Source organism: Entelurus aequoreus, linkage group LG24, assembly GCF_033978785.1.
Source record: "Entelurus aequoreus isolate RoL-2023_Sb linkage group LG24, RoL_Eaeq_v1.1, whole genome shotgun sequence".
Lineage (NCBI taxonomy): Eukaryota > Metazoa > Chordata > Actinopteri > Syngnathiformes > Syngnathidae > Entelurus > Entelurus aequoreus.
The window spans coordinates 24386483-24674840 of NC_084754.1; the positions used below are offsets into that span (position 1 = coordinate 24386483).

Consider the following 288358-nt stretch of genomic DNA (forward strand, 5'->3'; position numbering starts at 1 on the left):
GGTGGGCAATTAATTTTTACCGGGGGCCGCATGAGCTACCCGACCACTGCTGGAGGGCCACATCGACAATATTTCAATTAAATTTTGCTCAATATTATTTTTGATATATACCGTAAGATAAATAATAATAATAATAATAATAATTAATAATAATAGTAATACTTCAACATAGTGTGTGTAACAGCATTCCATGACTAATATAAATAAATTAACATTAATAATAAATGACAGTAAAATAAGCACACGTATGACTGAGGAGTCATAGTGTAACTTTGTGTGGTGTTTGAGTTGTCCGACTTTTTGTGTGGCCATAAACGCACCAGTGGTTTAGTGCTATGCGTGTTGGTGACAGATGACAAGTTGGTTTTGGCCTGGTTTGTACGGCAGAAAATGACTAGTTTTTCGAGATAGAATTGTTTTACTCATGTTTTTGGTGTGGTTATGTCCGAATATAAACAGTTTTGCCCAATAAAGTGATCGATATAATTCCTGTCCTCGAAGCATCTCGATAGACGTTACAATAATTGAACGGTGTTCAATTGAACGGTGTTCAATTGAACGGTGTTGACGAACACACTTAGGGCCGCTTGTTGTCACTGTCACTCAAAGTTGCATTGCAAAATTCCATAGAATAAATATGTTTATTTTGTTTAGAATTCAGATGGGATTTGATTTGGTGCGCGGCATATACTTGCTGCGCGCAGCGGACGCTTGAGCAGTGCGCAATTGCGCAGGCACGCACCTTAGAGGGAACGTTGCTTTGCAGTTCATGTCTTGTTGAAAACACGCCATTCCTCATCAACTTTTCTCTTTTTAGCGTCTCGGGTGTAAACCGTGCATCACTTGTCGCTGCATGTGCACCTTCACTCGCAGGTTACACACGGACACATGCCCATAAATAATACTTTTCAAAATAAAAGCAGCACAGTTGTATTGCGCGCACGACATAGATGTTTTTTCAACTTTATTTTGTAATTGCAGCTGTTCACATTCACTCAAAATCACGCACACGCATACGTCCACACGGAAGTAATACAAATAACGATTTTCAAAACAAAAGCAGCATCGTTGTATTGCACACTCGACATAGATACTTTTTAAAATTTATTTTGTAATTTATAATTGGCCTCACGCGGGCCGGATAGGGACGCACAAAGGGCCGGATGCGGCCCGCGGGCCGCAGAATGCCCAGGTCTGGTCTAGCCTCAATGTGACTTTTAGGGAAAATTGTCGACATAAACAAAGATGTTTTTCCACTTTGCTTTAGTTTTTCTGAGCCATCTTCCTCTATCGACACGCCACTAGTACCATCCCCTTTCCCGCACACACAAACCATTTAGTCATGACATGCAGTAGCTGGAAGCACTCCAACGTCCGTGTACTTTACTCATTAAACAAATCATCGCAGCAACAAAATACAAATGGATGCTTTTTTTATAAATCGAATTAATCAATTTAATCGACGAATCGTTGCAGCCCTTGAGTTTTTAATTATTTTTGTGTACACTCTAGTAATCATGTTAGAACAATACACAAGACTGCGGCTATCTGGTAACAGCGGTCACTATAATCAACAGTCTTCCTGTTCTACCCAGTAGAAGTAGTAAGTACACGGGAGCTAACATAGGCAAAGAGATGAAGAAGCTTGTGACAAGAATGAAAAGGAAAAAGGAGTTGTCGTCAGCAGAAAACAAAACAATTGACGATGAACGGAATGAAAAGACCCGAAAGTACGACAAATCATACATAGCCTTTTGGATTCGCCATAAATACGGTAGGAAATGAGGAAAGGCGGGTGTGTGTTTTATACCATCTTCTACACTTTGTATCATCCTATCTCTTTGAGATGCCTTTTTTTTTACTGTTGCTGCAATAAAAACAGTACAGATCTAATCTTAATACAGAGGACGATACAACAGTGTTTGGTTCAGGAGAGAACACGCAGAAGCTAATACAAAAATTAAGAGAAGAAATACCACTAGTTTGACAAAAACAGACTATCCTTAAACCTCGGTAAAACTAAAATAATCATATTTGGTAACGGTATAAGGCAGGGGTGTCAAACTTACGGCCCGTGGGCCGGATCAGGCCCGCGGACAGGTTTTATACGGCCCGCGGGATGAGTTTGCTAAGTATAAAAATGAACCAAAATTTTTGAATGAAAGAAACTGCTGTTCTAAATGTGTCCACTAGATGTCACAATAGCAATTATTTGCATCTTTGTAGATTATGCTACATATGTAAAAAAATAAAATAAACCACATGATGTTAGTGCACCAGTTAAAGAAAATGAGCAAACTTACATGAATGACATCCTGTAATTTGATTTTGATATAATTTTTTTATCGTAATAGATTGAAAATTAACACCAATGAGTTGACTGATGAACATTATCACATAATGTATTCAGAAAATATAAATAACGACAAATAAAGATAGAATACTATTAACCGCAACATGTAAGTGTAAAAAAAAACAAAAAAACATTATGATTTGTACATTTTCAGAATTTTCTTGTTCTATTTTTAAACAAAGAAAACAATCTGAATTTGTCTTTATTTTTAAGTTATCGTGCCGTGATTTTACCTGTCCGGCCCACCTGGGAGTAGATTTTTCTCCATGTGGCCCCCGATCTAAAATGAGTTTGACACCCCTGGTATAAGGAAAGTAATACACAAATACAAATAGACAGAATAGACGTTGGAAGAGGAAATTAAATAAAATTGTAGGCGTAATGATTGATGATAAAATGAACCGGAAATCTCATATAAAAATATACAACATAAGGTGGCAAGACATACATCCATAATAAATAAAGCAAAATATGGTGACAAAAATTACTTTATATTCTTTACTGCTCCCTAGTCTTACCATATCTGAGTTGTTGTGCAGAAATATGGGGAAATAACTACAAAAGTATGCTTCAGTTATTAACCGTGTTACAAAAAAGATTGATTAGAATAATACATAATGTTAGATTTAGAGAAAACTCGACGATTTTAGACACTTAGGATTTGGGGGGCTCGGCTTGGTTGGGACCCACCAAGACCTTGATGTCCCCCGATTTTAATCGCATATTTAGTTCCCACAAGCATACATATCTCACTCACGCTACAGTACACGCATCAATAGGGACTGGAGGTCGGCTGAAATGGCTGACCTCCTAATTTTAACTACACAGTAGACACTCTGGGGGCCTTGTACACATGCATGTGGGGGGGTTGGGGTTCGTCGCACCCCTCATTGCCTTGTCGGCCGGCGCGGATGCGGTCTGGTGGCCTGCCAGGCTTTTATTCATTTATTATTATTATCATTTTTTAAAAATGTATTATTTATTTTTATTTTTATTATTTACTTATTTTATTTTATTTTATTTTATTTTATTTTTATTTTCATTTTATTTATATATATATATATATATATATATATATATATATATATTTTATTTATTTATTTTTTATTTTTTTATTTCCTATTTTTAATTATTATTATTATTGTTTTTGTTTACTCTTATTATTTATTTGTGTGTGGCGTCATGCGGGTCTCGCTTCCTGTTGGGTGGGGTCCGTGCCTGTGTGGCCCGACCTTGTGCTGTGGGGTCTCTGTTGGTGACTTGATGTGGTGGCGGCGCGGCGCCCATTTCTGGTCTGGATGCTGTGTCTCGGTTGTTTGGGCGGTGGTGTGTTTCTGCGGGTTTGGGTTGGGGTGGTGGGGTCTCTTGGTGGGGGTGGGGTGTTGGTGTCTCTTGTTTGTGTGTTGGCGTTTGGGCTGGCTGGCGGGCTGGCGCTGGCTGGTCTCCGTGATCCTGTTGGCGTGTGGTTGCCGGTCGCAGTTTTTTGTTTGATCTCTTTGATTTGATTGGGTGGTGCTGGCTGTCTGGGGGTGTTGCGGCTGCTGTTTCTGCTGCCGTTTGTTTGTGGTGTGAGCGCCCGTGGCTGCTGAGTCTGGTGCAGGGGGGTGGCTGATGTTGTGACTGGTGGCAGCGCGCGCGTGGTGGTTGTCGGGGCTGACAAGCTATGTGTATGTATGTATATGTGTGTGTATGTGTATGTATGTATGTATATGTATGTGTATGTGTATATATGTGTATGTATATGTATATATGTGTATGTGTATGTATATAGATATGTATGTATATTTCTGGGGGTACGTTCTGGGCCTGCCTGTCGGGTGGGGGTCGGCGCCTCAGGCTACTGCATCCAGACTGCGTGTCTGGAGCTCCTGGGTCCCACCGTCCATCCCTTCCGGTTGCCCGTCTTGGTTGGGGCCTGCTGGGTCTGGTCCCTGCGTCTACTGTGGTAGCTTGGTGCTGCAAGGTTTTCCGGGGTGCTGCGAGTCGGCCAGTTGTTGGGGTAGTGACCTTGTGTGTGTTTTTTTTGTTTTTTTGTTTTTTTAATATATTAAATTATTTTTTATTTTTTAAATATATTTTATTAATTGAATTTTTTAAAATTTCCCCCTACCTCAGGCGGGGGGGACTCGGCGGGGCGGTTGCTGGTTGTTCCATCTCCATCGTTGGGGTCCCTGCGGGTGGGGTGGGTGGTTCCCGTGCCCCCGTGCTGGGTGGTCCTGTGGCGGCCGGCTTGGGTGGGGTGGCCGGGGGCTGGCCTCGCCGCGCTCTTTGGGGGTGGGGGGTGGTCTCGTGGGGGCCCGGTTGCCGGTGGGGCGGGGGCGGTCTTCCCGTCGGGTTGCGGGGGGTCTCCGGGCCCCTCGGGCGGGGCGTCCCGCATTTCTGCCCATGTGGGGTGTGGTCTCTCGCTGGCTCGTTGTCTGGCTGTCCCCTGCTTTTCTCGTGCCTTGTCCTCTGCCGGGTGCGTCTGTCTGCGGCCTGCTGCTGGCCCTTGTGGGCAGCGTGGTGGGCCGGGCTCTGGGGTTCCTGTCACTGTCCGGCTTGGCTGCGTGGGGGCAGTGGTCCCTGGTTCCTTGGGCACCACACCTACTGTTTGTGGGTTGGGCTCTCGGGGAGGCTGGGGCCGTACTCTGGCTCCCACACACACTGGGAGTCAAATGTATTGTACACACAAATTCACATATACTCACACACATACATACAGACATACATAGGTACCTACGCTCCCACATACATATACAAATACGGTACATATTTACACACTCAAAGTTCGTACATCCACACGCACGTTCATTATACAAACATACACATATACATACTGTACATATACACTCACTGTACAAACACATATACACATACTGTACATATACATTCACTGTACAAACACATATACACATACTGTACATATATACTCACTGTACAAACACACATATACACATACTGTACATATACATTCACTGTACAAACACACATATACACATACTGTACATATACATTCACGGTACAAACACACATATACACATACTGTACATATACATTCACTGTACAAACACACATATACACATACTGTACATATATACTCACTGTACAAACACGTATACACATACTGTACATATACATTCACTGTACAAACACACATACTGTATACACATACTGTACATATACATTCACTGTACAAACACACACATACACATTCTGTACATATACATTCACGGTACAAACACACATATACACATACTGTACATATACATTCACTGTACAAACAGATATACACATAATGTACATATACAAGTACATATGCATACATACACTCATGCACATAATCACGTTTCATCAAACATATATTAACGTTGTTGCCCTAGGGTAAACTGGGTATAACACATGGCACTCTGACAAAGCTTAACCTATTGTTACTATAACAATCTACAAGGTTAATGTAGGTTGCTTCTCTTTCTCCCCCCCACCCCCATTTTTCTGCATTCTTTCGTATCTCAAGTTATCATTACGTATAAGTATTGTTGCATTTGAACAACTGTATTGTTGATAATAAAGGTAAAGTATTGGTATTGTTCATTATCAATAGCGCTATTTCTATTGGTATTTGTATTAATCCATTTTTAGTGTAATAATGCTCATTGTCATTTCTGTATTATTTTTTATTTTCGCTAACTGCTTATTTGCTATTACTTTTACCATCATATTTGTACATGTCGTATTTGCTGATGTTGCTCTGTTGTTGTTGTTGTTGTTGTGTTTGCTGTTGTTGTTTTTGTCTCTCTGTCTAATCCCCCTCTTGTCCCCACAATTCCCCCCTCTGTCTTCCTTTTTTTCTCTTTCTATCCCCTCCTGCTCCGGCCCGGCTGCACCAAATGATAATATAAATACATTTAATAAAGTCAAAATACAAATAAGGCAACAAGAGAAGTATCCTACACTTCTCTTTTGTAAAGTAAATCTGAACAGCCGATATGGGCATCTACATCAACTATATGATTTGCCTGAGAAGCTGGACAGGACATTAAAAAAAAAATAATAAAAATTTAAAAAAAAATAAAAAAAAATAAAAAGATTTAGAGAAAACTCAAACCCATTATTTACTGAATCAAAAAATATTGATATTCCCGACATATTGAATTTGCAAACAACTGAAAGTATGCACAAAGCAAACTATAATTTGCTACCCAAGAACGTACAACAATTATTCTGAACAAAAAAGGAGAAATAAAACTTCTGAGAAAAATGTAACTTAAAACCTTTGTATGCACATACAACACTTAAAACTTTTAGCATATTGGTATGTGAAATTTAATTATGGAATGGATTAAGCAAATAATTTAAACAATGTACTAATATGATCCAATTTAAAAAAACATTTAAAAAAAAAACAAACAAATAAAAATAAAAAACTTTTCAAACCCCGAGTTTACCAAGTACACACATTACGACGATAAAGTTCGCAACTTTTGGTCTCTGATAAAAAAAAGCCTTGCCCCTACCGGAAGTAGCGTGACGACACCGGAGGAAGGGCTGCTCACATTTTCCTATTGTTTTCAATGCAGCGAGAGAGATTCGGACCGAGAAAGCGACAATTACCCCATTAATTTGAGCGAGGATGAAAGATTTGTGGATGAGGAACGTGAAAGTGAAGGACTAGCGTGCAGTGCAGGACGTATCTTTTTTCGCTCTGACCGTAACTTAGGTACAAGGGTTCATTGGATTCCACACTTTCTCCTTTTTCTATTGTGGATCACGGATTTGTATTTTAAACCACCTCGAATACTATATCCTCTTGAAAATGAGAGTCGAGAACGTGAAATGGACATTCACAGTGACTTTTATCTCCACGACAATACATCGGTGAAGCACTTTAGCTACTGAGCTAACGTGATAGCATCGGGCTTAACTGCATATAGAAACAAAACAAATAAGTCCCTGACTGGAAGGATAGACAGAAGATCAACAATACTACCAAACTCTGGACATGTAACTACACGGTTAATGCTTTCCAGCTTGGCAAAGCTTAGCAATGCTGTTGCTAACGTTGCCATTGAAGCTAACTTAGCTACGGAACCTCGACAGAGCTATGCTAAAAGCATTAGCTCTGCACCTACGCCGGCTCTCATCTGCTCATCACGACCCGTGCTCACCTGCACGTTCCAGCGATCGACGGTACGACGAAGGACTTCACCCGATCACCGATGCGGTCGGCGGCCCGGAGACGGAGGAAGTCAAGGTGAGGTCGGCGGCTAGTGCGTCTGCTATCCATCTCAAAGTCCTCCTGGTTGTGTTGCTGTAGTCCGCCGCTAATACACCGATCCCACCTACAACTTTCTTCTTTGCAGTCTCCATTGTTCATTAAACAAATTGCAAAAGATTCACCAACACAGATGTCCAGAATACTGTGGAATTTTGAGATGAAAACAGAGCTTTTTGTATTGGATTCAATGGGCTCCGAATACTTCCGCTTCAACCGTTGACGTCACGCGCAAACGTCATCATATCGAAACGTTTTCAGCCGGAAGTTTGCCGGGAAATTTTAAATTGCACTTTTTAAGTTAACCCGGCCGTATTGGCATGTGTTGCAATGTTAAGATTTCATCATTGATATATAAACTATCAGACTGCGTGGTCGGTAGTAGTGGGTTTCAGTAGGCCTTTAAGTGTTAGCGACGGAGAGCAAGGTGTTAGTGGCAGTGACCGTGCCTCTATTTAAACTCATTGAATCAGGGCCTTCAGAGTTAAGAATTTAGAGGAAGTCGAGGACTAAAATGTCTCAACTTCCAGGGGAGTTCAGAAGAGTATAGATCAGGGGTTGGCGCAGTAAGCCTCTTCAGAGAACATAATACAGATGGGGCATCAGCTACTCCTTGAAAAAAAAGATTTTCTGCACAATAAACATAACTGTTGGATTCCGTATGTGGGCTCTGTACCAAGGATGTCGTTGTGGCTTGTACAGCCCTTTGAGACACTTGTGATTTAGGGCTATATAAATAAACATTGATTGATTGATTGATTGATTGATTGATTGATTCCCCCCAACCCTTGTACTCCATTTACTCTCTCAACATATGAATTAAAATACATTCTACATTTATTCAGCATTCCTTTATGTTTTATTGAATTTTCCTATTGTAGTGCAGTGGTTCTTAATTATTGTCTGTAATTTTTACATCTACCCCGAAAAATTATGGGCCAGATTACTACACAGGATGATGGACCACACCATGCACATTGACATATGGAATGTAACCCATGTCAGCTCATCATGGGTCTGTCGCAAGGGGTGGGAATGGCACAAAATCTTGCAATTTGGTCAAAAACAGTAAATTAGCTCCGCTTCTTCATACTCCTTCTCGGACATGTCCGAGTGTTAATCTGTGATGTACTTCAATAAAACGCTTAGCGTGTTGGGAATAAACTGTGCCAAACAACAATAATAAACAATACAGACTTTCCCTAATGTTAGAACACAAAACAATCTTGGAGGCATTGCAACAAGTTTATGTGAATTAGAAATGTTAAAAAATAAAATCATATGACCAAAATATCACGGTTATCATCAATTGTTAAATGTGCTCAAAAATAACTAATACCTTGAAATATTTTAACAAAGTGTTATTTAAAATAAATGAACACATGTATAAAACATTAGCAACACACCTATATAATATACTTTCCTTAGCAGAACAAACATTATAAATATTGTTCTACTATTATATGAGTTTTAAAATATGTTTTTCTTTATATGTTTTAATTTGTAAATGTTTTAGAGTGTTTATTGTTATAGGCAAAACGCGTGTTGTTTGTAAGACGTTAATGTGTTTTGTATTCCTGATGGATTCCTGAAGCTATGTGCATGTACTGTTGAGTCAAAAAAAAAAGCTTTTAGTCAAAGTCTGGCAGCTATTTTTGTCTATATACTGTACATATGTGCGGCTTTCTTAACACATCAAGAAAGCTTGGTGTTGTTTTGTTTGTATTTATTGCTGCTATTTTGACCGTCCTCAAAACATTGAATACTATTTTTTCATTGCTATAAAATGGACAACATTTTAAGAGTAATTAGTATTCATGTAACAGCGTAATGAACAGCACATTTACGGTATGACTAAATATTTCTGAACAAAGTTGCTATCTTTATTGTTAGTTGGCACTAGGGATGTAACAATAAAGGGTATGATTGATAACCATGGTAAAACGGTTAGTATTACCATTTTAAATGAAAAATATTGATAACTGCACGGAATGACTGGTTCCAGCACGCAAGCTGAAATGCTAACGTGAAAACAAGAGACATTAACGTCATTGCCCATAAAGAAACAACATAACCCAATCTAAATGTATTGGTTCGTGGGGGAAGTGGATGGTTCATCAGTCATGTTCATGGATGGTTCGAGTTTGTCCGTCTGTGCTATAAGGCAGGTCTTTACGCGTCTAATTGTCTTATTTGACATTTTCTTTACCGATCCAAAAAAAGCGGGAGAGCCATACGCTCTCGCCATGCAACGACGGGTACGACCACAACCGGCGTAAACACACCGCATTCAGAGTTGAAAGTCTCCAGGGAAAAGACGTCGGGCTCGGTCAACGTGTTTTTAGGAGCACGAAGACTGGCTCGGAAAAACCAACGACCCGAGGCCGAAGACTTCGTCTCCCAAGTAGCGCTGAACAGACTTCTTCTCTTGCTCTGTAAGTAGACAAGCTTCCTTTTACGCGTTTATCGACCGGAGAAGGATCACGCCACAGGAAATCGTCCATAGCCAGACTTAACACATCTGCGATGAAACGTTCGAGAAAGGATTTCCGTCTCTTTTCAGCTGGAACAAGCAGAGATCCCCCTTCTGGTATCTGAAAACGTATCCGAAAGATCCATCCATCCCGTGAGCTTCCAAACCCCATTTCTCCCGCAAAGACTCGGACGGCGGCATCCGAGTACGATTCAGAAAAACCCTACTTTTCTGAGGGGCAACGAGGTAAGTTTTCGACTCGCTATTTTTATAGATGGTCACAGGAGTTTCGTTAATCATGGCTAAATCGAGTTTCAGCGGCCTACTCACAAAGTCTTTACTCGTCAATTGCATCCGTGTGCACCCGTCCTCCTTTGTAACCCCCAACCGCATGCTTCTCACGATGTCATTCAACAATACACCCATTCATGTTCCAAATTCCGACTTGCTCGTGCGCACTCCCTCTGTAACCCCCCACAACCACATGCTTCTCAAGATGTCATTAATATTAAACAATACCCCATTCATGTTCCAAATTCCGGTCTTAACAACATCCGGTCTTAGCATCCGTTTCCGGTATTAGCTACTTCCGGTCTTAACAACATCTGGTTTTAGCATCCGTTTCCGGTTTTAGCTACTTCCGGTTCTGGTTTTAGCATCCGGTTCCGGTTTTAGCATTCCGGTCTTAACAACATCCGGTTCCGGTTTTAGCATTCCGGTGTTAACAACATCCGGTCTTAGCATCCGGTTCTGGTCTTAGCCACTTCCGGTTCTGGTTTTAGCATCCGGTTCTGGTATTAGTTACTTCCGTTTCCGGTATTAGCTACTTCCGGTTTTAGCCACTTCCGGTTGAAATTTGACCATAGACCTTTAACCTTTGACTTTTAAACTTTGACCTCTGACCCTTGAGCTTTGACCTTGACCCCTGACCTTGACAGTTGACATTGAACTTTAGCCCTGCCCCTTGACCTTTGACCTCATTTATCAAATTTTGACATACGGTGTAGCCTTACTTCTCTAGTGTGGACAGTTTGTTTGCATGTAAAATTTTCCACTCCTTCTTTGTCTCATTTTGTCCACCAAAAGTTTCATGCTGTGCGTGAATGCACAAAGGTGAGCTTTGTTGATGTTATTGACTTGTTGGAGTGCTAATCAGACATATTTGGTCAGTGCATGACTGCAAGCCAATCAATGCTAACATGCTATTTAGGCTAGCTGCATGAACATATTGCATCATTATGCCTCATTTGTAGATATATTTGAGCTCATTTAATTTCCTTTACTTTTATCCTCTTTGTATATAATTTAGTTTAGCATGTCTCATGACACACTATCCGTATGTAATGTTGGCTGCGTTTCAGATAGTTGTTTGTGTGCCATGTTGTTCCAGACCACAGCAAACATTACCTAACTTGCCAAATATTGTAATAAATGTATTAAAAGAAGACAGCCTGCCGTTTCCTTTAACTTGGACACACACATCTATACCTTTGGCCATTAAAAGACAGTAATTTCCAGGAGTTATCTTATCTTCTGAGTAGCCTCTGATTTACAAATGGTTTCTAATGTTGTAAAAATGTAAAGAATATATTACATTTCAACATTTCTGTCAACAAAGATTTGCTTCAGCCTGCAACACATTTTGATTTTGATAGTAGGCTATTATAGCTAATATAGACACTTACGTCATGTGTTGCCTTCATTATAAGACTTATATACGGCTTTTCATTTGTGCGGCTCCAGACAGATTCGTTTTTTGTATTTTTGGTCCAATATGGCTCTTTTAATGTTTTGGGTTGCATGTCTTTAGAGGTGGGAGGAAGCCGAAGTACCTGGAGGGAACCCAAACAGTCACGGGGAGAACATGCAAAGTCTATTATACAGTACATTATACAGTACTTGCAAATGAGACACAGAAGTGTAAGACAACGAGATAACAACTGTTCACAGCCCAATATTAAATGTTGAATAAAAAATTATTTTTTTTGTCAAACAACCTGCTCAGTGGCCTTGTGGTTTTACTGTCCGCCCTGAGATCGGTAGGTCATGAGTTCAAACCCCCGCTGAGTCATACCAAAGACTATAAAAATTGGACCCATTACCTCCCTGCTTGGCACTCAGCATCAAGGGTTGGATTTGGTGGTTAAATCACCAAAATGATTCCCGAGCGCGGCCACCGCTGCTGCTCACTGCTCCCCTCACCTACCAGGGGGTTAACAAGGGGATGGGTCAAATGCAGAGGACACATTTCACCACACCTAGTGTGTGTGTGACTATCATTGGTACTTTAACTTTAACTTAAATGTATTAACATATTTGAACACACACAAGAACCATTGGTATCGTTGTGTATTGGTATTGGTACTGTATTGATTCAAATGTGAAAGATACCCATCCCTCGTCTAGGGGTGGGCCACAATGCAAATGTTGGCATTGTTCAGATGTACTCTAAAGCAGTGGTCCCCAACCTTTTTGTAGCTGCGGACCGGTCAACGCTTGAAAATTTGTCCCACGGGTGTATGGTATTTTTTAGTTTTTTTTGTTTTTTTGTCATAAGGAAATACAATCATCTGCGATGAGGTGGCGACTTGTCCAGGGTTTACCCCGCCTTCCGCCCGATTGTAGTTGAGATAGGCTCCAGCGCCCCCTGCAACCCCAAAAGGGAATAAGCGGTAGAAAATGGATGGATGGATGGAAATACAATCATGTGTGCTTACGGAGTGTATCCCTGCAGACTGTATTGATCTATATTGGTCTATAACGTATATATTGTGTTTTTTATGTTGATTTATTTTAAAAAATTTAAAAATAAAAACTTTTTTTTTTTTTTTTTTTTAATTTCTTGTGCGGCCCGGTACCAATCAGTCCACGGACCTGTACCAGGCCGCGGCCCGGTGGTTGGGGACCACTGCTCTAAAGGGCCAGTATTGCCAATATAGTGATACCAATACTTTTTCGAGATCAATAATGATTTTGTGAGTTTTACTTTTATTTTTGACCGTGAATAAAATCCGAATACAACTTCTTTATAAACAATTCAACAATATAAGACTATGTAAAATGATCAACAGGAGTATTCCCTCTTATTTACAGTTATTTAAAGTAATCAAAAGCAAAAACTACATTTATATCCTTTGACTTGACCCAGAGCCTTACAATGTATTTCCTAATTGTACACAATACACATCAGTATTTATATCAACAATGCAACAATATTAACAACACAACAAACGACACACATATTTGTGAAAAAAACATTAGCACAGACCTGAAAAAATATTGGTCTCATCAGGTTAGTATCGATCTAATACCGATACATTTGATATCGATACAGTTGATATTCGTATCCCTCCCTCCAGAGTCACCACGCTGTTGTCAGCCGACATATTTGATACTTCAAGACAGTTAGTGGGGACCACCTCCCACCGACAACATGACTGGACGTGTGTAGCCGGTGTGTCCCACGGAGACTTAGACATGGAGGAGTTGGCCAGAGAGAGCATCAGCCTGCTGGCTTCAGCCTCAGCCTCAGCCTCAGCCAAGCCCCGGGTGGAGGTGGCCGGGCCCCGGCTGGGCTCCATGGGGGCCATCTTCATCATGCTGAAGTCTGCACTGGGCGCCGGACTGCTCAACTTCCCGTGGGCCTTCGAGAGAGCCGGGGGCATCCACAGCGCATTGACCGTGGAGCTGGTAGGAAAAGTCCTGTATACTCTTTATTTCTTTATCCTTTTCTGAAAGGAATAATCTCAAACTTTATTCGATATCGTTGTGTTTGTGCCGAGTAACCGTTTTCACAACCACTGTAAGAAAATGTCACCAGTCACTCATTTGTTCTTAAATATCCCATAATCACTGTTTAGTCACCTTAAGATCGAACACAACACACTGAGTTGTGTCCTCATTTTAGCTCAGGGGCCACACGGAGGAAATTCAATTCCCAAATTGGCCGAACTGGTAAAATCATTGCATGATAACTTAAAAATAAAGACAACTCCTGTTTGTTTTTCTTTGTTTTACTTTGGCCGAAAATAGAAAGGGCACATTCCCGAAAAAGCTCCAATCACAAATAATTCTCCTGACAAAACACTTCAAATTCTGAGGAAGAAATGTGTGCGGTTTGAAAAACACAATGAACTTCAACTTTGTCTCAGTGTATCTACCAAGCCATTAAAAATGAAGTCCCAGCCTATCTGGGATTGAAGAAAATAAATAATAAATAGATACAAATGTCTAGTTATCAAATTCCTCATTTGTCATGTCCACGTATTAATTCTGTGCTAACTCAACAAACTATACAAATGGAGGTAGAAACTAGAGGTGAGGAAAATAATACATTTTTGGATGCATCGCAGTTCAGACATTGACAATTAGAAAATCAATTAGTAAACTTCAAAAATTGATAATGGATTTGTTTATTGTAAATAAAGTACTGCAGACAGTTCTAAAATTTGGCTGACTGCAGCGAGCCTCTCACGAGAGATTCGACCAGCTCCTTACCGTATTTTTGGGACTATAAGTCGCAGTCTTTTTCATAGTTTGGCCGGGGGTGCGACTTATGTGTGAAATTATTAACACATTACCGTAAAATATCAAATAATATTATTTAGCTCATTCACGTAAGAGACTAGACGTATAAGATTTCATGGGATTTAGTGATTAGGAGTGACAGATTGTTTGGTAAACGTATAGCATGTTCTATATGTTATAGTTATTTGAATGACTCTTACCATAATATGTTACGTTAACATACCAGGCACGTTCTCAGTTGGTTATTTATGCCTCATATAACGTACACTTATTCAGCATGTTGTTCACTATTCTGTATTTATTTTAAATTGCCTTTCAAATGTCTATTCTTGGTGTTGGGTTTTATCAAATACATTTCCCCAAAAAATGCGACTTATACTCCAGTGCGACTTATATATGTTTTTTTCCTTCTTTATTATGCATTTTTGGCCGGTGTGACTAATACTCCGGAGCGAAAAATACGGTAATTATGGGGCACTTATGTTCCAGTTTTGCACACATTTAATAAATGTGGGAATTAATATAACTGTTTCTTTCTACAAATGCAACATTTTTTTAAAGTCGCAAGTGATAAACGCTTATTTAGTGAAACAAAAGAAATGTAAAACTCCATCAATATACGTAAATTAAAGATGCATCAATAATCGATTTAAAATCGAATCGTAACTCCTTAAAGGCCTACTGAAACCCACTACTACCAACCACGCAGTCTGATAGTTTATATATAAATGATGAAATCTTAACATTGCAACACATGCCAATACGGCCGGGTTAACTTATAAAGTGCAATTTTAAATTTCCCGGCAAACTTCCGGCTGAAAACGTTTCGATATGATGACGTTTGCGCGTGACGTCAAACGTTGAAGCGGAAGTATTTGGAGCCCATTGTATCCAATACAAAAAGCTCTGTTTTCATCTCAAAATTCCACAGTATTCTGGACATCTGTGTTGGTGAATCTTTTGCAATTTGTTTAATGAACAATGAAGACTGCAAAGAAGAAAGTTGTTGGTGGGATCGGTGTATTAGCGGCGGACTACAGCAACACAACCAGGAGGACTTTGAGATGGATAGCAGACGCGCTAGCCGCCGACCGCACCTTGACTTCCTCCGTCTCCGGGCCGCCAACTGCATCGGTGATCGGGTGAAGTCCTTCGTTGTACCGTCGATCGCTGGAACGCAGGTGAGCACGGGTCGTGATGAGCAGATGAGAGCTGGCGTAGGTGGATAGCTAATGTTTTTAGCATAGCTCTGTCGAGGTTCCGTAGCTAAGTTAGCTTCAATGGCGTCGTTAGCAACAGCATTGCTAAGCTTCGCCAAGCTGGAAAGCATTAACCGTGTAGTTACCTGTCCAGAGTTTGGTAGTATTGTTGATCTTCTGTCTATCCTTCCAGTCAGGGGCTTATTTGTTTTGTTTCTATCTGCATTTAAGCACGATGCTATCACGTTAGCTCAGTATCTAAAGTGCTTCACCGATGTATTGTCGTGGAGATAAAAGTCACTGTGAATGTCCATTTCGCGTTCTCGACTCTCATTTTCAAGAGGATATAGTATTCGAGGTGGTTTAAAATACAAATCCGTGATCCACAATACAAAAAGGAGAAAGTGTAGAATCCAATGAACCCTTCTACCTAAGTTACGGTCAGAGCGAAAAAAGATACATCCTGCACTGCACTGTAATCCTTCACTCTAACATTCCTCATCCACGAATCTTTCATCCTCGCTCAAATTAATGGGGTAATCGTCGCTTTCTCGGTCCGAATCTCTCTCGCTGCATTGTAAACAATGGGGAAATGTGAGCAGCCCTTCCTCCTCTGACCTCACGCTACTTCCGGTACAGGCAAGGCTTTTTTTTTATCAGCGACCAAAAGTTGCGAACTTTATCGTTGTTGTTCTCTACTAAATTCTTTCAGCAAAAATATTGCAATATCGCGAAATGATCAAGTATGACACATAGAATGGATCTGCTATCCCCGTTTAAATCAATCAATCAATCAAGCGATCAATGTTTATTTATATAGCCCTAAATCACAAAAGTCTCAAAGGGCTGTACAAGCCACAACGACATCCTCAGCTCAGAGCCCACACAAGGGACGTCGATGTGAATGAATATGAGAAACCTTGGGGTGCAGTAGGCCTTTAATCGTAATCATAATCAAATCGTGAGGTGGCCAAAGATTCCCACTTCTAGTACAAACTGTTGAAGAGGGTTGCGTTACACTCTGCATGAACTTTTCTCATTTTTGAAAGACATTTTGGGGAAATGAGGATGCCAAAGACCAATGCTTTCAAAGCAGAAGACGTAAAACGGCAGGTTTTAAGTTTCATTTGGGTCGAGGGGGAGGAGCCACAGCCATGCGTCACCATAAATGTATGCGCTTTACTGTGTACCTCTTGCTTGGCCCAATAAACTGTTTGCTTGCCTAACAGAATTGTTATTGCGACATCCGGTGGAAACATTTAGATCAGCAGTTTCTTTCATTAAACAATTTCAGTCCATTTTTATACTTAGCAACCTCATCTCGCGGGCTACATAAAACCTGTTTGCGGGCCTGACCCGGCTCTCGGACGTATGTTTGACACCATTGCTGTATATGCTCACAAAGCAGCGAGTGGACCATTTTCTTGCATTTAAGGGCGAGCAAAATGTTTAAAATGCCGCACATTATAAGTGTCCGTCATCTTTGACTGTAATATTTTTCCACTCAGGTCTCCCTTGTGTTCCTGGTCAGTGGTCTGATCATCCTGGGCTATGCGACCTCCATAAGTGGTCAGTGCACCTACCAGGCGGTGGTGAAGGAGGTGTGCGGCCCATCCATCGGTCAGCTATGTGAGATCTGCTTCGTTTTTAACCTTTTTATGATCTCTGTGGCCTTCCTTGTCATAGTGGATGACCAGCTGGAGAAATGTGAGTAAAAGAGTTTGTTTTTTTCAGTGCAATCAAACGACTACATTTTCAAATTTGATAAATCACACATTTGCATTTTTATTATTCGTGAATATTCACACTAATTCAATTCTGTGCATACTTACAATTCACTTTTAAAAGACATGCACCTGGGGTTAGGTTGATTGGCTACACTAAATTGTCCGTAGTGTGTGTGAATGTTGATTTGATTGATTGAGACTTTTATTAGTACGTTGCACAGTGAAGTACATATTCCGTACAATTGACCACTAAATGGTAACACCCGAATAAGTTTTTCAACTTCTTTAAGTCGGGGTCCGCTTAAATTGATTCATTATACAGATATATACTATCAGATATATACTATCATCGTAATACAGTCATCACACAAGATAATCACATTGAATTATTTACATTATTTACAATCAGGGGTGTGGAGGGGGAGGAGGGGTGGGATATGGACAGCAAGTAGTGGACATAGAGAGAGAGAGTGAGAGAGAGAGAGAGATCAGAAGGCACAAGAAAAAGTATCTGCATTTGATTGTTTACATTTGATTATTAGCAATCCGGGGAGGGTGTTAGTTTAGGGTTGTAGCTGCCTGGAGGTGAACTTTTATTGCGGTTTTGAAGGAGGATAGAGATGCCCTTTCTTTTATAACTGTTGGGAGCGCATTCCACATTGATGTGGCATAGAAAGAAAATGAGTTAAGACCTTTGTTAGTTCGGAATCTGGGTTTAACGTGGTTAGTGGAGCTCCCCCTGGTGTTGTGGTTATGGCGGTCATTTACGTTAAGGAAGTAGTTTGACATGTACTTCGGTATTAGGGAGGTGTAGTGGATTTTATAGACTAGGCTCAGTGCAAGTTGTTTAACCCTGTCCTCTACCTTGAGCCAGCCCACTTTGGAGAAGTGGGTAGGAGTGAGGTGGGATCTGGGGTGGAGGTCTAGAAGTAACCTGACTAGCTTGTTCTGGGATGTTTGGAGTTTAGATTTGAGGGTTTGGAGGTGCTAGGGTACCAGGAGGTGCATGCGTAATCGAAAAAGGGTTGAACGAGAGCTCCCGCCAGAATCCTCATGGTGCTTTTGTTGACCAGAGAGGAGATTCTGTAGAGAAATCTCGTTCGTTGGTTAACCTTTTTGATTACCTTGGTTGCCATTTTATCACAGGAAAGGTTAGCCTCTAGAATGGAACCTAGGTAGGTGACGTCATCTTTCCTGGTGATAACAATGTCACCCACTTTTACAGTGAAGTCATTGACTTTCTTAAGGTTGATGTGGGACCCAAACAGGATGGATTCCGTTTTACCCAAGTGTATGGATAGCTTGTTGTCAGCGAGCCAGGTGCAAGTTCTACAGAGCTCAGCACTGAGGATTTTCTCCACCTGTGACTTGTCCTTGTCGGATACCAGCAGGGCAGAGTCATCCGCAAACAAAAACAATTCACAGTCGCATGCCGATGACAAGTCGTTTATGTATATTAGGAACAGTAAAGGTCCCAATATACTGCCTTGGGGGACTCCACAGCTCACCGAGAGGGGGGGGGGGACACGGTGCCGTTCACCTCTACCACCTGCTCCCTCCCCTCCAAGTAAGATTGCATCCAGCTCCATGAGGTTTTGTTAAATCCGATTGCTCTGAGCTTATCCAACAGTATAGCGTGGTTAACGGTGTCAAAGGCCTTCTGAAGGTCCAGCATGACCATGCCGCAGTATTTGCCCGCGTCCACCTCATGTTTGTTGTGGTCGGTCAGATAGAGAAGGCATGTGTCAGTGGAGTGGTTAGTTCTGAAGCCGGATTGGAATTTGTACATGAGTTTATTAGTGGCAAGGTAACTATCGACCTGTTCATAAACTATTTTCTCCATTACTTTCGAAATGGAACTGAGAATAGAAACAGGTCGGTAGTTGCCAGGTTCCAATTTGCTTCCTTTTTTAAAGAGGGGAGTTACTCTTGCAATCTTAAAATATTTTGGTACTTGGCCTTCAGTAATTGATAGGTTTATTATGTGCGTGATGATCGGGGTAATGATGGAGGCAGAGTCCCTGAGGAATCTGGAGGGAATATTATCAAGGCCGGTGGCCTTGTTTGGGTGGTGCGCGCTCAATTTTTTAAACACCTCATCAGCTGTGACCATTTCTAATTTGAAATCATCGTTGGATACTCCTAGCTTTCTGTAGAAGGCTTTAATGTGTTCTACACCAAAGCGACCAGAGTGGTGGGACAGCTTATTGACAAGAGTTGCGGCTATGCTGGTGAAAAAGGTGTTAAGTCTGCTAGCTACCTCCATTTTGTCTGTAATGAGGGAGTCACCCTCCTTGATGCTGATGTTGGTGAGTCTGGTTTTAAGTTTCTGGCTGCAACCAGGAAGCTGGTTGTTGAGAATTTTCCAGAGCTCACGTGGCTTATTTGTGTTTTCCTCTATTTTGTCGTTAATGTAATTTTTTTTTTATGATTTAGTCAGGTTGGTTGACTTATTTCTTAATTTATTGCATTGCTTTTTGAGAGTTGAAAGGAGGGATTTGAGGTTGATAATATTGGGTTGTTTATCTATTTCTGTTTTACATTTTTGGTATTCGGAGTATTTTCTGTCTCTGTCTTTTATGGCAGCTAATAGGTCCGGATTCATCCATGGTTCCGAGCGGGCTTTGATCCTGACTGTTTTCACGGGAGCCATGTCATTTAGTATCTTTAGGAACACCGTTTTGAAGCGATCCCAAGCAACATCAACCAGGTTGCTCGCGAGCACAGGGGACCAGTCCCTCTCATCTAATTTTAAATTGAAATTGTCATTGGAGTATTTTTTGAGGGATCTGGATTGGGCTGTTATGTGGCCATTGGCTTTGGGTTTAGCTATTTTGCGGGTGCAGAATGTTAGATAGTGGTCGCTAAGACCACAGATCATGACCCCACTATTTTTTATTTTAGGCCGGTCTGAAGTGAGAATGAGATCTATGGTTGATTGGGTGGAATCACACACCCTTGTAGGTAGCGCTATTAGCTGGGAAAGACCGTGCAGATTATACAACTTGCTGTAGGATCTGAAGACAGGCACATCTTTGCATTGAATATCTGTGTTCAGATCCCCAGTTATAATTTTCTCCACGTTGTCTGTCCCTGCCAAGCACTCTTCCAGAGCCCCATAGAAATCATTCTGATTAGGGGGTCTATAAACAGTCCCTATTAGTACCGGCTTAGCGTTTTTAAATTTGATTTCCGCCCACACAGATTCCAGGTCATTGTGGTTAAGATCAGTGCGAGTTATGTATTTAATATCTTGGTGAATATACATACAAACGCCCCCACCGTGTTTATTCCTATCCTTTCTGATAACCGAAAAGTTTTCTATTTCTATCTCTGAGTCAGAAATACTTTGATCAAATTTGGTTTCAGAGAAACACAAGATTTTTACCTTCGTGTTGAGGAACATTTCTCTGATTTGGTCGAGTTTGGTTCCAGAGAGGCTGTTCACATTAAGGTGGATGATGTGTAGTCCACTGGAACCAAAAAGAGCATCAGAGTCCGCTGTGTTGTGGTACTGACCAGAAAAGTTGTTGGTTATTATTGCTCTTGAAGTTGGAGAGCAGGAGGGAGAGAAGGGAGAGAGAGGAGAGAGAGAGAGAGAGGCATATTGATCTTCCTCCAGGTGAAGGGGGAGGGGCAGAGTTGGAGAGGGGGAGGCCAGGTAGGGTGGGTGGGGGTGGGGGTGGATTTGCTTTTGGCGGGTTTTTTTTTAAGACAAAGAGAATATGTCTATCTGTGTTGGCCCTGTGATGAGGTGGCAATTTGTCCAGGGTGTACCCCGCCTTCCGCCCGAATGCAGCTGAGATAGGCTCCAGCACCCTCCGAGACCCCGAAAGCGACAAGCGGTAGAAAATGGATGGATGGAAGACACAATAGTTTGACACAAATGCAGTTTTCTGTCATATGGGAAAATGTATTAAATGTTTTATTTGAATGCACATCATTTATTTGCTCAGAATTTGCAGTTTCACCTAAACTACCGTAGGAGTTTATTTTGAAATACAATTTGGCTGCAAGCACACCAGTCGTTGCACTGACGTGTGCATTGACCTGATCACTGACCGTAAAGCAACCTGCTCCGACTTTCAGGTAACCATCCGCTGTTAAGAAGCATGTGCAGTCAGAATAAATTGCGCAATTAATCTGCGTTTATACAGTACATGATAAATGCGATAATGTTTTGTTATCAGTCGCATGAGTTACCATGTTAACTTTGACAGTTAGAGAAAGTTAATTAGTTAACATAATTGATTGGCAGCCATTGACTACCGACTCATCCAAGTATCAAAAATGATTGTCATATCTATAGTTATGCTACTTTGTTTTAGCACCTGATAATGTCTAATAATCTACATATTTACACATGGAAGTCTATAATCCAATCACAACTTGATCGTTCTATTTAAAATCCGTTGTAAGGGTGTGTAAAGGCAACATCTTTAAATCCACTCTGGATCCACCTCAGGGGTTTTCCCCCGATTGCCAATATGCCTGGGGCAGTGGGCCATGGCTAGAGCCATGATGGGGGTGTGGTCGAAAAAATGTGGGCAATTTGCGGTGATGCATGTATTTTCTTTAAAAAAGCTAAATACATTTTATACAGACATTTAAAAACAAATCTGTTTTATTAATTAGTAATAACATATATTTTTTCTTTATTATATCGTTTTGCTCTATTAGATTGTTGCTGCATATTGTACAATGTCCTTTGTTGAGAAATTTTCAAGTGTCTAGAGACTTTTCCAATCCTTAAAGTGACCTATTCATTATTAAAAAGGATTAGCAACAAATCTAGCATCTTTTTCTGGTATTGTTGTGAGGACTGTACTCCTGTTGAGAGAATCTTTACTTCTGTCGCTCGATGTCTGCAACGAACAGCGAGCCTTACATCATACTTGCTTCATGTGCTGCAAACTGCATTGTCCGCTGGTAAATGTCAAATCTATTAAAGGCCTACTGAAACCCACTACTACCGACCACGCAGTCTGATAGTTTAGATATCAATGATGAAATCTTAACATTGCAACACATGCCAATACGGCCGGGTTAGATTAGTAAAGTGCAATTTTAAATTTCCCGCGAAATATCCTGCTGAAAACGTCTCGGTATGATGACGTTTGCGCGTGACGTCACGGATTGTAGCGGACATTTTGGGACACCATTGTGGCCAGCTATTAAGTCGTCTGTTTTCATCGCAAAATTCCACAGTATTCTGGACATCTATGTTGGTGAATCTTTTGCAATTTGTTTAATGAACAATGGAGATAGCAAAGAAGAAAGCTGTAGGTGGGAAGCGGTGTATTAGCGGACGGCTGCAGCAACACAAACACGTAGCCGGTGTTTCACTGTTTACATTCCCGAACGATGACAGTCAAGCTTTACCATTGGCCTGGGACAAGCTTTACCATTGGCCTGGGACAACAGAGACTCTTACCAGGAGGACTTTGAGTTGGATACGCATGCTTGTGGAGATGGGACAACAGAGACTCTTACCAGGAGGACTTTGAGTTGGATACGCGCTACCGTGAGTACGCAGCTGCGGCTTCCAAACATTTGATCGCTTGCCCGTACGTGCGTGTCGCTACGTACGTAACTTTGGGGAAATATATGTGCTGTATGAACTTTGGGGAGGTGAACGGTACTTTGGGCTGTGGGATTGAGTGTGTTGTGCGGGTGTTTGATTTGTATTGGCGGGTTATATGGACGGGAGGGGGGAGGTGTTTGTTATGCGGGATTAATTTGTGGCATATTAAATATAAGCCTGGTTGTGTTGTGGCTAATAGAGTATATCAATCAATCAATCAATCAATGTTTATTTATATAGCCCTAAATCACAAGTGTCTCAAAGTGCTGTACAAGCCACAACGACATCCTCGGTGTCGAGTGGGTCTGACATAATATTGTGAAAGTCCAACACATCAGCGAAAGTCCAGTCCATGGTGGGGCCAGCGGGAACCATCCCGAGTGGAGACGGGTCAGCAGCGTAGAGATGTCCCCATCTGATGGACAGGCTAGCGGTCCACCCCGGAGCAGAGTAGAAAAGAAAAGAAAAGAAACGGCAGATCAACTGGTCTAAAAAGGGAGTCTATTTAAAGGCTAGAGTATACAAATGAGTTTTAAGATGAGACTTAAATGCTTCTACTGAGGTAGCATCTCTAACTTTTACCGGGAGGGCATTCCATAGTATTGGAGCCCGAATAGAAAACGCTCTATAGCCCGCAGACTTTTTTTGGGCTCTGGGAATCACTAATAAGCCGGAGTTCTTTGAACGCAGATTTCTTGCCGGGACATATGGTACAATACAATCGTCAAGATAGGCAGGAGCTTGACCATGTAGTATTTTATACGTAAGTAGTAAAACCTTAAAGTCGCATCTTAGGTGCACAGGAAGCCAGTGCAAGTGAGCCAGTATAGGCGTAATATGATCAAACTTTCTTGTTTTTGTCAAAAGTCTAGCAGCCGCATTTTGTACCATCTGTAATCTTTTAATGCTAGACATAGGGAGGCCCGAAAATAATACGTTACAGTAATCGAGACGAGATGTAACGAACGCATGGATAATGATCTCAGCATCGCTTGTGGACAAAATGGAACGAATTTTAGCGATATTACGGAGATGAAAGAAGGCCGTTTTAGTAACACTCTTAATGTGTGACTCAAACGAGAGAGTTGGGTCGAAGATAATACCCAGATTCTTTACCGAGTCGCCTTGTTTAATTGTTTGGTTGTCAAATGTTAAGGTGGTATTATTAAATAGATGTTGGTGTTGAGCAGGACCGATAATCAGCATTTCCGTTTTCTTAGCGTTGAGTTGCAAAAAGTTAGCGGACATCCATTGTTTAATTTCATTAAGACACGCCTCCAGCTGACTACAATCCGGCGTGTTGGTCAGCTTTAGGGGCATGTAGAGTTGGGTGTCATCAGCATAACAGTGAAAGCTAACACCGTATTTGCGTATAATGTCACCTAGCGGCAGCATGTAAATACTAAAGAGTGCAGGGCCAAGAACTGAACCCTGGGGAACTCCGCACGTTACCTTAACATAGTCCGAGGTCACATTGTTATGGGAGACACACTGCATCCTGTCAGTAAGATAAGAGTTAAACCAAGACAAGGCTAAGTCTGACATCCCAATACGCGTTTTGATACGCTCTAATAAAATATTATGATCAACAGTATCGAAAGCGGCGCTAAGATCAAGAAGCAGCAACATAGATGACGCATCAGAATCCATCGTTAGCAATAGATCATTAGTCATTTTTGCGAGGGCTGTCTCCGTAGAGTGATTTGCCCTGAAACCGGATTGAAAAGGTTCACAGAGATTGTTAGACACTAAGTGTTCATTTAGCTGCTGTGCGACAATTTTTTCGAGAATTTTCGAGATAAACGGAAGGTGGGACACCGGCCGGTAGTTCACCATGAGGTCAGGATCGAGGTTAGGTCTTTTGAGTAGAGGATGAATAACCGCTTTTTTTGAATGCTAGAGGAACAGTACCAGATATATATATATATATATATATATATATATATATATATATATATATATATATATATATATATATATATATATATATATATATATATATATATATATATGTCTTGTGTTTATTTACTGTTTTAGTCATTCCCAGCTGAATATCAGGTCCCACCCGCCTCTCACAGCATCTTCCCTATCTGAATCGCTTCCACTGCCCTCTAGTCCTTCACTCTCACTTTCCTCATCCACGAATCTTTCATCCTCGCTCAAATTAATGGGGAAATCGTCGCTTTCTCAGTCCGAATCGCTCTCGCTCCTTGTGGCCATGATTGTAAACAATGTGCAGATGTGAGGAGCTCCACAACCTGTGACGTCACGCTACTTCCGGTACAGGCAAGGCTTTTTTATCAGCGACCAAAAGTTGCGAACTTTATCGTCGATGTTCTCAACTAAATCCTTTCAGCAAAAATATGGCAATATCGCGAAATGATCAAGTATGACACATAGAATGGATCTGCTATCCCCGTTTAAATAAGAAAATCTCATTTCAGTAGGCCTTTAAAGTACATCCACATTGCAGACATGCTGCCAGACAATCGTGTGTGTATGTATTGCCTACATCATACAACATCCGGTATTGGCAGTGTTATTTTTGTGATCAAAATATTTTATCGGCGGACGAATTTCCGATGCATCACCAGTCAATAGTGCGCAAATAGTAGGCTATATACTGTATATACAAGACGACTGGGGACCCTTTTCTGCTGCAGCCTTCTTCCGCCATTGCAGCCGTTGTGGTAGTTCTTAAATCTACTGTCTTCCGCCAGCTCCGCCGTTGAGGTCTTCACCGTATCCCTGGCTAGGGGGCAGTCAGGTACTAGGCCTTTGCCAAGGGCAACCTGGGGTAACAGTAGTAAAGGGGTTAACCTCCTAGTGCCCCAAGACTCCATAGAGGAGCCTCCACTGCCGGATACACTATAACGTCATGCCCAGGACACAGGTTGCTAACAATCAGTGTCAGGTCAATGCATACATCAGTGCAAAGATGAGTAAGGACATTCCGACTGCTGTGCTCGCTGGCTTCAAAATCAGAGCTGGTATTGGGATTGTGGACTAAGCTGCAAATTGCAGATACTTTGATGTGGGCTAAAAACAAGGATTTATTAGGATGGCAAACACATTTTATACTGGAAAGTAGATAATTTGGTGTAGATTATGAATTGAAATAAGTCTTCCAAGGAGTTGTCATCAAAGCCAGTGGTGATGATGGATGAGGGCATACATGTCATGATTCTACATCAGTGAGTTGCCATCTTTCTTGTTCGTGAAGTAAAATCCCGCACCAGAGGAAAAAGAGGGTCCAGTTATTTAGGTCTTAATGTACGTTTTCATAGGTTGTCATTTGGGACGTGAGATGTTATACATCCTCCCTACAGGGAGAGAGGCCCCTGAAAGGAGATTGATACAACTATTGTAAGGCCTATGATGAGTTAGAGAACGTCCTTTAGTCTTGCTAGACTTCCTTCAAATTAAAGTAATCGGGGGTAGTAACCTGGGACAAGTCTGCTGCGGTTTTAAGGATGACGATTATCATTCAAAGGTAGGAGGAACAGCTGATTTCAGGCAATGTGAGAGGCAGAAGTTGCTCCAGTTGAGTATTCCCCCTGTTGTCTAGTTGATTTGAGGATTGTTTCTCAGCTTCGGAAAACCAAGAACTAAAGAATAGAGGGGGTTTTGCAACACCATGAGATATAGCTTATCCTGATGGTTTCCATGAAGTACAAGTGTTATGATCTGGGTCTGGGCTTTGACGATGATCAGACTATCCGGTGTCTTTGTAACGATGCTGATCTATAGTGTTTTGAGCAGTATTCCCAGTCTGGCTTCCAGATCGGCATCAATAAAGTTACCCTCAGCTCTGAAGTCTACCAGGACTGATACATTCAAAAGATTCTATCTTGTAAATTTCCAAACATGCAAGACATAAGGGAGATTCAATATACTGTTTCTCTCTTACCCTGTACTGTGGAACACATTGCCAAGCTCGGGGAGAGAGTGGCTGCCAAACTGGTTGTCTTATTTTTTTTTTAAATGAGAAGAAAAAAAATGACACATAAATGAGGAGCCTCTGTGACGATCTGTCACTTAATTTCTGTTTGTTTTGTATTTACTTCCCATCAGTGCTCTTATTTTGGTTTCCACTTCCTGCTTGTTCCGCTGAGCACTGTTTGTTCACTCACCTGCTGTTGATTGGCAGGTGGTCCACACCTGCTGCCAATCAGCATATGTTCTATTTATGCTTGTCTCGAGCACTCCTTAGTGCTCCAGTGCTCCAAGATCACTTTATGTTGTGGAACGTTTACATGCAAGACTGCTTCATTTCTGTTTTGAGTAAATTAAAACTCATACCTTCTCTCCGTCTGCTGGTTCCTGCATCTTGGGGTTACTAAAACAGCAGCCATGCGAGTTCCTTACAGCCACGTTGTTTTTACAAAACAAACAGTTACTCAGCTAATCAACACAAGTTCACATAGGAAAAAAATACGACTGACTTATTTTGCACTTCAATGAAGTCCCCCAGGATTGACAGTCAACCCTGGAGAACTGTGCCCAGTTGAGGAAGACCTGGGATTGACTGTTAAAGCCTGAGCTGAGCCAGTAGAGACAGACGGTTAGTAGGGTCTTGGTCCCCACCCTCACTGATGGGTGCAAGAGTTTAAGCGCTTGCTGAGTACTATTGTAGCTCTCACTAAAGACTGGGGAGTAAGTTCTGATGGGAGAAGGTGTTAGGGATGCTTCGCTTTGGCGCTGTTTATTGATATGGATGCTGATAGTTACCGGGATGTTGAAGATGGCAGGTTTTTCTCTGGCCACCAACTGATTATTTAGGGTATCTGTTCGGCCATTGATGAATACTGGAGGGAGAGCATCCTCATTCCAGTGCTGGAGAAGTGTGAGTAGAATGATAGAACTGTTTTCACCTTTTAGGAAAACTCAGCGAAGGTAATGGGGTTGTTTATCTTGGGAAGGAAACCAAGCTTCTGCCTATGCTTTTGCTCATTCTAGTTACAAATCAATTACGTAACTTATCTTGCCTCGATAATTAAAAACGTATTGGGGTCTCTGTTCTAACACAAGTTTACATCGCAGCAAAAATCCTCTGCACTTGTCAAACTTGCTGGTAAAGGGTTCCAGAGTTGACAATAATTTTGATGGTTATATACTGTATATCGAGGAGTCGCCTTCAAAATCAGTGGATCGATGGTGGACGAGAGGAAAAAGGCGAAAGTGTGACACCCCAATGAGACTTTAGATAGTACAACTGTTACCAAATTTTGAGCAAATAATTCAAGTTAAAACATTTAATAAATATTCATGTATGCCATTCTGACAATAACATTGCATTTGTGTCAAAATATAGTGGTCTTTTTAAAAGTTCAAATAACATATAAGTTAAAATATACATGTAATTTATTGCAATTAATCACAAATAATCACTATTCTAAGTGATTAATCTGATTTTAAAAATCAGTTGTTAGATAGCACCAGTTTATATATACTTATTAAGGGATTTTTGTATGTAAGAAACATATTAATACTTGTATTATGTAAATATACCAGTGAATCTTGTGTCAGATGTACAGTAGAGTACATAAAACACCTACTAGAAGTTGCTTGGCGTGAGAAGCTGCACAGTTCACTAAGGCTGAAACGACGCGTCGACGTAGTCGACGTCATCGACGTCATCGGTTACGTAAATACGTCGACGCCGTTTTTGTGCGTTGACGCGTCGCATATTTACGTCACACAACCGTCATGGCGAAGCGCAAAGCAGACGATGCGAGCGGTGCGAGCGAGGGGGAAAAAGCATGCCAAAAGTGGTCAAAAGTGTGGGAGTATTTCAATAAACGGCCTAATAATGTTGTTGTATGCACACTGTGTCGAGCGGAAATGGCCTATCATAGCAGCACAACGGCTATGAACGAACATTTGAAAAGAAAACCATCAACTAGTCGAATCGTCCGCGCGAGCATACGTTGTCATCATTACACAAAAATATGAATGTATCATTTGTATCCGCTAGGGGTGTAACGGTACGTGTTTTATATTGAACCGTTTCGGTACGGGGCTTTCGGTTCGGTACGGGGGTGTACCGAACGAGTTTCTAAGCTAAAGCTAAAGTCTTAACAAGCTGCTTTGCTCCTACTGCCTCTGTCTCAGCACGCAGCATTGTCCCACCCACACAACCATCTGATTGGTTACACACAAAGCATTGTCAGCCAATCAGCAGTGCGCATTCAGAGCGCATGTAGTCAGCGCTTCAGCGTGGAGCAGATAGGTGTTTAGCAGGTGAGCATCAGGCAGCGGACTCTCCCCAAATGATAATAAACACCTCCCAGTCAACTACTAGTAACATCACTATGAGCCCGTTGACCTTCTAGAAACTTAAACTGCAGCTCAGCTCACTCGCAGTCCTGGTTTGAGGTGAAGGCTAATTACCTCTCAGTTCCAGCCACATCGACCCCTTCTGAGCGCCTATTTTCAGCTGCTGGGAATATTGTAAACATGAAAAGAACCAGAGCATGTACACATGCTAACCTTTCTTCATTACAACTGTTAGTCACTCACTGGAATGAGTAGAATTGGTTATTGTATACTGTGTTGGACTGGATGTTTTTTTTGCACATTTTAAAAGCAATACTTAATGTTTACAGTGCTCCAGAATATTTAGATTGGCACTTTTTTGTATTGGATGTTTATCTTTATTTTTGCACATTTTAGCAAATAAGCAATACTTTCACTTTTGTTGAAATGTTTACACTGTTGTTACAGAATATTTCGTTTTGCACTTTTTTGTATTGGATGTTTATCTTTATTTTTGCACATTTTAAAGCAAAGTAAGCAATACTTTTACTTTTGAAATGCTTATACTATTGCAGAATATTAAGATTTGCACTGGTAGTTTACTTTTATATTTGCACATTAAAAAGCAAATAAGCTACTTTTAATTTTGTTAAATGTTAAAAGTTTTAAATGTTTACATAGTTACAGAATATTTAGTCATGTTGTTGTCAATGTTGACTGAGTGGCCATACTTCTTTTTTTTTGTAAATAAAAGCCATGCCTTTTGGAAAAAACGGGCCTACATTTATTTTTTCATCTTCATTTTGAATAAAAAAAATAATCGGTAAAAGGAAAAATAATCTATAGATTAATCGAAAAAAAAAAATAAAAAAAAATCTATAGATTAACCGATTAATCGAAAAAAAATAAAAATCTATAGATTAATCGATAGAAAAATAATCGTTAGCTGCAGCCTTACAGTTCACACATTTGAACAATAACTAACAAACCTGAGAGGAGTCCAGGCTGGTCCACTAATAACTTAAAGCATTAAAAAGCCTGGGCTTACCGTGTTAATGACATATTCTTCTTATTACAAACTAGTGTACCATTGTTACCCTAAAAATCAAAACGGGTAACTTACTTTTAATTATGAATTTCCATCTCATGTTTTGTCTCATGTTTTATTCTCATTTGACCTTATTTTCAAATGTTCTTGTTTGTTTCTTGTGTTGTCTATTAGTGTGTGACTCCCTCTATGAGTTAATAACTGGTTTGCCAGACACCGAGAGGCCCTATCACTTCTACACGGACCAACGCTTTGCCCTGGTGCTGCTGTGTGCCTTCCTCATCCTGCCCATTTCCACCCCAAAAGAGATCAGCATTCAAAAATACATCAGGTCTGCCTTCCAGTTCTTCTCCACCACAAATATACGTATAATGTATGTTTCAGTGGTGTTTTCTGTCGAATCCTACTCCCCTAAGTAAAAAAAAAAAAGACTTCTAAGAGAAAATAAGGCATCAGAGCCAGACTCTCCCAGCTAAACCACCCCACACTCAAATGCATAAATGAAAACAACATGTAAACAAATTCAAGTGCAATGATTGTAGTTAGATCAGGCCTTAATAGCCAGGGTAGCGTTGATACAGTTATTTAGATAGCCTATGGTTCTCCACTCCATATGCTTTCAACCTGGCTGTCTTGTCATGTGTATTTGCTAATGTAATATTCAGAATAATATATAATTTAAATTTGAAGTCTTTCTTTCTGTTTAAGTGTGAACATTTAGCTGCACACACAGCAGACTTTCCCAATTTCCCACATAATGGATACATTCTTAAACAATCAGAAATTGGTACATTGAATTACTGTATTACACCATTACTACACACATTACTTTAGTCAAAACTATTCATGTTCCTTAAACATAAAAGTATTTTAGGTTGTGCAATATAAGGGGTACATTTAGAAGATGTTCCTATAGGGGTCACCGTTGCACTTTGCCTGAAAAACTTGGTCAGCTCACACCCTTGTTCAGATTCTAGAGTCCTAAAGCAAAAACATTACAGCAATAGTATTGTGAGACATGGTCTAAAAATAAGCTCTTCTGTTCTTACTGTAAAAAAAATCGACATAGGGGTACAAACCATGAAACCTTAGCAGTTAAACATATTAAATTAACCAATACAACACTATTTACTCATTTGGTTGGTTTTGATGTCTGCAGGCAGTTTGCCTTGCGTTATAATATTTTATTATTTTACTAAGAGCAGAACAGGAGGGTTTTGTAAACTCTACTTTAATGCAATTTGCAATGCAAGTGTGCATAACAAACAATCTAAAATAAAAGATTCTGTTAAAAATGTGTAACTGTTAACAACATTGATAAAAATAACAGTTATGTAGTACATATGTACTGTATGTTACAGCAGGGTACTTCCTGGTTCATGGAGGATGACACATCAACAGAGAGTGTTGTTATGATCCCTTAAAGGCCTACTGAAACCCACTACGACCGGCCACGCAGTCTGATAGTTTATATATCAATGATGAAATCTTAACATTGCAACACATGCCAATACGGCCGGGTTAACTTATAAAGTGCAATTTTAAATTATAAAGTGCAATTTTAAATTTCCCGCTAAACTTCCGGTTGAAAATGTTTATGTATGATGACGTATGCGCGTGACGTCAATCGTTGAAACGGAAGTAGCGGACACATTGAATCCTATACAAAAAACTCTGTTTTCATCTCAAAATTCCACAGTATTCTGGACATCTGTGTTGGTGAATCTTTTGCAATTTGTTTAATGAACAATGAAGACCGCAAAGAAGAAAGTTGTAGGTGGGATCGGTGTATTAGCGGCGGACTACAGCAACACAACCAGGAGGACTTTGAGATGGATAGAAGACGCGCTAGCCGCCGAACTCACCTTAACTTCCTCCGTCTCCCGGCCGCCGACCGCATCTGTGATCGGGTGAAGTCCTTCGTCGCACCGTCGAACCGCTGGAACTTAGGTGACCACGGGTGTTGATGAGCAGATGAGGGCTGGCTGGCGTAGGTGGATAGCTAATGTTTTTAGCATAGCTCTGTGAGGTCCGGTTGCTAAGTTAGCTTCAATGGTGTCGTTAGCAACAGCATTGTTAACCTTCGCCAGGCTGGAAAGCATTAACCGTGTAGTTACAAGTCCATGGTTTAATAGTATTGTTGATTTTCTATCTATCCTTCCAGTCAGGGGTTTATTTCTTTTGTTTCTATATGCAGTTAAGCACGATGCTATCACGTTAGCTCCGTAGCTAAAGTGTTTCGCCGATGTATTGTCGTGGAGATAAAAGTCACTGTGAATGTCCATTTCGCGTTCTCGACTCTCATTTTCAAGAGGATATAGTATCCGAGGTGGTTGAAAATACAAATCCGTGATCCACAATAGAAAAAGGAGAGAGTGTGGAATCCAATGAGCCAGCTTGTACCTAAGTTACGGTCAGAGCGAAAAAAGATATGTCTTGCACTGCATTCTAGTCCTTCACTCTAACGTTCCTCATCCACGAATCTTTCATCCTCGCTCAAATTAATGGGGTAATCGTCGCTTTCTCGGTCCGAATCGCTCTAGCTGCATTGAAAACAATGCAGCTAGAGCACAATGGGGAAATGTGAGGAGCTACTTCCGGTACAGGCAAGGCTTTTTTTATCAGCGACCAAAAGTTGCAACTTTATCGTCGATGTTCTCTACTAAATCCTTTCAGCAAAAATATGGCAATATCGCAAAATGATCAAGTATGACACATAGAATGGATCTGCTATTCCCGTTTAAATAAAACAATTTCATTTCAGTAGGCCTTTAATGCCACAGAGACCCAAGCTGTAAAATGCGGTGTGCAGTACATACATACAGTATATTCAAAATCAGATTTTTTAGTTGGGACTTTAAGTAGGATACATCGTCGTCCGGAGTTACGACATGCACACATTGAATGAGGGACAGGATGTGTGACTGCTTCGCTCAATAAACAAATCCAATCAGCTAACAATAGCACCAGCGATTGAAAACTTTCTTTTGTTGTGAAATTCTCCTCTTTAAGAACATTTCGCCTTCCCAGTGAAATACGTAAACGGATATGATTGCAGATCAGGCGATATATGAACTTTAATTTACTGAAAATAAAATAATTATTCAAACTGTTACTGTTGCACTTTACACTTGGCAAAAAAACATGTAAACTATCATATTGAGTTTTTTAAATTAAATTTTATGTTTTGATGCATAAACACAGATATATATTAAGATTAATTAAAGATTAAAGTACCAATGATTGTCACACACACTAGATGTGGTGAAATTTGTCCACTGCATTTGACCCATCCCCTTGGGGAGCAGTGGGCAGCAGCGGCGCCGCGCCCGGGAATCATTTTGGTGATTTAACCCCCAACTCCAACCCTTGATGCTGAGTGCCAAGCAGGCTATGTATGTATGTATGTATGTATGTATGTATGTATGTATATATATATATATATATATATATATATATATATATATATATATATATATATATATATATGTATTGGCCATCATAATGTACATTCTATAATTTGTTTTGCAGACATGACCCTCTTTAAGCCAGCAAACTCTGTGGTCATGTTCCGTTGAGCTGCATTCTTTACTTGTTAAATTATGTTTTTATGAACTTGCTGTCCTTGTGTATTTTCACTCACAGTGTACTGGGCACTCTGGCTGCGACCTACTTGACCATAGCCATCATCATCAAGTACCACACGATGCATTCTGTTCTGCTTCACATAACCCCTCTCTACAGCAGCGGGTATGTACACGTACTGTAGATACAACCATGCACATTTGTGTTGCTCTTGCATAACCGATCAATTTAGATAGTTAGCAACCTGAGACTATATCACAAATGCAACACATGATCTAGGCTCGAGGTGAGTGGTTTGAGTGGTTATATACTTGTATATTCATATGCATTGTGTGAAAAGTATCACACAAATTGAATAAAAAAATATATTTTGTGATATGAACAGTGGCTGCTTGATGTTTGACACTAGACTAACCTAACCAGTTATGACAGTACAGGGTGATCTTTTAAAAAATCTAATTGGAGTGAATGTTTGATATGTTCAATAATTCATTTAAAAGTTTATATTTAGTTGCTTCAAGCCTTGTCACTCTTATACAACAAATGAAAGCATTAATTATTTTGTAATTTTAGAATAAGCTTTAAGCTGTTTTTACTGGGCTCCCCTTGACTGAAACAAGTTGTTTATTAGATTCATCTCAAAGGTATTGTATCCCCATCTTCTCAAAAATTAAAGTCTGGTCTTCTGGGACAAGCTTGTGGGCTATAAACCTACTTGACAGTCATAGCAGTCTTATGAGCTTGCTTACAGGAAATGTGTCTGTTATCAATCCTACACATAACTCTACTTTGAATCGAGGCCACTAGGACAGACAGAACCACTTTCACTGTTAAGACTCTGAAGGTTTCGTTGCGCTGACAGAGGAATTAGCTGGAATGTGTGTCAGCGCCATAACATTGGAAATTATGTGAAAGTTATGAGTCTAACTTGCCTAATTCTGTGCAGGATCAGCTCCTGGGCATCCACGTTCAGCGTCATCCCAACCATCTGCTTTGGTTACCAAGTAAGTAAAATCAAACAAATATATTTACAGTCATGTGGAAAGAATAGCACCCTATTTTTTGGTGATTTGGCTGAAGACCCTAAAAGTTACAGTAGGTGTTTTGTAGGGATAGGCACGAAGACTGCGTTCCATAACGGTACCGGTGCCAAAGTAAACGGTAGTAAGCCGCCCGATAAAAGAAGTAGCGTTTGAGGCCTCATTTTGGTTCTAAATGAATGCAGACTCAACCACCTGCAAGAAATGCTTGACAGTGATGTTGTGCAAGTAACGTCTTATGCTGTAAACTGCAGCAGCCATCATAACACCGCTAACGCTGCAGCACTAGACAGTAGCCAAAACAACAACAATACAGCGCTTCCTATTGTGCACCGATGATGGTCACGGTGATCGAGGTTGCAGTTACAAACCCAAGTAATTCTGTGTAGTAACATTACAACACAAATAAATCCTCTTTTGCACGGCCGTCATATTCTTTATTGCTACAATAATTCTGACAATTGTTTGTGTATTTCATTTATTATTTTTTAATGTATTACTTTTTTTTTTTTTTACAAAATGTATTGTGGTTTCCATTTTTTATTACTGGTTGGGGCACCGTTTAAACACCGGCACATTTTTTTTTTATACCAATTTGGTGCTACTATCAGTTTAAATGTAAATGGTACCCATCCCTAATGTTTTGTAGAGCCCATTGAATAGCAGCAGTTATGCATGTTTTGCCAAACTTTCAACCTTTTGAGCGAGGCAGCAGTTAGAAAGTATTTAAAATCGTTACTTCCTTGCACCTCATTTAACACCACTATTTTTTGTATTTATTTATTTTTGACATTAAATAATATATTTTTATACAATTTTTTAAGAGATTCAACTACAGGTTAGAAAATCCTTACAGAAATGTGAAACTAAAAAGGGTAACAAAAACAAAGAAACCCAGAAACAGCTTATTCACACTTACTCAGAATTTATTTTTAAATATTGATGTTGTTTTACATGCTGTACACAAGAGTGAGTACAGTAGTACCTCAATTTACAAGCTTTATTGGTTCTGTGACCGAGCTTTTAACACACTCTCAAATCTCCCACTGAAATTCATTTAAATCAGTTTGATTGGTGCTAGGGCCCCACAGAACAGCACAATTTCAACATGTAATATGCCCTTTTGATTTGAAAACAAACTTTTAGATAAGAAATATTGTATTAAAGCAATTCAATAGAATTCACTACTAACAATTACCGTATTTTTCGGAGTATAAGTCGCACCGGCCGAAAATGCATAATAAAGAAGGAAAAAAACATAAGTCGCACTGGAGTATAAGTTGCATTTTTGGGGGAAATGTATTTGATAAAACCCAACACCGAGAATAGACATTTGAAAAGCAATTTAAAATAAATAAAGAATAGTGAACAACAGGCTGAATAAGTGTACGTTATATGAGGCATAAATAACCAACTGAGAACGTGCCTGGTATGTTAACGTAACATATTATGGTAAGAGTCATTCAAATAACTATAACATATAGAACATGCTATATGTTTACCAAACAATCTATCACTCCTAATCGCTAAATCCGATGAAATCTTATACGTCTGGTCTCTTACGTGAATGAGCTAAATAATATTATTTGATATTTTACGGTAATGTGTTAATAATTTCACACATAAGTCGCTCCTGAGTATAAGTCGCACCCCTGGCCAAACTATGGAAAAAACTGCGACTTATAGTCAGAAAAAAATGGTACAGTATTTTACACAGTAATGTTATAATAATGTACAGCATTTACCTTGGAGAATGGACTTCTATGTCATCTTTTTCCAGCTGCTTCTCCTTCAGACATGTGTTCATGGATAAAAGGCCGTCGTTTGGATATTATTTTACCATTCATACTAATGGAGGATATTTATAATGTTTTTTTTTAGTGACCTAAAGCATGTGACACTGAGAACTCATCATTCATTCATTCCACGGTCACACATTGATCGTGATAAGCTACAATTGTGGCCGCAGCTGCTGTAAGATAGACCGACAGAAGCATGGCTGCCCATTTGCTCCTCCACTACCAAACATTCACTCACATTTATACACCAATGTGCACTGCACTGGAGGTAGGGTGGGTGAAGTGTCTTGCCCAAGGACACAACAGCATTTCCTCGGCTGACGAAAGCTGGATTCGTACCAGGATCCCTCAAGTTTCTGGATGGCTGCTCAACAATCTGAGCCACCATCTGCTTCTTCTTCTCAGCACCATCCTTTACATCCACTTTCTTCCTTCCAATGGTTGGAAAACAAAGTTATGTCAATCTCTAGTTATATGCTAATGCTAGTGTGTAAGACCGGATGTATTGGACGGATCTTATGGGGTCGTTGTGACATTTGGGGATGCTTGTAACTAAAATTTTGCTTGTAACTTAAAGCATACCAATTAACCGAGAGACTGCTCTTATGTCAAAACACTTAAGTTGGGGCACTCTTGAATTTAGGGAACAACTGTAATACCAAACTCTGCCAGGAAAAAGCCCATCAAACTTATTTTGATTGCACTCATTACATTTAGTAATTAGGGTTATTGTTATTAGTCTAGCTACTAATCCTAATTCCAGGTGTGGTTAAATGCAAGTTTAGGCCTAATAAGAAGACAGTAATCTATAAATTGGCTATTGCATCTGTCAGGGTGGAGCATTTGCATATACATATTTTTTTGGATCATTTCAATATTTGTTAATCATATTTCATGGCTTAGTTTTAACTGATTCACTTTCAAAAAGCGAAAGTGTCCTCTAGCGGCGCGACATACGAGCAGGTCACAGAGTGACTGGCCTCTAACAATTGTTAACAATTACGTTTCCGTTATTGCTACAAATTTGCCATTTTTTCCCCCAGAAATCTGACTCTAACTCAACCAGGACAGTCAGGGTGGATGAAAAATATTTCAAATGTATGTGTTAATACAACACTATCTTGACAGGTAACAAGTGTGTCATGCTCAGGTTAGTCTAAGGAAATAATAAAACACTCTGTCTGTTATTTTAGTGAATGCATGCTGTTCTGTTGTGATTAAACTGCAGATCTCTTTAGGGTCACCATTAATGCACTCATTTGTCACCTCTTCAGTCACCTTTTGACCATTTCAGCTGCTTTACACTCATGGAAAAAACTGGAAAAAACTAAATCATCAAGGATTATTACAATAGGCAATGGGAAAATTGTAAACTTGGGGGTTATTTTCGGTATTTCTCTTAAAAAAAACGTATCAAACATATGGTGGTGAATGCTAACTGTCACACTCTAAACTATTTCAGGGGTGTGTGTTGAGTTGAGGTCAGCTTCATGGCACGGTCTAGGGCAGACCTGGGCATTCTGCGGCCCGCGGGCCACATCCGGCCCTTTGTACGTCCCTGTCCGGCCCGCGTGAGGCCAATCATAAATTACAAAATAAATTTAAAAAAGTATCCATGTTGAGTGTGCAATACAACGGTGCTGCTTTTGTTTTGAAAAGCGTTATTTGTATTACTTCCGTGTGGACGTATGCGCGTGCGTGATTGTGAGTGAATGCGAACAGCGACAATCACAAATTACAAAATAAAGTTGAAAAAACATCTATGTCGTGCGCGCAATATAACTGTGCTGCTTTTATTTTGAAAAGTGTTATTTATGGGCGTATGTCCGTGTGTAACCTGTGAGTGAAGGTGCACAGCGACAAGTGATGCACGGTTTACACCCAAGACGCTAAAAAGAGAAAAGTTGATGACGAATGCCGTGTTTTCAACAAGACATGGACTGCCAAGCAACGTTCCCTCAAAGGTGCGCGCCTGCGCAATTGCGCACTGCTCAAGCGTCCTCTGCGCACAGCAAATATATGCCGCACACCAAATCAAATCCCATCTGAATTCTAAACAAAATAAACACATTTATTCTGTGTAATTTTGCAGTGCAACTCTGAGTGACAGTGACAACAAGCGGCCCTAACGGTGTTCGTCAACACTGTTCAATTATTGTAACGTCTATCGAGATGCTTGGAGGCCAGGAATTATATCGATCACTTTATTGAGCAAAATTGTTTATATTCGGCCATAACCACACCAAAAACATGAGTAAAACACTTCTATCTCGAAAAACTAGTCATTTTCTGCGGTACAAACCAGGCCAAAACCAACTTGTCATCTGTCACCAACACGCATACCACTAACCCACCGGTGCGTTTGTGGCCACACAAAAAGTCGGACAACTCAAACACCACACAAAGTTACACTATGACTCCTCAGTCATACGTGTGCTTATTTTACTGTCATTATTATTAATGTTAATTTATTGATATTAATCATGGAATGCTGTTACTAGAGAAAGTTACAGGAATGCACACTTCTTCCTATGCTTACATTTCATTGTGCAACATGAGGATGTTTAAGGGGAACTAAATGTGATCTCTGAAAGGGGTACAAATGATTTCCAAAGCAGTGCTTTTGGTATAAAGTTAAGTTAGGTTAAATGAAAGTATTATTATTATTATTATTAATTATTATTATTATTATTATTATTATTATTATTATTTATCTTACGGTATACATCAAAAATAATATTGAGCAAAATTTAATTGAAATATTGTCGATGTGGCCCTCCAGTAGTGCTCGGGTTGCTCATGCGGCCCCTGGTAAAAATTAATTGCCCACCCCTGGTCTAGGGCATCTGAGCGCCACAGAAAGAGTTTTTCAAATCTAATAGGCAGGTTAAGTAGAATCAGTCTAAAGCAAGGTAGCTCATGTGTAACTTCCCAAGTTGCCAAGGTAACGTTTGTTAGATACAGGTAGGATCTACAAAACCCAAAACCAGTGAAGTTGGCACATTGTGTAATTGTAAATAAAAACAGAATACAATGATTTGCAAAAACTTGTCAATTTATATTCAATTGAATAGACTGCAAAGACAAGATATTTAATGTTCGAACTGAGACACTAATTTTTTTTTTGCAAATAACCATTAACTTAGAATTTAATGGCAGCAACACATAGCAAATGAGTTGGCACTGGGGCATTTTTACCACTGTGTTACATGGCCTTTCCTTTTAACAACACTCAGTAAACATTTGGGAACTGAGGAGACCAATTTTTGAAGCTTTTCAGGTGAAATTCTTTCCCATTCTTGCTTGATGTACGGCTTAAGTTTTTCAACAGTCCGGGGTCTCCGTTGTGGTACTTTACGCTTCATAATGCGCCACACATTTTGAATGGGAGGCAGGTCCTGACTACAGGCAGGCCAGTCTAGTACCCACACTCTTTTACTACGAAGCCACGCTGTTGTAACACGTGCGGAATGTGGCTTGGCATTGTCTTGCTGAAATAAGCAGTTGCTTGGATGGCATTATATGTTGCTCCAAAACCTGTATGTACCTTTCAGCATTAATGGTGCCTTCACAGATGTGTAAGTTACCCATGCCTTGGGCACTAATACACTCCCATGCCTTCACAGATGCTGGTTTTTGAACTTTGCGCCTATAACAATCCGAATGGTTCTTTTCCTCTTTGGTCCGGAGAACACGACGTCCACAATTTCCAAAAACAATTTGAAATGTGGACTCGTCAGACCACAGAACACTTTTTCACTTTGCATCAGTCCATCTTAGATGAGCTCAGGCCCAGCAAAGCGTTTCTGGGTGTTGTTGATAAATGGCTTTGGCTTTGCATAGTAGAGTTTTAACTTGCACTTACAGATGTAGCGACAAACTGTAGTTACTAACAGTGGTTTTCTGAAGTGTTCCTGAGCCCATGTGGTGATATCCTTTACACACTGATGTCGGTTTTTGATGCAGTACCGCCTGAGGGATCGAAGGTCACGGGCATTCAATATTGGTTTTCGGCCTTGCCGTGATTTCTCCAGATTCTTTGAACCTTTTGATTATATTACGGACTGTAGATGGTGAAATCCCTAAATCCCTTGCAATAGCTGGTTGAGAAACGTTGTTCTTAAACTGCTAGACAATTTGCTCACGCATTTGTTCACAAAGTGGTGACCCTCGCCTCATCCTTGTTTGTAAATGACTGAGCATTTCATGGAAGCTGCTTTTATACCCAATCATGGCACCCACCTGTTCCTAATTAGCCTGTTCACCTTTTTTGAAACATGTTGCAGGCATCAAATTCCAAATTAGCTAATATTTGCAAAAAATAACAAAGTTTACCAGTTCGAATGTTAAGTATCTTGTCTTTGCAGTCTATTCAATTGAATATAGGTTGAAAAGGATTTGCAAATCATTGTATTCTGTTTTTATTTACGATTTACACAACGTACCAGCTTCACTGGCTTTGGGTTTTGTAATAACAGGAATGGAGCATGCAAAAGGATTGATGCATATCATTTCACACAAACACACACACAGACTCACCCCCTCAGGCTGAGTGATTGCAGTGCAAATAGCTGAAAGGTGAGCTGATGAGATCCTGTCGATTGGTGGGGGCCAAAGCCTGAAGATGTGGGATGAGATTCAAACCAGGTTGATGGCAGCTAGGATCAAGTGGGGACAAGAGCCTGTATCTTGGCCAATGTGATGGTGAAACTGGTGTCTTGCTTGGAGAACAAATCCTTCATTTAAAATCAACCTGAGATTGCCACACTGGCTGGGATCACAAATAAAAAGGTTGGATCCTTACTTTACTTTAGTCTAAAGCCAGGCTGGGTCTTTTACCACTGGATCGTTCTATGCCTTTATGGAACCGAGATGCGCTAAAGACATTAGCCTTGTACTTTTTTGTACTACACTGAAATGTCATGCGTTCTGTGGTAGACAGTATGCTGTAAATGTGTAACAATACTATTATTGTCTGTGCAAAAAAATAAAATGTATTCAAGCAGTAAAGTACAGTGCCTCCGGAAAGTATTTACAGCGCTTCACTTTTTTCACATTTTGGATCCCTATTCCAAAATGTAATACCTTCATTTTTGTCTTTAAAATTCTACAGACAATACCCCATAATGACAATGTAAAAAGTTTTTTTTTTTATTGCAACATTTTTTTAAAGAAAAAAACACATGTACATAAGCATTCACAGCCTTTGCTCAACACTTTGTTGATGCACCTTTGGCAGCAATTACAGCCTCAAGTCTTTTTGAATATAATGCCATAAGCTTTGCACACCTATCGTTGGGCAGTTTTGCACGTTACTATTAGCAGCATCTCTCAAGCGCCATCAGGTTAGATGGGAAGCTTTGGTTTTCAACCAGGATGTCTCTGTACAATGCTGCACTCATCTTTCTCTCTATCCTGACTAGTCTACCAGTTCCTGCTGCTAAAACATCCCCACAGCATGATGCTGCCCCCACCATGCTTCATAACGACATAACAAAATGTTGAAAAAATGAAACGTTGCGTGTCAATACTGTCCGGATGCGGTGTATTTTGTAAAAATCAATGGTTGTTGCAGATTTGCACTTTTAGAGATCCCAGGATGATGTGGGCAATGTACTTTCTATAGAAGTGGTACACACTGAGCATTTTTAACAAATATCACAATTAGTAGATAGTTTAATACACATGTTTTGATTCCATTTAAATATGCAGTATTGACACTGTCAGCTTTCCTTAAAACATTCTTCATCTGTTTACCTGTTGCAACTGAATATAAATGGTAAACTTGAATCAGAAACATACATTTTCCATTCTGTTATAGTGTCACGAGGCGTCCATTGCCATTTACAGCAGCATGGAGAACCAGCGTCTTACTCACTGGGCTTTTATCTCTGTGATCACTATGATCATCTGCCTCATCATCTATACCCTCACAGGTATGACTACTTGTTTACTATGTACAAATCAGCACCAAACATAAGGGATTTTTAAAATGAAGCAACAAAGTTTGTCTTTAGATTGCCTTTCCTGGGTAAAGTACAGTAACTGAATGCAAATGTACTAGTCACATGTGTATATATACTTTATTAATCACAGGATAGAGAATATCCAAGTCACATATTCTTCACTTTGCATTATATGATGACTGTCCATTTGTGGAAAACATTATTCGCATAAGCGCACATTTGTTTTTTTAAGCACTTCCAACGGTTTAAGTATTGTTAAATCAGCCAAAAGAATGGTAATTAGAACCACATTATCTGTTAACAGGGCAACTCATTTACATAACATACTCAGAAGGCTTTTTTTGTTTTTACATTGCAATCAAGAAGCTGTTTTTGCGATTAAAAACACAAAACACATTTGGGCAAATCCAGAAAATTACGTTTTATAGATTATATGTTTTATAGATTAGATATGTAAAGTATTTAGATCTACAGACTACAAACCTTTCCTGCAATGCAGCGCTACTGTCTTAATAAACAATGAAAATAAGGGTAATCAGATAAGCCTAGGTTGTTAGATTGGATGAGTATAGTAAATATTTAGAAATATATTTTGTATGCATGTTCATAATACATCGATTGACCCTGATCAACACAGTTGCTCTTGTTCGCTTTTTTTCTTGCTCTCCACCTTGACTCTGTCTCTGTAATATACAACCACATTTGTACCGCATGATCCTGTAATCTTGTTCTTTTCAACATAAGTCATAATCATACAGATTAAACCACTTTTTATTAGGTGAAAGGTTACCCCACACCTGCCAACATACAGTATATATCCACACAGTACTGCCAAACTGACATGGACTTTTCTGTTTATTCAGATTTGCTGTGTGTCTTTATATGCATCGTGTTTGTTAGTAACTGTACAAATCGTTTTTTTTGCAGGGGTTTATGGGTATCTGACATTTGGCAAGGATGTGAAGCCGGACATTTTGATGTCATACATGGGTGATGACATTCTGATGCTCATCGCCAGGCTGCTGTTTGGAATCTCCATTATCACCATCTACCCTATCATCTTGTTGCTGGGCAGGTTTGGGGCATTTCTCATTATTTTCATCTTTATTTTGTTGAGTCAGGCTGAGTCTAAATTACATATTTAGCACTACTCAATTGTTAGTGCCTGCTTAGGTTTTATATTGATAGTTGAGTATTTTTATTTGTCTTATTTTTCTGCACATGTAAGATCAGTGATCCAGGATCCTCTGCTGAGTTGGCGGAGGAGGAGGTGTGGCGATGTGGTGACAGTGGAGTTTGAAAGTCGCAGTCGGTACACGCTGACGTTTTTGTGGATAACTGCAACCCTCCTTATTGCTGTGTTCGTACCAGACATCAGTAAAGTTATCAGCGTCATCGGTGGTATCAGTGCCTTTTTCATCTTCATCTTCCCAGGTACCATCTTGTTTTAGGTGTGTATGACCTTATATGTGGAATTATCTGCCCTGCTGAGTCATCTTTTGTTTGACAAGGACTTTGTCTGATGTTTGCCATGCAGTCTGAGCCCGTGTCTTGTAAGGCCAGGTGAGTGAACCAATAAATACATGCTGACTGGTGTACGAATCTAACCTAGATGATTGATGAAAGGGAGTCATCAAACAAGAAATATGATGAATTAAATACAATTTACCTGTGACTGATATTGAAAACCTGATTTAAAAATATTAATTTTGTCTTGCAAAATTGAAGTGACAGAAGTAACAAATATTATAACATTGGAGTGGACAGGGGTTTTCGTATTATAAGATAATAAGTATATTGTAAAGTACCGTAACTACTTTTTTAACCCTGCGACTTATAAAGCGGTGCAGATAATTTATGGATTTTTCTTCGCTGACGGCCGTAATGCAAATAGTTTAAAAAAAACAAGCGAAGACACTGAATATGTGTGTTATTGTTTGTGCTTTGGCGCCATCTTTTGGACGAGTTTGCTCACTGCGGGTGCTGCAGTGCTGCATTGCCCTTCTGTTTAGACCAGACCTGGGCATTCTGCGGCCCGCGTGAGGCCAATCATAAATTACAAAATACATTTTAAAAAGTATCTATGTCGAGAATGCAATACAACGGTGCTGCTTTTGTTTTGAAAAGCGTTATTTGTATTGCTTCCGTGTGGATGTATGCGCGTGTGCAAATGTGAGTGAATTGAACAGCGCTATCACAAATTACAAAATAAAGTTTAAAAAACATCTATGTCGTGCGCGCAATACAACTGTGCTGCTTTTATTTTGAAAAGTCTTATTTATGTGCGTATGTCCGGGTGTAACCTGTGCGTGGAGGTGCACAGTGACAAGTGATGAGACGCTAAAAAGAGAAAAGTTGATGAGGAATGGCGTGTTTTCAACAAGACATGGACTGCCAAGTATTTATTTCCAGAAATTAAAGGTAAAGCCGTGTGCATAATTTGTGGTACACAGGTTGCTGTGTTTAAAGAATATCATTTGAATCGCCACTACATGATGAAGCATGAGGAAAAATAGCGGAATCTGTCTGATGAAGCGCGCGCAAGGGAGGCTGATGCGTTGATGGTAAAACTGCAAACCCACAAGGACTTTTTGCCATATTTCACACCCCCAGAGATGCAGCCATCAGGACAAGTTTCGTCATTTCTCACAAAAGCGCCAGAAAAAGTAAGGCGTTTTCTGACGGAGAGTTTATTAAAGTTAAAGTTAAAGTACCAATGATTGTCACACACACACTAGGTGTGGTGAAATTTGTCCTCTGCATTTGACCCATCCCCTTGTTCACCCCCTGGGAGGTGAGGGGAGCAGTGGGCAGCAGCGGTGCCGCGCTCGGAAATCATTTTTGGGGATTTAACCCCCAATTCCAACCCTTGATGCCGAGTGCCAAGCAGGGAGATAATGGGTCCCATTTTTTTATAGTCTTTGGTATGACTCGGCCGGGGTTTGAACTCACAACCTACCGATCTCAGGGTAAGGAGTGCTTATTGGACTCTGTTGCGCTGATATGCCACGGAGACTTGGACTGTTTTTCGTTGGCTTTGGATGAGAGCCCAACTGCTCATCTTCTTACGTGGGATAACTGCAGACTTTCAAATCACGGAGTAGCTAGCAGCCATGCAGTCAATTAAAGAGACAGCCACAGGTAATGACTTGTTCACATAGGTAAATGCGTGTTTGGACATGTTAGGACTGAAATGGGACAAGCTGGCAGGTGTGACAATCCAATCCAATCCACTTTATTTATATAGCACATTTAAACAACAAAATGTTTCCAAAGTGCTGCACAACAATATTAAAAACAATATTCAAATATGCTTAGCTCCACCAATGACTGAATAAAATGAAAAAATAATTACATATAAACCAATATAAAAAACAATATAAAATAAATATGATTAAAAACAACAGATGGTTGTCCAAATCTGACGGGGAAAAATGTTGGATAATGCAGGATAAAGTCAGGCATGTGATTTTTCCGTCTAAAGTCGGAATTCCGTCTTTTTTAATCTCGGGGGAGAAAAAAAAAATTATCTCCCGTCTTTCCGTTTTTTTTTCCGACCCTAAATCAAGATTCGAGACGTAGTTTATATTACGCCGTAGTTGATTGGTCGATATGTTCCTTGTGACCAATCAGGACATCTGTTATGAATGATGACGTTAATAACGTCATCATTCATAATGGTTATCACCGCCATTTTCCATATGTAAACAATGTCGGTTCTCGAGAGAAAGGACGCATTACGAGTAAAAGAAATTGATAAACATGTCAAAAATAAGTTCCGATGGGACTGGATGGAAAGGGAAATCACTGATACTGTTGGGAAGAAGAAAGTTACGACTTTGTTCAGTGATTTTATTCGGAAAATCGATCGTCCCGGAAAGGTTTTGTGCAAGTGGTGTCATGATAATATTGACTATGGATCACGAGGTTTCAAGGCTTTGGAAGTACATGCGAAACGCCAAAAACATATGAAACAACTTGAAGCAAGGAAAACAAACTTTTCACTAGCTGGTACTTTTGGATGTCAACCGAAAGTGAGCAAACCTTACGGACTTCATCTTTTGTTTAAACTGCCGTAGACATCGAGTGGAAAGATCCACCCACTTCAGTTGCAGACAGGGTTGTTAATAATGAGGTAAGCTAAAAAATATTTGCTTGCGAAATACGCATGTTTGTTTTAAATAATAACCAGTTATTGCTTTGCGAAATATAAATGTTTTTTTCTAAAAATAAAAAGCCATGTGAAAATATATTATGAAATTACAGAAATTCAAAGAGTCGCATTATTGATTCCAGTTAACAATTTATTTGAAATAAATGTGCATATAATGCTATTTTGTAATATTATGTTCTTTTGTAGTCTGTTGAAACTATTGTCAGTGGTGTAACAATCTTGAAGGTAAATATTTTCACACTTGTTTCATGCAATATGTCAGTGTCCTCACATTATTATTATTTCCTATTTTCAAATATGAGTAAACAATACTAAACATGTTTAATTATTTTCATAAATGTATATCCTATTTTGGCGAAGAGAATGAAATGTTTACATTACATTACATGAACTGAAGTAATGTGGTAATACTGTAGATAATAACACTGATCGATGTGACACCTGTGGATGTGAAATGAACACAAGATGTAAATATTAATGACTAAATACTGTTGGGACTGAACCATATACAGTGATTCATTAGGATAATTGGGTTATGTATGTTCTATTAATGATGTTTTCATGTCTTTAAACACTAAAATATTTTCTTCAAATGGTGCTGTCTTTGTTAATTTTAGCATGTTAAATTGGTGAAAAACCAGGAGCTTCGGGGGGCGTTCCACCCCTTGTCCCCCCACCAGGGCGCCGCCCTGGACCTGGCTGGGGGCCTTCGTCACCCAGACCCCCGGAAATCTTTTCAGTCTTTTTCATTGTGGTCAAATCACATGCCTGTAAAGTGACAGAAATTAACCCTGTGCAGAAATTGACATTCTTGCATTGTATAATACATCAGGAAGTGTTGTGTTAAACAGTGTTAAAAATAAAACCATCAAAAGCAATATGCTTTTGTATAAAGTTAAGTTAGGTTAAATTTAATTATTATTATTATTATTAATGATTATTATTATTATCATCTTTATTATTTATCTTACGGTATATCAAAAATAATATTGAGCAAAATTTAATTGAAATATTGTCATGTGGCCCTCCAGCAGTGCTCGGGTTGCTTATGCGGCCCCCGGTAAAAATTAATTGCCCACCCCTGGTTTGGACTGAGCTTTCAACCGGAAGTACAAGTGCCGTTCCGTCTTCTAGCCGTCCATAGCGTTTTTACTCGTATGGATTCTTCATTCATCACTCCAAGCAACGTTTGTAAGTTTTACTATATATAACTAAAACAATTCTTACTTACTAAACTGTTCCATGTGTGATTTCTGTCAGTGTTTTCATGCATACTGTATTTGTACGTGCTATTGTAATGTAATCAAGCTATCGTCGTTAGTATTTGCTATCGCGCTAACACGTTTACGAGTGTCTTTGTTAGTATTATTAACACTCTTTTTATATTTTTTCAGTTTCATAAATGCACCAAAACATCACCGTGGACTTATTGAGTCTGTTTAGCTAATTTGAGAGCTAGCTTTTGCAGCTAGTTGGTCCATGATAACGACTTTTGTTTTGTTTGATCATCCGTTTTACTGCCGTGTGACAGGCACCTTTTGGAAACAGTTAAGGTATGTAAATAAGCATTCATAAAATGTTTATGTGTAAGTAATTCATTTCACAACGTATATACCTGCGCCTCATAGTCCGGTGCGTCTAATATACAGTACAGGCCACAAGTTTGGACAAACCTCATTTCAATGCGTTTTCTTTATTTTCATGACTATTTACATTGTAGATTGTCACTGAAGGCATGATAATTATGACACCTGTGAGGTGAAAACCCTTTCAGGTGACTACCTCTTGAAGCACATCGAGAGAATGCCAAAAATGTGCAAAACAGTAAGAAACTAGAATATAAAACATGTTCTATTTCACCTTTTTTTGTTAAGTACATAACTCCACATGTGTTCATTCATAGTTTTGATGCCTTCAGTGACAATCTACAATGTAAATAGTCCTGAAAATAAAGAAAACACATAGAATGAGAAAGTGTGTCCAAACTTTTGGCCTGGACTGTATGGTTTTATGGTTTTAATTATAGTATAAGTCATATAATGCAAATTATTGACCCAGCTATTGAACTACTCCAGTATCGGTCCCAACCTTGAAAAAATGTTAATATCTATGCATCCGGCATAAAAACTGAGCCAACACAAATGGTGTGATTGACTCGATGGCGTAGTGAGAGGAATTGAAAGACAAAAACATCAATATGAAATCTATTGATAAAGGTCAATGCAGCTATGCAATCCAATATTATTGGGAGGAGAACATGATAATGTATAATATTAATATTTATGTACTGTAAATGATTTGTAATGTTATGATTTTTAGATTATACTTGGCACATATCATTGCGGCACAATGTGCATTTTGATTTAGAGTATACACGGTATACTTACAGGTATTACGTATGCTTGCACAAGCTAATTGAACACTTGTGCTGAGTAAGATCAAATGCTTTGCATCACACTTTGAAGTGTTAATATTGTGGTTAAAGTGTCCGCTCAGTATGAGGCAGTCCACAGCATGTTAAGTGCCTTGTATTTATATTCCACCAAGCATCAAAGATTGCTTTATAATTTGATGTTTACCTATATTCTGGAATATTTAAGGATTAAAAGAAGAAAAATGCTGACAACCTCTTTTTTCCATGAATAAATATGGGCAATTTCTTTTGTTATGTAATGCCACTTTATTAATGGTTCTTGTTGATGTATGTGAAGGAAGGGTTCAGTGCAGTCAGGTCTCGAGTTAAACAAGCCCTGTTAAACATATTTTAGTGCTAATCTGCCCAGCTGGCGCCACAATTTAGGATGCACTGATTAGATTTGTTTTTTTCTACACAACAGACTGCAGCAGTTGCAACATTTTTAAGATCTCCTCTGCCTCCTTCTTCCCAGAGTCTTCCTCACGGTTTGGGGAGTGGTCACTCTGCTATGTGGCGCGTTCATCTTTGGCCAGAGCACCGCTATTGCTGTCATGCAACTCCTTGGAAATATCTGATGCCTAAAAAGACTTGATTGTGTCAACCTCAGGTAGATTCCATCTTGTTCTCCTGTGCTGTTAAAGACTTCACGATCTTCACTCCTAACAGTACATTTAATTCCTCTAAAGACAAGTTGTTTTGCAAACCTCAAAGGCAACAGTAAGATCCTAATGAGCTGGACAAGTTTCATGTCTGTGTTGATTTATTTGCATGCATGTGTGTAAATATCGTCTCTATGGTGTACATATGTTGGTACAGCAAGTGTCCTCATTAAAATAATTATCAATGGAAATTGTTAAAAATGACAACATTAACTTTTTTGATAATACGCTGAAAAGTGAACTGCACTTTTTTGGGAATTTTGCCCATCATTCACAATCCTTAGATGAGACAAGGACACACGCCTGTATGCTATAATGGCCAAACAGAAGCCATTTCTTATTAAAACGTTTGCCAACATACACCTGAACGACTCTCAGACTCAGACAAATTCTCTGGTCGGATGAGCCAAAGATTGAACTCTTTGGCGTGAATGCAGGTGTCACGTTTGGAGGAAACCAGACACTACTCATCACCAGGCCAATAACATCCTTACAGTGAAGCATGGTGGTGGCAGCATCATGCTGTGGGGATGGTTTTCAGCTGCAGGAACTGGAAGACTAGTCAGGATAGAGGGAAAGATGTATGCATCAATGTACAGAGACAGTACATGGAACTTGAGAGGTGCTGCAAGGGGGAATAGGCAAAGAGGAATGGGAGAAACTGCCCAAAGATAGTTGTGACAAGCTTATGGCATCGTATTCAAAAAGACTTGCGGCTATAATTTATGCTAAGGGTGCATCAACAAAATATTGAGCAAAGGCGCATGTGATTTTTTCAGTTTTTTAGTTTTAATAGATTTGCGAAATAAATTAAACACATTGTCGTTATGAGGTATTTTCTGGAGAATTTTGAGGACAAAAAATAATTTATAGTATGGAATGGAAATGGAATGAGGCTGCTACATAACAAAATGTGGAAAAAGTGAGGCACTGAATACTTTCCGGATGCACTGTATATTTTCTATAAAGCGCTCTAAAAATCTTTTTAAAAAAGCCAACAACGCTCCGTTTACATGCTTTGCCCTGCATAATAACCAAGCTGTGCGACATTGTTGTTGTAAGAGCTCAGCTAACACAGCAGAACTATTTCTCTGGTGTAGTGACGCATTGCCTTGCTCACACTTCATTTGACCCCTGGAAAATTGTCACCTACTAGCTTGAGCTGCAAATAGCATTGGCAGTGACCCCCCATAAAATAAATAAGCTTGAGCTGCTTCTGCTGTATTACCTTTTGAATTTAGAAAAAAAAAATACTGCTCTGTTATAAATCATGTGTCTCACCTGAAACTTTACACGCTACCAATTTCACTTTAGACACTATATGGCTTTTACAAAAGAAGCATAAGACCATACAATAATGCAATCATGTATAGTAGAAAGTTGTGGCACCAAACTTAAAAAATTCACACACTACCAACTTGATACCACATGGCTGTCAACAAATGGATCGCAGCATAAGACGTTTGCAACATCGCTAGGAATAATTTTTTTTTAAATCTGAGGAGTGAAGGTAATTCTGAATTTAGCAGCTCTAGAAAGACAGAACATCAGTCGGCATCACAGTGAGAGCAGACATTTTATTGACTATTTTCTCATTTGAACGCTTAGATTGGTGTGCAGAAAAAAAGTTTGGTAACGCCTAAAATGAGCAAAATACTGTAAATATTGTGTGTTATCATTTATGTGCCTGTTACTACATTACATACATAAAGCATGTATATAAAATGCAGTGGTGCACCGTCAGGGCCAGCAAGGCCTTCTCTGCTGGACTAACATAACCAGAAATCATGATCATAATTAAAGATAAAAATGTTGTTTTATTTACTTTCCCTCAATATCTAAAAGTATTCATATTCTCTTCATGTCATATTATATTCGTTACAGTGCTGTTTTTAGTTTTAGTTTGTATCCAATCAGAATTCAGCTAGCTTATGTTGCCATGCTGTAGGAAATCTGGAAGGGGCCTTCAGATTCAGCAATGTAGGCGTCTGTGCACTGTAAGCGATCGGGGACATACAGTTGATAGACAGTTGCGCTAGCCAACCAGATCACGAGTTGTTGTCAGTAAGGCCTTCTAGATGGCCTCACGTTGAACGTGACATTTACGCGGCCTGTGATTGGATACTCATCAGGACCGTTAGCGGATGCATTTGAGAACACATAGAGTTGAGAGACAGTTGCGATAGCCAATCAGATCACAAGTTGTTGACAGTAGCCTCTCTAAGTAGCCTGATGTTAACGAGACTGTGATTGGATACTCACTTGTCATTCCAAAGTGAGTATCCATTCACAAGTTTTAATTTAGCAGGAAGCGGGAAGTGTTGCCAGACCGGGGTAGCAGAGAAGGAGAACAAAACGTTGAGGTGACAGATATATATTTGCAAGGCCTTTTTCAAGAAGGATGTTTAAAGAGAAACTACATCTTGTGAGACGATGTCAGCCAACCCCGGAAGCTAGCTCAGCTGTTCTGGCGATGAAATGCTCGCCTTTTCCACTCGAATAAGCCGATGACGAGGGGTACCGCTGGCTTATACGGCGTCGAATAGGTCCTACTAATTGTGAGTTCAAATATTTTATTTTTTACCGTTTTAATATGTTTTTTGTAACTTTAATTTTAACAGTACCACATAAGATATGTTTTAATTGCTGATGCGTTTTAATTTATTTTTAAATGCGCCAGAAAATAACTTGTTTTGCATACTGTTGTGATTCAATGCGCAGTAGGGCGTAAATGTGTTCCTGTATAGTATTTCTCCAGCAATGGTCATGTGGTGACATCAATTATGGAAATTTGAGAGGTAATCTCTGAAGTCGGACATCACTGAAGGCCTAGGTGGGAAACGCACGACCCGCCACTGATAAAACGGCTCTGGATGTTTTTGGATACTTTTTAGAATGTTTTATTGGCAGAATAGATAGTACACCTGCACTGATAGCTGCCTCTTACTTTTTAATATTTAGAATAGGGAAAAGATATGTGTTGTTGTCCCACATGAGGATTGTAAATGATGAGCAAAATTCCCCAAAAAATGCAGTTCCCTTGAATGTTGTTTATAGTTTGTTTTTATGGGTGAGATTCAATTCCAAAGAAATGGACATAAAACACATTGCAGGTATTTTAACTTTTACAGGTTCACTTGACACTGAATTCAAATGCCCACATGAATACAAACACAATAATCCCAGGTTATGTCTGTGTATTGGGGGTGAATCATCCAAAAAATATTTCAATTGGATTTTTTTTTACACACCTAATAATTAAAGGGGAACTGCACTTGTTGGGGAGAATTTTGCCCATCTTTAAAATAAATGCCAACAATGCTCCATTTTCCATGCCATGACATGCATATTATTAACAAAGCTAAAGCAACATTGCGTAGTCACACAACGCCTCGCTCACACTGGCGAATTGTCAGCTACTAGCTAACTTGAGCTGCTGATAACTTTGGTTGTGACCCACCATAAAATAAAGAAAAAGAAGAAGGATGTTGAACTGCTTTTATTGCCTTTTAGTTAGGAAAAGTTAATTTCTACCGTAGATTATAAATCATGCATCTCACCTGTATAGTAGAATGTTGTTGCACCAGAATAGATCGTATCCTTATCTGTATTGTTAGCTGCCTCTTACTTGCAGTTTTTCACTTTTTAAAATGCAGAGTGAATTTCCCCTTTAAACACAATTTATGTATACAGGAGGAGGAGACGGCACAGACAACAGGGGCGTAGTTAAAGCTCTATATTTAATTATTATATATGCACAATATATAATAATAATCAGGAATGAAGTGTGACTAAATCCAAGTGTGTGTGGTGTGCGAATGTGTGTGTGAATTAACTGTTGTGTGTTACCGGGAGTGTTGAGCGAGAGGCGGAAGTCCCGGAGGGGAAAGACAGGCTCGTAGATCCGTGAGCAGGCAGGAAGTCGGGGGCTATAGCGAGGCGTCGAAGGTCCGTGTTCAGGCGGGAGGTCGAGATCCAAGAGGCAGTCACGGAAGCAGAGGGAACGCGGGGAGACGAGACGCACTGCTCGTCACGCGGGAACGAAGGGGCAATGTACTCGAACAGAAGACTACGTTCTGACGCGGGATAGCAGGTTGTGCAGGCTTATGAAGGCAGGTCAGATGATCAGCTTCAGGTGTGCTGATTGCCAGTGATTGATTGCAGCTGTGCACCGGCGCAGCCTCTGCCGGAGTGGCGCGCACAGGCGCGCTCTTGGAGGCGCAATCAGCAGAGCGCACAGATGAGTGCGCATTGGAATGTGCCCTGGCTGTGACACAATTGTTTAATTGAACAGTGAATATTTTTACATATAATTAATGCTATTTACTACTTTGGTTGGTAAAATGGTGGTAATATACACAGAAAAATGCAAATATTTAAAGACAGCAAAGCAGTTTTAATTTTACAGCTTTATTGAATTTGCACCACTCTACACTATCTTAAATTTGGACAAATACTTGCATCCCGTCAATGTCTCTACTGGATCTGTTTTACAGAAACATACATTAAGAACGAAACAATCTCATACAATTTAATATTCATACTTGTATGCCACATTTCTCATCTGACATGTACAGTATATAATATATTTTAGTCTCTGCCTCCGTCATATAGGACTACTAGAAAAGGAAAGGAAAAGAATGCTAAGAAACGCACCAAACCCATGAAGGGTTAGCATGGCCTAATACTACAGCAAAGTCACTAGACATTCAGTTGACATGCACTCAGTTGAAGAATACAAAAGAACACAGTCACAGAGGGAATTAATTGTGGCCTTAATAGAGGGAACATTTGGCAATTTCCTGACTTTGGAACCTGGAATCATGTACTAGAACTTGAGGTAAACCCAGTGACTTTTCTCAAAGCACTAATTGGAGTTGGAGTTTCCGTACCGTATGTCACTGTCACTCAGTAAAGTCAGGAAACATTCAGCGTAAACTCTGTTTCAAAGTGTCGTCATTTAGTCGAAGGACAAAGCACAGGTTGCACGCAGGATAAATGATGGTTGAGAAAACGGTATTGGCATTCGGACACTTCATTAAGCATCCGCCCATGAAAATATCGGGCTGCATTGACTCAGGCACTCTAGTATTGTCGAATAGTACACAATGTTTGATGACATGTAAAGATTGATGCATTCCACATGCCTCCTGACACAGCAGCTTCTTAAATAACTTCCATTTGACACAATTTATTGGCACAAGGTATGGAAAATGTTAAAGTTGAACAGTTATTTATCACATTTCATTTCAGATTTGAGTACAGTGGAACCTTGATTTACGAACCAAAGACCAATTAAAAATATGCTTTAGTGTACGAACCTTTTCTCCATGTACGAACGTTTCATTCACCAATGTGGATGAAACGTAGCACAGCCATTTTGTACAGTGATTGCAAGCATTCTGATCAATCTCTGGTGCTCATTCCGGTGCTACTATACTACTTTGTGTGCCTTTTAGGTGTTTTTGCCTTTTTACAACATGTTTCTAGTTTTGCTAGCTCATTATATGAGTCCTAAGAAAGCAATGGACAAGCTATGTGTGGTTTGAAACATCAGTTGTAAACACTCATAGCCCTCATTTAAACTGCACACCAAAAAGATTATCCAACAAAGTAAAGTGCATTTAATGTTGTGTTATTCCTAATCATTGTAGCCACATGGCTGTCAAAGTAAAGAAGTTTTGTGATTTCAAACTGTGAGGGCACCACAGTGCTAGTGACAGTGTGTGTACGTGTCGGCAGTAAATAAGGACAGTTCAGGTAGTTGTTGTTTTGGCTTTGCTATTAAATAGAAAGTCGATCCATCGCCCCTTTGCTATGTTTGTTTGATATACAGTAGTGTGTACAAACTTTTACTAAAATATGGACTCTGGTTGAGGGTGCAACCATTATTCATGTTTACATTGTTTCTTATGGAGAAATTTGTTTCAGTATACAAAGGTTTCGATTTCTAAAGTCGTTTCAAGAACAAATTAAGTTCGTAAACGGAGGTTCCACTTCATTACATGCTGTAATTCTCATCCTTGTTTGCAAGCCTGATGAAACAAATGTTTGCATTCTGTTTATCAGCGCTGCAACCTTTAATAAGAAGCTGGTGTTCAAACCCTGCAGGTTATATGCTAAGGGGAGTTGAGAATAGAGTAAACTCAGGAGAACATGGTACAGTATTTTATAGTACATGAGGCCCTTTTCCACCACTGTTACAGGAACTTTCCCATTCACCCGGGTAAATAAAATTCCCCTGTGTTTCCAACAAAAACTACCCGGGTAGATTTAGTTCTTCAGTTTCTGCCAGCTAGTTGGGACTTTTGGAAGGTTCCTGGAACCTTATCGGGGGCGGGCTGTGCTGTCAAACGCTGATTTGTTGAACACAGTTGGGGCTGTTCCTAAAACGTCTTTCGAACACAACTACCACCATTACAGAATGCTAGACGACTTGTTTATTTCTTATTGTTTATGTATTTCTATTACAACAAACTTGACAACGGCGAGAAAGAAGAACGAAAGGAACTTTCGACTTGCAGGAACTTTTGTGGGGCATCTGTGTGCTAAAGACCGCTGATCAGGGAACTATCTTGCAGTCTTTTAACCATTTGCAGTTTATTGTTGTTCATTATTTTTACAAACTTCATTTCGATGCGCGAAGCTACGAGAAGTGGATGGACTCTTAAACGTATTTACGGAGCAATATGAAACCAAACTCGAAGCGGCAACATCAGCTGCTTACTACTCTGAGACTTCGTTGGACAAATGTGGAAAAAAGGAGTCAGTACACGAGTGGAAGGAAGATAAATAACATAAAATATTAACTATTTACTTTATTACGTGTTGTAAAAGTAGTCCGTTATTAGCCTCAACCCGCGTGAACAGAATGCTAATGCTAACAAGCTAACGCTAAAGCTGATGTGTTTGTGTTGTCGATGTGAGATAAACTCTGACATTTATTTTTTATTCATTGTTATTTACAGTTGAAATGGACCAAAAGGAATCACCTCATGAATTCATCATTTACCGAGACGACGACTTTCTGACTGTTGGACATTGCAGACAAGAGCCTGACTATTTTTAGGACAATTCGGTACACTTCATATCTTTTTGTATGTTATCGCTTTGTATTTCATTTACTTACTTTTTAGTAAAACAACTTTGACCTAATATTGTCCGTTTATTTACATGGTATCAGCTTGATTGTATAAACTACCCTGAACTGTGAAATGCGATGGAAACACAAACCACACACTTCTCCAGGAACTAGATGTTCCAGGAGCCTAATGTTCCTGAACTTTTGGTGGAAAAGGGCCTATGGCTAATAAAGGTTATTTGAACAAAGTCTTGCTTGATAGTGAGAGTAGGTTCTTGTCTCCAACCACTTAATACCTTTTTTATCACTGGCACACTGTGTAAGGTGCAGATAAAGCAACATGTGTCTATTATGGTCAGTTTGTGTGTGCAGGAACACACAACTCAAACTCCATCCAGCGGCCGTCATACACAAATGAAGGGTTGATTTAACAGTGAGATGGTTGGCAAGGTGGTAGCGTTGTAAGAAAAACACACAGTATATAACTATATGTAACCGATAATGGTGGACAAACAGTCATCATACTACAGGACTCTGTAATACATCACAATATTCACTCATTTAAAATTGTGCTTTTTGACAAAGTCTGAGGACGTAGACATGCTAGACCATTTGTACCGCGCTTGGACTTTGGTGCGATTCCTAGACCCTGCTGGTCTGTACTCTAAGCATACGTGCTTCAGCCCGTTTGCTTTGCCCATTACTTCTTGTCTGCTGTATCACTGTAATTTCCCTGACTTTGTGGATTATTTCCAGTCCTCTTTCAAATTGTTCTGTTTATTTATTTTTTTAGCCTGGAGGCGACTGTCATTAATTACTTGCGAGTAATGAAATGACACATTTTTATACGCACACAAATGTACTCTTGACTTCTGTTATGAACTGTGTTAGGTATCATCAAGCGATAGCTTTACAGTCATTTTATGACTCGGACTAAGTATGTGTGTGCGCCCAGGCATACCTGGGCCGTGGATCAGTGCGCTCATGTCAGCCGAACGTGCCCTGCTTAGGTGTGACGCGCAGTACAAATGGCCTAGTGTAAGTATATCCTGAATGTTTACTATAAAAAGTAACGATAGTCATAATAATATCATGGTGGTCCTGATGTGGTGGTAGGGAGAGTTATACTTCTTAAGACCATTTGACTTATATGAAAACTTATCCGGGGATGATGGTGGAGGTTATATATCAGGTACACCGAAGTGCAGCAAACGATCAGGCACTAAACACTGCTCATCGTGATCATTTTTTTTGCAATATTCTGCAAGGTTTTCCATTTTGAAATGTGTATGTATATACATATATATATATATATATATATATATACACACACACACACACATATACACGTTAGCCTCTGTTTTTTCCTGACCTATCTCATCCCTACAAGCCTGTTTCGCAGGTTTCTCCTCCCCCGAAGAGCAGAGAAACCTGTGAAACAGGCTTGTAGGGATGAAATAGCCTCTATGTGTTTTTTCCTGACCTAACGTATATTCCGCTCTACCCCAGTATTGAGCACTGTGTAACGGATAAACCACAGAAACCTCAACTATCTATACCTGTGTGTGTGTGTATATATATATATATACTGTATATATATATATATATATATATATTTATTTCCTCAAAAAGTGGCAGAAGACGTTTTTTTTTAGTCAACTCCAGAAAATTTCAGGTGTTTTTAGTGGATCCGCGCACATTCCCAATTCACTTCTGATTCTGATTTTTTTAATTAAGATAAAAAATGCAGCAAACCCATCTCAGTCTCTCAAGGTTTATAATAAACAGTATGTAGTTTATGTGATCATATCTTTATGCTTCACAATTAATGTTATTTTGCTCAGCACTGAGATGTCCTACTTTGTTCGGCGGTCCTTAAGAGCACCAAAGCTGAGGCAAAGCAAAAGTGAAACTTGCATGTAACGCTGTCCAATGCTGCCAGAGCTTAACACATCTGTTTGTCGATCATTTATTGGTGGTTGTGACAATTAGACTTATTAGGCTACTAGTGTGTGAGACTTTTTTTAAGGCTTAACGCTGGATTGTGTTGCAAGTTAATAATGTCAGTAGGATTGTGTATGTTAAAAATAGACATTTCTATGGACGGTTCAATCTCAGATTTTCACCATACGCTGGTGGGTGTGAAACTGAACCCCTGCTGCTCGTGAAGGGGGTGGGGGGGTTCAGGTAAATCTGCCTCACCAGCCGGGATTGTTGCTGCCAATTCAAATCTCAGTGGCCTAGTGGTTAGAGTGTCCGCCCTGAGATCGGTAGGTTGGAGTTCAAATCCCAGCCGAGTCATACCGAAGACTATAAAAATGGGACCCATAACCTCCCTGCTTGGCACTCAGCAACAAAGGGTTGGAGTTGGGGGTTAAATCACCAAAATGATTCCCGGGCGCGGCGCCGCTGCTGCCCACTGCTCCCCAAGGGGATGGGACAAATGCAGAGGACAAATTTCGCCACATCTAGTGTGTGTGTGACAATCATTGGTACTTTAATCTTTAATCTTAATCTTTAAAATGGGAATGTGTAACTGCCCTACATTTACCGTCTCTATCTACTTGTCCTCCCTATTTGCTGTCCTATTAATAATGTAGTGCAGTGGAACGACAACTTATTCCTCACATATATTTGCAACCTGCGTAGGGATGTCCCGATCCAGGTTTTTGCACTTCCGATCCGATACCGATACCGGCCGATACTGGCCTTATCCGAGCATGTATTAAAGTTTAAAGTTATTTAGCCTACTTAGTTGTCAGATTCATGTTGAAAAGGGTTTTAGTACTCTTGATAACAACTAGCCAGCTGAATTAGGTGAGTTAGAATAATACACAATGGAGATATTGCCATGCGGAGTTTCAAGCACGCTTCATTTTCTAGCAGGGGACTTTTCAAATGATGCTACATATTAGCAGTAATGCTACTTTTTATAGCAACGCTTTTGCCCCACACTTGACAAATTACGGTTGTCTGTTCGACATATTCCCACTTGAAGCCAAACCACCGCCAGACGATGGACCCCCTGCTGTTTTTTGGGGGAATTGATTAATTCTTCCTTCATTATTACCGCTCACACGGCTGCGCTAGCATCACAGCTAACTTTAGCCATGCTGCTACCTCTCTGCTGCGCGAGGGCGTATACGTATGTGACGTACGACGTGACAGTATGTGACGTATGTAGAAGGTGCGCTTGTCTGTCTGTGAGAAGGAGACACAGGAAAGAGCGAGGAGAGCCTGTAGTCTAATGCCAGCAGCTAAAAGCAACTGCGTGAGAACGTATACTCGAATATCACGATATAGTCATTTTCTATATCGCACAGAGACAGCTGACATTTTTACCGGTAACTTTTAATTCACATGGCGCTGTCACGCCAATTTTCTTCCCATCACAAAAACCTTCCTAACCCCCATTTACTTCCGGGGTCATTTCCGCTTACGTCAGTTCCTCTTACGTCATTGACAGCGATCGATAGCACTTCGTTTGACTCTTTTTTATAATACAGCGTTAACAAAACGTCTGAATTATCAACAATAAAGTTGATTTAAAGTACAGACATTTAACATTATATATCAATTAATGTTACTGAAATGTTTCAACAATAATGTTGATTTAAAGTACAGACATTTAACAGTATTATATAATTAATATTAGTGAAATGGTTTCAACAATAATGTTGATTTAAAGTAGTACAGACATTTAACAGTATTATATATTAATTAATATTTTTTGCACGTTACCACGAAGACAGAAGTTCGCAGCAGCGGCCCTAACACTCCGCTTGAAATGTTGCGAAGCCTGCTGGTGTTTGACATAAGTCCCCTGGGACAGATAAAGACGAATATCATCCAGTGACACCACCATTTTCAGGAGATTTGGATTCATCGATCGCTGGCAATGACGTAAGAGGAAATGACGTAAGTAAGAGGAACTGACGTAAGCGGAAATGACCCCGGAAGTAAATGGGGGTTAGGAAGGTTTTTGCGATGGGAAGAAAATTGGCGTGACAGCCGTCTTAACAGTTAGGACACAGACCTGTGGATGTGTTGAAGGTGTGCTGGAAAATGCGGAACGGAAATTAGGGAGCAGCAGAAAAATGGAATGTATTATTTAAATCGGTGCGTTTGAAAACACGGACCAGACTTTTTTAAAAACTGGATCTGGATCGGTATTTTCCCATGCCTTGCCGATACGCATTTTTTGGCAAATATCGGATCGGGACATTTCTAAACCTGCGTGAACAGCACGGCCAAAATAATGCACAAAAAACAAGCTACGGTTTATCACTTCAAAGTAGTAAGCCATTCTTGAGTTATGTTTGAGGCATTTTAATAAGGTTTAAAATATGATAATGGTGAAAAAGGTGACATATGATAAAGATGTGTCCTTTGTTTCATCAATAAAACCCCAATGAACAAAAATAAAAGCCGACAGAGAGAGCCATTTGAAGCCATATGTCAGCTTCACACTCGTGGTGGGAAACTGACTAGGTGGAGGATATTAGGGGTGTCCAAATATAACTTTTTTACTTCTGATATGATACTGATATTGGAACCTTTAGTACTGGTCTATACCGATATTAATCCTATAAGATACTGTAACAGCATTTTATATAGCACATTAATTTTTTCTAGTGTGCAATGTTAAAGACTTGAGCAAGTGAAGTCACTCCAAGAACAAAAAACACTAACCTTATGAGAGATTTGTGCCCTGGAAGTGGAGTGATAGTTTGTTTTTTGACAACACCCAGTGGTCACAATAATTCATACAATTAAGGTCATCAGAGGAAGTTTGATGATGCGGACACATTTGTTACTGGATACTTTTGTGCTTAGCGGCTGTGTAGTTGCTAGCTCCTAGTAGCCTGTCGCCCACCATGTTTACCTTTTGTGAATGACTTCACTAAAATACATGAAAAGACCAACTTTGCGTGTTGACTGGAGGACATTTAGATGTTAACTAGCTGTTTCGGTGCAGGACTGCTTGTATCAGAGATTTTACATGTAAGCCGATACTTGTCTTTTTTGCTGATATCGGATCCAGACACACCTAGAGGGTACCGTACCAAAAAGTACCGCTTGGTAGAAGTGCGGCTATGGTACGTTCAGCTTCTCCACAGGGGAAAACGGAGTCATCCATTTGTGGAGAGGTGTTTATTTGTTAGGTGTACCGAATATATAACCAAGACCACCATTTGAGGAAATACCCTTTTTGCCGGACTGCTCCAGCGTGTGGAATCATGAAGTCAAACGTGTGAGTGAATGTTTCAGTGGGAATTAGTTAGACATATTTTTTTTTTTGCTTACTAGGAACACATTTTTTGGGAACAACATTAAAAGAAAAAGTACCCTGGCGATTGTTAAGGCTTATATATTCAATGTCATTGACTTGTGCGTCTTTCCGGAGTTTCTGATGCTATGCAGCGCAGGTTTCATGAGAGGCTACAGCACTTATCAATATCACGCCACTGATAGAGAAACCACTGACAAGATTTACATCATAACACCATTTCCATATGTACAATCTCTACACGCTAAAATAAGCAACCCAGCATCATTTTAGACAAGTATGACACAAAAATCTTTATATTCTTAATCTCTTCTCGCTAGGTTTCAAGGTAAAAGCCGCCTGCAAAAATCTACCCATCTCACAATTGAAATACTGAAGCCAACCAATTCAAATAAATGTTTGTAAACTAGACATGTTTATGAATTCTGGAGTCTTGCTTTGTATCTGGTGCTGGGTTATGTCATGGAGGCTTCACACACATCTTAATTTCTTTCATTTTCCAAAGCAGTCATCATCAAAACGGTCCTTGAATACCATATCCAATCAATCAATCAATGTTTATTATTTAGTATATGACAGTAATATTACCATCCTATGGTTAGAAGTGTGTGAAGTTGTGTCAGCCATTGTTGTTGCTAGTCTAAAAAACACCCAATGTTTTGTTTGAGTGTTTTATTTCCCCGCTTTGTCAAGTGGGCCTCGTCAACCAACTTTTAGAAAGAAAAATGTAGTATTCACCAATGCATGTCTCTTTACAAATACTGTGTGAGTAAACATTATGGTTTATTGCATTCAGTAGATTTGTAACTTGACCAAAATAACATGTTTAAAGAGTTGCACATGCTGGGAGCTGTTATTGTTATAAAAGCTAGTGTAACTGCACCCTACTCTTTACCACTTATCCTCAGAGTCAAAGGGACTGAAATCCATCCCAGAGGACTTGTGTGAGAGTGGAAGGAATGGCAAAGATGTGCATTATTTAGTAGTAGTAGTAGTAGTAATAGTGCACACAGAACTACACTACCAATTAAAAACAACAGCGGCTGCCCTGTGTCAATGCTATAGGTGGTGCTAATGGTGCCTGGTAGCCTTCTTACAGCTTTCACAGCATAAGTGATAATAATACTATAATTATAAGCCGCTACTTCTTTTCCAAGCTTTGAACCCTGCAGTTTATACAAAGGTACAACTACTCCATGAATTGTTCTTTGCTAACGGCTAAATTATGGAATGGATCAAGCAAAGAAACAAAGTACGACAATGTCCCGCCTTAAGACTGTTCAAACTCAAAGTGTTTGCAAAGTACAAGGAATAACAATTCTTAATAAACATTGTGAACCTTATTAAAAAGGAGAACATCTTATTCATCTCATGAAGGATAAATAAAGACATCAATGACGTTTCTGTTTTGTTTGAGCAGCCGTTTTACTGCCGTGTAAAAGGCAGCGTTTTCTAACAATTAAAGTATGTAAATAAACATTTACAAAATCTTTCTATGTAAACATTTCATTTCCCAATGCACTGGTATATATCTGCGGCTTATGGTCCGGTCCGGCAAATATATGAACAAATAATTTTTCCTGTGAAATTTAGTGTGCGGCTTACAGTCTGGAAAATACGCTAATTTGTTAAAAACAAAGGCTATTTGCTCATGCTGGATTGGTTCATCATTGGTGAATACAGCAAATTGTGGGTTTCTATGTTAATTTGGATCAGCTGGCAGAATTTTCTCAAGACTTAAGACACTGTAGGTGGCCCAGTGTTTGGTCATTATTTATTATTTAATACCATGAGCGAAATAAAATGAAAGATCACATAATTTTCCCTTTCAATATTATTGTAAATATTATAGAAACATCATGTGTTATCATTAGGTACAAAGCTACAGTTCTAACACTGCCTCACATGTTAGCGCGTCATCAAATGATAGAATTTTCACACATTTTTTTTGTTTTCTACTGCTGATTTTGATTAGGGTCACCAGTGAGCAGGAGCCTGTGCCAGCCGACTTAGGCGAGAGGTGTGGGACACTCTGGACTCTTTAGACAAACCAGCATTCACATTCACACCTACAGACAATTTAGAGTCGTCAATTAAGCTAACATGCATGTTTTGGACCGTGGGAAAAAAGTGAGAACATACAAACTGTATATAGAGAGGTCTGAGCTGAAATTCTATGGGGAATAAATGTTGTTTAGTTTATGTGAGGAAAATGGATGATAGGCTGTGTGGTCGGCTACAAAACGACAACAAAAATTGCAAACCATTTCCATGTGCAAGGCCAAATGTGAAATGAACAGATTCTATAGAGTCAAAGCTACATGGATGAGCTTTCTGTGATCGATTAAAAACAATGCTGTATTGCCAAACAGACCTTCCAAAGTAGCCCAGGTACCTGCTACATGAAAAGCTCAATAGATGTCCATGCTACATGACAAACGCCAACTGGCTAGAACACAACTCATAATAATAAATATAAATACTGACCAGCAAACTACGATGGTTGGATGCAAATGTACTTCTGTTCACATTGTCAAATGCACTTTGTTCAGTAGTCACTGCCGCAGACACCTTTCATTTGCACCGTGTAAACATGTATTTTAAGACCTTTCGAGGGACGTGGTAGAGGGAGAAATGCAAAGGAAAGGTAGAAGGAGTGGCGTCCAAGAGTCTCGGTGTCTTGTTGGCTGTGGTTCATGCTCAGGCCCGGTTCACGCTGCACCAGGCGGCTGCGGAGAGACAAGACAAAGAGGTTAGACAGACAGAAAGTGAGGAGTGAAAGAAATATTGGCTTGATGGAATGTCATTTAGCCACAGCTTCACCATCAAGTACAGTGAAGTGTGTTACAAAAAAAACAAAACACAAATAGTCTGACCTTATGACTGTCGAGCCACCGAGCGCCACGTTACATTACCTGGGTTGCGCGTGACGCCACTTTGGCACTTGGCAAACACTCCAGCAGTACTGAGAGTGTACATCGTCAATCTCCCTCTTGCTAATATTGCAATTTTCAATGCCAACAAAGATTTTGGCTCAAAAAACACTCCACTGCAAATAAGTAAGTAAAGCTTCACATTTTCAAAAATGCGCAAGCTCGACAACAAAATACATTAGCTTTTCTATTAACATGCTACTGATTAGCACTCACGATGTTGCATGGCAATTTCAACACCGCCAAGTTTGCTTATGAAAACTACAGCTAAGATGCATTTTACAATCTAATAGCTGGTTCATAATAAGTACAATATATGTAGTCTTAAGACTTTTTAGGGCACAACGAACGACTAGATACAGCAACAACTTAACTGACTAGCCAACACACCATTAGCTATTCACTACTGCCATCTAATGTCTTGGACTTATAACTGTAATTGAGACTCAGAAATGTGATAACAAAACAAGATACAACAACTGCGCAGCAGTTATCATAATCAGCAAATTTTTAAATGTTAAAATAAAAAATAATTTTATTATCACAAACAATATTTATTAACGCAGACAAAAGTACCGGAAATGTCTACCAATGATTCCCAGGTACCCATCCCTAGTCCTGACCCCTGCAAGCACATCTTCTTCAGACAGTGGCATGCAGTATTTACGAACCCCTCCTTGTACCAACTTTTTGAATTTACGAACCACAGACCGGATAAAAAATATGCTTTTATGCACGAACCTTGTCTCTGTGTATGAACGTACGAGACATTTTGTGCCCGGCAGCACATCCGTTATGGGCGGGCTGATGGATCTTTGGTGCTCATTCAGTCAACCCAGCAGTGCTGTTATTAGCTACGGTGCTACTTTGTACTTAGTTTTTTTTTTTTTTTTTAACCTTTTCACAACATGTTTCTATTTTTGTTAGCTCAATATGAGTCCAAAGAAAACAATAGACGAGCGGTGTGTGGTTTGAAACTTTCAGGAAGTATCCACAGCGTTGTCAACACTTCCTCCTCTCTCCCCCTCCCTTTGGCTGCACGCAAATAAAAATCAACCAACAAGGTAAAGCAGATTTTATTTCTTATTCCTGTTCATTGTAGCTACCTGGCTGGTAAAAGTAAAGGAGTTTTGTGATTTTAAACTGAGTGCACCACAGGGCTAGTGGCAGTGTGTCTGTTGGCAGGGCAGCATTTTAAAGGCCTACTGAAACCCACTACTACCGACCACGCAGTCTGATAGTTTATATATCAATGATGAAATCTTAACATTGCAACACATGCCAATACGGCCGGGTTAGATTAGTAAAGTGCAATTTTAAATTTCCCGCAAAATATTCTGCTGACAACGTCTCGGTATGATGACGTTTGCACGTGATGTCACGGATTGTGCGGACATATTGGGACAGCATTGTGGCCAGCTATTAAGTCGTCTGTTTTCATCGCAAAATTCCACAGTATTCTCGACATCTGTGTTGGTGAATCTTTTGCAATTTGTTTAATGAACAATGAAGACAGCAAAGAAGAAAGCTGTAGGTGGGATCGGTGTATTAGCGGCTGGCTGCAGCAACACAACCAGCTCCCGCCGTCAGTGTGTGAATGTGTGTGTAAATGGGTGAATGTGGAAATAGTGTCAAAGAGCTTTGAGTACCTTGAAGGTAGAAAAGCGCTATGCAAGTATAACCCATTTATCATTTAATTTGGAGAATGGGGGTTGACCTTTGATTGACCCATAAAAGAATGTTTAATAACTGGGAAACAAAAACTGCACAAACTACCAGTTCAACTGCACAAGTGAATTAGATTATTTCAACAGAGTGTGCGAGGGGTGGGGGGCCAATTTTACACAGGTGTAAAACCCTTTACAGGATGTTCAATCGAAAGTTTCGAGACCCACTTTTCAGCAACCTTAGATAAAATAGGGAGGATGCTAATTGGTCTGTAATTAGATGCTGATATCTTGTTACCAGAATTAACAATGGATGTCACTGTAGCTACCGTCCTTTGAAGCCAGTAATTGGTTTACTCACATGGTTATTGGTTTTATCAGTGCCTCAGAATGTTTTAAAAGGTCTGTGTATAAGTTCTACATATCCTTGGCCTTCGAGCATTTCAATGCAGAAATAATCTTCTTAATTTCTCCCTCAGTCATCTGTTTTAGTTCAGACAGGCTGGGTCACCATGCTAGGGTTGGGTGAAACATTAGGAGGGGAAACAGTTTGGTTATTTCTAGTACACCGTCTAAACATATTTAATAAATGTATTTGCTAATATCATTGCCTCCTATGTTTTTACCTTTAGTTCTATAGCAGCACATTCTTGTTTATTGTGTTTGTTATTAACTTATTGAGTGAAGTAAAGTGAATTATATTTATATAGCGCTTTTCTCTAGAGACTCAGAGCGCTTTACATAGTGAAACCCATTATCTACATCTTTAATTTAAACCAGTGTGGCTGGCACTGAGAGCTGGTGTCCTTGGGCAAGACACTTTACCACTTTATCGAACCTCAAACCCTCAAGTTGCTGGCACGGCCGCTCTACCAACTCAGCCATGCAGCCCCTATTTCAAACTTGCTAAACCTCCCGCCATTTCCTATGGCTCCCCTTCAATAATACTGATAATGTTAGCTTTGACCCTTCTCAACAGCTGTGTAAAAACCTTGTTACGTGCATTGGTGCATTTCAACAGCCAGTCCAGACTTCAAACTTAGTCTTCATTGCTGTTTTGTAGTAAGTGTCTAACTACGTTCTTTTTCTGCAATTTGGGAGATGTGTTTCTGAGATTTGATTTAACTAAGGACAACCCTACAATTGTCCTCTATTTTGTTGGAGGATAGGGTGGTATTCCAGTCAGTCCTTTTTATTTCATCTCCAAATTGCTGCTGCATGCTTTTAAGGACTAAATCACTAAGAAACAGGGTTGTTTTGTAGCCGTTCAGAAGATGTTTTTTCTTTAATTTGCTGGAGAACAAAATGAGGTTGTGATCTGAAAGACCATTCAGTCAGTAAGTCATAGATTGTATTAATTATATCCATATTTTTAGTAATTATGAGATATAGCCTCGCTTGTGAGGTGTGGTTGGTTTTTCGATTATCCATCCGTCCATCCATAGTGATTTGTTAAAGATTCTTTCTGCTTTTTTAATCTTTGCAATTTATGTTGAAATCGCCAACATTTAGTCCGGAAATTACAGTGTTTGACTTGTTCTACGTGAAAACTTTTGATGGAATACCAGCAGCTTCACTAATTACAACATCAGCTCCTCGCCTATACTCTACCAGAGGACTTGCCAAAAAGAGCCAACAGACACAACCTGATAGAATTTCTGGGTTCTAACATCTTCCCATTGACGCTTGTGCTTCAGCATTTGCGACCCCACATATACATGGATTTCTTTTCTTGGCTTTAAAAGGCCAATACTTTGTTTTTTGTATGATTATTTTAATCCAAAAAGTGGTTTAATGGCGCTATCTGCTCGAGGAAAAAATAGCTTTGGAGCTACGAATCCAGCAGAGGCTGCTGTCTCACAGGTCAAACCACTCAACAAGTTCCAGCATGAAGAAGCTTTGACAAGATGTGATAGTTGTGTAACTGAATGTTTTTTTTAAATACTATAGAATATATACAGTGAAAACCGTATCCCTGTAATTGTTTCTTAATATGTAAAACTGTGTTTGATCACTTTTAGGATATCAAAAATAAGCAGGCCGATATTATCGGCCGATAAATGCTTTAAAATGTAATACCGGAAATTATCAGTATCGGTTTCAAAAAGTAAAATTAATGACTTTTTAAAACGCCGCTGTACGGAGCAGTACATATCCGGTAAAACACGGACGTAGGGGGAAGTACAGAGCAGATGCGCCTCCCAGTCAGCACCCCCTCCCCTCTCCCCTCTCTCACACACAACACAGGAGTTGACGACTGCAGCATGAGAGGGTTACTGGTGATGCTTGATGACCTCATCAAACCGCCGCGAGCGCAGCACAACAACAACAAGAGTGTGTTGTTGCCGGTGCTGTAGCCGTGGCTAATAAGCTCGCTCGCTCTGTGACTGACTAACGACACCATGTCTATGGTTTGGTATTATTTTAAAGTGTGTCTGACAGATAAAAAACTGGCGATTTGCAATGACTGCAAGAAGTTGTTTATGCGAGGAGGAACCAAGACGTCTTCCTTTAATACGAGCAATTTGATCTCCCACCTCTTCAAGAATCATAAGGAGATACACGATGAATACAAGCGGAAGATGGATGAAAAGCAAACACCGAAAAAAAGTAGTACCACACAGTTGTCGCTTAAAGACTCCGCCGAGGGTGGAGTCTGGTATCGCTAGTCTGCCCTGCATGGCGCACACTTTGCAGCTTGCAGTGAACACAGGTGCCCTGTCTCAACGCAGCATTCAGAAGCTCTGACTGACTGGTAGGCCACTTCAAGCACTCACCACTAGCTTGCAGCACATGTGTGTTACTCATACAAATATGTCAGAGCAGGGCAGATTGAGCCCAGTTTATAATTTCCTGTTATACAGTATGCCAGGCAGTCTTGCACTAAATGAGGTATGTTATTGTTTACTTTACTCTGGTATACTCTGGACTGAAGCTGTGTGCCTTCGTTGTTTTTGTAGCTGTTGTTTTGAGGCATGCTTAAAAAATAATAATAATAATGCACTTTGTGAAAGTCAAAGTGCAGTATTTCCCATAGTTGTAGTGGGTATGAGGATTATCTCAGGGAGAGCATGTCCCAAATTCCAAGCTGCTGTTTTGAGGCATGTTAAAAAAAAGCACTTTGTGAGTTCAATAATAAATATGGCAGTGCCATGTTGGCACTTTTTTCCATAACTTGAGTTGAAGTTGTTCTCTTATTTTGGAAAACCTTGTTACATTGTTTAATGCATCCAGCAGGGCATCACAACAAAATTAGGCATAATAATGTGTTAATTCCACAACTGTATATATCGGTATCGGTTGATATCGGAATCGGTAATTACAAGTTGGACAATATCGGAATATCGGATATCGGCAAAAAAGACATTATCGGACAGCTCTACTTCTTATGGGTTTCCCCATTATTAACATTTTTATTCTATTGTGGGTGTCTTAACAAAAACAAGGATCTACTACACATCCCCACTGCCCTTTGACAAATATGTGACTTTGTGTCCATGTTGTGACACATTCAAGTGGGGAAACAGCAATAAAAGAACCAGAAAGATGCCAGTAGCACTTGTCGATCATGATCGATTACGTTATTAACCAAGTCGGGAAAATATGACAAATATTTCACAATAAAATGAGTACTCGTGAAAAAAATATGTTGCTTCACATAGTTAAAGGCCTACTGAAACCCACTACTACCGACCACGCAGTCTGATAGTTTATATATCAATGATGAAATCTTAACATTGCAACACATGCCAATACGGCCGGGTTAACTTATAAAGTGCAATTCTAAATTTCCCGCAAAACTGCCGGTTGAAAACGTCTATGTATGATGACGTATGCGCGTGACGTCAATCGTTGAAACGGAAGTATTGGTACCCCATTGAATCCAATACAAAAAAGCTCTGTTTGCATCTCAAAATTCCACAGTATTCTGGACATCCGTGTTGGTGAATCTTTTGCAATTTGTTTAATGAACAATGAAGACTGCAAATAAGAAAGCTGTAGGTGGGATCGGTGTATTAGCGGCTGGCTACAGCAACACAACCAGGAGGACTTTGACTTGGATAGCAGACGCGCTAGCCGATGCTAGCCGCCGACCGCACGGATGATCGGGTGAAGTCCTTCGTCCTTCCGTCGATCGCTGGAACGCAGGTGAGCACGGGTGTTGATGAGCAGATGAGGGCTGGCTGGCGTAGGTGGAGAGCTAATGTTTTTATCATAGCTCTGTGAGGTCCCGTTGCTAAGTTAGCTTCAATGGCGTCGTTAGCAACAGCATTGTTAAGCTTCGCCAGGTTGGAAAGCATTAACCATGTATTTACATGTCCATGGTTTAATAGTATTGTTGATTTTCTGTCTATCCTTCCAGTCAGGGATTTATTTATTTTGTTTCTATCTGCATTTGAGCCCGATGCTATCACGTTAGCTCAGTAGCTAAAGAGCTTCGCCGATGTATTGTCGTGGAGATAAAAGTCACTGTGAATGTCCATTTCGCGTTCTCAACTCTCATTTTCAAGAGGATATAGTATCCGACGTGGTTCAAAATACAAATCCGTGATCCACAATAGAAAAAGGAGAAAGTGTGGAATCCAATGAACCCTTGTACCTAAGTTACGGTCAGAGCGAAAAAAGATATGTCCTGCACTGCACTGTAGTCCTTCACTCTCACTTTCCTCATCCACAAATCTTTCATCCTCGCTCAAATTAATGGGGTAATCGTCGCTTTCTCAGTCCGAATCTCTGTCGCTGCATTGTAAACATTGGGAAAATGTGAGGACTCCTTCCTCCGGTGACGTCACGCTACTTCCGGTATAGGCAAGGCTTTTTTTTATCAGCGACCAAAAGTTGCAACCTTTATCGTCGATGTTCTCTACTAAATCCTTTCAGCAAAAATATGGCAATATTGGGAAATGATCAAGTATGACACATAGAATGGATCTGCTATCCCCGTTTAAATAAAAAAAAAATCATTTCAGTAGGCCTTTAACTATTTTCTGTGAAAGGCGGTTTTGCTTTTGTAAATTCACACATTTCGTCTTAACTTGTAGAACAAAATTATAGGTAACTGAACACAAACATTTACAATATTAAAACCATTACCAACAAGAGGTGTACTTATTTTTACACATACAATTTGAAATACGCAAATAGACAACTGTTAAATACTGTTTACAGAACGTCATACATTTAGAATAAAAACATATACTTAAGCTGCCCTGTGACCTGATTCAAGTCTTCATTCTTAACAGCAATTGATTACTATGGTAATTATCCAGCACTAACCTGGCACGGCCACAGAGGAAATGGCCTCTGGCTGGCACAGCGTGTCCACTTTCACATGCTGAAAGGCTTTGTTGGGGCCTGACTGGAGGTGCCTGGGAACAAACACAGTGGCCAGATTGTGGTTGAAATGGCACATTCGCTACATCCAGCTACTCACACACTCAGCCTCAGCCTGCAAAATACAAGCGTATGCAAGAGTTCAAATATTTATAGCAGTGAGTATCTGGTACTGTAAATGAGCAGCAGAGCAGAAACTCGTAGCAGCAGGCCTCTTCAGCCTCAGCAGCCTCAAGTGCTGCAGCCATTATGAAGCAGGCATGATTGCTAATTGAATAGGGATGCAATAAATAAAAGTGTTTTGCATGTTCCAGTCAATGTAGTGGAGTGAAAGAGCAAAGTGCAAGAATAAGTGCAATAAGGCTATTTTAACTGAAACGTGGCTTCTTAGTACAACTTAGCATTGCTGCTAATTACTACTACTAAACATGAATGAAAACATTAAAATCCTACCTTTTCCACTCCTCCTCTCCATCCCAGAACTCATAGACCACAAAGGACAAACCATCTGGTAGACGCACCGCAGTCACACTGCAGCAGAGGTGGGGAAAATAAAAATATAAACAGAGAAGGAGAGAGAGGGGGTATACTTGTATTGTGTATTAAAAACAACTATTATGACAAAATAGTCGTAGGAGAATCACAGAGGAAGAAAGCAATATGAACATAGTAGAAGGGGCGGCATGGCGTAGTAGGTAGAGCGGCCGTGCCAGAAACCCGAGGGTTGCAGGTTCGCTCCCTGCCTCTTGACATCCAAATTGCTGCCGTTGTGTCCTTGGGCAGGACACTTCACCCTTGCCCCCGGTGCCACTCACACTGGTGAATGAATGAATGATAGGGGGTGGTCGGAGGGGCCGTAGGCGCAAACTGGCAGCCTCGCTTCCGTCAGTCTACCCCAGGGCAGCTGTGGCTACAAATGTAGCTTACCACCACCAGGTGTGAATGGATGATGGGTTCCCGCTTCTCTGTGAGCGCTTTGAGTATCTAACAATAGAAAAGCGCGATATAAAATCTAATCCATTATTATTATCATTATTATTACTAGAAGTGATGAGTGGCATAACCAAAATTCCGATCCTTAGAGATTAAAGTAGCATATTTTCCACCGGATTATAAAGCGCACTGCCGATGAATGGTCTATTTTAGATATTTTTTCATTTTTTCATGTAAGGCAAATTAAAGGAGTCATTTTTTTTTTTTTTTTTCTAAATGGAAAACACTTCCTTGTGGTCTACATAACATGTAACGGTGGTTCTTTGGTCAAAATGTTGTTTTACAGATCATCTTCAAGCCGCTTTCTGTCAGTCGCTTTTGTGGGCGGTCTTATTTAGGTGGCTCACCTTCGGCAGCGTCTTCTCCCCGTCATCTTTGTTGTAGCGGTGTAGCGTGCAAGGACGGGAGTGGAAGAAGTGTCAAAAAATGGAGCTAACTGTTTTAATGACATTCAGACTTTACTTAAACCAATAACGGAGCAGCATCTCCTCATCCGGAAACAACAACACAGGAAATGTGTCCCGTGAAAAACCGTCCGACCAGAACTTTAATAACTAAAGTTCCTTGGGTGAATAATGTAAACTCACTACACTGGTATGTTTTAGCGCTTTCATGGTGAGTTTACTGACAGAGAACTTTACACTACTTTATATTAAAAATGCCAACAGTGGAGGAGGATGAATGTCACATAACAAGAAGATAGAGGAAAACGAAGAAGCTTATCAACTACGGTACACGGACTACAAAGGCAGATGCGTGCAATTTTTCAGGATTTATGCAGATCCCAAATACAGATCAGCAGGTACCAGAAGGTAAGAAAATAATAATATTACGAAACAAAACGCCAGATAATATGTCTTACCTTATACACACACCATAATAATACTCGTATGTTGAAGCACAGTACAATCCATCAAGCGGTGCGCCTTCATAGCTTACCAAAGTCGTACTAAAACATTTTGATAGATTTTTGAGCGCCGTGTGTAATGTTCTATATTTTCAATGGAACATATACAATGTTGGTGTTGTTTACTTGAGTCATATTGCAGTCTACACGTATCTCTTATGTGTGACTGCCATCTATCTACTGGTCACACTTGTCATTTCACCATGTACCAAATAAAATAGCTTTGAGGTCGGTAAACAAAACCAGAATTATTCCATACATTAGGTGCACCGGGTTATAAGGCGCACTGTGGAGTTTTGAGAAAAAATTTTTTTTTTTTAAGTGCGCCTTATAGTCCAGAAAATACGGTAGTGTTTTTTGACAAAGTCATATCCTAACAAATGGTCATTTTAATGATTTGGAACTCCCAGAAAAACGAGATCCCACCAGTCAGCAGCTCCAGTCTCTCACACATTTTGTGTTAACGCAGGTATATACTTCTTCACTTAACTAAATCATAACTTTATTCTTATATATCTTATGATATTATTTTAGTGGTATTATGTTTTCTTGCCCGTTTCGTTTGCTGTACATGACACAACACTTATTTATTGCGTAATACTTCAAATAATTTGGCTTTTTTTTTTGTTTGTTTAGCACTGATGTCATCTGAAGTCATGCATGTGATGTTACATATGTCATGTTCATACCCTCTTGGACTTTTTTATGAGTTGTCATTTGTTGGCTCCGCAGCTTTACTGAATTCTGGCATAAGTTGGGGTCACTGGTGCCTGAACCTATTCTTATGGGAAAACCGCTGATGCTGCTAATTTTGCAATCTTACTACATTCAAAATTCATGCCGGACTTAAAACAGGTTCTGGTGCATCACTGTGCTGACATGCAATGTGCAGGCAAGCGCAGTGGTATACTGTAATTGTACATATTTAAATTAGGGAGTGACTACACAGTATACAGTCAATTAAAATGAAACATGCATGCTCATATCTGGGATATGTTTAATTCCTTTTTTTCTCAAATTCCTTGATTGCACACCACAACAAAAACAGCTGATTTAAATTCTCCACAGATGGCTATGAGACTGGAACATAACTAAATAACTAAGAAGTTGGGATGGTGATAGCATTAAATGTGTAATTGTAATGCTCTCTATATACATTTGAACATTGTTGAGTCAAAATCAGACCTTGTGACTCATTTGTAATCAAGTGTATGCTGTATGCCAGTGTTGGTGCTAGGAATTTTCAAAATGGGGTCCTAAAAATGGGGTCCCACAGTAAATGTTTGCGGTCCCACTTTTTTGCAAGCGTTTTGAAAACAAATGATAAATGTATGCATTATCCTGTTATATCGCACATTCTATATTGTGTTTTGGAAAAAGTTGTCAATAAACGTTAACCTAATTCATTAAAAAAATAATACAAAAGAAAACACATTTTTATGCATATGTATTCAGTTATAAACATTCATTCACTTTGTTCGTTCCTTCATGGATCTAAACTTTACCGCTGCCGGTATTTTTTTCGATATTTTTTCTATAATAAGTTGTAGGTGTATTTATTTCAGTATAAAAGTGTCAAAAGTTTTTTGCTTAGGTCATGAAATTATGATAATGGTGTGTCAGAGCATACATGCATATGACCAATGCATGTATTGATTATTCTCACCTGTATGTAGATCATCAGTCCTTTAAAAACCGCCACATCTACACTTTGTCATTTAATACAGTGGCACTCAATGCCTCTAGCATTTCATCTCTGGCTTCGTGATGGCCATAAGCTGTGTGTTCCCCTTTAAGAATGGCGGTATGTGGGGTGAGTGATGTGTGTAAGTGAGTGGGCGAGTTAGGAGAGGGAGCGCTAGCATGTTCAGGAGTGTTAATAGCATGGTGGATGTCAGCTTGGCTTTGTGGAAAACATAAATAAAGAGTTGTAACAAATCGACGGCCTCGTCATTCCGACCAAAGAGCAGAATTGTAGGGACCCAAATTGGAGGGTGTTTCTTGGCGCCTGGTGAGGCTGGATCTTTGAAAATCAGTGCACCTGGTCGTAAAGGTGTTTTTTTTTTCTTAGCCCGTTTTAAATGGCGTGCAAAACATCTTTCCATCGTCATAAGTGAGCCATTTGCTGAAAAGTGTTTCCTTCGCTTCTTGGGTTTATTGCTCGCCATGACCAAAACAATAACACCTCGGAAATCTTAATAACGGAAATGCAGTATTTGTGATCTATAAAACTTTTGGGGAATGAAAATTTAAAAAATTGTACCGGAAAGTGCATTAGTTAGAAGTCGACCAATAATTAATAATTAATAATTTTCCCTGGCAAATATAAACAAAACAAAACACCGGCGGAAAGCAATAATCGGTAAATTTTTTTTAAAAAATCTGCGTACGGGGGACTTCCGGATTTTCGTGTCCTTTTTTATTTCAATGGGTAACAAGACACAAAAACACTGTTAACGCCAACACTCCTGTATGCTGCATGTAATATCAGAATCAGAATCAGAATCAGAAATACTTTATTAATCCCAGAGGGTAAATTAAAATATATAATATTATATTATAAATAAATTATATTATAAATATATATATAATAATATTCTGTATAGTACAAAAGTACCTCGGTTTTTGTACTCCCGTATGATTTGGTCTTAGGCAAAAATTTCCACAAAAATCTTGCCCCATTTGTTGTGCAGTCTCGATTATCGTACGGCTAAACATTGTGTGTAACAAACTTGTCTGTTTGCCTGCTATCATTCCATGGAATCGATTGCCCAGAAAAAGAATCTGACGCATCGGTGACTCAGTCTCTGTGCTTTTTATAATTTTATTGAGCACGACTGCTAAATAAGCCACCATGGGGCCAGCGCTAGGCTTGTGCCAACAACAAATGACCGATAAACGATAATATTGTAAGCGTTATTTTTGAGCCCAAACTGAGCACTAATGTAATCATAATAATGATAATAATGCAAGTAACTCTTCAAAATGCAATCTACTTTTATTTGTCATTAGTAGTTGTAACAATGGTAAATGGAAGGTAACTGAACAACATATATTATTTTAAATAAGTAAACAAACATACAAATAAAATACAGTCTGTGTTAGCAAAAAATGCCCTTCAATAAATATTTAACATCTTTAAGTACCACATCCAACTGGGTCAGGTGGTTGATTGATTGATTGAGACTTTTATTAGTAGATTGCACAGTACAGTACATATTCCGTACAATTGACCACTAAATGGTAACACCCCAAAAGGTTTTGAACTTGTTTAAGTCGGGGTCCACGTTAATCAATTCATGGTACAAATATAAACTATCAGCATAATACAGTCATCACACAAGTTAATCATCGGAGTATATACATTGAATTATTTACATTATTTACAATCCGGGAGTGGGATGTGGAGGGTGTTGGGGCGGGGGGGTTAGGTTTGGTTTTGGTTGATATCAGCACTTCAGTAAGTTTGTTTTGTTGTTGTTTTTTTCTTTTGTTTTGTTACCTTCACTTTGCAACAAATTGGGCATGCTGGCTTGTTTGTCTGTGCTGATGGGCTCATTTTACTAATTCGGTTTACAGATGAAATATTCCCACACAGGAAGTCTGGCTTTGCATTTGCTTTGTTTTTCCTCCTAACTTTTGTTACTTTGTGGAGCTTGTGGATGACTGAAAAGAGGGTGTTTAGTCTGTTCATTTAATTCTGCTGTCAAAAAAACACGCTCAGGCGCTGAAAGCGATGCAAAGAGTGACCCCTCTTGCACCTCGTTTGGAAACGAGAGACAAAGAAAAGAAACACACACAGACGTGGCACATTATCAATGCATACATTTTCATTTCTCGTTTGATTATTTGACTCAGGCCTAAGCAGCACTTTGACAAAGAAGGTGATAAACACGATTGAATAAAGAACTTATTAAAAACTACAAACGCCTCCGCAAATCCTCCTCTTTGCTCCTTGCCAACATGAGTCTTAATAAAGTAAAAGGGTTGTAAAATGTTCATTTATGCGTTTTATTTGTCTTTTATATGTATTTCATACTCATTTCTGCATGTAAAACTACAACAGCTATTAAAATTGATTTTGTTAATACTTTTGAATGTCTGAAACTGATAAGTTGGATATATTACCGTATTTTCTGGACTATAAGGCGCACTTAAATTCCTTTTTTTCCCCTCAAAACTCGACAGTGCGCCTTATAACCTGGTGCGCCTATTGTACGGAATAATTCTGGTTTTGCTTACCGACCTCAAAGCAATTCTATGTGGTACATGGTGTAATGATAAGTGTGACCAGTAGATGGCAGTCAAACATAAGAGATATGTGTAGACTGCACAATGATGGCAATATGACTCAAGTAAACAACACCAACATTTATATGTTCCATTGAAAATATAGAACATTACACACGGCGCTCAAAAATCTATTAAAATGTTTTAGTACGACTTTGGTAAGCTATGAAGCCGCACCGCTTGATGGATTGTCGGCGCATTAAACATATGAGTATTTTTATGGTGTGTGTATAAGGTAAGACATTATTTGGCGTTTTGTTTCGCAATATTATGAAAAAGCAAAAGGTTTTTCACGGGACACATTTCCGGCCTTGTTGTTGTTTCCGGATGAGGAGATGCTGCTCCGTTATTGATTTAAGTAAAGTCTGAATGTCATTAAAACAGTTAGCTCCATCTTTTGACACTTCTTCCACCCCCGTCCTTGCACGCTACACCGCTACAACAAAGATGACGGGGAGAAGACGCTACCGAAGGTGAGCCACGTAAATAAGACCGCCCACAAAAAACGAAAGCAGCTTGAAGATGATCTGTAAAACATAATTTATGCAACATTTTGACCAAAGAACAACCATTACATGTTATGTAGAGAAACAATGAAGTCTTTTCAATTTAGAAAAAAAATAAAAATATGACTTCTTTAATGCACCCTATACATGAAAATAGACCATTTATCGGCAGTGCGCCTTATAATCCGGTGCACCCTATGGTCCGGAAAATGAAAAAATTAGAAAAATTGCTTCAGATTTTGTTCGATTCGGTTTTCGTCTGACCTTTTGGAACAGATTACCAATGATAAACTAAGATAAAGTCTACATTGGTGAAAAAAACATGTTCATCTTGAAAGGCAGAAAAGGGTAGAGAAGACTTACTGAAAGCAGTCCCTTTGAGTGGAAACATTCTTCAGGTATTGCTTCAGAGCCTCACAAAACTCGCCAAGCTTCTTTTGGGAAACAACCATCTCCTGACGGATCAGCAATAACGACTGCACAAAGAAAAGGGGGAACAGTTTTTAGTTAACATCATGCACACAGATATTTATGGAATACAATTGTTTGGGTCTCAGGATTTCAGTTGATCAGAGATTAGCAAACACAGTAAAAACATATTTATATTCTTATTTGCTTTACAAACCACTTATCATGTACATATAATTCCCCAAACCTGGACTATACTATTGTCAATGCTGTCTATCTTCCATAACCGTAAAAACATACAGTATATGTCGTCTTCTTTCTTTCCCCATGTCTGAAATCGATCACTATTTCTGTCCATCCATTCACATACACACATAATGTAATCATTAAATTGTGCGTTCACATTACGTTTGTAAGTCTATTCACACAAAATGTGTGGTTTCACATGCATCTAAACATCTGGATCGTATGTCCGTTCACATACAGCACATGTATAATTTAAATCTCCATCTGTCTCCTCACGTACTTTTTTTTTTTTTTTACTCAGTAATCTATGGATGGGTGACTTTAAATTGGACCTTACCCTATCAGATGTCCAACATGAACTGAAAAAGGATTGACATGAAAAATGGCTTGCTGGGGAAGTGACCACCCTATATATAGTGTACACTGTGCAGTGTGTCGGGCCAGTAGTCAATTAGAAACACCACATTAACTATCAACCTCTGTAATCTAATCACTTACAGTCCATTGAGCATCCAGACACTCTGACCACATCACTGCGATTAGAAAGCGACAGGTGAAGTTGAACATAATTATCTATTCTTGATCCAATCAGCTGAATTAAGTATAAAAAAGGCCTCTGTTAATTAACCTCTTATTGATAAAATATTGATGAATCTCATTGTCCTATTTTTAAGATGAATACATTAGATTTCAGTGTAGAGCTCTAGAAACCAGACAAGTGTCTTGTCCTCATGCTTTTACCTGCATGTACCGTATTTTCCGGACCATAGGGCACACCAAATTATAAGGTGCACTGCCGATGAATGGTCTATTTTGAATCTTTTTTCATATATTGGGCGCACTGGATTATAGGGCGCATTAAAGGAGTCATATTTTATTTTTTTTCTAAATGGAAAACACTTGCTTGTGGTCTACATAACATGTAATAGTGGTTATTTGGTCAAAATGTTGCATAGATTATGTTTTACAGATCATCTTCAAGCCGCTTTCTGACAGTCTCTTCCGGATGCACCGTTTTGTGGGCGGTCTTATTTACGTGGTTCACCTTCGGCAGCGTCTTCTCCCCGTCATCTTTATTGTAGCGTGCAAGGACGGGAGTGGAAGAAGTGTCAAAAGATGGAGCTAACTGTTTTAATGACATTTAGACTTTACTTCAATCAATAACGGAGCAGCATCTCCTCATCCGGAAACAACAACGCCGGAAATGTGTCCCGTGAAAAAACGTCCGACCGGAACTCTAATAACTAAAGTTCCTTGGGTGAATAATATAAACTCACTATACCGGTATGTTTTAGCGCTTTCATGGAAAGTTTACTGACAGATATAAGTAAGAACTTTACACTACTTTATATTAGAAATGGCAACAGCGGAGGATGAATGTTACATAACAAGAATATAGAGGAAAAGAAGAAGCTTATCGACTACGGCATAATATTGCGAAACAAAACGCCAGATAATATGTCTTACCTTATACACACACCATAATAATACTCGTGTGTTTAATGCGCCAACAATCCTTCAAGCGGTGCGGCTTCATAGCGTCCCAAAGTCGTACTAAATATTTTGATAGATTTTTGAGCGCCATGAGTAATGTTCTATATTTTCAATGGAACATTTAACCTGTTGGTGTTGTTTACTTGAGTCATATTGCCATCATAGTGCAGCCGACACTTATCTCTTATGTTTGACTGACATCTACTGGTCACACTTATCATTACACCATGTACCAAATGAAATAGCTTTGTGGTGGGTATACTCAACCAAACTTATTCTTTACATTAGACGCACCGGGTTGTAAGGCACACTGTCGAGTTTTGATTTTTTTTAAAAAGGATATTGGGGGCGTGGCTAAGATGCGCAAGCAGTAGTTTGCCTCTGCGGTAACTCTGGTGAAAACTTTAAGATTTAACTCAAATTCTGCTTTTTTTTTTTAAATTAAAACTTACAACGCTTGGCCAACTATATGCATGCCTATCACTCTGGGTGAGTTATACTCAATCAAGACAACATAACAATAATTATGCCCAAGACACGAAGAGGGAAGCAATCAGAGTCACCTGTGGCCGTAAACGAGCTCGAGGCTGGCGCTGAGATGGCGTCATCAACTTTGGAGAAGTTGCTGGATAAAATACTCGAGTCTATCAACAAACGTTTTGACATGCTTGAGGAAAAGCTTGAGGCTCTTACAAGCAAGCAGGCGGCATTGACCAACAGAGTGGAGGACATGCAGCAGCAAGGTTCCGACCACGAGCGCCGCATCGAAGCGCTCGAACAAAAACTGACTGAAACGCAGAAGAGCAATGAGAAATTGGCAGCTAAAATTGACGAATTGGAAGGGCGCTCAAGACGTAATAACTTAAAAATAGTCTGGATACCAGAGCAAGAAGAAAAGGGAAGACTTACGGATTTCGTTGCGGACCTGATACCAAAGTTGTTTGGAGCGAGTAACTTCTCCAAGCCAGTGGTGGTGGACCGCGCGCACCGTGTCCCGCTCGCTCGCTATGGTGACGGCAAGCGCCCCAGGAGCATCATCGCAAGGATACACTTCTACCAGGACAAGGAGCTACTTCTTCATCGCAAGGATACACTTCTACCAGGACAAGGAGCTACTTCTTCGACTGAGCCGCGGCCAGGAGCTGATCTACAACGGCCTGCACGTCTTCCTGTTTCCAGACTACACGGCCGAGGTGACAGCGCAAAGACGGGCCTTTCGAGAGGTAATGAACACGCTGCGGGAGAAGGAAATCAAGTTTATGCTGCGTTTTCCAGCTCGCCTGCATGTGGAGTACAACAACCAGGTAAAGGTGTTTACCTCTCCTACAGACACTAAGACTTTCATTATAAAACATCTTAGTGGCTAATCATCAATAACGGCTCCACCACACAAGGCTTATGATAAGCATAAAGCAGAAATACACTTTTTTCACTGAGGTTTATTTCACCGGAGGATGCAGGAAAAAAAGAAAACACTTCGCTGCTGAGCTAGTGCTTGGAGCAGTGAACGCAACTACTAGCATGCGCCATGCGCCTGAAGATGGGGGCGGGGGACTTTTGGACTGGGGAATCGACCAACACGACGTCGTATGGATAACATCACAATGGAGATTTCACTCCAAAACATCGAACTACACACGATGGGGACAGAGGGAGGGGGGAACAATGGGGTGTGAGTGTTGTGTATGTGTGAATCTGAGCATGAATGTGGAGGAGAGAGGTGCACAATCATATTTCAACTTGCCAATTACTAAGGTTTTTTTTCACGTAAAGATAAAATACCCTAAAAAACTTTAATGTCAACTTATAAGAAAAAAATTACACTAGTTTCATGGAACGTCAGGGGTTTAGCTAAAAATATTAAAGCAGGGAAGGTTTTTTCACACTTAAATTCATTAAAAGCAGATGTTTTATTCTTACAAGAAACACATCTCTGTAAAGACAACCAACACAAACTTAAAGCTAGCTGGATACCTCAGGTTTATCATGCACCCTTTACTTCACAAGCTAGAGGTGTAGCCATTTTATTTCATAAAAATGTGCCTTTCATACTTACATCAAAAATAATTGACCCTAACGGAAGATTTATTTTATTAAATGGTCATATTACATCTTACCCAGTAACTTTTTTGAATATCTATGGACCAAATACAGATGACTCAAACTTTTATCATAGAGTCTTTGGTCTACTTCCTGATGATAACTCCTCTCATATCTACATTGGTGGTGATTTTAACTGCCTTTTGGATCCCACTTTAGATAGATTGTCAACTAAATGTCATGTAATTGCTAACTCAACTAAAACCATTAATAATCTTATGAGATCAAGAAATATCATAGACATACGGAGAACAAAACATCCTTATAAAAGGGAGTATTCATTATTGTGTACACAATTCTTACACAAGAATCGATTACTTCTTAGTAGAAGCCTCTGCTCTCTCCAATGTCAGTAATCCTGAGTACCACAGTAGAGTCATCTCAGATCACAGCCCTATGAGTGTGCAGATCCAAATTGATCTCCATAAAACCAAACCAAAATGGAGATTTAATCCACAATTATTATTATATGAAGATTTTAAAGAGTATATGAACAAGATTATCCAAGAGTTTATTGAGGTGAATGATAACGGAGAGGTCTCAGACTCTATATTGTGGGTAGCCCTTAAAGCTACTGTGAGAGGATATATCATTTCATTTGAGAGCTCAAAACAAAGAGAAGTAAGAAAAAGGCATAAAGAACTGGAAAAAGAAATTAAAGAAATGGAAGAAATTCATATAAATTCTCTTTTGCAGTCTGACTATAATAAGATGCTGAAACTGAAAAATGAATACAATTCTCTTCTTCACGGTGAAGTATCTAAACTCTTACTGAAAAATAAACAAAAACATTTTGAAATATCTGATAAACCACAAACACTTCTGTCTAGACAGCTCAAAGGAGATCAAGCTAAAGCTGCTATCCACAAAATATGCTCAAAAACAGGTGAAACATGTACAGATTTACAGGATATCAACAATGTCTTTAAAGACTTTTATTCAGAATTATATAAATCTAGTTCAGCTATATCGGTTAATGATTTAAATGATTTTTTTACTCCATTAAATCTACCTCAACTGAGTCCAAACCATCAGAATTCTTTAAACAATACTATTTCAATTGAAGAACTGCTAAAAGCACTGAAATCTTTCTCCGTGAATAAAAGCCCTGGTCCAGATGGATTTGGTGCAGAGTTTTATCAAGCTTTTAGTGAAATACTGTCTCCTATAATATTAAGAATGTTAAAGGACTCTTTCGTAAACAATAAACTTCCAAGCTCCTTGTATGAAGCTCATATATGTATAATTCCAAAAAAGGGAAACAATCCACTCGATCCAGCCAATTATAGACCTATCTCCCTGCTCAATCTAGACCATAAAATTCTAACTAAGGTACTCGCAACAAGGTTAAGCAACCACATAACAGAAATTATCCATCCGGATCAGGTTGGTTTTATCCCGGACAGACCTTCTTTTGGCAATGTACGGAGATTATTGAATTTGTTGTACTCGGACTGCATAGGAAACAAAAAGGCAGCCGTCCTGACTCTGGATGCTCATAAAGCTTTTGATTCAATTGAGTGGGCTTATATATTTCATGTTCTCAAATTATTTGGGTTGGGAGAACATTTTATAAAATGGGTTAAAATAATTTATTTTGCACCAAAATCATATGTCATAACTAATAATGTAATATCGGATAGTTTTGAATTACATCGTGGCGTGAGACAGGGCGATTGCCTTTCGCCCTTACTTTTCAATTTGGCCCTAAAACCACTGGCTATTGGTTTAAGAATGAACTCTAATATTAAGGGATTTTCAGTGGGCACATCAGAGAGTCTCATCTCACTTTATGCAGATGATGTACTTGTTACACTTACTGAGCCAGAAATTGCATTACCACTTCTTTTAGAATATGTAGACTCTTTTGGTAAAATATCTGGTTACAATATAAACTGGTCCAAAAGCGAGCTTATGTTCCTAGGAGATAATGCGTGACTGCTCGCCGTCTGTTCGCTGTTGCGAAAAAGGCTAAGTATCTATCTGTGTGCTTTTAATTGTTCTACAGCTTTCTTTATCACTTCTCAAATATATTTAGTGGTACTATTTAACTTGCAAATCACCCGATCTCTGTCCCACCACCCTCAGCTTGTAGCAGTCCTAAGCGGCCTGCAAGCTACGGTGTACCGGTTGAGACGCATAATAGATTTAGCTCTTTAGCTAGTCCTACACCCCAGTCTACCGGGCACCACACCTTAGTTATAGGGGACTCCATCACCCGAAACATAAAGCTTAGCAAACCAGCCAAAATAAAGTGTATCCCCGGGGCCAGAGCACCTGACATTGAAGCTAATCTTAGGGAGCTAACTCGCAACAGGCCTAGTAAACACGTACGACAGGCTAATCGCACCACTAATTATGCGAATATAGTTGTACACGTTGGCTCCAATGACACTAGAATGAGACAGTCAGAGATTACAAAGAGAAACATAGCCAGGACTTGTGATCTCGCCAGAAAGATGTCCAGGCATCGAGTAATTGTCTCTGGCCCCCTGCCTGCGAGAGGCAATGATGAGAGATATAGCAGATTAGTCTCGCTCAACAAGTGGCTGACTAGCTTCTGTAGGCAACAGGGACTAACGTTTATTGATAACTGGCCCTCTTTCTGGGGCAAACCAGGCTTGCTGATGAGAGACGGCCTTCACCCTAACCAGGAAGGCGCCATCATCCTGTCTAGAAACATAGACTACTATTTAAGTCTCACTTGACTGACTACACTAGAGCAAGCCCGGTCACAGGCAATTACAATGTCTGTTAGTCCGGGTGAGGAGTCAGTTAAGCTAGAACTAGCCAGCGCCAGGCTGGATAATCCATGTACGCATAGCAATTCTCTTAGAATAATACACAATTCACATAATGTTTTTTCTGTTGTGTCTGTGTCAGAGGTGGACATGCATTCTACTGAGGTGGCAAATTATGATATGTCCAGTCTATTGCAGCACCAAGCAAACAATCGGAAAATTCCCGTCATATCAATTCCTAGATATGGTCGAAACTATTTAAAGTGCACTACGCATAATAAACGCAACATTGTTAATATTGCTACTACGGATAATCTTAACAAAAACTCGTCAAAACAGCCCAATACCTATAATATGGGCTTTTTAAACATAAGATCATTGTCTCCCAAGGCGTTATTAGTTAATGAGGTCATTAGAGACAACAATCTTAACGTCATTGGTCTTAGCGAAACCTGGCTCAAACCAGACAAATTTTTTGCACTCAATGAGGCATCTCCTCCTAACTATACGAATGCGCATGTTGGCCGTCCTCTTAAAAGGGGAGGGGGTGTCGCACTAATATACAATGAAAATTTCAACCTTACCCCTAACCTAAATAATACATATAAATCGTTTGAGGTGCTTACTATGAGGTCTGTCACACCGCTACCTCTCGACCTGGCTGTTATCTACCGCCCCCCTGGGCCCTATTCGGACTTTATCAGTGAATTCTCAGAGTTCGTTGCTGATCTAGTGACGCACGCCGACAATATAATCATAATGGGGGACTTTAATATCCATATGAATACCCCATCGGACCCTCAGTGCGTGGCGCTCCAAACCATAATTGATAGCTGTGGTCTTACACAAATAATACATGAACCCACGCATCGCAACGGTAATACAATAGATCTAGTGCTTGTCAGGGGTGTCACCACCTCCAAAGTTATGATACTTCCATATACTAAAGTAATGTCCGATCATTACCTTATAAAATTTGAAGTTTTGACTCATTGTCAACAAGCTAATAATAATAATAACTGCTATAACGGCCGCAACATTAATGCTGCCACAACGATGACTCTTGCTGACCTACTGCCTTCGGTAATGGCACCATTCCCAAATTATGTCGGCTCTATTGATAACCTCACTAACAACTTTGACGATGCCTTGCGGGAAATTATTGATAGTATAGCACCGCTAAAGCAAAAAAGGGCCCCTAAATGGCGCACCCCATGGTTTACAGAAGAAATTAGAGCTCATAAATTATCATGTAGAAAACTGGAACGCAAATGGCGCGCGACTAAACTTGAGATTTTCCATCAAGCATGGAGTGATAGTTTAATAACTTATAAACGCATGCTTACCTTAGCTAAAGCTAAATACTACTCAAATCTCATCCGCCTCAACAAAAGCGATCCTACATTTCTGTTTAGTACAGTAGCATCGCTAACCCAACAAGGGACTCCTCCCAGTAGCTCTACCCACTCGGCAGATGATTTTATGAATTTCTTTAATAAGAAAATTGAACTCATTAGAAAGGAGATTAAAGACAACGCATCCCAGCTACAACTGGGCTCTATTAACACAAATACGACTGTATATACGACGGACACTGCCCTCCAAAATAGTCTCTATTTTTGATGAAATAACATTGGAGGAATTATTACAGCGTGAAAGTGAGATAAAACAAACAACATGTTTACTTGACCCACTTCCTGGGAAACTTATCAAGGAACTGTTTGTATTATTAGGTCCATCAGTGTTAAATATTATAAACTTATCACTTTCCTCCGGCACTGTTCCCCTAGCATTCAAAAAAGCGGTTATTCATCCTCTGCTCAAAAGACCTAACCTCGATCCTGACCTCATGGTAAACTACCGACCGGTCTCCCACCTTCCGTTTATTTCCCAAATTCTCGAAAAAATTGTTGCACAGCAGCTAAATGAACACTTAGTGACTAACAATCTCTGTGAACCTTTTCAATCCGGTTTCAGGGCAAATCACTCTACGGAGACAGCCCTCGCAAAAATGACTAATGATCTATTGCTAACGATGGATTCTGATGCGTCATCTATGTTGCTGCTTCTTGATCTTAGCGCCGCTTTCGATACCGTCGATCATAATATTTTATTAGAGCGTATCAAAACATGTATTGGTATGTCAGACTTAGCCTTGTCTTGGTTTAACTCTTATCTTACTGACAGGATGCAGTGCGTCTCCCATAACAATGTGACCTCGGACTATGTCAAGGTAACGTGCGGAGTTCCCCAGGGTTCGGTTCTTGGCCCTGCACTCTTTAGTATTTACATGCTGCCGCTGGGTGACATCATACGCAAGTACGGTGTTAGCTTTCACTGTTATGCTGATGACACTCAACTCTACATGCCCCTAAAGCTGACCAACACGCCGGATTGTAGTCAGCTGGAGGCGTGTCTTAATGAAATTAAACAATGGATGTCCGCTAACTTTTTACAACTCAACGCTAAGAAAACGGAAATGCTGATTATCGGTCCTGCTAGACACCGACATCTATTTAATAATACCACCTTAACATTTGACAACCAAACAATTAAACAAGGCGACTCGGTAAAGAATCTGGGTATTATCTTCGACCCAACTCTCTCGTTTGAGTCGCACATTAAGAGTGTTACTAAAACGGCCTTCTTTCATCTCTGTAATATCGCTAAAATTCGTTCCATCTTGTCCACTAGCGACGCTGAGATCATTATTCATGCGTTTGTTACGTCTCGTCTCGATTACTGTAACGTATTATTTTCGGGTCTCCCTATGTCTAGTATTAAAATATTACAGTTGGTACAAAATGCGGCTGCAAGACTTTTGACAAAAACAAGAAAGTTTGATCATATTACGCCTATACTGGCTCACCTGCACTGGCTTCCTGTGCACTTAAGATGCGACTTTAAGGTTTTACTACTTACGTATAAAATACTACACGGTTTAGCTCCAGCCTATCTGGCCGATTGTATTGTACCATATGTCCCGACAAGAAATCTGCGTTCAAAGAACTCCGGCTTATTAGTGATTCCCAGAGCCAAAAAAAAGTCTGCGGGCTATAGAGCGTTTTCTATTCGGGCTCCAGTACTCTGGAATGCCCTCCCGGTAACAGTTAGAGATGCTACCTCAGTAGAAGCATTTAAGTCCCATCTTAAAACTCATTTGTATAATCTAGCCTTTAAATAGACCCCCCTTTTTTAGACCAGTTGATCTGCCGTTTCTTTTCTTCTCTCCTCTTCTCCCCTGTCCCTTGCGAGGGGGAGTTGCATAGGTCCGGTGGCCATGGATGAAGTGCTGGCTGTCCAGAGTCGGGACCCCAGGTGGACCACTAGCCTGTGCATCGGTTGGGGACATCTCTGCGCTGCTGACCCGTCTCCGCTCGGGATGGTTTCCTGCTGGCCCCACTATGGACTGGACTCTCGCTGATGTGTTGGATCCACTGTGGACTGGACTTTCACAATATTATGTCAGACCCACTCGACATCCATTGCTTTCGGTCTCCCCTAGAGGGGGGGTGGGGGGTGGTGGGGGGGGGGGGGGTTACCCACATATGCGGTCCTCTCCAAGGTTTCTCATAGTCATTCACCGACGTCCCACTGGGGTGAGTTTTTCCTTGCCCGTATGTGGTCTCTGTACCGAGGATGTCGTTGTGGCTTGTGCAGCCCTTTGAGACACTTGTGATTTAGGGCTATATAAATAAACATTGATTGATTGATTGATAATGTTAAGATCAGTCAAAACCCAGTTAAAGTTGCAGAAAACTATATATCCTATCTCGGTTTAAAAATATCTAAAAATTATGAATCATTACTAAAATTGAACTTTACTGAAGCTTTTGAGAAATTGAAAGTGTGTATAGAGTATTGGAAGACCCTACCCCTCTCTATGTTAGGTAGAGTGAATGCTGTCAAAATGATTACCCTGCCAAAATGTACCTATCTTTTTCAAAATTTACCAATTCTAATTCCTGCAGATTTTTTCAAAAAACTTGAATCTTTAGTTCTAGATTTTGTGTGGGGATATAAAAAACGCAGAATATCTAAAAAGCACTTATTCAGATCTACAGGGGAAGGGGGGCTGGGTCTCCCAATGTTCAAAAATTATTATTGGGCATCAAATCTGAACGCATTGACCTATTGGAAGATGGGGTTCCCAAAGAATGAATCACTTAATTCTGCTCCCTTGTGGCTGAAATTGGAACTGCAGTCATGCTATCTTTACTTTTTACTAAACCAGTCTCTTCTATTAAATCAACAAGCCAAAGTGTAGTAGTAAGAAATTCTATCAAAATGATTTCTCAAATTAAAAAACAATTGAATATTTCCAATGTAACTATGTATTCACCAATGTCTCACAATCATGCATTTATTCCATCGATAACAGACAGACATTTTTTTAACTGGTACTTGAATGGAATTAAATGCATAAAAGACATGTTTGTCGAGGACAGTCTTGCATCATTTGAGCAATTGCGAATCAAATTCAAATTGTCCCAATTCAGTTGGTTTTGCTATTTGCAGGCAAAAAAAATTATTAAAGAAAACATTTTAAAGTCTCAGCTGGTAAATGAAAAACACCCTCTCTTAGAATTACTAAATTTATCACCTACAAGTAAAAAGCTTATCGCCAAATTTGCCAGCTGCTTCATTATGCCCATGACATCAGCAGACGGTGTTAAAAGAGCATGGGAACAGGAACTAAGAATAACAATACCCAAACAGCAATGGGAACGGACACTCTCAAATTCACAATTGCTCAATTAACAGCAGACTTAGGCTCATACAGTTTAAAGTGATTCATCGTTTTTACTACTCCAAAGTCTTATTACACAAATGTTATCCTGATACATCTCCACTTTGTGATAAATGTAAATCTGCTGAAGGATCACTGTCTCATTCGTTTTGGGAATGTTCAACTATTCAATCATTTTGGTCCAGCCTTTTCTTTTTTTACTCGGGGGTATATCAGAGAAAACTTGTCCCTGACAGGGATATAATCTTGTTTGGGTGGTCTTCAGAAACACAAAAACTTCCAAAATATATTACAGCCGTGTTGCTGCTCGGGACGGTCTTGGCCAAAAGACTCATTCTCAAAGACTGGAAAAGCCCATCTGCACCCAACTTCAGGAACTGGTTAAGTGAACTTGTGAATGTAATGACTCTTGAAAGAATACAATTTATAAACTCTGCAAGTATGAATAAATGGGAACAAACCTGGAAACCTTTACTGACATATATTGAATCATAATTTAGACATTTAAGAAAAAAAAACTGCCATCTTTTTTGTAGTTTTATTCCTTTTTTGTTATCTTTATTATTTTCTGTATTAATCCTACTTTATTATTGTTTTTGTTACTTCTGATATGGCCTTCCCACGGTTTACTTGCTTATTTATTTATTTATTTTTTGTGACTTTTTATTTTGTATTGTTTTACATCTGAACAACTTCTGTGACTTTCCTTTTCTTTTTTAAGTGTGAACGGTGGAGAGGCCCTCGAGAGGTGATCTTGGGATCACTTCCTGAGGATCCTTGATGCCGAGGAATGTTCATCCATCTTGCTATGGTCTGGATAGCCTGCTGATCCTGAGCCAGAGCGGGATGGATGGATAAATATATACAATATCTGGGTATCTTTTCTAATAATGTTTATACTGTAAACCTTGAATTGTTCAAGTTTAAGTGCACCTCTCTCCTCAAGTGTGCATGTGAGTGGGTATGAGTGGATGTGTGATTGTATGAAGGTTTTACGTGACCAAAGTATGACTGTTAAATGTGATTTTAACTGTAAAATTCAATAAAAATATTTGCAAAAAAAAAAAAAAAAAGGATATTAAGTGCGCCTTATAGTCCGGAAAATACGGTAATATGAGTTGATTTTGTTGGAATGGTTACAACAAAGCTGGGGTACTTGAATCTTGTGTCACCAGGCAGAATTCAAACTGTAGACCATACCCCCCACTCTGCGCACCTCGCTGATAGTCCCTCCCAGCCGCCTCCTCTCTAGAAGTGCACGAAATCGCGCACGAGAGCTGTACATGTACACGCATAGGTTGTTGGCAGTCTGATCCCCCAGTTCGTATTTTGTTGAAGAAAATAATCTTTATATGTAATATAATATAATATACTATACAAAATAGTATATTATACAAGTTGTGTGCAATTTATGTTTATTCAAAGTCAGCTTTATTGTCAATTCTTCACATGTATAAGACATACAAGGAATCAAAATTACGTTTCAAAGAACCACCATTACATGTTATGTCGACCACAAGGAAGTGCTTTACATTTAGAAAAAATATATAATAATATGACTCCTTTAATGCACCCTATAAATGAGTGCGCCTAATATATGAACAAAGATTAAAAATACACCATTCATCGGCAGTGCGCCTTATAATCCGGTGCGCCCAAAGGTTGGGAAAATTCGGTACAAGTAATTTGAGATACGAACTGTCTCTCAGCTTTTTGTGATGCGTTAAGTTGCGAGCATATCTTGAGTTATGAGCATTTTCACTTTCGATTGAAGTAGTATTTGTAACAGGGCCGTTTGAGCATCCATCCATCCATTTTCTACCGCTTGTCCCTTTCGGGGTCGATGAATAGTTAATTAATTGTTACACGTTGATACATGTTTTTACTTTATTACATAAAACAACCACAGTTATTTGTAATACATGCAATGGTAAACAGTGTTTCTTGTCCAAAATTGTGTTTTAAAAAGCATGTTACATGTTAAAATTGTGGCAGATTAAATAGATTTCAATTTCCGGCTTTCCTTTCCATTTTTCATACGCGTCATTGCAATAATTAATGATGCATGGCAAAGAGTGGAAGATGAGCAATCCATGCAGGCTCCTAATGTGTTAGTGGCGGCACAGTTTAAAAACCAGCAGAACAATGTGTCTAGTGGGGAGGGGATAAGTCTAGCGTCACCATGGAAACTAAGACATTCTCACAGAGAGGTCTTCATCTCACATTTCATTTTGCTCTCACCCTCTCATCTTCCATGCACTCCCTCATTGTGTCGTTTCCTCAAGCCTTCACTCTTGCCCCACTTCTTGACACCTCAAAAAGCTCTGCAATACTCCACTGCTTGGAACCCCCCATTCCTCATTTTCCATGCACAATTCTCCAATTACCCCCAAACCCAAACCTTGTTGATGCATGATTTTATCAATACATTTCTTTTAGCATTATTTTACTTCTCTTGACAACACTACGCCTTTCCCCGCTGATCCATAAGCGTCCCAAGAAATCGCTCAGTTATTCAAATCAGAAAGCCACAAGTCATTGATTAGATCAGGTATAGTTTGCACAAATACAATAATATACGGATGACTGGTTTTCATCCTATAGTTTAGTAACTTGCGTGAGAAAATGATAAGATTACAATAAGAAGCAGTCAATCACTTACAGCGGGGTGCCATCTTGGATATAGCGTGATTGATTGACAGCCAGCAGGATATGAGAAAAGGTTACCGAAGCCAGAAAAAAAAAGGTACTCTAACCAGCAGAGACAAGTGATACGCTCATTAAGCACATGAATTAGTCCTGGTGAGAATAGGACCGATCCTGCCACAATATTGCCAAAATCAAAGAAAAAAATCGCTATGGAGCTCCCTGCAATATTTCATCTGGTGGGGTTAGAATGATTTTGAGAAAGGTGAAGGACTGGCCCTGAATTACACAATAATTATCTCAAGGCAGCTGGGACATGAGTCACCAACAAACCATAACACACTTTGCTGTCATGGAGTGAGAGCCTGCAGCGCCCACAAGGTCCCCCTGCTCCAAAAGACACATTCCACGAGTCAGACAAGGCTAGGGAGTATATAATGTGGTCAGATCATAAGACCAAAATTGGCATTGAGTTGACCATGTTTGGAAGCAGGGGGATGCTCAATCATGGAGGTGGATTCATGTTTGCAAATTAGGCTTGTATGAGAACGCCCCATTGTGGAGTCTTCAAGAAATTCTCCAAACATGTACAGTAAAGCACTTTGAATTGCCTTACGTACAGATTTTGCTTTATAAATAAACCTCGCCTTGCCTATTAACATTTTAGGAATTTGTTTACTTTTTTCCAGAAATGCTCTGAACAACAAACTAAAGGAAAACTTACTAGTAAATGAAATGCATTGTGGTGATGATGACAATAACGTCTGCCATGCTCAGAAGTGGGAAGGCAAGATGTCGTTTTTGACCGCCTGTGTTGGTTTGTTGGTCAGTCACTCGAGTTTGTTCGTTAAGATATACTGAATACATTACATTATCACATTACTAATATTACTACACACCGGAGCTCTTGTAAAAAGAGCTCAGCAGCGCATGCACTTTTTGCGTCGGATGAAAAGAGCACAGCTCCCTTCTCCCAATTCTACAGAGGCACTATAGAGAGCCTGCTGACCAACTGCATCTCTGTCTGGACTGGAGCCTGCAGTGCCTCAGACTGGAAGTCTCTCCAGAAAGTGGTGAGGACGGCGGAAAAGATCATCAGGACTCCTCTTCCTCCTATCCAGGAAATCGCAAAAAGCCGCTGCCTGACCAGGGCTCAGAAAATCTGCAGAGACTCCTCCCACCCCCACTAAGGACTGTTTTCACTGCTGGACTCTAGAAAGAGGTCCGCAGCCTCTGTAGCAGAACCTCCAGGTTCTGTAACAGCTTCTTCCTTCAGGCCATAAAACTCTTGAACGTATCATAATAATCCCCTCAATTCCCCCCAAAAACGGATCAACTCACTGGAATATAAAGACAATATAACATACATCCATAAACGTGGATGCATATGCAAAAGTGCAATATATTTATCTATTTATTTATATCTGCACCTTATTGCTCTTTTATCCTGCACTACAACAAGCTAATGCAACAAAATATCGTTCTTATCTGTACTGTAAAGTTCAAATTTGAATGACAAAAAAAGGAAGTCCAAGTTTACTGACCTTACTGACCTTGATGCTCCCTCATTTGCTGCTACCACTCATACTAACTGGATAGTATTTCAATTATTTTCTATTGTTTAGTATTTCCAAACATTGAAATATATACTGTATATGTAGATCATTTTCCCAACACACACATGTAAAATAGTGGTCAATATAAGTAGTGATGTGTGGTCTATATGTTTTGGGAGTAATGCATGCACGATACAGACTAGATAACAGATCTGTCTAGTTCTGACTACCTTTATTTGTCTCTTTCTCAAATACACTACTGCCTCATTCTCAGACATCTCTGACCAGAAATGATTTTTGATGAAATTTAAAAATTCATGAACTCTCTTATGTTTGTAGCCTTGTTCATTTGGTTTGAGGACAAAGCATGTCACGTGACTTTAACTTGAAAATTGCCTTGATCAACCTTGTCGTCCTCTCTGCACCCCACACACACACACACACACGCACACACACGCACGCACGCACACGCACACTCTCTATTGTCTGCAGGACCTTACTTGTATTGACTTTCTGATTTATGTTCATTGAGCGAACCTTGTAGTAAAATAATGCATGCTGACTCAGAGAGGGAGTTATAGACATTTTGAAGAGCTGTGCTACTGTTGTTTGCACTTACTTATTCATTACTGACCATAAATTTTAAGAATTGTCTACAGTAGACAGTGTTGGCTGTGCATATGACAGATAGACATACTGCCGTGCTCAGAATTACACGTGCTAAACAAGGATGTCATTCATTTTGGGAACTCAGTGATTGCTTACACAACATCTGTTTTACATGGTGCAATGATTAAACATAAATTGGGCTCAACAATTTAGGACTTTAGCAAATTTATAAAGGATCAAAATTGTATATTGTTACGTTTTATGTTAGGTTAGATTAGGTTGTTTTATTAGCACCCCAAGATAAACTTGTTTTGCAGCCAGCAAGATCAGGACATCCATTAAACATGAAGAAAAAATAGAAATGTTTGACATGCATTACAAAAACCTACTACATAACAAGCAATACATCCATCCATCCATCTTCTTCCGCTTATCTGAGGTCGGGTCGCGGGGGCAACAGCCTAAGCAGGAAAGCCCTGACTTTCCTCTCCCCAGCTACTTCGTCCAGCTCCTCCCGAGGCGTTCCCAGGCCAGCCGGGAGACATAGTCTTCCCAACCTGTCCTGGGTCTTCCCCCTGGCCTCCTACCGGTCGGACGTGCCCTAAACACCTCCCTAGGGAGGCGTTCGGGTGGCATCCTGACCAGATGCCCGAACCACCTCATCTGGCTCCTCTCCATGTGGAGGAGCAGCGGCTTTACTTTGAGCTCCCCCCGGATGGCAGAGCTTTTCACCCTATCTCTAAGGGAAGCCCTGCCACCCGGCGGAGGAAACTCATTTCGGCCGCTTGTACCCGTGATCTTGTCCTTTCAGTCATAACCCAAAGCTCATGACCATAGGTGAGGATGGGAACGTAGATCGACCGGTAAATTAAGAACTTTGCCTTCCGGCTCAGCTCCTTCTTCACCACAACGGATCGATACAGCGTCCGCATTACTGAAGACGCCGCACTGATCCGCCTGTCGATCTCAAGATCCACTCTTCCCTCACTCGTGAACTAGACTCCGAGGTACTTGAACTCCTTCACTTGGGGCAAGATCTCCTCCCCAACCCCAACAAGCATTACAAACATTGGTAAGATGTAAATGTACTCAAAGTTACCCTTAAAAAGGATACAAATAAAATCACAATCAGATTTGGTTGTGATTTTGATTTAAGTGTGTGCAGGTGTGACCAGTCATGTAACAAGCCTGCTTACGCACAAAAACCACGGCAACAATTAGATGTAGCAACACTGATGTGACATTGAAATGTTCGCTGCCTCACGCCAACTTTATGGCTGACATACTGTACATACATGTCTAAAGGCTGTGGATACTTGAGCGACACAGAGGTGGTTGTTCGGGCTTTGCGAACAATTGATTTTTACATTGTAAAATAGATTGAGGCAAGGACACAAAACACGTATTCGCTAATGCATTTAATCCTTCTTATTCATATTAATATTTGTGAGGTACTTAGGATATATACTGAGTACTGAGTATTTTTTGATACCGTTTTCTAATTGGAGCGGTCTCGCTATCTCCGTGAAGATTCTGGACTGATGATACTGCTATTTGTATTTTTTTTTTAAAATCCAACTGATCATCGTAATTATGACACAGTGTCACATTCACATCAGCTGCTGCTGCTACACATACCAAATCAGTTTGGAATAATGACAAATAGGGAAGCAACACCACACAAAGTTTGTAAAAACAATATTTCCCCCTCGTCTCCAAAGTGGACGCGCTTTACTCACGACCGCTTCATTAACCTTCCTCATAGCCATCCAAAAATTCCGCAGGCCAAAAATAATCTACTCAAATAAGTGAAGTGATACAATATTCCATAAAGTTGCTTTGAAGCAAGATAGCATCTGCTGACAGGTTTTTAGTCGCCGTCTGACTTCACTCCATCGCACCGTGTTTATGTGACATGAAACACACCTTGCTTGAATGTGTTCCAGTTCCCTCTGTCCCTCGACTCTACAAACTGGATGATCGAACATTCCCCTTGCTCACTGGGTCTTTTTATTTACATAATGCACACGACGCAGACACAAGAATCGGTCGGTCGCTGTCAACACTCAATATGTGCAACATAAACACAATAACCAATTCCTATTGTTACAAAATGCACACCCACCTAACATGCCGATTGACTGTATTTATTCATAGTATACATTTTATAAGATATATCAGGTAAAACAGGGGTGTCAAACTCATTTTAGCTCAGGGAAAAATATATCAAAGGGTGCTGGACTGGTAAAATAATGGCATGATAACTTAAAAATAAAGACAACGTCAGATTATTTTCTTTGTTTAAAAATAGACCAAGCACATTATGAAAATGTACAAATCATAATGTTGTTTTTTACACTTACATGTTGCGGTTAATAGTATTCTACCTTCAGTTTTCGTTATTTATACTTTCTGAAAGAATAATGTGATAATGTTCATCATATTAATACACTGGGTTGAATTGAGTCTGGCAGAGTTTAAAAATGCTCCCATTGGTGTTAATGTTTAATCTATCAGAAGATAAAATGAATAATATTATTCATCTTGGCCCTCCATCTGCCACAGCCTGGCTCTAACCTAGCCCCAGCTTGGCCTCTCACTGCCTACAGACTGGGTCTGCTAGCTTCATCTTGGCCTTCCATCTGCCACAGCCTGGATCTATCTTCGCCTCAGACTGACTAAGGCTGGGCCTTTGCTAGCCTTAGCTTGGCCTTCCAACTGCTGTAGCCTGGACATCTGAACTTTGAATATTGGACCTGGGTAGGTAGTAAAACAATTTAACAATGACTTTGACAAAAGCTCTGTATTTAATATTAATGCTTTTTCCTGGACTTGTTTTCTGCAATTGTAGTGGGGTACCTGACCAGGTGCTCCACCAACCTTTAACTCTACCGAACGCAATAACAATCACCTGGTCCTACGAAACTACAGCATTTACACAAAGCTTATTGATATCTACATGTGGGTCAGTGCTAAATAATTCTAACCAGCTTCATTTATGGTGTATTTCTGTGTTAAATAGATGTTTTTCTCCTTCTGAAATTACTCATTTTGACATTGTGAAGCCAAGTAATGTTGTCATCGGGTTACCTTGCCACATGAAACGAAACATTTTTATATTGCTCTTACTTCTTCTATCAGGCAATGTGCAACCAAATCCAGGCCCAGCTTTGTACAACATCAGTACTCCTGATGAATTTAGAGCTAGGTCAGGTCTTGGTTTAATTCATTCAAATATTAGAAGTCTACTGCCAAAATTAGACTTAGTCAAAATCTGGATTCAAACAACCAATGCAGAAATATTTATCTTATCAGAAACCTGGCTAACCAAAGCAGTCTCTGACAAGGACATTGCTATAAATGGATATAATGTCTTCCGATGCGATCGTCCTCGAAAAGGTGGAGGAGTGGCTATGTATATCAAAAACAAATTTAATGTTACCTTATTATCATCACTGTCAATCACTAAACAATTTGAACTCCTTGCCCTGCAGCTTGAATTCTCACATGGCCAACCTCTCGCAATTGTAGGCTGTTATAGACCTCCCTCTGCCTCCACTGAAGCTCTTGCCTCGCTTGAATCCTTTATGAGTGGGTTAAAAGCTAGTGAACTTCTCTTGGTTGGTGATTTACATTTTGACTGGTTGACTTCCTCTTCTGATAACCTTAAAGCTGTATGCAACTCACTAAACTTAACTCAATTAATCACTTCCCCAACTCGACCCAATACTAAAAACTCCTCAAAATCATCTTTACTTGATCTAATTCTAACCAACGCTCCCCATAAGTACACTGGCACTGGGGTGTTTGCCAATGACTTGAGTGACCATTGTACAATTGCAGCTGTAAGAAACTGCAAGCTACCAAAATCAAAACCCACTATTACATGCAAAAGAAATATTAAAAACTTTTGCCTCCCAGCTTTTATATACGATTTAGCTGCCTTTCAGTGGAACAGAGTTGCTTTAATTGATGATATTGAGATAGCGTTGAAATACTTTTATAGTGAATTTCAACGTATAGTCAATAAACATGCTCCGTTTCGAAAACTTAGAGTTAAAGGTCGAAATAATCCCTGGTTTTCCTCTGCAATTGGAAACCTTCTCAAAGAGAGAGACGTTGCTTGGGCCAGGGCTCGAAAAACAAAGACAGAGGCTGACTGGCTTAGCTTCCGCCAGCTTAGAAATAAATGTACTTCGCTTGTTAAGAGGGCCAAGTCTGATTTTTACCTGCATGAATGCAAAAAACATATAAATGATCCCAAAAAGTTTTGGCAAACCATAAAAGCTTCTTTAAATCATGTGACAACAAATGACTTTCCAAGTCCTTTAATTACTCAATGTGGTACTTTGTCTGATAAGACAACTATATCAAATTGTTTTAATGAGTATTTTGTTTCTGCCGGATCCTTGTTTGAGTCGTTGAATCCTCAATTGTCAAATGTTGGTTTAACTAATGTTAATATACCAAATACACCACAGGCTGTAAATAGACGCAGCACCTGCACTTTTGAGTTTACACCTGTATCAATATCTGAGGTAAACAGTGCACTAAAGAGCCTGGACACAACTAAAGCAGCAGGACCTGACCAAATTGAACCCTTTTTCTTAAAATTGGCTGCTGATTTTGTTGCTGAGCCTCTCTCGTATATTTTTAACCTAAGTCTAACAAGTAAAAGCATTCCAAAAATCTGGAAATCGGCCTTTGTTCTTCCCCTGCTAAAAGAGGGTGGTGAACCCACAAATATAAATAATTACAGACCAATTTCTAAATTATGCATTTTAGCAAAATTGTTTGAGAAGATCATCAGTAACCAGCTAGAGGATTTTTTAGAATCAAACAATATTTGATCTCCATTTCAATCTGGTTTTAGAAAACAGCATAGCACTATTACAGCTGCTCTTAAGGTCTTCAATGATTTAATCGAGGCTGTAGACGGCAAGAAATATTGTGTCGCCCTATTTATTGATTTGTCAAAAGCATTTGACACAGTAGACCACAGTCTGTTAATTCAAGCCCTTCATCACGTTGGATTATCTAAAAATGCAGCTGCTTGGTTCACAGACTATCTCTCTAGCAGAACACAATGTGTACAGGTGGCTGGGACCACCTCTTCATTACTGGACATTACCAAAGGAGTTCCACAAGGCTCAGTGCTGGGGCCCATTTTATTTTCTATCTACATAAATAATCTTTGCAACACTTTGTCAAATGCAATGTACCATTTTTATGCAGACGACACCATTATTTATTACTGTTCAACCTCCATCACTCAGGTTTTGAGTTTTTACAAGCTGCTTTTGATGTCATCCAGGCTCGCTTATTTGATCTTAAATTGGTTTTAAATACAGATAAAAGCAAGGTAATGGTTTTCTCTCATTCAAGGGTGCTACTGGAAAATATTCCAAATATTGTAACATCAAATGGAAACCCTATAGAGCAGGTCTTAAATTACAAGTACTTGGGTTTTACTCTTGATCAGGAGCTTTCATTTAAAGCCCATATTAACAACTTGATCTCTAAGCTTAGGGTAAAGCTTGGTTTCTTTTTTAGAAATAAAAACTGCTTCTCTCTTGAAGTCAGAAAGAAATTGGTGACAGCGACTATCTTGCCTGTAATTGATTATGGAGACGTGCTTTATTTTAGTGCTTCATCTAAATGCCTCCAGTCCTTGGACACTGTTTTTCACTCAGCACTAAGATTTGTTACTGGCTGTCGTAGTCTCACCCACCATTGTCAACTGTATATGAAGTCAGACTTATCTTCATTGAGTGCACCCAGATACACACATTGGCTGACTTTAATTTATAAGGCTCTTTTAGGTTTAATACCTCCATACTTGTGTACTCTGTTACAAAGAAAAAGCAGCTCTTACGCATTACGTTCTAACAATTTGTATGTTTTAACTGTTCCTCATGTACGGACTGAATTTGGCAAAAGAGCTTTTGGCATTGCTGCCCCTATGGCATGGAATGAATTGCAGACGAAACTGAAACTTACAGAACTACTTCCATTTGGAGCCTTCCGTTCTGTCCTGAGGGACAAACAGCGAGAGACGTTTGCACAGTGCCTGTGTTTTTAAAGATGTAAATCTCTGTTGTTTTACACTTCTCTTATGTATTTTAAAATGTATGTCTTAATGTATTTATTTTGAAACTGCTCTGTGACATGTGCTGTTGACCTCTTGGCCAGGTCACCCTTGTGAAAGAGATCTTGATTTCAATGGGTTTTCTTATCTGGTTAAATAAAGGTTCTAATGATCAAATTACAGGATGTTATTAATGTAATGTACTCATTTTCCTTAACTGATGTACTAACATCACGTGGTTTTTTTCTGTACAAATGTAGCATCATCCTCAACAAAACTTGTGAATTGGTATGCTCTTCATTGTCATTGCGCAAGTACAACGGAAGTTCAACATCACCACAAACCCGTTCAAGATTAGACAAACATTGTGCAGGGTTACAGAACAGGAACAGTGATGGGTGGCTACTTATGGCTCCACGTAAAAGGTGGGAAAAAGGTAAACGCTGGGTGAGGATGAGGAAAAAAACTGTCAATCTCAGACTGGGTTCCTACGTGGGCAGGGGGCATAGACTGAGGCCGAGAAAAAAACTTGATAGCCGATAAGCACATATACACTTGTTGACACAGAAACCCCAAGACTTGCAACAGGAGGGGACGGACCAAGCATCCAGCAAGAAGCTGGTCTCTTCTGACCATAAAGCTTATCTAGAAGGAATTTGATTTCCAGTCCACTGGTAAAGGTGTTGATTTTGAAGCATCTCTATTGGTATGCACCTTCTTAGTCTATGTCAAAGTTGTGTCCTTCTCTTGTCACTACACAGCACCCTTCCACTACTCAGCACACTGTCCGCCTTTGTTGCTGAGGCTGCTCAGCTCTTGTTGGTTGCCCTGCTCAGGCAGGAGAGAGCAGACCCACAGACGACTCATCTTCTGCTCTTCTCCACACTCACATGCTGTGGGATGATTCTCATAGGCCCAACCGTTCATGGATACCAAGTCAAGTTTCTGATCTGAGGTGATTTACTGTAAACAGAACCAGAAAGGCTACTCATCCTTAGAGCCAGGCGGAAAAGATGGCTGGACCAGGGGGCCACAATGTCCATGTAAAACTGGCTTTACAGTGACACTAGTGTTCAAGCAGTTTCCAGTTCATAGCAGGTTTGCGCCATGGTGGTTTTTAGGCAGTTCCGGAACATCCCAACCAATATCCTTAAACTAAGAGTGACAATTTTGAGTCTTCTTTCAGACATCGGCCAGGTGGTGATTCATCAAAATAATGGAATCTCGGAATGAGTAGTTGTTTGGAAACAGCTCCAAAAGACATTCCCAAATTGTGTAAAATCTACAAACATTGCTACATCTTTACTGAGTTCCTTTTACTTTCCCATGGTTCTCACTATTGGTCAAAATGTTGTTAAACAAATTATTTTATGCGACAAAAGAGAAAATGGCAGTTGAAATCAATCATGATAACTAACGAGGAGTTAAAGGCCTACTGAAATGAATTGTTTTTATTTAAACGGGGATAGCAGATCCATTCTATGTGTCATACTTGATCATTTCGCGATATTGCCATATTTTTGCTGAAAGGATTTAGTAGAGAACATCGACGATAAAGTTCGCAACTTTTGGTCGCTGATAAAAAAAAGCCTTGCCTGTACCGGAAGTAGCGTGACGTCATAAGTTGAAAAGCTCCTCACATTTCCCCATTGTTTACATCAGCAGCGAGAGCGATTCGGACCGAGAAAGCGATGATTACCCCAATAATTTGACCCAGGATGAAAGATTTGTGGATAAGGAACGTAAGAGCGAAGGACTAGAGTGCAGTGCAGGACGCATCTTTTTTCGCTCTGACCATAACTTAGGTACAAGCTGGCTCATTGGATTCCACACTTTCTCCTTTTTCTATTGTGGATCACGGATTTGTATTTTAAACCACTTCGGATACTACATCCTCTTGAAAATGAGAGTCAAGAACGCGAAATGGACATTCACAGTGACTCTTATCTCCACGACAATACATCGGCGAAGCACTTTAGCTACGGAGCTAACGTGATAGCATCGTGCTTAAATGCAGATAGAAACAAAAGAAATAAACCCCTGACTGGAAGGATAGACAGAAAATCAACAATACTATTAAACCATGGACCTGTAAATACATTAACCATGTATTTACAGGTCCATGGTTTAATAGTAGGGATGTCCGATAATATCGGCCTGCCGATATTATCGGCCGATAAATGCGTTAAAATGTAATATCGGAAATTATCGGTATCGTTTTTTTTATTATCTGTATCGGTTTTTTTTTTATTTTTTATTTTTTTTTATTATTAAATCAACATAAAAAACACAAGATACACTTACAATTAGTGCACCAACCCAAAAAACCTCCCTCCCCCCATTTCTTTCTGTTATCAATATTCTGGTTCCTACATTATATATCAACATATATCAATACAGTGTGCAAGGGATACAATCCGTAAGCACACATGATTGTGCGTGCTGCTGGTCCACTAATAGTACTAACCTTTAACAGTTAATTTTACTCATTTTCATTAATTACTAGTTTCTATGTAACTGTTTTTATATTGTTTTACTTTCTTTTTTATTCAAGAAATTTTTTTTAATTTAGTTATCTTATTTTATTTTTTTTTTTAAAAAGTACTTTATCTTCACCATACATGGTTGTCCAAATTAGGCATAATAATGTGTTAATTCCACGACTGCATATATCGGTTGATATCGGTATCGGTAATTAAAGAGTTGGACAATATCGGAATATCGGATATCGGCAAAAAGCCATTATCGGACATCCCTATTTAATAGTATTGTTGCTTTCCAGCTTGGCGAAGCTTAACAATGCTGCTGCTAACGACGCCATTGAAGCTAACTTAGCAACGGGACCTCACAGAGCTATGATAAAAACATTAGCGCTCCACCTACGCCAGCCAGCCCTTATCTGCTCATCAACACCCGTGCTCACCTGCGTTCCAGCGATCGACGGAAGGACGAAGGACTTCACCCGATCATCCGTGCGGTCGGCGGCTAGCGTCGGATAGCGCGCCTGCTATCCAAGCCAAAGTCCTCCTGGTTGTGTTGCTACAGCCAGCCGCTAATACACCCGATCCCACCTACAGCTTTCTTCTTTGCAGTCTTCATTGTTCATTAAACAAATTGCAAAAGATTCACCAACACAGATGTCCAGAATACTGCGGAATTTTGAGATGAAAACAGAGCTTTTTGTATTGGATTTAATGGGGTCCGAATACTTCCGTTTCAACGATTGACGTCACGCGCATACGTCATCATACATAGACGTTTTCAACCGGAAGTTTAGCGGGAAATTTAAAATTGCACTTTATAAGTTAACCCGGCCGTATTGGCATGTGTTGCAATGTTAAGATTTCATCATTGATATATAAACTATCAGACTGCGTGGTCGGTAGTAGTGGATTTCAGTAGGCCTTTAATAGGGTGTTGCTTCATCAAGTTCAAGGACATTATGTAACCTTCAGTACCATACATTAAAATATTGAATATATTTGATTCTTTATGTATAATATTAACCCTATGAAAATGAGAGAAAATCCCAAATAAATATGATACATTTTTGTCAAAGTAATTAAAAAAACATGCTTCAAATAAGGCCTGCTAGTAATACAAGGCATTGAAGTGTTTTTGAACTCCTGGTGCCAATCAAAGCTGACTTTGGGTGTAAGGCTTTCAACACAACTGCTTGCCAGTCCATCAAAAATGTAGCTAATCAAGTCCCAAAATACTTGACAATAATATCCAGATCTTGGCGACTTGTCCAGGGTGTACCCCGCCTTGAATGCAGCTGAGATAGGCTCCAGCAACCCCCGCGACCCCAAAAGGGACAAGCGGTTGAAAATGGTTGGATGGATAATATCCAGATCTCATTTAGTTGCATAACAACAGACAACCAATCACACATTTTGGTCTAACTCCAGTTAATCCATCCAAACAGATGGAAACTTTACACAATGAGAAGTCTGAGGTATGAACTCAGAACATTGTTGCCATTTCTGCTTCTTGCTGTCCACATGTTCCACCCTGCTGCACTCTAAATGACATTTTTAACCAATTATGATACCTGTATTTGTTATTTATTATATATACTGTAAATAGAGACGTGGGGTAGGTTGGACGGATGATGTGGCTTCCTTTGTGCTATTGAGAGACTATTTTCATGAGACGAGCTCAATGCTAAAGGTACCAACTACATAATGTAGAGAACAAACGTTTACTGCTTCACATTTCATATATTCATCTATTTTTTTGAAGTGTACTTTCACACTAGATAATGACAAAATAAATACAAGTGTCATAATTGAACTACTATCTAGTATAATATTCATAGCATCTTTATTTTTCATGAGCGTGCTCAGTGCATCATTAATGTGTGACTGCAAACACTGAAATACTCTACAGGAGTTTATATTCATTATTGATGGACATTCATGTCCCAATCCAATATTTGAGAGTTACATTTTTAAAAGACTGTGATTTAAAGCAAGTCCAAATACAATTCCTTTCACTATTATTTCTTATTATTTAACACTAAATTGGGTCATCAATTTTGTTATACTGTATGTTCAAATGTTATTGTTCGGGTAGAGGTACATCCGCTAATGGTAATTTAAATTATCAGAGTACTTCCATGATGTGTAACCGCCACACATTAAAGGCTTGGACCTGCTATTGTTTTCTTCCAAAATGTTAAAATGACGCATTTTGATTAACTGAGACAGTACAGAGCATCCGGAAAATATTCACATCGCTTCATTTTTTCCACGTCACCTTACAGTTTTATTCCAAAATGGAATAAATTAATTTTTTCCCTCAAAATTCTATTGACAATACCTCATAATGACAGTGATTTTTTTTTTTTTTAATATTGCAAATTTGTTAAAGAAAATTAAACACAAATAAAATCACATGTGCTTAAGTATTCAAAACCATCACTCAATACTTTGTTGATGCACCTTTGACAGCATTTACAGCCTCAAGTCTTTTTTAACACTTTGCCACAAGCTTGGCACACCTATCTTTCGGCAGTTTCGCCCATTCCTCTTTGCAGCACCACTCAAGCTTCATCAGGTTGGATGGGAAGAGTTGGTTTTCATCCGGGATGTCTCGCTACATTGCTGCATTCATCTTAGTTTTGCCTGGTAGGTGACCAAGAACCCGATGGTCACTCTGTCATCGGTAAGTCGTGAGTTCAAAATAATAAAAATGGGACCAATTACCTCCCTGCTTGGCACTCAGCATCAAGGGTTGGAATTGGGGGTTAAATCACCAACGTGATTCCAGAAGGCGGCCACCGCTGCTGCTCACTGCTCCCCTCACCTCCCAGGAGGGGGAACAAGGGGATGGGTCAACGCAGAGGGTAATTTTACCGCACCTAGTGTGTGTGTGACTATCAGTGGTACTTTAACTTTAACTTTACCTACATAGCTACATCATTCCACAGTGGAAGAACAACCATCTCTGCAGCAATCCACCAATCAGGCCTCTATGGTGGAGTGGCCGGACGGAAGCCATTTCTTTGTAAAAAGTTTGCCAAAATGCACCTGAAAGACTCTCAGACCAAGAGAAACTAAATTCTCTGGTCTGATGACAAATGCCTTGTTCACACTGCAGGTCAATTCCATTTTTTTTTTGCCAATATGAAGTGAAGTATATTTATATAGCGCTTTTCTCTAGTGACTCAAAGTGCTTTACATTGTGAAACCCAATATCTAAGTTACATTTTTAAACCAGTGTGGGTGGCACTGGGAGCAGGTGGGTAAAGTGTCTTGCCCAATGACACAACGGCAGTGACTAGGTTGGCAGAAGCGGGGATCGAACCTGGAACCCTCAAGTTGCTGGCACGGCCACTCTACCAACTGAGCTATACCGCCCTGAAACCTATATCAGATTTTTTCCTGCCAGTGTGAATAGTGCAATTCTGAATTTGTAGTATCCGACCCAGGCCTCTTTCATATGTGGATATAACTCTGATATAGAGGCAAGGCAATGCATCCTCAATGTGAAGGCTGCCAGGACGTCATCAACAAGCGATAAGCGCCATAATTATTTGCCAAAATAGACGGTAGAAAAATAAGTAGTTGACAACAGAGCAGAAAACAGGTGAAAGTTATATTTTTTAGGAACAGGCGTGAAAGTTCCATCACTGCTGTCTCCGACTGCTCGCCCACAAACACGCTCTTCAAGCTGCGAGAGCCCAAATATTTGTCCTCTTCCTTCTTAATCTTGTACGCGCAATAATTTGGTTCAGAAAATGTTGACTTTGATTAAACCAAATCCTTGAAATTGGTGGGGGGAAACTGTAACCTGACTCATGTGAGCAGGCTACTGTATATACCGAGTATAAGTCGCACCGGAGTATAAGTCGCACCTGCCGAAAATGCATAATAAAGAAGGGGGAAAACATATATAAGTCGCACTGGTAAGTCGCATTTTTTGAGGAAATGTATTTGATAAAACCCAACACCAAGAATAGACATTTGAAAGGCAATTTAAAATAAATAAAGAATAGTGAACAACAGGCTGAATAAGTGTACGTTATATGAGGCATAAATAACCAACTGAGAACGTGCCTGGTATGTTAATGTAACATATTATGGTAAGAGTCATTCAAATAACTATAACATATAGAACATGCTATACGTTTACCAAACAATCTGTCACTCCTAATCGCTAAATCCCATGAAATCTTATACGTCTAGTCTCTTACGTGAATGAGCTAAATAATATTATTTGATATTTTACGGTAATGTGTTAATAATTTCACACATAAGTCGCCCCTGAGTATAAGTCGCACCCCCGGCCAAACTATAAAAAAAACTGTGACTTATAGTCCGAAAAATATGGTACATTTTGTTATAAGTTTCTCTTCCAAAATTTTACGTATCATTGTAGCGATTATCTTTTTAAGCGGGATGCAGCAATAATTTCCCGGAATCAGTTTTGCCCAAGCACATCTATCTTCTTCTTCACTTTCTTCCTGACACAACAATTTTTATTTTTTTAAATTTCAGCCTGCGTTCACTTTTTTTATTATCAATATGATTTGCGTATGCATAAAGGGGGCGTGGCCTGGGCGTGCCAAGCCACACATACGTCTGCGCAGGATTTTAAGTAGATTTTGATGTAATAAAGAAATGTGCTTAGTATCTTATTTGAATTTTTTCTTGCTGTTTTCTGGATTAGATCGTACGTCCATTTTTAGTAGAAACGCCACGCAACTCTTTACAAGAGGTGCCAGGCCAATCCCATCTCTACTGTGAAGCATGGTGGTGGCAGCATCATGCTGTGGGGATGTTTTTTTTAGCGGCAGGAACTGAGAGACTAGTCAGGATAGAGGGAAAGACGAATGCAGCAACATACAGAGACATTCTGGATGAAAACCAACACTTGACATTTACTCTGATGGAGTTTAAGAGGTGCTGCAAAAAGGAATGGGCGAAACTGCCCAAAAATATGTGTGCCAGGTTTGTGGCATCGTATTCAAAACACCTTGAGGCTGTAATTGCTGACAAAAGGTGCATCAACAAAGTACTGAGCAAATTATGTGACTACGTATGTACATCCATTCATCCATTTTCTACCGCTTGTCCTTATCAGGGTCGCGGGGGGTGCTGGAGCCTATCTCAGCTGCATTCGGGCGGAAGGCGGGGTACACCCTGGACAAGTCGCCACCTCATCACAGGGCCAACACAGATAGACAGACAACATTCACACTCACATTCACACACGAGGGCCAATTTAGTATTTTTAATATACTGTATTTGCAATAAAAAATAAAAAAAACATTTTCACATTGTCATTATGAGGTATTTTGAGGACAAAAAAATAATGTATTCAATTATGGATTAGGTCTATAACAAAGCGCTGTGAATACTTTCAGGTGCACTGTACTGTACATCTATTAGAGCAGGCACCACCATTATAATTACATTTGCTGCAACATCCTCTATTTCAATTGTTGAACATCATTGCATACATGTAATATTTTCTTGTGCGATTAAACAAAAAGAAAGGATGGAAAACGTCTGTGTAAATGGAGGTAGGTGATTGTTGCTGAAAATCTGACTGACTGAAGTTAATTATGTGTTTGATTTAGACCGGGGGTCGGCAACCCCAAATGTTGAAAGAGCCATATTGGACCAAAAATACAAAAAACAAATCTGTCTGGAGCCGCAAAAAATTAAAAGCCTTATATAAGTGTTATAATGAAGGCAACACATGACGTAAGTGTCTATATTAGCCTACTATCAAAATGACTATGTCGTTGACAAATGTTGAAATGTGCATTCACACACAGCATAAAACTTTTGGTGGACAAAATGAGACAAAGAAGGAGTGGAAGATTTTACATGTAAACAAACTGTTGCGTCCACACTATGGTGAGTTCAAGAACCGCCAAAATTAGTAGGACAAAATGATGGTCACCAAATACTCTCATCAGCGAAGCATACACATAAACATTAAACAGAGGGCTTTCTAACAATTGGGAAGGTTTGTGTCATGTTTGTCCTCAAACAAAAAACATACGAAAACAACCAACATTTTTTTCTATTTTCAATCCTTTTTTAAAAATGCTCCAGGGAGCCACCAGGGTGGCACTAAAGAGCCACGGGTTGCTGACCCCCGATTTAGACAATCATAGTGGTGCAAAGATGAAAAAAAGAAGAAAAGGGGAAAAGGACACATTCATATTGTTAAAAATAGCCACCGTAACGGTAAAACAATCTTTTTGAGAGAGAGAAAAAGGCTTTTCTCCCTTTAACCATAACACTTTCTTATTCCTTTTTCCAATTTCTATTACTGGGTTCTTATTACACCATAATCTCCCTCACTGGCTGCCTTAGCCGTGTTGCATTCCCAGTTTTCAATATTCTGCCGGCTTATTTTGTTCTTATCGCTTCTTCTCTGCTCTCTGAGGCGCCTCGAGAGGATCAAAAGCCTGAGAAGATACTGTGAGTGTGCTGGGTCTACTACACTTCAAATGACAGACATCATTAATAGACGCGCGGCAGGTAAAGTGCATCGACAGTAATCCAGTTTGTCGTTGGTTTCATACCTGTTATGCTCTTTTTATTATTTCCTATGAGGTGGTCCTCACACATACTCAACAATCACAGCACTGCTGAAATGTGTGTTGTTGTTTTTTTGCTCCTGCTACTTCACACACACTTCTTTTTTAATGGAATTTCTTTTCCAATACTTTCAGGGAGCTGAGTATGTGACCGCTACTGTATAACCAACCATCAGAAACAAATTACCATTGTAGCCTTAGGTCTTGAAAGTTTTATGTAAAATATATTATATACTTGCCAAGTCGGCCAAACGCACAACTAGGTCATGTTTTTCCATGTTGTTTTTTAATTCAATGAATATCATCCGCTTCTTCTTTTCAGCACGGTCCTTCACACTCACGTTCTTCTTTAAAGTTAAAGTTAAAGTACCACTGATAGTCTTACACACACACTAGGTGTGGTGAAATTACCCTCTGCGTTTGACCCATCCCCTTGTTCCACCCCCTGGGAGGTGAGGGGAGCAGTGAGCAGCAGCGGTGGCCGCGCTTGGAATTCATTTTGGTGATTTAACCCCCAAGTCCAACCCTTGATGCTGAGTGGGAGATAATGGGGCCCATTTCTCGGCCGGGGTTTGAACTCACGACCTTCCAATCTCAGGGCGGACACTCTAACCACAAGGCCACTGAGCAGGTTTATTCCCTAGCTATAAGCTAATGCTACCGAGCAAGAAACCAGACGGATTGTACGGGGTTGACCATGACATTTGCTACGCCAACTAGCTGTGGACAGGCTTGTAACCTCAAGTTTTTGCTCGCACCCCAAAGCATAACAATTAGCCGAGAGACAGCTCGTATCAAAAAATATTTTGAGCTGGGAACATGTAAGTAGTACAGTATTTTGGGTTACGAGCAATTCTAATTGTATAAGACAAGTTATCAGTGTATTTCCCCCTTTTTTTTATTTTATTTTATTTTATTTAAATTAAAAAAAACAGTTTTGGCTCCAAATAGCAATACCAAACAAGGAAATGCCAAGCTAAGCTACTGAATGTGCAATTACAGCCATCGATTGTTTTATTTCAAATAATATATTGAAGCTAATGTGTAATTGTTGAGGGAACCAGCAGGTCAGTCTAACATAAAGTAACTAAGAACAAGAGGGATTGTGGTTTGCAGTGGCGGGTCGTGCGTTTCCCACCTAGGCCTTCAGTGATGTCCGACTTCAATGATTACCTCTCAAAATACCATTATTTATGTCCCCACATGACCATTGCTGGAGAAATACTACCGTATTTTTCGGACTATAAGTCGCTCTGGAGTATATGTCGCACCGGCCAAAAATGCATAATAAAGAAGGAAAAAAACATATATACGTCGCACTGGAGTATAAATCGCATTTTTGGGGGAAATGTATTTGATAAAACCCAACACCAAGAATAGACATTTGAAAGGCAATTTAAAATAAATAAAGAATAGTGAACAACAGGCTGAATAAGTGTACGTTATATGAGGCATAAATAACCAACTGAGAACGTGCCTGGTATGTTAACGTAACATATTATGGTAAGAGTCATTCAAATAACTATAACATATAGAACATGCTATACGTTTACCAAACAATCTGTCACTCCTAATCGCTAAATCCCATGAAATCTTATACGTCTAGTCTCTTACGTGAATGAGCTAAATATTATTTGATATTTTACAGTAATGTGTTAATAATTTCACACATAAGTCGCTCCTGAGTATAAGTCGCACCTCCGGCCAAACTATGAAAAAAACTGCGACTTATAGTCCAAAAAATACGGTATACAGAAACACATTTATTTTCTGGCACATTTAAAAATCAATAAACCCGCATCAGCAATTAAAACATATATTATGTGATACTGTCAAAATAAAAATGGAAAAAAACATATTCAACTTGAAAAAATAAATAAATAAAATATCTGAACTCACATTTCATCGCTGGGACAGCTGAGCTAGCTTCCGGGGTTGGCCGACATCGTCTCACAAAATGTTGTTTTTCTTTAAATATCCTTCTTGAAAATGGCCTTGCAAATATATGTCTTGTCTTGTCTAATCATAAAAGATGCAGACGAGGCGTGTTGGCTGAGTTCTTAAAGGCCTACTGAAAGCCACTACTACCGACCAAGCAGTCTGATAGTTTATATATCAATGATGAAATCTTAACATTGCAACACATGCCAATACGGCCGGGTTAACTTATAAAGTGACATTTAAAACTTCCCGGGAAATATCCGGCTGAAACGTCGCGGTATGATGACGTATGCGCGTGACGAAGTCAGAGTAACGGAAGTTATGGTACCCCGTAGAATCCTATACAAAAAGCTCTGTTTTCATTTCATAATTCCACAGTATTCTGGACATCTTTTGCAATGTGTTTAATGAACAATGAAGGCTGCAAAGAAGACAGTTGTAGGTGGGATCGGTGTATTAGCAGCGGACTACAGCAACACAACCAGGAGGACTTTGTTGGAGCGCTAGCCGCGCTAGCCGCCGACTTCACCCTGACTTCCTACGTCTCCGGGCCGCCAAACGCATCGGGTGAAGTCCTTCGTCCTTCTGCCGATTGCTGGAACGCAGGTGAGCACGGGTGTTGATGAGTACATGAGGGCTGGCCGGCGTAGGTGGAGAGCTAATGTTTTTAGCATAGCTCTGTGAGGTCCCGTTGCTAAGTTGCTAAGTTAGCTTCAATGGCGTCTTTAGCACAGCATTGTTAACCTTCGCCAGCCTGGAAAGCATTAACCGTGTATTTACATGTCCACGGTTTAATAGTATTGTTGATTTTCTATCTATCCTTCCAGTCAGGGGTTTATTTTTTTGTTTCTTTATGCAGTTAAAGCATGATGCTATCACGTTAGCTCGTAGCTAAAGCATTTCGGCGATGTATTGTCGTGGAGATAAAAGGCACTGAATGTCCATTTCGCGTTCTCGACTCTCATTTTCAAGAGGATATAGTATCCGAGGTGGTTTAAAATACAAATCCGTGATCCACAATAAAAAAAGGAGAGTGTGGAATCCAATGAGCCAGCTTGTACCTAAGTTACGGTCAGAGCGAAAAAAGATACGTCCATCACTGCCTCTCAAGTCCTTCACTGTAACGTTCCTCATCTACGAATCTTTCATCCTCGCTCAAATTAATGGGGTAATCATCACTTTCTCGGTCCGAATCTCTCTCGCTCCATTGTAAACAATGGGGAATTGTGAGGAATACTAGCTCCTGTGACGTCACGCTACTTCCGGTACAGGCAAGGCTTTTTTTTTATCAGCGAGCAAAAGTTGCGAACTTTATCGTCGATTTTCTCTACTAAATCCTTTCAGCAAAAATATGGCAATATCGCGAAATGATCAAGTATGACACATAGAATGGATCTGCTATTCCCGTTTAAATTAAAAAAAATCATTTCAGTAGGCCTTTAAAGTTTGCTCCACAGCGTGCTCATCGATAAAATCCAGCTGTCGGCATGTCTACATTCAACAACCTAACTGTGCATGCTCTTCACTACTGTGGCATGCTGGGTAATGGAGTTCTTATGTTACCTAGCTCATAATATCGCTGTATATCTGCCTTAGGCCATCTTAGAAGGCCTTACTGACAACAACTCGTCATCTGATCGGCTATCGCAACTGTCTGTCAAATGTTTGTGTCCGTTCACTTAGAGTGCACGGACGCCCGCATTGTTGATTCTGAAGGCAGATTTGGTACAGCATGGCAACATAAACTAGCTGAATTCTGATTGGATAAAAACTCTATAACCTAAAAACAACAGCATAATATGACATGAAGAGAATATGAATACTTTTAGATATTTAGGGAAAGTAAATTCAAGAATACTTTTATCTTTAATTATGATCATGATTTCTGGTTATGGTAGGCCAGCAGAGAAGGTCTTGCTGGCCCTGACGGTACACCACTGGTGGTTTGGAGTGTGCTTCACTAAAGTGAAAAGTGGTTTTAGTTGTGTGCGTGATTGTCAGGAAAACCATTGCCTGGAGGGCGCATGGGCGCTCGCAAAAAAAAAAAAAAGTTTTATAATATATGCACCGATCGTTTTTGCTGCAGAAGTCTCACACACAAAATAGACCCGCCCACTGTCATGACCCTCCACTACAGTTTTGGACTTGTTTATTTTCCTGTGCTTAGTGTTGTTTCTGTTCCAGCACTCTTGTTTTCTTGTCTCTACTTTCTGTGTGCATTCATTTTCTCTCACTTTACCTCTGACCTGAGCACAGCCTAAATTACCTGTCCCTGATCAGGGCACACCTGTCCCCGGCATACTTGCCAACCCTCCTGAATTTTCCGGGAGACTCCCGAATTTCAGTGCCTCTCCCGAAAATCTCCCGGGACAACCATTCTCCCGAAAATCTCCCGATTTCCAGCCGGACAACTATATTGGGGGCGTGCCTTAAAGGCACTGCCTTTAGCGTCGTCTCTCACCTGAAAAGGAGACTATTATATATGTCTCCGTTATCCATAGGTTTATCTACAACCCATAAAGTAGGCAGGCACGGAGCTATTTCTCAGCGTGTGTTTATTCCAGCCGGCACGTTAATACACTGACACACAACATCCGGATTCCCATCATGCATTGCTTCAAAACTACGGCAAGTTGTAATATCCAAAATTTCCAGCCGGACAAACAATATTGGGGGCGTGCCTTAAAGGCACTGCCTTTAGCGTCCTCTAACCTGAAAAGGAGACTATTATATATGTCTCCGTTATCCATAAGTTCATCTATAACCCATAACACGGTGGCCGAATGGATATAGTCACTCATGAACGGTCAGAGAAGCACAAGGTGGCGGCAACGCAGTCTTATGGGCCACCTTGCAAGCAACATCCCGTTCTCATTTGCGGATGTTTTCAACAAATCCGTGAAGGATATGTTCCCGGATTCAGAGATCGCTCGCCAGTATTCAAATGGCAGAACAAAGGCTACTCAAATAATAAAAGGTAAGTGTTTTGTTTTTTTAAGTAAGCAGCAAGTACAGTACAGTTCGTAGAACAACTGTGTTTTCATTACTGTTTATTGTACTAATATATATATATATATAATATATATATATATACATATATATATATATATATATACACACAGTATATATATACTGTATATATATATATATATATATATATATATATATATATATATATATATATATATATATATATATATATATATATACATATATATATATATAAATAAATATAAGAAATACTTTAATTTCAGTGAATTCTAGCTATAAATATATACCCCACCCCGGACCCCGCCCACCCCCAATCTCCCGAATTCGGAGGTCTCAAGGTTGGCAAGTATGGCCCCTGGTTGCCAATCAGGTTGCTTCTTCAGCCTGCCCTGTTCCTCTGGACAGGGCTGGATAATTATTTGTTGCTACCGCGACAAGTGTGGACATTGTTATGCACTTTCTAGCTGCAGAAGTTCTTATTTGCTCTCATTAAATACATTTTTACTTGCGCCATGCCTGTCGTCTCTGCATTCTGGGGTCAAGCTTTGCTTGCACAAACCTGACACCCACAGGCGCATCAATTGGCTTTGTGGGTCTGCTGTTTTTTTGATAATGTCTCATTTGCCATCCCGGATGTCATTCCAAAATAGCGCCTGAGCGCGGTGGTATTTTTCTAGTTCGCCATTTTCTTTTGCACTGTAATAAATTGTCAAAATATGTGGTCTTTTTTCATTGGTCACATTCGCTAGGTGGGTTTTAATATCAGTTTTATGAACAATAACATGTACATATGTGTGTGTCTGTGTGCCTAACTTTGTGCATGACAGTGAACTTTCAGAAATATACACTACAATAACCACATTTGTGGACTACTCTGAGAATTACACTTCTGTAGATTAGCTAAAGCTGAGAATAGCTTCTCAAAATGTCTCTCAGGAGTGTCCGGGGGGCAAGAAGGGTCAGGATTTAGATAACAATTATAGGGTTTCATTTCAGTCTGCGATCAAAAAAGTATGCCTCCTCTGGGAAAAAAAAAAAAAAAGTTATATTGCAAAATACTGTATGTCACGGTGCCGCATGGTTGCAGTAATTGTGACCCCCAGATGAGGAGGCAGGAGACGGTGTGCAAATAAAAGACTTTTACTTAACAGAGAGCGAAAAACTGCATACAATAAAGGCTCAAGTGCCAGGCATGTAGTGGCAGCAAAGTAACCCGTGCACGCTGACAAAAAAACAAGCAATGGTCCAGCCCTGGCATATATACTGTAGGAACAACTCTAATTGGCAACCAAGACTGGTTGCCAATCAGGGAGAGGTGTGTGAGCCAGCGCTCAATGGCAAACAGGGTAACATCCCTGCAGAACAAACCACAAAATAGGAAGTGGAACAAAAATAAGACAGAAAGGAATAGGAAAATAATACAAAAACCAAAATAGTCCTGAAGGATCATGACACTATACACGCTTTAACCAAAGACACATATTCAGATATACTTACTCAACACGCTTTATTATTCCTACATTAATATCTCTGACAAGTTTCAATACTGCAAAAATAACTAACATGTTTGTAATGCAATGATTGAAATAATAGCTATTTTTTATTCAAACAATTAGGCAAAAAAAAAAGTCGCTCTCTTTTCAAGTCGTACTCAACAAATAACTGAAAAAAAAGAAAAGAAATATTAGCTGTACTCTTAGCAAATCCAGCTGTAATACCATTTAAAAGCAATGATGTAAATCAGGGGTGTCCAAACTTTTTCCACTGAGGGCCTCACACAGAAAAATGAAAGCCTGCGGGGGCCATTTTGATAGTTTTCATTTTCAAATCATAACAAAATATATGGATTTTGTTTGTTTTTTTACCTTTAGGGCTCCCGGGGACCATAAAGGGTCTAAGTCATTAAAATGTTAAAAACAAGTCAAATTATTTTTTTATTTTTTTTATTTAACGCATACAGTAAATCTCTACAGTATATCAACTTCAGGTTGATATACAATTTAAAAAACCAAAAAGGTTTTATGCCTTTTCTGTCAAGACAACTTAGTTTTTTATAATAAAACTGAAATATGCAGTATTTCCCCCACTGCCCAAAACATTCAGAAAGCAATGTTTGATGTGAAGTAATTAGAGCCTTAAAAACATCAATAATGCAAGACAACATTGATATTAATTCATTGTTATTTTTGAGTAATCACAGTGAAAAGATAAATAAAATCCCATTAAATATATTTAGGATACAAAAGGTGCCCCACTCAAAGTGATACATTTGTATTAGTTTTTTTTTTACTTTCAACACTTAAGTTACAAGATCAACTTCAGATATATCTGTCAATTTTACGTTTGAACTATTATTTTGTTTGTTTTATGCTCTTTTGTCAAAGAAAACGTTGATGTTTTTGTATGGCAACCACACAATATATGCAATATTTTCCACATAAAACATTTTAAAGTGAAATATTTGAAATAATTGGAGCCTTGAATAGGTCAATAATTCATTATAACATTGATTTTTTATTTTTTTTAAGCAATGGCAAAAAAAGAAAAATAAAGATAGACAAAAGAAAAAAACAGCCCACATGGCAGCTTTGTGTCAACATTGCAACTTTTTCTAGTTAATGTTTATTTTTTATTTTTGCAATAGCATTTCCAGAATGTGTGGCGGGCCGGTAAACAATTAGCTGCGGGCCGCAAATGGCCCCCGGGCCGCACTTCGAACACCCCTGATGTAAATAATAAAGATATTACTGCAACCTAAACAAAGGATTTTTTTGCACAGTGTGTCAAAAAGGCTACGACAGCCTCTGACTAAAGTCAAAATATTACTGTATGATCTTTTTTCCCATTAAAAGATACGGTATGCAATACAGTATAAGAACAAAAAGCATTACATTATCCGTTTATATGTACTAAAGATAACCATACACAAATTCATTGAAAGTGATTATGATAGTAATGAAAACAATGGGCCTGATTTACTAAAGGTTTGTGTGTACTAAAACATATGCAAACCTGACAGCCCACGCAAAGCTGATCTACTAAACGTGTGCAACGTCTGTAAAGTGAGCAGAATAAGACGTGCAATGCATTTTGCATTTTTGACAGTCAAAAAGAAAAAATATTAGACATATCGTCTTTTCAGCAACATCCTTTTATAGCTGCTGGATGACTTATGAGGTTAATTAAAATCAATTGATGCGTTTTGGTGTCCGCTGGTGTTTTTTTTAATGTTTTTTTTTATTTATTTTTTTTATGAAAAGACGTCTTTCATCGTACGTTTTCTTGTGTTTGAGTCATTCCAGATGCACGAATGCGCTGGTGATGTGATGCAGAGAATTAGGTGTCAGTGTGCATACGTGTCTGTTGCCTGGATTGTGATGCAGAAAACATGTTATGTATTATAGATGTGTGTTGCTGGTTCAACACATCACACACAGGTAGGAGCATGACAACATGAATGTGCAGAAAATGATTGTCTCTGCGGTAAAAGCCCTGTATGCACGCAATGTCCTCATTTAAACAAGGCACCACTTTTTAATTGAACAGACAGTCTTAGTAGATCACACATCTCATGCCCACTCATAGTACACACAATTTAACTTTTTGCACAAGCTGTTTAACATGTGGTATTTGAATCTGAGTAAGTCAAGCCCTATGTGCACATAGTGAGTGTCCGTGGCGCTGCATATAATGACTGACATGCAGACCACACAACGATTGCATGAAGTGTGACTGAAAAGCCTGTCAGGCCTTGCAGGAAAGTAACAGAATTCACAGCAGAGCGTAACAATGCATGCTGACTGAGCTAATAAAAGGGTTGATTTAGAAATTCTATTCTATTATGAATGTTGTAGGTCTAATAGAGTGGTTTGGACAGAGAAGATTGATTTTACTGCTGGCAGAGAGCTGTGTCCATTCTTCTCCCCTTTGCCACATCTTATCTGTGTGAGATTGGCTTTTCAGCTGTTGCTTCACTCAAAACGAAGTACAGGTCTCAGCTGAACATTGAGCATGACTTAAGAGTGGCAGTGTCAAGCCTGCAACCCCGATTTGAAAAGCCGTGCAGTGCAAAACAGGCTCATTGCAGCCACTAATGCTGGAGTACTGTAAAACTCATGTTCACCTGCCCTGTCTTGCCAAATGCATAGCTCCTCCTTTTTTTTTTTCAAAGATTGCAAAGTGGCACTTTTATTTGATTTATTATTGAACTTGATGCAAGTTATAACACTTTTATTTGATTTATTATTGAACTTGATGCAAGTTATAACACTTTTTTTGATTTATTATTGAACTTGATGCAAGTTATAACACTTTTTTAAAATGTATTATTAAACTTGATGCAAGTTATAACACTTTGTTTTATTTATTATTGAACTTGATGCAAGTTATAACACTTTTGTTTTATTTATTATTGAACTTGATGCAAGTTATTTTATTTATTATTGAACTTGATGCAAGTTATACCACAGCTGCACAGTTATTTTTATTTATTATTGAACTTGATGTTATTTTATGTTATTGAGTTTGAATGTATACAACTTGATGTTACTTGATGTTCAATAAATTTGAAAATGTTAAGCTTGGCATTAGCGTTCTGTTGGGGCGATGGGGGCAGGTGGGGCTTGAAAACTCCCCCTTGTCCAACGTGGGGGATGACAAAAAAAGTTTGAGAACCACTGCTATATAAGGTGTTCTTTAGGAATAGCTAGAAAAGTGTTAGCCAATGAATTTATGTAGAGCTCCTACTGCTTGTAGCAGCTAATAGGGGTCCATATCAGTGCAGTGGGCTGAAAACAGGGGATTTTTGCTGTAGTCTATGTAGTCTTTTTTCATCTACAGTCATGGTCAAAAGTTTACATACACTTGTAAAGAACATAATGTCATGGCTGTCTTGAGTTTCCAATAATTTGTACATCTCTTATTTTTTTGTGATAGAGTAATTGGAGCACATACTTGTTGGTTATCAAAAACATTCATGGATTTTGGTTCTTTTATGAATTTATTATGGATCTACTGAAAATGTGACCAAATCTGCTGGGTCAAAAGTATACATACAGCAATGTTAATATTTGCTTACATGTCCCTTGGCAAGTTGCACTGCAATAAGGCACTTTTGGTAGCCATCCACAAGCTTCTGGCAAGCTTCTGGTTGAATTTTTGACCACTCCTCTTGACAAAATTGGTGCAGTTCAGCTAAATTTGTTGGTTTTCTGACTTGGACTTGTTTCTTCAGGATTGTCCACATGTTTAAGTCAGGACTTTGGGAAGGCTATTCTAAAACCTTTAATTCTAGCCTGATTTAGCCATTCCTTTACCACTTTTGATGTGTGTTTCGGGTCATTGTCCTGTTGGAACACCCAACTGCGCCCAAGACCCAACCTCCGGGCTGATGATTTTAGGTTGTCCTGAAGAATTTGGAGGTAATCCTCCTTTTTCATGGTCCCATTTACTCTCTGTAAAGCACCAGTTCCATTGGCAGCAAAACAGGCCCAGAGCATAATACTACCACCACCATGCTTGATGGTATGAATGGTGTTCTTGGGATTAAAGGCCTCATCTGTTCTCCTCCAAACATATTGCTGGGTATTGTGGCCAAACAGCTAATTTTTTGTTTCATCTTACCACAGAACTTTGTCTTATCTTTGTCCATGTGATGTCAGGACAACCTAAAATCATCAGCCCGGAGGTTGGGTCTTGGGCGCAGTTGGGTGTTCCAACAGGACAATGACCCCAAACACACGCTAAAAAGTGGTAAAGGAATGGCTAAATCAGGCTAGAATTAAGGTTTTAGAATGGCCTTCCCAAAGTCCTGACTTAAACGTGTGGACAATGCTGAAGAAACAAGTCCATGTCAGAAAACCAATACATTTAGCTGAACTGCACCAATTTTGTCAAGAGGAGTGGTCAAAAATTCAACCAGAAGCTTGTGGATGGCTAGCTAAGGCACCGTATTGCAGTGCAACTTGCCAAGGGACATGTAACCAAATACTAACATTGCTGTATGTATACTTTTGATCCAGCAGATTTGGTCCCATTTTCAGTAGACCCATAATAAATTCATAAAAGAACCAAACTTCATGAATGTTTTTTGTGACAAACAAGTATGTGCTCCAATCACTTTATCACAAAAAAATAAGAGTTGTAGAAATTATTGGAAACTCAAGACAGCCATGACATTATGTTCTTTACAAGTGTATGTAAACTTTTGACCACGACTGTATATATGGCACATCTGTGATATTTAGGAGACTGTTAATGCGAAAAGGAAATACATTTTTTTCCAATTGAATCAGGAAAAGTACTACCACATACATATGGGGCGGTATAGCTCGGTTGGTAAAGTGGCCGTGCCAGCAACTTGAGGGTTTCAGGTTCGATCCCCGCTTCCGCCATCCTAGTTGCTGCTGTTGTGTCCTTGGGCAAGACACTTTACCCACCTGCTCCCAGTGCCACCCACACTGGTTTAAATGTAACTTAGATATCGGGTTTCACTATGTAAAAGCGCTTTGAGTCACTAGAGAAAAGCGCTATATAAATATAATTCACTTCACTTCACATATAAGGCGAAGATCAATATTAAAACAATTCTTGGTTTTCGATTTTCACCGTCTTGGTTATCTATACCAGTGGTTCTCAAATGGGGGTACGCGTACCCCTGGGGGTACTTGAAGGTATGCCAAGGGGTACGTGAGATTTTTAAAAAATGTCTGTCAAAAAGAACTGTGAAAAGAAATGCAACAATGCAATATTCAGTGTTGACAGCTAGATTTTTTGTGGACATTTTCCATAAATATTGATGTTAAAGATTTCTTTTTTTGTGAAAAATGTTTACAATTAAGTTCATGAATCCAGATGGATCTCTATTACAATCCCCAAAGAGGGCACTCTAAGTTGATGATTACTTTATGTGTAGAAATCTTTATTTATAATTGAATCACTTGTTTATTTTTCAACAAGTTTTTAGTTATTTTTATATCTTTTTTTCCCAAATAGTTCAAGAAAAACCACAACAAATGAGCAATATTTTGCACTGTTATACAATTTAATAAATCAGAAACTGATGACATAGTGCTGTATTTTACTTCTTTACCTCTTTTTTTCAACCAAAAATGCTTTGATCTGATTAGGGGGTACTTGAATTAAAAAAATGTTCACAGGGGGTACATCACTGAAAAAAGGTTGAGAACCACTGGGCTATACTATGGCCAAACATAACACAAAACAAAGCAGTCTGTGTGTCCAAACAAAGAATGTTAGTGACTCAGTCTCTGTGCTTTTTTTTTGTTGATTTCGGCTGCAAGATAAACCACCATAGGTCCAAAGAAAGATGCAAGAGCCAGCATTCAATAAAGGAGGTGAGAAACACTATTACATTGAAAGAAGAACTCTTTGCAAAGGACAAAGATGGTGTCCACGTAGTTCTCGCCTCCTCCCTCTCTGCTTATCACGGTCATCGCCAACTAAAGTCTTCAGTACAGGAAGTGATGCTAAATGTTCATTGATCCATTCGTCATTTAATGTATCACATTGTTTTGTTTCTGATTTACACTTTTTATCATGAAAATCCCAAGGAAATAGTATTAGTATTTTGTAGTAGATGTGTGAGACATTTTGCTTTGCCTGTCTTCTGCAGACATTCATATACTTGTGTGGCAATGAATGAAACGGGAAGAACTAAATTTAACTGTCTTCACACGCGCTGCCTGTGGCTTTACAAATAAATATATCTGTTATTTCCTCTGTGGCTGTGCGATATTAAAAGATTGTGTATGACTTGAGTCATTGCCAAATAATACCTAACCTCAATAAATTATTCAGAGCTAGACTACAAAAATATATATATATTTCCTGGGAAATAATTGCAAGCTTTGAAAGCCTCAATTATATTAGAGCCATAGAGGTTTCACAGTAACCCCCCTGCCCCTTTCACTGCTGTGCACTAATTACATTGCAGAGGCAAGTCCATTACTGCTTCTGAGGTACTAAAGTGGGCATTGACTCCATGAGGCTGCACTGACTGATGCTACACCTGAGGCTGTGCATTAAGTTTAGTAGGTTTATTTGTTTAGGGTCGACTTACTGCGCTGGTGGTGCCATCTGTGTCTGTTAGCCTTTGGTGCAGATCAAACCAGACAGTCTGTAAGTAGGAGCATAACATCATATCAACAGGACTGGACGGTAACTACACAAACTTGTAGCAGGCAAAAGTCACTTAGAATAACAGTCAATGGTACTGGAAACAAAGTGCATCACTAATGAAGGATCAAGAGGGAATTAATAATGCTTCTCCTATCAGAGAAATAATATTCACTCCATTACAAACATATAAACAGTCCATCATTTTATGGTTTATTTTAAACATGTATACAGTATCAATATGTTTCATCACATATTTTATATATTTAAATTTTTCTTTACAACATATCCGAAAAGGAGTAGGAAGAAGCAAATCCGTTTTAATCTTAACCCCTTTTCACTTCATAGCAATTACTACACTGCAAAAAGTCAGTGTTCAAAAACAAGAAAAAAAAAATGTACAAAAATTAGGGGTATTTTATTTGAACTAAGCAAAATTATCTGCCAATAGAACAAGAACATTTGGCTTGTCAAGACTTTCCAAAACAAGTAAAATTAGCTAACCTCAATGAACCCAAAAATACCTTAAAATAAGTATATTCTCACTAGTACATATTTTCTATTGTTTCATTGAAAATAAAACAGCAAAGTCCATTTGGCGGCCATCTGTTTTAAATATGAGACACAATTGTGTCAAAGTCATGATTTTTTTTTTTACATGCTTGAAATAAGAAATTATTACTTTAAAAAAAGTAGTTTTATACTTGTGAGTGTTGATGACACAGCTTTGCAACAGTTGATATTCTAGTTTCAAGCATGTTTTAGTCAATATAGGTCATACAATCTCAGCAACAGGCTGTAATATCTCACTGAGATAATTTAGGACCAAAACCCTTAAAAACAAGTAAAACACTCCAACATAAAATATGCTTAGTGAGAAGAATGATCTTATCAGACAGAAAATAAGCAAATATCACCCTTATTTGAGATGTTTAATCTTACTTAGATTTCAGTTTTTGCAGTGTACCACATTTGTTCATTTCCTGTTCTCAATTTACATTAATGCATTCTAACATCAGTTCTCTTCATCAATAATTGAGTCAGTTATGATTCGCTCAATGAGATTGATAAGATCGTATTTTCAATAAGTTCATGATGTTTATGATACTTTTTCTTCCTTGTACTTTGTAAACACTTGTAGTTTCAACAACCTCTTAAACGAGATCATATTAGTACACTGTTTGATTTACCCCGTAATTTATTTCCACATTCTGATGTACTGAAGGTTTTAAGTGTTGTTCGTGCATACACATGTTTTAAGTTAGATTTTACTCTAAGGTTATATTTACCCTCTTTTGTTGAAATTAATTAATGTACATTCTTGGGTAGCAGGTTGTAGTTTTCCTTGTGCATAATTTTAGCTGTTTTTAACTGCACCAAATTGTTGAGTTCTAATATTTTGGATTTAATAAATAAGGGGGATTGTATGTTCCCTCAACATTATGTATTATTCTAATTGAATATAATTTCTTGCGACTTTATGTTGAATTTTTTAATGAGAAGTTGTCTAAAATGTTCACAATGTATGATAAGTATTTTTGTTAAAAAAAAAAAGCCAATAATTAATTTTTTGTGGTCCCCTTTATTTTGAAAAGTATCAAAAAGCATCATACATGTTATCATATCATCATGTATCATACATTGTGGTACCGGTACCAAAATATTGGTATCGGGACGACCATAGTATGTATGTGTGTCTACAGCATACCTGGGCATTCTGCAGCCCGCGGGCCGCCCTTTGTGCGTCCCTGTCCGGCCCGCGTGAGGCCAATCACAAATTACAAAATACATTTTAAAAAGTATATATGTCGAGTGTGCAATACAACGGTGCTGCTTTTATTTTGATTTTTATTTATTTATGGACGTATGTCCGGGTGTAACCTGTGAGTGAAGGTGCACAGCGACAAGTGATGCCCAGTTACCACCGAGATGTCAGCTCACGCTAAAAAAATAAAAGTTGATGACGAATGCCGTGTTTTCAACAAGACATGGACTGACAAGTATTTCTTTACAGAAATTAAAGGTAAAGCCGTGTGCTTAATTTGTGGTACACAGGTTGCTGTGTTTAAAGAATATAATTTGAATCGCCACTACACGACGAAGCATGAGGAAAAATACCGGAATCTGTCTGATGAAAAGCGCGCAAGGGAGGCTAATGCGTTGATGGTAAAACTGCAAACCCAACAAGGACTTTTTGCCAAATTTCACACCCCTAGAGATTCAGCCGTCAGGACCAGTTTCGTAATTTCTCAAAAAATAGCCAGAAAAAGTAAGGCGTTTTCTGACGGAGAGTTTATTAAAGGCCTACTGAAACCCACTACTACCGACCACGCAGTCTGATAGTTTATATATCAATGATGAAATCTTAACATTATAACACATGCCAATACGGCCGGGTTAACTTATAAAGTGACATTTTAAATTTGCCGCTAAACTTCCGGTTCGAAACGCCTCTGAGGATGACGTATGCGCGTGACGTAGCCCGGCGAACACGGGTATGCCTTCCACATTGAAGCCAATACGAAAAAGCTCTGTTTTCATTTCATAATTCCACAGTATTCTGGACATCTGTGTTCGTGAATCTGTTGCAATCATGTTCATTGCATTATGGAGAAGGAAGCTGAGCAAGCAAAGAAGAAAGTTGTCGGTGCAAAATGGACGTATTTTTCGAACGTAGTCAGCAACAACAGTACACAGCCGGCGCTTCTTTGTTTACATTCCCGAAAGATGCAGTCAAGATGGAAGAACTCGGATAACAGAGACTCTAACCAGGAGGACTTTTGACTTCGTTACACAGACGCCTGTAGAGAACTGGGACAACACAGACTCTTACCAGGATTACTTTGATTTGGATGACAAAGACGCAGACGTGCTACTGTGAGTATGCAGCTTTGGCTTCTAAACATTTGATCGCTTGACCGTATGTGCGCAACTTTTTTTTGCATATGTACGTAACTTTTTTAAAATATATAAGCTTTATGAACCTTGGGTTAGGTGAACGGTCTTTTGGGCTGAGTGATTGTGTGTGTTGATCAGGTGTTTGAATTGTATTGGCGTGTTCTATGGAGCTAGGAGCTAGCAGAGGAGCTAGGAGCTAGCGTAACAAACACGCATGTGTTTTTATGCAGGATTAATTTGTGGCATATTAAATATAAGCCTGGTTGTGTTGTGGCTAATAGAGTATATATATGTCTTGTGTTTATTTACTGTTGTAGTCATTCCCAGCTGAATATCAGGTCACCCCCGGCTCTCACAGCATCTTCCCTATCTGAATAGCTTCAACTCCCCACTAGTCCTTCACTTGCACTTTACTCATCCACAAATCTTTCATCCTCGCTCAAATTAATGGGGAAATTGTCGCTTTCTCGGTCCGAATCTCTCTCACTTCATGCGGCCATCATTGTAAACAATAGGGAACTTTGCGTATATGTTCAACTGACTACGTCACGCTACTTCCGGTAGGTGCAAGCCTTTTTTTTATCAGATACCAAAAGTTGCAATCTTTATCGTCGTTGTTCTATACTAAATCCTTTCAGCAAAAATATGGCAATATCGCGAAATGATCAAGTATGACACATAGAATAGATCTGCTATCCCCATTTAAATAAAAAAAATTCATTTCAGTAGGCCTTTAAGGAGTGCTTATTGGACTCTGTTGCGCTGATATGCCCGGAGAAGAGGGGCGCATTTGAGAACGTGTCACTCTCCCGACGCGCTGTAACGAGGCGGGTTGAGACCATCGCTGGAAACTTGGAGCTTCAGCTGAAGAAAAAGAACAGCCGACTTTGACTGTTTTTCGCTGGCTTTGGATGAGAGCTGCGATGTACGTGACACCGACCAGCTGCTCATCTTCTTACGTGGGATAACTGCAGACTTTCAAATCCCGGAGGAGCTGGCAGCCATGCAGTCAATTAAAGGGACAACCGCAGGTTATGACTTGTTCACAGAGGTAAATGCGTGTTTGGACATGTTAGGACTGAAATGGGACAAGCTGGCAGGTGTGACAACAGATGGTTGTCCAAATCTGACAGGGAAAAATGTTGGACTTTTAAAGAGGATGCAGGATAAAGTGACAGAAATTAACCCTGTGCAGAAATTGACATTTTTGCATTGTATTATACATCAGGAAGTGTTGTGTAAGACAGTGTTAAAAATAAAACCATCAAAAGCAATCTGCTTTAGTATATTATTATTATTATTTATCTTACGGTATATCAAAAATAATATTGAGCAAAATTTAATTAAAATATTGTCGATGATGTGGCCCTCCAGCAGTGCTCGGGTTGCTCATGCGGCCCCCGGTAAAAATTAATTGCCCACCCCTAGTCTACAGTATGCCTGAGTAGAGATTGAAAGGCTAACAAGAATGTGGCTTTTAAACAATGAGGTACAATTGGCTATGGGGTAGAGTAACTATTAGACCAATTTGGATTTTACAGATGAGACTCTATGATCATTTTATACCTTTTTCCTTTTTTTGAAACAATGATTAACATGACTGTGTGATGCAGTTCAGTTCTATCCCACTGCAAGCTCCAACTACAATAATAAACATAAGACTATGTTTTACTATCCACATTAAACACATGGGAGTCATATAAACTAAGTGGAGTAAGTCAAATTGAGCAATGAAGGTTCCTTCCAATTAAGCGACTGATAACGACTGCTCCTGTGAATAAATAAATGCTGTCTGCACTGCACACTTTTTCAATCACAGTCTGGAGACGCACACACACACACACACACACACACACAAACACACACACACATCACACATCACACACACACACACACACACACACACACTTGATGAATGATTTGAATTCTTGTATTTCTTACCTTCTTGAGACCTCCAAATAATGCCTACCTCTTTAGGACCACCCTTTCAAGATATATAAAGATTTGTATTTACAACATTAATAATATATACATACTAGGCAAATATAAAAGAGCTTGTTGTGAAAAATGAGTTGGAATTTCACAAGAAAAAGGTCACAATTTCACAAGAAAAACTTAGAATTTTGGCAGTATTATAATAAAAGTCGTAATTTTACTCAACGAGAGTCAACATTTTACAAGAAAAAATGAACATTTGTGCAATATTGTGATACAATTTGGAATTTTACCCATTAACAGTCGCAATTTTACAAGAAAAGCTTAATATTTTGGCAATTTTATGAAACAAGTCGTAATTTTACTCGACAAAAGTCACAATTTTTAAGAAAACTTAAACATTTTGGCAATATTATAATAATAATAATTGGAACTTTACTCTGCAAAATTATGACAAGTCATAATGTTACTCAAAAAATGTCACTATATTACAAGAACAACAAAAAAATTGGCAATCTTGTGATACAAGTCCGAATTTTATATGACAAATGTCACCATTTTGCATTAAAAATTAATAATTTAACATAAAAAAGTAATATTTTTACGAGAAAATATTGCAATATTACAGAACCCGAAAGAATATGAGAAACTGTTCCCAATTTTATAAGAAAAAAGTCGACACGTTATGACAAAAAGACTTCTTTTAGTAAAATGTTTTGTTGTTGAATTTTTTGTTTGCAATTGGTTTTTAATCTTCATTATTTACTTCAAGTTATTACAGTATGTCTTCACATACATATTTATTGAATTTTTAAAATTTTGGCCAAAGGGGGCGCATTTCAATTTCTTACACACACTTGTTATTTCATATGTTGACCAGAGGGGGAGCACTTTTAAAACCGACACACAGTCAATTTGAAAAATTCCTCCTTTTTGAGACCACCCTAATTTTGATAGATTTCACCACCAGGGGTGCAAATGAGACATTCTCTATTAGATGCAATGGTTTTCCGTATTAGGACCATGATTTAGGTCCTAACTTGTTCACCGGTCCTCATATGGAAGGTACTTTTCCTTGTTGATGTCTCAAGAAGGGTAGAAATACAACACACACACACACACACACACAAACACACACACACACACACACACACACACACACACACACACACACACACACACACACACACACACACACACACACACACACACACACACACACACACACACACACACACACACACACACACAGTGTGTTGATGATGAATGATTTGAATGAGATATCACACAGTCCGTATAAGTCCCTCCACGTACAGAAACAAGTGACTTTCTTGCAACAGTTTTATTCAAAGCTCGTTCTCCGAATCTACCATGAAAACTAAGCAAAACACACATGACGGTATTAGCTAAACAAATAAATACATTCGACATGCAGCATGTAAGCATGACGCAAGGTCATGAAATGAACATAAAGCACTTTACATCACTGGATGCATGCTATACGAAGGACTTAGCTGTAAACCTTGCTGGAAAGTTTGTCGTTTCCTCTTTAAGTCATTTGCAACTAAGTATGATAGCAGCGCAAAAACACTTCTGGTGAACGTCATTTCAAAATAAAAGCATCTTTAAACCTCAAAATAATACCACACATTTTGGCGCATTTGAAGTACAACTCTTAGTAATGAAACATGCGTGTAAAAATGAAACAGTCAGGGCCAAGTTGGACTCAAATGCAAGGCACCATGTGTTGAATTACATCATCAGTATATGGAGGTGGGGGGAAATTGCCATCATTTAACATTTAGTTTTTTCACCTGTTTTAACCTTTTCCTATTAAAAACATCATTTGTTGCATGTTCCTTGATAGATGGAAGCAAGAAAAATCTTTTGGTACGTGCACAAATCTTATCCAATTGGGAGGATTCTACTGTACTATGTGTGTCTGCAGGCAACAAACAGGCTCTCTAGACCTAATTACCAACAAGTATGCAACATTTATCAATTGCAAGCTTTTCAAATAAGATGTAAAGCATGAAAGGGGCATAGTGAAGATTAATATACAGTAACTGAGTGAAACTATTTTCGTTATTAATGGTCATATTTACAACCAGATTGTAGTATGGAAACCAAATTGTTTTTTCCAAAAGGCAAATAGCAAGGAGAATTCAACTAATCCGTCCCAGACACCCAAACATGTTAGCACAAAACTTTTTTAATAAATAATAATTATGTTTTACACGCAGAAAACAATGCAAAATACATGAATGTGAAATGAAATGGATAAGCGAACATTTAACAACACCTTTACTTTAATGAAGACTCCTGACAACAAGGGCTGAGGGGAGGAAAGAGGGAAGGTGGCAAAAACCACCTGCGTACCTTGCTACGAGTTCTTTTTTTTAATGCAATAGTGTTTCTCACCTTCTTTATCAAAGCGCTGGTACTTGTCTTATATCCAGGAACGCATGGAAAATGGCCGCGGGTTTACATGACTTTGATCCAATCCCACACGACAGCTTTATGGTACAACACGTCACACTGCAGCCTTACGTGCAGTACTGTACGTGCCTTACTGTACACGTTGTGGAAAACTACCTGGTCGTACCTCTTTCCTTTACATCAGTAGGGAATACCAGGCAAAAGCAGGATGAAGGCATATGTAAACGTGCGTTATTCACAAACATTTTTTTGTAATTATTCTTCATCGTTGTGGTGATAAACAGATAACATGTGATGAATAAGAGTGTTATTGTTGTTATAGTATTATTTTTGTTAAAAATGAAAACACCAATTATAACAGCTTTCACCTTTCTTTTTTATGCTTGCTGTACTTCATACAAAAATAAAAAGTAAAGGTGATATAGCTTTTGAGTCAGGTGCCCCTAAATGGTGGAATGCACTCCCTTATGAGCTGTGGACATTTTTAAAAAGGCAGTTAAAAACATATTTGGTTAATTGTGCATTACAGTAATATTCCATTATCATTTCTCATTATTGTATATATTAATTATTTGTATTACCATAATTATTATTTTGTTTGCAATGTCTCTATTCTTGCATCGTGTTGTATGCTTATTTTTAATATTTTTAGAATATTCTTAAGCCCCCCTAAATAATTTGATGTGATTTTTTTTTTTTTAAACAAAACATTTCTGAAAAATGTCAATATAAATATGCAGAAATAAGAGTTTAAATACATAATATTATAACCTGTTGTTATTCACTATGATTGTAAATCATTTGAAGACCCTTTCTCAGTGCTTATTATCCAATCCAATCCAATCTGTTCCATCAGTAACGCACACATTACTACAATGAAACTCCAGTCCAGTTTCACTGTTACCTCAGTAGGATGTCCAATTCAGATTTGTTTTGTCAAATCTGGTCTTTTTATGCAGTTGTTCACATTACAAAAAATGTGTCCAGACTCCAAAGTGAATGCAAACTGACACTAATGCAGACAATGGCGTCATGACGTCGCACGTCCTGCAATGTTAAGTGAAGTAGACATGCTTCAATTCTAGCTGTCTCAGTACTGGCGCACTAGTAGCAATTTAAAGGATTTTGTGCAAAGTCAACATTTTCTGAGGACATTTGCCTCGGTGTCTGCTCTGAAAAGTGTGATCAGTGGTGGAACATTGATTGACATGACTTCCTAAAACATAATGTTTGCCTGTTTTTCCTAATTCTTGTTAATTTGTCAACGAATTTATTTTGTATCCGTCTATTTTGGTGGATAATAATGACGCTTATCTTAAGCGTCATCATTATTCGCGCGGGAGAGTTCACACTGAAGTTGCATCATTACACTATCTGAATGATTTGTAATATAAAACTCATAATAATAATGTCTATAATATTGCTGACAGAAAAATAACTTCCATACCGTATGACAAGCAATTCACACTGGGACGCTTTGATTTACAGCTTTGCAGTAGAGGTGTGCTACTTAAACTTAATTGATGTAATTTAAAAGCCTTAGTGTTATTTAAAGTGTCTTTGAGTACTCTGAAAAGCGCTATACCAAATAAAATGTATTATTATTATTATTATTATTTTAGGGTCGTGTTTTGGGGGCTCCAAAGACTCTAAACTTTTGTTAAAAAGTGGAGTTCTATGGGTGTTTTTTTATCTTCACTTTTATCTTTTTCACCATAAATAGCAGGTTATTGTGATAGTCCATATCATCCATCTGTCATGTCTGTGTTGATCTTGTTTTTGTTTTGCTTGGTTTTTGGACACTTTTTAGTTCTTGTCTTCACTCCCTTGCTTTGTCACCATAGCAACCATTAGTTTCACCTGGTTCACATTGTCATGTCACGCACCTGTTCACGGTTAGTCACGCACCTGTTTTCACTTATCATGTCACTATATAAGCTTTTCTGTTTCTGTTGTTCGTCCTGGCGACATCACACCTTCTCCACACAAATTTATGCTCTGCACCTGTTTACCATAGTTCTTGTTTCATCTCATGCCAAGTAAGTTTTGATTTAATGTTTATAGTTTTTATGCCCAAGTGCATGTCTTTTGTTTCATAGCCAAGTTTGTTACCTCCTCTGTGAGCGCCTTTTGTTTATTCCTTTTTATTGTCCTTATATTAAATTATGTACTCACCTCCAAGCCGTGTCCAGTCAAGTTGCTTTGCACCTCGGAAAAACAATCCACGCCAAGGACCAAGTCGTGACACCATCCCTATTGGCCAGGTGTGGCCTGTGGGCCTTGAATTTGACACCTGTGGTCTAAATGCCTTAAGTTACCTTTACAGTAATAACAGGAAACTAACAATATTGCTTTTCAACCATTTTGATTTCTTCAGTATTTGCTGTGTAATTCTAATAAAGTGCCAACAAGTTGCGAGTGAAAAGATCTTGCAAGTGCAAACATTTTTTGTTCTTCAAACCTAGTGCGACCCTGTAGTAGTTTGCACACGCTGGTGTTCCATTCACGTATAAATTATATATTTTTCTGTCACCAGTTCTCAAGGCTTAATTTACTAGCTTTTTTAAAAATGAATTATTAAAAATATCCCCAGCCCCAGGCTGGACATTGACTGTAGTTATCGTCATTCTCTCGTGTTGTCTTACAATAGCTGAGTCTGCGGGAGATCCATTAGGTTCAACCTGTTCTTCACTGGACCAATCACAATTTTCTCATTCACAGCTCACACTTGAATTTTGCAAAATAAATTTAATTTAAAAAAATACCTTTTTTTCTTAAAACATGGAAAAACCAGTTAGCAACATTGCAAGGTTGGCTATATTGACTCTAAAGTGAGTGCGGCACAGGAGCTTAAGGAGCATCCCTCACAAGGTAAAGGCTGACACACAGACATGTGGGTGCATGTTTGCGTGGGTTCTTACTTTATTCTCCAGTCGTCCGATGAGTTCAGCCAGGCGATTGATTTGAGCATCCAGACCCTCTTTCCTTACCTCCACTGCACCTGCAACACACACACAATCTGTATGAATATACTTTAATGCTCATCACTTATTTATAGATTATGCCTACCACTTCCTAGAGAAATTGCAGAGTTGCATTTTAATTGAACTTCAATCTCAATTCATTGACTAACAAACAGGTCCTTTATGAATATCCTGTAAATCTTTTTGTGACAACTTTATTATAACCACTGCAGTCTTTTTACGGTTTCATTATAAGGCGCTGCATGCCTTACTGTCAAAATGCATAGTCCACATTGATCTCTTTGGGGCCTTGCTCAAGGGCACCCTAGTAGTAATGAGTGATCTCTCCAAAAACTATGAATTTATATTTTGTACGCTGCGGGCCAGAAGCCCTCCAAACGCCAAGTTCTTACAGACTGGGCTACTGCAACCCCATACGTGAGGTTGTATTTTTGCCTCATCCTTCACTTTAAGCGTAAGTGAAGAATGTGTAAAAAATGCACTACTGACCTGATGAGTCCCAAAAAGAAAGAGATGATACAGTATTATCTGCTTACAGGTGCTACCTGGTGGATGTTTGAGCACACTGCAGCTAGTTCTGGATAGTCCTACAGTGGATCAGTCGCATGCGGGATTCTCACAGGAATGAAGCAAAAATGCAACCCTACCTACTGTACATAGTGTTTGCAGTTTAAGGCAATTGTAACCACCTGATTAAATGTAATTGTTTCTATATGATAATCATAGTACTTATGTGCCACACAATTCCTTCCCTATTGTGCCAGTTTCCAAAGACATCTGAGCTTCTAGAGTGGAGTTATACATTTCCTTCAGTAGAAGACATGCCTTATTTTCCGAACCATAGGGCGCACCGGATTATAAAACGCACTGCTGATGAGTGGTTCTACTCAGGTCTATTTTCATACAAAAGGCACACCGGATTATAGGGCGCATTAAAGGGGTCATATTATTATTATTTTTTCTAAATTGAAAGACTTTTTTGTGGTCCAAATAACATGTAATGGTGGTTCTTTGGTCAAAATGTTGCATAGATTGTTTTACAGATCATCTTCAAGCCGCTTTCTGACGTTTTGTGGACAGTCTTATTTACGTGGCTCACTTTCGGCAGCGTCTTCTCACCGTCATCTTTGTTATAGCGGTGTAGCGTGCAAGGACGGGAGTGGAAGAAGTGTCAAAAGATGGCGCTAACTGTTTTAATTATATTCAGACTTGACTTAGGTCAATAACGGAGCAGCAGCTTCTCATCCGGAAACAACAACACAGGAAATGTGTCCTGTGAAAAACCGTCCAACCTGAACTTTCTAATAACTAAAGTTCCTTGGGTGAATAATGTAAACTCACTATACCGGTATGTTTTAGCGCTTTCATGGCGAGTTTACTGACAGATATAAGTAAGAACTTTACACTACTTTATATTAGAAATGGCAACAGCGGAGGATGGATGTCCCATAACAAGAAGATAGAGTAAAAGAAGAAGCTTATCGACTACGGTGTTGTCACGGACTACAAAGGCGGATGCGCTCAAATTTTCAGGACTTATGCAGATCCAGAATACACTTTAGCAGGTGCCAGAAGGTCAGAAAGGTTGCTTTTGCATAATATTGCGAAACAAAACGCCAGATAATATGTCTTACCTCATACGCTCACCATAATAATGCTCATATGTTGAAGCACAATACAATCCATCAAGCGGTGTGGCTTCATACCTTACCAAAAGTCGTACTAAAACATTTTGATGGATTTTTGAGGGCCGTGTGTAATGTTCTATATTTTCAATGGAACATATACAATTTTGGTGTTGTCTACTGGAGTCATATTGCAGTCTACACGTATATCTTATGTGTGACTGCCATCATATTGCAGTCTACACGTATTTCTTATGTGTGACTGCCATCTACTGGTCACACTTATCTTTTCATCATGTACAAAATAAAATAGCTTCGAGGTCGGTAAGTACAACCAAAATTATTCCGTACATCAGGCGCACCGGGTTATAAAACGCACTGTCGAGTTTTGAGAAAATGAAATAATTTTAAGTGCGCCTTATTTTCTCTGGTCTGGATCCCAGGATGTGTAGCAAAGAATGTGCTTACAGGCAAGAAGTCTGTTTAAAGGGGTGAAATACTGGTACTGCAAAGCAAATCTAGTGTAGCATGGAAATGCACAGAAGACAAACACTTGCTGAGGTACAAAGCACAATGATCCAGCATGGGCAAGGACCAACATGTGACACTAAATAAGATAGATTAACTAATAGAAACCATGTGTGCTGACAGAATAGAAGGTGAAGGTGTAGGAATCCAACAGGCCATAGAACCAAAGTAGGATCACCAGTACAGGAAATGATCCAAAACACAGGAAAAAAGCAAAACAAAGTCAAAACTGTCACATGGAATCATGCCAGTAGTGGACCCAATGTTATTCTGCTGTCAAGTTTGTCTGATGAACTCTTTATATCAAATTCGAATGAGCTCTGAGCCTAAAGCAAGTAGTCATGACAATATTATTTACTCCTCTTGATGGGGTACCAACAAAAGCCCTGATGGCTGCCAAACAGGGGCCGTACTTATCAAGCTTCTTAGAGTGACATTTTACACTTAAGTCCTGAGAATTTGCGAAATTTAGTCCTACTCTCAAACTTAAGAATAAAAGCTTTTTATCAACGTTCTTAAGTCTAAGAATCACTCCTACTCCACGATATTTAAGAGACCTTCAGAGGTGTCTTACGTGGTTAGGAGTTGCCAGCAGGGGATGGCGCTGAGGCGAGAGAGACGTGCGCGAACATTCAGGGAGCGGAACGATGTTCTGGATTTGTTTGATGACGAGCAGCTGATCAAACGGTATCGTTTAGACAGAGCGGGTATTATTTTTGTCACAGATTTAATACTTTTCGATTCCATGTTGATTTCTGCATGTGGCTGCAGTGGGCTAGTATATATAGAGCCACCCACACCAGTTTCAAATTAGTTGCCTAATTAATGAATTGGAAAGAAAATGTTATGACAGTAGCGTATGTGTGTGGCCGTGAGGTGAGTGACGTCAGTGAGTGTGTGGGCGAAAGAAGAGAGGGAGCGGAGCCGGCGGGGACTAGTTTGTTTTGTATTATTTTGTAGTTTATTGTCAAAATATACACTCCCATTGTCCACTTAAATATTTCCAAGATATTTCTTTATTCTTAGACAACGGATTCCCTTCCGTGATTGGTCATTTCTATGGACACAGAAATTACGTCACCTAAAATTCCATTAACGGCACATAGTAATGTCGTAATTCAGCTCTGAGTGTGACACTTAAGATTCAGTCCTACACTTCGCTGAAAGTGTGAGTAAGACGCTTGATAACTAACTTTTAAGTGCAGCTTTCAGCGAATAATTTGTTTACTCTTAAGTCAACTTAGCAGACTTCTTAGGAGTAATTCTGAGAAGCTTGATAAGTACGGTCCCAGAGCTCCACCTTGCACCTCATTCATCTGGATCTCTCTGAAGCCTTTGACCCTGTGGACCATTACATTCTTCTCAGTTTAGCTGTCTGGAACCATCTTCCAATGGTTTCAGTCATTACTCACTAACAGAGCTGAGTACATTAAAGTCATCACTTCACACTGTCACCGGGCACACCCTCCTGGTATTGGAGTATAAATATTTAGGGTTTTGGCACCAGCTGCTAGACTATCTGACCAATCTACGTCTATAAGCAGGAACTGATGAAGCCTACTTGGATGAGAGACAGAACCTCTTCTAAGACAAAACAAACAGTCCAGCTGTGATCGATTGAATGCCCTGAAATTACAATGACCTGGATGAATGAGAACATCCATAGACATCTTTGGGGTATCTCAGAGGTCAGTTCTTGGGCCAGCCTTTTTCACAAGCTCACATGCTACCCTTGAGACGCATCGTCAGAAAACATTGGATCTCTTTTAATTTGAATGCTAATGACTCCTGGCTAAAAACTGATCCCAACTCCACCTCAGCCACACTACCTGTTCTCACTGCATGCTTGGGGGAGACGAAGGTGCCTGAGAACTTTCTCCAGTTAAATAGCAACAAATCAGAAGCCATTTGCATTGGTACCCCACACCATATCCAGTCATCCTACATCAGTAATAGTTCTGTCTCTTGCTACAGCATCCGTCTTTCTTGTTTTGTCACAAACCAAGATCACCAAAATCACATTCACCACCTCTCCAAATTCTCCTGTTCTCCATCTCAAAAATATAGCCAAACTCTGTCCCTCCTTCGATCAATCTGACACCCAAAAACCGGTCAATGTCTGTCTGCTCCAGGTTGGATTACTGTAATGACATTCTTGTCGTGATCTCTAGCAGGAGCCCACAGAAGTTTCAACAAATCCATAACTGTGTTGCCAGGATCCTGACACAGAGGCTCAAATATGACCACAACATACCTGCTCTCCGAGCGTGTCACTAGTAGTTACCCATTCACTACAGAATCCAATATGAACTTTGTCTACTAACTCATTACTGCCTCCCTGAAAATTTTCCATTCTACCTGAAACCACAAAATACTTCAAGGCTTCTGCATTCCACCAACATTTACTGCCTTCAACAGACTATACACAATGCGGTATCAGACCTTTTCAGCTGCTGCATCTCGCCTGTGGAATGCACTCCCAGAATCTCTGACTCTGGTGAAGTCATTCAAAAAACAGATACAAATATTTTTATTCAAAAAGGCCTTTCAGGACATTTTATGTAGCCTGTTATTTTCTTGGTTTTCTAACACATATTGTTGTTTGTATTTCTTTTAGGCAAGCTTATTTGTTAGCCAACACTGCTGTATCACTTTGAGATTTCTATGACATTTAAAGCCCTACTGAAATGAGATTTTCTTATTTAAACGGGGAGAGCAGATCCATTCTATGTGTCATACTTGATCATTTCGCGATATCGCCATATTTTTGCTGAAAGGATTTAGTAGAGAACATCGACGATAAAGTTCGCCACTTTTAGTCGCTGATAAAAAAAAGCCTTGCCTGTACCGGAAGTAGCGTGACGTCACAGGTTGAAGAGCTCCTCACATCTGCACATTGTTTTCAATCATGGACGCCAGCAGCGTGAGCGATTCGGACCGAGAAAGCGACGATTACCCCATTAATTTGAGCGAGGATGAAAGATTCGTGGATGAGGAAAGTGAAAGTGAAGGATTAGAGGGCAGTGGAAGCTATTCAGATAGGGAAGATGCTGTGAGAGGTGGGTGGGACCTGATATTCAGCTGGGAATGACTAAAACAGTACGGTAAATAAACACAAGACATATATATATATATATATATATATATATATATATATATATATACTCTATTAGCCACAACACAACCAGGCTTATATTTAATATGCCACAAATTAATCTCCATAACAAACACCTCTCCCCTCCCGTCCATATAACCCGCCAATACAACTCAAACACCCGCACAACACACTCAATCCCACAGCTCAAAGTACCGTTCACTTCCGCAAAGTTCATACAGCACATACATTTTCCCCAAAGTTACGTACGTGACATGCACATAGCGGCACGCACGTACGGGCAAGCGATCAAATGTTTGGAAGAAAGCTGCGTACTCACGGTAGCGCGTCTGCTATCCAACTCAAAGTCCTCCTGGTTGTGTTGCTGCAGCCAGCCGCTAATACACCGATCCCACCTACAGCTTTCTTCTTTGCTGTCTTCATTGTCCATTAAACAAATTGCAAAAGATTCACCAACACAGATGTCCAGAATACTGTGGAATTTTGCGATGAAAACAGAGCTGTTTGTATTGGGACACAATGGTGTCCCAATACTTCCACACACTCCGTGACGTCACGCACAAACGTCATCATACCGAGACGTTTTCAGCCGGATATTTCCCGGGAAATTTAAAATTGCACTTTATAAGTTAACCCGGCCGTATTGGCATGTGTTGCAATATTAAGATTTCATCATTGATATATAAACTATCAGACTGCGTGGTCGGTAGTAGTGGGTTTCAGTAGGCCTTTAAAATGCATTACAAAATAAAATGTATGACAAATTTATACAACACTTTACTTAGTTTTCTCCAATTGCTTACACACTAAATTGTAAATGTTCACACAGTTAAAGTCTACACGCAGTAAGCATAACCACTGTGCAGATTTGCCTAACATTAGGCATAGACTATACTACACGGTTTTAGCGAAATATTACACACAATGATTTACACACACCTTCCCATCTTGCACATGTGATGCGGATAAGATACTATGGCCTGATCCAGCTAGACGGGCAGGAGATTAGAATCAGTAACTGAGGCTTTTGAGTACGTTCTTTCATAGATTTGCTGTTGCCTAAGTCTGCACATGTAGTCTATACTCTATGCTGTCATTTTTATTTATCTCCATATTTTTTTTCAAACCTTTTTATTTGTCTCAGATTTTAATGTGTATTGCATGTCAATGTTGACTACTGTGATATGTTACTTTACCTGACTGGTAAAAATTAATATTTTCAGTTTGCAGCATCATTGTTGAGCAGTTCTTGAAAAGATTACAGGATATTTTCATTTTCTCTTTAGGTCCTTACATATAGGCCCACTTCAAAGTAAACAATGATGATTGCTATAAATTTGCCAATATATTTTGTCAAGTTACAACTGTTACAGTAATCATTCATCACATATGCTTAAAAAGGTCGGGCAAAATGCCCCAAACATGTGTTTTCTTTTAGTAAAATTGGGTTTTTACAAATGTGTTTTGTATTTATCACTGTGAGTGAGATTAAAATAAAACTTGCTTTATTTTGAGGAATGGACATATGTTTTGACCGAAGTGTGTCATTTTGCAAATAATCTAGGAATTAAGAAAATGTAATGTAGTGTTTGGAAAAGTGTGTATATCTTTTGAAAAAAAGACACACAGTTAGTAAAATTGTGTGTAAGCAAATGGAAAAAACTAAGTAAATATTCAAACTCATATGTGTTTTTGGTCACATACACTTGTTGGACTTTTTCTTTCTACAGGAGTATGAGATTTTCCAAGCTGAGAAGTAACAAATAGGTATTAAATTGCATAAAAAAGTTTAGACATGTTCCCAGAGTGTCATAGTTTGTAGGTGCCGAACCCCAAGATGAAGAGATGATGGCAGGCATAGTGCGAGAAAACATGATTTAATTAAATACTTTGGCAAAAAACAAACAAAAGGGAACAAACAAAAGGCGCGCACAAGGCGGAGAACAAACTAGGCTATGAACTAAAATAGCACAAAGGCTAACTGTGGACAAGAAACTAAAACACTTACTGTGACACGAATAAACAAAACTCACGTGGCAAGAAACGAGCAGGATGAACTATGATAGGAACAGAGTGGACAGAAGTAGACAGAGCTACAACAACAAGTATAAATGACATTGACCAGTAGACACTACAATAATCCAGCAGTGACTGGAGGGCAGGACAGGTTTAAATAGGCAGCTGGCTGACTGGCACCAGGTGTGGCCACGTGCCAATCAGCCACAGCTGAGGGGACAAAGCACTCAGGGAGACAATCAGGAAATGAAGACAAAATAAAAGCACTGACAGGAAACTAAGAACAGGAAGCCAAGACAAACGCAGAGGAAAACTAAAACTTGACCAAACTGTCAGGGACAACCCTAACACAGAGAAGTGCTGCAAGGAGATGGTATTTCTGACAACTTCGGCAAACTGTAACAAGCAACACGACCCCTTTGTTAAAAAGAGATATATTTAACCGTGTGGTCTGTACCTTTTGGTCCTGGACTGTAATTACACCTGACCAAACAAACCGCACAAGCAAAGCAAACAGACTGGACTTGAATTTGTTTTAACTGGACTCGAAATGGAAAGTGTCAACACACCCTAAATGACTTTGTTCAAATCTTTACTGTACTCCTGGAGTAATTTCCGTAGTGTTTGTGCTTGCAAAACACAGACAGAAAGTCATTTTCAAGATTTCAGTAATGACAGGAAGCCGAATGAACAAAGAAAACATCATTTATCATGCTGCCCTCTTAGCACTTGCGCTTGTGCTTTTTTGCACTCATCACCCTCTCCCACCCCCACTTCATACTCACTCCTGAGTAACCATCCGATTTTCTACTCCTGATGGCTCCCCCACAGCTAATTGGAGAGCTGACTGCCCACTCTTCATTAAAAGCTTTAACAGCCAGTCAATTAGCAGCTACCTTCCTCCTCCCCAGCACACACAAAACTCATCAATTAAAGCTGTCCGTAACCATAGAGGCCCTGCACATAAAAGCCCAGTGGCCATTTTAAAGGACTTTGAAAACAACTGCCTTCGTCATTTGTACAATTGAGTCAGGAATTACAGCCAGCAATTAAAGCCTTCAAAATTAGCAGATGGGTAAGATGACAGGGCTTTCTCTATTGGCGTCCTTCTCATTTAAACCAAATATTAAGTTGTTGCACTTTTACCCTGTGGAGCTTTTATTTGTGTCATAGAGCTGCAACGATCGATCAATTAGAAAATTGCTTCAATTACTATTATTTTGCTTCGATTAATCATTTAAAAATACAACCAATAAAAGTTGATAAAAACCAAACTTGAAATACATGAACATACTTTCCGCACGGCCACTGCAATAGAGCCAGTGTTGGGACTAACGCATTACAAAGTAACGCATTACTGTAACGCCGTTATTTTAACTAGTAGTCTAACGCGTTATTTTTTATATTCAGTAACTCAGTTACCGTTACTACATGATGCGTTAATGCGTTATTTTACGTACTTTTTTATGTAGTATCGGCTAGAAACAGAGAATATCTGAGTATGTTTTACTCCGCTTAGTTCTGCCTCTGCCTCTGTCAGTACGTCTCTGCAGCACCCAGCATTGTCCCGCCCACAGAACCATCTGTTTAGTTACACGCAGAGCGGTAACAGCCAATCAGCAGTGCGTATTCAGAGCGCATGTAACAAGCTCATTTTGCGGTGTGTGTGTGTGTGCGTGCGTGTGTGTGTGCGCTACGGACAGCAAAGCCCTGTCTGTCTGAGAGAAAGACAAGCATTATTGGCCTACAGTTAACAACTAAGTTATTTCACTTTACCTTTTTCTGTGTTGATTGAGCTGTGTTGAAGCAGCAAAAAAAGGACATTATGTTAAATGAAGAGTTTCTGTCTCTGATAGTTGATATAATAATGTAACTGCATCATAAAGCCTACATGAACTCCATGGTGTTCAGGGAAGAATAGTATCTCCTATTGCTATTGTACTATTTTTTCAGCTATAAATGTTACATTAATCATTAGTAATGTAGCAGCCTAGTTTTGAATGGCAGGGTCCCTGCTATCACAGGTAAAAATATAACATTTACATAATAAAAATCTACTACAGACTTCCCAAATGCTGTAATAAATTAAGCATGATGAGTTGAGCATATGTCAGCATGTGGCCCCACTTTTAACTCTTTTTTTCAAACGCTTACTTACAGTAAGTCATTAATTTGACTTATTAACAGTGTTGGGACTAAAGCGTTACAAAGTAACGCATTACTGTAACACCTTTATTTTCGCCGGTAACTAGTAGTCTAACACGTTATTTTTTATATTCAGTAACTCAGTTATCGTCACTACATGATGCGTTATTTTACGTTTTTTTTATGTAGTATCGGCTAGAAACAGAGAAGAGCTGAGTGTTTTATTGGAGAGCTGCAGTGTCGTCCTTCTGAATCTTCCTGCGTCACGGGGGAGAAGAGAAGAGGCGCGTGGGGGGGGGGGGTCGTGTCTGTGTTTACTAACAAGACATCATGGCGGAGCCGAAGTCGAGTTTCTTAACATGGAGATATTCTCACTACTTTTATTTTGTCGAGCACAAATAAAATAACATTTTAGTTAAATGTAAGTTGTGTCTTGGATCAAAGGTCCTATCTACTGACCAAAACAGCAATTCAAATCTGCTGAAACACCTACGAAAGCAACATGCTTCGACACAGCTAGTAAAGAGAGACACACTTCACCTCCACCTAAGCAACAGCGGCTGGATTGTAACGGAGGGACTGCTAGCCAGGACAACATTGATAGAGCCATTGCAGCGTATGTGCTAGAAGATATGCAGGCTATTTCCACAGTGGAGTCACCCGCTTTCAGGCAGCTAATTAGCATGATACCGGCCGTCAAACGGCAAATGGCACCTGGACAGTGAGTACATAAAAATGGAAAGCGAGCTAAAGAAAACACTCCAAAATCTGCCTCTGCTCATCATTCAGCACTGAAGGTACACACATTCTGTCAATTCTCTTATATACTGTTGCTCTTTCATTCTAGACTTCTTGAGTATACACAGGTGAAACTCAAAACGCAAAGGCTCTCTTATTCTTGGAATTAAATCTGCAAGGTGAAACTAATATGAAATATGCTCATAACATGCAACTGAAGATATTTCAAGCCTTCTTTAATATATAATTTTGATGATTATGGCTATGAAAACCTCAAATTGAAAATCTCAAAACATTTAGGGTTTTTAAAAACTGTAGGCCTTGATCAGCAAAATTATACTAAACACTTGACATATCTCACTTGGCATGTAATGAGTTTATATCACACAAAAAAAATCAAATTTAAACGTTTTTTTATTTCACCTGTACACAATTTAGAAGATGTATATACTAAATTCAATGTCAAAGACTGTGCTATAATGCATTATATATACTTTTTTGCAATAATTTCACAAAATTACACATTTTGTCCTTTTTCAGAAAAAACCCAATATTTTTTTCTAAAAATACAGAAAAAATAATTCAAAGATGGTGGTACAACAACAATAAAAAGAAAAAAACAAAACAAAACAAAAAACATAAAAACACTCCCATCTCTATACTCTAATATACAGAGAATCATACTACAGAGATGGCGTGTTTACATACATGCTTCACATCTATTATACACACATGCAACATTAACCCACATTCTATCTATGTACTATTATCTTTATCAGTTATTATATTACAGACATCTTTTGGATATAACTTATTAAATATGTCCATTTTTCTCAAATACTAAATGTTAATTTTCCAATTGTATTATCTGTGTCAGGGCTGTTGTCCGGGATTTTATGTAATAGGATCTGTGGTCCCTTTCCAAGTCTCTGTTATCTGTTTAACTGCAGTGATTCTCAATATGTTAATTAGATGTATGTGTGGATTTTACTTTGTGCTTTATATTTTCTGTTTGGACATTCCTTTTAAGGCATAATAATGATTTCATCATCATTTTCACTTCTTCCAAAAGGGTAACAACATTGGGCAGGTAAACAACAAATACGTATGGTTTGCCTTCAATTCACCACATCCCCTCCAGCAGCTAGTACCTGCCGAGGGGCGCTGGGCTAAAAAAAATATCTTATAGATACATTCCACGTAAATTCTCGGCAATACTGGGATTAGGTTGTTTTTACAGTTTTCTTTTACTCCTTCCCATTCATCCTGTCTAATTTTAAATTTGTATTTTTTTCCATTTAACTAAATGAACACTATTGTCCAGGACCAAATCATTTGGTAACCTTTTATACATTTCTGCAACTACACATTTTATTTTTAACTTCTCACCTGGAGATATCTAAATGGGAACTGCACTTTTTTGGGGGAATTTTGCCTATAGTTCACAAGCATTATAAACGACATGACCACTGATGTATATTTTTAATGCATTCTGAATATTAAATACATGCAATCAAAAGTCTGTTTACAATGTAGTCTATTGGAGTCGCTTTATTCCGCCTATATAGCCCTTAAAAAAACATCCAAACATCTCCATTTAAGTTTTATATACATGATGTAAGTAACATGTAATGTAGTAACAGGCACATGTATATTTAATATTTACGTATTTTGATCATTTTAAGCATTAATTACAAAAAATTCATCTCAACGTTCGCTTTTTCTTTCTTCATCACTGATTATTACTCACTGCAGACTTAATTTAAACCAACAAACATAATACAACATCACTTCCTGTACAGTGTCTGCTGTCATTAGAATGCCAACGGCTAGGATGTTCATATATTCTCATTTAGTTGCGAAGAAAAAAATAGTCTTTTTGTGTCGTTCTCGGGTCTAAAATGGCTGTCAAAGTGTAACAACTTGTCAGAATACTTCCTCATCCTTTTACTATCCAGGTGAGAGGTATGACGAGGTGGAGCAGCTGTCAATGTGGTGTTCAGACACTAACCATGTCCTGAACACCTCCAAGACCAAGGAGTTGGTCATGGACTTCAGGAGGAAAGCCAAAATAGACACTCACCCTATTTATCGGGGGGCAACAGGTGGAAAGGGTAACGGATTCCCGGTTTCTCAGTGTGCACAAACAGGAGGACTTAACTTGAAACATTAACACCACAACCACCATCAAGAAATCACAGTAAAGACTGTACTTCCTGAGAGTGCTCAGGAATAACAATCTGACTCAAAAACTTTTGGTGTCATTCTATCGTTTCCATAGAAACCATCCTAACTTACTGCATGTCTGTGTGGTTTACAAACTGCACAGGGGCTGACCGGAAAGCCCCCCAAAAGGTTGTTAACACAGCCCAAAAAATCATTGGTTGCCCACACCCCACCCTGGAAGAACTGTACAACTCTTGCTGTCTTAGTATGGCTAAAAACATTCTAAGGGATTTGTCCCACCCAGGTCACCAACACTTTGAATTATTGCCATCGGGCAGACGTTTCAGGTCTCTAAATGCTCAAACTAATTGACTTAAAAACTGTTTTTATCCAAACGCTATAACAGTGCTTAACACCGCAAATATATTTTCCTATAAATCTCCATCTGTGTTGTACTAATGATATGCAAAGTACATGTACTTACATGTACATGTACAGATAAAATACCACTTTTAAAGTGCTTAATTCTGCAAATATTTTTCCATGTTGTTAATGTAAATAGAATACTCGAAGAGAACCAATATGGATACAGAGCTAATTGAAATTACAGAAGAAATTACCAATGCAATAGATAGTAAAAAATGTGCGGCAGCGGTTTTTATGGATCTAACTAAAGCATTTGACACAATTAATCACAATATTTTAATCAAAAAACTAGAACGATATGGCATCAGAGGGTTAGTCTTAAACTGGATAAGAAGTTATCTAACGAACAGGAAACAATACGTGAAGCTAGGCGAACACACGTCTACAACGCTAAATATATCCTGTGGTGTACCTCAGGGATCAATACTAGGACCTAAATGATTCAATCTCTATATAAATGACATTTGTAAAGTTACAAAAGATTTAAAGTTAGTATTATTTGCGGATGATACAACAGCGTTTTGTTCAGGAGAGAACACACAGGAGATAATACAAATAATAACAGAAGAAATTAACAAATTAAAAAGATGGTTTGACAAAAACAGACTATCGTTGAATCTTAGTAGAACTAAAATAATGCTATTTGGTAACAGTAGAAGAGAAAGTCAAACACAAATACAAATAGACGGAATAGAAATTGAAAGAGTAAATGAAACCAAATTTCTAGGTATAATGATTGATGATAAATTGAACTGGAAATCTCACGTAAAAAATATACAACATAAAGTTGCAAGAAACACGTCAATATTGAATAAAGCAAAACATGTTCTAGACCAAAAATCCCTTCATATTCTCTACTGCTCGCTAGTGTTACCATATGCGGTCCTCTCCAAGGTTTCTCATAGTCATTCACCGACGTCCCACTGGGGTGAGTTTTTCCTTGCCCGTATGTGGGCTCTGTACCGAGGATGTCGTTGTGGCTTGTACAGCCCTTTGAGACACTTGTGATTTAGGGCTATATAAATAAACATTGATTGATTGATTGATTGATATCTGAGCTACTGTGTAGAAATATGGGGAAATAATTACAAAAGTACACTTCATTCATTAACGGTGTTACAAAAAAGATCAGTTAGAATAATACATAATGTTGGATATAGAGAACATACAAACCCTTTATTTATTGAATCAAAAATACTGAAATTCCACGACATAGTGAATTTGCAAACAGCTAAAATTATGCACAAAGCAAACTATAACCTGCTACCCAAGAATATACAACAATTCTTCTCAAAAAAAGAGGAGAAATATAATCTTAGAGAAAAACGTAATTTAAAACATTTGTATGCACGTACAACACTTAAGACCTTCAGTATATCAGTATGTGGAATTAAATTATGGAATGGATTAAGCAAAGCAATCAAACAATGTACTAATATGATCCACTTCAAGAAACTATTCAAACTTAAAGTGTTTACAAAGTACAAAGAAGAAGAACCATGACAAACATTCTCAATTTATTTCATCCATCCATTCATTCATTCTTAAAGTAATCTTACTTATCTCATCATATGAAATATGACTTACTTCACCAATTATTATTATTAAATTCTTACTATTATGTATTTATTTATTTTTATTGTGATTACTTATGGAGTTTATTGTGAATAAATTGTGAACAGGAAGTGAACAAAAAGTTTTAGCAACTGTTATGTAAAGAAAAGGGGTAGGATTAAATAAGCTCTGCTTCTTCCTACTCCTTTTCGAACATGTTGAAAAGAGAAACTGGAAATTGTGATGTATCATGTTGTATGCTTGCATGTTCGAAATAAACTCAAATTTAAACTCAATGTATTTAGAATACAAAAAAAAATCTCCATTATATTCCTTCCACTTGACCTTCTCTATATAATGTAGTGTTCCTAATGACATACTTGTTGCAGTCTTTTCTATACGTATCCATTTTGGTTCACAATTCCCATTCTTCAATTGTACTAATGTTAGCATCTGGGTTGCATGAAAGTAGTTTTGCAGATTAGGTACTCCGAGACCCCCCTCATCTTTAGCTTTTAGCAAAAAAATTGGTATTTAATTTGATTTTTCTGTTATTCCAAATAAAATCTGCCAACATCTTATTCCATGAGTAAAATTACTTTTTTGACAGTGCTATTGGTCTAGTCTGAAATAAAAATAATAATTGAGGTAAAACCATAATTTTGATAGTCTCAATTACATCTAATATTCCACGGGTAATTCATTTTCATCTATTAATTTTGTAGTTTTTTTCCCTAATACGTCATAATTGTAGATTATGACTCATGTTGCCTCTCAAGTACTTTATTTTTCTTGTGCTTTCCAATTACATTTTTAACTATCCTTCACAGTTTGACTACTCTGATATTGTATGGTTAGGGATACACATTTATTTATATAAATTTTATCTCCAGAAACGTAACTTAATTCTCTGATAGATTCCATTAGTTGGGGACAAGACTTATCTGGTTCAGTGAAATACATTATATCATCATCTGCATAAATCGCTAACTTATGAACCTTATTTCCAATTTCAATGCCCTTTATAAGACTATTTTTTCTAATTGCAGCTACATGTACTTCTATGTACAAAGCAAACAGCAGTGAGGATCGTGGGTCACCGTGCCGAGTCCCTTTTTGAATTATGATTCGTCTTGACAGAGTTCCATTAGTTTTAACTCTGGAGGATGGATTGTTATATGATGCTTGTATCCATAAGTTAAAGTGTGGTCCCAAACCAAAATAATTTAAGATTTTAAACAAGAAAGGCCAATGTACCAAATCAAAAGCCTTTTTGGCATCTATTGTCAGTAACAGTTCAGGTCAGTTCAGTTTATTTATTTATATAGCATCTTTAAAAACAACTCCAGTTGGCCAAAGTGCTGTACAGACATAAGAATTTGAAACAAAAAAGGGCACGTAGTGTCACATTTACATTGTAACACAGAAGGATGAATACAATACAATAGTAAAATATACCTTTAAAAAAGTGCAGAATATATCACCTAAAATACTAAAATCTAATAAATAAATAAAAAATGTGTAAAACAAGAAATACAAAACAACCAAGATATCCTGCCTATTTGAACGCCATGGAGTAAAACTATGTTTTTAGCCTAGATTTAAATTGTCTCAGAGACTGAGAGGACCGATAGTGGAAGGTTTCCACTATCGTTTCCACTAGCCTGAGAAGGCTCTATCGCCTCTTGTTTTTAGCCTAGTTTTTGGGACTGGTCCGAAGACCTCAGGCTCCTGCTGGGACAATAAGGCTGCAGCAGTTCAATAAGATAGGGCGGGGCTTCTTGGTGTAAGCATTTAAAAACAATAAGTACAATTTTAAAATGAACTTTAAAAAGTAACTGGGAGCTAATGAAGGGAAGTCAGTACAGGGGTAATGTGCTCACGTCGTTTGGTTTTGGTTAAAAGACGAGCAGCAGAGAGAGAGCCCTGATCCAGGCCTACGTACAAAGAATTACAGTAATCCAGGCGTGACGTCACAAATGCATGGATAGCTCTTTCAAAGTCAGCCTGTGGAAGATACGGTTTTATTTTTGCGAGTAGTCTTAGCTGAAAGAAGCTAGATTTAATGACAGAGCTAGTGTGTTTGTCCAGCTGTCAAAAGTGACACCAAGGCTCCTTGCTGATGTGTGGCAATATGAGGACAGAGGACCAATAGCACTGTCATGTCCTTGCAGCGGGTTTGTTTGACCAAATACGGCAATTTCTGTTTTATTTTTTAAAAACAAATTATTTATTTAAAAAAACAGAGCCTCTTGATTATTCTTTTGCATATAGTCAATTAAATGTATTGTCTTAAAGTTATACTAGTACTAGGATGACAGGGGATGCAAAACAATAACAATACTGAAATAAACTGCAACAAAAAACAGTGCAATTAACAGTGCAATACATTTTCATAACATGGTCACTACTGCCTAGTTTCTCTTGTTATATTCTTATTTTTACTGTTATATTTTTATTCTTATTGTTGCTTTTTATTTTTTATTCTTATTGTTATATTTTCTATTATATTTCCATTTATACCCCCATTATTTACTTTTTAAATTCGATCTCAATTACGTACACTGCTGCTGGAATTTTTATTTTCCTGAGGGAACTCTCCTAAAGGAATCAATAAAGTACTATCTATCTAGCTAATCTTCCTGGTATGAATCCAAATTGTTCAGGTTCAATTAAATTTAAAATATGTTTGTTTAATCTATTTCCTGGAACGGATTATATTATTTCATGTTTAGTATTTAAGAGAGACATTGGTCTATACAAAGCGCATTTTGTTGTTTCCTTCCCTTCTTTGTGAATTAATAATATTGGTGATGACTGCCAAGTTTGAGCTCATTTCCCTGATTGAAGTGCGTGATTATACGCTCCTACGAGCAGTGGGGTAATTTGTTTTTTGAACTTTTTGATATAATTAATTTTGTATATCCATCATCCCCCGGGGAATGTCCCTGTTTTTAATAGATAGCCAAAGTAAAAATAAATAACAGAAATAAACAAAAAAAATTACAACACTAATATGGTTTGTTTCCGCCAAAAATAGATCTAATTTTCACCCATTAGAGGGTGAAAAAAGTGTAGTGGACGCCTGAAAAAGAATAAAGGAAAGAGAAAAAAGGGGAAAAAAAGTTCCTAAGCTATGCACACAAAAATAAACTAACATACACACCTGTTAGTTCCCAAAAACTCCCAGTCCCCCAAACCAAACATTTCGCTACATGTTTAACTTGTCACGGCGCATGCGCAATCCCTCATGTCTTCTGCTGCAAGCTCAGCCGGCACCTCTGCTAGAAGCGCGCTGGAACACACGCCTGCTCGCTCTGGCCGCATCGCGGCCACGCGCCGGCAAAGCTGCAGGCAAACACTAATCAGCGCACCTGGGACTGATGAAGACAGACAACAAAAAGTCCAGCGGACCCAAAAATCCAGTGCCGGAACGTAGTTCACTCTCGTAGTAAGCATCCTGTCTCTGGCTTCCCACCACGTACTTGCTCTCTCTCTACGCAGTCCCTGTTCCCGTGTCTTATGTCTTTCGTGTCCCCCGCAGTGCTTCCCCTGTTTCCCGTGATCGAGCTGTGTGCCTCGACTTCCCTCTGGATTCTGGACTGCCTCCCTCGATCCCTGCTTGGACACGGACCTTGTTGCTTCTCTCCAGCCCCCGGACTGCCTTCTCGCCTTTCCCCTTTGGTCTGACGAAGGATTCATCCAACACGGACATACAACAACCTCTGGTAACGTTTACATGGTTAATTCCACACATTGTCTTACACTTTTCACTTAGAGTAGCATACACATCCCACCTATTCATCAGATTCAATAAACCCATTGAACTGATTCCTGCCGTTGTGTCGTCTCCTTCCCCTGCCGTACGTAACATAACTTTAAGTTCCAGAAAGGTTCCTTTTTAATTCTACAGGTTGTATTCACCTGACGTCACACCCAGCTCATTAACTATGCGAGGCTTGAAGTGGTGGGCCAGCGAGCGTCTTTTGTCATAGTGTTCTCAGTGGCGTTTTGCCTTTCTTGATGAAAAATGCCCTATGCTTGCGTTGTTTTAGGCTGCTGCAATTGTTCAAATCACAAAAAAGGATAAACGTTTCTTTAGAGTTTCTCAAAAGAGAAAATCAAGAAGGGTAACAGAGTGCAAGATTTTACAAAAGAAGAAGAGAAAAGAAGCTCACACTCCAGACCAAGAAGGCAGAGTCGAAGAACGCACAAGTTTGCAGTGATCACTTTGTTAAAGGTTTTTTTGATATACTTTTAATGTTTAGTATTTTCCATTTAAGTAATAGCTTGATATTATTTGTATTATTTAAACACACGTTTGCTACGAGTGTTTCGCAAAGCACCAACTCGACGTGTCTAAATAAAAGAAAACAAATGTGAGCCAAAGCTAAAAGAGTTAGGTTTTACCAAAGGCAGCCATCATAAATGAAGCTTTCAGCACAAACACAATGTTGACATCTATAGTTATATTTTGATAAAGACGGTAAAAACACACAGTACTTGTAAACGCCGTGTGCAACAGCAACAAGGCAACAAACATGGCTGTAAACGCAAAGTTAAATCATGAAATGCAACCTTACCCGAGCAAAAACGATGCATGATTTATTGAGGAGAGTTTCATACCAATTTACTTGACCCAAACACACTTAAATAAGTTGTAGACCTCCATGCTTTTTGAAGTTTTCATGTGTTTTTTCGTGTACAATGACGTCTGGAGCACCAGATAGTTTGACATGTGTGGGAACGCGACCGATGGGTAATTCTTGAGATCACTCGACAAATCTTATTTTGATAACGTATAGGGCAGGGGTCGGCAACCCAAAATGTTGAAAGAGCCATATTGGACCAAAAATAAAAAAACTAATCTGTCTGGAGCCGCAAAAAATGTAAAGCCATATTACATACAGATAGTGTGTCATGAGATATACATTTAATTAAGAGGACTTAAAGGAAACTAAATGACCTCAAATATACCTACAAATGAGGCATAATGATGCAATATGTACATATAGCTAGCCTAAATATCATGTTAGCATCGATTAGCTTGCAGTCATGCAGTGACCAAATATGTCTGATTAGCACTCCATACAAGTTAATAACATCGACAAAACTCACTTTTGTGCATTCATGCACAACGTTAAAAGTTTGGTGGACAAAATGAGACAGAAAAAGAAGTGACATAAAACACGTCCTAGAAAGTCGGAGAAAGTTATACATGTGAACAAACTAGGTGAGTTCAAGGACCGCCAAAATTAGTAGGACAAAACGGCGCGCACCAATTACTCGAATCAGTGAAGCATGTTTAATATAAACAGTGTGCTTTATAACAATTAGGGAGGTTTGTGTCATGTTTTTTTTCACTTTTCATACGTTTTTGAAAAAGCTCCAGAGAGCCACTAGGGCGGCGCTAAAGAGCATGCGGCTCTAGAGCCGCGGGTTGCCGACCCCCGGTATAGGGGTAGATTCTATTGCATAGTTTGCATTTTTTGCTCGTATCTGCTTTTAGTGGTAAGATCTAGGCCCCTTGCGTACACAGATAGGTCACACTGTTTACGGCACTGTTGCCACGTTGGTTTGGTGGCCCACCACTTTGTTCACTTCCAATCAAAAGTCATGTGACTGAATACAACCAAGAAAATGCATAATGAAAGATGTCTTTTCTTGTAGCAGGTATGTTACAGTAATATATGTCCTTAATGAAAAAATGTACGACATAAAAAAAACCCCACCAGCAGACACCAAAACGTAGCAATTTAATTATTTTTAATCAGCCCCATAAGTCATCCAGCAGAAGCAAAATTAGAAAATAAAATTGATAAATATGAAGGCGGATCCTCGTCTGTCTGTGCAGCACAAGCACTGATCCTGCAGCCGTGTGTGGAACTGTCAGTTTGCACAGTGATTCAATAAAACGTATTGTGCGCCTTTTAAAGATCAGCATATTTGACGGAGGCTAAATGGATGGCATGCCTTATTCGGCTGATTTAACAGACGCAATCCACTTTGGTAGATCAGTTTTGCGTGTGCTATCAGGTTTGCACATGTTTTAGAACACGCAAACCTTTAGTAAACCAGGCCCTTAATCTTTACAAAAAGTTATTTGATGTATGCATGATTAAAAATTGAAAGAGTAAGTCCCAAGCCGTATGCTCTATACTGCAACATCATCTGCATTAAATTAGTTTGACAAGGAGGTATCAAAGAGCGACATCATGTTTAATGTGGCGCTAATGTTGTGGTGAATTTAGCAGCAAAAGACTTCAGGGGATTTCACAAACACCTTTATTACGTGTGTCTAGGAAGAATATCAACATTTGCATTTCGAAATATGGAAATTCCCCTGAAAATTGTAAACATATGGGATTTCTCTACATCACAAAAACTTGCAAGCTAATCACTTTTATAGCCATTAATTAATTTTAATACATTGTAAGGTTTCCTCGTGAGCAACCCTGAAATATTGCTTGGTTGAAGTTTATTAAAAACATGTATACAGTTTCAATAGGATACATCACATATTTTACATATTTTCATTTCACTTTACAATATGTCAAAAAGAAGTAGGAAGAAGCAAAGTTTTTTTAATCCTCCCCTTTTCCCACTTGATTACTAACCCATACGTTCACTTCCTTTTCTCACACACATTTAAATCAATGATTTCTAAATGGTATGATATGAAATATGATTTCTAAATATGGCAAACATTTAAATAAAAACATTCTGGGATCTTCATGAAGCTTATAGGTTTGTTTTAAGCTGGCTGACAATTTTTTCCTCGATATTACAAAAATGAGCTTCTTTACATGTTGTATAAGTTTCCTATTTGTCAACTAGGGTTGTACGGTATACCCGTACTAATAAAGTATTGCGGTTTGAGATAGGCTCCAGCACCCCCCGCGACACCAAAAGGGAAAAGCGGTAGGAAATGGATGGATGGATGGTACCAATCAATTGAAATCGGTACCATACCACCTTTGAAAAGTAGCGGTACCGCTCTCTCATCTGAGAGCCGCTTTGCGGCGGTGACTACAGAGCCGAGGCGCATGATGTTGAGTGTGTCAAAACGCACACACAAAGTGCATACATGTAATAACATCTTGGAGAGGGTGCGTGAAGTGCAATATGGAGGTATTTGGGCTTCAAAAATTACAATAAAGGTGACACTTTAAACAGGGAGGCACCGCGTTTCAAGTACGGTTTTACACCTTTCCTGCTTGTTGGCTCCCAGACCGTGGTCGAGGAGAGCAGGGTAGACCTTTCACTTCCCAATGGGTCCGTAAAGCTCTGCTCTTTGGTCGGAATGACGAGGACGTTGATTAGTTATAACTTGGTCACTTTACTTATAATTTCCACAGGGCACAACCGGACATCCACCATACTATTGACACTCCTGCACATGCTAGCACTACCTCTCCTAACTTGCCCACTCACTTACTCACCCCACACACTGCCATTCTTAAAGGAGCACACAGACACTACTTTCACAACAGCTGCTTTAAAACACGCCTTGCCAAATGTGGTGTTTAGTATTACCATCTTTGCTTCAAACTTAGGTAAACGTTTAAATTGTAAGCATTCAGATCTGCATAAGGAGTTATAAAAACTGACAGGTAATAATGTAGTTGTTACACCTGTCCTGCTGTTCTGTCCGGTGCAGACCGTAGTCAAGGAGCACAGGGAAGACGTTCCCTTCAGGGTCGATGCTATTTAAATGCCTTTTAATTTATATTTTTTATCCAACCCCGAAAGGGACAAGCGGTAGAAAATGGATGGATGGATGGATGGAAAATTGTTCTTTGACTGTGAGCGTTTAATGTAGTATAATACATTTTCCGTAGTTCCCTTTTATTTGGAAAAGTATAAAAAAGTATCAATATACATTTTGGTACCGGTACAGGTACTAAATTACTGGTATAGGGACAACCCTATTGTCAACTTACACAAGTTTGGATTTGGTGGAGATATATTTTCTGTCATCTTCACGTTTGATTGAATCACGGAACATAAAAACTTGCCGCGAAGGATGGTGTGTGTGAGGGGGAGGGGCAGTACTCTCTACTTAGCACCATTTTTTGAATACTACTGGTATCATATGTGTACATATTGTATCTGCTGACGTAATTATGTTGTACTTGTATAAAAATAAATAAAATATTGGCTGATACCGATAAAAGAAGGCCGATATCGAATATACGTCAAAATGCAAAATTTCGGCACCGATAATCGTCCTGGCCAATAAGAGATCGACATAACTTTGTTTTTCACCCATGGGAACAAAGAAAGTGAGTGTGAAAGACAGTGCTGAGAAGCACATAATATTCACTGAATTACAAACATTTATCATCAAAACATGACTCCCAAAGCCAATTTGGTGAGGCAGTTTGAGTGTAACACTGCGAGACTGCACCATACTGAAAAGGAGCCAGCTTTTGTGCTAGCCAAGAATGTATAATGATGATATTTACATGACAGACATTTATCAATGAAAATCTGGAAATGCTGATTGTGTGTTTGACACAGGAACAGCTCGAAGGAGATATTGTAGAAGTACAGTCTCCAAGGTACTGTACAACATGATTATGATCATTACTATATTATTATTACTATTATACTGCAGCTGTTTGTAGTACATTCTATTGTATTGTTTTTCATACAATATTAATTAGGTAAAAGTTTGTTTTTATTTCCAAGAGGCATGTTACATGGTAAAACTGCGCTGTTTTTATTTGGCCTAGGGCACTGATTCGTATTCATTTCAAAGGGCGATGTTGATTTAAGCTACGAGCTCGGTCATGGATCCAACTAAGCTGGTAAATTCAGGTACTAAGTATGTGTACGGAGTGCAGTGTTTTGTCTGATTGCAAGGACAAACAAGACTAGAGTCGACAGAACATTGTGTCTGTGTCTAAAAAAACACAGATCAGTAATATGTAGAGTGCAGTGTAGAGATGCACTCAGCCATTGCAGTGTAGAGATGCACTCAGCCATTGCACACAAATACACTACAGCAAGCAGACATGGAGATAGTGGGGGATATTTGTGGTCATTTTAAGCTATTCTCTCACATTTCTCTGGATTCTTTCCAACTCACCCACTGCCCCCTCCCAAGCCCTCCACTCTACTTCTATTCCACTGCCATCAGTGTTTGTCTTTCCCTAGCTACGCATCAAGTTACACACTTCTTTTATACAATGGAACCTCAATTTATGAATGCCTTTATTTGCATCCTTTTCGGTTTTCGAACGTTTACGTCGCGCCAAACATGCCTCTGTGTGCAAACTAGTGTTGTCCCGATACCAATATTTTTGTACCAGTACAAAAAAATTATTTCGCTACTTTTCTAAATGAAGGGGACCACAAAAAATTGCATTACTGGCTTTATTTTAACAAACAATCTTACGGTACATTAAACATATGTTTTTTACTGCAAGTTTGTCCTTAAATAAAATAGTGAACATACAAGAGAACTTGTCTTTTAGTAGTAAGTAAGCAAACGAAGGCTCCTAATTTAGCTGCTGACATATGCAGTAACATATTGTGTCATTTTCCATTCTATTATGTTGTCAAAATTATTAAAGACAAGTGGTAGAAAATGAATCTTATATTAATCTACTTGTTCATTTACTGTTAATGTCTGCTTATTTTCCCATTTTAACATGTACTATCTACACTTCTGTTAAAATGTAATAATCACTTATTCTTCTGTTGTTTGATACTTTACATTAGTTTTGGATGATACAACACATTTGGGTATCAATCCGATACCATGTAGTTACAGGATCATACATTGGTCATATTCAAAGTCCTCATGTGTCCAAGGACATATTTCCTGAGTTTAAAAACATAATATAAATTTAAAAAAAAACGAAAGAATATTTTGTGATGCCAAAAAATATCGATTTAATGATAGTAGTATCGACTAGATACGCTACTGTACTTGGTATCATTACAGTGGATGTCAGGTGTAGATCCACCAATGGCATCTGTTTACGGGCGAACTGGTACTTTTCAGAGGCGGTATAGTACTAAAAATGATTCATTAGTATCGCGGTACTAGACTAATACCGGTATACCGTACAACCCTAGTGCGAACTATGTCTCGGTGTACGAACGCTTCATTCATTCATTTTGCATGCTGCACACGCAGGCCTCGGCTATCTTGAAGAGGCGGGGGACCCTATGTCACATCCTGTTTACACCCTGTACACACGGGCGGGCCCATTTCGAAGAGCTTCAACAGCGAGTGGCACTTCTGACGTGTTTATTTTCACACGTCATACCTGTGTCATCCTGTCTTAGAGATCACTTTTATTTTAGAAATAATGATATATCTTGGCAACACGGTTAGTGCATGGGCCTCGGGGTCTTTCTGTGTGGAGTTTGCATGTTCTCTCCGAGACTGCGTGGGTTTACTCCGGGTACTCCGGCTTCCTCCCACCTCCAAAGACATGCACCCGGGGATAGGTTGATTGGCAACACTAAATGGTCCCTAGTGTGTGAATGTGAGTGTGAATGTTGTCTGCGGTTTTAAAAATGGATGGATGGATGGATATATCTTCTCAACAGACAATAAAAAGGTAAATTGGAATATCGTTTTTAGTCAGCGTACGCCAGGGGTGCCCACACTTTTTCTGCAGGGGAGCTACTTTTCAATTGACGAAGTCAAGGGGATCTACCTCCTTCATATATAACATTTATATTTATTTATTCATGAAAGAGACATTTTTGTTAACAAGTTAAAGGTGTTTAATGATAATACAAGCATGTTTAACACATAGATTCCTTTCTTTCATGCAGACAAGAATATATGTTGGTGTATTACCTGATTCTGATGACTTGCATTGATTGGAATCAGACAGTAGGGCTGATTACGTCCGCATTTTCAAATGGATGAAAAATAAAGTCCTTTCTGTCCAATACCGCATGAAAGTGGTTGGATTTTGGCATCTTATTTGTCCAGCTTCCATACTCCTTTTTATACACTTTACAAGAAATACATTGGTTCCGTAGCTTGCTAGCTTGTGCACGCCAGCTTTCTGAGACTCTTATTTTGTTAGCGCAGGCAGAATGAAGCAGGGCTTTTATTGTGAAGACAGGAACTGTGCAGTTTAGAGTTTTGACAGCAGGTACGGTGTGAGTGTCTGTTGAAATAAAAAGTGTTTCTTGCCTTCCTGATGGTCTTTTTTTCCTTCACACTGAGCTCGCAGACCTTTGGGTGACGTGAATGTCAATCAAGTGACAAAAAGTGACGTCTTGGTGAAGATTGATGATAATCGCTAATATTTAGGTGTATTTTTTTAACGCCTGGCTGGCGTTCGACTGACACACCCTCCGCGATCAACCGGTAGCTCGCGATCGACACAATGGGCGCCCCTGGCGTATGCCTTAGGAGGCAGTATAGAGTTACTGTCTTTTGAAAATAACTCAACACTGTCCAAATAGTACCTAAGAAGTCATTTTTTAATGTGAGCATATTTTTTTTTATCTAGCACTGCCTTAATGTTCTTGGAATTCACCAGAGCTGCAGAGATGTTTACCACTCCTCCATGGTGACATCACTGATGCATAGTAGTAAATCAAAGATATACTGTTTTTTTACCCAACATTTATAAAGGCCTTTAGGATAATTGATGGCCAATGCATGTCTTATAAAATATTATATTTAGCAGATCAATTTGGGTGAAGAAAACATTACTTATATCAGCAAGGGACACAAAACAATCAGCAGGAGTTCGGCTCAATATTGCAAGAGTTTGTCATCTCTGCGTGGCTGTTATGCAATAACTACAAACACACCAGCTTTGCATTTCAGTCTTCATGAAAGATGCTGCAATCAGGCTGTGTTTTCTCAAGCAATTATCCAACGCAACGGAGCCTGAATAGCCTTTCATGTGGTGAAATCAAAATCAAACCTGATTATGTCACCCACGGTTGCCAACAGCTTTGTATAAATGTCACACACAGATGTGGGGATGAATAGTGAAATTGATTCGACATCGCCACAGGTAGCGATGTACAAAATATCTTGGTCTGACCTTTGATATATTACATCTGATATGACTTAAGATTACGTAGGTTCAGTAATACAATTAACATATGAGACATACAAAATTAAGAGCATATGTTGTGTCTTACTGGAAGACTATTTGTTGACCTGAACGGCAAACAAAAGAGACTAGTTTGTGACAGTAAAAACGTGTCATTACATCTGCATAGAATCACATCGAATTGTATCGCAGTTTCTTATGTTTATCATACGAGCCAGTGAATATTACGCACTATAGTTGGAAGCCAACATTTATAGCTGTGTCGCGCCAATAACCCGATATGGAAGTACACATGCATTTGGAAGGTTGGAGGTGGAATTCGTCTTAGCTTTTTAATAAAACAAAATGTGGATTATTATGATCATGCTCAGGATGTTTGGTAAGCACATTTGGCCCATTGCTACACAGTTTTTAAAACTTTTGGTAACTACTAAATACAACGAACACATCTGATTGACATATTTCATCAATTCTTTTCGTAATGAATTTGTTAAATTATAAGATATTTTGTGGACATCGCTATTACTAATTTTTTTTTAATATGAGTACAATGTTTGTTTATGTAAGTTACTAGAGCCCAATCAAGCATGTTGCTTCTGCAGCATCATCAGTCTGATTTGCATACCGTAAAGTTTCCTGGGATTTTGGTACCTCAATGGGTGGCGAAATGTTCCTGGTTAATGTGCTCACAAAAAATAAAATATTTGCTAAAGGTTTGCATGTACAAAAACATGTGCAAACTTGATAGCACCCACAAAGCTCATCTACTAAATGTGTGCAAAGTGGATTGCGTCTGTTAAGTGAGCAGAATAAGTCTCTGTCTTCATGGATATGCAAAATATATGCTGATCATCAAGACACCCACAATACCGAGAGAAGAAAATGCAAATAAATTATACAGCACGCTCAATGTGATTTATCAAGCCCCCTCATCGTTTTGTGAGCACTATTTTTCATTCTATTTAGTAACTGTGCAAACTGACACAGTTATGTACACGGCTGTGAGAGTGGAGTGCTTGCGCTGCAGAGATACACGATGGACAGAGAATCCTCCATCCTACGTGTATGTGTATCATATTTGGACAGTCAGAAATAAAATATATTAGACACTAGGGTTGTACGGTATACCTGTGACGACCTGGTCGCATCGTGGTGCGAGGTGTTCTCCCAAGGATGCAGACGGGCTCGGACACAGCTTGCAGGTAGGAAAAATGATTTATTCAAGAACTAAATCAGACAGGAGAAAAAACAAAAGGACTAGCATGGGAGCTAGCAAGCAAAAAAATAGCATAGCCTGAAAGCTAGCAGGAAACAAAGAGGTCGATACTTGTTGCATATGAGCAAATTAGGAAGCCAGGCAGAGTGCTGCCCGGGCGAAGACTAAATAGCCCTCTGATTAGCGCTTGGGCAACAGGTGCGCGTCCCAAACGCTAACCAGAGGCAGGTGATCACAATCTGCCGTCATGGCAACAGAAACAAAACAAGGTGCTGAAAACACATGTGACTTGAAAACTTAAACAAACTATGATCCGGGCAGCGGATCATAACAGTACCCCCCCCTAAAAGGACAGATTCCAGATGTCCCTTGAAAACAAAAAAAACAACTGGAACCCAAAAAAAACAAGCGATAGTTCACGAGTCAAGGGCGGGCGGGGGGAGGAGTTGGTGGTGGGTCGCCAGGCCACGTGTCCCCGAATCCACCGGGGACGAGTCAAGTGGCGGCGGCGAATGGAACGCCGAGGCGGGCGACCACGGAAAGGCCACATTCGTGGCCGCTGAGAAGGTGGGCGTGAGTGGCGCCAGAAGTTCAGCAGCCTCTGAGTCCTGCAACAAAGTCTTGGATGTCGCTGCTGTTTGCGCCACTGGCGTCCATTACCTGACCTCTGAGAGAGCTGCTTGCGCAGCCGGACCACTCGAGGTCGCTGAGACGTCGCCGTGGAAGCGGTAGGTGTCGACGTCGCTGTCGTGGCAGCCGGAGGAGTCGACGTCGTGGCAGCCGGAGTCGCTGTCGTGGCAGCAGGGGTCGCTGTCGTGGCAGCAGGGGTCGCTGTCGTGGCAGCAGGAGTCGCTGTCGTGGCAGCAGGAGTCGCTGTCGTGGCAGCAGGAGTCGCTGTCGTGGCAGCAGGAGTCGCTGTCGTGTCAGCAGGAGTCGCTGTCGTGGCAGCAGGAGTCGCTGTCGTGTCAGCAGGAGTCGCTGTCGTGGCAGCAGGAGTCGCTGTCGTGGCAGCAGGAGTCGCTGTCGTGTCAGCAGGAGTCGCTGTCGTGGCAGCAGGGGTCGCTGTCGTGGCAGCAGGAGTCGCTGTCGTGGCAGCAGGAGTCGCTGTCGTGTCAGCAGGAGTCGCTGTCGTGGCAGCCGGAGTCGCTGTCGTGGCAGCCGCAGTCGCTGTCGTGGCAGCCGGAGTCGCTGTCGTGGCAGCCGCAGTCGCTGTCGTGGCAGCAGGAGTCGCTGTCGTGTCAGCAGGAGTCGCTGTCGTGGCAGCCGGAGTCGCTGTCGTGGCAGCCGCAGTCGCTGTCGTGGCAGCCGGAGTCGCTGTCGTGGCAGCCGGAGTCGCTGTCGTGGCAGCCGGAGTCGCTGTCATGGCAGCCGGTGCTGGTGCGAGAACCAGTCGTGGTACAGGTGCTGGTGCGAGAACCAGCCGTGGTGCAGGTACTGGTGCGAGAACCAGTCGTGGTGCAGGTACTGGTGCGAGAACCAGTCGTGGTGCAGGTACTGGTGCGAGAACCAGTCGTGGGCCAGGTACTGGTGCGAGAACCAGTCGTGGTGCAGGTACTGGTGCGAGGACCAGTCGTGGTGCAGGTACTGGTGCGGGGACCAGCCGTGGAGCAGGTACTGGTGTGGGAACCAGCCGAGGTGCAGGTACTGGTGCGGGAACCAGCCGAGGTGCAGGTACTGGTGTGGGAACCAGCCGAGGTGCAGGTACTGGTGTGGGAACCAGCCGAGGTGCAGGTACTAGTGTGGGAACCAGCCGAGGTGCAGGTACTGGAACCTGTGGTGGAGCTGGTGCTAGCCTTAGCCTTGGCGCTAGCTTAGGTGCAGGTGGCCTAGCTGGCGGTTGCGGCTTAGCAGGCCGAAAAACCGGTGGTGGCGGCCGGGCAGGAGGTTGTGGCTTAGCCCGCCGAAGGACAGGTGGCGGTGGCCGAGCAGGAGGTTGCGGCTTGGCACGCCGTTGTGCCACCCCACTCGCACAGCTCCCAGTACTAGCCCCCCCTCAAAAAGCGGATCCCAGACGCGCTCCTTGCGGATTGGAACCGTCTTTAAGGGTGGGTGGAGGGAGGTCGGGGGAAGGGCCGAATCCTCTCCTCTAAATTGTCCAAAATGTCTATTGTCACCCCCCACTTGAGACTGGGACTGACTAGATTTAGTCCTTAAAAAAATGTCCTGATAATGTTTTATTGCAGAATAAAAGTCACTTGAAAATGGCTGGCAGGAAGAATTGACATAATGTCTAAAAAAGTCTTTGTCTATGACGTCATCCAAAATGGACGGGACAACGTCATCAAGCGGCGTGTCATCAGGGAGTGCCGACGGAATGACGTCATAGCTGCAGTCCCAGTGATTGACAGGCCAGTCATAACAATCTTCGGTAAGGTAGTTGATGGGATTAACAGACCTTTGAAGAGGGGAATCTTGGGCTGAATGTAGCTTGCTGTGTACCGGTGGAGGAGTCTGTGGGAGTGGCGCGTCTTGGCAGCGAAGTGAAGACCTCTTTGGTGGCTTCCGTCTTCGCTGACGCGTCCGGTGGTGCGGAGGTGTGGCGATGTCCTCGGGCCAAACGGAGTGGATTGGGACCAACTTTCCGTTAGGACCCCAGATCAGGTCCTGGCGCTCCGAGGGGGAATAGCGGAGAGTCTCCGCCTCCATTGCTCGCAACACCATCCACGCACCTTCGTCCATCTCCTCCGACGTGCTCGTTGCGGGAGAACTTCTTGCTGGCTTCCTACTGTGACGACCTGGTCGCATCGTGGTGCGAGGTGTTCTCCCAAGGATGCAGACGGGCTCGGACACAGCTTGCAGGTAGGAAAAATGATTTATTCAAGAACTAAATCAGACAGGAGAAAAAACAAAAGGACTAGCATGGGAGCTAGCAAGCAAAAAAATAGCATAGCCTGAAAGCTAGCAGGAAACAAAGAGGTCGATACTTGTTGCATATGAGCAAATTAGGAAGCCAGGCAGAGTGCTGCCCGGGCGAAGACTAAATAGCCCTCTGATTAGCGCTTGGGCAACAGGTGCGCGTCCCAAACGCTAACCAGAGGCAAGTGATCACAATCTGCCGTCATGGCAACAGAAACAAAACAAGGTGCTGAAAACACATGTGACTTGAAAACTTAAACAAACTATGATCCGGGCAGCGGATCATAACAATACCGGTATTAATATAGTACCGTGATACTAATGAATCATATTCGGTACTATACCGCCTCTGAAAAGTACCGGTTCACCCGTAAACAGACGCCATTGGTGGATCTACACCTGACATCCGCTGTAATGATACTAAGTACAAGAGCGTATTTAGTCGATACTACTATGATTACGTCAATATTTTTTGGCATCACAACATCTTCTTTTGTTTAAATTTTTTTTTAATTATGTTTATAAACTCAGGAAATACGTCCCTGGACACATGAGGACTTTGAATATGACCAATGTATAATCCTGTAACGACTTGGTATTATGTTGATACCCAAATTTGTGGTATCATCCAAAACTAACGTAAAGTATCAAACAACAGAAGAATAAGCGATTATTGTATTTTAACATAAGTGTAAATAGAACATGTTAAAAGAGAAAGTAAGCAGATATTAATAGTACATGAACAAGATGAATAATTCATTTTATACCACTTGTCCTTAATAATTTTGACTAAATAATAGAATGGGAAAATTACACAATATGTTACTGCATATGTCAGCAGACTAATTAGGAGCCTTTATTTGTTTACTTACTACTAAAAAGACAAGTTGTCTAGTATGTTCACTATTTTTTACTTGCAATAAAAAACATGTGTTTAATGTACTGTAAGATTCTTTGTTAAAATGAAGCCAATAATGCAGTTTTTTGTGGTCCCCTTTATTTAGAAAAGTATCGAAAAGTATCGAAATAATTTTAGTACCGGTACCAAAATATTGTTATCGGGACAACACTATCAGAGTCATTGTCTGTTCAGCAACTTTTATAACTTCATAGCTGCTAGATGACCTAAGGGGCTGATGAAAACAAAATATATATATATTTTTAATAATGTTCGTTTTTTTCACATAGAATATATATTACTAACATATATCCTATGTGATAAAAACTTATTGAAGTTTGGATTTTTTGAGTCTTGAGCACATAAGCGCAGCCTTCCTCCCAAGCACTTTTAGCGGTAAAACAAAGTGGTGTCAATGTAGATGCACTGCACGACTGCTTTTATTGCGCGAGGTATTTATTAAATCAGGCCCTTGGAGTAAGAGAGGCTTATGTGTGATGCTGTGTCCTATCATGTGGCCTTTCCTGACACCTTCAAAGCTTCCATGCTTTGATACACCCTTCCCTAATAGGTGACAGATGTTTGGAGTCTGCAGGATTATGAACTGCCTGAGCAGTTGTCTGTGTGATCAGCCAATCTCCAGTTTGGACACATACTGTAATGTAGAAAGCATCAGTCTACTTACTGAGTTATGAAACTGTATTTAGGAGTAGCTATAAATTATTCCCTGGAGCGGCACTGGTGTTATAAAATTGAATCTCTATGTCATTGTCAACGAAGAGACTCATTTCACGCTTATGTTGTCTCTATGAACACATGAGTCAGCGAGAGGGTCAAGGAACGCACACATATCTTGGAGAGAGTGATCTAAAGGGAAGATAGTGTCAAAAGAAAATATGTCTAATTTTCCCTCAGGGATAGTGTTATCAATATCTACACGATACATTGTCAAGCTTGGGGGCTGAGAGTAATCAAACTTCGAAACCTTGTGCTGTCACGTTGTATGAATAAAACATTGTCAGTTCCATTGTGTTTGCTACGGAGGACCATGACTACACACCACTGCCAAAGTACACTATATTGCCAAAAGTATTTGGCCACTTGCCTTGACTCAAATATGAAGTTGAAGTGCCATCCCATTCCTAACCCATAGGGTTCAATATGATGTGGGTCCACCTTTTGCAGCTATTACAGCTTCAACTCTTCTGTGAAGGCTATCCACAAGGTTGCGGGGTGTGTTTTAATAGGAATTTTCGACCATTATTCCAAAAGCGCATTGGTGAGGTCACACACTGATGTTGGTCGAGAAGGCCTGGCTCTCAGTCTCCGTTTTAATTCATCCCAAAGGTGTTCTATGGGGTTCAGGTCAGGACTCTGTGCAGGCTAGTCAAGTTCATCCATACCAGACTCTGTCATCCATGTCTTTAGGGACCTTGCTTTGTGCACTGATGCACAGTCATGTTGGAAGAGGAAGGGGCCAGCTCCAAACTGTTCCCACAAGTATGGGAGCATGGAATTGTCCAAAATGTTTTAGTATCCTTGAGTATTTAAAATTCCTTTCACTGGAACTAAGGGGCCAAGCCCAATTCCTGAAAAATAACCCCACACCATAGTTCCTCCTCCACAACATGTCACACTCGGCATAATGCAGTCCATTATGTACCGTTCTCCTGGCAACCTCCAAACCTAGACTTGTCCATCAGATTGCCAGATGGAAAAGCGTGATTCATCACTCCAGAGAGCACTTCTCCACTGGCGACGTGCTTTACACCACTGCATCCGACCTTTTGCATTGGACTTGGTGATGTATGGTTTAGATCAGACCTGGGCATTCTGCGGCCCGCGGGCCGCATCCGGCCCTTTGTGCGTCCCTGTCCGGCCCGCGTGAGGCCAATTATAAATTACAAAATACATTTTAAAAAGTATCTATGTCGAGTGTGCAATACAACGGTGCTGCTTTTGTTTTGAAAATCGTTATTTGTATTACTTCCGTGTGGACGTATGCGTGGGCGTGATTGTGAGTGAATGTGAACAGCTGCAATCATTAATTACAAAATAAAGTTGAAAAAACATCTATGTCGTGCGCGCAATACAACTGTGCTGCTTTTATTTTGAAAATTATTATTTATGGGCGTGTGTCAGTGTGTAACCTACGAGTGAAGGTGCACATGCAGCGACAAGTGATGCACGGTTTACACCCGAGACGCTAAAAAGAGAAAAGTTGATGAAGAATGGCGTGTTTTCAACAAGACATGAACTGCCAAGCAACGTTCCCTCTAAGGTGCGTGCCTGCGCAATTGCGCACTGCTCAAGCGTCTGCTGCGCGCAGCAAATATATGCCGCGCACCAAATCAAATCCCATCTGAATTCTAAACAAAATAAACATATTTATTCTATGTAATTTTGCAATGCAACTTTGAGTGACAGTGACAACAAGCGGCCCTAACGGTGTTCGTCAACACCGTTCAATTGAACACCGTTCAATTATTGTAACGTCTATCGAGATGCTTCGAGGCCAGGAATTATATCGATCACTTTATTGAGCAAAACTGTTTATATTCGGCCATAACCACACCAAAAACATAAGTAAAACACTTCTATCTCGAAAAACTAGTCATTTTCTGCCGTACAAACCAGGCCAAAACCAACTTGTCATCTGTCACCAACACGCATACCACTAAACCACTGGTGCGTTTATGGCCACACAAAAAGTCGGACAACTCAAACAGCTTATTTTACTGTCATTTATTATTAATGTTAATTTATTTATATTAGTCATGGAATGCTGTTACATACACTATGTTGAAGTATTACTATTATTATTAATTATTATTATTATTTATCTTACGGTATATATCAAAAATAATATTGAGCAAAATTTAATTGAAATATTGTCGATGTGGCCCTCCAGCAGTGCTCGGGTTGCTCATGCGGCCCCCGGTAAAAATTAATTGCCCACCCCTGGTTTAGATGCAGCTGCTCGGCCATGGAAACCCATTCCATGAAGCTCTCTGCGTACTGTACGTGGGCTAATTGGAAGGTCGCATGAAGTAGCAACTGACTGTGCAGAAAGTCTTTGCACTATGCGCTACAGCATCCGCTGACCCTCTTTGTCAGTTTACGTGGCCTACCACTTGGTGGCTGAGTTGCTGTTGTTCCCAAACTCTTCCATTTTCTTATAACAAAGAATATTTAGGAGCGAGGAAATTTCACGACTGGATTTGTTGCAAAGGTGGCATCCTATGACAGTTCCACGCTGGAAATCACTAAGCTCCTGAGAGCGGCCCATTCTCTCACAAATGTTTGTAGAAACAGTCTCCATGCCTAAGTGCTTGATTTTATACACCTGTGGCCGGGCCAAGTGATTAGGAAAACCTGATTCTGATCATTTGGATGGGTGGCCAAATACTTTTGGCTATATAGTGTAGTTGGAAATATAGAAATGTTATTACTTCTTACATTTTATTGAGATGGTATGTCATACATGAGACAATAACACCAAAATTGATTTGGCTTAAAGGGGTTTTCCGTAACTAATACTCTGTATTATTTATCGTCAATTTGTATGCCTATATGACAACATGGCCAATTGAGGTCAAAGATCAAATTGTTATTTATTTTAAGGGCCCAACTGTCATGTTAGTAAACACATTGTCAATCTTTCAAGGATTGCCGTTAATTGTATGGATATTTTGGCCAAAATACCAGAGGAGGCTGGGGTCAAAGGTCATGTAAGTGTATTTTACCATCGTATATCATCATTATATAATTTTTCCCGCTGATAATCAATTATTGCTTTTTGAGGACCCACACACTTTTTTCTACACCAGTTCTATCTATATTTACTTCTTCCTTCTCCCTTCCATTTATTATAACGAGGTATGAAATAATTTGTCATTCATATGTGACACATTGCTTTTAGAAGTTAATTTTCTCTTTAAGAGTGTTACGTCATGGCTATTTCAAGAACCAGAGCAACATCACTTCCACATCAACGTCCAAGACACCCAATAATAAAACATGATTTATAGAAACTATTATGTTCCAGCCCCACATAATAGTGTTCAGCAAAACCTTTGCGAATATAACTTGCGTTGTGCACTTACTGTAAGTCTGTGTTAAGATGGGCCAGCCTCGCAATATTGTGTTAAAGTGAGCATATCGCCAAAGTGTTCGGGACCTCAGTTTATTCAGATGACCTCACATGACATTGTTTTAGTGCTCAAAGAAGTGCAGTGTTTCTTCATGATGAAGAGTAGGTGATGTTGAAAGACTATAGGTTGCACACCTTGTTTGTACTGATCACTCACTGGATCAATGACAGCGTTGATAAAAACCGCTGAACATTCGCAACATAGACAGACATTTACACCTCCCGCTGCCTCAGCAGAGCTATCAACATTATCAAAGACAGCTCCCACCCTGGCTCTGACCTGTTTGACCTCCTGTCCTCAAGAAGGCGCTACAGGGTCATCAGGTCTAAGACAAACAGACTCAAGAACAATTTTTTTCCTAAAGCCATAACCACGGTGAACTCTCATAGGCACTGATTTTATAGTTTAGCACCTCTCTGTGTGCAATTTTTACTTTCCACCCAGTCTGAATGCTTCTGTATATATGTATATAGTATAATATTTAAACAACACATTTAGAATATTTGTTCTCAGGACTGGACTGTGCACCTTACCTCCTTTTGCACTATTTTTATTTTCTTTCCTTCCTATGTTTTGCATATTTATAGACTGTTGCACTGATACTGGAGTTGCTTTTAATCTCATTGTACCTGTGTATAGTGACAATAAAAGGCATTATATTCTATTCTATGTCAGCCAACATTAACACGCTAACAGAAAGAAAGAAAACCGATCTAATGTTGTTTGACTTAAGCTGATAAAATGGTAAAAACAGAATTGAAATCATTCAATGGGAAGGTGAAGAAGAAAATGCAACAAAGATCTAAAAAATTTAAAGGCGATTCGGTTTCAGTTGTATAATAAATAGAAAATGGATTGATGGATGGAAAATTGCAGATATATAAGTGGATATATTGCAATAATATTGTTTGATGATTTTAGCTTTTAGCACCATCTTGAAACAATACAGTGTTAGAAAACAAAAACAAAAAATAATATAGAAATGTGAGCTGAAAAGTATGTTCATTTTTATTCACTGCTCACATGTTATGGAAGCCAAAGTTGCTTTGCTAGGATCCTATCGCTTGTCTCCCTCTTGGCACTCCACTGTGGGGTTCAGGTCTGGTGAGTTTGATGGCCATTCAAGCAGAATAATAACATGGTCATCCAACCAGCATTTGGTGCTCTTGGCAGTATGGGCAGGAGCCAAGTTCTGCTGGAACATTAATTCCACATCTCCAGAAAGCTGAGGGCAGCGTTAAATGCTCTAAAACTTTCTGGTAATCAGCTGTGTTTACTTTAGGGTTCAGAAAACACAGTAGACCAACACCAGCAGATAACATGACTGTGGACATTTTACACTGGACGTCAAGGATCTTGGATTGTGTGCATTACCACTCTTCCTCCAGACTCTGGGTTCAAAAATGAAGTGTAAACCTCCTGAAAAGAGGACTTTGGACCACTGAGCAATGTGCACTTATTTTTTTCCTTAGCCCTGGAAATATGTTTCAAAATTTTAGATTTGCCATTTGTAGCCAAATTCCTTGATACATCTGTGTGTGATGGTTCTTGATGCACCTACTCCAGGGTCAGTTCACTTTTGGTGAAGTTCCCCAAATACTTGAAGGGTTTGGCTTGACACGGCTGTGGTTATCCCCGTTGTATTACTTTTGCAACTTTTGTGACCACATTTTCCCTTCCACTCAACTTGTTGTTAATATGCATAAGCAGCGCTCTGTAAACAGCCAGCTTGCTTAGCCATAATGTGGCTTACCTTCGTTGTGAAGGGTATAAATAACTGTCTTCTAGACAACTGTCAAGTCAGCAGTCATCCCCGTGATTGTATTGGCTTGTAAAACGGACTACAGGCTCGAGGAAGCCTTTTAAGGTAATTAGCTGATTAGAATGGTTTACAACAGGGGTGTCCAAACTACAGCATGCAAGCCAAATGTGGCCCGCCGGCATCCTTAATTTGTCCCATGAGACGGCATGAGTTCAATAAACAACTTGGCCAGGAGCGGTGTAACCATATCATATGCAAATATCCAGTGTTCTGATTGCTGTCATTGTATCACCTTTTTCGCCAACAAAAGTATATATGCCATTAATTTTCTGCTTTACAGTTATGAAGTACAGGATTTACATATATGACCTAATCCAAACAACCTTCTATAGTCACGGTGCAGAAAAATAATCAACCAGTACAAAAATTCAACAAACATGGTCACACATAACACAACCTGCTCATTGAACTTTGTGGATATTATACAAAATGTCCAATCAACATGAATAAATCAAAATGACACCCATCCTTTAAAAGTTTTGATGGGAAAATGTAAAACACTCTCTCCACACTGATCCATGTTCGACGCTTTTTAGCTGCTTGATATTTCTGATTAATTAACAAACCTTAAGGAGGTTGTAACGGAAGCAAACTTTCACATACTCTTAATAACCAATATACTAATTAATAATTATATATTCATTATATTATTATAACAATATGTACTCACATATGTATAGGCTTTCTATATATACCCACATACATACATATATATACACTACCGTTCAAAAGTTTGGGGTCACATTGAAATGTCCTTATTTTTTAAGGAAAAGCACTGTACTTTTCAATGAAGATAACTTTAAACTTGTCTTAACTTGAAAGAAATACACTCTATACATTGCTAATGTGGTAAATGACTCAAAGTGAGTCAAACTCAATCTGCTCAAAGGAAGGTCAGTTTTGTAGCTTCTGTAACGAGCTAAACTGTTTTCAGATGTGTGAACATGATTGCACAAGAGTTTTCTAATCATCAATTAGCCTTCTGAGCCAATGAGCAAACACATTGTACCATTAGAACACTGGAGTGATAGTTTCTGGAAATGGGCCTCTATACATCTATGTAGATATTGCACCAAAAACCAGACATTTGCAGCTAGAAAAGTCATTTACTACATTAGCAATCTATAGAGTGTATTTCTTTAAAGTTAAGACTAGTTTAAAGTTATCTTCATTGAAAAGTACAGTGCTTTTCCTTCAAAAATAAAGACATTTCAATGTGACCCCAAACTTTTGAACGGTAGTGTATATATATATATATATGTATATGTATATATATATATATATATATATATATATATATATATATATATATATATATATATATATATATATATATATATATATATATATACATATACATATATATATACACACTACCGTTCAAAAGTATATATATATATATATATATATATATATATATATATATATATATATATATACACATATATATGTATACACATATATATATATATATATATATATACATATATATATATATACATACATACATATATATACATATACATGTATATACATATACATATATATATATACATGTATATACATATACACATACATATATATATATACATACATATACATATATATATACATATACATATATATATACATATACATATACATATATATATACATACATATACATATACATATATATATATATATACATATACATATATATACATATATATACATATACATATATATATACATATACATATATATACATACATACATATATATACATACATATACATATATATATATATATATATATATATATATATATATATATATATATATATATATATATATATATATATATACATATATATATATATACATACATATATATATATGTCTTAATTAGATTATCCCCCAAAAAAATAGTGCTCGATACTGTGGTAGAGCGTAATATGTATGTGTGGGAAAAAATCACAAGACTATTTCATCCCTACAGGCCTGTTTCATGAGGGTTTCCTCAATCGTCAGGAGATTTTAATGGAAGCATTCACATACCATGGTTTATATAGGGCACAGAGCGGGTGGGTACAGGCAGGCGTAGGGGCGTGGTGATTGGCTCATGTGTTACCTAGGAGGTGTTTCCTTCTGTGACGGCATGCTGATACAATTTCGCTGCGCTTGTTGAGGGATGACAAGTCTGGACTGTATATAATAAACAGTTTCTCTTTTAAGCATGGGTTGCATCTTTTATTACCACTGTTGTAAGGTGTGCTGGATGCAAGAATTTGCCATGTTATCGAATATTCAACATTATTGTCTTTGAGATTCCAAATGTGTTTACTGAGTTCTGTAGTGTTCCGTAAGGTTTTGCTTCTGAAAGAGGCTTTGTGATTGTTCCATCTGGTTTTGAATGCTCCCTCAGTTAATCCTACATATGTGTCGGATGTGTTAATGTCCTTGCGTGTTACCTTTGCTTGGTAAACGACTGATGGTTGTAAGCACCCCCCGTTGAGAGGGCAATCAGGTTTCTTGCGGCAGTTACAGCCTTTGTCGGTTTTGGAGTCGTTCTGCCTGGTGGTGGACGGCTCCTTTTCAATTGCTTTATTGTGGTTTGAAATGATTTGTCGTATGTTGTTCATGCAGCTGTAGCTCAATTTAATGTTGTTCTTGTTGAATACTTTTCTTAGGGTGTTGCCTTTGGGGAAGTGTTTGTCGATCAGGGTGAGGAATTTGTGGCCAATATTAGTTGAGACGTTTTTGCTGTATGGGGGGTTGTACCAGATAATGTTGTTTCGTTTTCTGCTCCTTTTTTGTTGGTTTCCTGGCGTGGGTTCGTAGGTGAGGGTGAATTTGTATCCGCTTTCATCAAGTGCTTTTTGGTACGGGGGGGTGGCTTTGTCGAATTCGACAAATAGCCACCCCCCCGAACACTACAGAACTCAGTAAACACATTTGGAATCTCAAAAACAATAATGTTGAATATTCGATAACATGGCAAATTCTTGCATCCAGCACACCTTACAACAGTGGTAATAAAAGATGCAACCTATGCTTAAAAGAGAAACTGTTTATTATATACAGTCCAGACTTGTCATCCCTCAACAAGCGCAGCGAAATTGTATCAGCATGCCGTCGCAGAAGGAAACACCTCCTAGGTAACACATGAGCCAATCACAACGCCCCTACGCCTGCCTGTACCCACCCGCTCTGTGCCCTATATAAACCATGGTATGTGAATGCTTCCATTAAAATCTCCTGACGATTGAGGAAACCCTCAAGAAACAGGCCTGTAGAGATGAAATAGTCTTGTGATTTTTTACCACACATACATATATATATATATATATATATATATATATATATATATATATATATATATATATATATATATATATATATATATTAAACTTGATCGCGGAGGGTGTGTCAGTCGATTGCCAGCCAGGCAATAAAAAAAAATAGACCTAAACATGTAGATATCATTTATATTCACTATGACGTCACTTTCATCACTTGATTGACATTCACGGCACCCAAACAACTTATGGGATGACGCTGGTTTAGTACTAAGAAAAAAAACGACCGGCAGGAAGGCGAGAAACACTTTTTATTCCAACAGACTCTTGCCACGAACCTGCTGTCAAAAGCCTAAAGACCGACCGCATAGTTCCTGTCTTCTCAATAAAAGCGCTGCTCTATCCTGCCTGTATTAACGAAATAAGAATATCAGAAAGCCAGCGCACACAAGCTAGTAAGCTACGGAGTTTGGCGTCAATGTTTTTCTTGTAAAAAACGAGTATGGAAGCTGGACAAATAGGATGCCAAAAACAGAAAGGAGGACATTTTTTCTCCTCCCCATTGTAAATTTGAAAATGTGGAAGTTATCAGCACTGCTGTTAATCCTGTCTGATCCCAATCAATGCAAGTCATCAGAATAAGGCCATACACCAATTTATATTCTTGTCTTCATGAAAGAAAGGAAATTCTATGTGTTAAACATGCTTGAATTTTAATCAAACAACTTGAACAAAAAAGATTACTGTATAGCTGGCTGAGCCTCTATTGTTTACACGTTGTCAAAACAGCAGTGCAGTAAATGTATTAACATGATATGGAATATAAAAATATTTTATTGTGATGATGTAATGCACAAATTAAGCTGAATCCTTGAATCCACATGTTCTGTTTGAGCCTATGTAAGCTTTCTCAACATTATAGCCATTCCTAGTCAAAGCAATCAAAACTGTATTAATATACAGTAGCTCTTTTCATACAGAGCATATTAGCTAATGCTTACGACACTCCCTTGATTACATTAAGATAGCACATACAAATATGCATGAAATCACTCCTACAGACAACACGAATGGGACGGTTTAGTAATTATAAACAGTTTTAGTTGTATTGCCAAACTTACAAACGATGCTTGGAATAATGAATGAAGAATCCATACAAGTAGAAATGCTATGGACGGCCAGAAGACAAAACAGCACTTTTACTTCCGGTTGAAAGCAATAAAATGGAAGGACTCTGCAGCACCTGCATTAAGCAAACTCGTCCAAAAGATGGCATCACAGCACAAACAATAACACCTTTTTAGTGTATTTGCTTTTTTTTCTGACAACTATTTGCATTATAACGTCAGCAACAAAAATCCATAAAAAGGCTGCACCGTTTTATAAATTGCAAGGTTTAATGTGTAGGAAAAAAAAAAGTTGCGTTTGTCTGGAATTTATGGTATGTATCACCAGCGTAACTGTGGAAACTGATGCTGTGTCTTGTGATGATGTCACTAAGAGGCGCTATGTAAAGATTAAAAAGAATGTGACCTAAAGCTAGCTTTGGGGAAGCCCACACATTATTACCTTGATTATTGCCTTGACTTATCCTCCTGAGAACCAGTATCCTGTGCAGTGGAAATTTGTGTTTTGCATAACAGAGATGTTTTTTTTCTTAAAATGTCTAACTCTGACAAAAGTAATAAAACCAAAAACAAAAGTCGTCAACTGCAGAAAACACTGGTTCTCGGGAGTGTCAGTAGTCTGTATTTGTTAACAGAAAAGGGACAAACAGAACTGTCCTTTAACATCTTTTAAACAAAGCACTCAACATTTTGAGGATTATTTTCCTTTCTGCCTTCCATTGCTCACCTTATACGTCAAGTCACCAACCAGCAGAGTTTTACACAATTAATCACAAACAGTCAAGTAAACAAGCGGACAACATGGACCGACTGCGGTAAATGTAAGGGACAGGTTGGAAAGACCAAGGGCTCCCCCTGGCCAGAAACTTTAGAAACTTTCTAAAAGGCAACAACATCAGAAAAAGCCACCATGCACTAAAAGTCAACAAAATATTGATATATCTTTAGTGATGTATCTTGGTTATGTTTTTTATCAGTCATAATAATTGGATGATGATGTAATGTCCTCGGACATAGCTTAGAGCATAAATTCATGTGTGCATCTGAGTTAAGTGGATGATAAACTGCTGGGCGTCAGTTGAGCATCTACATGCTAATGATTGTTGGTGTGAAGGTAATCACACGAGCACATGATGGATGACTTCGCCCATGAAATATCAGGAGCTGTGTGTGTGCACACGTGTGTGTGCGTTGGTGTGTGTGTAGCACCTGAGGCAGTGTTGATGGTCCTGACAGCTCCCCTGGCACTGATTTTGTTGTTTGGCGGATAATCAGGGACAACGTTGTCATGACACTTCTCTGACACTCGAGGACTTGTCTTGGCAGGAGTATGACTGAAATGGAATGGAAATAACTGATTTCACAAGCTTCACCCATCGGTCTGAAAAGTCTTCACCATCACTACCCTTAAACAATATTAATCACACACGTTGATTACATGCGCACTGTGCCGCCAGCTTACCCGGACTGGCTGTGCTGCTCGTCAATGGCGTCCACAGCACTTTCCACAGAGTTCAAAAGAGACTGGATCTGATTGGCTGACTCCTTCAGTAGGAAACGGGTCACAAACTGCTCCACGTTTGTTCCTCTCTCATAAACCTGGTGACAAAGAAGCATGGATATGGTTGTGTTATATTTACTATTTGTGACTGATTTAATATGACAGTGGTTTAGTGACAACATGATTGCAATGTTCTAGGGGTGTCTTAACCTGACTCTCGCCAGGTCCTTGTCGTTCGCTGAGCTCCACACAAGAATCTGGGAGTTCTCAATAGATGTATTTCAGAAGGCGGGGCCTTGTAAAAAAAATCATTGTATGTGATTGGATAAACCACTCGCGAACAAGACTACGAGGTACTTGAACTTGTTCACGAGTGAGGGAAGAGTGGATCGTGAGGTCGACAGGCGGCGTCTTCAGTAATGCGGACGGTGTATCGATCCGTTGTGGTGAAGAAGAAGCTGAGCCGGAAGGCAAAGCTCTCAATTTACCGGTCGATCTACGTTCTCATCCTCACCTATGGTCATGAACTTTGGGTTATGACCGAAAGGACAAGATCACGGGTACAAGCGGCCGTAATGAGTTTCCTCCGCCGGGTGGCATGGCTCTCCCTTAGAGATAGGGTGAGAAGCTCTGCCATCCGGGAGGAGCTCAAAGTAAAGCCGTCGCTCAGAGAGGAGCCAGATGAGGTGGTTCGGGCATCTCCTGAACCACCTGAACGCCTCCCTAGGGAGGTGTTTAGGGCACGTCCGACCGGTAGGAGGCCACGGGGAAGACCCAGGACACGTTGGGAAGACTATGTCTCCCGGCTGGCCTGGGAACGCCTCGGGATCCCCCGGGAGGAGCTGGATGAAATGGCTGGGGAGAGGGAAGTCATGGCTTCCCTGCTTAGGCTACTGCCCCCGCGACCTGACCTCAGATAAGCGAAAGAAGATGGATGGATGGATGGATGGATGGATAAACCACATGTCCGTTATCCTGAATGACGTGCTACTTCAACAACTCACATCGAAATCAACCCGTGACGCTGATGAGAGCGGCGCTGGGAAATCCAAACCCAGTCGGAAGAAAAGCCAAAACATCCTAGCCACCAATAAACGCCTTCGAAACCGTTCTCTGTTCATCTTTTAAATAATTAATATCCAATCGATGTCGCAAAACAGTTGCAATAGCAAAATCAATGTCAGCACACGACTCCTCGCTCCGTGCCGCCATTGTTGTTTGAATCAAACAGTCCCTTCGGCGCTAAGTCACATCAATGAAATCCCGCCCGGTGATCCTGATTGGTTCATTATTTTTTGCTATCTGGAAGGAGTTTGCAATGCCTTCGAGCCCAGACCCTCGTGTTGAGCTCAGCGAACTACAAGGGTCTGGCGAGAGTCAGGTTAGGGGTGTCTAAGAATAGTCGACGAATTGATTCAGAAGAGCCTGATTTGACTATTTTAATGAAACCGTCGGACTTTGAATCTGCCTCCTCTCGCCGGGGAAGGGAGACAAGTTGTGGATGGATGTTCTGAGATCAGAGATGCGAGGCCTGTTGGAACCATTGCCACTGAAAGAAAACCTGCCATCGGCCCTGGTAGGACTCCCCAAGAGGTGTAGCTTCGACCAGTTCACTCTGGGAGGAGACCTCCAACACTCTACCAGTCTGGCAACACTAGAGATACTGTCAGGAGGTGTTGGTGACGAACCCCAAGAGGCAGAGATGGCAGGTTTGATGCAGAAAAACATGATTTTGATGTAAAAAATGCAGGGAAAAAACACAAACCAGGAGACAGGCAATAGGATTCCAGGAAAACTGGAGACAGCAGACAATCTACAGCATACAATCCTCAAGCACTGACTGGAGGGCGAGGCAGGTATAAATAGTAGCCTGATTGGCAATTGCCACCAAGTGTGCCAGGCTGCCAATCAGGAACAGGTGAGGGAAACGAGCGCTCAGGGAGATGGGCAGGAAATAGAACCAAAATAAGAGCGCTGACAGGAAATAAAACACAAACAGAGGAAAAACCAAAACATAACCAAACTGTCAGTGACAAGCTTGACAGATACGTTTGCAAGGTCACATACGGATACCTTATTTTGACCCTTTGACTTCCTCTGATAGTCAAGTTGAATTGTCTTTTTGGCGTTCTGATAGAACCGAAGCTACTATTAACTTGGGGAACGCGTAATATAACACGTAGTACAGCGTAGTAAAGACTTTTACAGTATAAAGGCAGAAATGTCACATGTTACATTTTTAAACGTCTTTTGACAGTCAAAGCATGATTACAATAATCTACAAAGTGTTTCATTAATACGCCAACGTGATCCATCGGGGGTGTGGGGGGGGGGGGGGGGTCTATCATAGCTGTAATCTGTGATACTTCTACCTGAATAAATGCTTCTGATACTCTGTACATTACATGTTGTACAAGTTAATGGTCTTCATATTGCTGCATGACAATGTTTTAACCTTCTCTATTAATTAATGAAATGTAATATTGAGCCTACTAATCATTCTGTAATTGAGGACTCGACCAGAACATTTTATAAAATAATTTACACAATATTTCAGCCAGCCTCATATTCTACCACTGATGTATTTGCATTTATCTAGGTACAAGTATCACAGAATAAAATTACAAAACATCTCTGATCGTAACTTAAGACATTTTTATTTTGTTAATGTCAGGGATTCCCCTAAATTGCCAAAATACCTCTGGTGGTGGGGGCGTGGTCGATATGACATCATCGTATGATTCGCTATGATGCATATATTCTTTAAAAAGGCAAAAAAAATGGAATATACATTTAAACAAATATGTTATTATTAAGTATAGTATTAACATATACATATTTTTCTTTCATAACATTGTTTTGTTCTGTTTTTAAATTGTTGCTGCTTATTGTACAATGTACTTTGTGAAGAATTTTTTTTTTTTTTTTTTTTAGCGATTTCTCAAATCCTTTTAGTCACTCTTTCTTTTATGAAAAGAACTGGCTACAAATCTAGCATCTATTTTTGGAGTTATTGGCGACTGTACTCGTGTTTAAAGACTCTGTTTAGATACGTCTGACGCGCCATGTCCGTGACGAAAAGTGAGCCGCAGAGAGCCTGACGTCACACTTGCTTCGCGTTGCTGGCAGCCTTTCCCTCATTAAATGCCACCAGTGTCATCTTAAATTGTGAAGATGGCTATATCTCAAATATATTAAATTTACGTCTTTTTCTGGCCAAATTTTCAGTGCATCATTAGTCCATAGTGCGCAAATGATAAACAATATATAGCCATTCATACTGTAACTAACTACCTGCTGGTTTTAATGTGTATGTTAGTGTGTTATGGTGGTCATTTTTCCCAAGATCTGTGAACACACCGTGTCGGCGGAGAATGAACAAGTGTTGTGTGTCTAAAAGTGAAGCATGGAGGTAGACGTGTGTGCACGGAGGAAATACTTGTTGGAATTGGGCCCGTTTTTATCATAAAATTGGCAATAAAAGCTAAAAAGAAAGTCAAACTTTGTTAGTTTTCTTCTGGACGTTACAATACATTATATTACTTCATTTTGTTAGGCGTGGTGGCTAATATGAAGCCGTACATTCAGGAGAAACTCTAAATGTAGTAAAACGGGATGTATAGCGTAGCGATTTTATTTTGAAGCCGGAAACGTGTGTGATTGTTTTGAGAAAGTGTCTTGACATGTTGGATCGACTGTTTGCAATAGTATTTTTTTGACATCCTGCCGACCATCTTTCATGTCTGTTGCGCTTTTATGTCATCCATCCATTTTCTACCGCTTGTCCCTTTTGGGATCGCGGGGGGTGCTGGAGCCTATCTCAGCTGCATTCGGGCGGAAGGCAGGGTACACCCTGGACAAGTCGCCACCTCATCACAGGGCCAACACAGATAGATAGACAACATTCACACTCACATTCACACACTAGGGCCAATTTGGTGTTGCCAATCAACCTATCCCCAGGTGCATGTCTTTGGAGGTGGGAGGAAGCCGGAGTACCCGGAGGGAACCCATGCAGTCACGGAGAGAACACGCAAACTCCACACAGAAAGATCCCGAGCCCGGGATTGAACTCAGGACTACTCGGGACCTTCGTATTGTGAGGCACATGCACTAACCCCTTTCCAACCGTGTTGCCCCTTTTATGTCATCTTACTTACTAAATTAGTCAGTAACAATCTAAATGTTTTGTTATAACTGCACCTTAACTGTAATCTGAACATGGAAGTGAAGCACCACCCAACTCTGAACCGCGCATGCAGCAGGCGTTTTCTGCAAGGATGTCGCCTCTTCTCCCAGTGTAAAATACTCCTTGCTTGTCGGGAGAACAACTTGCCATGGCTTTGAGCCTGATGTTTACATAAGGTAGACTTTCTTTTATCCATTTCTGCTTGCTTGTGGCTTATCAGTTGCAAGTGAACTGAAGCCAAATTCCCCCGCTACAGCATGGCTCGAGAGTCAAAATGGAAGTGTTCGCATTAATCGGCCGTTAAAAAGATTATTGCCGTTATTGAAATTCATAGTTATTGCGTTACCTTTGACAGCCCTAATATACATACATACAGTATTGTGTATGTGTATATATATATATATATATATATACATATATATACTGTGTATGTGTATATATATATATATATATACACATACACAGTATATATATATATACATATATATATATATATACACATACACAGTATATATATACACATACACAGTATATATATAAATATATATATATATATATATATATATATATATATATATATGCATATATATATATATATAGGTATATATATATATATATATATATATATATATATATATATATATGCATATATATATATACATATATATATATATATATATGCATATATATGCATATATATATATATATATATATATATATATATATATATATATATATATATATATACCTATATATATATATATATGCATATATATATATATATATATATATATATATATATATATATATATATATATACCTATATATATATATATATGCATATATATATATATATATATATATATATATATATATATATATATATATATATATATATATATATATATATATATATATATATATATATATATATATATATATATATATATATATATATATATATACATATGCATATATATACATATACATATATATATATATATATATATATATATACATACACACTACCGTTCAAAAGTTTGGGGTCACCCAAACAATTTTGTGGAATAGCCTTCATTTCTAAGAACAAAAATAGACTGTCGAGTTTCAGATGAAAGTTCTCTTTTTCTGGCCATTTTGAGCGTTTAATTGACTCCACAAATGTGATGCTCCAGAAACTCAATCTGCTCAAAGGAAGGTCAGTTTTGTAGCTTCCGTAACGAGCTAAACTGTTTTCAGATGTGTGAACATGATTGCACAAGGGTTTTCTAATCATCAATTAGCCTTCTGAGCCAATGAGCAAACACATTGTAGCATTAGAACACTGGAGTGATAGTTGCTGGAAATGGGCCTCTATACACCAATGTAGATATTGCTCCAAAAACCAGACATTTGCAGCTAGAATAGTCATTTACCACATTGGCAATGTATAGAGTGTATTTTTTTAAAGTTAAGACTAGTTTAAAGTTATCTTCATTGAAAAGTACAGTGCTTTTCTTTCAAAAATAAGGACATTTCAATGTGACCCCAAACTTTTGAACGGTAGTGTATATATATATATATATATATATATATATATATATATATATATATATATATATATATATATATATATATATATATATCATAATAATTTAATGAATTTAAATGAACATACCTTGAGTCGAGGGATTTCCTCAGCATTTTTAGGTAAGATTATGAAAATATTTATTAATAACTGATCATAATTGATTGCTATTTTTTTAAATTGCTTGACAGCAATAGTTTAGATGAGATTGAATAGGAATAAGGCAATGTAAGTGTGTTGCACTTGTACGGTATATAAGAATAATGCAAATTAAATAATTTGTACATTACTGTTTAATATTTTTGGTTATCAAGACATGAAATAAGAAACACTGAAATGTAGTTCACTCATGTTAAATCTGTTACAACCACACATGGGAATGTCACTATCAGCTGCAGGCCATAATTGACTACATTTGCACTCCAGAGAGCAGAGTCAAGCAGTCATGTCAGCTTTACTGTCAGAAGTCACAGTGCAGTGATTCAGTAAGACAATTAAGGTGCCTGTGCAGTCAGCCATTCTCCACTGCTCTCTAATCAAAGACAAATGTTCCCAAGAGAGGCACAAACGCACAGGCCACGTTGACTTCTATTATCTCAGCTGATGGCTTTTGCAAAAAGGGGGTACAAAAAAAAGGTGTGCATCCAAACACACAAACATACAAACATAAGGTGATGTCTGCAAAAGTCACTTATAATTGTGCAGCTTTTACCAGCATTATTCAACAAGATGCAATGAGACAGCCAAAGGAAATTAAATCATAAGATTTAAGTGGAGTTCACTGCTGACATATGACTACCACACAATAATTACACTCCCCAAAAGCAACACCCGTCAGAACCAACATATCTTTAGGATGATTGCATATCAGCTTGTTTAATTGAGGTAATTATAATTAAATTCCAAATCTATTGTGAGGAATTCATCATAAAATGAAACGTATAACTTATTCTTGGAGCAGACTCCCATAATTGTGCTTTTCTCTGATTATATAAGTCAAGAGCTCGGCTTGAAAAAAGTAAATAAACAAGTAATTCATTTGGGAATAGCAGTAAAGATGAATATATTTCATAAATGTTTTTATAAATCACAAAAGGCTTGATAGAAGTCTGCTTTTTTCAGCAGATGAGACAGACAAACTAAAACATTTCATATTGCCTGGTGTTTGGTTAGGTCAAAGTAATGCCCGTGGGTCCTATTTCTAGAACAGACATATCAGACAGATCCCCCAGATAATGCTCTTTTGAATGAGGACCTTTCGGTTCCAATTAATTTCATCCAGGAAGCATTTGGCCATGTATTTATATAACCTTAGAAAATGTACCTCCATCAATCACACATCATGAGACAGGAAATGGGGCATGGTTGGTTTTGTTGATGTGTATTAGCATTAACGTTCAGTTTATTGGGGAATATCCATGTGAATGGTTGTTTGTCTATAAGTGTTGGTGACCAGTTTAAGTTTTGTCACATGTTCTGCAGATGAGCATGACCAAAAGATGTAGGTCGGTCATAGCTCACTGAACTAAGCAATCAGGGCTTGTAACGGCAACAAACATACAAAACCCAAAACCAGTGAAGTTGGCACGTTGTGTAAATAGTAAATAAAAGCAGAATACAATGATTTGCAAATCCTTTTCAACCTATATTCAAATGAATTGACTGCAAAGACAAGATACTCAACGTTCGAACAGGTAAACTTTGTTATTTTTTGCCGATATTAGCTCATTTGGAATTTGATGCCTGCAACATGTTTGATAAAAGCTGGCAAAAAAGACTGAGAAAGTTGAGGAATGCTCCATCAAACACTTATTTGGGAACATCCCACAGGTGAACAGGCTAATTGGGAACAGGTGGGTGCCATGATTGGGTATAAAAGCAGCTTCCATGAAATGCTCAGTCATTCACAAACAAGGATGGGGCGAGGGTCACCACTTTGTGAGCAAATTGTTTAAGAACAGGTTTTGGAGCAACATATGTTGCCATCCAAGCAACGTCTTTTTCATGGACGCCCCTGCTTATTTTAGCAAGAGAATGCCAAGCCACGTGTTACAACAGCGTGGCTTCGTAGTAAATAGAGTGCGGGTATTCGACTGGCCTGCCTGTAGTCCACACCTGTCTCGCATTGAAAATGTGTGATGAGTTATCATCAATCAATCAATCAATCAATCAATCAATGTTTACTTATATAGCCCTAAATCACGAGTGTCTCAAAGGGCTGCACAAGCCACAACGACATCCTCGGCTCAGATCCCACATCAGGGCAAGAAAAAACAACTTAAGCTGTACATCAAGCAAGAATGGGAAAGAATTCCACCTGAAAAGCTTAAAAAATGTGTCTCCTCAGTTCCACGTTTACTGAGTGTTATTAAAAGGAAAGGCCATGTAACACAGTGGTAGAAATGCCCCTGTGCCAACTCTTTTGCAATGTGTTGCTGCCATTAAATTTTATGTAAATGATTATTTGCAAAAAAAAATGAAGTTTCTCAGTTTGAACATGAAATATCTTGTCTTTGCAGTCTATTCAATTGAATATAAGTTGAAAAGGATTTGCAAATCATTGTATTTTATTTTTTATTTTTACGATTTACACAACGTGCCATTTTCACTGGTTTTGGGTTTTGTAAATTCTACAAATACAAGCTAACTCAGCATCAAATATATTTACATGCTGTTCATTTTAAGTCAAGTTAAGTCAATGTTATTTCTATAGAACAAAATACACACCAATAAGTTACCTGTAGGCACACAAAGAGCAGGTCTAAAACCATGCTCCTCGTGCATTAAACAAAAATGAACCCCACATGAGCAAGTGCTTTGGCATAAGAGGCAAGGAAAAACTCCCTTCTTATGGAATAACCACTCAGTGATGATCTGCAAGCTGCCTCGACCAGCAGGGTGCAGAGAGAAAGAGAGAGTATAATTGTACTATAGGTTTATTTTCAATTGTATGTCAAATTATTACATACTAACTCAGGGGTGTCAAAGTCATTTTAGCTCATGGGCCGCCTGGGGGAAAATCTATTACCAAGTGGGCCGGAATGGTAAAATCATGGCATGATAACTTAAAAATAAAGACAACTCCAGGTTGTTTTCTTTGTTTTACTCTGGCCAAAAATAGAACAAGAACTTTATGAAAACGTACAAATCACAAATAATCCTCTGGACAAAATACTTAGTTTGTTGAAAATTATGCGGAAATTGTTGTAGTTTCAAAAACACAATGAGCTTAGACTTGATCTCAGTGTAGCTACAAAGCCAGGATTAAAGTTGATATCAGTCTTTTGGGATTGAACAAACAACAACATGTGAACATGTATCAATCCAGAGCTAACTCAACAAACCGTGAGAAACAGAGGAAAAAACTATTCAAAAGGGTTAAGTTCACTTTTCCCGTGTTTGACAAGAGACATTTTGGGGCAACGAGGGTGCCAAATGACGATGTGTTCGAAGCAGAAGACATAAAACGGCAGGTTTTAAGTTTCATGTGGGTCGAGGAAGAGGAGCCACAGTCCCCCTTTACTGTGTACCTCTTGCTTGCCTAACATAATTGCTATTGCAACATCCAGTGGACACATTTAGAACAGCAGTTTCTTTAATAAAAAAAAACAAAAAACAGCTCATTTTCATTTGCCAATACTTAGCAAACTCATCACGCGGGCCGGATAAAAATTGTTCGCGGGCGCCGTAGGTTTGACACCCCTGTACTAACTAATCAACACTGTTCCTTCAACTGTGAGGCAAGATTAATTTTAGTCTAAATTAGAAATAGTACTCAAATTACAGCTAAGTCACTCACTGTACACAAAAACACATGAAGGACATATAAAACACAGTAATAAAAGGATTAAATACAAGAAATAAAAGAACAGTAATGAAAAGAGAAACTGTCAATAATGACACCTAGGGCTGCAACTAAGCTAGTTACTAAGCTGTTACAAAAAATTAAATGATAATTAAAATGTTTCCATTAAAAAGACAGGAAAGGCAAAATGCTAAAAAAAACAAAACAATTAACCCTGTGTATGTATTTAAAAAACAGTTAAAAGAGCAGCAATGAAAACAAACAACAAATCACAAAATCTAACTTCCTCTCAAAGAAAAGCATGTTGTCATGTTTAAAAAGCTGCACACTGGTATCTTGACTATCGATCAACTCTGGGCAGTTTTAGCACTCTCATAGACTCAAGTGTAGAATATTTGATTAATTCCGCCCGAATGCAGCTGAGATAGGCTCCAGCGACCCCCCGCCACCCCGAAAGGGACACGCGGTAGAAAATGGATGGATGGTTGTTTAATAGATTGTATGTTTAACCTTATGATACCTCCGCATTGGCGCCTGTCTGTCTCCCTGTGTGTGTGTGTGTGTGTGTGTGTGTGTGTGTGTGTGTGTGTGTGTGTGTGTGTGTGTGTCTGTCTGTCTGTATGTGTGTGCGTGTCTGTCTCTAGGTGTGTGCGTGTGTCTGTCTCTATGTGTGTGTGTGTCTGTCTCTATGTGTGTGTGTGTCTATCTCTATGTGTGTGTGTGTCTGGTCTATGTGTGTGTGTGTGTGTCTGTCCCTATGTGTGTGTGTGTGTGTCTGTCTATATGTGTGTGTGTGTCTGTCTCTATGTGTGTGTGTGTCTGTCTCTAGGTGTGTGTGTGTGTGTCTGTCTCTGTGTGTGCGTGTGTCTGTCTCTAGGTGTGTGTGTGTGTGTGTCTGTCTCTATGTGTGTGTGTGTGTGTGTGTGTGTGTGTGTGTGTGTGTGTGTCTGTCTGTATGTGTGTGCGTGTCTGTCTCTAGGTGTGTGCGTGTGTCTGTCTCTATGTGTGTGTGTGTCTGTCTCTATGTGTGTGTGTGTCTGGTCTATGTGTGTGTGTGTCTGTCTCTATGTGTGTGTGTGTGTCTGTCTATATGTGTGTGTGTGTCTGTCTATATGTGTGTGTGTGTCTGTCTATATGTGTGTGTGTGTCTGTCTCTAGGTGTTTGTGTGTGTCTGTCTCTATATGTGTGTGTGTGTGTCTATCTCTATGTGTGGGCGTGTGTCTGTCTCTAGGTGTGTGTGTGTGTCTGTCTCTATGTGTGTGTGTGTGTGTGCGCGCGCGCGCTCGCGTTTTTTAAAGTGCTTTTTTTCAGCATTGCATATTTACACTGCTTAAAAACGTACTAAAACCAATGTAGACACAGTTTAGCTGGCTAACTTTGGCTAAAATTATAATAAAAGTTATTTTTCACACAACTTTGTCTCACTCTTGTTAGCTAGCTAGCAAGGTAGAAGCTAACACTCTTACCGAGGTTGAGACCGCATCCATCCATCCGTTTTCTACTGCTTGTCCCGTTCGGGTATCCTCCCTCCAAATGTCCAATATCATGTCTCCTTTTTAAATGCTGGCGCATCACAGATGTAAGGCCATAAAAAACAAGGTCCGCTTTGCAAAATGAGGAAGGTATTCATGTTTTTAACAAGAATAAGAGGAAATATCTTCACATTTTACAAGCTAAGACTACACGGAAATCAGGAGTGATGAGGTCACAACTGTTGTTGACAAATATAATTGCCGGCGACAAATTTTCTTTTCGACATTTGTCGACAATGTTGACTACTCGTTGCAGCTCTAATGACACCACTACGCTGCTCAGTTATCACTGTCAAGTCCATTTTAGTAAATGTTCTAGTATTAAAGGGGCTGTTTGCAATTTGCTCAGAGTAACATTTTTCAAAGCACAAATATAACTAAAACACCAATGGCTAGCTTACTTTAGCATTAGTGGTTTAACAAAAACACATTTGTTTTTTCAGTTGACTATAATTTTCACAATTACTAAGTTTATGTAATAAAATATATTTACCGTGCCGATTGTTGTTTAAAGGGCGCCATATTTAGTGATGTGGCCAGAAATGGTACTGCAATCACGGTCAAAATTCTGTAGTTCTCTCCCACACTCCATGACTGAGGTTGCCAGATACGCTGCCGAATCCAAATCCAACTCCAAGGAAATTCAAATAGCAATTGACGACTCCTACGCTGTAGGTTTCTCTTGTTTATGCTTCTTGCAAGATGGTTTACTAAGTCATTATGCAACATTTTACTGATGTCGATTAGCCAAACGTGTATGTATGGGACAGATTGTTGGCATTACCCTGCTAAAATGTCTAGTTTGACCACACGTACCGCCATCGAATAAATAATATAATAATGCATAATATATATTATATATCGTTTAGGCCTATTTTGATGGCAAGCCAAGGCCAACAGTAAAATGACCGCCACATTTCGTTCAGCATAACTCCATGTTGCATCCAACCTGACGCACTGCATTCTCTTCCATGTACGCACATCACCATCTTTCAGTGCAGAGTGCAATTCTGTGAGCCAACCCACGTTACGCAAAAACCATGTTACACATATATATCATACAGCCTATTACCATGTCAATACACAAAGTAGAAAATCATTCATTACATGTTGTGCCAAGCAAATACCACCTCATATGTACCTGATGCACATACAGTACCAGAAACCGCAATTAGCCGTGGTGATGTTGGAACGCATTTCCTCAAAGTTTCGGCATATTGAGAAAAAAATAGGCACTGACACTACCCATATCCACATAGGGCAAAACATATTTTCAACAAATAAGTTGGATGACACATCGACATACGGGCTAACGGGCATTTATTTCCCCCTAAATGGCCCTGATATGTCAAAAGGCATTAATAAATCATGTTATTGTCCGAATACCTTTATAACTGATAACGGTAGTTCAGCCGGGATATGCTCATTTCAAAATTTGATTTACAGCCCCGAAATATTGTTATTGTTTTCATTTTGATGCTCCGCCCTCCACCGTTTGACCCATTAAAAAGTCTGTGAGTGTGTCACATCCAGATTGGCAGTTACACACCGGCCTTTACATCGAGCTCCTGCCACTGGTAAAGTTACTAAACATGTCGGACCTTAGTAAATCTAAAAGGCGTCGTTACGAGTTTCAACTTATTCATGACAATCCCAGGAACAAAATGAGGATTTGTATCGGGGATGCCTTTGAAAGATGGAGACAATTGAAGGTGGATAATATTTTTTCATCTGATGCCATAGGTAAGTCAGGCATTTACGTTTTCTAATTACTTGTAATAAATGGAAATGGACATTTTGTATGTAAACTATATTGTCCAATACAGTCTATGATCTTGTCTAACAAAACTAGTATGTTCGTGCAACGAATTTTTAGGAGCGAAGCACCATCACAATAGTGTAGCTTAGCATACTAATGATGACTTGACAAGTAATTAGTTCATATGGCACCTTTAAGGCAGCCACTCACCCCGTTTCATCCACACGTACGCACCAGGAGCATGTACACACATACAAAGGTAGTCCATGAGAAGCAACTAACAATTTGCAGTTATGTTTTTATAATACGATATACGTTCAATGACAGCTAACGCTGACTATCCAAATCGCTATTATTAGCTAACAACACCAAAAGTTAATGCGCATGCACATGTCACATATGTACGTAGTTCTGGCATTATGTTCCAGATGCCATAAGAGGGCGAGATATATAGAGTTCAAAATAATAATAGTCACTAGCAAGATAAATCAATGTTTTTATTAGAATTTCAACTTCTACACGGCAAGTAAGTTACGAGAAGATTTAGTAAATGTATAGAAAACCAACAGACCGAACAGGCATGACGTGCATGCTGCTGATTCTGTGAAACTTAATCATTTACTGAACGGTGCTTGTTCAAAAAAAATAGCAGTGCCGAGTAAAATTTGTGCGGTCATTGACTATTTGAAAAAAATAGGTGTTAAACAGGTGGCCCTTATTTTAAGGATCAAGGCAACTGACGCTGCATATGCTGGCTGTGCATTTGTCCTTGAAGAACAGAGCAAAACTGGTCGTTTAAGATGTTCAGATGAAGAGCATTCTTTGATTAAAAAAACTGTGTCTAAGAGAGGAAAACCTTTAAAGTGCAAAAAATGATAGGCTGAATAACCAAAATGGCCAAGGCTCAGCCATTGACTAGCTCCAGGAGGATCAAAGACGAGCTAAGATTGCCTGTGAGTACTTTAACATTCAAACGATGTCTGTGTGGTGCCAAACTACCAGCAAGAAGCCCCCGCAGAGTCCCATTGTTAAAAAAAAATACATGTGCTAAAGCAGTTACAATTTTCCAAAGAACACATTAACTGGCCTAAACAATGGCACAATATTTTGTGGACTGATGAGAGTAAGACTGTTCTTTTTGGGTCTAAGGGCCACAGGCAGTTTGTCAGACGGCCTGCAAACACTGAATTCAAGCCACAGTACACAGTGAAACATGGTGGTGCAAGCATCATGATATGGGGTTGTTTCTCGTACTACGGTGATGGTCTTATTTATCGCATACCAGGGATCATAGAACAATTTTGAGTACATCAGTATACTGGAAGAAGTCATGTTTCCGTATGCTGAAGAGGTAATGCCATTGAAATGGGTGTTTAAACAAGACAATGACACCAACACACCAGCAAGCGAACAAAATCATGGTTCCAGACGGACAGAATTCAAGTAATGGAGTGGCCATCACAATCTCTGGACTAGGGCTGGGCGATATATCGATATACTCGATATATCGCGGGTTTGTCTCTGTGCGATATAGAAACTGACTATATCGTGATATTCGAGTATACGTTCTCACGCAGTTGCTTTCAGCTGCGGGGCATTACACTGCATGCGTTTCTCACTCTCTTCTTACACACGTCACATACTGTCACGTGAGCAACGTCACACGCTCCCGCGGAGCAGACAGGTAGCGACATGCTAACGTTAGCTGTGATGCTAACAGCTAACGGTGTGGTTTGAGTGGTAATACGAGAGAAAGAAGATGCGAATCTGGTAACAAATGGAGGAATAATTAATTCCCAAGAAAAACAGCACGGGGTCCATCGTCTGACGGTGGTTTGGCTTCAAGCGGGATGATGTCTTTACATGTCAACATCTCCGTTCGGTGCCACACCAACTAAAGGCCGAAGCAACTATTTCCCCATCAACACCGTAGGACAGGGGTGTCCAAAGTGCGGCCCGCAGCTAATTGTTTAGCGGCCCGCCACACATTCTGAAAATGCTATTGCAAAAATTTAAAATAAACATTAAAAAAAGTGGAATGAGGTGAAATGTTGACACAAAGCTGCCACGCAGGCTGTTTGTTTTTCTTTTGTTTTTCTTTATTTTGCTTTTTTTGCCATTGCTCAAAAAAAAAATAATTTTTTTTTTTAATTCAATGTTATAATCAATTATTGACCTATTCAAAGCTCCAATTACTTCAAATATTTCACTTTAAAATGTTTTTTGTGGAAAATATTGCATTTATTGTGTGGTTGCCATATAAAAACAATGTTTTCTTTGACATAAGAGCAAAAAACAAACAGGACAGATATATCTGAAGTTGATCTCGCAATTTAAGTGTTGAAAGTAAAACAAATATATGATAAAAATGTATCACTATATGAGTAGGGGACCTTTTGGATCCCAAATATATATAATGAGATTTTATTTATCTTTTCACTGTGATTGATCAAAAATAATAATTAATTAAAATCAATGGTGTCCTGCATTATTGATCTTTTTAGGGTTTCAATTACTTCACATCAAACATTGCTTTCTGAATGTTTTGGGCGGTGGGGAAAATACTGCATATTTCAGTTTTACTATAAAAAACAAAGTTGTCTTTGACAGAAAAGGCATAAAACCTTTTTTTTAAACGTTATATCAACTTGAAGTTGATAGAGATTTACTGTAAGCATTTTAATAAATAAAAATAATAATCATTTGACTTATTTTTAACATTTTAATGACTGAGACCCTTTATATTTATATATTGTGTTATGATTTGAAAATGAAAAAAATCAAAATGGCCCCCGCATGCTTTAATTTTTTTCGTGTGCGGCCCTCAATGGAAAAAGTTTGGACACCCCTGCCGTAGGACATATACTATTTGATATGCAGCTCATTTTTATGTGACACTTATTGAAATATCTTGTGTGTCATCATGCACAAAAGTGCACTTTATTTGTTTTTAACTATTGTAGTGGCGTTCTGTACAAAAAGTGCACTTTAAATTTAGTGTTGTTTTGAGATGTCATCTTAGTGACATCATTCACAAAAGTGCACTTATAGCTTGTTTTAAAATGTCTCTGACAATCTTGCACTTTCTGTTTTGGAAATGACATGAATGTTTGTGCCACTGCTTAATAACTGTTTAATAAATACAGTTTTGCTAAATTGACTTACTGTAGTTGTGATTTCCCTCTCTGCATGAAAGTTTAATTAATGCAGTATGAACAAGAATGTTTTAATGTAGACACATAGAATCATCATACTGCTGTGATTATATATATCAGGTGTTCATTCAAGGCTAAGGCAAAATATCGAGATATATATCGTGTATCGCAATATGGCCTAAAAATATTGAGATATTAAAAAAAGGCCATATCGCCCAGCCCTACTCTGGACCTTAATTCCATAGAACACTTGTGGGCTGACAAAAATGCTGTTCATGAGGCAAAACCAAGAAGAGGAATTTTGGAACATATTGCAATTGTCCGGGGTTACAATACCAGTTGACCAGTACCAGAAGCTGGTCAACTCCATGTACCACAGATGTGAAGCAGTTATCAGAAGCCGTGGTTACGCAACTAAATATTAGTTTATGATTCTCAGGAAAAGTTGGAAAGTTATATATACACACACATGAAGTAGACCACCTCGACAGCCTGCCTGCTGAAAAAGTGTGTGCATCTCTGATCTTGTCCATATCAGCCCCATCGACCAAGTATGTCCCTAACAACCGCAGATAGAAACCCTGTCATCTATAATTCACACAGACTGTATACTTGGCCCTTAACTTGGTGATTAGCTCATTGAGGTAGTATTATTGGCATCGGCGTGAACAGGGGTCGGCAACCTTTACCACTCAAAACAGCCATTTTGGCAAGTTTCACAAATTAAAGAAAGTAATGGGAGCCACAAAAAAAATTTTAAAATGAAAAACACAGCATAAAAAGCTTTGTGCTATGTTAACCAGGGGTCTCCGACACACGCACCGGCACGCACTTTAATGTGGAAATTTGATGTTAGTGCAGCCCGCGAGTTTTGAATGAATGGCGCTTGATAGCGTCATACTTGCCAACACTCTCATTTTTCCCGGGAGACTCCCGAATATCAGAGCGTGATGACACTGCATTTGGCGCCCTCTACAGTCTGCCCTAACAGTGTACCTGCTCAACCACATGTAGAATGCAGTTTCAGCTTGCTCTCGTAAGTGACAGCAAGGCGTACTAGCTCAGCAGCCACACATCTTACACTGACGGTACCAATACCCAGAATCCCATGGGGGGGGGGGGGGGGGGGGGTGTTGATGGGGGGGGGGGATTTGGTGGTAGCGGGGGTGTATAATGTAGACCGGAAGAGTTAGGGCTGCATGGGATTCTGGGTAATGGTTGTGTTGTGTTTATGTTGTGTTACGGTGGGATGTTCTCCAGAAATGTGTTTTTCATTCTTTTTTGGTGTGGGTTCACAGTGTGGCGCATATTTGTAACGTAACAATGTTAAAGTTGTTTGATACGGCTACCGTCAGTGTAAGCTGTGTGGCTGATGAGTAAGTATGCTTTGCTGTCTCCTGTGTGTGCAAGTAATAACAACATGCAACATGTGGCTGGACTGGCACGCTGTATGTAAATGCAATAGAGGACAATTACTGCAGTGCAATTAGGGCACGCCCTTTATTTAGTAATTAGAGTGTAAATAGGATTATTTTTTCCCTGGGAGTTATCTAGGAGAGACACTGAGATTCATAAACCTCCTGGGAAAATCGGGGGGGTCGGCATGTATGTAGCTGAGCCGCATCAGAGTGGTCAAGGAGCCGCATGCGGCTCCGGAGCCGCGGGTTGCCGACCCCTGGTATAGTATGTCTCTGAAAGTCAGTCAAATGAGTGGTAAAAGACCACTCCACATCTTTGGGCGTCAGTATCTTCACTCAAAGCATTCAGTTCAAGTTTTGCATGACCTGCACAGACAAAAACTTTCACATTGCTTATTACAATGGAGACGTGACATGATGAAATCAGGTGAATCTGGTAGTAGAAGTGACCGAGCCAGTTGGGGGAGTAAAGTATTTAGGTCTTACGATCATCCGCCTATTTGTTCCCATGCAAACAAGGCACAAACACTGGAGGACAATAGATAAACAGGAGTATAAAGAGGGAAAAAATACATATGTATGAATACACATATATACATACATATATATATATAAGTATATATACATACATATACAGTATGTACATATATATATATATATATGCATACACACACACACACACACACACACACACACACACACACACACACACACACACACACACACACACACACACACACACATATATTTATTTATATATATATATATATATATATATATATATATATATATACTTATATATGTATAAAAATTAGATATATGTACATAGATACACACACACAAGGTATATCACCTCAACAGCCCGCATGCTGAAAAAGTGTGTGCATCTCTGGCCTAGTTCATATCAGCCCCCTCGACCAAGTGCGTCCCTTGGGCCCCACTAACAACCACAGACAGAAACTCTGTCATCTATAATTCACACAGACTGTATACTTGGCCCTTAACCTGGTGATAAGCTCATTGAGGTAGTATTCCTAGCATCTGCGTGTACAATACAGTATGTCTCTGAAAGTTAGTCAAATGAGTGGTAAAAGACCACTCCACATCTTTGGGGGTTCGTTTATCTCACTAAAAGCATTTGTTTCAAGTTTTGCATGGCCTTTAATATAACCCACATTGCTTATTACATCAGAGACGTGACATGATGAAATCAGGTGTATATATATATATATATATATATATATATATATATATATATATATATATATATATATATATATATATATATATAAATATATATATATATATATATATATAAATATATATATATATAAATATATATACTGAGATAGGCTCCAGCATCCCCCACGACCCCGATCGGGTCAGGCGGTAGAAAATGGATGGATATATGTATATATATATATATATATATATATATATATATATATATATATATATATATATATATATATAGAAACCCCGTTTCCATATGAGTTGGGAAATTGTGTTAGATGTAAATATAAACGGAATACAATGATTTGCAAATCCTTTTCAACCCATATTCAATTGAATGCTACGGAGCCCCTAAAGGGACATGGGAATTTTTTTTTTTTTAGACATGTATCTCGTGGCCACGAGAAAGTATCTCGTGGCCACGAGAAAGTATCTCATGGCCACGAGAAACTTTTTATTAAAAAAAATAAAAAAAATATATATATATATATATACATATATTTTTTTTTTTATAAAAAGTTTCTCGTGGCCACGAGAAACTTTTTCCTAAAATGGCAGTTTAGGAGTTAATATGGCTGTATTTCCAGATAGGACTTTCCCCCATGTGTGTTGTGGCAAAATGTGAATGCTTGATTAGTAGGTGTGAGACAAACACTTTATCTTCCTGGTTATTGTAACGCTACGTGTTTGACATTATTTAAGACTTTATCATGCCCGGGAAAGGACAGTTTTCCTCTTCTGTGGCTGTGGGGGAGTGGGCGAGGCTTGCAGACCTGCAGTGAAGCGGAGTGTGTCAGTTAGTCCCATGTTGATGTGATCAAACTTCTTTCTTGCTTGGAAGATACACACACAATTGTAACTGTTATTTCTTCCTGCAAATAATAAATATGTACAACGTGTTTGGATGTATTCATTTATGTAAAATTGTCATTAAATGTAATATTGCCTGACAAAAAGTGATACGACGTACGTAATATTTTGATATTTACACATCGCATATTTACACACGCGCATCTGACTAGAATACCCTTATGTGCATTACATATATCAACATCAACTACCTACTGTACTGTTTACTTGTTGAAATACCCTTTTTAGAACAAATATCTACCCACATAATTTATATGTGTATATATAATATATATATATATGTGTATGTATGTATGTATATATATATATATATATATATATATATATATATATATATATATATATATATATATATATATATATATATATATATATATATATATATACAGTATATACACGCACACACACACATATACATGTATACTGTATAGGAAGAAACACACATAAATATATACATTATACATATATACACACAAACACTAAATTTGACAAACAAAATAACTACTATTTTTAAGAACAAGTTACAGTAATATAATATATATATATACACTACCGTTCAAAAGTTTGGGGTCACCCAAACAATTTTGTAGAATAGCCTTCATTTCTAAGAACAAGAATAGACTGTCGAGTTTCAGATGAAAGTTCTCTTTTTCTGGCCATTTTGAGCGTTTAATTGACCCCACAAATGTGATGCTCCAGAAACTCAATCTGCTCAAAGGAAGGTCAGTTTTGTAGCTTCTGTAACGAGCTAAAGTGTTTTCAGATGTGTGAACATGATTGCACAAGGGTTTTCTAATCATCAATTAGCCTTCTGAGCCAATGAGCAAACACATTGTACCATTAGAACACTGGAGTGATAGTTGCTGGAAATGGGCCTCTATACACCTATGTAGATATTGCACCAAAAACCAGACATTTGCAGCTAGAATAGTCATTTACCACATTAGCAATGTATAGAGTGTATTTCTTTAAAGTTAAGACTAGTTTAAAGTTATCTTCATTGAAAAGTACAGTGCTTTTCCTTCAAAAATAAGGACATTTCAATGTGACCCCAAACTTTTAAACGGTAGAGTATATATATACATGCTTATACATAATATATATATATATATATATATATATATATATATATATATATATATACATATATATATATATATATATATATATATATATATGCATATACATACATACACATATATATATATTATATATACACATATAAATTATGTGGGTAGATATTTGCTCTAAAAAGGGTATTTCAACAAGTAAACAGTACAGTAGGTAGTTGATGTTGATATATGTAATGCACATAAGGGTATTCTAGTCAGATGCGCGTGTGTAAATATGCGATGTGTAAATATCAAAATATTACGTACGTCGTATCACTTTTTGTCAGGCAATATTACATTTAATGACAATTTTACATAAATGAATACATCCAAACACGTTGTACATATTTATTATTTGCAGGAAGAAATAACAGTTACAATTGTGTGTGTATCTTCCAAGCAAGAAAGAAGTTTGATCACATCAACATCGGACTAACTGACACACTCCGCTTCACTGCAGGTCTGCAAGCCTCGCCCACTCCCCCACAGCCACAGAAGAGGAAAACTGTCCTTTCCCGGGCATGATAAAGTCTTAAATAATGTCAAACACGTAGCGTTACAATAACCAGGAAGATAAAGTGTTTGTCTCACACCTACTAATCAAGCATTCACATTTTGCCACAACACACATGGGGGAAAGTCCTAATTGGAAATACAGCCATATTAACTCCTAAACTGCCATTTTAACACACACCAAACCATCAGCACGCATCCAATGCTTTCTCGTGGCCACGAGAAAGTTGAAAGTATCTCGTGGCCACGAGAAAGTTTCTCGTGGCCACGAGAAACTTTTTATAAAAAAAAAATATATATATATATATATATATATATATATATATATATATATATATATATTTTTTTTTTAATAAAAAGTTTCTCGTGGCCACGAGATACTTTCTCGTGGCCACGAGATACATGTCTAAAAAAAAAAAAATTCCCATGTCCCTTTAGGGGCTCCGTAGAATGCACTACAAAGACAAGATATTTGATGTTCAAACTCATAAACTTTTTTTTTTTTTGCAAATAATAATTAACTTAGAATTTCATGGCTGCAACACGTGCCAAAGTAGTTGGGAAAGGGCATGTTCACCACTGTGTTACATGGCCTTTTCTTTTACCAACACTCAATAAACGATTGAGAACTGAGGAAACTAATTGTTGAAGCTTTGAAAGTGGAATTCTTTCTCATTCTTGTTTTATGTAGAGCTTCAGTCGTTCAACAGTCCGGGGTCTCCGCTGTTGTATTTTACGCTTCATAATGCGCCACACATTTTCGATGGGAGACAGGTCTGGACTGCAGGCGGGCCAGGAAAGTACCCGCACTCTTTATTTACGAAGCCACGCTGTTGTAACACGTGCTGAATGTGGCTTGGCATTGTCTTGCTGAACCAAGCAGGGGCGTCCATGTGAAAAAGACGGCGCTTAGATGGCAGCATATGTTGTTCCAAAACCTGTATGTACCTTTCAGCATTAATGGTGCCTCCACAGATGTTTAAGTTACCCATGCCTTGGGCACTAATGCACCCCCATACCATCACAGATGCTGGCTTTTCAACTTTGCGTCGATAACAGTCTGGATGGTTCGCTTCCCCTTTGGTCCGGATGACACAATGTCGAATATTTCCAAAAACAATTTGAAATGTGGACTCGTCAGACCACAGAACACTTTTCCACTTTGCATGAGTCCATCTTGGATGATCTCGGGCTCAGAGAAGCCGGCGGCGTTTCTGGATGTTGTTGATAAATGGCTTTCGCTTTGCATAGTAGAGCTTTAACTTGCACTTACAGATGTAGCGACCAACTGTATTTAGTGACAGTGGTTTTCTGAAGTGTTCCTGAGCCGATATCCTTTAGAGATTGATGTCGGTTTTTGATACATAACCGACACGGTCATTCAATGTTGGTTTCCGGCCATGCCGCTTACGTGGAGTGATTTCTCCAGATTCTCTGAACCTTTTGATGATATTATGGACCGTAGATGTTGAAATCCCTAAATTTCTTGCAATTGCACTTTGAGAAACGTTGTTCTTAAACTGTTTGACTATTTGCTCACGCAGTTGTGGACAAAGGGGTGTACCTCGCCCCATCCTTTCTTGTGAAAGACTGAGCATTTTTTGGGAAGCTGTTTCTATACACAATCATGGCACCCACCTGTTCCCAATTAGCCTGCACACTTGTGGGATGTTCCAAATAAGTGTTTGATGAGCATTCCTCAACTTTATCAGTATTTATTGCCACCTTTCCCAACTTCTTTGTCACGTGTTGCTGGCATTAAATTCTAAAGTAAATGATTATTTGCAAAAAAAAACGTTTATCAGTTTGAACATCAAATATGTTGCTTTGTAGCATATTCAACTGAATATGGGTTGAAAATTATTTGCAAATCATTGTATTCCGTTTATATTTACATCTAACACAATTTCCCAATTCATATGGAAACGGGGTTTGTATATATATACATATATATGTATATATATATATATATACATACGTATATATATATATATATATATACATACACACATATATATATATATATATATATATATATATATATATATATATATATATATATATATATATATATATATATATATATATATATATATATATATATATATATATATATATATATACACACACATATATATTAGGGCTCTCAATGTTAACGCATTAACGCATGTGATTAATACATTATTAAATTGTGTTACCATAAATGAATGATGATTAATCAAAGGCAGTGATCATGTCACACACCTGCGATAGTTAGAGCGATGTACTCTGCGCCCACTTTCGTTTCAAAATAAATCTTGATGAAACTTTAGATAAAACTGAGGTAATTAGTTAGAATTGGAGGGACAAACGTCCTTCTCATTGCTGTTTAGTTTAAAAAGGCAACAACGAGTAAGGTGAAATATATTTAAAAAGATAATTGTGATGGTACACTGCCTGGCAAAAAGGAGAACAGTTTATGGAAACAGACATCACCGATTTTACTTTGCAAAGGAAATACAAGTAATTTCTTTATTGTGCATTAAAGGCCTACTGAAATGAATTTTTTTTATTTAAACGGGGATAGCAGATCTATTCTATGTGTCATACTTGATCATTTCGCGATATTGCCATATTTTTGCTGAAAGGATTTAGTATAGAACAACGACGATAAAGATTGCAACTTTTGGTATCTGATAAAAAAAAGGCTTGCCCCTACCGGAAGTAGCGTGACGTAGTCAGTTGAACATATACGCAAAGTTCCCTATTGTTTACAATGATGGCCGCATGAAGTGAGAGAGATTCGGACCGAGAAAGCGACAATTTCCCCATTAATTTGAGCGAGGATGAAAGATTTGTGGATGAGTAAAGTGCAAGTGAAGGACTAGTGGGGAGTTGAAGCTATTCAGATAGGGAAGATGCTGTGAGAGCTGGGGGTGACTTGATATTCAGCTGGGAATGACTACAACAGTAAATAAACACAAGACATATATATACTCTATTAGCCACAACACAACCAGGCTTATATTTAATATGCCACAAATTAATCCTGCATAAAAACACCTGCGTGTTTGTTATGCTAGCTCCTAGCTCCTCTGCTAGCTCCTAGCTCCATAGAACACGCCAATACAATTCAAACACCTGATCAACACACACCATCACTCAGCCCAAAAGACCGTTTACCTAACCCAAGGTTCATAAAGCTTATATATTTTTAAAAAGTTACGTACGTGACGCGCACATACGGTCAAGTTATCGAATGTTTAGCAGCCAAGGCTGCATACTCACGGTACCTGATATTCAGCTGGGAATGACTACAACAGTAAATAAACACAAGACATATATATACTCTATTAGCCACAACACAACCAGGCTTATATTTAATATGCCACAAATTAATCCTGCATAATAACACCTGCGTGTTTGTTATGCTAGCTCCTAGCTCCTCTGCTAGCTCCTAGCTCCATAGAACACGCCAATACAATTCAAACACCTGATCAACACACACAATCACTCAGCCCAAAAGACCGTTCACCTAACCCAAGGTTCATAAAGCTTATATATTTTTAAAAAGTTACGTACGTGACGCGCACGTAGGTACGGTATGTGTTATGCTAGCTCCTCTGCTAGCTCCTAGCTCCATAGAACACGCCAATACAATTCAAACACATGATCAACACACACAATCACTCAGCCCAAAAGACCGTTCACCTAACCCAAGGTTCATAAAGCTTATATATTTTAAAAAAGTTACGTACATACGCAAAAAAAAGCCAAAGCTGCATACTCACAGTAGCACGTCTGCGTCTTTGTCATCCAAATCAAAGTAATCCTGGTAAGAGTCTGTGTTGTCCCAGTTCTCTACAGGCGTCTGTGTATCCAAATCAAAAGTCCTCCTGGTTAGAGTCTCTGTTATCCGAGTTCTTCCATCTTGACTGCATCTTTCGGGAATGTAAACAAAGAAGCGCCGGCTGTGTACTGTTGTGGCTGACTACGTTCGAAAAATACGTCCATTTCGCACCGACAACTTTCTTCTTTGCTTGCTTGGCTTCCTTCTCCATAATGCAATGAACATGATTGAAACAGATTCACGAACACAGATGTCCAGAATACTGTGGAATTATGAAATGAAAACAGAGCTTTTTCGTATCGGCTTCAATGTGGAAGGCATACCCGTGTTCGCCGGGCTACGTCACGCGCATACGTCATCCTCAGAGGCGTTTCGAACCGGAAGTTTAGCGGCAAATTTAAAATGTCACTTTATAAGTTAACCCGGCCGTATTGGCATGTGTTATAATGTTAAGATTTCATCATTGATATATAAACTATCAGACTGCGTGGTCGGTAGTAGTGGCTTTCAGTAGGCCTTTAAAAGTCATATTAGATCTGAGTTAGATGAAAAATTACAAAACTAATGAAAGCTAACCTAAATGGAGGTTTCGTTAAGTCTACAATTTATTTGACAGGAGCCTGGTTTGTCACTCTGCCCTTATGTTGTTCCAGTGTAAAGACATGTCAGCCCAATCTCTGTTTTCCTTCTTTCTATGCTCAGATAAAATCATAGAAATATATATTTTTCGTTTTACAGGCTTCACAGTACGTAAAGCACTAACATGATTATTTTTACATCAAATAACTTACAGTATATGATAAACAGAATGACATCAAATAACTTGTTTTTAGGGCATGCATTTCTGTACTGAATCACATTATTATTATGTTTGGAAGGAAAATTATGTAAGGAGACAGGATCACCTTAAAGAAAGAAGAGTTTATTGTAAATTAATTGTAAAATGTGAATGAATGTAGATGAGACATTGATATTTTCTTACTATTTAGCAACCATATTATTGTCTATTGAGCCACAATATGAAGAAGTGAGGTCAAAGTTTAACCACTCAAAAATCTTTCTGTGATTGTTGTTTACCATGATGATCTCGCCTGTTCTGAACTAACAAAATGGTGCAAATGCATCAAACTCTTTTAGCCATTCACCCTTTTCTTTTATGATATTTATGTCCGAACTGGTTCCAAAAAAATATTTTAATTGGCTCTGTGGCAGGTGGATTTCTGTAACATTTTTTTCTGATTTGTGTGCGTGTGTGTGCAAGAATTCATTAAATCTCCTGTCCTGACTGTCCTATATTAAAGCTCTCTTTAATGAGACATTCTCATTAGCACTGTATTTTCCCCTTTTTCTGAGCTCCACCATGAACGCACACACTCACATGCATACCACACTGTCATCTTGTTAAGACCTTTTTTTTTTCTAAATCTGGTCAGGAAATTGTAAAGTATCTTCCTTCATTTCTTCTTCCCTCTCATTTCTTTTTCATCATCTTCTCCTCTTTCATCTTCCCTCTATTGTCTTCTCCCAGCACCTCCACCTCTTACTCGTCACCCTGGCCTTTCTTCGTCAGGATTAAGGTGAAATAGATCAGTGAAAGGGGGTTGCAGTATACAATAACATGTAAGCAGGATGAGGAGAGGACAATCAATGGAGGAGAATGGCGAGAGGAGACAGGGTTTACTGGTAGCAATGTACAAGTCCAGATAGGAAACCCAGAAATACAGAGGTTGTGTTGCAATAAATAGATCACAGTTGAGATGGGATCATTGGTCATGACTAATTCAATATTTAATGAAGTCAAGGGCACGATTAAGCACATGCAGGAAATTATGTTATTGCACCCAAGGAGCATTGCACTTTCTGCAGTACTTACATAATAATACTGTACCATAAAACATCCACATTGAAATCAGTGTTACCATAAGGGTCATCAGACAATCAATAATCTGACTATGTATCTGAACATCAGCAAAATATTCTGGTAGGTAAAAAGCATGCACCGTAGATACAGTGGATTCTGAACTCCACTCAGTATGTAGACCAATCCCTCCAGCCCCCTGGGGAATGAGTAAATTAAAGTAAAACATATTAAAAATGATGTTGTTGATTGTTTGAAGTAAAAAAAAATATAACTTGCAACTTTTTGATGTTCCATTTGTCAAATGTTTCATTTGTTCATATTCTCTTTTTGTGCTAGTTATTTTAGATAACTGTTTGGTAAAAACTTAGTTGGCGTACTGGTGTTGAAAACCATTCCCACCCAAAATTAAATGTTAAACAAAAACACATCTATGGTTATTCTGTTCAGGCTCGAGGAGGGATACTAACTTTTGTTTTCAACGTAAGCAATAAAAAAAATCTTTATACAGTGGCACCTCAACTTACGAGTACCTAACCTTTTTAGTATTTTGAGTAACATCACTATTTTGAGATATGAGCTGTCTCGAGGCGAATTGTTATGCCTTACGTTTTGAGCATACATTTGAGTTACAAGCATTACTCGCACCTTGTAGTAATTGTCCACAGCCCACAGCCAGAGATCGACACAATTGTGTTATACAACCACCGGAAGTGATAAAGTTGCTGAGAAGAACAATACCCATTGAATCAGAAAACCAAATCTTTAAAAACGTGACGAACCGTGAATGCGACTCAACAAGGCAATCAGACCACAGCACCGTCAGTCTGCAACACTCGAAGCAGAATTTAGCCTCTGCGCTAAAACAACATCCAAACCATGGTCATTTATCCATGAAAAGGTGGAATAGCTGCCAAATGGTGTGTGGTATTTCAGCTGTGGCTTGTGCAGCCCTTTGAGACATTCGTGATTTAGGGCTGTATAAGTAAACATTGATTGATTGATTGAGTTTGTTCTGTCTCGTAACTCTCAAACCTTAGACTTGCTCACTCACTGGGTCTTACGAAGACATACATGTCTGATCCGTCATTCAAAGACGCCGTGTGCAACATAAACACCAATAAGAATTCCTATTGTTTCATGACGGAGAAACAGCTCAAAGAAGACATCAGTTTAATCTGCTCTCCAAGGTAAATGCTGGACATTATTATTACACCATTATTATTGTAGCAAATTGTATTGTGTTGTTTTTCAAACAACATTTCTAATATACAATATACCATGCATCACCAAAGAGCTTGAGGGTCATGATTTCTGTTTCTCTGTAAATTGAAAAGCAAGATATTTGGAATATTAACTTGTGTGTGGAAGTATTACAAGACGTTAAGCAATATATGCTAAAAGTAGATTATTTAGTCATATATTCACGGTTTCAAAATGGTAAATCATCTGAGGTGATATTTAAGCGCAACACATGGAACATTGCCTGCAGATGTGAACGTTTGATTTGTCAGTTCTTTGATTTACTGGTAATCAACCACAGTGTACCCCACTCCTCACTCATGGTTTGACTTTCCCGTGGTACAGAAAACGTGTGGACGCAAGACTAAAATGGTTTTGTGTTAATTCTTACATTGTGGACCAGGGGCCTCATGTATTAAGAGTTGCATGGATTTTCAACTAAAAATGGACGTATGTCTAAATCAAGAAAAAAATCACATGTATTAAAATGTGCGCACGCACAAATCCAAGCACATTTTTTACATTGCAATCAACCTGGGAATGACTGCAGATGTCTGTGTGGCTGGGCATGTCCAGACCACGTCCAAGCCATGCAGCTTTATAAATACGCAAATCATACTAAAATTAACCATGTGCCTGAGATCTGCATACACTGCCCAATCACAGTTCAGTAGGAGGTGCTTCTTTCTTGTGTTTGCAGCAAACGACAGGGGGATTGTGGGCCATTCATTGCTATGAAAACTGATCACAGGCTGAAATAAAAAAATAAATGGTTGTGTCAGGAAGAAAGTGAAGAAGATAAAAGTGCAAGGCTAAAACAGACGAGGAGGACCAGAGATAAGTTAGTGCTGCTCCCCATTTGAGAAAATAATCGCTGCAATGATATTTAAAACTTCAGAAGAGGTGAGTGACTCTTAGACTTAGACTTAGACAAACTTTAATGATCCACAAGTAAAATTGTTCCACACAGTAGTTAGTAGCTCAGTTACACAGAATGGAAAGGAAAAGGATGGAAAGGATAATGCACACTGGGGCACAAAAAGAGGGTGGAAACCAAAGGTATAACATAGACTAAACAGTTACCATAATAGCAATATAAATACAACATATGTAATATTTACATATTATATATACAGTATACAATATATACAATCTACACAAAAAAATCCCAATTATTATGTACAATATTATAATATATGTAACTGCTGCAGGAAAAAAAAAAGGGCAGCATAAAAAAAGAGTGAATACAGCAGAAAATATACAGTACATTATAAACAGAGAGGTAGTTAACATAGATAATCTATTGCTGTATGGCGAGTGATTATACAGCTGGATGGAGTGCGGAATGAAGGAGTTCTTGAATCGCACAGTGTGGGAATAAAGCTGAAGGAGCCTGTTGGAGTATGAGCAACGCTGTAGGCAGGATTGTCTATGATGGCGAGCAGTTTGTTAAGTGTTCTCAAACGCCTCCAACTGCGTGCCAATAGTTTGGCCGGCTTTCCGGATCAGTTTGTCAATCCGGTATAAGTCAATTTTGCTGATGCCGCACCCCCAACAAACTACTGCAAAGTACAGGGCACTGCCACAACAGACTGACAAAAGATCTCCAACAGCTTGCTGCACACATTAAAGGACATAAACTTCCTCAGGAAAAAGAGTCTGTTCATGCCTTTCTTGTATACAGCTTTGCTGTTGTCCTTCCAGTCCAGTCTGCTGTTCAAGTGGACTCCCAGATACTTGTACTGCCCCACTTCTGCCACCTCCCGGCCCTGGATGTTGATGAGCTCCATAGTCGAATTTTCTTCTTGAAGTCGATGACCAGCTCCTTAGTCTTGTCCACATTAAGGAGCAGATGGTTTGCCTGAGACAACTCCACAAAGTCAGCGATCAGTGTCCTATACATTGGAGTATAGGGGAATTGTCCCGTCCCTCCCCGATACACCTAACCACATCAGAGTTGTCAGAGTATTTCTGCAGGTGGCAGGACCTGGAACTATAATGGAAGTCTGAGGTGTAGAGGGTGAACAGGAAAGGAGACAGGACAGTCCCCTGTGGAGCACCTACACCACTGACCACAATATCCGACAGGGAGCTCCCAGTCGCACAAACTGGGGCCTGTCAGACAAGTAATCAGTGATCCAGGAAGCAGTGGACGAACTGACACCCATCCTGAGCAACTTGCCACTCATCAGAAATGGCTGGATGGTGTCAAAGGCACTGGAGAAATCAAAGAACAAGATCCTCACTGTGCCCCTCCCACCATCCAGATGAGAGTGAGCACGATGCAGCAGGTAGATAACGGCATCATCCACCCCAACATGGGGCTGATACGCAAACTGTACAGTGTGCAGGGGAAGGAGCCACCAGGGGTCTTAGCTGAGCCAGCAAAAGTCTCTCGAGGAACCTCACGACATGAGACGTCAGGGCAACTGGTCTGAAGTCATTCAAGCCTGATGGGATAAAATACTACACGGTTTAGCTCCTGCCTATCTTGCCGATTGTGTTGTACCATATGTCCCGACAAGAAATCTGCGTTCAAAGAACTCCGGCTTATTAGTGATTCCCAGAGCCAAAAAAAAGTCTGCGGGCTATAGAGCGTTTTCTATTCGGGCTCCAATACTATGGAATGCCCTCCCGGTAACAGTTAGAGATGCTACCTCAGTAGAAGCATTTAAGTCCCATCTTAAAACTAATTTGTATAATCTAGCCTTTAAATAGACCCCCCTTTTTAGACCAGTTGATCTGCCGTTTCTTTTCTTCTCTCCTCTTCTCCCCTGTCCCTTGCGAGGGGAGTTGCATAGGTGCTGGCTGTCCAGAGTTTGGACCCCGGGTGGACCACTAGCCTGTGCATCGGTTGGGGACATCTCTGCGCTGCTGACCCGTCTCCGCTCGGGATGGTTTCCTGCTGGCCCCACTATGGACTGGACTCTCGCTGATGTGTTGGATCCACTGTGGACTGGACTTTCACAATATTATGTCAGACCCACTCGACATCCATTGCTTTCGGTCTCCCCTAGAGGGGGGGGGGGGTTACCCACATATGCGGTCCTCTCCAAGGTTTCTCATAGTCATTCACCGACGTCCCACTGGGGTGAGTTTTTCCTTGCCCGTATGTGGGCTCTGTACCGAGGATGTCGTTGTGGCTTGTGCAGCCCTTTGAGACACTTGTGATTTAGGGCTATATAAATAAACATTGATTGATTGATTGATTGATGGGGTGGGCTTCTTGGGCACCGGCACTATGCAGGATGTTTTCATAGCGCTGTTATCATTTCTTACTTCAGACTTAGGTTGAAGATGAAGTGCAGGATCTCAGTCAGCTGAGCAGCACAAGTCTTCAGAACCCAGGGGTTGATCGGTCAGGGCCTGCTGATTTGGCTGGGTTGACTCTCTCTAGCTGTCATTTCACATGGCCAGGTGTCAGACACACCGGGCTGGCTTTCTCAGTGGAGGTGGAAGTGGGGGGATGTGAGGCAGCAGTCGCAGGCCACAGTGAAGGAGTTTGTGGATTAAATAAATCTATTGAAAAACAAATTCAGCTCGTTGGCTCTATCTACACCCCCATCCAGCAGTTTGACTTTGTTGTTGAAGCCTGTGATGGTTTTCATGCCCTTCCACACATCCCAAGTGTTATTCTGCTGGAGTTTGGCCTCCAGTTTCCTTCTGTAGGCATCTTTCCCTTCTCGCAGCTGAACTTTAAGCTGCCACTGTATCCTCCTCAACTTGTCCCGATCACCAGATCTGAAGGCTAGCTTCTTTTTATTCAGCAGCACCTTTAGCTGGCCGGTGATTCAGGGCTTGTTATTTGGGTAACAGTGGACAGTTTTTGTAGGGATGATGGAGTCCTCACAGAAATGTATGTAGTCTGTGATGCAATCAATGTCTGTCCCGTGAGGCTTACAGAGCACGTCCCAGTCTGTGGTCTCAAAACAATCCTGCAGGGCGAGACATGCTTCCTGGTTCCACCTCAGCACTGATATTGTTGAGACAGGCTGCCTCCTCACAACAGGAACATATTGAGGTGTTAAAAGCACACGATTGTGATCAGACCGTCCCAGGGGGGGCAGGGCAGTGGCACTATATGCATCTTTTAAATTTGCATACAGTAGGTACAGAATTTTATTGTCCCGTGTTGCACAGTGCCTATATTGGTGCAAAGTGGGTACAATTGAGTCCAAAGTAGCATGTTTAAAGTCACCCAAAATGAAGAGGGCATGGCGGTGTTTGGTCTGTTGCCTAGCAACAGCGGCATGAATGGTGTCGCAAGCAGCAGCCTCGTCTGCAGAAGGAAGGATGTACACTCCGATTAAGATTACAGAAGTAAACTCCCTTGGCAAATAATATGGTCGAATTCCAACAGCCAGAAGTTCGATGTCCGGCATACAAACACACTCCTTTACAATAATATGTCCAAGATTACGCCACCTCTCGTTCACCAAGATGGCAATCCCACTGCCTTTCTTCTTACCGCTCAGGAGTGTGTCTCTATCCGCCCGTGAGGTTGTGAAGCAGGGTAGGGACGCGCTGTGGTCCGGGAAATCCGCGTGTAGCCAAGTTTTTGTAAAGCACACGATACTGCACACGGCATACTCTTTTTGAGTTCGGACCAGATTGCACATTCCCCATGAGGACAGAGGGAATTGCAAGATTCAATTTCCATTCTACGCTCGTTCATTTTTGTGCTGGCACGCTTTTTCCGTAGTTCCACGGGAATGTCCGGCCACGCTACCCATAGCGCTGGGGGCAAGGAGAGCGCTAACAGCTCTTTGCGTGAGCACAGCCAAACACAAAACGGCCCGAAAAGAAAAGGAAAAGTAACGAAAACACACAAAAGCGCCCAAGAACCATTATTAGTGGTTGATGGAAAGATAAGTGATTAAAAAAGCAAGAAAAAGTTGAGAAAAATACCAAGAATAAAGTAACTGACTCTGATTACCCCGAATATGAATAACATTTGTGTAATTTACTGCAAAACGTGTTCATACAGTAGCCTGCTCACAGCCGCAATTAGAGTTGAATGTGAAAATGATGTAATATTTGGTTAGTAATATTTCAAATGTAAACATGCCAGTATATCAAAAAGGATACAAAAGACTTTGACTCTTATTTGATTATTGAATTTATTATTACAACGCGGGAGAACTACTTGCGGTATCAGCCGTACATGACATTAAGGTGGGTCATTTCTCCAGTGCCTTTGTGTCGCAACTACCACCAGCTGCTGCTGTCGTCTGCCCGACTGGCCAAGCTGATGCTGGAGTCACAGGAACACATTGTGACAGTAATAGGTAGCAAAATGATCGCCTACATAAACTAATACACGTCCTAACAAATATTGGTGAATATAAAGCAATAAATGTGTTAGCGAAAAAGTAAATTGTGTCCTTGCATCAATCTTTTTACATTATTGAAATCAAATGTAGGCACAGCCCGAACGACAACCTCTGTCGTAGAAATGTCCGTACGTGAAGCATGAAGTTGGCTTGAGGCAGCGCACATTTCCACGTCAGGTTCACTCTTGTTACATCTCATTTTCGCCGCGAAAAAGGGCGTACGGCAGGTTTTTGTGCAAATAAGGCCCCTGAAGAGGACTGGCGGAGAAGACTACAGTATGTTGTGTTGTCAGCTGGGTGTGCTGACTGATGAGGTTACACCCAAGGCATTAATAATGCAGCGTACTTTGGGGTGAGGAAGAGACATTCAGTATGTGGTTGGGTAATTGGGTAAAAGGAGAACCGATAGTCAGGAACAACACTTAGGGATTTATTGCAATGGCTCTCCATCTTTATTCTTTTCATGCGCACTGTATTCTCTATTTCCTCTCTTTGCTTTTTCCTACTTTCCTCACCAATCTTTATCCTTTGAACGCCCTTAAGGCTATATTATGCTACCGCGCCCACACTACGCACAGCCTTCTGACGTCGTCACAGTCTAGTTCTGCTGTTGAGTTCTTGACGGGCAATAGGTTGTATTCAAACATATGACTTTTAAACGGAAGTAAACAAAGTGGTGGGTCACCAAACCAACATGGCGACTGCAGAAAACAGAGTGCGATCTATCTGAGTATGCAAGGTGCCTAGCTCTTACCACTAAAAGCCGATACGAGCAAAAAATGCAAACTATGCAATATCATTTAGTCATATACATTATCATAACAAGATTTGTTGAGTGAACTCAAGGATTATCCGTCGATTCCCAGACATGTCGAACTATCTGGTGCTCCAGACATCATCCTACATGACAAATCAAATGAAAACTTGGAAAAGCATGGAGGTCTACAGCTTCTTTGTGTGTGTGGGTCAAGGAAATTGGTATCAAGACTCTCTTGAATAAATCATGCTTTGTTTTTGCTCGGGCAAGGTTGAATTCCATGATTTAACTTCTTACAGCCTTGTGTGTTGCCTTTTTGTTGCAAGCGCCGTTTGCGAGTACACATGTGTTTCCTGTCTTTTCTGTCTTTATCAAAATATAACGATAGATGTCAACATTGTATATGTGCTGAAAGCTTCATTTATGATTGCTGCCTTTGGTAAAAGCTAACTTTTAGATTTTGCTGACATTTTATTTCTTTTAATCAGACTCGCTGAATTCAATCAATCAATCAAAGTTTCATTAGATAGCCTTTATCACAACTGTCTCAAAGGGCTGCGCAAGCCACAATGACATCTTTGGCTCAGATCCCACATTAGGGCAAGGGAAAACTCAACCCAATGGGAACAACGAGAAACCTTGGAAGGGACCACAGATGTGGGGGTCTCTACCTGGGTGACCAGTGCAATGGATGCCGAGTAGATACAGTTAATAATGTGAGAGTCCAGTCCATAGTGGGGTCAGCAGGGGATCCTCTTGCATGTAGACACGTCGGGCCGCAGAGACGTCACCGACTGATGCATAAGGAGTTGTCACGCCGAGTCCCTACTTCATGTGAAAGTCCAGTCTACTGGGAGACCAGCAGGGGATCGTCTTGAATGTAGACAAGTCAGCAGCGCAGAGATGTCACCAAATGATGCAAAGACGAGTGGTCCATCCTGGGTGCCGCCTCATTCGTGCTTCAAGTGATCACAGCAAACTACTGCGTTTTTTGACTCTGCTACCTTGGACTACAGTGTGTAATACTTTTCTCGTCGTTTCATAAAATCTTGACATATTTCGCCCTTCTTGATTACCTCTCAAGGAACTCTAAAGAAACTTTTGTCCTTTTTGCGATTTGAACAGTTCCAACAGCCTAAAACAACGGAAGTATAGGGCATATTTCTTCAAGAAAGGCTGAACACCGCCCAGACGCTATATGACAACAGACGCTTGCTGGCCCACCACTTCGAGCCTCGCATATTTAGTGAGCCGGATGTGATGTGAGGGGAATTCAACCTAATCTCAATCAAAACACTTAGGGGCAGTGTTTTCTGAAGGCGCAACTACAGTTGTCATTGACTAAATGTTTAACTTATGTTTGTGGAGTAATGAACAATGACAACTGTAATATTTACACTACCGTTCAAAAGTTTGGGGTCACATTGAAATGTCCTTATTTTTGAAGGAAAAGCACTGTACTTTTCAATGAAGATAACTTTAAACTAGTCTTAACTTTGAAGAAATACACTCTATACATTGCTAATGTGGTAAATGACTATTCTAGCTGCAAATGTCTGGTTTTTGGTGCAATATCTACATAGGTGTATAGAGGCCCATTTCCAGCAACTATCACTACAGTGTTCTAATGGTACAATGTGTTTGCTCATTGGCTCAGAAGGCTAATTGATGATTAGAAAACCCTTGTGCAATCATGTTCACACATCTGAAAACAGTTTAGCTCGTTACAGAAGCTACAAAACTGACCTTCCTTTGAGCAGATTGAGTTTCTGGAGCATCACATTTGTGGGGTCAATTAAACGCTCAAAATGGCCAGAAAAAGAGAACTTTCATCTGAAACTCGACAGTCTATTCTTGTTCTTAGAAATAAAGGCTATTCCACATAATTGTTTGGGTGACCCCAAACTTTTGAACGGTAGTGTAGATTGTTGTTGGCGCTGGAACTTTTATTGTACATGTTGCTCAAAAACCTGAGGAGAAGACGTTTTTAAAGGTGTGCTATGCAACCTCTTGAACAAGTCGTGGCAGTGGCAAGCGAACTTGCAACGCTGGGCTGTCAGACATCAGAGAGCTATGATTATTTGTTGTAAATAAAGTTGGTGGTAAGTGTCAGAACTTCTTGTGCATATCAAGCATCACTGCTAACAACAAAATTGGCATGCAAATGTTTTCTCTCATCCACTAATTTATGAATTTAAAGTATAACCAAGCAGGGCTCTGCAGTCTGTGTTGTCGTTGATGCCATGTTTTTGGGAGGTGCGTGTCATGTCCATGGGAAGGGGGAACAATCCGCTGTAACATAATGGAGCCTTCAGTCCCTGTTGTCTTTCTCTACCATCACTCCCATCATTATCTCTGCTTCTCTCCAAACTCATGCTTCTCCAAAGCCCCATAAAAAGGTTGGTTTATTAACTGAAGTGTCAGGGTGTCACTATGTGAGCTTGTCTGTTTGGAATTAACTCTCTGAGATATTTAGCAACTTTCACACTGTTAAAAGCCACTCACAGGCAAGGATGTGAAAATTGTTTTACTAATTACACATTTTACTAGTCCTGATAGACAAGAAGTTATTTTGAAAGTTTCAGAATACTCACAAGAGTTATGTTCTCAAGCTACGCTGCAAATGGCAGAGAAAAAATGCCAAATAAATAAGATGTTCTAAAATGAATGTCTTACACTTTGATCAAGCCTGGGTTATGTCTATAATGCTGCTGTACATACAGTACAGTACCAACAATATGTTGAGTCAGCATGGAGCTCCGCCTCTGGTTGTGGATTTTCCAAAGCAGTGCCGGTCCTAAGCCCGCATAAAGGAGGAAGGTTTGGGGGTAGGGTTAGCACCTCTACCCCATAAAAAGCAACTTCGCTACAGAAACAGCAAGTCAAAACCATGCCATAAACCGGCATGAGAGATGGAGCTTGCCCCAACCAAGTATGACGGACTTGAATGAAAGCCTACGGGAAGCTTGTGTCCTGAGAAAGAGCAACATTTTGTCTGACAAAACAAATGAAGACCACCACCTGCAATGTTAGGACATTGTACCAGAGGGGATGTTTAGCTCAGCTACTGAGACAGTTTGGAAATTACAAGTTGAGCATCTTAGGGATAAGTGAACTACTTTGGATGGGAAATAGGAAACTTGTAAGTGAAGGAAAAACACTACTGTATTCTTGACATGAACAGTACCACATTCGGAGAGTAGAAATGGTGTTACATAAAGAGGCTGAAAAGGCAATGATAAATTGGGGACCTGTAATGACCGTATCATCACAGCAAGGTTCCAAGACACTCAAAGAAGAAAGTAGTACAAGTATATAGTCCAACAGAGGAGGCTAAATGTAATACTAAAGATGTCTATGGATGTTTTCATTCATCCAGGTCATTGTATTTTCAGCACATTAAACTGTTCGTAACTGGACTGTTTGACTGATGTTTGACTTAGAACATGTTTTGCTTCTCATCCAACAAGGCTCCATCAGTTCATGCTCATAGTCTTAGATTGGTCAGGTCAATTCTTAGACTTAGATTGGTCAGCTTTAGTTTGGCGGCTGGTGCCAAAACCCAAATATTTACTCCCCAACACCAGGAGGGTGTGCCTGGGCAAAGGATAGTTCCACCCTATCGTAGTGAGAACAACAATTGTTGAGATGTAAAATGGCAATCCTTCAGTCAATGCCAGCAACAATCTTTGAAGTGGAATTTCTCTCGTTAACATTGAGCTATCTTGTGGCAGACCCATCGCTGCGTATCGACTACTACCACTCCAAAATAGTCGGAATCCCCACGTTAGCATTCCATTCAGTTGCAAACAAATGGCACAAATGAGATTCTGGTCACCTTCTGTGACCAGAATGTTTATAACTCCTGTTATTTGTTGCAGGCTAAATTGCAGTCTTTTGGGAATGACAGTGTTGTATGTGGGAGACAGGTGCTGTCCCAGACCACCTCCTCTTTTTAGGGATGTTTTGTTTTATCCTTGACGTAGATGGCTTCCCTCACTCCTCTTTCGTACTATCAATCCTCCATGTCCAGAATCTGTACTTGACATCAAATATGAGCCATAAAAAGTGCAGAATGTCTCTCTTTGCACAGTGTACCAGGTCTTTAACATTAGGTGGAATTAAAGTACTTCCTCTCGGACCAAACAGTGACAGATGATACATTTCTGAGACACGTTAATCAATCAATCAATCCACTTTATATGTATAGCACATTTAAACAACAATAAAGTGCTGCACAACAATATTAAAAACTATATTAAAATATTATCCTTAGCTCCACCAATGACTGAATTAAAACAAAAAATAAATAAACAAGACAACAAGCGAGGAGAGAGAAAGGAAACAACGCTTGGGACGTAGCACCCATCTCAAAACTACTCAGGCTCACAGCAATAAAGCCATCACAAGTCTAATTAAAGAAGAAAAACATATTTTATACAAAAACTAAAGATGAGCTCATTCATCAGCTCAATGCTCAAGTCAAAGCTCTAACAGAAATCGTGAACTCCCTGCAGACAAAAGCTACCACGCCAGCAGCAATAGCTTCAGCTGCGAAGCCAAATTCCCAGTCCACCTGTCCAGGTAACAAACAGAGTCGAGAATCAAAGAAAGACCATATGGCTGTCTTGATTGTGTCGCCCATAGCCATCCCAACTGCAGCCACTGTTTTGCCTAAGGAGGTAAAGGTCATCGAGCGATTGGTTGCTTGAATAGGCCCAAACCGTCGGGAAATGCAACCCGGTCATGGCAGAGGGACCACCTGTGACCGGCCCAAGTCATAAATCTCATGTAGGCACTAAGAAGTCAGTCATGCCGACTGATCATCATCTCACTCATTAGCTAGTGACAAGTCACCATCACAGCGAGTAGTTCAGCTAATTGGGAAGAAGTGTTTATTAAAATGTAATCTAAATAGATACACTGTGAATGTTTTACTTGACATACGGGCCCAAGTCAGTCTTATTGATCTGCCATGAACACAGAATTACCTATCTCAACAAGAATTGTGCCTTCTCAGTGAACTAATAGAAAACAGAGGACTGGATATAACTGCAGCTAATGGAGGACAGATACCATATGATGGTTGGGTGGAACTTACCTTCAACCTACCTGGCAACAATGATCCCAATCTTGCCATCAGAGTGCCTATCATAGTCAGCCACGTAAGCCTTGTGAGACCTGTAGCGGGCTTCAATTTCATCCAAAAGCTGATTTTAGGGCAAAAACGTGGAACTGAGATTGTTGATGTTATTACAAACTTACTGAGAAAAACCATGCAGATTGAACCGGAACAAGTTGAGACAATTGTGAACTGTCTTCACAGCTGTCTTCAGAAGAATGCCCCCATAATGCTAGTGATGGAATATCCAAGATGATAAAAGTCAAGCTCTTCAGGTGCATATTACTTCCTACAGCACTCTATGCCAGCGAGACCTGGAAAATCACAGTAAGAATGAGGAACAAGCTGAATACCTTCCAACAACGTTGTCTAAGAAAAACACACTAACCACATCACCAACAAAGAAGTATACAAGAAAACTAAAACACAACCACTCAGTCAAGACATAGAAATTAGCCGGATGAAATTTGCAGGTCACATACAGAGAATGCCACCAACATGGCCCAATGTAATAATGGCATTGTTCCCTAATGGAAGAAGAAGACAACCAAAATACACATGGAGAAGAACCTTCCTTAAAGACCTAGAAGCGCAAGACCTCAACTTGGCAAGGGCTGAGGAAATCTCCTATGATTGAACAGAATGGCAAAGCCTTGCTGCCCAATGCACTTAACAGTGTGGGAGGAACTAAGTCTAAGTAGTAAGTCAGCATGCGGCAGAAAAGGCTAGGAGGAGGCTACCACTGCCTTTCTAGTTTTGTCAGAAGCTCCACATTATATTTGCTAATGGAAGTAGGTACAATCTGATTGCGTTTCACAATTCTCTGCGATCAAAGTCTGGATGGTATTGATAAGATCGGTTTTTGCAAAGAGATACATAACTATGAAGCTGTGTTTGTTCCAATAATGCCGACACTCAGTGATTGGGGTTCCACAGTACCAACCCTGACAGCTGATAGTGCAGTGGGTGGCAGAGCAACAAATAATACAATGGATACAATGGATATAAAAATATATACAATTGTGTATGTCAGTGATACTTAGAACTCGTATTATCTGTGTATGTGTGTCAGTAAATAATATAAGATTACTTAAGATGAGTAAGATGAAGGGATAGCAAAATCATCATATGTAGCTACTAGGGCTGTCAACGTTAAGGCGTTAATGCATGTGATTAAAAAAACAAACTAGTAATAACAGTGTTTGTTTTGATTGCCAGAAGGCAACGCATATTGCACAGGCAGTGATCACGTCACATGCCTGTGTGATGATAGCTAAAGCGATGTGCTCGGTGCGTTTTGAAACAAACCAAGACGGAACATTAGATAAAAGTGAGGTCATTAGTTAGTATTGCAGCGACAAACATTCTTATCATCGGCACGGATCAAGTTTAAAATAGCATCTTAAAAAGAAACATGCATGTGAAGATGGCGTCACTAGCATGCATGCTACATGGATAGCAAACCGAGGACAGCACATTATACTGGCTGAGTTTATTTGCGTTTACCACAGATAAATTAAACAATGCCTCTTCGAAATGGACAGTCGTGAAGTGTGAATTATATTTATATAGCGCTTTTTCTCTAGTGACTCAAAGCGCTTTAAATAGTGAAACCCATTATCTAAGTTACATTTAAACCAGTGTGGGTGGCACTGGGAGCAGGTGGGTAAAGTGTCTTGCCCAAAGACACAACGGCAGTGACTAGGATGGCAGAAGCGGGGATCGAACCTGGAACCCTCAAGTTGCTGGCACGGCCTCTCTACCAACCGAGCTATACCGCCGCCCAGTCAATGCACGTAGGAATAACATCTGTGCAGATCAAGTGCTGCAAGATGTCGTTCATGTCGTCAACTAACGTCGAACAAACTATGGGTAGTTTGTAAAAAAAAAAGCATTATCATCCGTAAAGGTAAATAAGCTTGTTTGTGCAACCACGGTTTTGTAATTACATGAAGCCCAGCAGAAAAGACAGACCATAACAAAGGAATGGAGAGGGACACGTCATGTCTCTTGTCAACACAGTGGCTTCTCATCAAGGCACCTTCTCTCACAGAAACACACAGACACACACACTACCGGCTTCAAAATAATAGCGCGACACGTCACATCCGATCAAACTGCGCCAACAAAATGAAAATAGACTTACATTTGTCTTAACAACTGGTTAAACTACGGAATGGTGCACAATGTAAAGTTGTTTATGGGTGTCTTTACGATGTTATTTTTTAATATACTGTACATCTGTACCTATGTTGCTATATTATTGCAGAGACTTTCAAAATGTGCGCCTAATTCTAACTCTACTCACTGTCACCAAGTTTAAAGCAAATCAATTACTTGCAGTTCAATAACAATTTTAAAATGTTCCTGTATGACATTCTAAATACCATGCATGTGATTAAAAATATACATACACACATTGAGTGTGTATGTGCCTGTATGCAAGGAGTGGTGTAGCCTATGGCTCAATGATTAAAGGCCTACTGAAACCCACTACTACCGACCACGCAGTCTGATAGTTTATATATCAATGATGAAATCTTAACATTGCATCACATGCCAATACGACCGGGTTAACTTATAAAGTGGAATTTTAAATTTCCCGGGAAATACCCGGCTGAAAACGTCTCGGTATGATGACGTTTGCGCGTGACGTCACGGATTGAGCGGAAGTATTGGGACACCATTGTGTCCCAATACAAACAGCTCTGTTTTCATCGCAACATTCCACAGTATTCTGGACATCTGTGTTGGTGAATCTTTTGCAATTTGTTTAATGGACAATGAAGACAGCAAACAAGAAAGCTGTAGGTGGGATCGGTGTATTAGCGGCTGGCTACAGCAACACAACCAGGAGGACTTTGAGTTGGATAGCAGACGTGCTACCGTGAGTACGCAGCTTTCTTCCAAATATTTGATCGTTTGCTCGTCCGTGCATGCCGCTATGTGCATGTCACGTACGTAACTTTGGGGAAATATATGTGCTGTATGAACTTTGTGGAAGTGAACGGTACTTTAGGCTGTGGGATTGAGTGTGTTGTGCGGGTGTTTGAGTTGTATTGGCGGGTTATATGGACGGGAGGGGGGAGGTGTTTGTTATGCGCGATTAATTTGTGGCATATTAAATATAAGCCTGGTTGTGTTGTGGCTAATAGAGTATATATATGTCTTGTGTTTATTTACTGTTTTAGTCATTCCCAGCTGAATATCAGGTCCCACCCACCTCTCACAGCATCTTCCCTATCATCTTCCACTGCCCTCTAATCCTTCACTTTCACTTTCCTCATCCATAAATCTTTCATCCTCGCTCAAATTAATGGGGTAATCGTCGCTTTCTCGGTCCGAATCGCTCACGCTGCTGGCGTCCATGATTGAAAACAATGTGCAGATGTGAGGAGCTCTTCAACCTGTGACGTCACGCTACTTCCGGTACAGGCAAGGCTTTTTTTTTATCAGCGACCAAAAGTTGCGAACTTTATCGTCGATGTTCTATACTAAATCCTTTCAGCAAAAATATGGCAATATCGCGAAATGATCAAGTATGACACATAGAATGGATCTGCTATCCCCGTTTAAATAAGAACATCTCATTTCAGTAGGCCTACTGAAACCCACTACTACCAACCACGCAGTCTGATAGTTTATATATCAATGATGAAATCTTAACATTGCAACACATGCCAATACAGCCGGGTTAACTTATAAAGTTCAATTTTAAAATTCCCGCCACACTTCCGGTTGAAAAACTCCTTTGGATATGATTTATGCGCGTGACGTCACAAAAGCAACGGAAGTGGTTGGACCCCATCGGACCCGATAGAAAAGCCTCTTGTTTTCTTCGACAAAATTCCACAGTATTCTGGACATCTGTGTTGGTGAATCTTTTGCAATTTGTTTAATGAACAATGGAGACTGCAAAGAAGAACGTTGTAGGTGGGATCGATCGGTGTCTTAGCGGCTAAGTACAATACTGTAATATCTGTGATATTTGCATTAGTGTACTGTGTCTTTAAGGGTTTGGGGAACGCGCATGCGCGAGTGAGTTGGCGGAGAACTTGAGTGTGTGTGAGCGTGAGTTGTGGCTAACAGCAGCTCGTGTATGTGTGTGCGTTACTTTTTGAACTACAACCAGTTACCGCTTGTTAATAAAGCGATTGAGCAGCGCATCCTCATCTGTGTGACTCCTTCTCCACTGCGGGGCATTACAATACTTACAGCAACACAACAAGGACTACTTACCCTGAAAGCAGACGCCTAGCTGATGCTTGCCGCCAAACCCACGGATGAAGTCCTTCGTCGCGCCGTTGATCGCTGGAATGCAGGTGAGCACGGCTGTTGATGGGAAGATGAGGGCTGGCTGGCGTAGGTGGAGCGCTAATGTTTTATCATAGTTTTGTGAGGTCCGGTTGCTAAGTTGCTAAATTAGCCTTAGCATCATTAGCAACGCTATCATGCTAGCTCAGTAGCTAAGTGTGTCACCGATGTATTGTCTTGGAGATAAAAGTCACTTTAAATGTCCATTTCGCGTGCTCGACTCTCATTTTCAAGAGGATATAGTATCCGAGGTGGTTTAAAATACAAATCCGTGATCCACAATAGAAAAAGGGGAGAGTACATAGTTCTGTGAGGTCCGGTTGCTAAGTTGCTAAATTAGCCTTAGCGTCGTTAGCAACAGCATAGTTAAGCCTTACCAGGCTGAGAATTTTTAACCGTGTAGTTACATGTACATGGTTTAATATTATTGTTGGTCTTCTGTCTATCCTTCCAGTCAGGGGTTTATTTATTTTGTTTCTATCTTCATTTGAGAACGATGCTATCACGTTAGCTCAGTAGCTAAGTGTGTCACCGATGTATTGTCTTGGAGATAAAAGTCACTTTAAATGTCCATTTCACGTGCTCGACTCTCATTTTCAAGAGGATATAGTATCCGAGGTGGTTTAAAATACAAATCCGTGATACACAATAGAAAAAGGAGAGAGTGTGGAATCCAATGAGCCAGCCTGTACCTAAGTTACGGTCAAAGCGAAAAAAGATACGTCCATCGCTGCCTCTCAAGTCATTCACTGTAACGTTCCTCATTTACGAATCTTTCATCCTCGCTCAAATTAATGGGGTAATCGTCACTTTCTCGGTCCGAATCTCTCTCGCTCCATTGTAAACAATGGGGAATTGTGAGGAATACTAGCTCCGGTGACGTCACGCTACTTCCGGTACAGGCAAGGCTTTTTTTTATCAGCGAGCAAAAGTTGCAAACTTTATCGTCGATTTTCTCTACTAAATCCTTTCAGCAAAAATATGGCAATATCGCGAAATGATCAAGTATGACACATAGAATGGATCTGCTATTCCCGTTTAAATAAAAAAAAATCATTTCAGTAGGCCTTTAAGGCCGAACTGCTAGATGGTGATATAACCAAAGAAGACAATGCACATAGGCTACTGTCTCTCACACATACAACTACATTCACACACACACACGCACGCACGCACGCACGCACGCACGCACGCACACAAAGATCCAATACAGAATATTAACTACAGAGACCTATTGAAAGGCGGTCGCTCAAGAAACAACATAGCCTGATATTTCGTAGTAGTCCCAAATGCATGAATAGATGTCGATATTCCTGCCTCACAGCAACAGACCAACACACAGCATGAGCAGAGAAAATGTGGATTTTGCGGATTTTTCCGCTTTTGCACTCTGTAGTGGCAGTGAAAGGATCTAGTGTGACCGAACTTTCACAAAGCTATACAATGTGTTGTTAGGGAATACAAATCTCATAAGGCCATCAGAAGTGTGAACCATGAAGTTGAGTGCAGGTGATCCCTGTGGAGACACATAGTATGTGCGCAGAAATGTGTGGGATTTACCTGAAAGGTTGTTACTTTTTTTATTGTTTGTCATTGAGATTGTGTGATTGTAGCAAGCTACAGTGAACCCTTGAAGTGTATGGCATTGTAACTTTTTTTGTGTACTGTACGCCTTCCCACATGGGCATCAGTGATGAAAATTCAAAGAGGAACATTTGACGATTCCATAACTGAAACAATGAACAATTTACAATTAACCGTGCTAATGTATAATGTTACTTGAAACTAGCTGTGCTGTCATCATACATTTTTAAACCAGAAAATGTATTTTTAATCTGAGCAAACGGGAGCCTCCTGGAACACATTGTGTTTGACTTTTGAACAATGTATTATGATTAGGGTTGTGTATTGTTTACTGTACATACAGTATTATGCATTACCAGTGCCAAATTTGTACTAAAATGGTGCTTAAACAGTGCTTGGACTGGAGATTAACCTAGAGATAGTAAAATGAGCCCAAAACCCTGAAGCTTGTGTTAGATTTCGGGAATCAAGCTGCCTCAAAATAGTTCTTCGTAACTTGACGGATTAATGGCTGTCATTGGTTTGGCAGGTTGTTTTGGTGGAAACGTGTGTATACTATATAATAACCACCAAGATATTGAAGATTGTGGGTTCGTAAAGAGAGCACTGGCAAGTTTTTGTGTGTGTTAGTAATGGGGACCAGTGGAGAGATGAGAAAGCCTCAAAGCTTCACGGGGCTTCAACCGTCCGTCTCCATCATTATCCCACTACAATTACAACTTAAAAGGTATTTTCATTCGAGAAATAATCAGAAAACTCCATACAACTCACATATAATTTGAGGGAAATAACACACACAATGATCCAGCGCAGAAAAACTGGTGAAGCTGAGCTTTTAAGAAGCCACTTGATTAGACAATTGCTGAAAGGTGAGACTCTTGACTGCTAATCAGGAACATCTGATGAACAAGCTCTCAAAGGTAAGGGTCAAGTAGCAGGCTACGCACAAACAGGAAGTGAAACAAACAAAACGAGTGCTGAAAAGGAGATACACACCAAAAACATAGGAGTGACAACAAAAAAGGTCCACCTTTTTGTGAATTGTAAGTTGAAAGGCAGAGTAATTAAGATACTTCCATCCACCCATTTTCTACCGCTTGTCCCGTTCGGGATCGTAGGGGTGCTGGAGCATATCTCATGAATAGAAACGTTCAATTCGGGCGGAACAAGTCGCCACCTCATCGCAGGGCCAACACAGATAGACAGACAACATTCACACTCACATTCACACACTAGGGACCATTTGGTGTTGCCAATCAACCAAAGGTGCATGTCTTTGGAGGTGGGAGGAAACTGGAGTACCCGGAGGGAACCCCCGCAGTCACGGGGAGAACATGCAAACTCCACACAGAAAGATCCCAAGCCCAGGATCGAACCCAGAACCTTTGTATTGTGAGGCACACGCACTAACTCCTTAAAACAAGCAGCAGCACAAAACACAGGGAATGTGCAATACAATTCACAAGAGTTTATAGCACTTCTATTTACTTAATATTTTCGTACAGTTACGATCATTTCCGAGTTTTGTAATGTATCGTATGCATCTCTGATTATGATTCACTTGTGCCACTCTATTTATTGTAGATATCATGCAGTAGCTCTTCTAGGTAGGAAAGCATCAGGTACTTCATTACCTTCTTGGTGAAGTCCATGGCTTTGAGGATGGAAAGGTTGAGCGTCTCCAGTGAGGCCAGAACTCCTTCATAGTCCCCCATGTGCTTGGCAAAGTAGTCTGAGGATAGATTTACAAATTGGCATATTACACAACTCACTAAATCATTCCAAATGACAACATTTTGTTGAAATAATAATATTCTAAAAAAAAGAAGCAAGGGTTATAATGGGTAAGATAACAATGCATCTGTGGGTAGTGGCATCTTAGTGTGCATGTGTCTGTGTATTCCACTTACCACAGAGTTCCTTAGTGTCAACATTACTATCACATCACAGCACACCGTGGAGCAGCAGTGGAAGGAAGGTAAGAAGGAAAGGAGGGAAGGAAGGACATGAGCCGGGTCAGAAAAAGAGGACAGGATTGTGCATGCATTCCTAAAAAGACACACTTTTCTAAGCATTGGCAGGCGTCTAGTTTGGTTCATTGTTTGGCTGCCGGTGCAGGAAAGAAAGACATTAACTGGAACGAGGCATGGAAGGAGGGAATAAACGATGGAATGAAGGAGAGCCACAGACTGATGAATTGTGACTGACGACGACGGTGCAGAAGAGATGGAATAAGAAAACACCATTTGTTCATCTCTGTTCAGTCATTCAAGAGATGACTGAACAGTCATTCAATAAGAATGGTTCCAAAAATAGAATTACTTTTCATTGCAATTTCACAGAGAACTGTCATTTGGGCACATATATTTATAGATCCTACATGATCAAGGCCTCTCCCTGTGAACCCTATTGTATAGACCAGTGGTTCTCATACTTTGTCTCAGTAAAGTACCCCTTAGTACAATACCACCTAATACAGAGAAAATATTTTTTGTTGAAATAAAACAAACAAATATACAATATATCGCTGTAGCATCAGTATCTGCTTTACTACTGTCCAAGACAGTGCTTACCAATAAGTGGTCTTTTTTGAAACATCAAAAACTAAAAAGTTAAAGTCAAAAAGTCCTGAATCCAGACAATGACCCGCCATGAAACTTTCTGACCTATCTATAGCAGAATTAAATAAACAGAGTGGACTCTCTTGTCAGTCATTCACACTCTTGGGCGGAGTGTGGCATAAACAAACAGATAATTTGAGCGTCGTAACAGAAACATAAGGTAACATAGATTTGAATCAGGCCAAAAATCTAATCAGTTTTTCCTTATTCCATTTCGGTTTCTAGTTTAATGAAAATTTGCCAGTAACTATCTGAGTTATGTAACTAATTAACTGACAAACAAACAAACCCTTATTAACAATTACAAAAGGAGATTCATGCACGGATAAACATTATCAGATGGCACTTTAAATTCAGCAGCGAAATAAGTGCTACTTTGTTATGATCAAATACAATCAAAAATGTATTTGAATGATCTCATTTGCACTCTGTTTTTTTTTAAAAGTAGGAACATTTGAACATTTTAGATCATAATTCCCCAGTTATAACCATGCAAGGATAAATCACACTCAAGCTACTGTCATGGTAACCAGATTGCCTGCTATGTAATATACGAGAGTGGAACGGTTCACAAAATCAACGGTTCCAATGTTTTCATGGTTTTGTGACACAGTTTTTAGACAATTGTGCAGGACTTCTTAATTCCTTCAGAGGAAGACATTCCGTGGGACGCAAGGAAACGAAAGCACCTTTGTTCAACACATAAAACCTCACCCGCCACCCCCAAATGCCGCCAGCATTCCATGCCCCGGAAGCCAATGAAGGCACTTGCGTCTTAAAGAAGCTGCCTGAAGCCGGCCGCAAAGAAAGACTGTCGGCCGTTCCCACCGCCGATGCACCTGAAAAATGTGAAAGTCCACCAGAGACAACTCTTAGTCCGAATAAATCTGCAATTTCTTCATGGAAATGATGACAGACAGCTAGACAGCCCCCCACCATCGCTGAAGACAGTGGACTCTGTCGGCCAGCAGACCACATGTGGTCACGGTTAGTACTTTGGAGCTGCCGCTATTTTTTGGATGTATGTTTCCGTAGCAAAATACAACGTGATAATTTGCATGCATTGATAGAAGGACCGGCAAATCTTGGGCAAATCTACAGGTAGTTTTTCAAATCCACCTTTGTTTGAGTCTTTCGTACCTCTAGGTGAGCACAAACTAAAGTGAAAACTAAATTTAAAGTTATCGATATTGGCATTCAAAAATAATACTGTGAGTCTCTACAATAAAGTCTAAAAATCTTCCATTATCATTTTTCTGTTCAGGGTCACGCATAAACAGTCCAAACTGATTAGTAACACTTACAAAAAATAGGGGCCTAGATGGGATTATAAAAGACAGAAGTAGCATAAGTGAGTAATAATAATGATACAGAAGTAATACATTTTGGCCATGTATGCCATTGAGAGATGTTTCATGAGATCAGAGTGCCTGAGTGTGTGCCTTTTGAAAGGCGGGCTTCTGTGATGTGTAGCATCAACAAGGAGGAGGAGCATTAGCTGTACTAGCATTTGCAGTCTGCACCTCCACGGAGTGTATCGACGGCAGGTCCTGTTGAATGCATTTGTTAGCGCTAGTTAATAAAGTAATTGAACGTGTTTCGGTAGCTGTAACTCTCCTTGTCTACAAACGGGATGTTGTAGAATTGCATTATTACCCCATAGTAGTAGTTGTATAGTCATAGTACACCTTTACAGGCACAGCTACCAGTTCCTCTTTAGGACCCCGATTAAAAAAACATGATCACACCATGGACTACGCCAAAATCTACTGCATTGTAAAAATAAATAAACAATAATCCTCTGTTTTACAGGCTGTTTGTCATCTTAGGTAGGAAAAGTGGGGGGTAATGGTTTGGTATTAAAATGAACCTGATTTGGACACGCCCCCATATCCCCAGTGCTATCTTCAACCACGATCTGTGGTTGAAGATGGCACTGGGGATGTGGTTCAGATTTTTTTTCATTAACCTTACTAGCATGTATTGTGCAGACTGAAAAACAACCACAATATTGATTTATTTTCTTATTTTTCCCATTTGGATAACAATGGAATTGTTTCCCTACTTCAGAATCACAAACTACATACTGTAAACATATGTCGTGCTCCATTAACCAGAAAATGAGCCAGTTGACAATAAAAATGTTACATCGCGGGAGTTCTGTGATTATTATATGGCTCCCTGTCTTTTAGGTATAATGCATAGTCAAATAAGATTACTTTTTTCACTTACACAAACAAAACAAGATTCATGTATCAGATTCATGAATGGTGGACAAATGGTAAAAAAGAATGACAGACAGATGGAGGGAGGAAGGCAGAATGGCGGGTTGGTGTTCCGTACGCCCATCCTCCTTCATTTATCAACGTCATGCTGTCTTAGGAAATGCTTAGACTGTCATTTCTGCTTTTACTTGAGTGAATCAATAATTGTTTATCTGCTTTTGAATGGGAATGCCAAGGTTGGATGTGTGGGCGTCAGACACACTTAAATGAAATGAATAGAAACGTTCAATCCTGCTCTCACGGCAAAGCAGATATTTAACATACTCCCATCAATTAATAAATAGCGACATCATAGCCGTATGATATGGCAAAAAAAAATCACGATTATTTTGTCATATCATCCAATCTTCATTAATATCACAATTATTTTACATTGTTTTTAACCTGCCAGTTTTAAAGCATCTGTACTAAAAACCAAATAAACTAGGAATTAGTTTAACATTTTATTAACATTCTGAGTATAAAAACAAAGGAAATTAAATGAAAAATATGAGGCAATTCCTGAAGGAATTGCGTGTGAATGCTCCAATGCTGAAGTTGACCTGAAATCCTGGAATTTTTGTATAATTTTTGAAGTAGCGCACACCTGAACAGGCTGAATATTTTGAAGTTGGAACAGTTTGAATCAGATGAAAAATGTGGGAATTGTGGAACTTTGAAGAATGTCTCATTGATTTAAATGGGAATTTCCCCAAAATTTTGGAATTTTGGGAAAAGCGGGAATTTTTTTGAAAATTGTAAAAAACCTTAATGGTCTGAATGCGTTGAAATGGTTGGTGTTGATTTTTTTCAAATTGGTCGACAAATGTAGTAACATGTTGAATTGAGAAATGGTATTACGGAATACCTGGAATTTCGGGAAAACAGGGAATTTTTCCAGTTTAAAAAAACAAAAAAACTTTGTTTTTGTCCTAATTAAGAGGAATGTTTTGAAGGTGGAACGGTTGAAGTGGGTTAATAAATGTGGGAGGAGTAATCGCCAGAAAAAAGGTTGGAAATAGGGTTTTGGAAAACCAGGAATTCTGGAAAATCCTCTGCGATGAGGTGGCGACTTGTCCAGGGTGTACCCCGCCTTCCGCCCGATTGTAACTGAGATAGGCTCCAGCGCCCCCCGCGACCCCGAAGGGAATAAGCGGTAGAAAATGGATGGAATTTTTTTGAACTAGGAAAAAGGATAGTTTGAATTTCCAAAATGGTGGAATTTGTTGAAGGTGGAATGGTTTGAATAGGTTGAAAAATGTGGAAATGGTGAAAGTTTGAAAAATGGCCAATTCATTTTGAATGGGAAAAATATCCCGGAAAACCTGAATATCTGAGAAATCTGGGAATTTTTGGAATGTGTTAAGGGAAAGCCCGCTATTCCCAAATAGGCTGAACAGTTTGAAGCTGGAACAGTTTGAATTGGATGAAAAATGTGGAAGGTAGAGAGCGCTAAAATCTGGAGAAGAAGAAGAAGTTGTTGAATAATAAATAGATAAATTTTGGTGTTGAAAACCATATGAGTGAATGCTTCGGAGCATTCGCACAACGACAACACAACAATGTACCAATAAGTTTGAGTTTACATGCTTGGAAGTTAAAGAAAGCACACAAGGAGTTATTTTAACACCGGTGGTTCAACTATAGTATATCTGTCAAGTTATCATTAACTGTCCAATGAAGATCAATGGTTGGGTCCACAATTTCCTAGCGTTGGCAGTAGTAGCACAGTGATTTTCCACAGAGCTTTTGAAGGAACGGTAGTCATCAAATTTGCAAAAGAAACATCACCTGACATGTAGAAGTGATTTGGGAATTCGACTATTTTGCAGTTACTTTCGTAGTTTGAGTTGGCCACGTGTCGAGGAGGCAGGCACAGAGATGGCCCTAGAGGGTGCAGGGCTGCTGGCTAGAGTGCTGGCTTTCCCATCGAGGTGAGTTTTAGTCAAGTAAACATGTTTTTCCCTTTCCTCACAGGGACAGCATATCAGTCACATTAGGCCAATTACCGGGACTTTCCGGATTTAATAGTGGATTCTGTTTTTAACGAACAATTCCTTCATTTTGTTTACCATTCAAAGGCTCTAGATACCTCCAAGTCATGGTTGACATTTATTTCGCTGCTCTCAGCTGCACGTTCAGCTCCAAGTTCGGCCATTCGGTTCATAACAATGATTCTGATTACTTCTGCGTACCTTGTAACCTGAAGTGGGGCAGTAAAAGGTCGACTACGCTTTGGCTGTTTCACCATGTTTGATCGAGTTAATATATGCACACAGCTGATTGCCGTCATCGACCTAAAATTTATTACAGTCATAGAACACAATCATATGATTGTCCAGCCCTATCAGTCTGCATCACCAAATCATCCCTGTGTACGTCATAACACTAATCAACCATACAATATCAAATCAACTCCTCACCCAAATGCCAAATTTTTGTTATGCTTGGTTTAATTTGTATTTATTTCACAATTATTTATTAGCATATATATGTGGTGTAAATTATCAATGCCAGTGTTGATTTTGCAAATCAGAGTCAGTGTTCTTCTCTGATTGCACAATGGATGGACTTGATTGTCTCAATATCGGGTGCAGGCATGTATTTAATGAGACCGAATCAAGAGAGGTCTTCAAGCAGCAATGGTGATTAAATGGTGAAAAACAGGGTTATAGCTGTGCTAAAGGATTAAGACAACTGGATTTCATTCATTGCATTGTTGTCTTCTTTTTAACATGACATATGTTTGCTAAAATCTATGAGACAGCTTTGCTGCATGATAAATTGCTGGCATTTCACACTCAGACAGACATACACCATCCCTCTTTCTACTGAATGTCAATTTAAATAGTCACAAAAGACATCATGTCAGCCTCACCAGACAAGAGGACGGTGGTTTAAATCTGCATTTTTCGATCTCTCTGTGAAGTTTGCATGTTATTTCTGTGTGGGTTTCCTGCGAGTCTTCCCACATTCCAAAGTCATGCATGTTAGACTAGTGTAATTGAAGACTCTAAATTGTCTTAGGTGTGAATGGGAATGGTAGTTTGTCTATCGGCATGCTGTAATTGAATGGCAATCAGTCCAAGGTGTATCCTACCTCTCATCCAAAGCCAGCTGGGATAGGCTAGAGCTCACCCGTGAGCTTTAAGCCTGGATTGTGCTGATTATGATTTCCCCTTTGATGTCGTCCCCTTTCACGTCGTCTTACTGTTTTTAAAGCTCTTCAGTGGAGATGAATGTGTGACGTACAATCCCTGCCGAAACACTAAGGGTGTTGTTTTCATCACCCTTCGTCGCGAGCAAACAATGGCAATTTAAGAGAGATGGGTATCAATGTCATTGGAGTCGCAACTACAGTAATGGATGTGTTCTAACAGTCACTTTATTTGCAAAAGTTGATTCGAAATTACAGGAGAAGGCCTCCGCGAAAGTGAGCTGTACTGAATTTGGTACTTATTTGGGTACTGACCGAATTTTGTTGGTACAACTGTGTATCGATTTATTGTGAAATCAAACAGTGCTATATTTCAATACCTTTGTCACATGTGATTCCCAGGTCGATTAAAATGTGAAAGGTACCCTTTTCAAACGCCCTCTGAACTAGTTGTATAAGCACAGGAAACAATGTACCACAAGCTAATTAAACACAGCAATTGCCGTGCAGTTCACAGTACTACGAGTATAGATGTACGGTATACCAGTATTAGTATAGTACCGCAATACTAATGAATCATGTTCTGTACTATGCCACCTCTGAAAAGTACCGGTCCGCCACCCCCACGCCCGCGTCTTGTCGTCGTCACGTCGTGTCATTGCTGGTTTGCAAACAGGAGCAACGTTCCCTCTAAGGTGCGCACCTGCGCAATTGCGCACTGCTCACGCGTCCTCTGCGCACAGCAAATCTATGCCGCGCAAAAAATCAAATCCCACTCTAAACAAAATACACAAATCGTTTGTTTTGTAGGATTTTGCAATGCAACTGTGAGTAACAGGTGACGAAAGGCGGCCACAACAGATAAAACAATGTTTGTCACCACTTAAATTATTGTAACGTCTGTGGAGACACTTAAAGGAGGACAGGAATTTCATCGGTCCCTTTATTTAGCGAAATTGTTTGTCGGCCATAACCACACCAAAACAATGTGTAAAATACTTTTATCTAGCAAAACTGGTCGTTGTCTACCGTACAAACCAAGCCAAAAGCAACTCTTTGTCATCTGTTATATCAACAGCAGCCGCTTGCTCTCTCTCTCACCTGCACCAACACATACACTATGGCAATTAGCCACTGGTGCGTTTATGGCCACACAAAAAGTTGGACAACTCCAACACTACAGGTAATATGTAAATTTCAGGTTGTTTTACTATGACTCCTGTGTGCTTATTCTACTGTCATTTGTTAAGAATGTTATTTTTTGGATATTAATCATGAAATGATGTTACAGGACTACATAATTGCTAATAAAAATATTTATTTTACGGACAGAAAGTTAAGAAACACTTCATCTCATGCAACATGTGAATGTTTTAAGGGGAATTAAATGTGATCTCTGAAAGGGGTACACAATCTTTCCAAAGCAGGACCCCCACCCAAGCATAAAATACTATAGTGCATAGCTGATTAAAAAAAAAACAATATCTAAGTGGGCCAAATCACATATATTAGAAAATAATCTCTTGAAATTGACTACTGTCACTTGATTATAAAAATAAGACATTTAAATTGTTATGTCAGGTTTGAGACAAATGTGCTGCTGGTATGACCACAGTGTGCACGTCTGTATTCCACTGAGTGCTCAGGGTGTTTGTGCGTTTGCTCACACACAGAAAAAATTAGAGGGAACATTGAACAGGAGTATGTTCCGCAGTGCACAATCACTGAGTACTTACAAGCAGACACAGTGTGTAGACAGAAAGGGGAGAATGCACCATTTTTGGCTTAAAAACTAACGATAAAGTGAAGTTACAACACTGAAACGCCCACTGGAAGATGTGCTTTAAGACATGGCGAGAGCTATGGCTAAAGTCCAGCCCCAGTCGGCAGTTTTAGCTACTTCTAAATCACTAATCCTCGCCTCCATGGCAACAAATAAAGTAATAGGAATAGCTAAACATGCTTCACTACACACCGTAGCTCACCCGCGTCAAAATGTAAACAAACGCCATTGGTGGATCTACACCTGACATCCTAACATTACCCTAACATAATGATACCAAGTACAGTAGCGTATCTAGTCGATACTACTATGATTATGTCGATATTTTTTGGCATCACAACATCTTCTTTCAGGTTTTTTTTAATTTATATTATGTTTATAAACTCAAGAAATATGTCCCTGGACACATGAAGACTTTGAATATGACCAATGTATGATCCTGTGACGACTTGGTATCGGATTGATACCCAAATTTGTGGTATCATCCAAAACTAATGTAAAGTATCAAACAACAGAAGAATAAATGATTATTACATTTTACCAGAAGTGTAGATAGAACATGTTAAAAGAGAAAGTAAGCAGATATTAACATTAAATGAACAAGTAGATTAATAATTCATTTTCTACCACTTGTCCTTAATAATTTTGACAAAATAATAGAATGGAAAATGACACAATATGTTACTGCATATGTCAGCAGCTAAATTAGGAGCATTTGTTTGCTTATTTACTAATAAAAGACAAGTTAAGTTGTCTTGTATGTTCACTATTTTATTTAAGGACAAACTTGCAGTAAGAAACATATGTTTAATGTACCGTAAGATTTTTTGTTAAAATAAAGCCAATAATGCAATTTTTTGTGGTCCCCTTTATTTACTCAAAATCATTTTGGTACCGGTACCAAAATATTGGTATCAGTACAACACTAACTGCGTGGTCAGATTTATTTTGGTGGTGCATGGCTAGCTACGGTAGAGGTTTTGTAAGGGGACGAGCAAGATTGTATAATGTGTGCTGACGTGTCAACGCCAGAACATAATCCAGGCTTTATACGGACAATTGCTGTAGAAAATGAATGCACGCTTACCGCTGATTTGCACTGGATATGTAAAAGCTGTTAAACATAGCAGGCAGTGGAAGTTTGGGGTTTTTCCTTAACGTTTGACTCAACTGAGCGTTAAAGTATTGTACACTTGTACCTCTACATGGTGGATGCTTATGCACGATCACATCCACATGTATAAGTGTTGTATAATCAATCAGCCACCTTGTGTTGTTGCTGTCAAACATGCGTGCAGCTCGATTAAATATTAGGTGCCACCTTACATTATCGGGAAAAAAACAGAATTTGAGTTCAAGTTAAAAAGTTGCGGAAAAAGGTGTCTGTGCTGTATCAATACGAGAAAAAATACAGTACATAAAAGAGGTATCTGTGCATTGGCCCGGTAATGTACAGTGCGAGCACGGGCAAACAAGGGACGTTGGAGGAAGGGTAATGGGACAGCATGCAGCATGCAGAAATTGTGCTGACCTGGTGTTATCAGAGTCGATGGTGTGGAACAGCTTCTCCAACTCCTCCTCGTTCAGTGTGCCATCAGAGAAGAAAGCCTGGAACTCATCCAGCGAGAGTTTACCATCATCTGGCGGAGACACACACGCAATTTTCAGCATGGGCCATATTATATTTTGAGGAAAACAACTGTAGTAATCACATTTGTTCACTTGAGCCTTTCTGTGTTTAGTTTGAATGTGAATTCTGTGTTGGAGTAGATTCTCTCCAAGTGTGTAAGTGTCCTCCTTCAGTCAAAATCATGTATGAAGATAACCATATTGCCTGGCGTAATCAAAGCCAGAACCAGAATATTACAAGCTATTTCAACACAATATGCAGCTGAGATAGACTCCAGCACTCCCCGCAACCCCGAAAGAGACAAGCGGTAGAAAATGGATTGATGGACAGATGTTGCTTTACAGTTTTACACCACTGCAAAGAACAAACACAATGGTAAACACAATTCAAGTATACAGTGAAACCTCAATTTGTGAAACCGTCTTTTTGTGAACCTTTCGATTTACGAACCAATAGATCGAGCCAAATATGCCTCCGTGTGCGAACCATGTCATTCATCCAATAATTTCGGCATCCATTTTGTGCCACAAGGCGCAGCCATTTTGGGGAGACCGAGCCCTACACATCACTGGCTGTGCAGTGCAGTGCACTACGTGTCACTTCTCTGTGCTTCAGCGTGTGTATTTTCTGCGTTTTTCAACTTTTGACAAGTTTTGTCCATTTTGCCAACTCAATGCGAGTCCCAAAAAGACAACAGACCAGCATGGGAAGAAGCAGAGAATCGCTATAGAGTTATAAAACAGACTATTTGCGAGGAGGACATCAAAGGCACTTGCAAGTATGGAAGAAACAACATAGCACGTTTTAATTGTGCTGAGACCAAACTTTTCTAGAAAATATGCTGAAGTGGACTTACCAGCAATATGTTTGGAGGAGAAAAGGTGAGGCCTTTAATCCCAGGAACACCATGCCTACCGCCAAGCATGGTGGTGGTAGTATTATGCTCTGGGCCTGTTTTGCTGCCAATGGAACTGGTGCTTTACAGAGAGTAAATGGGACAATGAAAAAGGAGGATTACCTCCAAATTCTTCAGGACAACATAAAATCATCAGCCCGGAGGTTGGGTCTTGGACCCAGTTGGGTGTTCCAACAGGACAATGACCCCAAACACACGTCAAAAGTGGTAAAGGAATGGCTAAATCAGGCTAGAATTAAGGTTTTAGAATGGCCTTTCCAAAGTCCTGACTTAAATGTGTGGACAATGCTGAAGAAACAAGTCCATGTCAGAAAACCAACAAATTTAGCTAAACTACACCAATTTTGTCAAGAGGAGTGGTCAAAAATTCAACCAGAAGCTTGCCAGAAGCTTGTGGATGGCTACCAAAAGCGCCTTATTGCAGTGAAACTTGCCAAAGGACATGTAAGCAAATATTAACATTGCTGTATGTATACTTTTGACCCAGCAGATTTGGTCACATTTTCAGTAGACCAATAATGAATTCATAAAAGAACCAAACTTCATGAATGTTTTTTGTGACCAACAAGTATGTGCTTCAATCACTCTATCACAAAAAAAAAAAAGAGTTGTAGAAATGATTGGAAACTCAAGACAGCCATGACATTATGTTCTTTACAAGTGTATGTAAACTTTTGACCACGACTGTATATCATAGCGGAGGAGAAGGCCCGAGCGGGACACAAGCCCAATCTCCCTGCTGCAGTCAGTTGAAAATTTGCTAACGACAAGTTAAAGTGAATTTTATTTTTTTTGAGTCAAGGACTCATTTTAGTAGTTGAGTATTTGGGCTCCTAAAAGACCCCAGGCAGGGAGTATTAGGCCCAAAATGTGTTTCTGGGTTTGTTATTATTGCTTGTGTTCTGGCTCTATCTCGTGGTCGAGTTAACTTACTTACAACGTGTTTCGATATTTCTCTTTACTGCGTACTCTGAACTAGAAGTGCAAAATGCTGTGTCGTCTGGTTTTTGATGGTTTTCATCTCGTGCGGTTTGCGTCTTCCACCTTTTAAAGCAATGTTTATAAGTGTAATCAATTGACAAAACAACATATGCTGACTTAATTGCCTTATATTTAGTATCTGCAATAGCTTTCTTATACAGTTTATACGTGCTCTTGCTACATTTTGAAGCAAGTGTTGTTAGCATTGAGCTAATATACTTGCATGTGTCTATATCAATGTAGTTTGCTCACAATGGCATTCTTTTTGTATTGATTCAGTTTCACAAAATCCTCAATAAATCCATGAAACTGTCGCCGTGGAGTTATTGAGACTGTTTAGCTGATTGGAGCGCTAGTTTCAGCACCTTGTGGTTCCATGACAGTCGATTAAATGCATTCATAGACTGTTTTGTCACTGCTACATCTTTCATCGACACAATCAAGTGTTTTGTAAAATAAAATCCTGACATTTACTCCAAGCTTTGCAAACACACTTACACACACACACACACACACACACACACACACACACACACACACACACACACACACACACACACACACACACACACACACACACACACACACACACACACACACACACACACACACACACACACTGCAAGGCGGCTGTCTTTAAAGCCTTTTCAGGTCGCTGTGAAATCAATCCAGCATGCCTTTCAGTCTGGTAAAAACCAGTCAAACGCTTGCTGCCTGTTTGAATCGGTACCTCGGGAGGAACACAATGCCGATTACGTTTCCAAAACCTAAGGCCCTTTGGAAAGCACTTGAAAAGCTCACAAAACAGTATTGGATTTCTGCTCTTGTTACGTAACCCAACTTATTCGAAAGTATATTTACAGTGCTGCTGTGTAACTTGGACAGTGTTTACAGGAGTCCACAACCGAACGTTGTTTAGTTTGTTTGTGTGGAATCAATATCTCTGCATTGCTTAACAAGGTGCTGCATGGGAAAACAATGGCATGTGCATGTAATATGAATATAAACAGCTCCAGTATCTGTTTTAATGAACACACAAGGCCCCCTTAATGCCCGGGGTTACCTGGGCTGAAGCCTAGTGGCCCCACCCAATCTGGGGCAATGATTAGTGTTCATAGCCATCAATCACAACTCAGTTGTGTCTAGCTGCGTTGTTCTTTCCTACTGCTCCGAGCGGGGCTCGCACCCACATTATCTGTATGAGAGACTAGTGTACTACAATTGAGCTAAAAACACAGGTAGTCTCCCGGATTGTTAGCTCTTTACTTGAACTCACTGGCTTCTATTACACTCACACGGACGTGCATGAGCCCGTCGCAAAGGAATTGTAATCATGAACAAAATTATTTTTAAAATATTTTTGCATTGTTGCTGTCCTGTTGAGTGAAATTATGATTTTTTTTAAATTTTTAAACTGTGTTTTTGGGCGGTGGGGTTGTTGAGGTTTGGGGTTCGGGAAACAAAACCCCCTCAGCTCCAGGGCCCTTTCTTAGGTTAAGTCGGCCCTGTGAACACATATTTACTCAGTATGACCTAGCAGGTAATGCACTCAATAGAAATATTGCCTTAGACTTTTTCTATCTAATAAGCCTTGCTTTGCTAAATATACTGTATATAATCCCCTCAAAAACGAATTAACTCGCTGGCATATAAAGACAATATAACATAGATCCATAAACATGGATGCATATGCAAAAGTGCAATACATTTATCTGTACAGTAATCTATTTATTTATATCTGCACCTTATTGCTCTTTTATCCTGCACTACAACGAGCTAATGCAACAAAATGTTGTTCTTATCTGTACTGTAAAGTTAAAATTTGAATGACAATAAAAGGAAGTCTAAGTCTAAATCCTGTTTTTCAAACATTTTGAAGTATTGAAATGCAGCTGACATAGGCTCCAGCACCCCCGCGACCCCGAACGGGACAAGCGGTAGGAAATGATGGATGGATGGAAATTAAATGCACATCATATGCTTTTTCCCTGTTTCATTGCCATCCATTAAAAGCTCTTCTCTGCATGGTGGACTTCAGCCGGGGAGGGGTTTTCCTGGATTTGCCACTCGTATGACTGTCTCACCACATGATGCAGAGCTGGATATCAAATATTAATTCCCCTGCCCTCAAAGTGTGTCTGTCCTTGAGTGTGCTTGCCTGAATGCAGCAGGTTGAGTAGTGAGACCACTGCAGCACACTGGAAACCACAGGAACTATAGCCTCGTAAAGGGGGGAACTCAATTGTGCTGCTCCTCCCAAGGTGTTCCTTGGGTGCAGGATGATGGATGCATATGTTGAGGAATGTTTGATTACATTCCCTAAGGTTATATTTTTATTACTCTACAAGTTTGCCCATTTGTTGGACTGAGTTATGCTAAAATTACACAGACTAATTACCAAGGAAGGGTGGGCAAGCATTTTTTCATTCATTCTGTGAAATCGCTGCTATTTTCCCTGTTAATTCATGCATACGTTTAAAGATAGTATGGTTACGGTTGTGTTTTCACTTTTGTGGACCTACAAAACAAAATCAATCAGCTTGTATTTATCTACAATACAATCCCTACTACACAATCACAGTTTCCTGTCATGTGTGGCCTACAAAAGCCCAATTGCACCTTTACATTCTTGCTAAAGGCTTTATTGCTTTTAATTTGAGTTGCAATTGTATTTTTTCTATGCAAAGTACAAATGTTTTGTTACCAAAACCTTTTAAAATCATCAAATATACTTAAGTAGCTATTTGTCACTATTTTTTATTGATTACAAACAAGCTACCTACTAATTTGTTAGCAAAAAATGTGCAATGTAATGGGTAGTATATACTTTCGGGCTGCAACATATTAGACCAGTGGTCGGCAATCCAAAATGTCAAAAGAGCCATATTGGACCAAAAATAAAAAATAAAAAATCTGTCTGGGGCTGCAGAAAATGTAAAGCCTTATATAAGTGTTAAAATGAAGAAAACACATGATGTAAGTGTCTATATTAGCTATATTAGTCTACTATCAAAATGACTATGTGTCGCAGGCTGATGCAAATCTTCGTTGACAGAAATGTTGAAATGTAATATTTATTCTACACAATTTTACAACATTGGAAAACATTACTAAAATTGAGGCTTTTCAGAGGGTGTGATAACTCCTGGAAATTACTGGCTTAGAATAGCCAAAGGTAAAGATGTGTGTGTTCAAGTTGAAGGAAACGGACACTACAAATAAAATGACCTCAAATATACCTGAAATACGAGTCATAATGATGCATTATGTACATACAGCTAGCATAAATAGCATGTTAGCATTGATTAGCTTGCAGTCATGCATTGACCAAATATGTCTGATTAGCACTAAACACAAGTCAATAACATCAACAAAGCTCACTTTTGTGGATTCACACACAGCATAAAACGTTTGATGGACAACTAGAGACAAAGAAAGAGTGGCATAAAACATGTCTTTCTGTGGCAGCATCAAGGAAAGTTGTACATGCAAACAAACTTCGGTGCGTTCAAGGTCTTCCGAAATTAGGACAAAACGCGACCCCGAAAGGGACAAGCGGTAGAAAATGGATGGATGGATGGCGCGTGCCAAATACTCTGATCAGTGAAGCATTTTTTTTCCTCATCTTTTTCCATTTTCATACATTTTTGAAAAAGCTCCAGGGTGGCACTAAAGATCCACTTGTGGCTCGAAAGCTGCGTGTTACCGACCTCTGTATTAGACAATAAAAAAAAGTCAACAAATATTTGTTATTGTCGATGCGTCATTTAATACAATTTTAATGTGCTTTTCTTTTCCTCTACAGCTAACCCACACCAGAACTTCCAGGGGAATCACAGCCTCAACTGCAGAAGAAGACGTGCAAGGACAATACAAATGGTGAGTCAGGAGCAATAAGCGGAGTTACCGAGAATGAAAAGTAGAACCAATAACTCTGAAATGGCAGCATTTTAATGAAAATAAGCAAGGGAGGTCGTGTCGGCCGAACTCATATTTCACGGGAGCACGACGGCTATACATGAGCGCCATGCATGTAAACACCCCGGTGGCCTATCGTCTTCCTAACCATCACCACCGCCAAGGCAGGCTTAAGATAATGCTAAACTATAAAGCAAGGATAACATTGTTCTTTTAGTAGCATTTACACAACATGTTATTGTTTCTATAACCAACATTACGGCTCTGGTGCCACGCAGGGGAAAGTTGTTTTTTATTTTGCAAATGTATTAGAAATACAAAACTAAAGAATCACATGTCCACAATTATTCCGACCCTTTGCTCAATACTTTGTTGATGCACCTTTGGCAACGATTACAGCCTCAAGTCTTTTTAATACAATGACATAAGCTTGGTTACGTTCCGGATTTTTCACTGTATTTTTGTTTGGCCTATAACTAAATAAAAATGGTGGACTCGCGCAAAGCTTTCAGGGTAAGCCTTTACTATGTATGGAGATATCCGATGATGTAATAATGGCAAATTATGTCACAATAGTCTCAAAATGGCTCGATTGGAAAGAGGCGGAGGTGTTTTATCAATATCTCCGCCCAGCCTCAATGGTTTGGGGTTTGGGGATTTCAAATGCATAAAAGCAGATGCCAAGAGGTAAGAAAAGTTAGTTTTGCATATTGTGACCCATTTGAAATCAAGTAGCGGACCCAAACGTGTAAAGCAGAACATAAAAGCAATAATGGAGTCACTTGTCGACTCATCAAAAAGATAATTACTGATAATAGTCGACTATTAAAATAATGGTTGGTTGTAGCCCTAATTTACGTCCATATTGTTACACAGCCCCAACGCGGTCCATGAAAAAAAGGAGCCCCTGATGCCACAATGCATTCTAAGAGCCATATCTAAGCTGTGATCACACAAAGTAATTTGTACCGTAATTTAGTGCACTTTACATCTGAAGTCTGGATTGAGTTGGGCATAGGCACATTACAATATCTCTTGCTCCTTCTGAGAGAAAATATGGATGGTGTGCATTTCAGAACAGAATAACTACATGTAAAAAAAAAAAAAAAAAAAAAAGGCTTTTACTTATGATTTATTTTGGTAATGCTTGGCATACATTTTCCTTACCAGAATGGATGCTTTTCTGATACCACTGAAACCCTTTCCCGGTTCACAGCACTCGGGCGACGTTCCCGTTGCACCTGAACTCGGCTGTTTATTCAGACTAGATGGCCATGACTATTTCTTTTTTTTTTTTTTTTTTTTTTTTTTTTAATTTTTTTTTTTATAATGTCCTGCCCAGCTTCTCGGGCAAATCATATAGCAGATGTAGATGCCCATATCGGCTGTTCAGATTTACTTTACAAAAGAGAAGTGTAGGATACTTCTCTTGTTGCCTTACTTGTATTTTGACTTTATTAAATGTATTTATATTATCATTTGGTGCAGCCGGTCCGGAGCAGGAGGGGATAGAAAGAGAGAAAAACGAAGACAGAGAGGGAAATTGTGGGGACAAGAGGGGGATTAGACAGAGAGACAAAAACAACAACAGCAAACACAACAACAACAGAGCAACATCAGCAAATACGACATGTACAAATATGATGGTAAAAGTAATAGCAAATAAGCAGTTAGCGAAAATTAAAAAAAAAATAAAAATACAGAAATGACAATGAGCATTATTACACTAAAAATGGAGCAATATGAATACCAATAGAAATAGTGCTATTGATAATAAACAATACCAGTACTATTTCTAACCTGCTGGCCCTCTCTGCCTCAGCAGTAAAGCAGCAATGAGAGCAGGAGCACTACTGTTTAATTCAGCAGTGACCTAATTTACTGCGAGCAGCTAGCTCGCCCAGTTAAACCCACTTAGGAATTCTCCAGTAAAACAGCAGAAGGAGGGCGAATTCACAATCAACCCATAGAGTAGGCTACCCTTATTTATTACAGCATGGAGTACTCCCAAATTACATATGTGGGGCAAAGAATTACAGCCTCCCTAATTCCCGGCCTACTGTGCCCCTCCCTATCATATACTGTCGTGAAACATCTTAGATATGGAGCACTATCACTTCTGCAGTTGTATTTTTCTTGTCTGATGTTTTTGAACAGAAGTAAAACCAAATGATATTCTGTTCATGATTTGGTAACTGACCAGCATATGTTCCATTCTTTTTCCCCAGGTGGTCTAAAAGCAGTACAATCATCATAATTCAAAATCATTTGCATTATAATCACTTGTAACTCTCGACCTACTGACTGGCTGTGAACATGACCGATTTATATACCGTATTTTCGGACTATAAATCCTTTAATTTTCTCAAAACTCGAGAGTGCGCCTTATAACCCAGTGCGCCGAATGTATGGAATAATTCTGGTTGTGCGTACCAACCTCGAAGCAATTTTATTTGGTACATGGTGTAATGATAAGTGTGACCAGTAGATGGTAGTCACGCATAAGAGATATGTGTAGACTGCAATATGACGCCAGTAAACACCACCACAACTTTAAATGTTCCATTAAAAATAAAGAACATTACACACGGCACTCAAAATTCTGTTAAAAATGTTTTAGTATGACTTTGAAGCCGCACCGCTTGATGGATTGTCGGCCCATTACGGCTACCGTAGTCAGATATACAGGTATCACTATGGTGTGTGTATAAGGACCGCAAAATGGCACCCATTAGCAGACATATTATCTGGTGTTTCACAATATTATGCAAAACCAATTTTCTTTCCTTCTGGTACCTGCTGATGTGTATTTGAGATCTGCATAAGTCCTGAAAATGTGCGCACGTCTGCCACTGTAGTTCGTGTTGATGCCGTAGTCGATAAGCTTCTTCTTTTTCACTATCTTCTTGTTATGGGACATTCATTCTCCCCTGTTCCAATTTCTAAAATAAAGTAGTGTAAAGTTCTAACTTATATATCGCTATGTAAGCGCTAAAAACTACCAGTGTAGTGAGTTTACATAATTCACCCATGGAACTTTAGTTATTAAAGAGTTCCGGTCGGATGGTTTTTCCCGGGACACATTTCCGGCGTTGTTGCACTAGTGAGCCACGGATGAGGAGATGCTGCTCAGTTATTGACTTAAGTAAAGTCTGAATGTCATCAAAATAGTTAGCTCCATCTTTTGACACTTCTTCCACTCCCGTCCTTGCACGCTACACCGCTACAACAAAGATGACGGGGAGAAGACGCTGTCGAAGGTGAGCCACGTAAATAAGACCGCCCACAAAACGGCGCATCCTGAAGAGACGCTCAGGAAGCTACTTGAAAATTATCTGTAAAACATAATCTATGCAACATTTTGACCAAATAACCACCATAACATGTTATGTAGACCACAAGGAAGTGTTGTCAATTTAGAAAAAAATCATAATATGACCCCTTTAATGCGCCTTATAATAATAATAATAATAATCCGGTGCGCCCTAAAGTCCAGGAAATACGGTATTCTTTTTTTTCCTGACAGTTAAATATTATAAATGATCTGATTGTCCCACATGATTGCTAAATGGCTGCCATTTAGCAACCAGAAGTCTTTGTGACATGCTGAAAATGAAAATGAAAATCTCCGTAAAATTGAAAAATGGATAAAATTAACAAAATTATAAGGATTCAAAATAGCAATTTTCACCAAAAAACAGATACCGTCTAAAATATGTAGCAACCACACAGCTCTTTATAGTGGTGGGAGTTTGATTTATGCTGAACGATGGAATGTTCCCATGTTCCCTTTACAGTTTGACATCAATTAGAGGAGAATAAAGTTGCTTCAAGTTTTCGGGGCTCGAGCCTAATTGTCCACGGTAGGGTTCAAGTTACGTGGGAGACAATAAGAGCAGGAACCCTCAGAGCTCCTCTGTGCTCCCATGAAGATGATAAACCCTCAATCTACAGGAGTCTTTAGTAAATTATCTGCATCATTTTAAATTTAAAATAAAATTAGTAGAAAACACTTATGTCAATAACATATGGTTTGCTATTTTCAGTTGCAAAAGATAACATTGGCGTAGTGTGGGCCAAGTCACCCATCTGCCATTGGCAATTGCCGTTAAGTGTTTAATGATTGTAAAGAGGATCCGTGATTGTCCATTCATCTATTTGTGTTTGGAAGGAGGTGAGCTACACCTAGGTCATCACCTAGGAGACAGGGGAGAAGATAAACAGTTTCTATGAGTCTCCCCTAAAAGAAACAGGAAATTGTGCAAGACTAACCTACTAAAACTAATTTTGCCATCTAATCGTCAACATGGCACACCAAAGGATGCAAGTCTTGACAGTGGAGCACCAATCTGATCCAATCCCCGTTATTTATATAGCACTATTAAGAACAAAACTGTTTCCAGAGTGCTGCAGATAAAAAGAAACATTTAAGTAAAAAACTAATCAATAAAATAGGATAGAACAATAAAAGACAAATCAATAAAATAGAATAAAACAATAAAAGACAAACCATTAAAATAGAATAAAACATTAAAATACAAACCAATAAAATAGAATAAAACAATAAGAGACACAGAGGACCACAAGACTCGCGCCGATTTAAAAGCCAGAAAATAAAAGTAGGGTTTAGGACGAGACTTAAAACATTCAACAGTGGGGGCCATTCTGACATAAAGAGGCAGAACATTCCGTAGTTTAGGGTCTAACAATAGAGAAGGCCCTGTCTCCTCTCATCTTAAGCCTCGTTTTAGGCCCCACAAGTTGGAACTGGCCCTCAAACCTCAACGAGCGAGCGAGAGCATACATTTGGATGAGGTCTGTGATCTACTTTGGGGCCGGTCCATTCAAAGCTTTAAAAACAAACAGTAACATGTTAAAATCAATTCTAAAACGAACAGAAAGCCAAAGCAGGGAAACGAGAATCAGTGTGATGTGCTCCCTTTTTTCTGGTTCCAGTTAAAAGTCGTGCCGCAGAGTTCTGCACTAACCGTAAGAGTGGAAGTGCATTTTGACTTTTTCCAGTGTAAAGTGAATTACAGTAGTCCAGACATGATGAGATAAAACCGTGCTTGACTTGTTCAAATTGTTTAAAAGATAGAAAATATTTAATCTCTAAAAAAGCCAAAATTAATAAAAACTTGATTTAACAAAAGCGTTGATTTGTTTAAAACCATTGTCTATAATGACTCCGAGGCTGGTGGCTGTGGGACATATAGAGTTCCTAAGAAAGTCCAAGTCAAGCAGATGGTTACTGTTGCCCAGCAGCATAACCTGTTTTTTTCCTCATTTAGTTTTAAAAAATTCTGAGCCAACTCAGCCTTGACGTCATTTCAGCACTCAAATAGAGGTCCCAGGGGGGTACAGTCATTTTTTGAAATTGGCAAATATATTTGGCAGTCATCTGCATACAAATGATAAAAATGCCATGCTTTCTGAATGTTGTACCAAGGGGAATGATATAAAGGGCAAACAGTATGGACCCAAGAAATGATCCTTGGGGGACTCCACAGTCAAGAGGGGCGGTGGATGAGGTTGTGTCCGCCAATTTTACACAGAAACTTCTCCCTGACAAGTAAGACCTGAACCACTTCAGAGCAGTGCCCCTGACATCCACATAGTCTTCCAAATGAGATAAAAGAATTGTGTGGTCAACTGTGTCAAAAGCAGCAGTCAGGTCTAAACGCAATAAAATGGCTGAACTACCAGAATCAGTCATTAATAAGTCATTAAAGGCCTACTGATATTAAATGTTCTTATTTAAACGGGGATAGCAGGTCCATTCTATGTGTCATACTTGATCATTTCGCGATATTGCCATATTTTTGCTGAAAGGATTTAGAAGAGAACATCGACGATAAAGTTCGCAACTTTTGGTCGCTGATAAAAAAGCCTTGCCTGTACTGGAAGTAGCGTGACGTCACAGGTTGTGGAGCTCCTCACATCTGCACATTGTTTACAATCATGGCCACCAGCAGCGAGAGCGATTCGGAACGAGAAAGCGACGATTACCCGATTAATTTGAGCGAGGATGAAAGATTCGCGGATGAGGAAAGTGAGAGTGAAGGATTAGAGGGCAGTGGAAGCGATTCAGATAGGGAAGATGCTGTGAGAGGCGGGTGGGACCTGATATTCAGCTGGGAATGACTAAAACAGTAAATAAACACAAGACATATATATACTCTATTTGTCATGTCTGTTTATCATGTTTCTGTTTTGGCCATGTGCTGTTTTTTGGACACTTTCTTAGTTCCTGGTTTCACTTCCTTGTTTGTTTGTTTCCATGGTTACTCATTAGTTTTCACCTGTCACGTCACGCACCTGTTTTACGTTTTGAGTCACGCACCTGTTTTCACCAATCAAGTCACTGTTATTTAAGTCTACCTTTGTTCTTCACTCGTTCTGCCTGCATTGTCTTTGTCACACCAGTTTATGTCTCTTGCTGACCAAGTAAGTTTTCCTAGTCCAGGCCATAGTTTTCTGCTAACTAGCAGATTCTTTTGTGTTTTAGGCACGCTTGCCTTTTTGCTTTAATTTTTGTGTTTGTGATAGTTTGAGTGATTTATGTTAATAAATCCAAACTCACCTTCACGCTGTCGTCCGGAACCGTTTTTTGCGTTGGAAGAACCCCGCAGCAAGCTGCGACCCCCCCTGTTTTGACAGAATGCAGGCAGCAGACGTTCTTCCGCAGACGGGCCATGACGAGGTGATGGAGACGCGCTGGCGAAGATGGAGGCCAGCCAGAAAGGCTTCTTTTCGCCAGCATGGCGCGTCGTTCCCCCAGGATCCTCCTCCGGACAACAAGTTTCCCCAACCAGCCCTGTCTTCCTCGCCGCCGCAGGAGACCCGCGCTGATGACGTCATCCCGCCCACTGGTGATGACGTCAGAGACCAAGATTTTTTTTTAGATTCCATTTACGCCCTCTGTCAGCCGCCCACTAAGGACTTTGTTTCAAAAAATAATCCTTTTGAGAATTTTTTTTCAAAATTTAGATTTTTTCAGACCCAGTCTAAAGTGTGGGTGGTGAATAGACATTGTGGACAATTTAATGGGGAGGATTCTGCCCCCCTTCTGACCTCCCTCCACCCACCCCAAAAAACGGTTACAGACGGGGAGCGCGTCTGGTATCCGCTCCTTGAAGGGGGGGCTGGGACCGGGAGCTGTGTTGGTGGGGTGGCTCAGCTGCACCCAACCAGGCAGCAACATCCATCCCGGCCGCCACCACCAGTCCGTCACCATGCCAAGCCACAGCCCCCAGCTAGGCCACCTGCACCACGTCAAGTTCCATGCGGCCAAGCTCCGGTACCGGCTCCACGCGGCCAAGCTCCGGTACCGGCTCCACGCTGCCAAGCTCCGGTTCCCGCTCCACGCTGCCAAGCTCCGGTTCCGGCTCCACGCTGCCAAGTTCCTGCTCCACGCTGCCAAGCTCCGGTTCCGGCCCCACGCTGCCAAGCTCCGGTTCCGGCTCCACGCTGCCAAGTTCCTGCTCCATGCTGCCAAGCTCCGGTTCCGGCCCCACGCTGCCAAGCTCCGGTTCCGGCTCCACGCTGCCAAGTTCCTGCTCCACGCTGCCAAGCTCCGGTTCCGGCCCCACGCTGCCAAGCTCCGGTTCCGGCCCCACGCTGCCAAGCTCCGGTTCCGGCCCCACGCTGCCAAGCTCCGGTTCCGGCTCCACGCTGCCAAGCTCCGGTACTAGACCCACGCCAAGACCAAGACCCACGCCAAGACCAAGACCAAGACTGCCAAGACCAAGACTGCCAAGACCACCAAGACCAAGACTGCCAAGACCAAGACGACCAAGACCAAGACCACCAAGACCAAGAGTACCAAGACTGCCAAGACTACCAAGACCAAGACTGCCAAGACTAACACCAAGACCCACGCTGCCAACACCAAGACCCACGCTGCCAACACCAAGACCCACGCTGCCAACACCAAGACCCACGCTGCCAACACCAAGACCCACGCTGCCAACACCAAGACCCACGCTGCCAAGACCAAGACCCACGCCACCAAGACCCACGCCGCCAAGACCAAGACCCACGCCGCCAAGACCAAGACCCAAGCTGCCAAGACCGCCCATGCCAGGACCAAGACCAAGACCCCCCACGCCAAGCTTCGCCGCCTGACGCACCACGCCAAGCTTCGCCGCATGCCACAACAACGTGCCCACCTCCTCGTCGGTCAAGGATGTGGCCATTCCATGGGCGTCCGCCACGCCAGGTGCGCCGACCTCCTCGTCGGCCACGAATGTGGCCATTCCCAGGTCGCCCACCTCGTCAGGTTCAGCGGCGGTCGACGCGTCGCCGCCACATGACCATGCCTCGGTGGATCCGGGGCCACTTGGCCTGGCGACCATCCGCCATGTCCACCTCCCGCCCTCCCATGACTCTTGATCCTGTTTTTTGTTTTTGGACATCTGGGATCTGTCCGTAAGGGGGGGGTTCTGTCATGTCTGTTTATCATGTTTCTGTTTTGGCCATGTGCTGTTTTTTGGACACTTTCTTAGTTCCTGGTTTCACTTCCTTGTTTGTTTGTTTCCATGGTTACTCATTAGTTTTCACCTGTCACGTCACGCACCTGTTTTACATTTTGAGTCACGCACCTGTTTTCACCAATCAAGTCACTGTTATTTAAGTCTACCTTTGTTCTTCACTCGTTCTGCCTGCATTGTCTTTGTCACACCAGTTTATGTCTCTTGCTGACCAAGTAAGTTTTCCTAGTCCAGGCCATAGTTTTCTGCTAACTAGCAGATTCTTTTGTGTTTTAGGCACGCTTGCCTTTTTGCTTTAATTTTTGTGTTTGTGATAGTTTGAGTGATTTATGTTAATAAATCCAAACTCACCTTCACGCTGTCGTCCGGAACCGTTTTTTGCGTTGGAAGAACCCCGCAGCAAGCTGCGACCCCCCCTGTTTTGACAGAATGCAGGCAGCAGACGTTCTTCCGCAGACGGGCCATGACGAGGTGATGGAGACGCGCTGGCGAAGATGGAGGCCAGCCAGAAAGGCTTCTTTTCGCCAGCATGGCGCGTCGTTCCCCCAGGATCCTCCTCCGGACAACAAGTTTCCCCAACCAGCCCTGTCTTCCTCGCCGCCGCAGGAGACCCGCGCTGATGACGTCATCCCGCCCACTGGTGATGACGTCAGAGACCAAGATTTTTTTTTAGATTCCATTTACGCCCTCTGTCAGCCGCCCACTAAGGACTTTGTTTCAAAAAATAATCCTTTTGAGAATTTTTTTTCAAAATTTAGATTTTTTCAGACCCAGTCTAAAGTGTGGGTGGTGAATAGACATTGTGGACAATTTAATGGGGAGGATTCTGCCCCCCTTCTGACCTCCCTCCACCCACCCCAAAAAACGGTTACAGACGGGGAGCGCGTCTGGTATCCGCTCCTTGAAGGGGGGGCTGGGACCGGGAGCTGTGTTGGTGGGGTGGCTCAGCTGCACCCAACCAGGCAGCAACATCCATCCCGGCCGCCACCACCAGTCCGTCACCATGCCAAGCCACAGCCCCCAGCTAGGCCACCTGCACCACGTCAAGTTCCATGCGGCCAAGCTCCGGTACCGGCTCCACGCGGCCAAGCTCCGGTACCGGCTCCACGCTGCCAAGCTCCGGTTCCCGCTCCACGCTGCCAAGCTCCGGTTCCGGCTCCACGCTGCCAAGTTCCTGCTCCACGCTGCCAAGCTCCGGTTCCGGCCCCACGCTGCCAAGCTCCGGTTCCGGCTCCACGCTGCCAAGTTCCTGCTCCATGCTGCCAAGCTCCGGTTCCGGCCCCACGCTGCCAAGCTCCGGTTCCGGCTCCACGCTGCCAAGTTCCTGCTCCACGCTGCCAAGCTCCGGTTCCGGCCCCACGCTGCCAAGCTCCGGTTCCGGCCCCACGCTGCCAAGCTCCGGTTCCGGCTCCACGCTGCCAAGCTCCGGTACTAGACCCACGCCAAGACCAAGACCCACGCCAAGACCAAGACCAAGACTGCCAAGACCAAGACTGCCAAGACCACCAAGACCAAGACTGCCAAGACCAAGACGACCAAGACCAAGACCACCAAGACCAAGAGTACCAAGACTGCCAAGACTACCAAGACCAAGACTGCCAAGACTAACACCAAGACCCACGCTGCCAACACCAAGACCCACGCTGCCAACACCAAGACCCACGCTGCCAACACCAAGACCCACGCTGCCAACACCAAGACCCACGCTGCCAACACCAAGACCCACGCTGCCAAGACCAAGACCCACGCCACCAAGACCCACGCCGCCAAGACCAAGACCCACGCCGCCAAGACCAAGACCCAAGCTGCCAAGACCGCCCATGCCAGGACCAAGACCAAGACCCCCCACGCCAAGCTTCGCCGCCTGACGCACCACGCCAAGCTTCGCCGCATGCCACAACAACGTGCCCACCTCCTCGTCGGTCAAGGATGTGGCCATTCCATGGGCGTCCGCCACGCCAGGTGCGCCGACCTCCTCGTCGGCCACGAATGTGGCCATTCCCAGGTCGCCCACCTCGTCAGGTTCAGCGGCGGTCGACGCGTCGCCGCCACATGACCATGCCTCGGTGGATCCGGGGCCACTTGGCCTGGCGACCATCCGCCATGTCCACCTCCCGCCCTCCCATGACTCTTGATCCTGTTTTTTGTTTTTGGACATCTGGGATCTGTCCGTAAGGGGGGGGTTCTGTCATGTCTGTTTATCATGTTTCTGTTTTGGCCATGTGCTGTTTTTTGGACACTTTCTTAGTTCCTGGTTTCACTTCCTTGTTTGTTTGTTTCCATGGTTACTCATTAGTTTTCACCTGTCACGTCACGCACCTGTTTTACATTTTGAGTCACGCACCTGTTTTCACCAATCAAGTCACTGTTATTTAAGTCTACCTTTGTTCTTCACTCGTTCTGCCTGCATTGTCTTTGTCACACCAGTTTATGTCTCTTGCTGACCAAGTAAGTTTTCCTAGTCCAGGCCATAGTTTTCTGCTAACTAGCAGCTTCTTTTGTGTTTTAGGCACGCTTGCCTTTTTGCTTTAATTTTTGTGTTTGTGATAGTTTGAGTGATTTATGTTAATAAATCCAAACTCACCTTCACGCTGTCGTCCGGAGCCGTTTTTTGCATTGGAAGAACCCCGCAGCAAGCTGCGACCCCCCCCCCCCCCCTAAAACTCCTTCCATCAATCCGAGGAATTTAAAAGTTTTGTTTCCATGATTCTTTGTTCGAAAATTCCTTCGGAAAAACTGTTCCACCAGGCTGTCTTTGCTTCGGACCTGCATTCACCCTGCCACATTTTTGGTAGTAGCGTCATGTTCGTAGCGCAATCCAAGATCATTTTTTGATGCTGTCCGCTATCTAACATCAACATAGCCATTATAGACATAATATTTGTAATCTGTGCCAATATTACAGCGGACATCACTTAAAACAAGTTGTAAGGATCCGCAGATGGGTCAACCGGAAAAGGAATTAATTCAACCGTGCTAAAATTGAAAAAAGCGCCCCCCATGTGTACATGGAGTCTGAACAATAGTCGCATTAGAGAAAGTACATGGACACTTGGACTTCACACAAATTATGAAAATAAAAAAAAATATTTGAGAAATCAGACTAATTTAGTGAATGGAAACATAGTGTGGGAGAACTGATAGGCATAGATAGACATAGGTTCAAACTCATTTAAACTTTCACACAATTTGTCGACATAACAAGAATAAAAGACCGGGGTGATATGTTCGCTCTGACAGTCGCAACCTTGTTAAAAAAGTCCAAGAAATTGTCACAAGTCTCACGTGACATTTGCAGCATAGTGGATGGACTGGAATTTAAAACAAACTCTTAAAAAAAACCAAGGGCTTATGAATTTTATTTGAAACTGAGACTGAAAAATACTTATTTTTTTTAGCCTTCACAACATCTTGATACTTTGTCCAACTTTCTCAAAAAAAAGTTGGTATGTCACCTGCAGTCTCTTTTTTCCAGCCGCGCTCCTCCTTACGACACTGACGCCTCGCTGCACGTGTGATGTCATTGAGCCACACCTCAAGTTTGTATCTCAGACGCACAACTTTCAGGGAAGCTAACTTATCCAGCACATTGGTGAAAATAGAAACACATATGCCCATTAGCTGCTATGTGTCAGAAGAAGTGCCAGTACACATTTGAGTCTGAGAAGTGAACAGAGGGGAGAAGATAGTAGCAGTGTCAGGCTTGATGAAACGGCCAAGGCGCCCAGGAACAGTTATTTAAATAACAGTCAAACATGACAGGATTATAATCTGAAAATACAGTAAAACCATAAGTACAAGGTCTGAAGCATTTACGTGCATTTGTGTAGGTCCAGTGACATGTTGTATTAAATTAAAAGCGTTGATTGGCAACACTAAATTGGCCCTAGTGTGCGAATGTGAGTGTGAATGGTTGTCTTGTCTATCTGTGTTGGCCCTGCGATGAGGTAGCGACTTGTCCAGGGTGTACTCCGCCTTCCGCCCGAGTGCAGCTGGGATAGGCTCAAGCATTCCCACGACAAACGGTAGAAATGGATGGATGGATGGATCAACCAATTCTAAAATGTCTTTTGCCGTGAGCTTGGAGGGACAACAAACATGAATATTAAAATCACCGGGAATACCATTTCTGTCATACATAATAAATATAGCAGCAATCGGAAAAGTCCTTCATAAAATCTTTGTTGTGCTTAGAAGGTCGATAAATGACAGCACAAAACACTGGCTCAGTCTGTCGCAATTAAGAATAAAGAAGTAGGTTTGGCAGCAGACTACCGACCACACAATCAGGATCTTCCCGCTATGTACAATCTGTAAAATTATGGAATCACCAGACATTGAGGATGTTCATGCAGTTGTTTAATTTTGTTGAAAAAAAACAGATAACAGACATGACACAAAACCATTGTCATTTCAAATGGCCACTTTCTGGCTTTAAGAAACACTATAATAAATCAAAAAGATAAATTGTGGTAGTCAGTAATAGGGATGATACTCGAAACCGGTTTTCCCGGTTGTTTGATAAGAAAAGAACCGAGTCCTCGGACTCGAATCCCTTTTTGAGAACCGGTACCCGTTATCGAGACCACTGTAGTAAAGAAAAAGAGTTGATTCTTTATTCGAATCCCATCCCGACCAGAAATGCTCCGTGAGACATCACAAGAAATGACGTCACGTAGCTCAGTCATTAGGCGCACATAGCGAAAGCAGGAAAACAATGGACGGGAAAAAGCGCTCCAAGGTGTAATAAAGTTCAAAACAAAAGGTATAATCCATCGAATAACTTTACTGAGAGATTTTAGCAGGGTAAAACACATGACGAACACTTTTACGACCAACCGGAAACATAGCAACCAGGCTAGCAACGCAACTCCTTTACGGCAGCTGTCGCAACATTCTTAAAGCAACCGCAGCACATACATATATATACAACACATCTCCCTTTTTTAACTTTTGTTTTTCTTTCCTTGTAAACAAAACAAAATCACACTGTATATGTGTTGTCTGTCTAATTATAAATAATGCAGACGAGGCGTGTTGGCTGAGTTCTTGACATTTACTTTCACAGCGTGGCAACATGCAACACTTTTCGGGGCTACCGCGCATGCTCGTCACTCCCGTTGCATGCTGGGTAGTGTAGTTGTTATATTCTCTCGCTCATAACATCTTTCCCCCTATAAAGAAATAATGTTAACTCAGTAAAGTGTGTTTCTTTTTTTAGCTTTAACTTTTCATTTTTTAGCATTGTAACCACATTTGCAAACAACGTTTCTCTTCATAGAATTTTCTTTCAATAAAGAAATAAAGTGCAAAAATGTCAAAGCATCATAACAAACAGTTATGTCAAATAGCAGCAGAAGTGCACTTTTTGGAGAGCTGTATTATTTTCAGTTTTGTGCCCAAGGGACTGATTTTATTTAACACTATATTATTATTTATACACATATAGTGATCACAGAGACAGGTTGTTTTTGTGTTACTGTATATATTTGTTTCTCTGAAAAATCCCACTTAATATACTTTGGGTAACAACAGTCAATATTTATTTATTTTATTTTATTTTTTTAGGTGGGTAACAGTCAATATTTATTTATTTATTAGATTTTATTTTTTTCTTATATAATAAAAGTGAGCTTTTGTTAAACCAAATATTGTGTGTTTTTTTTTCCATATACAACAACCTATCTAGACTCGATAAGAGAATCGATAAGGAATCGGTTCGATAAGAGGATTTGATAATAGGCTCGAACTCGATAATTCCTTATCAAACATCATCCCTAGTCAGTAATAGTTTAATTTTCAGATCAAGCAGAGTGAAACAATATGGAATAAATCTGTAAATATTCCATTCCAAAGCTAACACCTGTATCAGATCAAATATGTTCATTTATCTGCAGTTAAAATAGAGTATCCACACCTTGGTGAGCTGCTGCACCAAGTGGATTGACATGAAAGAAAGGAGAGCATTATCAAACTTCTTCAAGAATCATTACACAATGTAGAAACATTTTTTTTTTTTAGGTCAGCTCTGTCTAAAATCTGGGCCAACTACAAACAACATGGGAAGTGGTATACCAAAGAAAACATCAAAAGATCAAGACAGAAAACTTAAACCATAAAGATTTGCAAACAGAACAAATGAAGAGGAAAAGAAACTAAGAACAAATGGGTGGAAACTGGAGTCACCAAACTGTGACCAAACTGTAAGAAAAGGCCTAAAAGGAAATGGGATTTTAATACAGAAAAGCTACACTAAAGGCATCATTACATCTAAACAGAGAAAAAGAAGGAAGCAATCATGGACAATGGCCGACAGGATGAAAGTCACATTCATTGATGAATCATGAATCTACTTTGAGCAAGGTGATGATGCTGGAACTTTTTCTTTGGTGCCTCTCTAATGAGATTTATGAAGACGACTGCCTGAAGAAAACATTCACATGTCCACAGTAATTAATGACATGGAGCTGCATGCCAGAGAATGGCACTGGGGAGACTGCTGGCATTACATCTCCAATAAATGCACACGTTTACTTTGACATTTTGGACACTTTTCATCAATGGAAAGGATGTTTGGGGATGATGACATCATTTTCAAGGTGATAATGCATCCTGTTATTGAGCAAAAATTAAAATAAAAACTTTCCTTGAAGAAAGATACATAAATTCAGTGGCATGGCCTGCAAATAATCCGGATCTCAATCCAATTCAAAATCTTAGGTGCAAATTGAAGTTAATGGTCTCCAACCTGCAAAGCTGATCTGTCAACAGTCATCAGAGAAAGTTGGAGCAAAATTGATGAAGAGTACTGTTTACCACTTGTTAAATCCATGCCTCACAGACTGCAAGCTGTTATTCAAGCCAGGGGTGGTGCAACACAGTAGTAGTGGTGTGTTTTAGTGTTTGTTTGTTGTTATTAATTCCTTTTTTTTTTCATTCTGCTTTATCCAAACATGAAACTGTTAATAATTACCACAATTTGGATTCTTGATTTATTTGACTGTTTCTAATTCCAGACACTTGACATTTTAAATGACTACAGTTGTATGTTGTTCCTGTTATCTGCCTTTTTTTCTACAAATTTAAACAACTGAATGAACATCCTCCAAGACTGGGGATTCCATCATTTTTGCCAGGGGTTGTAGATCTTATTCATAGCCTTGACCAGAGACGCGAGCCTGGCTATGCGTCATTGAGCTGGAAATATGATGACTGTACACGAAAGAAGGACAAGCCAAAGAAAAGCTACTAAACAACTTTTCGGACGTCAAATAATTTTGAAATGAATGCAAAATAAAAAACAAGTCCCTAAAAAGAGGTCACTGGCTTTAATCATTATGTTCTTGTTTTTTTTTTTGTCAAACTAATCTGTATACTATCAGTCCCCGAAAACACAATGGAGTTGGAAGAAATGATTGCGGAACTTAACATGATGAAAAAAGTGTCCACAATGAGATTGGTGTCCAGTTCTCTCAATACAGTCAAAGCTGTTCTTAAGAATGTCCAAGTACCAGGCTGTCACTTTAAAGGCCTACTGAATTTTTTATTTTTTATTTAAACGGGGATAGCAGATCCATTCTATGTGTCATACTTGATCATTTTGCGATATTGCCATATTTTTGCTGAAAGGATTTAGTAGAGAACATCGACGATAAAGTTGGCAACTTTTGGTCGCTGATAAAAAAAAGCCTTGCCTGTATCGGAAGTAGCGTGACGTCAAAGGTTGAAGGGCTCCTCACATTTCCCCATTGTTTACACCAGCAGCGAGAGCGATTCGGACCGAGAAAGCGACGATTATCCCATTAATTTGAGCCAGGATGAAAGATTCGTGGATGAGGAACGTGAGAGTGAAGGACTAGAGTGCAGTGCAGGACCTATCTTTTTTCGCTCTGACCGTAACTTAGGTACAAGGGCTCATTGGATTCCACACTCTCTCCTTTTTCTATTGTGGATCATGGATTTGTATTTTAAACCACCTCGGATACTATATCCTCTTGAAAATGAGAGTCGAGAACGCGAAATGGACATTCACAGTGACTTTTATCTCCACGAAAATACATCGGCGAAGCACTTTAGCTACGGAACTAACGTGATAGCATCGTGCTTAAATGCAGATAGAAACAAAAGAAATAAGCCCCTGACTGGAAGGATAGACAGCAGATCAACAATACTACTATCAGGAGACACCGAACCAAACACTGGACCTGTAACTACACGGTTAATGCTGTGCCGCCTGTCGAAGCCAAGCAATGCTGTTGCTAACGACACCATTGAAATTAACTTAGCTACGGGACCTCGTCAGAGCTATGATAAAAACTATCTCTCCACCTACGCCAGCCCTCATCTGCTCATCAACACCCGTGCTCACCTGCGTTCCAGCGATCGACGGCGCGACGAAGGACTTCACCCGATCATCGATGCGGTCGGCGGCTAGCGTCGGATAGCGCGTCTGCTATCCTCAAAGTCCTCCTGGTTGTGTTGCTGCAGCCAGCCTCTAATACACCGATCCCACCTACAGCTTTCTTCTTTGCAGTCTTCATTGTTCATTAAACAAATTGCAAAAGATTCACCAACACAGATGTCCAGAATACTGTGGAATTTTGCGATGAAAACAGAGCTGTTTGTATTGAGATACAATGTGTCCGAATACTTCCGTTTCAATCATTGACGTCACGCGCATACGTCATCATACATAGACGTTTTCAACCGGAAGTTTTGTGGGAAATTTAAAATTGCACTTTTATAAGTTAACCCGGCCGTATTGGCATGTGTTGCAATGTTAAGATTTCATCATTGATATATAAACTATCAGACTGCGTGGTCGGTAGTAGTGGGTTTCTGTAGGCCTTTAAATCTTATGTATAAAGTTCTAGCACAGAGAAAAAAAACAATGAAGGTTTGTACAAACATCTGGCAACCACTGGATTTAGCGACAATTCATTTATTATGAGATCTTCATAGTTTCAATGAATGTACAGCAATAAAACATGTTTCTGGTTGATGCAAGCTGCCCCATTCACCAAACAATCAAATACTTTCCCTGTCAATGAGGTCAAACGGAGCTGAAAGCAAACCAATCAATGTATCACCAGCTGCAACTTCAAAAGGGTCCGTATCCACAACAGCACCAATTATGAAGAAATCCAAATTTTAAGACTGAGTTATTTTTCTCCTCGATAATGATTCAGTAAACATGCTGAAACGTTTGTATTCCATCGTTTGACTAAAAGAGAGAAAATAACTTATGTTTGAAGATGATGGGGCTAGGGCTGCACAATTGATGTATTTTAGTAAATAATTCGGTTAATTAATCATGACAAAATAAAAAAATAAAATAAAAATTGGCCAAATTGATTTTCTTTTTATCATGTTTTGCAGTTCTAAGCTACTGTAGGCTCCTTTTTCTCGTGAGAGCACACCATAGACATATGGCGCTCCCCACACACACATCAGTGTTTCCCTTTTATTTGTGGCTCCAAATTAAGTTTGTTCCGTCACAAATGCAGATTTAGCGCTTCTGGTTTATCCTCGCTCATAAGCAAATTATAATAGTACTGAGGTTTGCATCTTATCTCCACTTCACAACATACTTCATATGATGTAGCAAAAAGATGTAGCAGAAGGGATCTGTGTTGCCAATTTTCAACTTGGTCGCTATATTTTGCAAGTAGAGGTATGCATTTAAAGTGAAAAACAGGAAAGAGTCTTGCATCATGTATTTATTTGGCGATGAAATACAAGCGGTTCCGAAAGGCAAATCATTGTCAGTGGAGCAGAGATTCGCCTCCACAAGCCCAGCTAGTGTGCATTACTACTGTGGTGCAAGGCATGCAGAAAACCTTTACAACATAGGTGTCAAACTCATTTTAGCTCAGGGGCCGTATGGAGGAAAATGTATTTCCACGAGGGCCGGGCTGGTAGAATCATGGCATGGTAACTTAAAATAAAGACAACTTTATATTGTTTTCTTAGGCTTACTTTTGCCAAAAATAGAACTCGCACATTCTGAAAATGTAGATATTACAAATAATCTTCTTGGCAAAAAACTTCAAGTTAGTTGAAAATTCTGAGGAAACAATTGGTGCAGTTTCAAAAAACATCAACAAGAACACAATGAACTTAAACTTTGTCTCAGTGTTTTTGCAACGCCAATAAACTTTAAACACTTCCTGTTTAGGATTATCATGTTGTTTACCATTTAAACATTTGGAAAAGCAATTAAGTGTTTTCTCAAACCGCCGCATTGGTGAAATCCGCAACTGCCAAAACACATACATTTATCATCATTCAAATATTACAATTATAATATAAAAAAAACAATTATCTAAATGACACTATAGCCGAAGTCAAGGTAACATAACTATAAACTTAACCAATGTGAACATAGTCGCATACAATAAAATAGAACAAACAACAAATGTAGAAACACACATTTTTACAATGGAGTTCAGGGTGCACATCGTGCATTCAACCAAATGCAAGCACTGCACGGATCTCTAACTACAAAGATGAAAGTCAGGTTGACTTAAGTCTTTGCATCTCACTGTTTTATTTTATCCGTGGAGTAGATATATAATGAAAGAAGGTATTGTGTGTCGATACTGCCGCCATCTGTTGCCAGCTACAACTGGAGCAGCTGATTGCTTGCACCTGTGCTGATTGGAATAGCATCAGCCAATCTAGAGGGTGCTTAAAGTCAGCTGACACATCATCTTTAAACAGTGTCATGTGTGACATGGGTTACACTTGAATTGCCATCTGGAGACTACCCCAGGCCTCCCCAACCCCATGAGTCCCACGTCTAACACATCCAGGGTTAAGGCCATGTCTACACTAAGTCGTTTAACCCCTTAAACGACAAATTTTTACACGGGTAAGTCAGCCGTGTATTTCTTGAATTTCCGGCACTTAAGCTTTGTATGGACTCATTGATCGTTTACAAAGTGATTTCGGAGAGGAAGTGACGCCAGAAAGACAGCGCCCCACACAGGAAGTGACGCCAGAAAGAACGCGCCACAGCCAGCTTCATAATAAAGCGGTTTCGTAGCTCGGAGCTAACCACTGGAAATATGAAGGCGTGTCATCCAGACATGCCCGTGTTTCTCATTCTTTTACATGTACAGACATTTGTGGGAATCACACATGAATACCTTAAGAGAGAGCGATTGCAGCTATTTGGGATACAACACTTCTCAGACGGCAAGAGAACTTTCCAATGTCCGGCCAGGTCAGCTGTGATGCTACGTAGCAAAAAACGTTGTCTATTTGTCGAAGGAGAGACAACGAGAATGCGAGCTCCCGTGGATGTGATAAAAAAAAGGTAGCGTGTGTTTGTATTACCTGGCCGTCGAGGGAAAACTACGGAAAACAGCGAATGCGTTTGGACTGGCAAAGCAGACTGTATCAGTTATTGTCCGCCATGTATGTCGCGGACTCAACGTCTTGGTTCAGAGTATATAAATTCACCAAAAATGAATGGACAATGAAGGTGAAGGCAAAAGAGTGAGGACTGTCATGTCCACATATCTAGATCCCTAGATTGATTGTTGTAAAATGTTCTTTATCACATTGTTTAGGTGTCTATTAAATATTTGAAAATGTATGATGGCTCAGGTGTGATTCACTACAATAGGACCCCACAGCACACTAGATTCCAGTTAATTGAAATACCACAACACTAGATATTGTTCAGATAAGTTAATTTTAAGAACTTGCACACAAAGCAACACTGGAGGTGACTATGACGTGTGCCTTTTCCGCGCATGCGTACTAGGTCGCGTTGTGCCGGCGGACGGTGGCATTGTTGTGTGTGGACAAGGATAAGGTTAGGTGTGATTTAACCCGAATAACCTTATCCGGCTTAATGTAAACGGAGCCTTAGACACGATTGTGTCATCATCAGCGTTCTTATTATTTCTACGACTATTTACTATTTCTACTTCCACTGCCAATATTGCTTTTTATGTTAATATTATAGCAGTCATAGTTGTTTGAAATGTTTTGATATTAAGCATCAGAAGGCATCAATGTTGTTGCTACAGTTGCTGCTTTGTCGGAGTGTTTGTTTCACACTCTTCTCCCTCTTTATCCAACCCCAGGTTCTCCAACCAGATTGCACCAACACAAACCATCTATTCTTGCAACAGATAATCATTTGACCAAAACAGCCCCACATAAATGGGTTATCCAATCAGATTCCAGGATGCAGATCCCTTCTACTCTTGCAGCAAATGCCTATCTGACCCATCTGGTGGTAGGCAAACAGGCATTGTTCACGTGACCATTGCTATTCTCTATCACTGTTTTCTTTCTTTCCTTTTTGTCTGTCCCCTCTTAAACTATGTACTGTTTGGTAGCTTTTAAAGATACAATTTCAACAAACATTGTCTGTTGTACAGCAAATCTGTTACAGCAAAATAAGCATATAGTCCATGCATATATTGAGCATGTGCATGTATAGCTGCCAAACAGGAGGAAAAAAAAGAATAACTATGGGAAAGTAATTTAATTGCATTCATTTGCCTCATTCATGCTAATTATTCAATCTTGTTTATTTGTCACATGTGGAAAAATATGTTAATCACTGGAAACATGAAAACAACATAACATTCTTCCCCAGTCCTATTGCTTTAAATATGTAATTTATAGGGTATATAATTTTGATTGTCTCCTGGCTGGCCTGGGAACGCCTCAGGATCCCCCGGGAAGAGCTGGACGAAGTGGCTGGGGAGAGGGAAGTCTGGGTTTCCCTGCTTAGGCTGCTGCCCCCGCGGCCCGACCTCGGATAAGCGGAAGAAGATGGATGGATGGATGGATAATTTTGATTGTAACATTTTTCTTTTATCATGCTACCTACCAACAAAAAAATCCAGAAAACACAGGTATAGAACATGTTTTGATGCTGCTACATAGAGTATTTAAACATGCTGATTTTTGGTCTAAACAATACCCGAGACCCCCCTTGTGGGTCTGTAGGAAAATACATGATTTATCTCTCCCTTGCTACTTTTCACTAGAAAAAGAGTGTGTGCTTTGGAATAATGCCAGCTTTTTAGTTCTGGCTGCTTTGGGGGTTTAAAGCTATGTGTGATGAGCACGATGGGACGCAATGTCTTCTGGAGCGACAGGACAGTTTGAAAGAGTTAAGGGTGAACTCTCAAGGGTGAAGTGTACAGTATGTGTGTGTAAGCAAAAAAGAGAACACTATACAGTATATACATATATGAAGTATTTATAGTCTATATTGTATATGTGCTGTATACGCATCTATTCATTTTCTACCGCTTACTGTAGGTTAGAGTGAGCTGAAGCCTATAAAAAGGCGACTACACCCTGGAAGGAATGGTCACTGGTCAATCACAGGGCAACGTTTAAGACAGACCACCATACTCATATTCACTGAATATGGACTAAACCCACTAAATATTTGTTTAATACAGTAGCATCGCTAACCCAACAACGGACTTCTCCAAGTAGCTCCACGCTCTCGGCTGATGACTTTATGCAATTCATTACTAAGAAAATTGAGCTCATTAGAAAAGAGATTAAAAATAACGCGTCTCAGCTCCAACTAGGTTCTATTAACGCAGATACAAATGTAAGTACAACGGATAATGCTCTTCGGAAAATCTCTCTCTTTTTTAAAAAATATGAGAGGAACTCCTGCGACTCGTACATAGCACAAAACAAACATCATGTTTACTTGACCCACTTCCTGGAAAACTTATCGAGGAGCTGTTTGTAATAACACAACCATCAGTGCTAAATATTATTAAGTTATCACTTTCCTCTGGTAGTGTTCCCCTAGCATTCAAAAAAGCGGTTATTCATCCTCTGCTCAAAAGACCTAACCTAGATCCTGACCTCATTGTAAACTACTGGCTAGTGCCCCACCTTCCCTATATCTAAAAAGTCCTCACATTTTTTTTTTTGCACAGCCACTAAATGAACACTTAGCGTTTCACAATCTCTGTGAACCCTTTCAGTCCGGTTTCAGGGTAAATCCCTCTACTGAGACAGCCCTCGCAAAAATGACTAATGATCTATTGCTAACTATGGATGCTGATGTGTCATCCATGTTGCTGCTACTTGACCTCAGCACTGCTTTCGATACTATCGATCATAACATTCTATTAGAACGTATCAAAACACGTATTGGTATGTCAGACTTAGCCTTTTCTTGGATTAACTCCTATCTTAACGACAGGATGCAGTGAGTCACCCATAACAACATAACCTCGGAGTATGTTAAGGTAACATGCGGAGTTCCACAGGGTACACTTATTGGTCCTGCACTCTTCATCTATATGCTACCTCTCGGTGACATCATACGTGAATACGGTGTTAGTTTTCGCTATTATGCTGTTTTCTTTATTTCCTTTTTGTCTGTCCCCTCTTTAGAACCTTTATTTAACCAGATAAGAAACCCATTGAGATCAAGATCTCTTTCACAAGGGTGACCTGGCCAAGAGGTCAACAGCACATGTCACAGAGCAGTTTCAAAAAAGTAATACGTTAAGACATACATTTTAAAATACATAAAAGACGACTGTAGAACAATAAAGATTTACACATTTTAAAAACACAGGCACTGTGCAAACGTCTCTCACTGTCTGTCCCTCAGGACATAACGGAAGCCTCCAAATGGAAGTAGTTCAGTGGGTTTCAGTTTCGTCTGCAATGCATTCCATGCCATAGGGACAGCAATGCCAAAAGCTCTTTTGCCAAATTCAGTCGGTACATGGGGAACAGTTAAAACATACAAATTGTGAGAGCGTAATGCACAAGAGCTGTTTTTTCTTTGTAACAAAGTACACAAGTATGGAGGCATTAAACCTAAAAGAGCTTTATAAATGATAGTCAGCTAATGTGTGTATCTGCGTGCACTCAATGAAGATAAGTCTGACTTCATATACAGTTGACAGTGGTGGGTGAGACTACGACAGCCAGTAACAAATCTTAGTGCTGAGTGAAAAACAATGTCCAAGGACTGGAGGCATTTAGATGAAGCACTAAAATAAAGCACGTCTCCATAATCAATTACGGGCAAGATAGTCGCTGTCACCAATTTCTTTCTGACTTTAAGAGAGAAGCAGTTTTTATTTCTAAAAAAGAAACCAAGCGTTACCCTAAGCTTAGAGACTAAGTTGTTAATATGGGCTTTAAATGAAAGCTCCTGATCAAGAGTAAAACCAAAGTACTTGTAATTTAAGACTTGCTCTATAGGGTTTCCATTTGATGTTACAATATTTGGAATATTTTCTAGTAGCACCCTTGAATGAGAGAAAACCATTACCTTGCTTTTATCTGTATTTAAAACCAATTTAAGATCAAATAAGCGAGCCTGGATGACATCAAAAGCAGCTTGTAAAAACTCAAAAGCCTGAGTGATGGAGGTAGAACAGTAATAAATAATGGTGCCGTCTGCATAAAAATGGTACATTGCATTTGACAAATTATTACAAAGATTATTTAAGTAGATAGAAAATAAAATGGGCCCCAGCACTGAGCCATGTGGAACTCCTTTGGTAATGTCCAGTAATGAAGAGGTGGTCCCAGCCACCTGTACACGTGTTCTGCTGGAGAGATAGTCTGTGAACCAAGCAGCTGCATTTTTAGATAATCCAACGTGATGAAGGGCTTGAATTAACAGACTGTGGTCTACTGTGTCAAATGCTTTTGACAAATCAATAAATAGGGCGACACAATATTTCTTGCCGTCTACAGCCTCGATTAAATCATTGAGGACCTTAAGAGCAGCTGTAATAGTGCTATGCTGTTTTCTAAAACCAGATTGAAATGGATATAAAATAGTTTGATTCTAAAAAATCCTTTAGCTGGTTACTGATGATCTTCTCAAAGAAATTTGCTAAAATGTATAATTAAGACATTGGTCTGTAATTATTTATATTTGTGGGTTCACCACCCTCTTTTAGCAGGGGAAGAACAAAGGCCGATTTCCAGATTTTTGGAATGCTTTTACTTGTTAAACTTAAAATATGCGAGAGAGGCTCAGCAACAAAATCCACAGCCAATTTTAAGAACAAGGGTTCAATTTGGTCAGGTCCTGCTGCTTTAGTTGTGTCCAGGCTCTTTAGTGCACTGTTTACCTCAGATACTGATACAGGTGTGAACTCAAAAGTGCAGGTACTGCATCTATTTACAGCCTGTGGTGTATTTGGTATATTAACATTAGTTTAACCAACATTGAGGATTCAACGACTCAAACAAGGATCCGGCAGGAACAAAATACTCATTAAAATAATTTGATATAGTTGTCTTATCAGACAAAGTACCAGATTGAGTAATAAAAGGACTTGGAAAGTCATTTGTTGTCACATAATTTAAAGAAGCTTTTATGGTTTGCCAAAACTTTTTGGGGTCATTTATATGTTTTTTGCATTCATGCAAGTAAAAATCAGACTTGGCCCTCTTAACAAGCGAAGTACATTTATTTCTAAGCTGGCGAAAGCTAAGCCAGTCAACCTCTGTCTTTGTTTTTCGAGCCCTGGCCCAAGCAACGTCTCTCTTTTTGAGAAGGTTTCCAATTTCAGAGGAAAACCAGGGATTATTTCGACCTTTAACTCAAAATTTTCGAAACGGAGCATGTTTATTGACTACACGTTGAAATACATTATAAAAGTATTTCAACGCTATCTCAATATCATCACTTAAAGCAACTCTGTTCCACTGAAAGGCAGCTAAGTCATATATAAAAGCTGGGAGGCAAAAGTTTTTAACATCTCTTTTGCATGTAACAGTGGGTTTTGATTTTGGTAGCTTGCAGTTTCTTACAGCTGCAATTGTACAATGGTCACTCAAGTTATTGACAAACACCCCAGGACCAGTGTACTTATGGGGAGCGTTGGTTGGAATTAGATCAACTAAAGATGATTTTGATGAGTTTTTAGTATTCTTTGTAGCTTTTAAAGGCCTACTGAAACCCACTACTACTGACCACGCAGTCTGATATATCAATGATGAAATCTTAACATTGCAACACATGCCAATACGGCCGGATTAACTTATAAAGTGCAATTTTTAATTTCCAGGGGAACTTCCGGTTGAAAACGTCTAGATATGATGACGTTTGCGCGTGACGTCAATCGTTGAAACGGGTAGTATGCGGACACATTGAATCCTATACAAAAAACTCTGTTTTCATCTCAAAATTTCACAGTATTCTGGACATCTGTGTTGGTGAATCTTTTGCAATTTGTTTAATGAACAATGGAGACTGCAAAGAAGAAAGTTGTAGGTGGGATCGGTGTATTAGCGGTGGACTACAGCAACACAACCAGGAAGACAGATATGGATAGCAGACGCGCTAGCCGCCGAACTCACCTTAACTTCCTCCGTCTCGGCGACCGCATCTGTGATCGGGTGAAGTCCTTCGTCGCACCGTCGATGGCTGGACCGCAGGTGAGCACGGTGTTGATGAGCAGATGAGGGCTGGCTGGCGTAGGTGGATAGCTAATGTTTTTAGCATAGCTCTGTGAGGTTCGGTTGCTAAGTTAGCTTCAATGGCGTCGTTAGCAACAGCATTGTTAACCTTGGCCAGGCTGGAAAGCATTAACCGTGTAGTTACAGGTCGATGGTTTAATAGTATTGTTGATCTTTTGTCTATCCTTCCAGTCAGGTATTTATTTATTTTGTTTCTATCTGCATTTGAGCCCGATGCTATCACGTTAGCTCAGTAGCTAAAGAGCTTCGCCGATGTATTGTCGCGGAGATAAAAGTCACTGTATTGTCGCGGAGATAAAAGTCACTGTGAATGTCCATTTCGCGTTCTCGACTCTCATTTTCAAGAGGATATAGTATCCGAGGTGGTTTCAAATACAAATCCGTGATCCACAACAGAAAAAGGAGAGAGTGTGGAATGCAATGAGCCAGCTTGTACCTAAGTTACGGTCAGAGCGAAAAAAGATATGTCTTGCACTGCATTCTAGTCCTTCACTCTAACGTTCCTCATCCACAAATCTTTCATCCTCGCTCAAATTAATGGGGTAATCGTCGCTTTCTCGGTCCGAATCGCTCTAGCTGCATTGAAAACAATAGGAAATTGTGAGGAGCATTTCAACTGTTGACGTCACGCTAAAGCGGAAGAAGATGGATGGATGGATGGATGGACGTCACGCTACTTCCGGTACAGGCAAGGCTTTTTTTATCAGCGACCAAAAGTTGCAACTTTATCGTTGATGTTCTCTACTAAATCCTTTCAGCAAAAATATGGCAATATCGCGAAATGATCAAGTATGACACATAGAATGGATCTGCTATACCCGTTTAAATTAAAAAAAATCATTTCAGTAGGCCTTTAATATACAATTTCATTAGAGACTATATATAGGATTTTTAAAAAAATACATCGTCTGTTGTACAGCAAATCTGAGTTTGAGTTTATTTGGAACATGCATGCATACAACATGATACATCACAATTTCCAGTTTCTCTATTCAACATGTTCGAAAAGGAGTAGGAAGAAGCAGACCTTATTTAATCCTACCCCTTTTCCTTTAAATAGCAGTTGCTAAAACTTTTGTTCACTTCCGGTTCTTAATGGATTCACATTATACTCCATAAGTAATAACAAAAAAAATAAATACATAATAATGAGTGAAGTAAGTTATATTTCATATGGTGAGATGAGTAAGATTATCTAGAAAATGAATGGATGGATGAGATAAATTCAGAATGTTTATCATGGTTCTTCTCCTTTGTACTTTGTAAACACTTTAAGTTTGAAGAGTTTCTTGAAGTGGATCATATTAGTACATTGATTTATTTGCTCAATCCATTCCATAATTCAATTCCACATAGTGATATACTGAAATCTGTTACAGCAACATAAGCATATAGTCCATGCATATATTGCAGTGCATGTATAGCTGCCAAACAGGACAAAAATAAAGAATAACGATATGAAAATAATTTCATTGTAGTCATTTGCCTCATTCATGCTCATTATTCAATATTGTTTACTTGTCACATGTGGAAAAATATGTTAATCACTGGAAACATAAAAACAACATAACATTATTTCTCAGTCTTATTGCTTTAAATATGTAACTACAGGGTATATTATTCTTTGATTGTAAAGTTTGTCTTTTATCATGCTACCTACCAACAAAAAAAGTCCAGAAAACACAGGTACAGAACATGTTTTGACGCTAAATACCACATAGAGTATTTAAACATGCGGATGTTTGGTCTAAACAATACCTGAGACCCACTTGTGGGTCTGTAGGAGAATACATTATTTATCTCTCCCCTGCTACATTTCACTAGAAAAAAGTGTGTGCTTTGGAATAATGCCAGCTTTTTAGTTCTGGCTGCTTTGGGGATTTAAAGCTATGTGTGATGAGCACGATGGGACGCAATGTCTTCTGGAGCGACAGGACAGTGTGAAAGAGTTAAGGGTGAACTCTCAAGGGGGAAGTTTACAGTATGTGTGTGTATAAGCGAAAAAGAGAACACTATACAATATACAGTCGTGGTCAAAAGTTAAGTAAAGAACATAATGTCATGGCTGTCCGTCTTATTTTTTTGTGATAGAGTGATTGGAGCACATACTTGTTGGTCACAAAAAACATTCATGAAGTTTGGTTCCTTTATGAATTTATTATGGGTCTACTGAAAATGTGACCAAATCTGCTGGGTCAAAAGTATACATACAGCAATGTTAATATTTGGTTACATGTCCCTTGGCAAGTTTCACTGCAATAAGCCGCTTTTGGTAGCCATCCACAAGCTTCTGACAAGCAACAAAATTGGTGCAGTTCAGCTAAATTTGTTGTTTTTCTGAAATGGACTTGTTTCTTAAGCATTGTCCACATGTTTTCGATGGGGTTTAAGTCAGGACTTTTGGAAGGCCATTCTAAAACCTTCATTCTAGCCTGATTTAGCCATTCCTTTACCACTTTTGACGTGTGTTTGGGGTCATTGTCCTGTTGGAACACCCAACTGCGCCCAAGACTCAACCTCCGCGCTGATGATTTTAGGTTGTCCTGAAGAATTTGGTGGTAATCCTCCTTTTTCATTGTCCCATTTACTCTCTGTAAAGCACCATTTCCACTGGCAGCAAAACAGGCCCGGAGAATAATACTACCACCACCATGCTTGACGGTAGGAATGGTGTTCCTGGGATTAAAGGCCTCACCTTTCCTTCTCCAAACATATTGCTGGGTATTGTGGCCAAACAGCTAAATTTTTGTTTAAGTGTGCTGTATACGCATCTCTGTTCTACCGCTCACTGCAGGTTGGAGTGAGCTGCATCCTATAAAGAGGCAACTACACCCTGCAATGGTCACTGGACAATCACAGTGCAAAGTTTAACCCTTGTGTGGTGTTCGGGTCAGTGGGACCCGTTTTCGATATTTATTAAAAGAAAAATGATACAATTAATTAATTTTTCAAACTGAGACTCACTGGCTTTGGCTCATTTTCTGTGAAGAACATAGATCAGAATACATATTTAATGAACACACACCATACACCCCCCCTACACATTTCTATTACATATAAGATGTCCGGGGTCATCACTGGACCCGGGGCTAATAGAAATTGATGTTCTGTGTACCACACACACACACACACACACACACACACACACACACACACACACACACACACACACACACACACACACACACACACACACACACACACACACACACACACACACACACACACAGCAGGCCTCGACGGGGAGGACAGAGTGTAGGTACACAGAACATCAGAGGGTCAAATGTGCGACAAAATGAGAGCAGACAGTGTTGACAAACAATGTTGCAACCTTGTGTGGGAACCGCAGGTGCAGAAACACAAAAGAAGAATCCCTGTGGGATGCAGAAACTGGCAGAGAAATTTCCATGCAACATTCATTTTGTTGTTACTCAGCCAGTGTTTGTGGGTCTTAGACTTAGACTTACTTTTTATTGTCGTTCAAATTTGAACTTTACAGTACAGACAAGAACAACATTTTGTTGCATTAGCTGGTTGGCAGTGCAGGATAAAAAAGCAATAAGGTGCAGATATAAATAAATAGATTACTGTAAAGATAAATATATTGCACTTTTGCATATGCATCTACGTTCATGGATGTATGTTATATTGTCTTTATATTCCAGCGAGTTCATCCATTTTTGGGGGGAATTGAGGGGATTATTATGATGCATTCAAGAGTCTTACGGCCTGAGGGAAGAAGCTGTTACAGAACCTGGAGGTTCTGCTACGGAGGCTGCGGACCTCTTTCTAGAGTCCAGCAGTGAAAAAAGTCCTTAGTGGGGGTGGGAGGAGTCTCTGCAGATTTTCTGAGCCCTGGTCAGGCAGCGGCTTTTTGCAATCTCCTGGATAGGAGGAAGAGGAGTCCTGATGATCTTTTCCGCCGTCCTCACCACTCTCTGGAGAGACTTCCAGTCTGAGGCATTGCAGGCTCCAGTCCAGACAGAGATGCAATTGGTCAGTAGGCTCTCTATAGTGCCTCTGTAGAATGTGGTGAGAACCAGATGTTTCACCTCCTCCCTGTAGTCCATGTCGTTGTTGTCACTGATGAGGCCCACTACTGTCGTGTCGTCCGCATACTTCATCCGACGCAAAAAGTGCATGCGCTGCTGAGCTCTTTTTACAAGAGCTCCGGTGTGTAGGGACTAGGTCATATTGTCAGTTATCTGCACCCCCAGGAACTTGGTGCTGCTTACCATCTCCACCGCTGTGCCGTTGATGAAGAGTGGAGCGTGGCTGGACTGGTGCTTCCTGAAGTCGACAATGATCTCCTTGGTCTTGTCGACGTTCAGGACCAGGTTGTTGCTTCTGCACCAGTCAACCAGATGTTTTACCTCCTCCCTGTAGTCCATGTCGTTGTTGTCACTGATGAGGCCCACTACTGTCGTGTCGTCCGCATACTTAACAATGTGGTTAGTAGTGGACCTGGCGTAGCAGTCATGGGTCATCAACGTGAACAGCAGCTGACTCAGGACGCAGCCCTGGGGGGAGCCAGTGCTCAGGGAGATGGCACTGAAGGTGTTGTTGCCCATTCTCACAGACTGGGGTCTGTCTGTGAGGAAGTCAAGCAGCCAGTTGCATAGGGGGGTACTGGGTACTGAATCCAAGGGGGGCCAGTTTGCTCACCAAGTGCTGCGGGATGATGGTGTTGAATACCGAGTTGAAGTCCAGAAACAACATCCGCACGTGTGTGTCCTTTCCTTCCAGATGTGCTAAGCTCAGGTGGAGTGCAGAGGAGATGGCGTCCTCTGTGGAGCGGTTAGGGCGATAAGCAAGCTGGTATGGGTCGAATGTGGGGGGAAGTCTGGAGACAATGTATTCCTTTATCAGCCTCTCGAAGCACTTCATTACAGATGTTTTTTGGGATAAGTCAGTATTTTAACATAAAAGTGTTTGATTGTGAGGCATTAAATGCCACAAAATGCAACGGGTCCATCAGACCCACAAACACTGGCTGAGTAACAACAATATTAACACCACACAAGGGTTAAGACAGGCCACCATACTCGAATTCACTGAATAGGTACTAAATCCGCTTTGCCTCCAAACATATTGTTCCCCTTCTCCCTCTTTCTTCCTGCTGTGCTCCACATTCATCATCACACTGAAGAAGATGAGAGAACGACACCCGGTCTTTATTTAAGACCATGTGTGAAAGCAAGATGCATATTTGTATTTTTTAAATTAAAATGGTTTTGGTTTTTTCCCTTCCTGATGTCTTCTATCGTTATCGCCTGCTGTTTTGCTTTACGTCTGGGGGAGTTGCATAATGGGTTGTCATAGCAACAGAAAGACGGGTGGAACTGACCCTGCTTTCAGGAGGATACCGCCATCTATCTCCTCACACACACAACCAAGCATGTTCCAAAATAGAGCTTTCTACATCCTTTCTTCATTTTCTTGTCTTACTCACTTTATGAATTAACACTTAATTTATCCTAAACCTCTCTTATCCGTGCCTGTGCCTAATTACCTGTGACTTTGTGTGTGAGAAACCACAGCATTGTGCCTGTATGTACAGTAAGTGTGTGCATTTAAATACATGAGAGAGTAGGAACAAAGGTTAATATTACTCCCCCAACAATATCACACAGACACAATTACTTTGTATCTCACTTGGAAGTTAGCACCTGCTCAAGCAACATTGTTTTCAAAAGATAACACCATTGCTCTCGCTATTTAGAGTGAAAAACTGTTGTTAGATATTCCCTGCTGACATTGTAAAATCTGGAAACCAAAACACACTACTGGGAACAATTGTGTTTGGGCTTGAAATGCTTAATTCAATTGACTTCGCAACAGTTGTATGGCGGAGTTGATGGAAATCTGACATATCTAAAGCTAATATTCTCAATGCACAGGTCACAACACCACCCAGAACTGAGTGGCACATCCAAAATCAAGCAGTAATGCTGCACATTACTAACCTGACTCTCGCCAGATCCTTCTAGCTTGCTGAGCTCCACACAATAATCTGGGAGTTGTCAATAGGAGATATATTTCAGAAGGCAGGGCTTTGTGAACAAATCATTGTATGTGATTGGATAAACCACTTGTCTGTTATCTTGAATGACATGCTACTTCAACCACTCACATCGAAATCAACCCGTGACGCTGATGAGAGTGACGCTGGGAAATCCAAACCCGGTCGGAAGAAGAGTCAAAACATCCTTACCACTAATAAATGCCTTCAAAAGTTGTTTATCTTTTAAAGAATGAATATTCGATAGATTCGACAAAACAGTTGCAATAGCAGAATCAATGTCAGCACACGACGCAGCGAGGGCTGCGTTCCGCCTTTGTTGTTTAAATCAAACAGTCGCTTTGGCGCTACGTCACATCTATGAAATCCCGCCCGGCGATCCTGATTGGTTCATTATTTTTTGCTATCTGGAAGGAGTTTGCATTGCCCTCGAGCCCAGACCCTTGTGTGGAGCTCAGCGAACTACAAGGGTCTGGCGAGAGTCAGGTTAGCACATTACATAACCATTGATACACTGCTAAAATCTAAAAACATGTAGCTGAGAAATGCTCCAGCGCCCCCGAAGGGAATAAGCGGTAGAAAATGGATGGATGGATGGTAAGAGTTTGACTATAGGGCAAGTTCAGTCATCCTGCAGGAGCTCATAGTAGAAAAAAAGCCTGTTAAAGTGGACCGGGCATGCTCCCTGGACACTTCCCTGATCAAGTGTTCTGGGCATGCCCGGTCAGAAAGAGGTCCAGGCATAGATGCAAGACAAATTATATCTCACAGCTTGCCTGGTACCGCATATGTTCCTCCACCCTACTGGGAAGTCTGGGCTTCCCTAGAGAGACTGCTGCCTCCATGACACCGGCCTGGATAAACAGTAGAACATGATTGGATTGATGGATGGAGTTTGACCCTGAATAAGATTAATTCCAAATCAATAGCTTACTATGGAAACATCCATCAATTTTTCCATCCATTTTCTACCGCTTGTCCCTTTCGGGGTTGCGGGGGGGGGGTTGGAGCCTATCCCAGCTGCACACGGGCGGAAGGCGGGGTACACCCTGGACAAGTCGCCACCTCATCACAGGGCTAACACAGATAGACAGACAACATTCACACTCACATTCACACACTACAACTCTTGTTAACTATCTTCATTCATCAACTTCGTATAAAGCCTTCCGTGTTGCGAAATCGCATGGCTGCTGTAGTTGTGACCCCAAGATGCAGGAACCGGGAGAGTGATGATCAGATAAGAGTCTTTTAATACTCTTAAACAGGGAGAAGCAGTTGTGCATGTAAACGGTCCAAAACACAAATCAATCCTCTAGCACTGAGGAGCAGACGAGGCAGGCATAAATGGAAGCCTGCTGATTAGCACCAGGTGTGGACCGGCTGCCAGTCAACAGCAGGTGAGGGGAAAACAGCGCTCAGCGGAGACATGCAGAAAAGTGAAATCAAAATAAGAGCACTGATAGGAAATAAACACAAAACAAGGAAGCACAAACAAAAATTAAGTGACAGATCGTCACATTCCGTTCTTAAATCCAATGTTTTTTTTCTTCTAGTTTAGATCAAATTGACTGATTCCCTTTTAAAACCATCTTGGATTGATACCTATTACCTCTTCCAGAAGGCAAACTTGCCGAGCACATATTGATTTGACCCACTTCCTGGAAACCTTATCAAGAAGCTGTTTGTAATATTACGACCATCAGTGCTACATATTATTAAGTTATCACTTTCCTCTGGCACTGTTCCCCTAGCATTCAAAACAGTGGTTATTCATCCTCTGCTCAAAAGACCTAACCTCAATTCTGACCTAGTAAACTACTGGCCAGTGCCTCACCTTCCCTATATCTCGAAAAAAAAATGTGCACAGCTACTAAATGAACACTTAGCGTCTCACAATCTCTGTGAACCCTTCGAGTCCGGTTTCAGGACAAATCACTCTACTGAGACAGCCCTCGTATAAGTGACTAATGACCTATTGCTAAATGTAGATGCTGATGCGTCATCCATGTTGCTGCTACTTGATACCATCGATCATAGCATTCTATTAGAACGTATCAGAACACAAACTGGTATGTCAGACTTAGCCTTTTCTTGGTTTAACTCCCATCTTAACGACAGGATGCAGTGCGTCTCCCATAACAATGTGACCTCGGAGTATGTTAAGTAACGTGCGGAGTTCCACAGGTTCACTTCTTGGTCCTGCACTCTTCAGCATCTATATACTACCTCTCTGTGACATTATACACAAATATGGTGGTAGTTTTTACTGTTATGCTGATGACACCCAACTTTACATGCCCCTAAAGCTGACCGACACGCCAGATTGTAGTCACCTTGGCGCATGTCTAAATGAAATTAAACAATGGATGTCCAGCAACTTTTTGCATCTTAACGCTAACAAAACACAAATGCTGATTGTCTAGAGCCAACAACGATTACTTTGGGACAAATGATGATCTGGGGCCGTATTTATCAAGCGTCTTAGAGTGCCATTTTACACTTAAGTCCTGAGAATTTGCAAAATTTAGTCCTACTCTCAAACTTAAGTATAAAAGCTATTTATCAACTTTCTTAAGTCTCAGAATCACTCCTACTCTCTTTCAGAGGTGTCCTAAGTGGTTAGGAGTTGCCAGCGGGGGATGGCACTGAGGCGAGAGAGACGTGCGCGAACGTTCAGGGAGCGGAAGGATGTCCTGGCTTTGTTTGATGACAAGCAGCTGATCAAACGGTATCGTTTAGACAGAGCGGGTATTATTTTTGTCATTTAATAAGGGGCGTCATCTCATCAGCAACATCACGCAGCAGAGCTTTTACAGCAGAACTAAAGGTCATCACAATGCTTCGATATCTCGCCACTGGGAAAATGCACATTTATTTTTGATTCATTGCCAATATTGTTTGTTTTGTATTATTTTGTAGTTTATTGTCAAAATATACACTCCCATTGTCCACTTAAATATTTCTAAGATATTTCTTTATTCTTAGACGAGGGATTCCCTTCCGTGATTGGTCATTTCTATGGACACAGAAATGACGTCACCTAAAATTCCGTTTACGGCACATAGTAATGTCGTAATTCAACTCTGAGTGTGACACTTAAGATTCAGTCCTACACTTCGCTGAAAGTGTGAGTAAGACGCTTGATAACTAACTTTTAAGTGAAGCTTTTAGCAAAGAATTTCTTTACTCATAAGTCAACTCTTAGCAGACTTCTTAGGAGTAATTCTAAGAAGTTTGATAAATACGGCCCCTGAACCTTATAATATTGAGCCTGAATATAAGGATGAATAGTTTTAGAAGTTGTGTGCTAAACAGACCCAGGTAAAAACTCAGCATCATTCAGCAGTATTGCTAAGTAATAAACAGAGAATACACACTACGAACATAACAAAACAAGCACCTACTGTACAATGTCTGCTCTCACTGGTACACCGACTGATGGGATTTTCATATATTTTCGTTTAGATGAAGAATTAGTCATAATCCTCACAAAGGGTTGGAAAAAAAAGGTGGCCGAAAACAAAGTGTTTTTTCATCTTCAGGTGTAAGTTTAATATCAAAGTCACTTCCTGTCAATGAGAAAGGACGCAAAGAAAAAAAGCTCCGCTTCTGCTACCGGAGTTTTTGTTAAGTCTGAAGATTTTGACCACTGATTTGACCACTGATTTGCGATCACAGCCACAGGAGAGTCACCTGGCATCTTCGATCTGATTTTGGTCAGTTGAGAGGCACTGATACGCTGAAATAAGGCGAGTGGAAGAGCCGTTAGCCTCAAGCCAAAGGCGCCTCCCGCAGTTCAAAGCGGTTGCCTAGCAACCAAAAGTTACGGCGAGTTTACAGCTGTTTTAAAGTGATCCCGACGTCGCAGAGTGATATAAGTTGACAGGCTGACACCTCAAATTGATCTCTGAACGGCGCAAGGTACGAAATTGTTGAAAAAACAAGTTAAAAGCGCCGCAAGTCGCTAAAGAAGTAACTGCCCTTTAAGACATAAGAGGCGCTGACGTCAGTGACTGCCGCGATGCCAAAAGTTAAAGGATTGACTGGAAAGACGGATTTGAAGCTGGGCACAGGACATGATGGGATTCAAGAAGGGATACTACAAAAAATACTCCAGGAATTTAAAGAAGAAATGATAGAAAAATTGGAAGAATTGATGGATGGATGGAAAGAGGATATGAAAGAAATGAAAGAAGAAATTAAAGAAATGAAAAAAGAGAACAATTCCAGAAATAAAGAAGCCACTGAAATGAGCAAACGAATGAAGATCCTTCAAGAAGACAACAACATGCTGAGGAACATCATAGATGAAATGGATCAGGATAAACGAATGAATGATATCATTGTGACAGGGCACCGAATTAAACCAAGATCCTATGCGAAAGCTGTGAATAATGAAGGTGAACCAGATGAAATGGATATGGTCTCAGCAGAACAGCAAGTGGTCAACTTTCTGCAATCAAAAGAAATTGAAATTGACATTAATACCATCGAAACATGCATCCCACTGAACGGAAGAAATAACAACGCCACTCCAGTCGTGCTCGTGAAACTCGTAAACAGAAAATCTAAAATGGCATTGCTGAGACAGGAAAAAGAAGCTGAAGGGAACAAATGTGTACATGAATGAGCATCTCACAAAACGTAATGCTGGAATCGCCAAGAAAGCACGCGACTTGAGAAGGCAGGGAAAAATCCAGGGAACTTGGAGCGCCAACTGTAAAATCTACATCAAGCTGAATGGAAGTCCAGAAGCAAGAGTAATTGTTGTCCATGACATCAAGGACCTGGACAATTTTTAAAGTTTACACAGCTACCACAACAACGATGATAATGGACTCTGACAGAAAACAAGCACCTAAATTCAGCATCGGCACTACTATGTTCCAAGGGACAACTAAACAAGAGGACCTACATTCAGGATTGCATCCACCTACACTTATAGAGATTATTGAAACAACATCAAAGTTTGTTGAACAAGAAAATATGGAACTAAAAAATTTCTGCAACAAAGATCACAAAAACCAGGATTTGGAAAATTATATAGATCCAGATACAAATTTTTTCTCCCACATCAGTAATAGTTGTTTTTATTATACAGATGATCAATATAATAGCAACATTGAATGTGATAACAAATTGTCAATTATTCATTTTAATAGTAGAAGCTTGTATGCAAATTACAACAACATTAAGAACTTTTTGGAACACATCAACAAACCCTTCAAAGTGATTGCTGTCACAGAAACATGGATTGATGATAAAAAAGGAATATATTTTGATCTGGAGGGATATGAACTAAACTACATCAACAGAACCAACAAAAATGGAGGAGGAGTAGCTGTGTACGTGATGAAGAACCTGAACTACAAAGTGGTAAAAAACATGTCATTTGCCATAGATAATATCTTAGAATGTATAACCATTGAAATATGTCAGGAAAAAAGCAAAAACATTTTCATTAGTTGTATATATAGATCACCTAAGTCAAGTATAGAAACATTTGAAGAATGGATCAAGGCAACTTACATGGACAATGGTCAAAGAATAATGTTCTTATGTGGTGACTTTAATATTGACTTATTGAACCCCAACAAGCAAAAGTCTATTGATGACTTCATTGATACAATGTACAGCACAGGACAATGTGCCACGCTTATTGATAATATTTTTACCAATGATTTTGATAATAACACTACAAGTGGTCTACTTATAAGCGACGTTAGTGATCATCTGCCAGTTTTTACAATATATGATGGAAACTACAAGAAGAACATGGAAGACAAAAGGACATTTCGAAGACTATGCACAGAGAAGAGGATGACTGCCTTCAAAATTGAACTACAAAAGCAAGACTGGGACAATGTGTATAATGAAAAAGAGGTTGATGAAGCATATGAACATTTCTTAAACAAGTTCATAATACTTTATGACAAACATTGTCCATGGATACAACTCAGTAACAAGCAGAGAAAGAATAATCAACCATGGATGACAAAAGGATTAAAAAATGCTTGTAAGAAGAAGAATACACTATATAGAACATTTATAGCACAAAGAACTATAGAGGCAGAAATTAAGTACAAAAAGTATAAAAACAAGTTAACAGACATACTACGATCATGTAGAAAAGAATATTACAGTGAATTATTGGACAGGAACAAAAATAATATGAGAGCAACATGGGGCATCCTCAATAGCATTATTAAAAATGGAACTAAGAGCGACTACCCTCAATACTTCTTAGATGAAAATAAAAAAAATGACAACATAAAGGAAGTAGTTGAAAGCTTCAATAATTATTTTGTAAATATTGGACCAAAATTGGAAGAAAGGATTCCAGACCCAGTTTCAATCGAGGACTATAATGATACCATAGAGCGAAATCCCAACTCCATGTTCCTCAGTAATGTGACACAGGAGGAAATAGTTACAATCGTGAACAAATGTAAATCTAAGACTTCAACTGATTGTAACGGAATTGATATGGAAACGATAAAAAAGGTTATTGAAGAGATCTCAGGACCATTAATGTATATTAGTAACCTATCATTTCAAACAGGTACATTTCCAAACAAAATGAAAATAGCTAAAGTTGCACCAATTTATAAGACTGGAGACAAACATCAATTTACAAATTATAGACCTGTTTCTCTACTTCCACAATTTTCTAAAATCATTGAAAAACTGTTCAATAACAGATTAGAAAGTTTCATAATTAAAAATAGAATACTCGAAGAGAACCAATATGGATACAGAGCTAATGTTTCAACTTCAATGGCTTTAATTGAAATTACAGAAGAAATTACCAATGCAATAGATAGTAAAAAATGTGCGGCAGCGGTTTTTATGGATCTAACTAAAGCATTTGACACAATTAATCACAATATTTTAATCAAAAAACTAGAACGATATGGCATCAGAGGGTTAGTCTTAAACTGGATAAGAAGTTATCTAACGAACAGGAAACAATACGTGAAGCTAGGCGAACACACGTCTACAACGCTAAATATATCCTGTGGTGTACCTCAGGGATCAATACTAGGACCTAAATTATTCAATCTCTATATAAATGACATTTGTAAAGTTAAAAAATATTTAAAGTTAGTATTATTTGCGGATGATACAACAGCGTTTTGTTCAGGAGAGAACACAGGAGATAATACAAACAATAACAGAAGAAATTAACAAATTAAAAAGATGGTTTTTAGTACAACTAAAATAATGCTATTTGGTAACAGTAGAAGAGAAAGTCAAACACAAATACAAATAGACGGAATAGGAATTGAAAGAGTAAACAAAACCAAATTTCTAGCTATAATGATTGATGATAAATTGAACTGGAAATCTCACATAAAAAATATACAACATAAAGTTGCAAGAAACACGTCAATAATGAATAAAGCAAAACATGTTCTAGACCAAAAATCCCTTCATATTCTCTACTGCTCACTAGTGTTACCATATCTGAGCTACTGTGTAGAAATATGGGGAAATAATTACAAAAGTACACTTCATTCATTAACGGTGTTACAAAAAAGATCAGTTAGAATAATACATAATGTTGGATATAGAGAACATACAAACCCTTTATTTATTGAATCAAAAATACTGAAATTCCACGACATAGTGAATTTGCAAACAGCTAAAATTATGCACAAAGCAAACTATAACCTGCTACCCAAGAATATACAACAATTCTTCTCAAAAAAAGAGGAGAAATATAATCTTAGAGAAAAACGTAATTTAAAACATTTGTTTGCACGTACAACACTTAAGACCTTCAGTATATCAGTATGTGGAATTAAATTATGGAATGGATTAAGCAAAGCAATCAAACAATGTACTAATATGATACACTTCAAGAAACTCTTCAAACTTAAAGTGTTTACAAAGTACAAAGAAGAAGAACCATGACAAACATTCTCAATTTATTTTATCCATCCATTCATTCATTCTTAAAGTAATCTTACTTATCTCATCATATGAAATATGACTTACTTCACCAATTATTATTATTAAATTCTTACTATTATTTATCTATTTATTTTTATTGTGATTACTTATGGAGTTTATTGTGAAAAAATTGTGAACAGGAAGTGAACAAAAAGTTTTGCAACTGTTATGTAAAGAAAAGGGGTAGGATTAAATAAGCTCTGCTTCTTCCTACTCCTTTTCGAACATGTTGAAAAGAAACTGGAAATTGTGATGTATCATGTTGTATGCTTGCATGTTCGAAATAAACTCAAACTCAAACTCAAACTCAAACTCAAAGTTGACCGACTTCTCGGTTTACGGCCACAACTTTCTACTATCAAGGTGCGAGTCATGATTTACAATCTACAAAACTTTTACTAAGTCATAGGCGATGCAGCTGCTCACCAGCTCAATATGTCAGTATAGCAACACAAGCTCGTTAGCTTTCTGTGATCACGGCGCCCATAAAAAAGTTTGTCTGCGTTAGCAATTATAAAAAACAATATTGCTAATACTTGGTTAGATGGTTAGGCGTTTTTTTTAATGTTTTTACGGGACTTTATTGGTGGAATAGTGTACTCTTATCATCTGCATTTTTAGCCACCTCGTATGTGCCACATTTCACCACAGAGAATGCATTAAAAAAGAAAAACATATGTGTTCTTGTAAGGGGTTTTGAATTTGATGATAATACATACGAACATTTGTTCAATGCTTTCATGATGCTTCATGACAAACATTGTCCATGCAAACAACTTAGTAAGAAGCAAAATGATAACATTCAACCATTGATAACAAATGATTAAAAAAAATCCTTGTAACAAGAAAAATACATTATATAGAACAGTTATCACACAAAAAACCTAAAGAGACAGAAAAAAGGTTAAAAAAAACCATACACGAACAAGCTAACCAGCATCTTACGAATACGCGTGTCACGTGGGGGTCGCATATTTATGCGGGGTCGTTCTCCTGAGATGCAGACGGACAACTCCGGACGAAGTGTGCAGGTAGGAGATGATTTATTGCTCATAAATCATACACCGTAGATACAAACAGACAAAAACAAAACAAAAGGGATGCGTGCCAATCGCACGGGAAGCTAAGGCAAAAACTTAGAACAGGAATCATGAGCTAGAAAACAAGAATACCAATGTAACATGTTGCAAATAGCAAACAACAACGCCAGACTGAGCGTGGCGAGAAAGGTGAATAAATAGCTCTCTGATTAGTGCTCGACAGCAGGTGAGCGTGCCAACCACTAACCAGAGGCAGGTGAACCTGATTAGTACCCATGGTAACCAAAACAAAACCCAGAGGTGCACAAAACAGTAACTAAGGGAGTCCAAAACTAACAGAACATGACTAAATAAAACATGATCCGGGCCACGGATCATGACAACGCGTGAAATAATATTGCAGTTAATTATTAGACAGGAACAAAAACAACATTACTCTTAATACTTCTCAGAGGTAAACTATTATTTTCAACAAAAGAGAAGAAATATAGCCTGAGGAAATATTTAAAGGCCTACTGAAACCCACTACTACCGACTACGCAGTCTGATAGTTTATATATCAATGATGAAATCTTAACATTGCAACACATGCCAATACGGCCGGGTTAACTTATAAAGTGCAATTTTAAATTTCCCGCTAAGCTTCCGGTTGAAAAACGTCTATGTATGATGACGTATGCGCGTGACGTCACTAGTTAAACGGAAGTATTGGTACACCATTGAATCCAATACAAAAAAGCTCTGTTTTCATCTCAAAATTCCACAGTATTCTGGACATCTGTGTTGGTGAATCTTTTGCAATTTGTTTAATGAACAATGAAGACTGCAAAGAAGAAAGCTGTAGGTGGGATCGGTGTATTAGCGGCTGGCTGCAGCAACACAACCAGGAGGACTTTGACTAGGATAGCAGACGCGCTAGCCGACGCTAGCCGACGCTAGCCGCCGACCGCACGGATAATAGGGTGAAGTCCTTCGTCCTTCCGTCGATCGCTGGAACGCAGGTGAGCATGGGTGTTGATGAGCAGATGAGGGCTGGCTGGCGTAGGTGGAGCGCTAGTGTTTTTATCATAGCTCTGTGAGGTCCCGTTGCTAAGTTAGCTTCAATGGCGTCGTTAGCAACAGCATTTTTAAGCTTCGCCAAGCTGGAAATTATTAACCGTGTATTTACATGTCCACGGTTTAATAGTATTGTTGATCTTCTGTCTATCCTTCCAGTCAGTGGTTTATTTATTTTGTTTCTATCTGCATTTGAGCCCGATGCTATCACGTTAGCTCAGTAGCTAAAGAGCTTCGCCGATGTATTGTCGTGGAGATAAAAGTCACTGTGAATGTCCATTTCGCGTTCTCGACTCTCATTTTTAAGAGGATATAGTATCCGAGGTGGTTTAAAATACAAATCCGTGATCCACAATAGAAAAAGGAGAAAGTGTGGAATCCAATAAACCCTTGTACCTAAGTTATGGTCAGAGCGAAAAAAGATAAGTCCTGCACTGCATTCTAGTCCTTCACTCTCACGTTCCTTATCCACGAATCTTTCATCCTCGCTCAAATTAATGGGGTAATCGTCGCTTTCTCGGTCCGAATGTCTCTCGCTGCATTGTAAACAATAGGGAAATGTGAGCAGCCCTCCAGCTTTTGACGTCACGCTACTTCCGGTAGGGGCAAGGCTTTTTTTTTATCAGCGACCAAAAGTTGCGAACTTGATCGTCGATGTTCTCTACTAAATCCTTTCAGCAAAAATATGGCAATATCGCGAAATGATCAAGTATGACACATAGAATGGATCTGCTATCCCCGTTTAAATAAAAAACATTCATTTCAGTAGGCCTTTAACTTTATACATTGGTATGCACGTACAACACTTAAGACATGTATATCATTATGTTGAATTAAATTGTGGAATGGATCAAGAAAAGAAGTCAAATAATGTACTGATATGATCCAGTTTAAGAAACTACACGTGTTTACAAAGCAGAAGGAAGACGAATCCTGACAAACACCTTGAACCTTATTAAAAACTAATTCATACAAATTGAGTACATACACTTGTGAGAGATTGTTATGATATGAAAAGGGGTAGGATTCAAACAAATCCTGCTTCTTCTTACTCCTTTTCCAACATGGTACAGTGTGAATATGTAAAATGTATTGTAAAAGTATACATGTTCAAAATAAACTAACACCATAGCCATAACACTGTATTTTAAAACATTAGTTTTCCTGTTTTACAAATTAAGTTTGTTTTTTAAAAGATTCAACAATAAAAATTAGGAACACATAATCCAACTACAGCACTACATTCCAAAATAACAAAACCAAAACACATTTCCAATAGGTCCTCCCTTGGTAGGTATTTAATCTCAAAACCAAGCAGGGTATTTTCATAATTCAAATCAGTCTCTTATGTCAGTAGAAATATTCGGCAATGCTCTAAATGTCAAATGTGATTGCTACTTGACATTGATTTTACTAAATGAAAAATGAAACGTGAATGTCAGAACACGTGCATGGGAAATGTCAGTGCTGCAAGAATGAAGCTTGACAACAATTGTGAAGTGACATTTTTAGTACTGCAGTTTTCTGCACACCTGTCCACTGCTAAATCCCAAAATCATACCTCAATGAGTCAATCAGTTCCAGAATTAATGAACTGTTCTCTTAAATGCTGCTTTAGTAATCAATTAATTTGTGAAATATCTGACTTCCTGTTCCTGATGGTTGTCTGTACACAAGCACAGAGTCATCACTAACTAGTTTGCGTAAGTAAGTGCCATGTAAATGGTCATCATTGTCTAACAGTATGGCCTAAAGCAGGGGTCCATCCATCCATCCATTTACAACGGCTGTGTCCCTTTCAGAGTCGCAAGGGTGCTGGTGCCTATCCCCGCTACACTCGGGCGGAAGGCAGTACACCCGAGACAAGTCGCGTCCTCTAAACCAGTGTTTTTCAACCTTTTTTGAGCCAAGGCACATTTTTTTCATTGAAAAAATCCAGAGGCACACCACCAGCAGAACACATTAAAAAATGAAACTCAGCAGCCGATATTGACAGTAAAAAGTTGTTCTCGCAATTGTTGTATATAAATTCAAACCATAACCAACCATGCATCACTATAGCTCGTCTCAAAGTAGGTGTCCTGTCACATCACGCCGTGACTTATTTTGAGTTTTTTTGTGTTTTCCTGTGTGTAGTGTTTTAGTTCTTGTCTTGCGCTCCTATTTTGTTGTTGATTATCATGTCATGTACGGATGTACTTTGTAGACGCCGTCTGCTGCTCCACACGCTGCAAGTTAAAGTTAAGTTAGTTAAATTTAGTACCAATGATTGTCACACACACACTAGGTGTGTTGAAATTTGTCCTCTGCATTTGACCCATCCCCTTGTTCACCCCCTGGTAGGTGAGGGGAGCAGTGGGCAGCAGCGGTGCCACGCCCGGGAATCATTTTTGGTGATTTAAAGGCCTACTGAAACCCACTACTACCAACCACGCAGTCTGATAGTTTATATATCAATGATGAAATCTTAACATTATAACACATGCCAATACGGCCGGGTTAACTTATAAAGTGACATTTTAAATTTGCCGCTAAACTTCCGGTTCGAAACGCCTCTGAGGATGACGTATGCGCGTGACGTAGACCGGCGAACACGGGTATGCCTTCCACATTGAAGCCAATACGAAAAAGCTCTGTTTTCATTTCATAATTCCACAGTATTCTGGACATCTGTGTTCGTGAATCTGTTGCAATCATGTTCATTGCATTATGGAGAAGGAAGCTGAGCAAGCAAAGAAGAAAGTTGTCGGTGCGAAATGGACGTATTTTTCGAACGTAGTCAGCAACAACAGTACACAGCCGGCGCTTCTTTGTTTACATTCCCGAAAGATGCAGTCAAGATGGAAGAACTCGGATAACAGAGACTCTAACCAGGAGGACTTTTGACTTCGATACACAGACGCCTGTAGAGAACTGGGACAACACAGACTCTTACCAGGATTACGTTGATTTGGATGACAAAGACGCAGACGTGCTACTGTGAGTATGCAGCTTTGGCTTTTAAACATTTGATCGCTTGACCGTATGTGCGCAACTTTTTTTTGCGTATGTACGTAACTTTTTTAAAATATATAAGCTTTATGAACCTTGGGTTAGGTGAACGGTCTTTTGGGCTGAGTGATTGTGTGTGTTGATCAGGTGTTTGAATTGTATTGGCCTGTTCTATGGAGCTAGGAGCTAGCAGAGGAGATAGGAGCTAGCGTAACAAACACGCAGGTGTTTTTATGCAGGATTAATTTGTGGCATATTAAATATAAGCCTGGTTGTGTTGTGGCTAATAGAGTATATATATGTCTTGTGTTTATTTACTGTTGTAGTCATTCCCAGCTGAATATCAGGTCACCCCCGGCTCTCACAGCATCTTCCCTATCTGAATAGCTTCAACTCCCCACTAGTCCTTCACTTGCACTTTACTCATCCACAAATCTTTCATCCTCGCTCAAATTAATGGGGAAATTGTCGCTTTCTCGGTCCGAATCTCTCTCACTTCATGCGGCCATCATTGTAAACAATAGGGAACTTTGCGTATATGTTCAACTGACTACGTCACGCTACTTCCGGTAGGGGCAAGCCTTTTTTTTATCAGATACCAAAAGTTGCAATCTTTATCGTCGTTGTTCTATACTAAATCCTTTCAGCAAAAATATGGCAATATCGCGAAATGATCAAGTATGACACATAGAATAGATCTGCTATCCCCGTTTAAATTAAAAAAAATCATTTCAGTAGGCCTTTAACACCCAATTCCAACCCTTGATGCTGAGTGCCAAGTAGGGAGGTAATGGGTCCCATTTTAATAGTCTTTGGTATGACTCGGCCGGGACTTGAACTCACAACCTACCGATCTCAGGGCGGACACTCTAACCACTAGGCCACTGAGTAGGTCTTTGCTGTCGTCCAGCATTCTGTTTTTGTTTACTTTGCAGCAAGTTTAGTTTTAGTTTCGTTTTGCATAGCCATCCCTAAGCTTTAATGCCTTTTCTTAGCGGCACTCGCCTTTTGTTTATTTTTGGTTTAAGCATTCGATACCTTTTTACCTGCACAGTGCCTCCCGCTGTCGTCTGCATATTGTGATCACGACAAACCATTCCCGACATCCACAAAGCAATTAGCTACCGGCTGCCACCTACTGATATGGAAGCGTATTACACAGTTACTCTGCCGAGCTCTAGACAGCACAGACACTCAACAACAGCACATTATTTGCGGATTGTAATTACTGGTTTGCAAAAAATATTTTTAACCAAATTAGGTGAAATGACAATCTCCCACGGCACACCAGACAATATCTCACGGTACACCAAAGGTTGAAAAACACTGCTCTAAAGTAAATATTTGATTTTAATCTATTTATTTTGTTAGAGTTACAGGAGCAATCTGCTTTTTTTATTTGAATAGCCCAAATTATGAAAAAAAGGACCTAAAAAGGAAACTTGAGGAACACCAATAGTATAACTAAAGACGTTGAACAAATGACTACTGACTGCATCTGAAGTAAAGAAGCTATACCAACACCTCAGTATGATATTTTCCGGACTATAAGCCGCTACTTTTTCCCTACGCTTTGATCTTGCGGCTCATAAAACGGTGCTACTAATTTATTAATTTGTCTTCACTAATGGCCATAATGTTTTGTATTCATCAAATAGTTTTCATAAAATAGCAACAGACACTAAAAAGGTGTGTTATTGTTTGTGCTACGGCACCATCTTTTGGTCAAGTTTGCTCACTGCAGGTGCTACTGTTTGAAAATGTACTTCCTGTGTTGTGCCTTTAACCGGAAGTATATCCCGTTTCATCAATAACTTGTCTATAATGTTTCTGCTCGAAAGGATTCTTCATTCATCACTCCAAGCAATGTGTGTAAATTTTACAATATGTCTAAAACAATACATACTTGTTAAACTGTCCCTTGTGTGGTGTCCTGTTTTAGTATTTTTAACTGGCATTCTTTTTGTATTGTTTCCGTTTTGTAAATTCACCAAAACGTCACCATGGAGTTATTGAGTCTGTTTAGCTGATCGGAGAGCTAGCTTCTACAGCTAGTGGGTCAATGGCAATGACTTCTGTTTTGTTTGACCAGCCGTTTTACTGCTGTTGTTTGGAAACAATTCAAGGCCTACTGAAACCCACTACTACCGACCACGCAGTCTGATAGTTTATATATCAATGATGAAATCTTAACATTGCAACACATGCCAATACGGCCGGGTTAACTTATAAAGTGCAATTTTAAATTTCCCGCTAAACTTCCGGTTGAAAAACGTCTATGTATGATGACGTATGCGAGTGACGTCACTAGTTAAACGGATGTATTGGTACACCTTTGAATCCAATACAAAAAAGCTCTGTTTTCATCTCAAAATTCCACAGTATTCTGGATATCTGTGTTGGTGAATCTTTTGCAATTTGTTTAATGAACAATGAAGACTGCAAAGAAGAAAGTTGTAGGTGGGATCGGTGTATTAGCGGCTGGCTGCAGCAACACAACCAGGAGGACTTTGACTTGGATAGCAGACGCGCTAGCCGACACTAGCCGCCGACCGCACGGATGATCGGGTGAAGTCCTTCGTCCTTGCGTCGATCGCTGGAACACAGGTGAGCATGGGTGTTGATGAGCAGATGAGGGCTGACTGGCGTAGGTGGAGCGCTAATGTTTTTATCATAGCTCTGTGAGGTCCGGTTGCTAAGTTAGCTTCAATGGCGTCGTTAGCAACAGCATTGTTAATCTTCGCCAAGCTGGAAAGCATTAACCATGTATTTACATGTCCCGGGTTTAATAGTATTGTTGATTTTTTGTCTATTTTTCCAGTCAGGGGTTTATTTCTTTTGTGTATATCTGCATTTGAGCCCAATGCTATCATGTTAGCTCCGTAGCTAAAGTGTTTCGCTGATGTATTGTCGTGGAGATAAAAGTCACTGTGAATGTCCATTTCGCGTTCTCGACTCATTTTCAAGAGGATATAGTATCCGAGAAGGAGAAAGTGTGCAATGCTTGTACCTAAGTTACGGTCAGAGTGAAAAAAGATACGTCCTGCACTGCACTATAGTCATTCACTCTCACTTTCCTCACCCACAAATCTTTCATCCTCGCTCAAATTAATGGGGTAATCGTCGCTTTCTCGGTCCGAATCTCTCTCGCTGCTGGTGTAAACAATAGGGAAATGTGAGCAGCACTCCAGCTTGTGACGTCACGCTACTTCCGGTACAGGCAAGGCTTTTTTTATCAGCGACCAAAAGTTGCAAACTTGATCGTCGTTGTTCTCTACTAAATCCTTTCAGCAAAAATATGGCAATATCACGAAATGATCAAGTATGACACATAGAATGGATCTGCTATCCCTGTTTAAATTAAAAAAAAATAATTTCAGTAGGCCTTTAAAGTATCTAAATAAAAATGTACAAAATCTTTTGTACCGGTATATACCTGCGGCGTATGGTCAGGTGCGGCTAAATTACATTATGAAAACAATGTTTTAACTGCCAAAAAGGAGAGGACTTAAAGAGATGCCTTGAGTTATATAGGCGTGGGAGGGGGAGTGGGCTGTACGTGTGCATA

At 39.7% G+C, this 288358-nt stretch overlaps 2 protein-coding genes across 10 annotated transcripts; one reads left to right on the plus strand and one right to left on the minus strand.

Annotated features, from left to right (window-relative positions):
- Positions 1-13423: 13423 nt before the first annotated feature.
- slc38a8a (solute carrier family 38 member 8a) lies at positions 13424-57328 on the plus strand. 6 transcript variants are annotated; one of them, XM_062035452.1, is made up of 11 exons: positions 13424-13767; positions 17312-17510; positions 30595-30751; positions 34066-34170; positions 34952-35009; positions 42666-42780; positions 43738-43885; positions 44039-44244; positions 44322-44373; positions 49873-50007; positions 57028-57328. In XM_062035452.1, exons 1-10 carry the CDS (start codon positions 13555-13557, stop codon positions 49973-49975), a joined length of 1356 nt encoding a protein of 451 aa, XP_061891436.1. In that variant the 5' UTR covers positions 13424-13554; the 3' UTR covers positions 49976-50007; positions 57028-57328. The 6 variants fall into 6 exon arrangements, with proteins under 6 accessions (XP_061891436.1, XP_061891438.1, XP_061891434.1 ...); XM_062035454.1 differs by lacking the exon at positions 49873-50007 and having other exon boundaries at positions 57028-57327; XM_062035450.1 differs by lacking the exon at positions 57028-57328 and having other exon boundaries at positions 49873-50250.
- A 3891-nt stretch (positions 57329-61219) lies between these two features.
- LOC133641621 (N-terminal EF-hand calcium-binding protein 2-like) lies at positions 61220-233963 on the minus strand. Of its 4 annotated transcripts, XM_062035481.1 has the most exons (11): positions 233854-233953; positions 224408-224433; positions 224132-224229; positions 177266-177402; positions 177013-177137; positions 134024-134103; positions 123775-123831; positions 79424-79536; positions 72818-72895; positions 72308-72399; positions 61220-65159 (listed from the first exon to the last, which is right to left on the minus strand). In XM_062035481.1, exons 3-11 carry the CDS (start codon positions 224210-224212, stop codon positions 65131-65133), a joined length of 792 nt encoding a protein of 263 aa, XP_061891465.1. In that variant the 5' UTR covers positions 224213-224229; positions 224408-224433; positions 233854-233953; the 3' UTR covers positions 61220-65130. The 4 variants fall into 4 exon arrangements, with proteins under 4 accessions (XP_061891465.1, XP_061891463.1, XP_061891466.1 ...); XM_062035479.1 differs by lacking the exon at positions 224408-224433 and having other exon boundaries at positions 233854-233963; XM_062035482.1 differs by lacking the exon at positions 123775-123831 and having other exon boundaries at positions 233854-233955.
- Positions 233964-288358: the final 54395 nt, after the last annotated feature.

Bases quoted from the DNA above. Each gene is read 5' to 3' on its own strand.
- slc38a8a (XM_062035452.1), top strand. From the start codon at position 13,555: ATGGAGGAGTTGGCCAGAGAGAGCATCAGCCTGCTGGCTTCAGCCTCA. The intron at 35,010-42,665 runs GTAAGTAAAATC...ATTCTGTTATAG, and splicing joins CCATCTGCTTTGGTTACCAA to TGTCACGAGGCGTCCATTGC. The intron at 43,886-44,038 runs GTTTGGGGCATT...TGCACATGTAAG, and splicing joins ATCATCTTGTTGCTGGGCAG to ATCAGTGATCCAGGATCCTC.
- LOC133641621 (XM_062035479.1), bottom strand. From the start codon at position 224,212: ATGGGGGACTATGAAGGAGTTCTGGCCTCACTGGAGACGCTCAACCTT. The intron at 177,138-177,265 runs GTAAGCTGGCGG...ATTCCATTTCAG, and splicing joins GAGCAGCACAGCCAGTCCGG to TCATACTCCTGCCAAGACAA. The intron at 72,896-79,423 runs GTAAGTCTTCTC...CCTCTGCTGCAG, and splicing joins ACTCAAAGGGACTGCTTTCA to TGTGACTGCGGTGCGTCTAC.